Source organism: Mercenaria mercenaria, chromosome 9, assembly GCF_021730395.1.
Source record: "Mercenaria mercenaria strain notata chromosome 9, MADL_Memer_1, whole genome shotgun sequence".
NCBI classification, from domain to species: domain Eukaryota; kingdom Metazoa; phylum Mollusca; class Bivalvia; order Venerida; family Veneridae; genus Mercenaria; species Mercenaria mercenaria.
Window position 1 is genome coordinate 31617100 of NC_069369.1, and position 242432 is coordinate 31859531.

Below are 242432 nucleotides of genomic sequence, written 5' to 3' on the forward strand. Positions count from 1 at the left end.
CCATTCCTACCTTCTGTTATTAACATTGGCTATCTACGTACAAAAGTTACTATTTACATACCAAATCCTCTTCAGTGTTACAACTGTTTCAAGTTTGGCCACAACGAAAACACCTGTAAAGCTGAACATATTTGTCCAAAGTGCTGCCAAGATGGATACTCTCACGAACATGACACCTGCAAGTATCCAATGCGTTGTGTGAATTGTGACGAGCCGCATTCAGCCAGGTCTCGAGACTGCAAGACATGGAAGATTGAAAAGGAAGTTCTCCATGTCAAATTCACACAGGGCATTGGATTTCCTGAAGCTAGGCAAATTGCCAATGCTAATTCGTATCTCCATCACTGACATCGACATGTTCTTCCATAACAAAATCTAGCTCAAACAAATCAACTCAATGTATTGATGCGTCTACGCAGACTGATTCTGTGCGTGTCCCAGCTGTTCAAACCGAAAAGCCAAATGTTGCTGCAAAACCTGTCCAGAAACCAGTAGTTAAAAATGCAGCTGCTAAACCAAGGCTGCCACCAGCTGTACAAAATGTTCCAAACTACGCAAATTCGCAATCGTCAAAGCAAAATGTTACATCAAATTCTAATCAACGTGGGGTGAGTCAAACACTCAGACAAAAAATTGACTTGAAAACTGATGGGTTTGGAAAGGGATCAAATGATCCCATACAAACCCATAACCGGTTCCCTCTTGATATGAACCGGTTGACGGGAGAGGATGATGATGATCCGCCATTATCTGCTCCGTCCGTTTAACTAGCACAAAGGAGGGGAAGATCAAAAGGTTCCCTCTTGAGTCAATGCAACACCAATACTTTAAATTTCCAGTCGTTCAATTTTTGTTTACCATTGTAAATGAAAAGTAAAATTATCCAGTGGAATTGCCGTGGACTTAAAGCAAATTATAATGAAATTCTCCTTCTCTTATCAAAATATAACCCTTCACTTATGTGCCTTCGTGAAACGTTTTTAAAGGAAACGGACAAAATAGCTTTCAAAAATTATTCAGTGTATAACTTCATAAATACTATATAAATACTGTTCTAAATACAAGTATTCAATCAGTTGCAACGAACGTTACATTGCATCGGCCAATTACTATCTGTTCGATTTACATACCTCCCAAATTTAAACTAAATCTTGAAGAGCTTGATGATCTTATAAAACAATTACCACAACCATTTTTGCTTATGGGAGATTTTAATGGTCATCATGAATTTTGGGGCTGTTCTGACAGCAACACTAGAGGTCAAATTATTGAAGCTTTTATTGAAAGAAATGCCCTCTGTTTATTAAATGATAAATCAAAAACATATCTTCATCCTGCTACAGATAACTTTTCTTCGCTTGATTTGACAATTTGTCAACCGAACATCTTTCTTGATTTTGAATGGAAAGTTCTGGATAACTTGCATGGTAGTGACCATTTTCCAATTATTATTTCAAATACTTCTAATCTACCATCAGACCACCCTTCATATTTCAAATTTAATAAAGCTGACTGGGAGCAATTTGAAACGTTATGTAAAAATGATTTGACTTTGGAGAAAACACAGTTTTCAGCAATTGTTTATTTTTATTTCTTTACAAATGGCATTCATTTTCAAAGGGGGACAACTTTTTCAAAATATTTTCAGTACGGGACAGTACGGCAGAACATGTAATGGTTAAGTAAAATATTGGTAACGATGTTATTCTTTATAAAATATTTCTGTGTTTTGGTGATATACTCCTAAACCTTAAGATTCTGTGAGCAAAAGCTCGCAGAACTATAAAACAGGCAAAGAAAAGATCATGGCATTCATACGTTTCAAAACTTAATTCTAGGTCATCGGTTAAAAAAGTCTGGGAAATGATTCGCAAAATCAGTGGAAAAGGAAAAACTTCAAATGTTTCCCATCTAACAAAATCAGACCAGTCTATTGCATCTACAAAGGAGGACATTGCCAATACACATGGTGAAACATTTTCTAAAAACTCTTCATCAAACAATTATGATAAAAGGTTTCATAACATAAAATCGGCTAAAGAAAGTAAACCTTTAAATTTTGATTCAAATAATGATAAAGATTATAATAAACCTTTTTCGCTCACAGAATTGCTTGACTCTTTAGACAAATGTCATGATACTGCAGCTGGCCCAGACCAAATTCATTATCAACTTTTAAAACATTTACCAAAAGAATCATTAGACCTCCTACTTGAAATTTATAATATAACATGGAAAACTGGCGTTTATCCAGATTCTTAGAGAGAAGCTATAGTTATTCCAATACCAAAACCCGGGAAAGATAGCACGAACCCCAGTAATTATAGACCGATTGCCTTTACTAGTTGTTTATGTAAAACTTTAGATCGTATGATCAGTTCTGGACTAGTTTGGTATCTCGAATCTCAAGGCCTAATTACTAACTTTCAAAGTGGTTTTCGTAAGCAGCGCAGCACAACTGATCATCTTGTTCGGCTGGAAAATTTTATTAATTTGTTAAAAAAGAGCATCTAGTGTTTGTCTTTTTCGATTTGGAAAAAACTTATGACACAACATGGAAGTATGGTATTATGAATGATCTTAACGACTTAGGTTTAAAAGGTCGTCTTCCAACATTTATATCGCAATTTTTATCTGATCGCAATTTTAAAGTACGTGTTGGTTCAACCCTGTCTGACACTTTTGAGCAAGAACAGGGACCTCCACAAGGTTCTATGTTATCTGTTACACTTTTTAGCATCAAAATTAACAATAAAGTGAAATGTTTGTTGCCAGGGACAGATTGTTCATTATATGTTGATGATTTTTTAATATGTTATCGATCAAAAAATATGCGTACGATTAAACGCCAATTACAGCAGTGTTTGAACAAAGTTCAAACTTGGGCCATAGAAAATGGTTTTAAATTTTCCCAATCAAAAACTCAGTGTGTCCACTTTTGTCAATTACGGAAACATCATTGTGACCCTGAGCTGTTTCTAAATGGTAAAGAAATACCCGTTGTTGACGAAGCAAAATTTCTTGGTGTCATTTTTGATAAAAAAGCTTTCTTTTATACCATATATAAAATACCTGAAAGCCAAATGTTTGAAATCATTGAATCTTTTAAAGGTAATTTCAAATACTGATTCGGGAGCAGATCGCAAGGGTTTGTTAAGACTTTATAGAGCTTTGATTAGATCCAAGCCAGATTACGGTTGTGTTGTTTATGGTTCAGCCAGTCGTATTTACAAATGTTGGATACTATCCATAATCAAGGTCTTCGTATTGCTTTTGGCGCATTTAGAACATCGCCTGTTGAAAGTTTCTATGTTGAAGCAAACGAACCCTCTCTTTACACGAGACGTGAAAAACTGTCATTGCAATATGCTCTGAGGGTATCTGTCAACAAATCCAATCCTGCTAATAAAATTATATTTAAACCTAAATACCACGATTCGTATGACAGAAAACCAAAACAAATTAAACCTTTTGGATTTCGCATCAACAATTCTATGAAAGAAACTGATTTTGAATTCGATGATATAAAAGAAAATATAGTTCCTTATACACCACCACGGACTCTTCATTCTCCAACAGTTCTTTTCGATATGAAGACTGCCTTGAAAAAGTCTGAAACAATCCTGAAATATTCAAGTCCAAATATAATGAGATCAAGTCGACATACAAAGATCATTTTCCAATTTACACGGATGGTTCAAAAGTTGATTTAAAGGTTGGATGTGCCACCGTTAGCCACCTACATCAATCAAAATTACGTTTGCCAAATAACGGTACAATCTTTTCAGCCGAGGCAAAAGCTATTAATTTGGCCCTAAATTTTATTTCAGAATATGATGAGGAAAAGTTTATCATCTTTTCCGACTCACTTTCTGTATTACAATCAATTCACAACCGAAATATGGAAAATCCTTTCATTCAAAATATTTTGCTCAGGTTTCATGAACTATCTTTTAATGTGTGTTTGTTTGTTTTGGGTTTAACGCCGTTTTTCAACAGTATTTCAGTCATGTAACGGCGGGCAGTTAACCTAACCAGTGTTCCTGGATTCTGTACCAGTACAAACCTGTTCTCCGCAAGTAACTGCCAACTTCCCCACATGAATTATCAGAGGTGGAGGACTAATGATTTCAGACACAATGTCGTTTATCAAATAGTCACGGAGAACATACGCCCCGCCCGAGGATCGAACTCGCGACCCCGCGATCCGTAGACCAACGCTCTTACCTACTGAGCTAAGCGGGCGGGCTGAACTATCTTTTAAAAAATCCATCATATTTTGTTGGATTGCTAGTCATGTTGGTATCTATGGAAATGATGATGCTGATACCGCAGCAAATAAATCGCTTTCATTACTACAATCTAAATTGAAATTACCGTATACTGCTTTTAGGCCAAATATCAACAAATACATTTTAAATAAATGGCAGTCTTCATGGAGCAATGCTTCGTTCAATAAACTTCGTGATATTAAACCAAGGAAACAGATTTGTTCGCAGGGAGGAAGTTGTTCTTTCTCGTTGTCGAATAGGTCATACTCGGCTGACTCATTCGTATCTTCTAACAATGAAGGTCAATCTGAATGTGTACCATGTCAAACACTGCTTACTATTAAACATATTCTAATTGACTGTGTAGACTTCGATCAACAGCGCAATTCATACTACAATGTTGACTCGTTAAAAGAGTTGTTTGAGCAAATTCCTGTCGACAAAATTTTACAATTTTTGAAACAAACAGGCATATATCATAAAATCTGAACCTTATTTGATTTTTATTCACAACTTCTACACATTGTTATGTTTGCAATTGATTTTTAACACTACATATGTTATACCTTTTTCACTTTAATTGTTTTATATATGCTTTACAATTAACGTAATTCATTTAACTTTTTCTCGGCGATATATGACCTTTTTGTGTCGATTCGCCGTAAAACCCAACTCATTCATTCATTTTTGAAATTTGGATGACATGGACAGTGTTGCACACCAATCTTAAAACTGTCTTTCAGTGACCATGAATGTGACCTACTGACCTCCTTTCAAAATATTTTAACATCAGTTTTCCGTTTGAAAGTTGTAGCTCATATTACTCAGGTGAGCGATTCAAGGTCATCATGACACTCTTGTAAACTAGATTCTCAGTGAGTGTACAAAGTTTAAAGTAATTGTGCCCATACGATTTTTTTGCTCTTTTTACCTATAGGCAACTGTCACATTTAAGCATAATTTCACATGCATATCCCGAATAGTTATTACTGACTTTGACAAACATATAGCAAAAGTTGCATTTCTTACACAATGTCATCATTTACATCAATAGATTAATTAGAGTTCATATTTTGCTTTCTTCAGGTTGGCTAGTACTTACAGACCGTGCATGCACTCAGATCCACCTGTCAGGTTATTGGACATTTGTATGTTATATGAATGTGAAAACAGAACAACTAGAAGCAAGGATAACATTTCTAAAGCTACTGCAAAACATTTTCTTTCAGTACAGCGTGTTAATGTTTATCTAAACGGCAAGAAATACCCTGCATTTAGTGGGATATGTTTAAACAATGTCCGCAAGCAAGATGGAAGTATTGACATAGACAGTGCGTTAAGTGTTTCACATAATGAGCTTGGAAATCTAATTATTACTTGTCCTACTATATGGATTTGTAATGGTGTACTTTTAGAGTATTCAGTGGAGTTTCTTGCTGATAAGTTATTGATTAAACTGAATGATGTTGAACTACGAAACTCCCTTCTTGATGTTCCCCCTGTTTGCAATGTTAGCCAGAAGGACATAAATAGAATAACACACATCATTAAACACATCCGTGTATGTAGAGGGAAAGCTGTGGAAAAACAAAATGATTTCCGAGGAAAGAGTGATATTGGAACCTGGGAGAATGTATTCAGTAGTGACAAGGAGCAAAGGTTACAGTCAAAATACTGTGAGAAAGTAGTTCAATGGATTCTACACTAGATATATGTCAACCTTGTAAACGATTGTTATTGCGAAAAAGAAGTAAACAAGAAAATGCAAAAGAAGAAACACCAGTACATGAAAGCGTAAAACACCAAGAAGTGTCACAACCCAAATAGAAAGTCCAGTACAATGAAGACGACAGTGATGTAATAACGTTACAACAAGAATATCATGATGTCATGACAGGACTGGTTCACAACATGTTAGACAGTGAAACAAATGAGAACTTTAAAACGCTACTTAAAACACAACTTACAAATATTAAAGAACCAAAAGCTAGACGATGGGACAAGAATGTTATCAGAGTTTGCCTGGCAATGTACTGCAGGTGAGTTCTTTCTTGGTATTCTTTTTTTTAACTGAATATGTGATCTTCATCAAGCATGGTAAGAATCATCAGTGCAATAGTTTAAGGTCCTCCGGGTCACTATTTCGAAAACTAGTGTAGATACTGGTATTGATTTGAAACTTCACATGTGACTTCATGGTTGTAAAACCAGGTGATCAATAGCATCAAGTCTCGTAAGTCTGAAGTGAGTTTTGGCTAAATTATGCCCCCTTTTGGACTTAGAAAAACTAGGTAAAGTTCAGTATGCAAGTAAATATACATGTAGCTATCACTTTAAAGCATATACATTTTTTGTAACTTTGAATCTTTGAAACTATCTTTTGTTTTTTCAGGTCAATAACCAACATCAGTGAGTTCCTTCTTGGTATTCTCTTTTTAACTTAATATGTGATCTTCATCAAGCATGGTAAGAATCATCAGTGCAATAGTTTAAGGTCCTCCGGGTCACTATTTCGAAAACTAATGTAGATACTGGTATTGATTTGAAACTTCACATGTGTCTTCATGGTTGTAAAACCAGGTGATCAATAGCGTCAAGTCTCGTAAGTCTGAAGTGAGTTCTGGCTGAATTATGCCCCCTTTTGGACTTAGAAAAACTAGGTAAAGTTCAGTATGCAAGTAAATATACATGTAGCTATCACTTTAAAGCATATACATTTTTTGTAACTTTGAATCTTTGAAACTATCTTTTGTTTTTTCAGGTCAATAACCAACATCACTGGGTCAAGTTCCATAACTCTGACATGCCTTTTCGGCAAAATTAGGCCCCCTTTGGACTTAGAAAATCCCAGTGAAAGTTTTGTGTGCAAGTACTATTGCTATTACTTAAGGTATTAGGCCCCTAATAGTAATGTTTAAGAAATGGCATTTGCTTGGTATATTCTTACAGTTGACCGTGCTTCGCACTGTGTTGCAAATTTTTAAAAACTTTTACCGTGCCGTTTTTTATAAATTTTGTGTTATTTATGGTATTTCCTCAAGCTCAAGTAGAGACACATTTCAAAGTGGCGGCCTTTATCAAAAACGTTTGCAGAGAATTCAATATACCATTATTTTTCATGAAAGAAAAGTTCAGGAACAGTTCAATAAATATTTGGATGGAGTGCCAAATTTAGGATCTCACAAATTCAAAGAATTCCAACCATTTAAATTTTCATTGGATCAGTTTTTTACAGAAACCATGACTGAATGCCCAGAACTGTTTGAATTTGTAAAACTTTTACTGATCCTTGCTCACGGACAAGCAAATGTTGAAAGGGGATTTTCAAGTAATAAAGAAATCGAAGTCGAGAACTTGTCACATAAAGGGTTGGTGGCTCAACGCCTTATTTGTGATTATGTACAGCAGAAAGGGGGAATTCTTAATATTCCAATAACAAACAAACTTCTTGTCAGTGCTGCTGCAGCCAGACAGAAGTATGAGGCCTACCTACAGTCAGAAAGAGAAAAAAACAGACTGCTGAACAAAGTAGGAAAAGAAAAAGTGTTCTTGAGGAAATTGAAGAAATAAAAAAGAGGAAAATTCAGGTTCAGACAGACATTGAACACTTGGAAAAAAAATGCTGACACTTTAAGTGAGAAAGCAGAATCAACAGGAAAATTATCATTTTTAGCGGAAGCTAACTGTAACAGGAGACGTGCAAAAAAAAGGCAATAATAAATGAACTGTCAGAAAAGCTGGATAAAAATTGGAACTGTTAACAAAAGCTTGAAAATAAGTAAATAAAGGTCATTTATGTCAAAATGTGTTGATATCTGATCACTTAAACTGCACTTTGTGAAAAGTGTATTTTAGTTTTTGTTTGCCAGCCATTTAATGGTGTTTGTTGAGGTTTTTACTTATCCTTGAAAACATAGAAAAAGTCCTTGAAAACTCCTTGAATTTTTTGTCAGTCTGGCTGTATGAACCCTGAAACAATGCCCCCTTTTGGACTTATAAATCATGGTTAAAGTTTTGCATGCAAGTTAGTACATGTATCTCCAAAACTTGTGCAAACACATGTATATTGGTGTGAAACTCTCTCACTTCTCTCTCTTTATATACATATATTTCTTGCTTTATTTGATGATAATCATGCCATCTTCAGCATACTGCTATTAACAATTTTGTAGATCTCCAAGAACATACGAAGACCTCAAATGCACAGGAATGCTAGTTCTGCCATCAACAAGGTTACTTAGGTATTACAAAAATTCTGTGCACCAAAAGCCAGGACTCCATGAGGATCAACTGTCATGGGTAGCGCAAGAAGCAGGCAATGCAGGTCTAAGTGAGTTTGGCCGAAGATGTGGTATATTACTCGACAAAATGACAATTCAAGATGATTTACAGGTAAATGTTACCTGTAGTGAATGTTCTACATGTTTTTCTATCATTCTTTTTTAAGGTACATTCATTCTATTGCCAAAATTTTGACAATCGAGTGCTTATGTTTACAGCCTTATTCCGCATTATGTATGCGGTATAAGTAGCCATCCATGAATGAAACTCCTCTTGAAAATGCATAAGCTTTCATTTTAGATATACACTTAACAAAATTCCTAACTGGTCAGTTTATATTGTATTACTATTTTGTTAATAATGCATGTATTTACAAGAAATTTCACATACCGACATTTGAATAGGTGCTTCAGCTAATTATTGATTTATCTTTGGCGATTCACAGCCAAAGTAACCGCATTAGGCGTTTTGACTAACATTACATATTTTGCACGTGCAGGGCATGTGCACCAACATGCACGTGTTCGTTTACACTTTTGGCATTACTGACGAAAGTCCTACTAGAAAAACACATATCATGGTGAAATTTACACAAAAGCAACGCGATAGAGCTGTCGAAATGTTGCTAGCCGGGACACATTTACGATACGTGTGTAATTAATTTTGCAATTTCAAAAGAATTATGATATAATCTGTTTGCAGCTGTTACTTTGATGGTTATTTCCATTTTTAACCTTATTTCCGTTTACAAGAACCTTCAATCGTTGGCTATCTACCATCCGCGCTCTTTTGGCAAAATTTAACCCAAGGACAATTCATTGAAGTGACCGATTTTGAGTTTTATTGTAAAATTCCGACAGCCCGGGCGCGTTGCTCTTGTCAATTTCACAATGATATGTGTTTTTCTAGAAAAACAAACGCCTGTTGATACTCGAAAAGTTTTGAAAAAACTCTAGAAAAAATGTTTTTTAGGGTCATGTTTTTTCAAAATCGACAGCTCCTGTAACTTAATAGTCAGCTGATAATAAACGGTTGGGAAAGACGCTTGTTGTATGTATCTACTTCCTGCGAGCAATGAATTTCCCCTGAAATACATTAAAATTATGTTTCAACACGTTTGAATTTGCAAGTAATGAAATGAACAGATTTTTCAGATGCGCCATAGTAAGAATGGTATATAGGCCGTCAATTCTGCTTATGAATATAAATTATCTGGTGTATTTTGTAGAAAAATTATATTTTAAAACACATGCTGTTGACATACCATGGCAAACGATCAAATTTCAGTGAAATAAACAGTTTAAAGTGACAACTGTCACATTTTCTATTTTTATTTCTACTTCGTATAAATGCGCTTGTGACAAGTCTCCACGTGCTATTCAGTTTTATGAAGCATAAAGGCACAGCAAATGCTCATTTTGCGCTCAGTTTGGGGCACTATCGTGACAGGGAATGGTCATGCTCATATGGAAGAAACTTTTGCATGTCTCAATGTTCCATACATGACATCATCTGCGTTCAACAAGATAGAACAGGATACAAGTGGTGGAGAGAATGTCTAGAGGAGGAGCTTGATACAGCCATTTTGGAAGAAAAAAGAATTGCTTTACTGAAAGGAAATTTACATGAAGGTAATTTTCTTTATATGACTGTTTATTTCAATGTTTTTAATTTTACATTGTTCTGTAGTGAAAATTAAATTTCAGTTTGACCTCCTCATGTAATGCTGTTTAGAACTGTGAAACCTGTTTGCTTTGTATACTGAGGTAACAATTTGCTTCACACATATCATTTGTTATTGTGAAACTATTCTTAACCAGATACCATGATGTTAACCAGATTGTCACAAAAGTTAACCATTGTCATGACATGCAAAATATGGTGTTATATATCAGAAATGTAGTTCATCAGTTAATTCAGTTTCCCTCCATATACCTTCAAAAAAAAATAAGTGACAATTTAAGGGTCATAACAAAGTGTTGTTAGAAAATGTATAATCGACAATAACTTACTATTCGTTGACAATTTAGTACTCTACATGTAAGAGTTGTCGTTCGCAGTAGACATATAGAAAACGTTGCCTGATTTGGCAGTTCTGATCCCAGTATCCAATTAAACACAGTGTAATTGGTATTTCTTGGCATGCCCATCAAGATGGCAGCTACGCAACAGAAATTATTTCTTTAAAAACCAGGAACAGATCAGGATTTTGTGTATCATTGAAGTTTGTTGATATTTTTTACATATTTCTAAAGGTATTCATTACAGGTCTGTAAAGTAGACACACTGTAACTATATACTGTAAAGAGAACTAGGTGTTTTTGTTGTTGCTTTTGAACTGCTTTTTTAAACATTAGCAGTATTTCAGTTATATAACATTGGGCTGTTAACGTAACCAGTGAATGTGGATTGTGTATTGATACAAACTTGTTCTCTGCAAGTGACTGCCAACTTCCCCACATGAATCAGGGGTGGAGAATAAATGATATCAGACACAAGTTTTTTGATCAAATTGTCACAGAGAACGTAAGTAGATTCTGCACACTCCTGCAGGGGTGGCGAAATCTTATTTTGACTTGCTTGTCCGATTTTGTCAATTTTACTTTGTACTTGTTCGTATGATAGTTATAAAGTAAATTCTGGTCAAATTTCACTTGGCCAAGCTTTGGGACAACCTGGGCAATACAGACAATAGAATTTGCCACCCGTGGACTCCTGACTGAGATTTGAGTGCTCAATATTAAAATCACACTGTCTGTTCGTGTGTGCCTCCATGTAAATACTTGTCGGGACTGTAACTTTACCATACAGAAAGGGATTTTGAAATAATGTGACATAAATGTTCACCAAAATGAGACAATGTGTCATGCGGAAGACCCAGAAGTCTAGGTACAGGTCTAGGTGAAGGTCATACTTAGAGATCAAAGATTAACAGGATTTGTTTTTGACCGGTCCATAACTGTCATCCATGAAGGAATTTTTAAAAAACTCGGCATAACAGTAAACCATAATGAGACAACGTGTAATACACGAGACCTAGATCCTTAGCTACAAGGTGAAGATCACTCTTAGAAGTCAAATGTCAAATAACAATGTCTGTTTTTTGTGCCCCGCCCTCCCCCCCCCCCCCCCCCGAGAGTGGTGGGGGCTTATAGATTTGCTCTTTTAAAAAAATCTTAAAATTCTATACAAGAACTTAATTCAATAGAAATCAACTACTTCAACTTCTACATGAAAATGAATAGGCAAATAAGAAAATTAAAAAAAACAACGAAAAAAAACAAAAAAACAAGTCACCCATGACACTTCACCTGGTACAATGCCTGGAAAGCTTATGTACGCATTTATCATTGAGCTCCTTATTATATAAACTGGATACATCTGAAAAAAAAAACAATGATTAAAGGTTATATCTCATAAAAAGTTAATGAGTAGTTCTCTCTGCAATCAGGTGATTTTATCCTTCTCAACTTTTTATTTAGCTTATATAAGTAAACTCTTCCCCATCAGCTGGGACCACACTTTTCGAGGGATCATCTTCATTTCAGTTACTTTAGATCTTATAAGTTAAATTAAGATGATGAGTTGGTTGATTTGGGCTTTATGGCGTACCAAATCAGCTAAAATATTAAGAAAGTTGGTCAATAGTTCACATTTATGGTCATTGAAAGTCAGTTTTAAGATCACTATGCAAAACTATACATGTCATCCAACGTTCAAGACTGTACCTTAAAAAGCAAGAAAGAAGGTCAGTAGGTCACTGCAATTCGGTTTTAAGATCAGTCTGCAAAACTGTACATGTCATCCAAATTTCAAGGCTGTATCTAATTAAACAAGAAAGTAGGTCAGTAGGTCACATTTCACAAGACCCAAATTAACTTGAACTGATGATCATCAAGGTTAACATTCTGACCAAGTTTCATTCAGATACATTCATAAAAGTGGCCTCTAGAGTGTTAACTAGCTTTTCCTTTGATCTGACCAGATGCCCTAGATTTTGACTCCACATGACCCTGATTTGAACTTGACCTAAAGATCATTAAGATCAACATTCTTACCAAGTTTCATAGAGATATTATATTAAATGTGGCCTCTAAAATTGTTAACAAGCTTTTCCTTGATGTGACCTAGTTTTTGACTCCATCTGACTCAGATTTAAACTTTACTTAAAGATCATCAAAATTAATATTCTGAAGAAGATTCTTTAAGAAACTCATAAATGCGAACTCTACTTTTTCATACATACTTTTCATTTCATTTGACCTGGTGACCTAGTTTTTGACCCCGCCTATCCCAGATTTGACAAGAAGTTGCGTTCAATAAACGCTTAATGCCCCCGGTGGCATCCTTGTCGATACAAAGCAACCTAAGTCCAAACTGAGGTCAAGGTCAAATTGAGGTCAGGTGATGTCTGAAGATGAGGAATGGTCACAGGTTACATCTGCATTAGTATCAAGCCATTCTAGTAAGGAGTATTGATGCTAGAGGAAACGGCCCCATTTGGTCAACCAAGAGATGGCCCATACAAAGCAACCTAAGTCCAAACTGCGGTCAAAGTCAAACTGCGGTCAGGTGATGTTTGAAGATGAGGAATGGTCACAGGTTACATCTGCATTAGTATCAAGTCATTCTAGTAAGGGGTATTGATGCTAGACGAAACGGTCCCACTTGGTTAACCAATTGCAAGAGATGGCCCATACAAAGCAACCTAAGTCCAAAACAATGTCAAGGTCAAACAGAGGTCAGGTGATGTTTGAAGATGAGGAATGGTCATAGGTTACACCTGCATTAGTATCAAGTCACTCTTGTAAGGGGTATTGATGCTAGACGAAACGGTCCCATTTGATTAACCTTGTACGGACGGACGAACGGACAGGGCAATCACTATATGCCTTCCGCATCTGTAGATGCCGGAGGCATAAAAATGGCCTAAATATCATCAAGATTAACATTCTGACCAAGGTTCATTAAGATAAGGTCAAAAATGTGGCCTCTAGAGTGTTAACTAGCTTTCCCTTTGATTTGACCTGATGACCTAGTTTAAGACCTCAAATGACCCAGATTCGAAACTGACCTAAATATCATCAAAACAAACAATCTTATCATGTTTCAGAAAGATACAGTAATAAATGTGGCCTCTAGACTGTTAACAACCTTTAACTTTGATTCGACCTGGTGACCTAGTTTTTGAACCCACATAACCGAAATTGGAACTTGACCTGTAGATCATCAATACAAACATTCTTATTAATTTTCAGGAAGATGCACACGTAAATGTGGCCTCTAGAGTGTTAACAAGCTTTTCCTTTGATTTGACCTGGTGACCTAGTTTTTGATCCAACTTGACTCAGATCTGAACTTACCTAAAAATCATAGAGGTTAACATTCTGACCAAGTTTCATAGAGATACTATCATAAATGTGGTTTCTAGAATGTCAACAAGCTTTTCCTTTGATTTGACCTTGTGACCTAGTTTTTGATCCGACTTATCAAAGATTTAAACTTGGCCTAAATATCACCTAGATCAACACTCTGACCAAGGTTCATTAAGATAAGGTCAAAAATGTAGCCTCTAGAATGTTAACTAGTTTTTCCTCTGATTTGACCTGGTGACCTAGTTTTAGACCTCACATGACCCAGATTTGAAATTGACCTAAACATCATCAAATCAAAGATTCTGACCAATTTTCAGGAAGATGCAGTCATAAATGTGGCCTCTAGAATGTTAACAAGTTTTTCCTTTGATTTGATCTGGTGACCTAGTTTTTGACCCCAATTGACTCAGATCTGATTTTGACCTAAAAATCATAGAGATTAACATTCTGAAAAAGTTTCATAAAGGACCTTACATGACCCAGATTCGAAACTGACATAAACATCATCAAATCAAATATTCTTACCAACTTTCAGAAAGATACAGTCATAAATGTGGCCTCTAGACTGTTAACAAGCCTTTCCATTGATTTGACCTGGAGACCTAGTTTTTGACCCCACATGATCCAATTTTAAACTTGACCTGAAGATCATCAAAACAAACATTCTGACCAATTTTCAGGAAGATGCGATCATAAATGTGGCCTCAAGAGTGTTAACAAGCTTTTCCTTTGATTTGACCTGGTGACCTAGTTTTTTGACCCCAGATGACCCAATATCAAACTCGTCCGAGATTTTATTGAGGGTAACATTCTAGTTTCATTAAGATGGGGCCAAAAGTGTGACCTCTAGAGTGTTAACAGTCAAATTTTTGACGACGGACGGACGGACGACGGACACAGGGCGATAACAAAAGCTCACATTAGAGCACTTCGTGCTCAGGTGAGCTAAAAATGTAAAATCGGTCTTCCCGAGGTCTCATTATTTAGACTAATCAAAAAGAGGATCCAGTTCCACATTAATTTATGTAAAAATTATCATAATTCCCCTTAACACGATAAACGTTACACATAAAGTGCAAGCGATAAAACCAGTAACATTACATGACGGCGTGCTGTTATTTATCCTCAATTATTTTGTTGACCTAAGAGTGACAGTCACAAATATAAAACAAACTAAACATCGAATTATTTTGACTTACGTGATTCTATAACTGGTTTTATCCATGAACGAAGACAAGGCTTATCAACTGCCTGTATGTAAATAACTGAAATAGTGTTTTAACGACTTCAAATAAATAGTAGATAAATTCACATACACGTAAATCCCACCAAAAATAAAATTAAACAAAAACTAGATCTAAAATGGAGTTAGATTTGCGATAGTTAAGCTACATAAGACTCTGCAAAAGTTTTACAAGTGTTACGTAGCTTGAAGGTTCAATGATACCTTTCAATAAAATAGAAAAAGTAGAAACTTCACAGCTCGTTCAACTAGACAAAAACGAAAATGTTGCAGGCCCGGTTTGATTGAGCCTGTTCATGGACTGTAGTGGAAATGCATGCTACCGTCCACGCCCTCTAGCCCCGGGTTGAGCAGAACTCAACATTTACACATGCTAAAAGTACAAAAAGCAATTTAGAGACATCCGCAGTTGTATTAAAACGGCAGTGAACATGGAACTTTCAATGATACACGGGTTGTGGCGTGTTATTCCATGAAAAGCGGCGTTAGGTCCCCAGATAAAGTAATTGGTTTGACCCAAACGAGAAAACAATGAGTATAACGAAACAAACTGGAATTTAGAAAGGGGATCTGAGATTATGGAGCCTGCATATCACAGGAACTGTCAAAGGACAAAATTAACAAGAGGACCATGAAGGCCCTGTATCGCTCACCTGACCTATTGACCTAAAGATTATCAAGATTAACATTCTGACCAAATTTCATTAAGATATGGTTATAAATGTGGCCTCAAAAGTGTTATTTAGTATTTCCTTTGATTTGACCTAGTGACCTAGTTTTTGACCCTACATGACCCAGATTTAACTTGACCTAAAGAATGAATGAATGAATGAGTTGGGTTTTACGGCGAATCGACACAAAAAGGTCATATATCGCCGAGAAAATGTTAAATGGATTACGTTAATTGCAAAGCATAAATAAAAACCCATTGAATAAAAGCGAAATACTTAATAGTGTAAAAAATAAAAGCAAACAAAAAAGTTAAAAGGGGTAATAAAAATCAAAAAGGGTTTCAGATTTTATGAATATACCTATTTTTTTCAAAAACTGCAAAATTTTGCGCTGAAATTTGCTCGTACAGTCTTTAGAGATTCAAATTATAGTTAGTCGCGTATCGAGTTATACATCGTTTAAAATATGTTTAATGTAAGTGGGTTTACAGGAAATATTTTCGGGTTGATTTTCTTTGGTTCAGAAAATACAATATCAACCGATTGACCTATTCGACAAGAGAAAGAACAACTTTCCCCGCAACAGACATTTCCTTGGGCCCTTCACCTAAAGTAGGGGTTTAATTTTTACGAAGTTTATTGTAAAAACTTGTTCCTAGGGCTGCCATTTTGTTTAAAAATTTTTTGTTGATATTTGCCAAAAACATAATGGGAATTTCAATTTAGATTGATTTAATAAAGGGTTTCTTTGCGCTTTTCACATCTTTATTTCCATAAATACCCCAAAATGACAAATCCAAAAAATATGGGGTTTTTAAAAATAGTTCATAACCCCGAGAAAATTTTAAAAGAGATTTTTTTGTTTTACGGTTTTATTGATTGAATCAGAAAATGAGTCAAAGATGATGAACTTTTTTTCATTAATTCTGAAATAAAATTTTAGGGGAAAACAATTGCTTTTGCTTCTGCTGAAAAAAATTGTTGTGTTTTTTGGTAAAGTATTTTTGATTGATGCAGATGGTAACGGGGACACCCAACCTTTTGAAATTTTTTGAACTTGTATAATAGGAAAAATGATCTTTGTGGGCCCGCTGATTTGTTATATTTGGACTTGAATATTTAGGGTTTGTTTAGTTTTTAAATGGGGTTTTTCATATCAAAAAGAATTTTGGGAATTAAAAATCCATTTTGTGTATTCAGAAAAAATATTTTTTTTCTCTTAAAATTCAAAATTGTTTCTTTTAAAATTTCAAGCGAATCCAAAAGGTTTAATTTTTTTTGGGTTTTTGTCATCGAATCTTTGGTTTTGGGTTTTTTTAAAATTGATTTTATGGCGGGGTTGGATTTGTTGGCGGTCCCCTCAGAGCTTTGAAAGGGGACAGTTTTTCCTTCGTTTTTAAAGGGGGGTTCGTTTGCTTCAACATACAAGTTTTAAAAGGGCGTTTTTTAAAGCGCAAGGCAAACAAAGACCTTGATTTGAATGTATCAGCATCTGTAATTCGATTTTTGGGCATAAACAACAAACCCGTAATTTGTTTGGAAATCGAATCAAAGCTCTATACAGTCTTAAAAAACCTTGCGATCTGCCCCCAAATCAGATTTGAAATTACCTTTAAAAGATTCAACGATTTCAAACATTTGGTGCCCCTTCCCGGGGGGGGTGAAATGCCGCTGTTCTCCATGCAGGGGGTACGATCCCCAAAAATGGAGCCACGTTTGCGTGGGTGGCGGCCGTAACCCGGAAAGGGGGGGTCCTGGTGTTGGGTCCCCCATAGCACCGGGGGGTTGGCGTGCTTGTTTTCATGTTCGCGTCCTTTTTCCGGGGGTGGTATCAATAAACATTTTGGGCCTCAAATTGGGTTTGTAGACGTTTTGGCGGTCGATTGGCCCGATCGATCAATCGGTAGTCAGCCCCCCTAGGAAATCTCACTTTTAAATTTACGCTTCATTTTTAATTTTTTCATAATGCATCTATCTTTTTTCTTTTTACCGCACAATTTCTGTTATTTCTTGTCAAACGGACGTTCCCAATCATCGAATTTTTTCTTTCAGTCTATTTACGGCGTTTCGCAAATTCAAGTATGTCCACAAATTCATTGTCCTTTATGCAATATACATTTTATTTCTTTTTCTAGAAGGGGGTGGTTGGGGTAAATTGGTTGGGTTGTAGCAACCCCTCGAACCCTTATTGCTTTATGCGTACAGCTGGTGAGTAATAAGATTGCAAAATCCCGGGGCCGGTATATACTAAGTACCCCTAAATTTTTAAATATATCCGTTTTTTTAAATTTTCCCCTTGTTGGACTCCGCGGGGGGGGGGGGGAGTGTAAATTAAAACATTTAAGCGGGGAAATTCAAATAAAAATAAACGCCCGCTTTGGAAACAGACTCGAGACAAGGGTGAGAATTTTCTCACCGCCCTTTTGGGTCAAACACAAATTTCCCCTGTTTTTTGATTCGTCCCCCGACGAACTTTAAAAATTGTCGTTCTCTCCATTTGTGATTGAGAAAACCCCGAGAGGGTCGCTGGGTGTTCCAAAATCATTTAAAAAAACTGGTAGGGGACTGCTCGGGAGGTTGACAAAGCGGCTCCCAATTTTTTACTTGGCATGACGTCTTTTTTTTAACCCCAGAAAAATGTACCCCACCCCGTTCTCTGAACCCCCAAAGGGGGTCGTTCGTTGTCTGATTTGCAGGGTACAGAGACGGAAATTGTGCGAAAACTTGCTGCGCAAAAGTCATGCTGCTAGAGATCAAAATAAAAAAATAGGCAAAAAAAAATCCAACGACACTATATCCTAACATTTGGGCGTTCCATTTCCCCTTCTTTATCAATTTGGCTATTTCGTAAAAAAGTTTCAATTTTTCATTCCAAATCCTCTTCAATGTTAAAATTTGTTTAGTTTGGCACAATGAAAAGAACTGTAAATGATACTTTCCCCAAATGCTGCAAGATGGCTTTTTCCATGAACATGAACCGAGATATCCATTGCGTTGTGTGAATTGCGGCGAGCCCCATTCAGCCAGTCTCGGACTGAAAGGACGGGAAGATCAAAAAGGGGTTTCTCCATGTAAAATTTCACCAGGTTTGGGTTTCTGAAGTAAAAAATTCCCAATGCTAAATTCGTATCTCCACCTGCGCAATATTCTTCCATAAAAAAAATCTAACAAAAACAAATTACTAATGTATTGATGCGTTACGCAAATGTTCTGTGCCTTTTCCCAATGCTCAAAAAAAAAGCCAAAATACCAGAAAAAATTTTTCGACACCAGTGTTCAAAATGCAGCTGCTAACAAGGGCTGCCCCCGCTGTCAAATGTTCAAACTACAAAAATTCGCAGTGTAAAAAGAAAAATTCAAATACGGGGGGGTGAGTAAAACCCCCCAAAAAAAATTGACTTAAAAAACGAGGGGTTTTGGAAGGGATCAAACGCCCCATTAAAACTCAAAACCGGCCCCTCTTGATATGAGGTTAGGGGGGGAGATGCGTTTCCGCCATTATCTGCTCCGCCAGTGTAATTAGCAAAAAGGGGGGGAAAAAAAAAGGGTTCCCCTTGAATCAATGCAACCTAATATTTAAAATTTCCGGGTTTTTTTTAAGTTTTTTTTCCCGGAAAAGGAAAGTAAAATTTCCGTGGAATTCCCGTGGACTTAAAGAAATTAAAAGAAATTCTCTTTCTTATCAAAATAAAATCCTTCATTTGGCCTTAGTAAAACCCTTTTAAAAAGGAAAACGGACAAAAATAGCTTTCAAAAATTATTCAGTGTATAACTTCTAAATAAAACATGATAGGTTCGGTGGTAATCTTTTTTAAAAAAAATTTAATGCATGTCCGCCAGACAAATTGTTTAAATACAAGTTTTCAATCTGTTGCAAAAAGAAACTTAACGACCATTATATCTGTTCGTTACTACCTAAAAAAAATTTAAAAACAAAATCTTGAAGATCTTGTGATCTTTAAAAAAATTACCACAACCTTTTTGTTATGGGAGTTTTTTAAGGTCTCTGTTTTTGGGGGGCTTTCTGACGAAACACTGAGGTAAAATTATTGAAACTTTTTTGAAAGAAACCCCTTGTTTTTTAAAAATGTAAATAAATTCCCTTTCACCTGCAACAGGTAATTTTCTTCGCTTGATTTGACAATTTGTAAAGAAAATTTTTCTGGTTTTTGAATGGAAAGTATGGTGCTTGTGGTAGTCCATTTTCCAATTATATTTAAAATACTTTAATTCCCATGCCCCCCCTTCATTTCAAATTTAATAAAGCTGACTGGAAGAATTTTAAAAACGCTATGTAAAAAGATTGCTTTGGGAATTTTACAAATTTTTAGATCTATTGATGGTTTTCTTTCTTTGTCCGTATTGTGAAAGCCCTTCCAAAAAACTTAAAGAATGGTTTAAAAAAAAAATAACCCTTTGGGAAAAATGATGATTGTAAGACGCTGTTCGAAAAAGTAGAGGGGCCCATTAAAAGTTAAAATAGGGCCGACGAAAAAAAAAACTACTTTCTTTAAAGATTGAGGAAAAGCCGGAACTATAAAAAAGCAAAGAAAAAATCATGGCATTCATACGTTCAAAACTTTTTCTAGGTATCGGTTAAAAAGTTGGGAATGATTCGCAAATAAGGGGGAAAAGGGAAAATCTTCAAATGTTTCCTTTAAAAAGTAACCCAGTTTTGATCTACAAGGAGGACTTTCCCAATACATTTGGGTAAACTTTTCAAAAAAATCCTTCATCAAAAAATTTGATAAAATTTAAAACATAAAATGATAAAGAAAGAAAAACATTTAAATTTGATTCAAGTAATGTGAAGTTTAAAAAACCTTTTTCACTACAGAATTGTTAGCTTTAGATAAAGTCACGTCCCGCAGTGGTCCGGCCCAAATTATTATAAACTTTTAAAAACATTTACCACAAAAATATTAGATCTACTTAAAAAATTTATTTTTTAAAAGGGGAAATGGTTTTTTTCCAGTTTGGAGAGGCTATAGTTTTCCATCCCAACCCCGGGAAAGATAGCATAACCAGTATTTTAGCGATTGCATTTACCGTTGTTTATGTAAAACGAGAACGTATGATAATTCTAGATATTTGGTATCTTGAATCTCAAGGCCTAATTAAAATTTTTCAAAGCGGTTTTCGCAAGCGGCAGCAAAAATGATCTCTGTTCGACTGGAAATTTTATTCGTGATGATTTTTTAAAAAAAGGCTTTAGTGTCTGTTTTTTCGATTTAGAAAAAGCTATGACACTCAGGGAAAATTTGGGTTATTTAAATGATCTTAAGATTTGGTTTAAAAGGTCGTTTCCCAAAATTTTATTCGCAATTTTTTATAGATCGAAATTTTTAAAAGAGGGTTTTGGTTTCCCCTTTTGACTTTTTTTGAGCAAGAACAGGGGTTTCCCCAAAAGGTTCTTTTTATCTGTCCACTTTTTAGCACAAAATTAATAATATTGTAAAATGTTTGTCCCAGGGAAGGGTTTGTTCATTTTGTTGATGATTTCTAATATGTTATCGTTCAAAAAAATTGCATCGATTAAACCCCAATTAAGAGTTTTGAAAAAGTTAAACGGGGCCCAGGAAAATGGTTTAATTTCAATCAAAAACTCGTGTTTTCCCTTTTGCAATTAGGAAACAATTGTGACCTGGCTTTTTCTAAATGGTACAAAAATACGTTTTTGGACGAAGCAAAATTTTTTGGTGTTTTTTTTGATAAAAAGCTTTTTTTATCCACAAAAAAATCCCTGAACCCAAAATTTTGAATGTTGATTCTTTTAAAGGAATTTAAAATATGATTGGGGAGCAGATGCAAGGTTTTGTTGGACTTTAGGTTTTGATTGATCCAAGCTGTTACGGTTGTGTTGTTTATGGTTCACCCAGAAATCGTATTTACAGATGCGGATACTATTCTTTTCAAGGTCTTCGTATTGCCTTGGGTTTAGAACATCCCCTTTTAAAAAGTTTACTTTTGAAAAAAACGAACCTTTTTCACGAGCGTGAAAAACTGCATTGCAATATGTTGAGGGTAGTCCCAACAACCCAACCCCTGCTATAAAATATATTTAAACCAAATACTTGATTGTTGACAGAAAACAAAAAAAATTAAATTTTTTGGATTTGAAATTATATTTATGAAGGAAAAGATTTTGATTTTGATGATTTAAATTTTAATTTGTTCAAATAACCACCTGGATTCTTAATTCTCAACAGTTCTTTTTGTATAAAACCCGCATTGAAAAAAGGTGAAACAAACTGAAATATTCAAGTCTATTCGAAATCAAGTGGCTTACAAAGATCATTTTCTTTTATACAGATGGTTTTAAAAAATGATTAAAGGGGTTTGGGTGTCCGCCCTTAGTCTGCATCAATCAAAATTAGTTTACCAAATAACGCTACAATTTTTCGCAGAGCAAAAACAATTGATTTGGGCCCTTTAAATTTTATTTCGAATAAATGAAGAAAGTTTATCATCTTTTCCCCCATGTCTGTTTTTACAAACAAAAAAACCCCCCAAACGAAAAACCCCTAATTTAAAATTTTCTTGTCAAGGGTTTATGAATTTTCTTTTAAGAAGTCCTATATTTTTTTGGTTCCCGTCTGTTGGTATTCATGGAAATGAGGGGTGCTGATACCGCGCAAAGAAAACACTTTCATTAAACAATCTAAATTGAGATTACCCAATTTTTGATTTTAGGTCAAAAAAACAAAAAATTCTTTTTTTAAATAATTTGGGGTTCTCAGGAAAAAAGCTTCGTTCAATAAACTTTTGAAATTAAAATACTTTGGTGAATGGACAGGGGAAAAAAAATCTGTTCGTGGGGGAAATTGTTTTTCTCGTTTTGAATAGGTCATACTCGGTGTATTGTATCTTTTTAACAATGAGATCAGCCTGGTGTGTCCATGTCAAACACCCCTTTTTATTAAAATATTTTTAAACAATGTGTGACTTCGATCCCCAGCGCAATTATATATAATTAGAATCGTTTAAAAAGAGTTTTTGAAAAAAGTTCTGCCGACAAAAATTTTGCAATTTTTTTAAAAAAAATGGGAATATCATAAAAACTGAACTTTATTTGATTTTTATTTAATGTTTTACTTTTTTTTGTTTTCAATTTTCTTTTTTCGCTTATATGTTATACCTTTTTACTTTAATAGTTTTTTTAGATGCTTTACAAATTAACGTACATTTTAATTTTTTTCTCGGGGGATATATGACCTTTTTTTGTCGATGCCGTAAAACCCATCATTATTCATTCAACATTTGGCTTCAGGTATTTTATGTGTGGGTTTAAAAAAAGCTTTTTACAAAAATAAACCAAGAAATTTTGTTTGTCAACAACGGGTTTTTTTGGTCCATTTTGAAAAAGTCAGGGTCACATGTTGTTTCCCTAATGCAAAGTGGACACACTGAGTTTTTTTATTTTGGGGAAAATTTTTAAAAACCCTTTTCCAGGCCCAATTTTTTAAATTTGTTCAACATGTGAATTGGGGTTTAATGTAGCATTTTTTTGCGATAACTTTAGAAAAATCATAACATAAATGAACAATCTATCCCTGGTGACAAAATTTTACAATATTATTAATTTGATGCTAAAAATGTGACAGTAAATAGAAACCCTTTTGGAACTCCCTGTTTTTGCTCAAAAGAGTCAGAAAGGGTGAACCAACCGTCTTTAAAATTGCGTCTGTAAAATTGCGATATAAAAGTTGGGAAGCGACCTTTTAAAACCCAAGTCGTTAAAATCATTTATAATACCCTATTTCCCGTAGTGTATGGTTTTTTAAATCGAAAAAGCGCACTAAATGCTCTTTTTTAACAAAGCACCGAATAAAATTTTTGCGAAAAGTGATCAGTTGTGTGCTGCTTTCGAAAACCCTTTGAAAAATTTGTATTAGGCCTTGGATTTAAGATACAAATAGTCTAGAATGATATACGTTCTGCGTTTACATAAAACCGGGTTAGTTTCTATCTTTCCCCGGGTTTTTTTATTGGAAAAAACTATGTTTTTCCCAGGAATTGGGAAAAAAAGCCAGTTTTTTATGTAAATTTATAAATTTCAAGTGGAGGTCTATGATTTTGTGGTTTAAAAATTTAAAAATTGATAAAGAATTTGGTCCGACCAGCTGCGGTATGTGACCTTTATCTAAAACGTCAAGCAATTTTGTGGGTGAAAAGATTTTTTATAATCTTTCATTATTTGAAACAAATTTAAAATTTGTTTCTTTAGTCGATTTTTTTTTTTGAAACCCTTTTTTCTTAATTGTTTGTGAGAGTTTTTTTTAAAAAGTTTTACCCAAGTGATTTGGGAAGTCTCCCTTTCTAGGGTGCAAAAGGTGGTCGCTTTGTAAAATGGGGGGGAAAAATTTTAAGATTTTCCTTTTCATTATTTTTTCGAATCATTTCCCCGATTTTTTACCCATGACCTGAATTAAGTTTTGAAATATGAATGCCCTGATTTTTTCTTTGCTTGTTTTTTTAGTTCTGCGGGCTTTTGCTCTCGAAACTAACTGATTCTAAGTTTTCTTGTCGGGCCCTTTTTTAATTTTTAATGGCCCCCTCTCGTTTTGAAACAGCAGTCTTACAACTCATTATACCAAGGCTTATTTTAGGGGTTCGTTTCTTGAAGTTTTTGGAAGGATTGTCGCATATCGGACAGAAGAATGAAAAAAAGTCAATAGGTCTGAAAATTGTAAATTCTCCCCAAAATAATATTTTTACTAGCGTTTCAAATTGCTTCCCTCGTTATTTTAAATTTGAAATTGAAAGGGGGGTCTGATGACGATTAGAAGTATTTGAATAAAAATTGGAAATGGTCAACCATCAATCATCCGTACTTTCCATTCAAAAACAAGAAAGATGTTCGGTTGACAAATTTTCAATCAAGCGAAAAAAAGTTACCCGTTGGGATGAGTAAGTTTTTTGGGTTTTCATTCAATAAACGAGGGATTTCTTTCAATAAAAAATTTCAAAATTTGACCTCTAGTGTTGTGTCAGAACAGCCCAGAATTCGTGACCTTAAAAACTCCCCTAAGCAAAAATGGTTGTGGTAATTGTTTTATAAAATCATCAAGTTTTCAAGATTTTGTTTATATTTTTTGGGGGTATGTAAAACGAACGTAGTATTTGGTCGATTTAAAGTTACGTTTATTGCAAATGTTTGGTTTTGATTTAGAAAATTTGTCTGTGCGGCATGATTTTTAATAAAATAGATGTCCACCCGAAGTCTATATGTTTGTGTTTATGAAGTTTACTGATAATTTTGAAAGCTATTTTGTCCGTTTTTAAAATTTTCATAAAGGCCTAAATAAGGGTTATATTTTGATAAGAGAAGGAGAATTTATTTAATTTGCTTTAAGTCCACGGCAATTCCCCTGGTAATTTTACTTTCCTTTACAATGGCAAAAAAAATTAAACGACTGGAAAAAAAAATTTTTGTGTTGCATTTACTCGGAGGGGCCCTTTTTATTTTCCCTCCCTTTTTGCTGGTTAAAAAGGGGGGGGGTATTGGCGGATGTTTATCTTCCCCCGTTTAAGGTTCTTATGAGGGGAACCCGGGTTTTGGGTTTTAGGGATCATTTGATCCCTTTCCCAAACCCCTCGTTCTCAAGTCAATTTTTTGTTTGGGTGTTTGCTCACCCCCCGTTGATTTTTGGTTTGATGAAACGTTTTTTGTGCGACGGCGTCCTGAATACTTAGGAACATTTTTTTATAGCTGGTGGCAGGTTGGTTTTTCAGCTGCCTTTTAAATTGAGATGCCTCTGAAGGTTTTTCTGGTACTTTAGGGTTTCATTTGGTACAGAAGTTTTGGGTTGTTTTTTTTGAGCAGTCACGAATCTGTTTTTAGTCAGGGCATCAATGCACTGTGTTGATTTGCTGAGAGATTTGTTATTGATGATAGTTGTGCGAGTGTTGGGACGTAATTTTGCATTGGCAATTTGTCTTGCTTCTGGGGGAAACCAATGCCCCGTGTGAATTTGACGGGGAAAAACTCCCCTTTTGTTTTTTCCTGTCTTGCAAACACGGACTTTGGTGAATGTGGTGTTTTCGTTCCACAAAAGCAATGGGCGCTACAAGTTCGTGGTATGAGAATGTCCCTTCTGTCCGCATTTTGGCAATGTAAAGCCTTTAATTCTTTCATTGTGCCCAAAATTAAAGCAATAATGATTGAAGAGGATTTGGAATATATGTTGTAAAATTTTGTGTGAGGGGATCCACTTTTCGATGAAAAGGGAAAAACGGAGTGCCAAATGTAAGAATTTTGTATTTGTGTGAATTTTTTCCTAACGCTTTTTTTTATGCGTTTGCAGCGTGAAAGTTGATCTGAAAGGTTGCACAATCTCCCTTCCGAAACCCGCAAGGTTGGGCAACGAAGCCCCCTTTAGGTGTTAAAGTACGGTGTGCAATGCATTAATGGCCCGGGTTTTTAAATGAAATTAAAGGAAAATAAAATTTGTGAAGTGGGCTTTTCAACTTCAACAACAGATCACCAGTTGCAGTTTTTTTATGATTTCGGTAAACCCGCAATACCTTTGATGGTTTTTTAATTATAAAAGGTGAAGGCTTTACATTTTGAAGTTTCGTCTGTTGCTGGATCAAAGAAATGCGGAAAAAGCCATGTTGGAAGTGTTTGGTGGTGAAATTTCCCTTCCGTCGTCAGAATTGTTTCGGTATGCGGTCGTTTTTTATTTTGGTTTTCCATTTAAATGTTTAAAAATTTGTCCTCGCGCCCCACCGCCCGGAGCCAACAAGGGGAACTGAAAAAGGCGGTGTCCAGCTTAAAATGTTAGGGGTACTGAGTGATATCTCGGCCAGGTATTTTTTAATCTTTTCTATCCCCTGGAAGCAAAAAGCAAAAATGGGATTCAAGGGATTGTTCTTACCCAACGATTTGGCCCCAAACCCGCCTTCTAGGAAAATAGATTGAAGTACTATGAAAATATATTGTTAAAAGTTTGTGTGAAACTAAAATTTAATTATTTTGGCGCGTAAATGGACAATACAGCAGAGTAAAGACAGGTTTTGTGTAACGTATTTGTTCCAAAGTTTTTTGTTTGTGAAAAATATAAAAAAATTTCACATAAAAATGCAGTTTGAAATAAGCAATAGAAAAAGTAAAGTAAAGGTGAGATTTCTAGGGCTTGGCATGATAGCGATTGATCGTATCGGGCCAATACGACCGCCAGTACGTCTACACCGAATTAGAGGCCAAAGATGTGTATTGGCACCCACATCCGGGAAGAAGATGCGCACATGCAAACAAGTACGCATCATCTCCTCGGGATGCCATGGGGCACCTCAACATCCAGGACCTCCTCTCGGCTTACGGTCCGCCACCCACGGCAAACAGGTGGCTCCATTTTCGGGGGAGTCGTACCCCTCTGCATGGAGATACAGCCAGCATTTTCTATCCCCCCGCCGGCAAAGGGCATGACCTAAAGATCATCAAGATTAACATTCTGACTACGTTTCATGAAGATACAGTCATAAATGTGGCATCTAGACTGTTAACAATCTTTTTTTCTTTGATTTGACCTAGTGACATAGTTTTTGACTCCACCTGACACAGATTTGAACTTAACCTATAGATAATCAAGATTAACATACAGACCAAGTTTCATTAAGATATGGTCATAAATTAGCTTTTCCTTTAATTTGACCTAGTGACCTAGTTTTTGACCCTACATCACCCACATTCAAACTGTATCTTGAAATCAATAAGATTAACATTCTGACCAAGTTTCATGAAGATATAGTCTTAAATGTGGCCTCTACAGTGTTAACAAGCTTTTCCATTGATTTGACCTAGTGACCTAGTTTTTGACCCAACCTGACCAAGATTTGAACTTGACTTTTAAATCATCAAGATTAACATTCTGACCCAGTTTCATAAAGACACAGACATAAATCTGGCCTCTGCAGTGTTAACAAGCTTTTCCTTTGATTTGACCTGGTGACCTAGTTTTTGACCCCAGTTAATTCAATATCAAACTCGTCCAAGATTTTACTGAGGGTAACATTCTGACCAAGTTTCACTGAGATTTGATCATAAATGTGACCTGAGTGTTAACTAGCTTTTCCTTTGACTGGACCTGGTGACCTAGTTTTAAAATCTATTTGACCCAGATTCAAACTGGACCTAAAGATCATCAAGATTAACATTCTGACCAAGCTTCCTGAAGATACAGTCATAAATGTGGCCTCTAAAGTGTTAACAAGTTTTTCCTTTGATTTGACCTGGTGACCTAGTTTTTGACCCCACATTCGAATCTGACCTAAAGATCATCAAAATTAACATTCTGACCAAGTTTCATTAAGATTCAGTCAAAAATATGGCCTCTAAATTGCTAACTAACTTTTCCTTTGATTTGACCCGATGACCTAGTTTCTGATCCCACACGACCCAGATTCGAACTTGACTTAAAAATCATCAAGATTAACATTCTGACTAAGTTTCATGACAATAAAGTCATAAATGTGGCCTATACAGTGTTAACAAGCTTTTCCATTGATTTGACCAAGTGACCTAGTTTTTGACCTCACCTGACCCAGATTTGATCTTGACAAGATCATCAAGATTAACATTCTGACAAAGTTTTTTTAAGATATGGTCATAAATGTGACCTCTAGAGTGTTAACTAGCTTTTCCTTTGATTTGACCTGGTGACCTAGTTTTAGACCCTACATGACCCACATTCATACTGGACCTAAAGATCATCAAACTTAACATTCTGACTAAGTTTCATGAAGATACTGTCATAAATGTGGCCTCTACAATGTTAACAAGCTTTTCCTTTGATTTACCTGGAGACCTAGTTTTTAACCCTAGATGACCCAATATCGAACTCGTCCACAATCTTATTGAGGGTAACATTCTGACCAAGTTTCATTAAGACTGGACCAAAATTTTAACCTCAAGAGTGTTAACAAGCTTTTCCTTTGATGTGACCTGATGACCTAGTTTTTTACCCCAGATGACCCAATATCGAATTTTTCCAAGATTTTATTGAGGGTAACATTCTGATCAAGTTTCAATAAGATTGGGCCAAAATTTTGACCTCTAGAGTGTTAACAAGCTTTTCCTTTGATTTGACCTTGTGACCTAGTTTTTGACCCTAGATGACCCAATATCTTGGGGCCTCCGGGGCCGAGTCACAAATCACTTGCCCCTCATCGATGTGGGTTCGAGCCTCACTCGGGGCGTTGAATTCTTCTTGTGATGAAGCCATCCAGCTGACTTACGGAAGGTCGGTGGTTCTATCCGGGTGCTCGCTCGTGAAGAAAAATTGCACGGAGGGGCACCTGGGGCCTTTCTCCACCATTAAAGCTGGAAAGTCGCCATATGACCTATCATGTGTCGGTGCGACGTTAAATAAAAAAAAAATAAAAATAGATGACCCAATATCGAACTCGTCCAAGATTTTATTGAGGTTTACATTCTGACCAAGTTTCATTAAGATTGGGCCAAAAATGTGACCTCTATTGTTAACAATCTTTTCCTTTGATTTGACCTTGTGACCTAGTTTTTGACCCCAGATGACCCAATATCGAACTCGTCCAATATTTTATTGAGGGTAACATTCTGACTAAGTTCCATTAAGATTAGGCCAAAATTGTGACCTCCAGAGTGTTAACAAGCTTTTCATTTGATTTGACCTGGTGACCTAGGTTTTGACCCAAGATGACCCAATATCAAACTCGTCCAATACTTTTTTGAGGGTAACATTCTGACCAAGTTTGAAAAAGAAGCTTGATATCTTCTACAGAATAGAACATGAACAGTCACAGTACATGTGATACAGGAGATAATTTGCTGTTCAATAAAATATAGCCCGTCTTGAAAGTTCTTTTTCTACTTATGTTATACAGTGTTTTGTTTTTATGGGTTTAACGCCATTTTTAGCTCACCTGAGCACAAAGTGTTCCGTCGTCGTCCGTCCGTCCGTCCGTCGTTGTCAAATCTTGGACAAGTTCGATATCGGGTCATATAGAGTCAAAAACTAGGTCACCAGGTCAAATCAAAGGAAAAGCTTGTAAACACTTTAGAGGTCACAATTTTGGCCCAATCTTAATGAAACTTTGTCAGAATGTTACCCTCAATGAAATCTTGGACGACTTTGATATTGGGTTATCTTGGGTCAAAAACTAGGTCACAAGGTCAAATCAAAGGAAAAGATTGTTAACACAGTAGAGGCCACATTTATGACTGTATCTTTATGAAATTTTGTCAGAATTCAGGTCTCAAGGTTCAATTTGAATCTGGATCATGTAGGGTCAAAAACTAGTTCACCAGGTCAGATCAAAGGAAAAGATAGTTAACACTCTAGAGGCCACATTTATGACCATATCCTAATAAAACTTTGTCAGAATGTTAAGCTTGATGATATATAGGTAAAGTTCAAATCTTGGTTAGATGGGGTGAAAAACTAGGTCACTAGGTCAAATCTAAGGAAAAGCTTGTTAACACTGTAGAGGCCACATGTATGACTGTATCTTCGTGAAACTTAGTCAAAATTCTAATCTTAGTGATTTTTAGGTCAAGTTCGAATCTGTGTCATGTGGGGTCGAAAACTAGGTCACCGGGTCAAATCAAAGGAAATGCTAGTTAACACTCTAGAGGTTACAATTTTGGCCCGATCTTTGTGAGGTAAGCTTTTGTGATCGCCCTATGTCCGTCGTCCGTCAGTCCGTCGTTGTCAACAATTTGTCTTAACACTCTAAAGGTAACAATTTTGGTCAAATCTTAATGAAACTTGGGTCAGAATGTTACCCTCAATAACATCTTGAAAGAGTTTGATATTTGGTCATTTGGGGTCAAAAACTAGGACACCAGGTCAAATCAAAGGAAAGGCTTGTTAACACTGTAGATGCTACATTATCTTTATGACACTTGGTCAGAATTTTAATCTTGATGATCTCAAGGTCTAGTTTGAATCTGGGTCATGTAGGGTGAAAAACTAGGTCACCAAAGCAAATCAAAGAAAAAGCTAGTTAACACTTTAGAGGCGACATTTATGACCATATCTAAATAAAATTTGGTCAGAATGTTAATTTGATGATTCCTAGGTCAGGTGAGCGATACAGGGCCTGCATGGCCCTCTTGTTCACTAGTATACATAGTTTGGTATATTGTATATGATAAACCAAGGTATGTGGCATAAACACCTAAAACAAAAAATTACCCGAGGGATGGTTTCAAAAGACTTGACAAGAACCTTAAGTAATAACCCGAATAGCATGTATACATATTCACAGGTGGTAAAATTGTTGTTCTTAATAATAATTTGGCAAAATTATAAAACGTTTTATTTAAAGGTTACAACCAAAATGTTTTGACACATCACATGTTCAGTGTTCAATCCCTTCGATTGTGACTGACGAAAGAAAGAGAGGACCGTGCTTAGCAGTTTTTAAATCCCACCATGACTAAACTGTTTTGATTTCTGTCTTCTGGCCTGTTTTTATTGGGTACTTAAAGGTGTTTCTCTTGATGCTCTATCATCTGCAAAGGCATTGAGTACATACGTTTTTGGGTTTGCTTTATAGGCCCTACGTAACAATACAGGAGCATTTTTGTTTTACATGCTGTGCCTAGTTTAGTTCTGCCCACTTTTTAGCTCACCTGAAGGCTCAGCGTGAACTATTTTGATCGCTCACCGTCCGGTGTCCGTCGAACGTCCATCCACACTTTCCTTTAAACAACTTCTCCTAAACCATCAGGTCAATTTTGATGAAACTTCACAGGGATGTTCCTTGGATGGTCTTCTTTAAAAATTGTTCAAAGAATTGAATTCCATACAGAACTCGGTTGCCATGGCAACCGAAAGGAAAAACTTTAAATCTTCTTGTCCAAAACCACAGCTCGTAGGCTTTTATATTTGGTATGTAGTATCATCTAGTGTTACTCTATCAAGATTGTTCAAATTATTCCCCTAGGGTCAAATATGGCCCCACCGTGGAGGTCACATGGTTAACATAGACTTATATAGGGAAAACTTTGAAAATCTTCTTGTCTGAAACCACAAGGCATAGAGCCTCAATATTTGGCATGTGACATCATCTAATGGCCCTCTAAAGATTGTTCAAAGTATGCCCCTGGGATGAAAAGAGGCCTCATCCCGGGGGTCCCAAGTTTTACACAGACTTACATAGGAAAAAAATTTAAAAAAATCTTGTCTGAAACCAAAAGTCATAGTCCTTTGATATTTAGTATGAAGCATTGCCTTTTGGTTCCCTACCAAAATTGTTTAAATTATGCCCTTAAGGTGAAAAGAGGCCCCATCCCGGGGTCTCAAGTTTAACATAGACTTAAAAAGAGGGGCCTCCGTGGCCGAGTGGTTAAGGTCGCTGACTTCAAATCACTGATTAGTTTTTGACCCAATATCAAACTAGTCCAAGACTTTATTGAGGGTAACATTCTGACCAAGTTTCATTAAGATTGGGTCAAAATTGTGACCTCTAGAGTGTTAACACGCTTTTCCTTTGATTTGACCTTGTGACCTAGTTTTTGACCCTAGATGACCCAATATCTTGGGGCCTCCGGGGCCGAGTCACAAATCACTTGCCCCTCATCGATGTGGGTTCGAGCCTCACTCGGGGCGTTGAATTCTTCTTGTGAGGAAGCCATCCAGCTGACTTACGGAAGGTCGGTGGTTCTATCCGGGTGCTCGCTCGTGAAGAAAAATTGCACGGAGGGGCACCTGGGGCCTTTCTCCACCATTAAAGCAGAAAAGTCGCCATATGACCTATCATGTGTCGGTGCGACGTTAAATAAAAAAAAATAAAAATAGATGACCCAATATCGAACTCGTCCAAGATTTTATTGAGGTTTACATTCTGACCAAGTTTCATTAAGATTGGGCCAAAAATGTGACCTCTATTGTTAACAATCTTTTCCTTTGATTTGACCTGGTGACCTAGTTTTTGACCCCAGATGACCCAATATCGAACTCGTCCAAGATTTTATTGAGGATAACATTCTGACCAAAGTTTCATTAAGACTGGCATAAATTTGTGACCTCTAGAGTGTTAACAGTCAAATTATGGACAACGACGGACATAGGGCGATCACAAAAGCTCACCTATGAGCACTTCGTGCTCAAGTGAGCTAAAAATCTTCTTGTCTGAAACTGGATTTTTGGTATGTTTCATTGCCTAGTGGTCCTTTACCAAGATTGTTCAAATTATGCCTCTGGGATAAAAAGAGGCCCTGCCCTGGGGGTCCCAAGTTTTACATAGACTTACATAGGAAAAAACCTTTAGAAATCTTTTTGACTGAAAGTTCAAGGTCTAGGCGTTTGATATTCAGTATGTAGCATTGACTAGTGGCTCTCTAACAAGATTGTTCAAATTATGCCCCTGCGGTGAAATGAGACCCTGCCACGAGGGTCACAAATTTTTTATATCTAGTTATCAAGGAAAAAATAATTAAAAAATTATCTGATCATATTTCCTAGACTGTTTTATTATAATTACCTTATTACCTCAAGTAATTAGGGGTCACTTGATTGTAACCTTGACCTACTGACCTTCTTTCTTGTTTTTAAGATACAGCCATGAAATTTGGATGACATGTACAGTTTTGCACACCGCTCTTAAAATTGACTTTCAGTGACCATGAATGTGACCTACTGACCTACTTTCTTGTTTTTTAAGATACAACCTTGAAATTTGGATGACATGTATTTTTTGCATGCCGATCATTCAACACTTTCAGTGATCATCAACGTGACCTACTTACCTTTCTTGTTTTCTAAACTACAGCAAAAGGATTTGTACCACCTGTAATATTGTTTTACAGATTACAAAAGTAATCTGGCATAATCTTTACCTTGACCCACTCTCCTAATTTTCTTGTTTTTAAAGCTTTAGCTTAGAATTCTGTTCAAGCAAACAGCTCTACTCAGGTGAGTGATTTAGGGCCATCATGGCCCTCTTGTAAAACCTGGGAACATAGGCTTACACGCTCGTTATCATTGAAGGTTGTAAATGTCTCGCCTACCACGAGCATATTTTTTAAATACCACAGCTTTCTTATCACACCTATTTTTTTTTGGTTGGGTTTAACGTCGCGACTCGCACCGACATTTTTAGGTCATATGGCGACTTTCCAGTTTTGATTGGTGGAGGATGACCCCAGGTTCACCTCCGTGCTAATTTCATCACGAGCGGGCACCTGGGTAGAACCACCGACGTTTCGTAAGCCAGCTGGACGGCTTCCTCACATGAAGAATTCAACGCTCCGAGTGAGGCTCGAACCAACATCGATGAGGGGAAAGTGATTTGAAGTCAAGCGGCCTTAACCACTCGGCCACGGACGCCCCACTCACACGTATATCAAGTTAAATTTGCTATCTGTAATGTACTGAATATTAATCTTGCGTTCTGTATGAAAGCCGTTTCAAAAGGTTTAAAATGGTTCATGTTATACCCGCCCGCTTAGCTCAATAGGGAGAGCGTTGGTCTTCGAATCGCGGGCTCGATCACCGGGCGGGGAGCATGTTCTCTGTGACAATTTGATAAAAGACATTGTGTCTAACATCATTCTTCCTCCACCTCTGACAATGTATATGGAAAAATTGGCATTTACATGTGGAGAACAGGTTTGTGTCATTATTCTAACTGGGGACACTTGCAAAGTGGCGCATCAGCGAAGGGTTCAATGTGCACCGCCATATGAACACATCTGCGGATGTTTAAATTATTTTTGTACTTTTAGCACGTGTAAATGTCGAGTTCTGCACAACCCGGGGCTAGAGGGCGTTGACGGTAGCATGCATTTCCACTACCGTCCATAAACAGGCTCATTCAAACCGAACCTGCATCATTTTTGTTGGGTTAAGCGACCTGTGGAGTTTCCACTTTTTCTATTGTACTGGTTCATAATCTAAGAACACTGGTTAGGCTTACTGCCCGCCGTTACATGACTGATATGCTGTTGAAAAACGGCGTTAAACCCAAAACAAACATGATGCAGTTTTGCAATCACAGTGTGAAGATCACTATTACATATAGCATGTGCTTTTTTCAGTTCCAAAGCATATCAGAAAAATACAACTTCCCCAAAACGAACCTCACAGCGCGCAGATGTGCACACTGCCAATACACACGCACTCGCATACAAAGCAAAAAAAAAACGATCGAAGAAAGGAACACAGAATGGCACCGCCTTGAAACGGTAAGTGGCAAAACACCACTGGGGAGCTTAAACCGGTTTATGGTGTGCACAGATCTTCCCTCTTACCATGTTCAAAAGTCACGGGACCGTGTATATAAAAAAATCCCACCAAGTGAATCGGGTTTTGAAGTACTTTCTCGCCGGTGTCTTTATATTACTACTGAATTTTAAAACCAAATCAAAATTACGAAAGTAAAATTTAGCAACATATTTACACAATTTGTAATAATGGTAGAGTTATGAAGAAGTTTATTTGTAATATATTGATTACGTTAAATGAAATCCTCAAGAGCGTCTGCTACGAGTGCGGGAGGTCGTGGGTTCGATCCCCGGCCGCGTCATACCAAAGACGTAAAAAATGGTATTCCTCTGGCTTCCTCGCTTGGCGCTCAGCATTAAGAGGGTAGTGCTAGGACTGGTCAGCCCGGTGTCAGTATAATATGATTGGGTGGGGTATCATGTCACGTGTCTACTGTGTGATATTCCAGTGAGGCAGCACTATAAAGATGGGCATTGTGCTCACTGCTACAAGTAGACACCGTCGTTTATATGACTGAAAAATTGTTATAAAAGACGTTAAACCCGAACACACACACACACACACACACACACGCACTGGTAAACCGAACTAATTGAGAAATATATACAGATGCTCAATGCTACAAGTAAACACCATCGTTAATTGTCGCAACAGACGTTAAACCCGAGCACACACACACACACACACTGGTAAACCGAAATAATGGAGAAATATATACAGATAAGAACCGTTTGCAAAGATTATACTTGCTTTAACAAAGTTGATTTTGATCTGACTTTGGTTTTACGACGCACCAACACGGTGTAGCTTATACTGTATGGCTCTAAATTAAAACGTTTGGTTTCACGTCTCATTTACATCAAAATAAAAGCATACGGTATGGAATCGGTTTATACCAGCAGGTACAGTAAAACCAGGTCAGACCAAATTAATCGCCTCTTTCGATCATGCAATGGTACCACAGTTATACCAGGAATAAATCGAGTGCCTAGTGTCTTCAGCTTTTAGAACCGGATATTGTCAACACAACTATGTCCTTTTAAATCGCCAACGTCTTTCCAATGTCGGTGTAATGCAGTATTTCGACCCCCATAGAATAATGACCCCCCGGTCATTATTCTATAGAAAAAGTGACCCCCGGTCATAGTACTATGACTCCCCCAAGTGAAGTAAACTGAACCTCAAGAAGAATATTGACTCCCATAAAAAAACGACCCCCGGTCATTTGGTCAAATTTAGTGATAACTCATGTATCTAAGGCCTAATTGCTGCATTTTATGCCCACTACTCGGGGGAGGGGGGCATATAGATTTGCCCTTGTCCGTCCGTCCTTCCGTTTGACCATTAGCCCCAGATACCATCACTTGACACAGAAATCAGAGCATTCCGCAACGGGAAAAGGGATTCTATTTCTAGACGCTGTATCTTGGTGTAAATAACAATTCACAATACGTTTACAAAACACACCAGTGTCAATAATCCCTGCAAACTTCGGTATAAAGTAATTCTTCAGAAGAAAACTGCACAAGAAACTGCTAGCATAGAACTTAGTATTAATAGAAGTTGCAATACTTAACAGTGGCAGTAAAAAGTACGGTAGCGGCAACAATAGAAAGTAGTAGTAGTAGTAGTAGTGGCAGTGGCAGTTGCAGTAGCAGCAGCAGCAGCAGCAGCAGCAGCAGAGGAATAAGTGACAGCAACAACAGCAGCAGGAGAAGAAGAGGTAGATGTACAAGACGTATTAGTGGAAGCAGGTATAGTAGTATCAGTAGTAGCAGTTGTAGTAGTAGTAGTAGAAGAAGAAGAAGTACATGTAGTAATAGCAATAGAAGTAGCGGCACCAGTAGTAGTAGTACAATCAAAATGTTAACTATTGGCAATGGAGGGTATAAGAGTTGTAGATCTAGTAAAATTGTCTGTTAGGTTTGGTGGGGATCACTTTTTAATAGATATTATCGTCGAAAATATTTTTAGGAGCCGGTGTTTTACCCGAAAGAGTAACTTTTTTAAATAGAATAATGTCCGGGAATCGATATTGTATGAGAGTTCGAATGTAGTAATTTCGGCAGTGAGTATTTTACATGGAAGGAGTCACTTTCTATAGAATAATAACCGGGGTCGTTATTCTATGAGATTCGAAGGGAGTCATCTTTAGGGAGTCAGTATTTTACTTGGAGGGGTCAGTTTTTCTATAGAATAATGACCGTGGGGTCGTTATTCTATAGGGTTTTCAAAGGGAGTCAGTTTTTTATAAGGGGAGTCAATATTTTACAGGAAAGGAGTCACATTTTCTATAGAATAATGACCGGGGGTCGTTATTCTATGTTTGTCGAAATACTTCATTACACCGGCTCTAACCGCTGTATTTGCTACTAACAAAAAACAACAAAGATATATCATACGGGGAATGCCACGTTCCAAAAAGGGAGCCTCCCCAAAACGAAACTCAAGCACGCAGGCACACTACTAACGTGTGGAGCATAGTGGGCACCACACCTTGGAACGGTCTGTCTGCCGAGTTACCGCCTAAACAGTTACCCGAGAGCCGGATATTTCCATCTGCACCTAAAACCAGTGGTAGAATCTTTTTCTTGCATACCGGTTTCAAGAAATAATAATAAAAATAAAATCAATTGAACAGCCTTCATTTTTAGAACTACTTCAGACAAAGTGGTATCTCTTTTCGTTGCTTTTCTGAGACTTCCATCTCTACGATTTTAACACCGGTAAAGTTTTGCTTGGTGTAAAATGAAACTGCATCATCTACTGATAATACTTCGCCATATTCAGCAAGAATGTGTTTAACGCAATTGTTGTTTACGTAAGCCGGTAGCCAGTGCACTCTACGATAGACCGTCTGCTTCTCAAGACTCACAACGTTTAGTTTCTTATTATATATGTGGTAAAACAGCTGACCTGTCAGACGTTGAACATCTTCCATTTTGCTCAAAACCAATCTGACTAAAGTACTTGATCTTCTAAACGAAGATCTGAGAACGACCCATTCACATTCGTCTTCTGTATATTTTGGATTTCCATTATTGCTATTTTTATGTTATCCAATCAGACGACGATTGTCAAAGGATAAGAAAAATATGCGGTTATTCCAGGACTCGAACCCGGGACCCCTCGCTTACAAAGCAAGTGGCCTACCGACTGAGCTAGCCGGCTATCTGATACATAACGACATAAGAATTGTAAATATCAAAAGTCAATGCTACATGTAGATTTGCAAGATGTTGTAAGCTAGGCTCTGATTGGCTAGCGAAAGAGCCGTCAGAACGAGGCAATGAATAGGTCGTTTTCAGATCCTATGCGTAGCGTAATATAGGAGATGTACTTTAGTCAGATTGGCTCAAAACAACGGTAATGCCATGGCTCTCCTCTCTCCCCTTCTGTATACATTTAACATCCCGGGGATGTATTTTCATCTCTACCAAAAGCTTGGTAACATCTCCGATTGCTGTGAAATGCGCGCTGTAAACTCTTAATTGTTCTCAGCATCTGTTCGTCGTCAAATAATCCATTGCTCAACGCCGGAGCCTGTACCACCACTGGTATTATGATAGATTACTATGAACGTTATAATGCTAACCTAGAGGCACTTTTTTGTTTTTCATCAGATTTATTTCTCTCTATTTACAATTAAAAACCCCACTATATAGCAGTGGGACCCGGTTTAAAAAGACTTACCACATTCAAATCTGAATAAGTGTGGAAGGTTATTTTTCTCAATTCCGCTACTTCCATTTTAACTATTCTGACGCCTGACTCATTATTCTCTGTTGTAATATTTCCTGAATTAACAGAAAGTACTTTGCCAAATGGCTTCCACTAAAGCGTGTGTTGTATACACTGGAAGCCAATGCACTGTTACTGTTGTTACTTGATTTCCATTGGCAATAACTGATATTGTTTTATTATGTGTCTTAATTTGTTCAAAGCTCTTGGCTGTTTGCAAAGTTCTAAATAAGCTCTTGACTGTTTGCAAAGTTTCTAAATTTTTAAAAACCACGCTGACCTCATCTCCAGCTCCTTTGAAAACATTTCCACTGTTACAGTATTAGGACCAACATCCATAATCTTCAGACAATCAATGATATCTCTGATTCCAATATTCCCGTAGTAGTTGTCGTTCCTAAAGGTTACCGTTCTTTGCAATACATCTACATCGAGAAGTCATTGATTAAACAGAGGCAAGTCAATGATTGCTTCCATACTGAAACTTTATATATATACTATAGGTTTGTTTTTCATAAAATATAATTCACTCTATTTACAATTAAAAACCCCACTGTATAGCAGTGGGACCCGGTTTGAAAATACTTAAATAATAATTAAAAACAGAATATAATAAATAAACACAATGCACACTTGCCACTCCTGCACGTGCACGTGCGTGACGCCCACATTCATGTACTGCCGCACATAAAAGTGGGTTCACGCACGAACGGGAGACCTTAACCTTAAACATATATAAATAACTTATTAGATCACTTAAATGTAATGTCTTTTTACTATTCACTTTTCACTTTTTTTAAAATGTCACATTTTTAAATTGTTTATGCTTAACACTTTATGATTTCACAGATTTATATTCACAATGTAAGAAATAGGCAAGTGTATTCAATGAAATCAATCAAGTAGAAATAAACCGGGTTTGCAATAATGTTAGTATGCATAATATATATGGAGAAAAAAAGTTTCTAATTACTGTTACATGCCAAATATTTTAATTTTAAACACGTTAAATAATAAGGAGCTTATATGATAGATTTTTTAAAGAGTTTTTGAAATAAAATATAATATATGTAATTTAAATAACTGTTATCTGAATAGACTCCTAGATATGAAAAACGCAGAATGTGAGTGACACTATCGAAACCCCTATACCAGACGGACTCACTGACGGTCTCTTGGGCATCAGGGGAGAAAAAATTACATGAAAAGAATCTGTTAACTCCTCATCTTCTTTTGACCTCCTTGTTCCTCTTACATGTTTTTCTACTTCCATGTGCTTATCTTCCCTCTTTGAAGGGGGTGGGGGGGGGGGGGGGTCTCTTCATCTTCAAGAGTTACTGAATCGCTCGTGTCACTCTCACTCAAGTTCATGTCGTCTGTTTCCTCGTTTTCCTCTGCCGGAGATTTTTTTAAGCCTTTGGCTGTTGTTTTGACGACTGAAAAACTTTTTAATACTTAGATAGTGGCCCACTGTATTGAATTTTAGGCACAAAGGTGGTCGACCTGGTACTATAATGAGTGCCTGACTGCTGCACTCAAATCTAAGTAGGTGTGGTAATTTAGATTACATTCTCTGTAAATTATTTTTGCATTGATATGTAGTTATCAGAATACTGGGTGTCTCCATTGCATTGATTGTTCAAATGCCCCACCTTATAACATTTAAAGCACAGTGGTGGCCTCCCTGGCATAGTGATCAGTGCTTTGCTGCCACGTTCAAACTTTAGCAGTTGCGGAATGTTACCTTTCTCTATTTTGTTCACCTGCAGTCTCAAAATTCATACACCTGAGGTGAATTTTGCTTTATTTCTCCAGTTAAGTTTTTTACTGATAAAACATTCCCGTAGACATGTTCGCGTCTACAAGAATATTTAAGGTGAACAATGGAAGCCAGTTAATCCTCAAAGTGACAATCTGCATTTTAGTTGCTATTATACTTTTGTTCTTACCTTTGAACACTTTTGAATAGTGTCTAAAGATCTAAAAATGACACTTACGTCGTTTTCTGATATTCCTTTGGAAAAAACGTGCAACTTCACCAGGTGGTATATCTAGATGTTTTAAAACTTCCACCACATCAAAAATGGTAACATGCCATAATGTAAACTGTCCTGAAAGGTCGCAGTTCCTTCCAATAGATCTTGGTAAAGCGCCGGTAACTCCACAACATCATTCGTCATTCTGAAATATACTGAGACACCTTTTGTGATAAAGGTATCGAAATCACGGTGGCCTCTGTACCAGGTAAGTATACTTGACTTGTGCAGCATGACGGCTTAAGTACAACCGACTAATAAACATTCCGGCGGTGACTGATCACACAGGTCCACTCAGGACACCCGATCCGGCTACGCGTACAGCACTCCGCTACCTACAAAGGTCTGCCATTGATAGCAGTAAATCCGCTTTTAAACCCACCAGGACACGGATTCGGACACATTTCCGCCGTGGGGATGGCGACCGACGTACAGAAAACGTATTCCCATAAAATATGTGCATCTTACACATCTTCATTCACTTGAAATCGAGTAAAATCGAGTAAAATTAATGTTTCCTACCGACATCTTTTATTTTCGGCTTCCAGCGTCGGATACAGCGTCAGTTACCATGGGGCTGGAGAAAATGATGTAATGTCGTTTCCGAGTTTCACTAACTTCAGTTCGAAGTTCGATCCCGGACCGGCGACACCGTCCCTCGCAAATACCCGTCCTGCCCCTGTAATATGCATAAAATCAAAATTTTGGGTGGAAATAGCTACAAAATCATTAGACTCACCGGCAAGCACAGAGTAGAGGTTCGATACCTCCACACTGGCCGCTGTGACAGACTGTCTCATTGTTTTCAATGGAGGAAAAGCTGCTGAAACAAAAAGGCATGGCATGTAAAACACAAAAATGCACACTTACCTCTTTGTTTGATTATCCCTTGGATATTGTCTCCACTTTTGTTATCTTACTTTTCTTCAAGGTTTTGACAATGTCGGCGATGGTCACATTTCCATAATAACTAGAGTTCTAGAATTTTACTGTCGTGCATAAAACGTCCTTGTCCAACAAGCTCTCGCACAAGGCGGGACATTCTACAACAGGTTCCTTGACTGGAAAGGGGCCTCCGTGGCCGAGTGGTTAAGGTCGCTGACTTCAAATCACTTGCCCCTCATCGATGTGGGTTCGAGTCTCACTCGGGGCGTTGAACTCTTCATGTGAGGAAGCCATCTAGCTGGCTTACGGACGGTTGGTGGTATAAATAATGCACGGAAGGGCATCTGCGGTTCCACCATCGAAGCTGGAAAGTCGCCATATGACCTAAAATGTGTCGGTGCGACGTTAAACCCAACAAAAAATTTCTGATTTTTCTATCGGTCTAGATAAATTATAACACTTATCAGATTTTGTAACTTGGGGTAAACTGTTTAAACGTTGTGAATTTAGACTTGGATCAGTGGGCTTATCTGTGTACAACTTATGGTACAATGTTCTAAAGCTATTTAGTATGTCTACGGAATTTTCTTTAATAATACTGTTATCTTCAATTTTCAAAATTATTTTTTCTGCGTTAAGAGATTGTTCAAAATTGCAAAACTATTTAGATGGATTTTCATTACAATCAATTAGTTATGTTTTTCCTCTTATAATTCTGCCTTGTGCATTTTTGTTTTCTATTTTCCTTAATTCTGATAAAATTTCACGCTTTTCCTGTAATTCTTTTGATTTCTGATATTTATTTCTTAATTCTTCAATTTTTGAGTACTTTTCGTTATTTTTGCTTTTACAAAAACCAGTACAAAATTCTTTAAGGTCGGTGGTTCTACACAGGTGCCCGCTCGTGATGAAATAATGCACGGAGTGGCACCTAGGGTCCTTCCTCCACCATTAAAGCTGGAAAGTCGCCATATGACCTGTCATGTGTCGGTGCGACGTTAAATCAATATAAAAAAATGAAAGTCAGTTTAATAATTATTATATGTTATTTCTGAATTATTTGGCATTGTGCTCACTGCTACAAGTAGACACCGTCGTTTATATGACTGAAAAATTGTTGAAAAAGACGTTAGACCCGAACACAAAAAACTTTAAAAATCTTCTTATCCAAACCACAGGGCCCAGGGCTTTGATGTCTGGTGTGTAGCATCATCTAGTGGTCCTCTACCAAAATTGTTCAAATTATCTCCCTAGGGTCAAATATGGCCCCACCCCGGGGGTCCCAAGTTTCACATAGCCTTTTATAGGAAAAAAGTTTAACAAGAGCACCGCCTTGCGGGTGCTGACGCTCATCTGATTTTTTTGTATAACAGAAATATTGTCCTACCCTTGATTAAAAAGGGCCATCATTCTTGCAAAAAGCAGGATAGAGTTATGTTTCTTGATGTACAGCGTCCGCTTATTATGGTGAAAAACTGTTTTAAAGCAATAGCTTTGACAGTTTATGAGAAAAACCCGCCCGCTTAGCTCAGTAGGTAGAGCGTCGGTCCACGGATCGCGGGGTCGCGAGTTCGATCCTCGGGCGGGGCATGTGTTCTCCGTGATTATTTGATAAACGACATTGTGTCTGAAATCATTAGTCCTCCACCTCTGATTCATGTGGGGAAGTTGGCAGATACTTGCGGAGAACAGGTTTGTACTGGTACAGAATCCAGGAACACTGGTTAGGTTAACTGGCCGCCGTTACATAACTGAAATACTGTTGAAAAACGGCGTTAAACCCAAAACAAACAAACAAACAAGGTTTGTGAGAAATGTTGACTTAAACATAATACTCAACCAAGAAAACTGATTTTCTAAGTCCAAAAGGGGCAATAATTATTGCAAAAAGCAGGATGGAGTTATGTTACTTGCTGTACAGGATCAGCTTATGATGGTGAAGTGAACAAGTGTTGCAAGTTTCAAAGCAATAGCTTTGATAGTTTAAGAGAAAAAGTTGACCAAAATATAAAACTTAACCAAGATATCTGATATTTTCTAAGTCCAAAAGGGGCCATAAATCTCGCAAAAAGCAGGATGGAGTTAGTTTCTTGCTGTACGGGGTCAGCTTATGATGCTGAACAAGTGTTGCGAGTTTTAAAGCAATAGCTTCGATAGTTTAGGAGAAAAGCTGACCTAAACATAAAACTTAACCAAGAAAACTGATTTTCTAAGTCCAAAAGGGGCAATAATTCTTGCAAAAAAGCAGGATGGAGTTATGTGTCTTGATGTACAAGGTCAGCTTATGATGGTGAACAAGTGATGCATGTTTCAAAGCAATAGCTTTGATAGTTTAGGAGAAAAGTTGACCTAAACATAAAACTTAACCAAGAAATCTGATATTTTCTATGTACAAAAGGGGCCATAAATCTTGCAAAAAGCAGGATGGAGTTATGGTTCTTGCTATACAGGGTCAGCTTATGATGGTGAACAAGTGTTCCAAGTTTCAAAGCAATAGCTTTGATAGTTTAGGAGAAAAGCTGACCTAAACATAAAACTTAACCAGGCAGCGCCGACACCGCTCAAGTGATGACAATAACTCGTCATTTTTTTTTTTCAAAAAAATCAGATGAGCTAAAAATCTTCTTGTCTGAAACCACAACACTTAGACCTTTGATATTTGGTTTGTAGCATTGTCTTATGGTTCTCAACCAAAATTGTTCAAAGTGTACCCCTTGGGTGAAAAGATGCCCTGCCATAGGGGTCCCAAGTTTTATATAGACTTTGTATAGGAAAAAGTTTTAAAAATCTTCTTGTCTGAAACCATACGACCGTAGTACTCTCCCAAAATGTTCAAATTATGCCCCTGGAGTTAAAAGAGACCCGTCCTGGGGTCAATATGTGAGTTATATAGGAAAATACTTAAAAAATCATCTGATCCTATTTCCAGGTCTGTTTAATTATAATTACCTGATGACCCCAAGTAATATGATGTCACTTGACTGTGACCTTGACCTACTGACTTACTTTCTTGCTTTTTAAAGATACAACCTTGAAATTTTGATGACATACACAGTTTTGCACACAAATGGTAAAACTGAATTTCATTGACCATGAATGTGACCTACTGACTTTCTTAATATTTTATCATCAGTTTGACATTTGAAACATGTAGTTCATAATACTCAAGTGAGAGATTCAGGGTCATCATGACCCTCTTGTTCCATATACCAAGATATAGACCATTGGATTTCCTATAACTAATTTTTGAACCAGGAACTTTTTGAAATGATTCAACTTCTTGAAAAAATGTCTTTATGGACAAATTGTCTGTTAAAATCTGCATAAAGTGACATTTTGACCTCAAACTTACCACCTGGGACTTTTATACCTTTTATATTAGGATGCTCTTGAACTTTCTTAGCGGATGGTTTGAGTGTGTGTGTTCGGGTTTAACGTCTTTTTCAACAATTTTTCAGTCATATAAACGACGGTGTCTACTTGTAGCAGTGAGCACAATGCCCAACTTTATAGTGCTGCCTTACTGGAATATCACGCCGTAGACACGTGGCATGATACCCCACCCAGTAACATTATACTGACACCGGGCTGACCAGCCCTAGCACTATCCCCTTAATGCTGAGCGCCAAGCGAGGAAGCTGCTAGTACCATTTTTTACGTCTTTGGTATGACGCGGCCGGGGATCGAACCAACGACCTCCCGCACTCGAAGCGGACGCTCTACCACTAGGCTATCGAGGCGGTTGTAGCATTATTTGGCAATCGTAAATTTGATTGATGAAGATGGATAACGGCGGCACATCAAACCTTTGAATCATCTTTTGAACCATCTGTATAAATTGGAAAATGATCTATGTAAGCCGACTTGATTTCTTTTAATTTGGACTTGAATATTTCAGGGTTTGTTTCATACTTTTTCAATGCGGTTTTCATATCAAAAAGAACTGTTGGAGAATTAAGAGTCCATGGTGATGTATTTAGAACTAAGTTTTCTTTCATTTTGTAACTTTGAACAGTCAAGGAGTGCAGAGAAAACTATTTATAAAATTGAAGAAGACAACATTATTAAAGATAGTTCTCTTGATATTCTACATTTGTAAATAGTTTTAGAAACTTTTATAAAAAATTGTATACAGAAGAACCTGTAGACTCAAATTTAAATTTACATTTTTTAAACAATCTCCCCCAATACAAAATCTGATAACTATTTTCTTAACAGGCCAATGCAAAAATCTGAAATTCTCTATACATTAAGGGGAAATGCTACAGTTGTGTGGGATTTTTATATAGGCAAAGAAGGAAAAAATTTAGCTAGCGGGGAGAATTTTTTTAAACTTTGCATGATCATAGAGCATCATATTAGAAACAAATTTATGCCAAAAAAACTGGGGGTCCCTACTGTTTGAGTCATCTGCCCCTGAATGCAAGATTTTTGCTCTTTTAGGTCATTTTCAAGGGCAGATAACTCAAAATCTAGCATACGGATACCTTACTTCATTTCACATTATTTTTTGTTATTACATTTTCAGTCATTATGCAAAGTTTTAAACCATTCTACCAAACAGAATTTTTGCTGTGTTTCATTAAGTAAACATACTGCATTGTTCTTGAAAAAAGGGGCATAATTGGAAGAAATTTTCTATTTGTTTGCGTAAGCGACTATAGAATAAAATCCGTCTCATAGAAATCCTGCAAATTTTTACAGTTGCAGGAAATAAAGTAACAAACACTAATCTGAAATCAAATAAAGTGTAACTAACCATTACCTTGAGTTATCTGCCCTTGAAAATGACCTAAAAGAGCAAAAAACCGCATTCAGGGGCAGATAACTCAAAAAGTAGCTCCGGGACCCCCCCCCCCCCCCCCCCCATAAATTTGTTTCTAATATGATGCTCTATGATCATGCAAAGTTTAAAAAAATTCTCCCCATTTGTTAAAATTTTTCCTTCTTTGCCTATATAAAAAACCCACACAACTGTCCCATTTCCCTTTTATATGACTGAAAAATTGTCGAAAAAGACGTTAAACCCGGACACACACACACACACAAATAATGCTACAATTTTTTCTGCCGAGGCAAAAGTTATTGATTTGGCCCTTAATTTTGTTTCAGGATATAATGAAGAAAAAATTATCATCTTTTCCGACTCACTTTCTGTATTACAATCAATACACAGCCGTAATACTGAAAACCCTCTCATTCAAAATATTCTTCTCAGGGTTCATGAACTATCTTTTAAAAAGTCCATCATATTCTGTTGGATTCCTAGTCATGTTGGTATTTACGGAAATGAGGATGCGGATAGCGCAGCAAAGAAATCACTTTCATTAAATCAATCAAAATTGAAATTACCATATACTGATTTTAGGTCAAATATAAACAGATACATTTTAACTAAATGATAGTCTTCATGGAACAATGCTTCGTTCAATAAACTTCGTGAAATTAAACCTACTTTAGGTGAATGGCACCAAGGAACTAGATCTGTTCGCAGGGAGGAAGTTGTTCTTTCTCATGTTTTGAGTAGGTCATACTCGGTTGACTCATTCGTATCTTCTGAACAATGAAGACCAACCTGAATGTGTACCATGTCAATCACCGCTTACTATTAAACATATTTTAATCGACTGTGTTGGTCCACAGCGCAATTCATACTATAATATTGAATCGTTAAAAGAGTTGTTTGAACAAATTCCTGCCGACAAAATTTTGCAATTTTTGAAACAAATAGGCATATATTATAAAAACTGAATCTTATTTGATTTTTATTCACAGCTTTTACTTTTTATGTTTGCAACTGAGTTTTGACACTATATATGTACATGTATATACTTTTTTACTTTAATAGTTTTATATATGCTTTACAATCAACGTAATTCATTTAACCTTTTCTCGGCGATATATGACCATTTTGTGTCGGTTCGCCGTAAAACCCAACTCATTTATTATTACTGGCCGGTACCCTGGAAGGCCTCGATACCTTCAAAGGCGGGAAATTTACATGGAAAGAATCTTGTACCAGCGAGATCTGCCGCTTTGTCCCTCTTACTCCCGATTCCATTTCAATTTCACTGTTCTCTTCATCCTCTGTGTCGCTTTCTTCACTCTTCTCACTGAGCATTATTTCTCCTTCATCTTCTTTTCGTTTTCGCGTTTCTTTCCTTTCGTCTTCTTTCATCTGTTCTCCTATACTCTGTAGCATATCTTCTTTTCCAGTTCTGATGCTATTTTCTCTGTAAAGACTTTTTGCATAGCTATATAGTTATCTGAGTATAATGTGTTTCCACTGCAATGATTTTGTAGATTCCCCACTTTGTAACACTTGAGGCACAATGGTGGCCTCCTTGGCATGGCGATCAAAGCTTTATTTCCACATTCAGGAATGTTACTTTTTTCAAAATCATTTACTTGCATTCTTACAATGCCTACTCCAGAGGTGAATTTAGCTTTGTTTACTTCAACGGTAGAGTTTTCTACTGATACCACATTCCCATAGGCAGACATTATGGCATCTACCAGGATGTTTGAGGCAAACACTGGAAGCCAGTGGATTCTCAAGGTGACAACCTGGCTTCCTTTCTTGGTTACAATAATACTCTTGTTCATAACGTTGTACAGTTCCGAACTATCTATCTTTTCAATAGTGTCTACTGATTTGAAAACGACACTTACTTCTTTTGCTGCTATTCCTATGGAGAAACAGGTGACCTCACTGGGTGGTATGTCAAGCTGCTTCAAAACTTCAACCACATCAAATAAGGAAACTTGCCCGTAATGAACACTATTCTGAAAAGTTACAGTTCTTTCCTATACGTCTACATCTAAAAGATCATGGCATAGCGCCGGCAACTCTACAACAACGTTTTGACATTCTGAAAAATAAACTGAGATACTCGTTAACAAGGTACCGAAATCACGGTGGCCTCTGTACCAGGTAACTATGCTTGACATGTGCAGCATGACGGCTTAAGTACAACCAACTAATAAACATTCCGGTGGTTACTGATCACACAGGTCCACTCCGGACGCCAGATCCGGCTACGCGTACAGCACTCAGCTACCTACAAAGGTCCGCCATTGACAGCAGTAAATCCGCTTTTAAACCCGCCAGAACGCGGATTCGGGCACATTTCCGCGGTGGGGCTGGTGACCGACGTACAGAAAACGTATTCCCATGGTAGTTAGGTTCGTTTCCACCAGATGTCATTTTGTTGCAAAATCGTTGTTCTCATTCAAGTCCAGAATTCATTTCCATGCTGTTATAATTTATTAATCTTTTTCGTCTCCTTGAAGATCTAAAAATCCGTCCATAATTCCATCTAGCGTTCGTGCTCGCCCGCGGAATCTGGACCCTGTAGGGTCACAGACTCCTCGCCGAGCACAGAAAAGGGATTCGAAACCCCTATACCAGAAGAAACTACCGACGGCCTCTTAGACTTCTGAGGTGGGAAATTAATATGAAAGGAATCCGTTACCTCATCTGTCTCAGTTGCTCTCTTCACACCTCTTGAAGTACTTTCCTCTTCCATCTAATCATCATTCTCTGATTCACTGCTTTCTTCACTCAAGTTGATATCTTCTTTCTGAATCGCTTTCCTTGATTGTTCTTCACTCCTCTGTTCATCTTCCTTTTGCTCCAAATTTCCTTCATCTTGGATGTTGTCAATCCTCTCTGTCGGCTTTTGTTTTGAAAAATCTGCAAAACTTTTCAAGATCTTGTAGTAATCGTTGTTATGTTCTCTTTTCCCATAACACGCGTTTCTATAATGACCTACGGTCAGACATTTCAAACATAATGGCGGTCTTCCTGGCACCGTGACATATCGAAAACCTTACTACCACATTCAGATCTAAGCAAATGTGGCAGTTTGGCCCTCTCAATTTCAGTAACCTCCATTTTCACGACTCTGACTCCGGATTTAAAGAAGACTTGGTCCACCTTAAGGTAACTTGACACGGACAACCAAGATGGCGTCACGAAATTTGGGTTGGTCACATTTATTTACTCGTATAGATGATATGCTGCTACAGAGGTCTAAAGATGCATTTTAATCATTAATACACACATATACAATTGTAAAAATGCATTTAACTTATAAAATTATAAAATTGCCTATCAGCAATCAGCAAAAAAACTTATCATCTGAGTTTTATGCTATTTGCTCTGTAATTTCGTATATAAATTATAAATTTCAATATTTTGTTGAAAATAAATTCAGTAACAAGGGGCTATGCAATTGCAAAAATATGTTTATCGTAAAACTCACCCAGTCCTATGAACGGAAAGTGAACCCAAACATAGCTGATTTTGGGTATATTACATTATGTTTTATGACCCTTGCATGTTCAAATGGAGAAATCCTCATCAAACTGGTTCTATATTGTTTGGGAGGCAACAGAAAAATCGAGAAAATATACTTATCAATTACATTAAACATACATTAATTTAGTATGGCCTAAGACCCACACTTTCCATGATATTTCTATTCAAGTCAGTGAAGCTTTGAAATTGAGGGTTATTCAAACAGTAGCAAGCACATTTGAACTAGGACACAGATTGAAAAGATTGTAAAAGTTTTATTAAATTGAAATAGAAACAATTTAGAATTACTAAGAAATGAACACAGCACTCAAAACTCTAAATATGTGAGGATGTAAAGTCTCAGAAATAAGAACAAAACTACTTACATGTACTTGGAACTTTTTTAATGACCCTCATACACCAGGCAGGTTTCAACTTTTTAGGGTGTCAGATATAGAAATTTATAATTTACCAACGAAATTCCAGAGCAGATAGCATAAAACTCAATACATAAGTTCTTTTGTTCACAGGTGGAGCACCTCAAGGACATATTTAAAGACATGAGGATATAAATTATTTTCAGTTTGGATACATAACTTTTTCGCAAAATGTGCACAAAAATTGATTAGTTTTCATGGTGAGTTTCAGAACATTTGATTTTATAATTTTATAAATTAAATGCATGTTTACAATTGTATATGTGTGTATTAAATTATTAAAATGCATCTTTAGACCTCTGTAGCAGCATATCATCTATATGAGTAAATAATGTGACCAACCACAATTTCGTGACGCCATCTTGGTTGTCCACGTCAAGTTACCTTCAGAATATTCTACTGATAAAACTTTACCAAATGGCTGCATAATGGCTTCAAGCTAACGTATTTGTTGCGTATACAGGTAGCCAGTGTACTCTAATGAATATGATTGGCTTTCCACTTGCTATCATGTTTATTTTCTTGTTATGAACTTCAAAGACAGACTGCTTTTGGAGGTAATTTAGAGGTGATGTTGACGTAAATACCACACTCACCTCTTTGTCCGATTGTCCTTTTGATATTGTCTCGATATCATCTGGCCTAATTTTCTCTTTCTTCATAATATCCACAACATCATTCAAGGTGATGTTCCCATAAAAGTTGATGTTGTTGAACTTAAACAGTCCTGGTTAACACGTCTTTGTCGAACAAGGTCTCGCACAGCGCTGGACACTCCAAAACTACCTCTGCCATTCTGAAATATATACTGAGAAAAGCTTGGATAAATGACTGCCGTTATCACGGTGGCCTCTGTACCAGGTAAGTATGCTTGACTTGTGCAGCATTACGGCTTAAGCCGGTGCTAGGGGGCGTGGGCAGTGTTGCATTTTCCATTACTGCTCATGAACAGACTCAATCAAACCGAGTCTGCAATTTTCACTGTTTGCCTTGTTTTCGGTGCTTCCGAGGGATCTACTTTTCAGATTTTATTAAGTAAAACCGGCTAATAAACATTCCGGCGGTGACAGATCACACAGGTCCCCTCAGGACGCCCGATCGAGCTACGCGTACAGCACTCAGCTACTTACGAAGGTCCGCCATTGACAGCAGTAAATCCGCTTTTAAATCCGCCAGGACGCAGGTTTGGACACATTTCCGCAGTGGGGCTGGTGACCGACGTACAGGAAACGTATTCGCATAAAATATGTGTGGCTTACACATCTTCATTCAAATCGAGTTATCTACCTACATCCTTCATGTTCGGCTTCCCGCGTTGGATACAGCGTCAGTTACCATGGGGCAGGAGATAATGGTGTGACGTCATTTCCGGGTTTCGCTAACTGCAGTTTGAAGTTCGATCCCGGACCGGCGACACCGTCATGGTATAATTGTAATTTGTATGATTTTGGGGGACAATCTTTCCTATAATGGCCTGTTTGATTGCATTTCAAACAAAGTGCTGGTCTACCTCCTCCTGTTATAAGGCGCGAGTTACCACAAGCGAATTTAATCAAATGTGGTATTTCCTTTATCTGACACTTACATCTCTACACTTTTGACGCCATTTTTAATTCTAAAATGTTTCGTGTACAAAGAAATAACATCTTCTACTGATAGAACCTTTCCATATTCTGCGAGGATATGTTTGACACAGTTGTTGGTAGCAAAAGCTGGCAGCCAGTGTACTCGAAGGTACATTATCTGTTTTTCTAAACTTGCAACGTTCAGCTTTTTATTATTAATTGTGTAAAAAGGCTAACTTCTAATTCTTTCATTCTTTCAACGTCCTCTGTCTTGTTCAACACAACGGTTACACCATGATTCTCCTCCTTTCCCTTCTGTAGGCATTCAACGTCCTTCAGGTGTATTTTCATCTGCTCTAAGAGCTTTGTGTTGTGACATCACTGATGGCTGTGAAATGAGAGCTGTAGATCTTCAGAGTTCTCAGCATGCACTCGTCATCAATAAGACTATTTCTTAAGGCCGGAAACTGAACTACCACAGGCATAATGATAGATAACTTTAACCTTTATAAGACTAACCTAGAGGCACATTTTTGTCTTTCATCAGATTTATTCACTCTATTTACAGATACAAAACCCACTTTCTAGCAGTGGGACCCGGTTTAAAAGACTTAATTGACAATTAACAACATACTATAATACATAAACGCAACGTACATTTGCCACACCCCAACGTGCGTGACGCCCACGTTCATGTGCTGTCGCACATAAAGGTGGGTTCACGCACTAACGGGAGATCTTCATCTTAAACATATATTATATATATAGTCCTGATGAATTCACTCTTAAATATAATGTATTTTTTACACATTTCACTTTTCTATTATATTTCTATTTAATGTTTTTCCATGTTGAACACTATTTGAATTGGCATGTTTTTTTTAACATTTTATTAATTGTTTAAAGACAGATGTATTTAATTAAACTAATACAGTAGAGAGGAACCGGGTTTACAATGATGTTAGTAATCATATGTAAATGAAGAAAAAGTTTCTGTTACTGTTATATGCCAATTATTATAGTTAAAGAACACGTTTATTCATTTATTAGGAGTTTATATGATATAATTTTTAAAACGATTGAAAGAATACAATACTAACATATTACTTAAATAAAAGATCCCAAATTCCAAAATAGACTCCTATACAAATAAAACGTAAGATGTGAGCGCCGCAATCGCACAAGCCCGATATCCCAGACCGGGTAAAATCCACAATCTTTGGATTACGCGAGAGCGGGCACAAACCTGACGCCACCGTGATGGTGTAAGACTCAGGTGAGTCACGGCAAGTAGCACACCAAGACGATTGCTCAGAAGCCTGCAAGAAGCAGCCGGCCCGGTGTACCACCGCCGCAACTCACATGACAAACGTGTTGTAAGAAGGCGAAAGAATTACAATTTTGAAAAAGTGAAACTTTATCTTAAAAAAAAGGTTAAATAAAAAAATCAAAGCGTCTTTATATCTTGTAAACACATACCTGAAAGTAGAAGAAAACTATTTCAATATTAAATTATGAAAGATTAAATATGTATGAAAACTGTCACATTTTAAGTTTATACTGAAATCAAGTTTCTCTAATGACTTTACAATTCTAATGATTAAATGGTCTCAATCTGAGTTACATAAAACTATGAGTATGAATGAAGTATGGATATGAGTGATATGATATAATGATCTGATAACTGGGTTACATAATACATATGAAGTATGAGTGATATGACAATGTATGGTAAAGATTTTATATAAGAAATATCTTACATTTTAATTACAACATATCACAATACTTATACTAGTTATCTGTTTTGCCGTTTCTATTTTAGGATGATGTCACCCTTAAATAAACATACACTACCCATGGGACAAGGACGCCATCCTGAAACAGAGACACGAAACACAAGGCAGTAACATATTTTTAACATATATTCAAGAAAATTCCAACTTAAGTTTTCTGATATAATAATCAGTATAACACTTTTTGTTAAAATTGAAGCCCTGTTCGTGAACAGTACAAATCCAAACTATGCCCAATAATTTATGAAAGTTATAGGATCTTTTGACGGTGACTTAGTAAATTCGAAATCTGGTATTTTATTCAGTAAGGTATTTAAAGCTTCTATACATTTGCTATAAAAATATGGGATCTTTTCACTATGTGGGTAATTCTTTTCTGCTAGAGTTGCATTATATTTTCTTAAATGAAAACCTAGCCAATATTTAGCGAAATAAAACCAAGGCGTTGAACATTTATAAACAACTTTTTGAATATGACTGAGTAATAAAGAACACCATCTTAATCTAATATTGGGTAAGTTTAAACCTCCATCTTTAAAGCGTAAATATAGAGTTTTCCTCGAAATCGGTTCGAAAGAAGAATTCCAAATGAATTTAAAACTAGCTTTTTGAAACATGTAAATATAATGATCTGGAATAATACTAGCTGAAATATAATATAAAATCTTTGAAAAGGCTAAAGAGTTTAGTACAGTACTTTTGCCTTTAAATGAAATACAATTTGAAGAAATGTAATTTAGTGTATTGGTAAATTTCAAAAAAATGTTGGTGCCAATTTTCATAACAATTTTGTACCCATGATATGCCAAAAGGATGATCTGTTCTATTTTCCATTTACCAAGATATAGGTCATTTGATTTCCTACAACTTATTTTTGAACCAGAATCTTTTGAAATAATTCAACTTTATCAAAGAATGTCTTTATGGACAAATTGTCTGTTAAAATTGTAGTATTATCATCTGCATATAATGACATCTTGACCTCGAACTTACCACCTGGAACTTTTATACCTTTTATATCGGGATGATCTTGAATTTTCTTTGCGAATGGTTCGAGACATAATACATAGAGCAAAGGTGACAACGAACAGCCTTGACGAACTGAACGTGTAAGAATAAAGGGGTCTGAAATATGATTATTTACTATAATACTAGATTGAATGTCTTTATATAATACTTTTATCCACTGAATGAAAGATTTGTCAAAATTAAAAGCTTGTAATGTATCAAAGAGATGGGACCGTGACACTCTATCAAAGGCTTTTTCTTGATCTAAATTGATAAAGCAGGCATTTAATTGTTTTTGTTCTACATAATCGAAAATATTACGTAACAAATGAATATTGTCAAAAATAGATCTACCTTGAATTGATCAGGTCTGACTGATTCCAATAATGTTTGGTAAAACTTTGCTCGAACTTTACATTTTATATGTTTATACATTTTTACAGAATTGTTTTTTAGAGATGCTTTACAATTTACGTTTCGAAAGCGCTTGTTTTCGGCGATTTATGGCTTTTTTGTGTCGGTTTGCCGTAAAATCTAACTCACGTATTTTTTATTGGGAGGGGGTTATTCTTATCTTTGCACATCAATGTTATATATGACAATGTGTGTGAAGGGGACATCTCGCCATTTTAAAAACATATTTCAAAAATTTTCTTTTTCGGCTCTTCGTTCTGTTCACTTCTTGCCTCTTCTCTTGTTCGTTCTAGATTCTCTTCCATCTTTTTCTTCGCTTCGCTCGCTTCCTGATCTGCAAAACTTCTTAATACCTTACAATACGATCATTGTGGTTATTTTTTCCATAATAAGCATTTCTGTAGTATCCTACTTGTAAACATTTCAGACATAGTGGCGGCCTGCTTGGTACGATAAGTAGAGCCTTGTTGCCACATTCAAATCTTATTAAATGTTGGAGGTTGTTCTGTATATCAGTATCCATTGTAACAATTCTGTCTCCAGATTTAAATTTAGCATTATTCTCTGTTGTGACGTTTCCTGACTTTGCAGACAGTGCTTTGCTAAAAGGTCTGAGCATGGCTTCCACTAATGCATGAGTTGCATAAACTGGAAGCCAGTGCACTCTAACTGTAATGATCTGATTCCCATTTGCAATGACTGATATAGCCTTTTGCTGAGTCTTGTTCCTTGTTTTTGATTTGTTGAAATTTCTTTACTGTTTGTAAAGTTTCTAAATTTTTGAAAACATGATCTTCAGGCAGTCGATAACATCGCTGATTCCAATGTTTTCTTAAAAGTTATCATTCCTGAAGGTAACCGTCTTTTGCAGAACATCAACGTCTAGAAGTGCTTGGTTCAAAGGAGGCAAATCAATCGCTGCTTCCATACTGAATATATACTATAGGTACCGATCACGTTGGCCTCTGTACCAGGTAAGTATGCTCGACTTGTGCAGCTTGGCGGCTTAAGTACAACCGACTAATAAACATTCAGGCGGTGACTGATCACGCAGGTCCACTCCACACGCCCGATCCGGCAACTTGTATGCTATGTCATCTCTATTCCAGGACGGCGTCCCCCTCTAAAAAGGAGCGTACACTACTTTGGAGACTCGGACACCATCCTGAAACAGAGATAAAAAAGAGCAAGGCAGTAACATATACTTAATACAATTCTAGTTTTAGATTTTTAGTATAATAGTTGGCATATGACATTTGATTAAATGTAAAACCACGTTCCTCAACTGTACAAAACCCATGTTGTGGCCAATAATTCAAAAATGTTATATTATTTGTTCTTTTTCCATCAATAACTACAGTTTAACTTAATGGCTCGAACTTGGATCTTTCGAACACCCGGGATCGCTCGAACTCTTCGCCCGGTCCCGAATTTATTCCTTCTTTAATTCGTCATGTGAGGATGCCATCCAGCTGGCTTACGGAAGGTCGGTGGTTCTACCCAGGTACCCGCTCGTGCTCTAAAAATGCACGGAGGGGCACCTGGGGTCTTCCTCAGTCATTAAAAAAAAAGCTGGAAAGTCGCCATATGACCTATCATGTGTCAATGCGACGTTAAATCCAACAAAAATAATCCTTCTTTATTCTATTTAGTTCTTCCTCGGATCGCTCGAACTTCGAAAATTCGAACTCTCGAACTCATTTGGTGGTCCCCTCGGCTTAATTACAGTGATGATTACACCTTTTCAATCGAACAGACAATTTGTTGCCAGAAGGGCTTGTGTTTACAAAATTTTTCACACCTCTGCCTGACATTCGCCAATTTTCACAAGTGTATGTAATTAGCGTCGATATACGACAAACAAATTAAACAATGTGACTACTTTCGTTCACTGCAATGCTTTAATGGGCTTTGATTTATACGAATAAAATTATTTAAAATAACTGAGCAATGTCTGTCTTTTTTTTTCTTCATAAAAACGGGAAATCCGATATCAACTTCGATACTGCTTTAGCATGGTTGAACAACTTGGTAAAGGACTCGGAAACGGGGGGTTAGCTATGTCGGCTACTGGAAAGCAATATATTTGATAATATTTGTACTTGACTATGATTCATAAAGGTTTAATATTCATGTCTTTCTATTTGATGCTGTTTTCACCAAAATTCTTATAAATATATTTCTGATCTATGTGTGTCTTCGTATCTATGTCATGTTTGAAAATAAAACATATTTCAGTGTTCGTATTTATTTATCATTGTATCATACACACGTTTAGGTACGATATGACAATGTATTATGATGTAAGGTTTGAAACACATCATGCCCTCGAATTCCCAAATTCAAAATGGCCGCCATTTGGATGGCTCGAACAACGGAAAACTCGAACTAATTTCCACGGGACCCTCGAGTTCGAGCCATCGAAGTTCGACTTTACTTTGTTTCGAATAATATTAAAGAAATATTGTATCACTTTTACCAAAGTATACATGTACCATTAAATAGGACACTTCTAATGTAAAAGGAATGGTATACAAATTTGACATTTGATAGGTATATACATGTAGTAATAGAATTTTTTTCCATTTCAGCGCTATTATAGAAAAGATATTCAGGAAATATAGGTATGTAAAGGCAAGTGTTTGTGTGCGCGCGTGTGTGTATGCTTATTGTTCGTCTTGTCCTTATGTGTTGGCTTTGCGTGTGTGTGTGTGTGTTGTTCGTTTTGTCCTGATGTGTAAGCTTTGAGTGTGTGTGTGTGTGTGGTGCACGCGTTTGCGTGCTGGGGGGTTCGTTTTGAGGAGGCTGCGCTTTTGATGCGTTGCATTCCCTGTTTGATATTTTTCTTTGTTTTTATTAATACTTATAAAAACATGACACAGGAATGATAAAATCATTGCCTTATAAATTTTGTCCGGCGTTCTAAAATCATAGTCCATTATGGTGTTCGGTCCGTATCCACCCGTTGTCGTTATATTGCCTACTCTTTGTTCTGAATCATTGTCCATTGTATTCTAACAGAATATTTCTTAAATTGTAATGAATTATTTATCTTTCTCTTGGAGGTCCAAAAGACCGCCCATGACCCCATCCAGGGTCCCGTGCTCGCGAGTGGAATCCAGATCCCCTAGGGTCTCAGACTCCTTATCAAGCACGGAAAAGGGGTTTGAAATCCCTATACCTGGAGGGGGCACAGACTGCCTCTTAGCCTTAAGAGGAGGAAAATTTCTGTGAAACAAATCTCTTACCTCTTCTGATGTGTATCTCTTTTGGCATCTCGAACTTGTTTCTTCGTCCATTTTCTCTTCTTATCTTCTTCTTCGTCAGTGTGGCTCTCCTCACTCAAGTTGATTTAATTCTCGGCTGCACTCCCTTGTTTTTCGTCTTTCGGCGGCTGTTCCTCATCATTATTCTCTTCTTCTTTTTTCTCTGCAAGACTTGGATTTTGTCCATTATTCATTGTATAATTATGATTTGGGTGATTTTTGGGACAATCTTTTCTGAAATGTCCGACTTCAATGCATTTTAAACAAAGTGGTGGACTTCCACCTAATAAGGCAGGAGTTTCCACACGCAAATTTTATCAAATGTGGTATTTTTTTTCTTTGTTTTTTCTGTTACTTCCATCTCTACTATTTTGACTCCGGTTTTTATTCTGTAATTTTGTTTGGTATAAAATGACACTGCATCCTCTATAGATAATAGTTTACCATATTCTGCTAGAATGTGTTTCACACAATTATTGTTTTCTTACGCCGGTAGCCAGTGCACTCTTAGATACACTATTTGCTTTTCAAGGCTCACAGCGTTAAGTTTCTTGTAATTTATCTGGTAAAATGGCTTACCTCTCAGGTGTTCAACGTCATCCATCTGATTTAAAACTACAGTAATCCCGTGGCTATCTTCTATTCCTTTCTGAATACATTCCACGTTCTTCGGATGTATCTTCATCTGCTCCAAAAGCTGAGTAACATCGCTGATTGCCATAAAATGAGCGCAGTATATTCTAAGCGTTCTCAGCATCAAATCATTCTCCAATAAACTAGCCCTGCCGGCGGGGGGATAGAAATGCGGGGCTGTATCTCCATGCAGAGGGGTACCGACTCCCCCGAAAATGGAGCCACCTGTTTGCCGGGGGTGGCGGCCCGAAAAGCCGGAGAGGGGGGGGTCCTGGATGTTGAGGTGCCCCATGGCATCCCGGGGAGATGATGCGTACTTGTTTGATGTGCGCATCTTTTTCCCGGGATGTGGGTGCCAATACCACATTTTGGCCTCTAATTGGGTGTAGACGTTCAGGCGGTCGTATAGGCCCGGTACGATCAATCGGTAGTCATGCCAGCCCTAGGAAATTCACCTTAACGTTTACATTTTCTATCGCTTATTTCAACTGCTTTATGTGATAATTTTTTTATTTTCACAACACAACTTTGGAACAAAATACGTTACACAAAACCTGTTTTATCTCTGCTCTATTGTCACATTTTACTGCACTCAATAAACATCATATTACGTTCACACAAATGTATTTAACAATTATATTTATATTTTACTTCAATCTATTTTTCCCTAGAAGGCGGTGGCTTAGGGCCAATCGGGTGGGTTAAGTAACAATCCCTTGAATCCGGGGTTGCATTTCTGCAATACAGTTGGTGATATAAAAAAGATTGTAAAATACCTGGCCGAGTATATCACTACAGTATCCCAAACATGTTGAGCGGATATCCGCTCTGTTTTCATGTTCCCATGTTGACTCCCGGCGGTGGGGGTGCGAGTGACGAATTTTAATTATTCAGTATGGAAAATCAAAATAAAAAACGACCGCATACCAAAAACGGATTCTGACGGATGGAAGGTGAAAATTCTCATCAACCTTCACATCAATATATGGCTTTTCCAAGTTCCTACTCATTCAATCAAATATCGAAGATTTCAAAATGACAAGTATCTCACCGTTTGCAATGAGAAAACAATAGAAAGTATAGCTGGTGTTCCTAAATCAGTTAAAAATTTTGCGTACTGGTGATCTGCTCGTTGAATTGACAGAGGCAGCACCAGCTAAAAATCTACTTGGCATTACATCCTTCTTTAAACCATCCGTGCAAAGGGTATACCGCACCGTATTTTGAACTCCTCAAGGGGGTCATTCGGTTGTCCCGATCTTGCTGGGGTATCAAGGCGGAGATTGTTAAAGAACTTTACTGCTCAACAGTAACAGCTGCGGGGACGCATCAAAATAAAAAAGTTAGGGAAAGAAATCCACACCAACACTATCATTCTAACATTTGGCATTCCGTTCCTACCTTCTTTTATAAACATTGGTATCTACGTAAAAAGGTTACTACTTACATACCAAATCCTCTTCAGTGTTACAATTGTTTTCAAGTTTGGTCACAACGAAAAGACCTGTAAAGCTGACCACATTTGTCCAAAATGCTCCCAAAAAATGGATATTCTCACAAAACATGAACCTGCAAGTATCCAATGCGTTGTGTGAATTGGGGGCGAGCCGCTTTTCAGCTAGGTCTCGAGATTGCAAGACATGGAGGATTGAAAAGGAAGTTCTCCATGTCAAATTCACACAGGGTGTTGGATTTCCTGAAGCAAGACAAATGCAAAGCCAAATTCGTATCCCATCACTGACATCGACTTTTTCTTCCATAACAAATCTACATCAAACAATCAACTCAATGTATTGATGCGTCTACGCAAACTGATTCTGTGCCGTTCCAAATGCTCAAACGAAAGCCAAAAGTTCCAGCAAAACCTGTTCAGACACCAGCAGTTCAAAATGCAGCTGCAAAAACCAAGGCTGCCACCAGCTGTACAAAATGTTCCAAACTACGCAAATTTCACAATCATCAAAGAAAAAATGCTACTCAACTACTAATCAACGTGGGGTGAGTCAAAACCCCAAACAATAAATTGACTTGAGAACGAGGGGTTTTGGGAAAAGGGATCAGATGACCCCAATAAAAAACCCATAACCGGTTCCCTTGATTTAAACCCGGTTGACGGGGAGGATGTGACGATTCCGCCATTATCTGCTCCGCCGAGTTTATCGAAACAAAGGAGGGGAAGATCAAAAGGTTCCCTACTCCTGAGTCAATGCAACACTAATACTCTAAATTTCCAGTCGTTAAATTTTTTGTTTTGCCATTGTAATTGGAAAGTACAATTATCCAGTGGAATTGCCGTGGACTTTAAAGCAAATTATAATGAAATTCTCCTACTCTTATCAAAATATAACCCTTCACTTATGTGCCTTAGTGAAACATTTTTAAAGGAAAACGGACAAAATTAGCTTTCAAAATTACTCAGTGTATAACTTCAAAAATTACTACACTAATAGAGCTTTGGGTGGTACATCTTTATTTTTAAATTAAGCTGTCCTCACAGACAAATTGGGTTTCTAATACAAGTATTAAATCAGTTGCAATAAACGTAAATTTACATCGCAATTACTATCTGTTCGATTTACTACCTCCCAAATTTAAAACTAAATCTTGAAGACTTGATGTCTTATAAAACAATTACCAAAATCCTTTTTTGGGTTATGGGGAGATTTCAAGGTTATCTTGAATTTTGGGGCTGTTTGACAGCACATTTAAGGGTCAATTATTGAAATTTTATTGAAAGAAATGCCTTGTTTGTTAATTGTTTAACCCAAAAAACTTATCTTCACCCTGCAACAGGTACCTTTTCCTCGCTTGATTTGAAAATTTGTTAAAACGAAATCTTTCTTGATTTTGAATGGAAAGATGGATGATTTGCATGGTAGTGGACCATTTCCCAATTTTATTTCAAATACTTCTAATCTGCCATCAGACCCACCCTTCATATTTCAAATTTAATAAGCTGACTGGAAGCAATTTGAAAAACGCTATGTAAAAATAATTTGACTTTGGAGAATTTTACTAATTTTTATGATCCTTTATCGGTTTTCAGTTCTTCTGTCCGTATTGCTGACAAGTCATTCCTAAATTTTCAAGAAATGGTAAACATAAAAATAAGCCTGGTATAATGATGATTTGTAAGACTGCTGTTCGAAAACGTAGAGCGGCCATTAAAAAGTTCAATTATACGGCCGACGAAAGAAAACCTACAATCAGTTAAGATTCTGAGAGCAAAAGCTCGCAGAACTATAAAACAAGCAAAGAAAAAATCATGGCATTCATACGTTTCAAAACTTAATTCTAGGTCATCGGTTAAAAAAGTCGGGAAATGATTCGCAAAATAAGTGGAAAAAAGGAAAATCTTCAAATGTTTCCCATCTTACAAAATCAGACCAGTCTATTGCATCTAGCAAGGAGGACATTGCCAATACACTTGGTAAACTTTTTCAAAAAACTCTTCATCAAACAATTATGATAAAAGGTTTCAAAACATAAAATCGACTAAAGAAAGTAACCTTTAAATTTTGATTCAAATAATGATGAAGTTTATAATTAAACCTTTTTCACTCACAGAATTGCGACGCTTTAGATAAATGTCACGATACCGCAGTGGTCCGGACCAAATTCATTATCAACTCTTGAAACATTTACCACAAGAATCATTAGACCTCCTACTTGAAATTTATACATTACGTGGAAAACTGGCATTTTTCCAGATTCCTGGAGAGAAGCTATAGTTTTCCAATACCAAAACCCGGGAAAGATAGCACTAACCCCAGTAATTATAGACCGATTGCACTTACCAGTTGTTTATGTTAAAAAGCTAGAACGTATGATCAATTCTAGACTAGTTTGGTATTTTTGATTCCCAAGGGCCCAATTACAAACCTTTCAAAGGGTTTTTCGGGAAGAGCGCAGCACAATGATCATCTTGTTCGACTGGGAAAATTTTCGTGATACATTTGTTAAAAAAAGAGCATATAGTGTCTGTCTTTTTCGATTTAGAAAAGCCTATGAACCCACATGGAAATATGGTATTATGAATGTCTTAACGACTTAGGTTTAAAAAGGTCGTCTTCCAACATTTATATCGCAATTTTTTATCAGATCGCAATTTTAAAGTTTCGGTTGGTTCTACCCCTTTTGACTCTTTGAGCAAGAACAGGAGTTCCACCCAAAGGGTTTTATTTTATCTGTCACACTTTTTAGATCAAAATTAATAAATTTTTTGAAATGTTTGTCACCCGGGATAGATTGTTCATTATATGTTGATGACTTTATAAATGTTATCGTTCAAAAATATGCGTACGATTGAACGCCAAATTTTCAGCAGTGTTTGAACAAAGTTCAAACTTGGGCGATGGAAAATGGTTTTAAATTTTCCCAATCAAAAACTTTAGTGTGTCCACTTTTGTCAATACGGGAAAAAACATTGTGACCTGAGCTTTTTCTAAATGGTACAAAAATACCCCTTGTTGACGAAGCAAATTCTTGGTGTTATTTTTGATAAAAAGCTTTCTTTTATACCACACATAAAATACCTGAAAGCCAAATGTTTGAAATCGTTGAATTTTTTTAAAGGTAATTTCAAAAACTGATTGGGAGCAGTCGCAAGGTTTTGTTAAGACTGTATAGAGCTTTGATTCGATCCCAAACTAGGTTACGGTTGTGTTGTTTATGGTCAGCCAGAAAATTTGTATTTACAGATGCTGGATACTATTCATAATCAAGGTCTTCGTATTGCTCTTGGCGCATTTAGAACATCGCCTGTTTTAAAGCTTGTATGTTGAAGCAAACGAAACCCCCCTTTACACGAGACGTGAAAAACTGTCATTACAATATGCTCTGGGGTAGCTGCCAACAAATCCAATCCTGCTCTAAAATCATATTTAAACCCAAATACCAGGATTCGTTATGACAGAAAACCAAAACAAATAAAACCTTTTGATTTCGCATCAGCAATTCGATGAAGGAAACTGATTTTGAATTTGATGATTTTCAAAGAAAAAATTAGTTCTGAATACACCACCATGGACTCTTAGTTCTCCAACAGTTCTTTTTGATATGAAAAAAAGCCTTGAAAAAGTCGAAAACAAACCCTGAAATATTCAAGTCCAAATATAATGAAATCAAGTCGACTTACAAAGATCATTTTCCCAAATTTTTACAGATGGTTCTAAAGATGATTTAAAGGTTGGATGTGCCGCCGTTAGCAATCTGATCAATCTCAAAATTACGCTTGCCAAATAACGCTACATTTTTTTCAGCCGAGGCAAAAGCTATTGATTTGGCCCTTAATTTTATTTCAGAATATAATTTAAGAAAAGTTTATCATCTTTTCTGACTCACTTTCTGTATTACAATCAATACATAACCGTCTACAGAAAATCCTTCATTCAAAATTTTTTTGTCAAGTTCATGAACTATCTTTTAAGAAGTCCATCATTATTCTGTTGGATTCTAGTCATGTTGGTATTCATGGAAATGAGGATGCTGATACCCCAGCAAAGAAATCACTTTCATTAAATCAATCTAAATTGAAATTACCGTTTTACTGATTTTTTGGTCAATATCAACAAATATATTTTAACTAAATGGCAAGTCTTCATGGAACAATGCTTCGTTCAATAAACTTCGTGAAAATTAAACCTACTTTTAGTGAATGGCACCAGGGAAATAGATCTGTTCGCAGGGAGGAAGTTGTTCTTTCTCGTTGTCGAATAGGTCATACTCGGTTAACTCATTCGTATCTTTTGAACAATGAAGATCAACCTGAGTGTGTACATGTCAAACACCCCTTTTATTAAAATATTTTAATCAACTGTGTTGACTTCGATCCACAGCGCAATTCATCTATAATGTAGAATCGTTAAAAGAGTTGTTTGATCAAGTTCTTGCGCAAATTTGCAATTTTGAAACAAATAGGCATATATCATAAAATCTGAACTTTATTGATTTTTTATTTCAAAGTTTTACTTTTTTATGTTTGCAATTGTCTTTTACGCTATATATGTATATACCTTTTACTTTAAAAGTTTTATAGATGCTTTTAAAATTAAGTAATTCATTTAACTTTTTTTCTCGGCGATATATGACCTTTTTGTGTCGATTTGCCCTAAAACCAACTCATTCATTCAAATTTATTCCAATAAATATTGCTTAACGCCGGAGCCTGTACCACTACTGGCATTCTGGTTATTACTAAAGACTTTGTAATGCTAACCTAAAGGTACCGTTGATCACGTTGGCCTCTGTACCAGGTAAGTATGCTTAAACTGTGCAGCCTGACGGCTTAAGTACAGCCGACTAATAAATAAACATTCCGGCGGTGACTGATCACACAGGTCCTAGACATTTGATGTACTCTTTCAACGCCTTAATTACAAAAACAAGCTCATCAAGGGACATAACTGCTACTTCGCTTCATGTTCCTTTCCTTTTTCTTTTTTTCATTTACCAAAATTAATACGCGAAAATGCTAAACACATTAAAATTCCTTTTCTTATTTTTTTCGTTCTATTATTTTACATGCGTATTTATTTCTTTCTCGGTTATCCATGCGCCCTCCCCCGCCGCCATCCACCACTACACCGCCACAGCCCTTCTTGATCACCATCAACAGCCGCCCGACAGTGATGTGGCACACAGGCATATGCCAAGGCACTCTGAGAAACACACTACGGTTCAGGTTCGAGCCTGTCATACAAATCGTGTACAGTACATCATCTGCTAACACTGAACATGTATAACTATAATTTTAAGACCGGGGTAAGCGCGAACGCAGACCCCCACACTAATAAATTGCGTACCCGAATTACCCACATTATGGGTATAATCGCAGGCTTCATCCCAACCAAAGTGCAATGGAAGGGCCTCTTCCTGGAGGCACATTTTTGTTTTTCGTAAGATTTTTTCACTCTATTTACAGATAAAAAATCCCACTGTATAGCAGTGGTACCCGGTTTAGAAGACTTAATTTATAATTAACAACATATTATAATATATGAATACAGTTTACACTTGCCACTCCCGCACGTGCGTGACGCCCACGTGGGTTCACGCACGAACGGGAGACCTTAACCTTAAACATATATAAAGTAATGATGTAATCACTCTTTGTTATCATGTCCTTTTTACAGTTTTCACTTTTCCATTGTATTTGAATTTAAAATATTCATGTTGAACAGTAGTTGAATTGACATATATTTCCACATTGTAATAATTGTTTAAAGGCAAGTGTATTTAACTTAACCAATACAACAGAAAAGAACCGGGTTTACAATAATGTTAGTAAACATACATAAATGAAGAAAAAGTTTCTGTTACTGTTATATGCCGATTATTATAATTTTAGTACACGTTTATTAATTCATTAGAAGTTTATATAATATAATTTTTAAAACAACATAGAAATACAATACTAATATTTTACTTAGATAAAAGATTCCAAAATAGACTCATATGCAAATAAAACGTAAGATGTGAGCGCCACAATCGCACAAGCCCGAGATCTAAGACCGGGTAAAATCCACAATCTCGGGATTACGCGAGAGCGGGCACAACCCAACGCCACCGTGATGGTGTAAGACTTAGGTGAGTCACGGCAAGTAGCACACCCATTCGACTGCTCAGAAGCCTGCAAGAAGCAGACGGCCCGGTGTGCCACATCCGCAACTCACATGACAAGCGTGTTTAAAGAAAGGCGAAAGAATTACAATTTTGAAAAACTTTATCTTAAAAAGAAAGGTTAGGTAAAAAAAATAATCTTTATATCTTGCAAACACATACCTGAAAGTAGACGAAAACTACTTAGTTACATAAAACTATGAGGATGAATGAAGTATGGTTATGAGTGATATGATATAATAATCCCATAACTGGGTTACATAATACATATGAACTATGAGTGATATGACAATGTATGATAAAGATTTTATATAAGAAATATCTTACATTTTAATTACAACATATCTCAATACTGTAGCGGAATTCTCCCTCACAAAAAGAACGTCATGAAATTATGTGGCAATTAGAGGAGGAAAATTTACGTGAAATGAATCTTGTACCTCTTCGTCTTCATCTGTAGATCTCTTCACTCCTCTAACATTACTTTCTTCATCCATTTCTTTCTCCTCCCTCTTAGTGGTCTCTTCTTCTAGAGTTTCTGTGTCACTGGAGTCGCTCTAGCTTAGGTTGACATCATGTATATCATCTTTTTGTTGCTTTACATCTTCACTTTCTTTATTCCCTGCAACACTAGTGTTCTGAACGTTAGAATAGTTCCTATTTTCTGCAGGACTAGATTGACGTTCATTATTTTGTGCATAGTTAAAGTTTGACGGACAATTTCGTCTAAAATGTCCTATTTCCTTACATTTAAGACATAATGGCGGGCGGCCCCCTCCTGACAACTGTTACCACAATCAAAATTAATCAAGTGCGGAATTTCTTGTCTTTGTTTTTCAGATACCTCTATCTCTACTATACGAACTCCAGTCTTTATACTGATGTTTTCCTTTGTATAGTATGAAACGGCGTCTTCTACAGAAAGTACTTTTCCATAATCTGCCATGATGAATTTGATACAATTTTCATTGGCGTATGCTGGTAGCCAGTGAAGTCGTAAATAGATGACTTATTTGTCAAGGCTGACTACATTTAATTTCTTTTTGTTAATGTAGTAAAATGGTTTACCTCTTATTTTGATGACATCTTCCATCTTTTAGGTACAACCATAATCCCTTCGTTTTCATCTTTTCCCTTCTGAATGCACTTGACATCTCTCGGTGAAATACGCAATTCTTGTAGCAAGGCTGTAACATCCGGAATTGCAGTATGGTATGAACTCTACACTTCGACCGTCTTCTCCATATCATCATCGTTGAACAGAACTGCGCTCAATGGTGGAGCCTTAACTACGACAGGCATGTTGAAACTCTTCCTCGAGACACTTCTTTTTGTTTTTCTTAAGATTTATTTCACTGTTTACAAGTAAACCTACTTAATAGCAGTGGGACCCGGTTTTTAAGACTTAGCTAACAATTAAACTACAAAATATAATATAACCACAATGGACACTTGCCACTCCCGCTCGCTCGTGACTCCCACATTCATGTGCTGTCGCACATAAAGGTGGGTCCACGATCGAACGGGAGTCCTTAAGGAAGTAGGTTACCTTTATATTTGTATGTGCGCATGTCCAACCGGAAGCTAGCGTGACGATTTACGACGAACATTACGACAAACTAAATGTATTTGTATATTCATTCTTCTGAAAACAAATCATAGACCTGTCTTCGATCTGACGCTTTATGGTTTGATAATGCAGAAATAATGAATAAATTGCCGCAGAAACGCTTCAAAACAATGTTGCCTTAAAATGACGTCACTGACGTCATGACGTTACGTGTCAGTTACCGCGCAAAATTAATAGCTTTTATCTTGAAAGTACGCAATTCTGTGCATTTTCTTTATTTGAACTATTTTCAAATAACCGTTATTTGCTGAAATATTTTTTATGAGTCTTTTGTTCTGAATAATAATCAATATTTGCTTCTTTTATGTAGTTATATTGAAATGTTATGCGGAATGTAAGAAAATGGATGATGGTAACCAATGTTATTTGGAATATAGTTGGGTGAGAGGTTACTTGTTACGGCCATTTTCAAATAAAAAATCTAGCAGTTTGATTTGTAATACCTATTTTACAGGTTCCGTTGATAATTTGTTACTTATATACTAAAACTAAGATCTAAAATTGTTAAAATTTCAGTAGAAAATTATGGTTTCTTGAATTGAATTGATGTTACCATGGAAACGAAGCCCGTGACCTATGTATCTAAATGTAAAATTCAAAAGCGTTGACACTAGTCTATTTAAGAAAAACAGCTTCGGTTTTTTATTTTCATTTCAACAATATCCATGAGAATAATAGTAGCATGCTGAACGATTTTTCCATGAAAAATGCCAGACGAGGGGTATTGCTGTAAGTATTCTAAGCTTAGAAATTTGTTTGAATAAATGCAGATAACACGAAAATATAACTTACGTTAGAAATAATATGTTTTAAAGCTACATCAACTAGAAAGATAATCTTATTCAATATTATTTTATAAGAAATTACGACAAAAAGCAAGATATAAGCCATTTTAACCATCTCTGTTGCCATGGTTACTTTAAACTTTAAGAAAAATAGGGTACCATGTATAGTGCTTGGTATTTTGCTAATAATATTACCCAAATAATACCCAAATATTCCATGTTGGTCATTAACAGAATGGCACTGAAGCCGTCGAAAACCCCTATTTTATACATAGTGGTTTAAAACTGAGAGAAAATGCGTTACCATGGAAACACGAGTCCCGCGACATATACATTTTAAGCTTATATTAGAAAGCTAACGTGCATACTAGTAAAATTATAGATTATGCTGACTTCTACGAATATCAATGAAACTAAAATACTCTGAAAAGTGTTAAATATCCGTATTTTCCTTCTTCTTTCAATATGAAATACCTTTGGAGGGTCATGTTCTTCAAACCTGGATAAAAATTTAAATTGAAGGGACAGAGACAAACGAAACTGAGATTTTAGCAGTTAAAACTTCATATTACACGAAATACAAAAAGATGCTGCGGTTCAACTAATTTGAATTTACCCTTGTAACAAGGTAACCTACCTCCTTAACTTTAACATAGATTAATACCTTATTATATCACTTAATTGTAATGTCTTTTGTTGTTCACTTTTCACTTTATGAGATTTCACTTTTTTTTTAATTGTTCATGTTTAACACTTATCTGATTTCACATATTAATATGTACATCATAAGAAAATAGGCAAGTGTATTTAACGAAACAAATCAGGTAGAAATAAATCGGGTTTACAATCACATTAGTAAGTATATATTCATATATGAAGAAAAAGTTTCTACTAACTGTTTTATGCCATTTTTTTTAATTTTAAAACACGTTTATTAAGTAGGAGCTATATTTATTATGATGGAGTTTTTAAAAGGGGTTTTGAAATAAAATATGGTATGTAATTTGAACAAGCATTGTATAAAATAGGCTCCTATATAAGAACGCAGAATGTGAGCGACGTCATCGCACGAGCCCGAGAATCCGGACCGGGTAATCCACAATCTCGGGATTACGCGAGGGCACGCACAAACCCGACGCCACCAAAAAGGTGTGAGACTCGAGTGGATCAAGGCAAATAGCACACCCAGACGACTGCTCTGAAGCCTGCAAGAAGCAGCCGGCCCGGTGTACCACCACCCAAACCCTCCCTACAAACGTGTTGAAATTGACAATGAAAAATCATAATTTTGAAGAAATGAAACTTTTTCTTAAAAAAGAAAGGTTAGAAAAAAAAATCAAAAGCATCAATATGTCTTGTATTCGCATACCTGCAAGTTGAAAACTATTTTAATATTTGAATATGAAAGTTGTAGTATATATGAATGAACTTATATTTTAATTTACTATGTTTTCTAATAACTTTAATACAATTTAACTGTTGATAATGGATGAAATGATCTCAATACTGAGTTACATTATATACGAGGATGAATGTATTATGGATATGAGTGATATGGTATAATGATCCCACATCTGGGTTACTTAATACATATGAAGTATGAGTGATATGGTAATGCATGAAAAAAATTTATACAAATTATCTTACATTATAACTATAATATGTATTATAATACTTATACAACTTGTATGCTATGTCATCTCCATTCCAGGACGGCGTGATTAATAATTTTCATTGTTCTCATCATCATCTGTATCACTTTTCCTCACTCTCCTCACTCAGCATGATTTCTTTTTCTTCATCTTTCTTGTTTTCTGTTACTTTTTCCTCATCCTCTTTCAGTTGTTCTCCAATAGTCTTCAAATTCTCCTTCTTCTTCCTTTCTTGTTCTGCGGCTATCTTTTCTGTAAATACTTTTTGCATTGTTAGGTATTTATCTGAGTATTGGGATTCTCCATTACATTGATTTTTCACATGCCCGACTTTATAGCATTTGAGGCAGAGTGGCGGCCTCCCTGGCATAGTAATTAATGGTTTACTGCCGCATTCAAATTTTAGAAGATGTAGAACATTACTTTTTTTCTATCTCGTTTACTTGTAGTCTAACAATTCTCACAACTGAGGTGAATTTTGTTTTTTTGATTTCCATGGTATAGTTTTCTACCGATATAACATTCCCGTAGGCTGGCATGATCGCATCTACAAGTATATTTGAGGCGAACACTGGAAGCCAGTGGATCCTCAAAGTGACAATCTGACTTCCTTTCTTAGTAACTATGATGCTTTTATTCATGACTGTGAACATTTTTGAGTTGTCAATCTTTTTAACTGTGTCTAAGGATTTAAAAACGACACTTACGTCTTTTTCCGATATCCCTTTGGAAAAACATGACACTTCACTCGGTGGTATGTCTAGCTGTTTCAGAATTTCCACTACATCAAACATGGAAACATGCCCGTAATGCAAGCTGTTTTGGAAGGTCACAGTTCTTTCTAACACATCTACGTCCAAAAGATCTTGGCAAAGCGCCGGTAACTCTACTACAACATTCGCCATACTAAAAAAGAAACTGAGATACTTTTTACAAAAAGGTACCGATATCACAGTGGCCTCTGTACCAGGTAAGTATGCTTGACTTGTGCAGCATGACGGCTTAAGTACAACCGACTAATAAACATTCCGGCGGTGACTGATCACACAGGTCCATTCTGAACGCCCGACCCGGCTACGCGTACAGCACTCAGCTACTTTTCCGGGATTCGCTAACTTCAGTTCGAAGTTCGAGCCCGGACCGGCGACACCGTCCTGCGCAAACACCCGTCCTGCCCCTGTAATGTGCAGAAAATCAAAATTATGGGTGGGAATAGCTACCTGGGGGGTGTCGGCTCGCTACACATATGTTGGAATAATGTTTACGTCTAAAAAGAAAAAAAATCAGTACGTTTACGCTGTACCGTGTCCGGTTAATAGAGAACATGTATAATAAAATTCAAAACTCCGCTTCCATATTGAAACTCTCTCGCCGCTGTCTACTGTCAAAAAAGGGGTGCTTACCAAAAAGATACTGACTAAATGGCGAGCAGTGCAGATCTTGATCGGACTGCACGGATGTGCAGGCTGATCATGATCTACACTGCTCGCATAGGCAGAATCACTTGCCGCCAGCAGGCTAAAGGCTGATTAAGCCATATATCTATGAGAAAAAGGAGCATTTCTAAATAAAAATTATATTATAGTAAAAATGTCTTTGAAAAAAAATAAAAGTCTACGGCACCCGGTATTCCCAGGCGGTCACCCATCCAAGTACTAACCGGGCTCGACGTTGCTTAACTTCGGTGATCGGACGAGAACCGATGTTTTCAACGTGATATGGCCGTAGACATTTGATGTACTCTTTCAACGCCTTATATACAAAAACACGCTCGCCAAGGGACATAACTGCTACTTCGCTTCCTGTTCCTTTTCTTTTTCTTTTTTTCATTTACCAAAATTAATACGCGAACAATGCTACACACATTGAAACTCATTTTCTTATTTTCTTCATTCTATTATTTTGCATGCGTATCTATTTCTTTCTCGTTTATCCATGCGCACACCCCCGCCGCCAGCCACCACTTCACCGCCCCAGCCCTTCCTGATCCCCATCAACAGCCGCCCGACAGTGATGTGGCACACTGGCATATGCCAAGGCACTCTGAGAAACACACTCCGGTTCAGGTTCGAGCCTGTCATACAAATCGTGTACAGTACATCATCTGCTAACATTGTTCAAACATGTATAACTATAATTTTAAGACAGGGGTTAGCGCGAACGCAGACCCCCACACTAATAAATTGCGTACCCGAGTTACCCACATTAGGGGTAATCGCAGGCTTCAGCCCAACCGAAGTGCAATGGAAGGGCCTCTTCCTGGAGGCACTTTTTTGTTTTTCATAAGATTTATTCACTTTATTTACAGATAAAAACCCCACTGTATAGCAGTGGGGCCCGATTTAAAAGACTTAGTTAACAATTAACAACAAATTAAAGTATATAATTACAATCTTCACCTGCCACTCCCGCACGCACGTTTGCTATAAAAATATGGGATCTTTTCACTATGTGGGTAATTCTTTTCTGCTAGAGTTGTATTATATTTTCTTAAATGAAAACCTAGCCAATATTTAGCGAAATAAAACCAAGGTGTTGAACAGTTATAAACAACTTTTTGAATATGACTGAGTAATAAAGAATACCATCTTAATCTAATATTGGGTATATTTAAACCTCCATCTTTAAAGGGTAAATATAGGGATTTCCTCGAAATAGGTCCGAAAGAAGAATTCCAAATAAATCTAAAACTAGCTTTTTGTAACATGTTAATATAATGTTCTGGAATAATGCCAGCTGAAATATAATATAAAATCTTTGAAAAGGCTAAAGAGTTTAGTACAGTACTTTTGCCTTTAAACGAAATAAAGTTCGAAGAAATGTAATTCAGTGCATTGGTAAATTTTAAAAAATGCTTGTGCCAGATTTCATCATTGTTAATATTATATCCAAAATAATATCCCAAAAGTTTACAATTTTGTACCAATGATATGCCATCTGATCTTTTTTTCCATTTACCAAGATATAGGCCATTGGATTTCCTCTAATTAATTTTTGAACCGGAAACCTTTTGAAATAATTCCACTTCATGAAAGAATGTCTTTATGGACAAATTGTCTGTTAAAATTGTAGTATTATCATCTGCATATAATGACATCTTGACCTCGAACTTACCGCCTGGAACTTTTATACCTTTTATATCGGGATGATCTTGTATTTTCTTTGCGAATGGTTCGAGACATAATACATAGAGCAAAGGTGACAACGAACAGCCTTGACGTACTGAACGTGTAAGAATAAAGGGGTCTGAAATATGATTATTTACTATAACACTAGATTGAATGTCTTTGTATAATACTTTTATCCACTGAATGAAAGTTTTGTCAAAATTAAAAGCTTGTAATGTATCAAAGAGATGGGACCGTGACACTCTATCAAAGGCTTTTTCTTGATCTAAATTGATGATACAGGCATTTAATTGTTTTTGTTCTACATATTCGAAAATATTACGTAACAAGTGAATATTGTCAAAAATTGATCTACCTTGAATTGAACAAGTCTGACTGATTCCAATAATGTTTGGTAAAACTTTGCTTAAACGATTTGAAAATATTTTGGATAAAATTTTTCTATCAATATTTAATAGGGATATAGGCCTATAATTTTTCATTGAGAGAGGGTTATTCTTATCTTTGCATATCAATGTTATATAGGACTCTTTTTGTGAAGGGGACATCTCGCCATTTTTAAAACATATTTCAAAAATGTTCTGTAATATATTTCCAAATAAATGGAAAAACTTTATGTAAAAAAGTGACGATAGTCCATCATTACCAGGTGATTTAGTTGAGTCCATTTCTTTTAATGTACTGAGAATTTCAGATTTTTCTATTGGCCTATTTAGAAAATAATTATCACTATCTGTTACTTGTGGAAGATTGCTTAGAAAAAGAGATTTTAAATTTGAGTCTACGGGTTCTTCAGTATACAGTTTTTTATAAGTTTCTAAAACTATTTAGAATGTCAAGTGAACTGTCTTTAATAATGTTATCTTCTTCAATTTTATAAATAGTCTTCTCTACCCTTCTTGACTGTTCAAAGTTACAAAAAAATTTAGACGGCTTTTCATTACTATCAATTAAGTTTGTTTTACTTCTGATGATTCTACCTTTTGTATTTTCAGACTCTTTTTTTTTTATTTTGTTTTAGTTTTTTATCAAAATGTCATTTTTTTCTTGTAAATTTTCTGATTTTTGATATCTGTTTCTTAATTTCTTTATTTTTAAATGCATCTCTTTATTTTTACTTTTACTAAAATCAGTACAAAATTCTTTTATTAAAATTTTCATGTTATCCCACCATTCTAATGTATACTTTGTTGTTTTGGAAATCACTTGCCAATAAAATTCAAAACTTGATATAAAATTCTCATCTTCTAAAATACTATTGTTTAATTTCCAATAGGAATTGCCAAAAGTAATGTTGTCATTTATTTTTAACTGTAAAGACACAAAGTCATGATCTGAAAAAGTACAAGGTAATGATGAACAATTTAAAATATTTTCTTTGATACAATTTGAAATATAAATTCTGTCTAATCTGCAGCCTATAAGGTTATTAGTACAATTATTCATCCAAGTAACAGATTTTTTATTTGGATACAGATACCGAAATGTGTCTAACAGCTTATATTTTTTGATAATGGATGAAAATATTTTTGAACTATTAGTTCCTCTATCTAAATTACCTCCAATCTTATCAATTTTAGTGTTAAAAACAAAGTTAAAATCTCCAGTGACTATCAAATGGCTAGATGTAACAAACTGTGGGATGATATTTTCAAAGAATTCATTTCTATCTGTTTCTATGACTGGTGCATAGATATTACATAAACGAAAATTTTGTTCATCTATTTTAAAATCAACATATATAAATCTACCATCAAAATCAGTTTGGTAGTTTGTAAATAGAACATTCGGATTGATGAAAATGACTGCAACTCCCGATTTATTATTTTGACCATAACTCCAAATTATTTTGTTTTCATACTGTAATTTTCTTTCTACAGATTTAGCTAAAAAATAATTATCTATATGGGTTTCTTGTAGGCAAAGTATATCAATGTTGTTTGAAAGGATATATGTTTTAAGACTACTAATTTTTTCTTTGGATCTCAATCCATTTATATTTAATGTATATATTTTAAATTCTGTCATTTTGAATTAATGAGTGAAAAATTACATGTATAACGTTACTAAATATAGTTATTTTAGCAAAGGGAAATAACATTTGCATGTATTCTGGCTTATAAGGATATAACAGAGTTACGTTTACTAATTCTAAAAATAATTCAATGTAAAGGTCACAGTAGTGTCTTATTTTATCAATAGTATATAATTTAAACTCGAAATGTAAAGTTAACGCTATCAGGTAGTATTGGAAAATTATAAACGCGTATACAGTAATTCGTTTTCCGATATTGGAAATTTGAACAAAAGGGTTATTATGTATTTGTCCGTCTGTATCTAAAAGGTTTAAATCAATAATTATAGGAGTTAAATCTAGCGTAGGTAGACTAGTATTTAGTGTAGTTGTATATCGGACATGTTTATATAGGTATAATTGTATAGTAGTGGCATAGTTAAATCGTGTATTGATAAAGTATTGAATACTGATTTCGTGTTCACGGATTATAGGTGGTTTACATATATCGATCGGGTTTGTATTATAGATAGGAATGTTATAAAAATTAGACACTTTACAGATATATACATGTACTAAAATATTTGTTTTCTTTTTCAGTTTTGTACCAGACATATAGAAGGTAGGTATGTACCAGTAGGTAAGTATATAACCGAATTTAACAAACGTTATAACTGTTTTAAATAGTGAAATCGCTATTCTAGATTCATAGTCCATAGTATGATTCCGTTCGTTTCCAACCGTTTCTTTATTTTGCCAGTCCATTGTTCTTAATTCACAGTCCATTTTTAGTTCATTATCTTATCAGTTTACCTTTGAACATTTTGCAGATCGAGGAGGCCGTCCATGACACCGTCCAGTGCTCCATGCTCACCGGATGAGTCTTCGATCTCAAGATCATCAGACTCACCGTCAAGCACAGAGTAGGGGTTCGAAACCTCCACACTGGCCGCTGTCACAGACTGCCTCATCGTTTTCAAAGGGGGAAAAGCTTGTTTAAAAGAATCCTGTACCTCGTGCTCTTCTTCTGTTTCGTGATGGTTCCTCTTTGTCCTCTGTGAAGCTGTTTCCATCTCCACTGATGTTTCTTCTTTACCGGTTACTGTCTCCGACTCTGAGTCTGTGTCTGAATCGGTATCGCTAAGGTTGACTGTTCTCTGTTCATCTTTGGACGGTTCCTTCTTCTTTGTTTCATGCCCTGTCTCAGACTTTGCCGCTTCTGCAAAACTTTTTAGTACTTTGTAATAGTCATCATTATGTTGTCTTTTACCGTAACATTCGTTTCTGTAATGTCCTACTGTCAAACATTTTAAACAGAGAGGAGGTCTTCCTGGGACAGTAAGGAGAGCTTTGCTGCCACATTCAAACCGTAGTAAATGTGGCAGCTTAGCTCTCTCTATGTCTGATAGTTCCATTTTGGCAACCCTGACTCCAGATTTGAAGTAGACTGCATCAACCTTGATGCTGCTGTCTTCCACTGAAATGACCTTTCCAAAAGGTCTCAACATAGCTTCTACTAGTTTGTTGGTAGCGTACACTGGCAACCAGTGGACTCTTACAAAAACAATTTGTTTTCCACAGGCTACTATTGAAATTTTCTTCTTATTTATTTCAAAATCTTGTTTTCCTTGTAAATTATTTATAGAGGTAGAATTTTTGAAAACAACACTGACCTCTTTGTCGGATTGTCCTTTCGATATTGTTTCCACTTCTGTATGACTGATTTTACTCTTCTTCAGGATTTCAACCACGTCAGCGACTGTCACATTCCCATAAAAGTTGGAATTCTGAAATTTGACTGTCCTGCCTAACACATCTTTGTCTAACAGGAACTCGCACAAGGCGGGACACTCTACAACTGGTTCCATGATCGATACTGAAAAGATACTATAAAATTCTGATTAGTAGAGGTGCCGTTGATCACGGTGGCCTCTGTACCAGGTAAGTATGCTTGACTTGTGCAGCATGACGGCTTAAGTACAACCGACTAATAAACATTCCGGCGGTGACTGATCACACAGGTCCACTCCGAACGCCCGACCCGGCTACGCGTACAGCACTCAGCTACTTACAAAGGTCCGCCATTGACAGAAGTAAATCCGCTTTTAAACCCGCCAGAACGCGGATTCGGGCACATTTCCGCGGTGGGGCTGGTGACCGACGTACAGAAAACGTATTCCCATAAAATATGTGCGTCTTACACATCTTCATTCACTTGAAATCGAGTAAAAAATCAAAGTTTCCTACCTACATCATTCATATTCGGCTTCCCGCGTCGGATACAGCGTCAGTTACCATGGGGCTGGAGACAATGGTGTGACGTCATTTCCGGGATTCGCTAACTTCAGTTCGAAGTTCGCGCCCGGACCGGCGACACCGTGTTGCGCAAACACCCGTCCTGCCCCTGTAATGTGCAGAAAATCAAAATCATGGGTTGGAATAGCTACCTGGCGGGTGTCGGCTCCCTACAAATATGTTGGAATAATGTTTACATCTAAAAAGAAGAAAAAAATCAATACGTTTACGCTGTACCGTGTCCGGTTAATAGAGAACATGTATAATAAAATTCAAAACTCCGCTTCCATATTGAAACTCTCTCGCCGCTGTCTACTGTCAAAAAAGGGGTGCTTACCAAAAAGATACTGACTAAATGGCGACCAGTGCAGATCTTGATCGGACTGCACGGATTTGCAGGCTGATCATGATATACACTGGTCGCATAGGCAGAATCACTTGCCGCCAGCAGGCTAAAAGCTGATTAAGCCATATATCTATGAGAAAAAGGAGCAATTCTAAATAAAAATAGTAAAAATATCTTTGAAAAAAAATAAAAGTCTACGGCACCCGGTATTCCCAGGCGGTCACCCATCCAAGTACTAACCGGGCTCGACGTTGCTTAACTTCGGTGATCGGACGTGTTTTCAACGTGATATGGCTGTAGACATTTGATGTACTCTTTCAACGCCTTATATACAAAAACAAGCTCACCAAGGGACATAAGATTATGAAGATTTAACCGCCTCGATAGCCTAGTGGTAGAGCGTCCGCTTCGAGTGCGGGAGGTCGCGGGTTCGATCCCCGGCCGCGTCATACCAAAGACATTAAAAATGGTACCAGTGGCTCACTTGCTTGGCGCTCAGCATTAAAAGGGCAGAAACTGGCCTCTTCTCTCATACCCTCGTGGCGATGGATTCCATCAGGAATGAGGTGTCGAGAGTGATTAATATCAGTTGCAGAACTTCCTTCACAATCGACCTAAAATAAATTATGTATAAACTAAGGGACATAACTGCTACTTCGCTTCCTGTTCCTTTTCTTTTTCTTTTTTTCCTTTACCAAAATTAATACGCGACACATTGAAACTCATTTTCTTATTTTCTTCATTCTATTATTTTGCATGCGTATCTATTTCTTTCTCGTTTATCCATGCGCACACCCCCGCCGCCAGCCACCACTTCACCGCCCCAGCCCTTCCTGATCCCCATCAACAGCCGCCCGACAGTGATGTGGCACACTGGCATATGCCAAGGCACTCTGAGAAACACACTCCGGTTCAGGTTCGAGCCTGTCACACAAATCGTGCACAGTACATCATCTGCTAACATTGAACATGTATAACTATAATTTTTAAGACTGGGGTTAGCGCGATAACAGACCCCAACACTAATAAATTGCGTACCCGAGTTACCCACATTAGGGGTAATCGCAGGCTTCAGCCCAACCGAAGTGCAATGGAAGGACCTCTTCCTGGAGGCACTTTTTTTTCCATAAGATTTATTCACTTTATTTACAGATAAAAACCCCACTGTATAGCAGTGGGACCCGGTTTAAAAGACTTAGTTAACAATTAACAACAAATTATAGTATATAATTACAATCTACACCTGCCACTCCCGCACGCACGTTTGCTATAAAAATATGGGATCTCTTCACTATGTGGATAATTCTTTTCTGCTAGAGTTGCATTATATTTTCTTAAATGAAAACCTAGCCAATATTTGGCGAAATAAAACCAAGGTATTGAACAGTTGATATCATGTTCTGGAATAATGCCAGCTGAAATATAATATAAAATCTTTGAAAAGGCTAAAGAGTTTAGCACAGTACTTTTGCCTTTAAACGAAATACAGTTTGAAGAAATATAATTCAGTGTATTGGTAAATTTTAGAAAATGTTTGTGCCAAATTTCATCACTGTTAATATTATATCCAAAATAATATCCTAAAAGTTTACAATTTTGTACCCATGATATGCCAAAAGGATGATCTGATCTATTTTTCCATTTACCAAGATATAGGCCATTTGATTTCCTATAATTAATTTTTGAACCAGAAACCTTTTGAAATAATTCAACTTCATGAAAGAATGTCTTTATGGACAAATTGTCTGTTAAAATTGTAGTATTATCATCTGCATATAATGACATCTTGACCTCGAACTTACCGCCTGGAACTTTTATACCTTTTATATCGGGATGATCTTGAATTTTCTTTGCGAATGGTTCGAGACATAATACATAGAGCAAAGGTGACAACGAACAGCCTTGACGTACTGAACGTGTAAGAATAAAGGGGTCTGAAATATGATTATTTACTATAACACTAGATTGAATGTCTTTGTATAATACTTTTATCCACTGAATGAAAGTTTTGTCAAAATTAAAAGCTTGTAATGTATCAAAGAGATAGGACCATGACACTCTATCAAAGGCTTTTTCTTGATCTAAATTGATAAAACAGGCATTTAATTGTTTTTGTTCTACATAGTCGAAAATATTACGTAACAAATGGATATTGTCAAAAATAGATCTACCTTGAATTGAACAAGTCTGACTGATTCCAATAATGTTTGGTAAAACTTTACTTAAACGATTTGAGAATATTTTGGATAAAATTTTTCTATCAATATTTAATAGGGATATAGGCCTATAATTTTTCATTGGGAGAGGGTTATTCTTATCTTTGCATATCAATGTTATATAGGACAATTTTTGTGAAGGGGACATCTCGCCGTTTTTAAAACATATTTCAAAAATTTTATGTAATATATTTCCAAATAAATGGAAAAACTTTATGTAAAAAAGTGATGATAGTCCATCACTACCTGGTGATTTAGTTGAGTCCATTTCTTTTAATGTACTGAGAATTTCAGATTTTTCTATTGGCCTATTTAGGAAATAATTATCACTATCTGTTACTTGTGGAAGATTGTTTAGAAAAAGAGAATTTAAATTTGAGTCTACAGGTTCTTCAGTATACAATTTTTTATAAAAGTTTCTAAAACTATTTAGAATGTCAAGTGAACTGTCTTTAATAATGTTATCTTCTTCAATTTTATAAATAGTCTTCTCTACACTTCTTGACTGTTCAAAGTTACAAAAAAATTTAGAAGGGTTTTCATTACTATCAATTAAGTTTGTTTTACTTCTGATGAGTCTGCCTTTTGTATTTTCAGACTCTATTTGTTTTAGTTTTATCAAAATGTCATTTTTTTCTTGTAAATTTTCAGATTTTTGATATCTGTTTCTTAATTTCTTTATTTTTAAATACATCTCTTTATTTTTACTTTTACTAAAATCAGTACAAAATTCTTTTATTAAAATTTTCATGTTATCCCACCATTGTAATGTATATCTTGATGTTTTTGAAATAAGTTGACAATAAAATTCAAAACTTGAAGTAAAATTTTCATCTTCTAAAATACTGTTATTCAATTTCCAATGAGATTTGCCAAATGTAATTTTGTCATTTATTTTTAACTGTAAAGATACAAGGTAATATTGAACAATTTAAAATGTTTTCTTTCATGTAATTTGAAATATAAAATCTGTCTAATCTGCAACCTATCAAGTTATTATTACAATTATTTAACCAAGTGACTGATTTTTTTTCTGGATGAAGATAACGGTAAGTATCTAACAATTTATATTTCTTAATGATAGATGTAAATATTTTTGAGCCTGAAGTGCATCTAAATTACCACCTATTTTTAAAATTTATCTATCTTAGTGTTGAAAACAAAATTAAAATCTCCGCATACCAATAATTGATGAGATGTAACTAAATTTGGTATAATGTTTTCGAAAAACTCATTTCTATCTGTTTCTATAACTGGTGCATAAATATTACATAAACGGAAATTTTGTCCATCTATTTTAAGGTCTACATATATGAATCTATCATCAAAATCGGTTTGGTAATTTGTAAATAGAATATTTGGATTGATAAAAATGACTGCAACACCCGATTTATTATTTTGACCATAGCTCCAAGTAATTTTGTTTTCATACTGTAATTTTCTTTCAATAGATTTAGCTAAAAATAATTATCTATATGAGTTTCTTGTAGGCAAAGAATATCTATATTGTTTGATAAGATATATGTATTAAGACTATTTTCTTTATTTTTGGATCTTAATCCATTTATATTTAACGTATATATATTATAGCCTGTCATTTAAGAAGTGTGTATGAACATTTTACATGTATAACGTTACTAATTATAGTTATTTCAACAAAGGGAAATAACATTATAAGGTATTCTGATTCGTATAGATATAACTGAGTTATGTTTACTAGTTCTAAAAATAATTCAATGTGAAGGTCAAAGTAGTATTTTATTTTACCAATAGTATATAATTTAAACTTGAAATGTAAAGCGAACGCTTTCAGGTAGTATTGGAAATTTATAAAATTGCAAACAGTAATCCGTTTTCCAATATTGGATTTTTGAACAAAGGGGTTATTATGTATTTGTCCGTCTGTATCGTAAAGGTTTAAATGAAGGAATATCGGATTAAAATCTAGCGTAGGTAAACTAGTATTTAGTGTAGGTAGATATTGTACATGTTTATATAGGTATAACTGTGTAATATTGATATAGGTAATCTGTGTTTTGATAAGGTATCGGGTATTGGATAGATTGCTTTTATCGATTGAGTTTGTGTAGAGGAAAAGAATGTTACTAATGTTTGACGTTTTATATAGATATACATGTACTAATATTTTCAATTGATTTTTCAGTTTTACAACAAGACTATCAGAATTTGGTAAGTATAAATCAGTAAGTATAATTAGCATGTATATTTATAAACATATTAGACAGGCAATAAACATAAATTGTATTTAATGATAAACTCGTTTTTCTATACTCATAGTCCATTGAACATTTCGGTTTGTTTCCAGCTATATTCATTTTGTAGAATCTTTATCCTAATCTTGTCGATAAACCAGTCTTATTATTTTTCATCCTGTAGGTCAAGGAGACCCTCCATGATTCCGTACAGCACTCCGTTGCTATCCGGAGAGTCCTGGATCCCTAGATTCGAAGATTCTCCGTCTACCACAGAATAGGGGTTATAAACCTCTATACTGTCCGGTAACTTGGAGGGCCTCGACGCCTTCAAAGGAGGAAAATTTGCATTAAAAGAATCCTGTACCTGTGAGTCTTTCTGTCTCTTTGTCCCTCTTGAGCTAGATTCCATGTCCATGTTTTTGTTCTCATCATCATCTGTATCACTTTCCTCACTCTCCTCACTCAGCATGATTTCTTCTTCTTCATCTTTCTTGTTTTCTGTTCTTTTTTCCTCATCCCCTTTCAGTTGTTCTCCAATAGTCTTCAAATTCTTCTTCTTCTTCCTTTCTTGTTCTGCGGCTATCTTTTCTGTAAAAACTTTTTGCATTGTTAGGTATTAATCTGAGTATTGGGATTCTCCATTACATTGATTTTTCATATGTCCGACCTTATAGCATTTGAGGCAGAGTGGCGGCCTCGCTGGCATAGTAATTAATGCTTTACTGCCGCATTCAAATTTTAGAAGATGTTGAATATTACTTTTTTCTGTCTCATTTACTTATAGCCTAACAATTCTCACACCTGAGGTGAATTTTGTTTTGTTGATTTCCATAGCAGAATTTTCTACAGATATAACAATCCCGTAGGCTGACATGATCGCATCTACAAGTATATTTGAGGCGAACACTGGTAGCCAGTGTATCCTCAAAGTGACGATCTGACTTCCTTTCTTAGTAACTACGATGCTTTTATTCATGACTGTGAACATTTTTGAGTCGCAATCTTTTTAACTGTGTCTAAGGAACGAAAACCGACATTTACGTCTTTTTCCGATATCCCTTTGGAAAAACATGTCACTTCACTCGGTGGTATGTCTAGCTGTTTCAGAATTTCCACTACATCAAACATGGAAATATGTCCGTAATGCAAGCTGTTTTGGAAGGTCACAGTTCTTTCCAACACTTCTACGTCCAAAAGATCTTGGCAAAGCGCCGGTAATTCTACTACAACATTCAACATACTGAAATCGAAACCGAGATACATTTTACAAAAAGGTACCGAAATCACGGTGGCCTCTGTACCAGGTAAGTATGCTTGACTTGTGCAGCATGACGGCTTAAGTACAACCGACTAATAAACATTCCGGCGGTGACTGATCACACAGGTCCACTCCGAACGCCCGACCCGGCTACGCGTACAGCACTCAGCTACTTACAAGGGTCCGCCATTGACAGCAGTAAATCCGCTTTTAAACCCGCCAGAACGCGGATTCGGGCACATTTCCGCGGTGGGGCTGGTGACCGACGTACAGAAAACGTATTCCCATAAAATATGTGCGTCTTACACATCTTCATTCACTTGAAATCGAGTAAAAAATCAAAGTTTCCTACCTATATCCTTCATATTCGGCTTCCCGCGTCGGATACAGCGTCAGTTACCATGGGGCTGGAGACAATGGTGTGACGTCATTTCCGGGATTCGCTAACTTCAGTTCGAAGTTCGAGCCCGGACCGGCGACACCGTCCTGCGCAAACACCCGTCCTGCCCCTGTAATGTGCAGAAAATCAAAATTATGGGTGGGAATAGCTACCTGGGGGGTGTCGGCTCGCTACACATACGTTGGAATAATGTTTACATCTAAAAAGAAAAAAAAAATCAGTACGTTTACGCTGTACCGTGTCCGGTTAATAGAGAACATGTATAATAAAATTCAAAACTCCGCTTCCATATTGAAACTCTCTCGCCGCTGTCTACTGTCAAAAAAGGGGTGCTTACCAAAAAGATACTGACTAAATGGCGAGCAGTGCAGATCTTGATCGGACTGCACGGATGTGCAGGCTGATCATGATCTACACTGCTCGCATAGGCAGAATCACTTGCCGCCAGCAGGCTAAAGGCTGATTAGGCCATTATATCTATGAGAAAAAGGAGCAATTCTAAATAAAAACAGTAAAAATGTCTTTGAAAAAAAATAAAAGTCTACGGCACTCATCCAAGTACTAACCGGGCTCGACGTTGCTTAACTTCGGTGATCGGACGAGAACCGGTGTTTTCAACGTGATATGGCCGTAGACATTTGATGTACTCTTTCAACGCCTTATATACAAAAACAAGCTCACCAAGGGACATAACTGCTACTTCGCTTCCTGTTCCTTTTCTTTTTCTTTTTTTCATTTACCAAAATTAATACGCGAACAATGCTACACACATTGAAACTCATTTTCTTATTTTCTTCATTCTATTATTTTGCATGCGTATCTATTTCTTTCTCGTTTATCCATGCGCACACCCCCGCCGCCAGCTACCACTTCACCGCCCCAGCCCTTCCTGATCCCCATTAAACAGCCGCCCGACAGTGATGTGGTACACTGGCATATGCCAAGGCACTCTGAGAAACACACTCCGGTTCAGGTTCGAGCCTGTCATACAAATCGTGTATGCTAACATTGAACATGTATAACTATAATTTTAAGACAGGGGTTAGCGCGAACGCAGACCCCCACACTAATAAATTGCGTACCCGAGTTACCCACATTAGGGGTAATCGCAGGCTTCAGCCCAACCGAAGTGCAATGGAAGGGCCTCTTCCTGGAGGCACTTTTTTTTGTTTTTCATAAGATTTATTCACTTTATTTACAGATAAAAAACCCCACTGTATAGCAGTGGGACCCGGTTTAAAAGACTTAATTAACAATTAACAAATTATTATAATATATAATCACAATCTACACCTGCCACTCCCGCACGTGCGTGACGCCCACGTTCATGTGTTGTCGCACATAAAAGTGGGTTCACGCACGAACGGGAGGCCTTAACCTTAAACATATATAAAATAGTAATGATGAAATCACTCTTGATTATAATGTCTTTTTTTTTACACTTTTCACTTTTCCGTTGTGTTTCTGGACGTTTAGAAATGTTCATATTTAACAGTATGTGAATTGACATATTTTCCATATTGTGATAATTGTTTAAAGGCAGGTGTAATTAATTAAACAATATAATAGAGAATAACTGGGTTTACAATAATGTTAGTAATCATACATAAATGAAGACAAAGTTTCTGTTACTTTTATATGCCAATTATTGTACTTTTGGAACACGTTTATAAATTCATTTTGAGTATATATGATATAATTTTCAAAACAATTTAGAAAATACAGTACTAATATATCACTTAAATAAAAGATTCCAAATTAGACTCCTATACAAATAAAAACGTGAGGTGTGAGCGCTACAATCGCACAAGCCCGAGATCCCAGACCGGGTAAAATCCACAATCTCGGGATTACGCGAGAGCAGGCACAAACCCAGCGCCACCGTATTGGTGTAAGACTCAGGTGAGTCACGGCCAGTAGCACACCCAGACGGCTGCTCAGAAGCCTGCAAGAAGCAGCCGGCCCGGTGTACCACCTTCGCAACTCACATGACAAACGTGTTGAAAGAAAGACGAAAGAATTAAAATTTTGAAAAGGTGAAACTTTATCTTAAAAAAGAAAGATTAGGTAAAAAAATCAAAGCATCTTTATATCTTGCAAACCCATTCCTGAAAGTAGAAGAAAACTATTTCAATATTTAAAATATGAAAGATTAAATATGTATGAAGACTGTTACATTTTAATTTTAGACAATAATAAGGTTTCTCTAATGACTTTACTAATGATGAAAATGAATGAAATGGTCTCAAACTGACTTACATAAAACTATGAGGATGAATGAAGTATGGTTATGAGTGATATGATATAATGATCCCATAACTGGGTTACATAATACATATGAACTATGAGTGATATGACAATGTATGATAAAGATTTTATATAAGAAATATATTACATTTAATTACAACATATCACAACACTTATATTAGTTCTGTGTTTTGCCGTCTCCATTCCAGGATTTCGTCCTACTCCAAGGAGCATACACTACCTACGGGACAAGGACGCCATCCTGAAACAGAGACAAGAAAAACAAGGCAGTAACATATTTTAAACATATATTCATGAAAATTCCAATTTAAGTTTTGTAACATAGTAATCAATATAACACTTGTTATTAAAACTGAATCCCTGTTCGTTAACAGTACAAAATCCAAACTGTGCCCAATAATTAATGAATGTTATAGTATCTATTCTTTTTCCATCTATTTCTATTCGATTCCGAATGTTATTTAAAAATAATTGAATTACTTGCTCTTTATTAAATGTTTTGTTATTATATTTCACAGAGTTACGTAATGACCATATTAAATATCTCGATTGTGAAAGTACAACCAAACATGTATATTTGATAAAATTATCAAGTGGCGGTAAATCTAAAAATCGAAAGTTTTTTTCTGAAAATTTAATTTTCTTTTCGCTAATGTTTTCTAATAAGAATATAACTACTTTGTTTAATGGTTTGAAAAAGGGACATTCTATAAAAAGATGACTTACAGTTTCTATTCCGTTGCAGAAATAGCAACTTTTAGTTTTGGATATATTTTTACTGTATAAAAAGTAATTTACATACAGAACATCATGAGCAAGTTTATAACACAAGTTTCTGCTAGAGTTGCATTATATTTTCTTAAATGAAAACCTAGCCAATATTTAGCGAAATTAAACTAAGGTGTTGAACAGTTATAAACAACTTTTTGAATATGACTGAGTAATAAAGAATACCATCTTAATCTAATATTGGGTATATTTAAACCTCCATCTTTAAAGGGTAAATATAGGGATTTCCTCGAAATTGGTTCGAAAGAAGAATTCCAAATAAATTTAAAACTAGCTTTTTGAAACATGTTAATATAATGTTCTGGAATAATGCCAGCTGAAATATAATATAAAATCTTTGAAAAGGCTAAAGAGTTTAGCACAGTACTTTTGCCTTTAAACGAAATACAGTTCGAAGAAATGTTATTCAGTGTATTGGTAAATTTTAAAAATTGCTTGTGCCAAATTTCATAATTGTTAATATTATATCCCAAATAATATCCCAAAAGTTTGCAATTTTGTACCCATGATATGCCAAAAGGATGATCTGATCTATTTCTCCATTTACCAAGATATAGGCCATTTGATTTCCTATAATTAATTTTTGAACCAGAAACCTTTTGAAATAATTCAACTTCATGAAAGAATGTCTTTATGGACAAATTGTCTGTTAAAATTGTAGTATTATCATCTGCATATAATGACATCTTGACCTCGAACTTACCACCTGGAACCTTTATACCTTTTATATCAGGATGATCTTGAATTTTCTTTGCGAATGGTTCGAGACATAATACATAGAGCAAAGGTGACAACGAACAGCCCTGACGTACTGAACGTGTAAGAATAAAGGGGTCTGAAATATGATTATTTACTATAACACTAGATTGAATGTCTTTATATAATATTTTTATCCGCTGAATGAAAGTTTTGTCAAAATTAAAAGCTTGTAATGTATCAAAGAGATAGGACCATGACACTCTATCAAAGGCTTTTTCTTGATCTAAATTGATAAAACAGGCATTTAATTGTTTTTGTTCTACATAGTCGAAAATATTACGTAACAAATGAATATTGTCGAAAATAGATCTGCCTTGAATTGAACAGGTCTGACTGATTCCAATAATGTTTGGTAAAACTTTGCTTAAACGATTTGAGAATATTTTGGATAAAATTTTTCTATCAATATTTAATAGGGATATAGGCCTATAATTTTTCATTGGGAGAGGGTTATTCTTATCTTTGCATATCAATGTTATATAGGACAATTTTTGTGAAGGGGACATCTCGCCATTTTTAAAACATGTTTCAAAATTTTCCTGTAATATATTTCCGAATAAATGGAAAAATTTTATATAAAAAAGTGATGATAGTCCATCACTACCAGGTGATTTAGTTGAGTACATTTCTTTTAATGTACTGAGAATTTCAAATTTCTCTATTGGCCTATTTAGAAAATAATTATCATTATCTGTTACTTGTGGAAGATTGTTTAGAAAAAGAGATTTTAAATTTGAGTCTACAGGTTCTTTTGTATACAATTTTTCATAAAAGTTTCTAAAACTATTTAGAATATCAAGTGAACTGTCTTTAATAATGTTATCTTCTTCAATTTTATAAATAGTTTTCTCTACACTTCTTGACTGTTCAAAGTTACAAACAATTTTAGAAGAGTTTTCATTACTATCAATTAAGTTTGTTTTACTTCTAATTACTCTACCTTTTGTATTTTCAGACTCTATTTGTTTTAGTTTTATCAAAATGTCATTTTTTTCTTGTAATTTTTCTGATTTTTGATATCTGTTTCTTAATTTCTTTATTTCTAAATACATTTCTTTATTTTTACTTTTACTAAAATCAATACTAAACTCTTTTATTAAAAGTTTCATGTTATCCCACCATTCTAATGTATATCCTGTTATTTTGGAAATCACTTGCCAATAAAATTCAAAACTTGATATAAAATTCTCATCTTCTAAAGTACTATTGTTTAATTTCCAATAGGAATTGCCAAATGTAATTTTGTCATTTATTTTTAACTGTAAAGACACAAAGTCATGATCTGAAAAAGTACAAGGTAGTGTTGAGCAGTTTAAAATATTTTCTTTTATACAATTTGAAATATAAATTCTGTCTAATCTGCAGCCTATAAGGTTATTGGTAGAATTATTCATCCAAGTAACAGATTTTTGATTTGGATACAGATACCGAAATGTGTCTAAAAGCTTATATTTTTTGATAATGGATGAAAATATTTTTGAACCATTAGTTCCTCTATCTAAATTACCTCCAATCTTATCAATTTTAGCGTTAAAAAACAAAGTTAAAATCTCCAGTGACTATCAAATGGCTAGATGTAACAAATTGTGGGATGATATTTTCAAATAATTCATTTCTATCTGTTTCTGTGACTGGTGCGTAGATATTACATAGACGAAATTTTTGTTCATCTATTGTAAAATCAACATATATAATTCTACCATCAAAAGCAGTTTGGTAATTTGTAAATAGAACATTCGGATTGATGAAAATGACTGCAACTCCCGATTTATTATTTTGACCATAACTCAAATGATTTTGTTTTCATATTGTAATTTTCTTTCAGGTTAAGCTAAAAAGTAATTATCTACATGGGTTTCTTGTAGGCAAAGAATATCAATGTTGTTTGAAAAGATATATGTTTTAAGACTACTAATTTTATCTTTGGATCTCAATCCATTTATATTTAATGTATGTATTTTAAATTCTGTCATATTGAATTAATGATGAGTGAGAAATTACATGTATAACGTTACTAAATATAGTTATTTTTAGCAAAAAGGCTAGAAATCAACAGTTGTTGTAAAATGGGTCGTTTAGGTTTTTACACCCGTTAACTTAAAATCTGACCACGTGAAAATTGACCCCATAGACCTTTTCAACGGGGAAAAATTGACCCGTAAACATTTAAACATCAAATTTTAAATAAAAGGGGTCATTTTCAACGTTGAGTTTGACCCCGTCAACTTTTTAACATTTTTTTTGATAAAAAGATTTTTTTTCAGCTTTGAAAAATGGCCCCACCAACATTTCAACATTTAAATTTTGATAAAATGGGGTCAATTTTTAAATTTTAAAACCGGCTGTACTCCAGTTTAAAACTTCAGTGCATCTTTGATTTGATCAGACTGATAAAATGGGGCAAACACTTGAAGTAATTAACGGAAATAAAATAACGCCTAACCAAACTGATCCAAGCTCCCATTTGCCTTTTACTGTCAAATCGCCGAATGGGGCCCGTCTAACAGCGCTCTTTTTTTTGAAAAAACCCCTTAGAGAATTTCAAATTTTTTGTTGTCGAAAATCTTCCTCTGTGTGTTGCACCAAAAGTCCATCCTATAAAAAGGCAAGGTACCTTTGGTAAAAAGGTCAAAAGGAGTTGTTTCAAACACTTTCTTGTTTATTCTTTTTTATTTTTTTTCAAAAAAAATAAAAATTTTTGATCGTCTGCGTTATTTAAAATTTTGTTTTCTCAAAAACTGTAAAAGGGTAACCATTGAAATTGGAAAACTTTTTCCCTTTTTTACACATTTTTATTCATTGCAAAGGTAACCCTGTGTTTTTGTTTTACAGGGGGAAATCCCTCTTACGCCTTCAGTCCCTTTTTTCTAAATACAATGTAAAAAGGTATTTTCTTCTTTAAGTGGTGACCCCATTTGCTGACTAGGTACTTTAATGATTTTTTTGTTGAGCTATTGCACTTTTTTGACCTTAAATTTTCAGTTGTTTTTTTTTCAATCCAATTTCCCCGTACTTACATAGTATTGACATATCTAACAAAAAAATTTTTGTGATGACCCAAATTTTTTTAACAAGAGGGGGGTAACCCCATCAATGATCTTTTCTAAGATTATTGCCCCTTTTTAAACGCCCGTTGAAAAAATTGGAACGTATTAGGGAAGCCCCTGCGGGCCGGAGTGACGTCCGGGGCATATCTTTTTCTGCATTGGGGGATTTTGATGAAAATTGGGACAGTTGCTCACCATCTAGACGGAGTGTCATGCCAAGAACCCGGGCACTAGGGCTTTTCAGATTTGTGCACCGTGCGTGTGTCTGGATTTGATTGTCCAGACTGTAACTTTGACATGCATGGAGTAAAACTCGTTTTATTTGGGATAAAGTTAACCTCAGTGAGACGGGGTCTGTGCAAACCACAGGTTCCTATCTCGAAGGTTTAAGGTCCCTTAGAGGGCAAAGGTTTAAATATAATGACTATCCGGAGCATTTTTTTTCAGGGAGGATGAATTTTGATGAAGCTTGGCACAATTGTTCACATCAGAACGGGGGTGTCATGCGCAAAACCGGTCCCTAGGCTTAGGTCAAAGGGCACAATTAGAGGGCAAAGTACAAAATGAAAAATTTGTTTGGAGCATTTTTTCTTCATGCATGGAGGGATTTTGATATTACTTTGGGACAAATGTTTAACCCCCGAGAAGTGCTGCCAAGAAAAAGGTCCCTAGGGCTAAGGTCAAGGTCATACTTAGAGGCTAAAGTTCAGAACAGAATAACTGTCCGAAGCATTTTTTCTTCTATGGGGGTTTTGGAACCTTGCACAATTGTACACAAACATGAGACGGAGTGTTATGCCAGGGCCCTTATTTAGAAAATTTCCTTCCTTTGTTGTTACTAAAATATTTTTGGCCTAAAAAAAATTTTTTGTTTCCCGGGAACATGCTCAAAAAAATTAGGGTAGGTAGTCGGAAAAAAATTTTTTTTTTTTAAGGGAGATTTTTGGGAAAATTATTTTTGTGCAAAAGGGAAAAAAATAAGGGGTTTATGCCCTTTTGGCATCGTAAATTTTTTTCTAACTCCTGGGGATGTTTTAAACTAAAAAGTGCAGTTTTTTAAAATTTTTGTAAAAAGTGTAAAAAAATCTAAAGGGCCCTAAAAACTTTTGGGGCGGGGCCAAAAAATTTTGGGAGGTAGGATACCGGAAACAAACAAATTTTTTTTTCGCCTATATTGAAAATTTTTCATTTCTAGTCTAGGGAAAAAAAGGGGATCACTTTTCTGTAGTGCAACATGCATGAACACCCCAATTCTGAGATTATTTTTACCTTCTCTACCTGGTAAGACTTTTTTGTGGACTTGCAATTTTTTTTTTTGGGGGGGGGGGGGGGTTTTTTTTTTAAAAAATAATTCCCTTTGTTTTTACATAAAAACTTACATTTTAACTTTTTTGTAATTTCATATGGAAAACCAAGACCACCTTTTTTTGGTAAGCTAGATTTTTTTTCAATCGAACTGAAACCACTTTACCTGAGTTAAAACAAATAGGGTATTGCCATCCTTTATGCCCCCCATTTATTTTGGGGTCACTGGGCCCGAAAAGAGAAAAAGTTTCGTTTCATAGCTTAAGAACCACAAGTCCAGAATTTTTTAAACTTAGTCGGATGATTGGGCATCAAGTAGTTTACCCTTTTTCGCCAACCATCATTGTCTCTTTGACTTTTCTCCTTCCCCCATTGACTTCTTGCCTATATGACTACTTTGGGGAGCATGCTTTTTTTTCAAAATCATCTTCTAGTTCACCCCTTTGCCCACTTTCAGCTATGAAGTCTGTATTTACCTTGTTCCTGTGGGCATGTCATTGATAAAAAAAATTTTTTTTTATCGTTTTAAATACATAAGCTTTTTTATTTAAATTTAAAATGAATTTCGTTTCGTTAAACTACATAATCTTTTTAAATTTTTTGGGCTTGAATTTTTGTTTATTTTAAAATACATAAATTTTTTGTATTTGATGGATTTAAATAATTTTTACGTATGCTTTAAACTATAGTATTATCAAGGGGGGCGGTATTCCCCCATACTCCTTAAAAGGGATTATTTTTTGTTGTTTCTGAAACTTTAACAAATATTTAAGAAATTTTAAATTTTGTTTTTTTGAATTAAAATATGTAATTGAAATTTGTTTCGTTATTTTTTTAAACATGAGCTGTCAAAATAGGGTTTTATTTTTGGGGCTTCACAACGTTAACCAACAACGTTGTCACAACGTGATACGACCCCATTTTTAGTTTCCAACTTTTTTTTCGACCCCAACACAACGTTAGCCACAACGTTGTCACAACGTAACAAACGTTGTAACAACGTTGTACAACGTTACTGTCTTCCCGGGTATGTCCCTTGGGAGCTTGTTTTTGTATATAAGCGTTGAAAGAGTTTTATCAAATGCTCGGCCATATCACGTTGAAAACACCGGTTTTCGTCCGCCCGAATTAAGCAACGTCGAGCCCCCTTAGTCTTGGGTGGGGACCGCCTGGGAATACCGGGTGCCGTAGACTTTTATTTTTTTTTTCAAAGACATTTTTACTGTTTTTATTTAGAATTGCTCCTTTTTCTCATAGATATAATGGCTTAATCAGCCTTTAGCCTGCTGGCGGCAAGTGATTCTGCCTATGCGAGCAGTGTAGATCATGATCAGCCTGCACATCCGTGCAGTCCGATCAAGATCTGCACTGCTCGACATTTAGTCAGTATCTTTTTGGTAAGCACCCCTTTTTTGACAGTAGACAGCGGCGAGAGAGTTTCAATATGGAAGCGGAGTTTTGAATTTTATTATACATGTTCTCTATTAACCGGAACAGGGTTTACAGCGTAACGTACTGATTTTTTTTCTTTTTTAGTGTAAACTTTTATTCCAACATATGTGTAGCGAGCCGACACCCCCCAGGTAGCTATTCCCACCCATAATTTTGATTTTCTGCACATTACAGGGGCAGGACGGGTGTTTGCGCAGGACGGTGCCCGCCGGTCCGGGCTCGAACTTCGAACTGAAGTTAGCGTACCCCGGAAATGACGTCACACCATTGTCCCCAAAGCCCATGGTATTGACGCTGTACCCGACGCGGGAAGCCGAATATGAAGGTTATAGTAGGAAATTTTGATTTTTTACTCGATTTTAAGTGAATGAAGATGTGAAGACGCACATATTTTATGGAATACGTTTTCTGTACGCGGCACCACCCCACCGCGGAAATGTGCCCGAATCCGCGTTCTGGCGGGTTTAAAAGCGGATTTACTGCTGTCAATGGCGGACCCTTGTAAGTAGCTGAGTGCTGTACGCGTAGCCGGGTCGGGCGTTCGGAGTGGACCTGTGTGATCAGTCACCGCCGGAATGTTTATTGGTCGGTTGTACTTAAGCCGTCATGCTGCACAAGTCAAGCATACTTACCTGGTACAGAGGCCACCGTGATCAACCAGGCGGTGCCTCCAGGAAGAGGCCCTTCCATTGCACTTCGGTTGGGCTGAAGCCTGCGATTACCCCTAATGTGGGTAACTCGGGTACGCGCTAACCCCTGTCTTAAAAATTATAGTTATACATGTTCAATGTGAGCAGATGATGTACTGTGCACGATTTGTGTGACAGGCTCGAACCTGAACCGGAGTGTGTTTCTCAGAGTGCCTTGGCATATGCCAGTGTGCCACATCACTGTCGGGCGGCTGTTGATGGGGATCAGGAAGGGCTGGGGCGGTGAAGTTGTGGATGGCGGCGGGGTGTGCGCATGGATAAACGAGAAAGAAATAAATACGCATTAAGAAAATAAGAAAATGAATTTTAATGTGTGTAGCATTGTTCGCGTATTAATTTTGGTAAATGAAAAAAAGAAAAGGAACAGGAAGCGAAGTAGCAGTTTGTCCCTTGGTGAGTTGTTTTTGTATATAAAGGCGTTGAAAGAGTACATCAAAGGGTCTAACGGCCATATCACGTTTGAAAACACACGTTGAAGTTAAGCAACGTCGAGCCCGGTTAGTACTTGGATGGGTGACCGCCTGGGAATATCGGGTGCCGTAGACTTTTATTTTTTTTCAAAGACATTTTTACTGTTTTTATTTAGAATTGCTCCTTTTTCTCATAGATATATGGCTTAATCAGCCTTTAGCCTGCTGGCGGCAAGTGATTCTGCCTATGCGAGCAGTGTAGATCATGATCAGCCTGCACATCCGTGCAGTCCGATCAAGATCTGCACTGCTCGCCATTTAGTCAGTATCTTTTTGGTAAGCACCCCTTTTTTGACAGTAGACAGCGGCGAGAGAGTTTCAATATGGAAGCGGAGTTTTGAATTTTATTATACATGTTCTCTATTAACCGGACACGGTACAGCGTAAACGTACTGATTTTTTTTTTTCTTTTTAGATGTAAACATTATTCCAACATATGTGTAGCGAGCCGACACCCCCCAGGTAGCTATTCCCACCCATAATTTTGATTTTCTGCACATTACAGGGGCAGGACGGGTGTTTGCGCAGGACGGTGTCGCCGGTCCGGGCTCGAACTTCGAACTGAAGTTAGCGAATCCCGGAAATGACGTCACACCATTGTCTCCAACCCCATGGTAACTGACGCTGTATCCGACGCGGGAAGCCGGATATGAAGGATATAGGTAGGAAACTTTGATTTTACTCGATTTCAAGTGAATGAAGATGTGTAAGAAAACAAGGACAAATATCAAACAGGGAATGCCACGTTCCAAAATCGCAGCCTCTCCAAAACGAAACCTACAGCACGCAGACGTGCACACCACAAACACACACACACACACACACACACACCTTCACACACACAAAGCCAACCTACGAGGACAAAACGAAGAAACAAAGGAACACACACACATACACAAAGCCTACACAAGAGGACAAAACGAACAAACAAAGGAACACAGTGGGGCACCGCTTTGGAACGGTCAGTGGCAAAAACACCACTGGGGAGCTTAAACCGGTTTATGGTGCGCACCCAAGCTACGCACATATTTTATGGGAATACGTTTTCTGTACGTCGGTCACCAGCCCCACCGCGGAAATGTGCCCGAATCCGCGTTCTGGCGGGTTTAAAAGCGGATTTAGTGCTGTCAATGGCGGACGTTTTTAAGTAGCCGAGTGCTGTACGCGTAGCCGGATCGGGCGTTCGGAGTGGACCTGTGTGATCAGTCACCGCCGGAATGTTTATTAGTCGGTTGTACTTAAGCCGTCATGCTGCACAAGTCAAGCATACTTACCTGGAACAGAGGCCACCGTGATCAACGGTACCTCTACTAATCAGAATTTTATAGTATCTTTTCAGAGTCATGGAACCAGTTGTAGAGTATCCCGCCTTGTGCGAGTTCCTGTTAGACAAAGATGTGTTAGGCAGGATAGTCAAATTTCAGAAATCCAGCTTTTATGGGAATGTGACCGTCGTTGACGTGGTCGAAATCCTGAAGAAGAGTAAAACCAGTCATACGGAAGTGGAAGCAATATCGAAAGGACAATCAGACAAAGAGGTCAGTTTTGTTTTCAAGAATTCTACCTCTATAGATAATTTACAAGGAAAACAAGATTTTGAAATAAATAAGAAGAAAATTTCAATGGTAGCCTGTGGAAAACAGATTGTTTTTGTAAGAGTTCACTGGTTGCCTGTGTATGCTACCAACAAACTTGTAGAATCGATGTTGAGACCTTTTGGGAAGGTCATTTCAGTGGAAGACAGTAGCATCAAGGTTGATGCAGTTTACTTCAAGTCTGGAGTCCGTGTTGCAAAAATTTGGAACTATCAGACATGGAGAGCTAAGCTCCCCACTTTTTGCTAGGGTTTTGGGAAGTGGCAGCAAAGTTTCTCCTTACTGTCCCAGGTAGACCTCCTCTCTGATTAAAATGTTTGACAGTAGGACATTACAGAAATGAATGTTACGGTAAAAGACAGCATAATGATGACTATTACAAAGTACTAAAAAGTTATACAGAAGCGGCAAAGTCTGAGACAGGGCATGAAGCAACAAAAAAAGAGCCCTCCAAAGATGAACAGAGAACAGTCAACCTTTGCGGGTACCGAAAACAGACACAGACTCAACAGTCGGAGACAGTAACGGTAAAGAAGAAACAACAATGGAGATGGAATCAGCTTCACAGAGGACAAAGAGGAACCATCACGAAACAGAAGAAGAGCAAGGGATCGAGGACTCATCCGGTGAGCATGGAGCACTGGACGGTGTCATGGACGGCCTCCTCGATCTGCAAAATGTTCAAGGGTAATACTGATAGATAATGAAAATGGACTGTGAATTAAGAACAAATGGACTAGCAAAATAAAGAAACGGTTGGAAACGAACGGAATCATACTATGGACTATGAATCTAGAATAGCGGTTTCACTATTTAAAACAGTTATAATGTTTGTTAAAATCGGTTGTATACTTACCGACTGGTACATACCTACCTTCTGTATGTCTGGTACAAAACTGAAAAAGAAAACAAATATGTTAGTACATGTATATATATCTGTAAAGTGTCAAATTTTTATAACATTCCTATCTATAATACAAATCCGACCGATATATGTAAACCGCCTATAATCCGTGAACACGAAATCAGTATTCAATACTTTATCAATACACGATTTAACTATACCACTACTATACATATCCTATATAAAAAATGTCCGATATATAACTACACTTAATACTAGTCACCTACGCTAGATTTAAATCCTATAATTTTAAATATAATCATTTATTTTAAAAACCCTTTTAGATACAGACGGACAAATACAAAATAACCCCTTGTTTTAAATTTCCAATATCGGGAAACGAATTACTGTATCGCGTTTAAAAATTTTCCAATACTACTGATAGCGTTAACTTTACATTTCGGTTTAAATTATATACTATTGATAAAATAAGATACTACTGTGACCTTTATATTGAATTACTTTTAGAATTAGTAAACGTAACTCGTTTTATCCTTATATGCCAGAATGCATGAAAATGTTATTTCCCTTTGCTGAAATAACTGTATTTAGTAACGTTATACATGTAATTTTTCACTCATTAATTCAAAATGATAGAATTTAAAATATATACATTAATATAAATGGATTGAGATCCAAAGAAAAAATTAGTAGTCTTAAAAATATATCCTTTCAAACAACATTGATATACTTTGCCTACAAGAAACTCATATAGATAATTATTTTTAGCTAAATCTGTTGAAAGAAACTTACAATATGAAAACAAAATCATTTGGAATGATGGTCAAAATAATAAATCGGGAGTTGCAGTCATTTTCATCAATCCGAATGTTCTATTTACAAACTACCAAACTGATTTTGATGGTAGATTTATATATGTTGATTTTAAAATAAATGAACAAAATTTTCGTTTATGTAATATCTACGCACCAGTCATAGAAACAGATAGAAATGAATTCTTTGAAAATATCATCCCACAGTTTGTTACATCTAGCCATTTGATAGTCACTGGAGATTTTAACTTTGTTTTTAACACTAAAATTGATAAGATTGGAGGTAATTTAGATAGAGGAACTAATAGTTCAAAAATATTTTCATCCATTATCAAAAAATATAAGCTGTTAGACACATTTCGGTATCTGTATCCAAATAAAAAATCTGTTACTTGGATGAATAATTGTACTAATAACCTTATAGGCTGCAGATTAGACAGAATTTATATTTCAAATTGTATCAAAGAAAATATTTCTAACTGTTCATCATTACCTTGTACTTTTTCAGATCATGACTTTGTGTCTTTACAGTTAAAAATAAATGACAACATTACTTTTGGCAATTCCTATTGGAAATTAAACAATAGTATTTTAGAAGATGAGAATTTTATATCAAGTTTTGAATTTTATTGGCAAGTGATTTCCAAAACAACAAAGTATACATTAGAATGGTGGGATAACATGAAAATTTTAATAAAAGAATTTTGTACTGATTTTAGTAAAAGTAAAAATAAAGAGATGTATTTAAAAATAAAGAAATTAAGAAACAGATATCAAAAATCTGAAAATTTACAAGAAAAAAATGACATTTTGATAAAACTAAAACAAATAGAGTCTGAAAATACAAAAGGTAGAATCATCAGAAGTAAAACAAATTTGAAGGATAGTAATGAAAACCCTTCTAAATTTTTTTGCAACTCTGAACAGTCAAGAAGTGTAGAGAAGACTATTTATAAAATTGAAGAAGATAACATTATCAAAGACAGTTCACTTGACATTCTAAATAGTTTTAGAAACTTTTATAAAAAATTGTATACTGAAGAACCTGTAGACTCAAATTTAAATTCTCTTTTTCTAAACAATCTTCCACAAGTAACAGATAGTGATAATTATTTTCTAAATAGGCCAATAGAAAAATCTGAAATTCTCAGCACATTCAAAGAAATGGACTCAACTAAATCACCTGGTAGTGATGGACTATCATCACTTTTTTACATAAAGTTTTTCAATTCATTTGGAAATATATTACAGAAAATTTTTGAAATATGTTTTAAAAATGGCGAGATGTCCCCTTCACAAAAAGTGTCCTATATAACATTGATACGCAAAGATAAGAGTAACCCTCTCCCAATGAAAAATTATAGGCCTATATCCCTATTAAATATTGATAGAAAATTAGCAAGTTTTACCAAACATATTGGAATCAGTCAGACTTTTTCATTCAAGGGAGATCAATTTTTGACAATTTTTCCTTGTTACGTTAATATTTTCGATTAATTGTAGAACAAAACAATTAAATGCCTGTTTCATCAAATTTTGATCAAGAAAAAGCCTTTGATAGAGTGTCATGGGTCCTATCTCTTTGATACATTACAAGCTTTTAATTTTGACAAAACGTTCATTCAATGGATAAAAGTATTATACAAAGACATTCAATCTAGTGTTATAGTTAATAATCATATTTCAACCCTTTATTCTTACACGTTCAGTACGTCAAGGCTGTTCGTTGTCACCTTTGCTCTATGTATTTTTGTCTCGAACCATCGCAAAGAAAATTCAAGATCATCCCGATATAAAAGGTTTTAAAGTTCCAGGTGGTAAGTTCGAGGTCAAGATGTCAAATTTTATGCAGATGTAATACTACAATTTTAACAGACAATTTGTCCATAAAGACATTCTTTCACGAAATCGAATTATTTCAGAAGGTTTCTGGGTCAAAAACTAATTATAGGAAATCAATTGGCCTATATCTTGGTAAATGGAAAAATAGATCAGATCATCCTTTTGGCATATCATGGATACAAAATTGTAAACTCTTAGGATATTATTTTGGATATAATATTAACAATGATGAAATTTGGCACAAACATTTTCTAAAATTTACCAGTACATTAAATTACATTTCTTCAAACTGTATTTCGTTTAAAGGCAAAAGTACTGTGCTAAACTCTTAAGCATTTTCAAAGATTTTGTATAATATTTCAGCTGGTATTCTTCCAGATCATTATATTTTAAAACATATTTCAAAAAGCTAGTTTTAAATTCATTTGGAATTCTTCTTTCGAACCGGTTTCGAGGAAAACTCTATATTTACCCTTTAAAGAAGGAGGTTTAAATTTAATGTTTAAATTTACCCAATATAAGATTAAGATGGTATTCTTTATTCTTCAGTCATATTCAAAAAGTTGTTTGTAACTGTTCAGCACTTTGGTTTTATTTCGCTAAATATTGGCTAGGTTTCAATTTAAAAAACATAATCAACTCTAGCAGAAAAGAATTATCCACATAGTGAAGAGATACCGCCTTTTTATAGCAAATGCTTAGAAGCCTTAAATACTTTACTGAACAAAATACCAGATTTCGAATTTACTAATTCACCTTCAAAAGTACTCTATATTTATTTATTAGACACTGATTATACTTTGAAATGTACGAGATTATTTCCTCATGTCAATTTTAAAAATGTTTTTACAAATGTATTTCATAAAGCAATTGAACCTAATCATAGAAACTTGTGTTATAAACTTGCTCATGATGTTCTGTATGTAAATTACTTTTTATACAGTAAAAATATATCTAAAACAAAAAGCTATTTCTGTAACGGAATTGAAACCGTTATTCATCTTTTTATAGAATGTCCCTTTTTCAAACAATTAAATAAAATCGTTATATTCCTAATAGAACGCATAAGTGAAAAGAAAATTAAATTTTCGAAAAAAAAAACTTTCGATTTTTAGATTTGCCACCAGTTGATCAATTTGTTAAATATACATGTTTAGTAATTCTTTCACAATCCAGAAATGTAATATGGTCATTCCGCTATTCTGTAAAACATCATAATAAACAAGTTAATAAAGAACAAGTAATACAACAATTTTTTAATATTCTAAGAAACAGAATAATTATTGATGAAAAAAAAAACAACAAATAATGTAACATTTTTGAATTATTGGGCACAACATGGGTTTAGTACAGTTCAGGAACATGGTTTTACATTTAATCAAATGTCATATGTCAACTATTATACTAAAAAACTAAAACTAGAATTGTATTAAGTATATGTTACTGCCTTGCTTTTTATCTCTGTTTCAGGGTGGTGTCCGGGTCTCCAAGGTAGTGTACGCTCCTTTTGAGAAGGGGACACCGTCCTGGAATGGAGATGACATAGCAAACAAGATGTATAAGTATTGTAATACATATTGTAGTTATAAGTAAGATAATTTGCATAAATGTTTTCATGCATTATCATATCACTCATACTTCATATGTATCATGTAACCCAGTCGTGGGATCATTATGCCATATCACTCATACCCATATTACATTCTTCCTCATATATAATGTAACTCAGTATTGAGATCATTTCATCCATTGTCATCAGTTAAATTGTTATTAAAAACATAGTAAATTAAAAAAAAAACAGTTTTTTCATGTATACTACAACTTTACATATTCAGTCATTAAAATAGTTTTCTTCTACTTGCAGGTATGCGAATACAAGACATATTGATGCTTCTGATTTTTTTCTCTAACCTTTTCTTTTTAAGGAAAAGTTTCATTTCTTCAAAATTATGATTTTTCATAGTCCATTCCAACACGTTTGTCGGGAGGGTTTGGGTGGTGGTACACCGGGCCGGCTGCTTCTCGCATGCTTCAGGGCAGTCGTCTGGGTGTGCTATTTGCCTTGATCCACCCGAGTCTCACACCTTTAGGTGGCGTCGGGTTTGTGCGTGCCCTCGCGTAATCCCGAGATTGTCGATTTTACCCGGTCCAGAATCTCGGGCTTGTGCGATGGCGTCGCTCATGTTCTGCGTTCTTATATAGGAGCCTATTTTATATAATGCTTGTTTAAATTACATACCATATTTTAATTCAAACCCTTTTAAAAACTCCATCATAATAAATATAGCTCCTACTTAATAAACGTGTTTTAAAATTATAAAATTTGGCATAAAACAGTATGTAGAAACTTTTTCTTCATATATGAATATATACTTACTAATATGATTGTAAACCCGGTTTATTTCTACTTGATTTGTTTCGTTAAATACACTTGCCTATTTTCTTATTATGTGCATATTAATATGTGAAATCAGATAAGTGTTAAGCATGAACAATTTAAAAAGTGAAATCTCAGAAAGTGAAAAGTGAACAACAAAAGACATTATAATTAAGTGATATAATAATTATTAATCTATGTTAAAGTTAAGGACTCCCGTTCGATCATGGACCCACCTTTATGTGCGACAGCACATGAATGTGGGAGTCATGAGCGAGCGGGAGAGGCAAGTGTCCATTGTGATTATATTATATTTTGTTGTTTAATTGTTACCTAAGTCTTTTAAAACCGGGTCCCACTGCTATACAGTGGGGTTTTTACTTGTAAATAGTGCAATAAATCTTATGAAAAACAAAAAAAGTGCCTCTCAGAAGAGGCCCTTCCATTTGCACTTCGTTTGGGCTGAAGCCTGCGATACCCCCCCCTAATGTGGGTGACTCGGGTACGCAATTTATTAGGTGTGGGTGTCTGCGTTCGCGCTATACCCCTTTCTTAAAAATATAGTTTATACATGTTCAATGTTTCAGATGATGTACAGTGCACGATTTGTGTGACAGTCTCGAACCGAACCGGAGTGTGTTTTCTCAGAGTGCCTTGGCCATATGCCCTGTGTGCCACATCACTGTCGGTGTCGGGGCGGCTGTTGATGTGGATCATGAAGGGCTGGGGCGGTGAAGTGGTGGCTGGCGGCGGGGTTGCGCATGGATAAACGAAAAGAATTAGAGACGCAATGCAAATATTGAATGAAGATAAAAAGAAAAATGATTTCAATGTGTGACATTGTTTTCGCGTATTAAATTTTGGTAAATGAAAAAAAAAAAAGAAAAGACAGTAACGAAGTAGCAGAGGCCCTTGGGGTGCTTGTTTTTGTATATAAGGCGTTGAAAGAGTACTCAAATGTCTACGGACCATATCACTTAAAACTCCGGTTCTCGTCCGATCACTACGAAGTAAGCAACGTCGAGCCGGTAGTACTTGGATGGTTACCGCCTGGAATACCGGTGGCCGTAGACTTTTAATTTTTTTCAAAGACATTTTTACTGTTTTTATTTAGAATTTATCCTTTTTCTCATAGATATAATGCCTAATCAACCTTTAGCCTCTGGCGCAATGATTTTCTGCCTATGCGATCATTTTAGACCATGATCAGCGCGCACAACAGTGCAGCCTCGATCAAGATCAGCCACTGCTCGCCATTTTTTTTTTTAAAAAAGTCAGTATCTTTTTGGTAAGCACACCCCTTTTTTGACTGATAAGACAGCGCGAGAGAGCTTCCATAGGAAAGCGGAGTTTTGAATTTTTATTATACATGTTTCTCTATTAACGCGGAACACGGTACAGCCGGGTTAAAAAACGTACGATTTTGTTTTCTTTTTTAGATGTAAACATTAGTTCCAACATATGATAGCGAGCCGACACCTCCCCAGTAGCTATTCCCACCCATTATTTTGATTTTCTGTACACATTACAGGGGCATGACGGTGTTGCCAGGACGGTGTCGCCGGTCCGGGCTCGAACTTCGAACTGAAGTTAGCGAATCCCGGAAATGAACGTCACACCATTTGTCTTCCCCCCAGGGTAACTGACGCTGTATCCGACGCGGGAAGCGATATGAAGGATATAGGTAGGAAACTTTGATTTTTTTACTCGATTTCAAGTGAAATGAAGATGTGTAAGACGCTCATATTTATGGGAATACGTTTTTCCGTACGTCCGGTCACCATCCCACCAGCGGAATGTCCCTAATCCGCGTTCTGGGCGGTTTTAAAAGGCGGATTTACTGCGTCAATGGCGACCCTTGTAAGTACTGAGTGCTGTACGCTAGACGTTCGGGCGTTCGGATTGGACCTGTGTGATCAGTCCACCGCCGGAATGTTATTGTCGGTTGTACTTAAGCCGTCAAGCTGCACAAGTCAAGCAATACTTGACCTGTACAGAGGCCACCGTGATCAACCAGGCGGTGCCTCCAGGAAGAGGCCCTTCCATTCACTTCGGTTGGGATGAAGCCTGCGATTACCCCTAATGTGGGTGACTCTGGTACGCAATTTTTATTAGTGTGGGGGTCTGCGTTCGCGCTAACCCAGTCTTTAAAAATTAATAGTTATACATGACTCAATGTTAGCCAGATATGTACTGTGCACGATTTGTGTGACAGCTCGAACCTGAACCGGAGTGTGTTTCTCAGATGCCTTGGCATATGCATGTGCCACATCACTGCGGGCGGCTGTTTATGGGGATCAGGAAGGGCTGGGGCGGTGAAGTGGTGGGGCTGGCGCGGGGTGTGCCATTGATAAACGAGAAAGAAATAGATACGCATGCAAAATAATAGAATGAAGAAAATAAGAAAATGAGTTTCAATGTGTGTAGCATTGTTCGCGTATTAATTTTGGTAAATGAAAAAAAAGAAAAAGAAAATTAACAGGAAAGCGAAGTAGCAGTTATGTCCCTTGGTGAGCTTGTTTTTTGTATATAAGCGTGTGAAAGAGTACATCAAATGTCTACGGCCATATCAAAAACGTTGAAAACAACCGTCATCGTCCGATCACCGGTAAGTTAGCAACGTCGAGGAGCCCGGTTAGTACTTGGATGGGTGACTCGCCTGGAATACCGGGTGGCCGTAGACTTTTTAATTTTTTTCAAAGACATTTTTACTGTTTTTTTATTAGATTCTCCTTTCCTCATAGATATAATGCCTAACACCTTTAGGAGCCTGCTGCGGCAAGAGATTCTGCCTAGGCAGCAGTGTAGACCATGATCACCGCACATCCGTTCACGTCCGATCAAGATCTCTGCACAGCTCGCCATTTAGTCAGCATCTTTTTGGGTAACACCCCTTTTTTAGACAGTAGACAGCGGCGAGAGAGCTTCCAATATGGAAGCGGAGTTTTTGATTTTATTATACATGTTCTCTATTAACGCGACAGTACAAGCGTAAACGTACTGATTTTTTTTTTCTTTTTAGATGTAATCATTATTCCAACATATTTGACGACCGACACCCCCCAGTAGCTATTCCCACCCCATAAATTTGATTTCTGCACATTTTACAGGGGCTGAACGGGTGGTTGCGCAGGAAGGTGTCGCCGGTCCGGGCTCGAACTTCGAACTGAAGTTACGAAAATCCCGAAAATGACGTCACACCATTGTCTCCAGCCCCATTGTAACTGACTCTGTAACCGACGCGGAAGCCGAATATGAAGGATATAGGTAGGAAACTTTGATTTTTTTACTCGATTCTCAAGTGAATGAAGATGTGTAAGACGCACATATTTTATGGGAATACGTTTTCCGTACGTCGGTCACCAGCCCCACCGCGGAAATGTGCCCGAATCCGCGTCTGGCGGGTTTAAAAGCGGATTTACTGCTGTCAATGGCGGACCCTAGGAAGTAGCTGAGTGCTGTACGCGGTACCGGTCGGCTTTCGGAGTGACCTGTGTGACAGGTTTCACCCCGCCGGAAATGTTTAATGTCGGTTGTACTTAAGCCTCTTGGCTGGCACAAGTCAGCTTACTTTACCCTGTACATAGGCCACCGGATCAACCAGTCGGTGCCTCCCAGAAGAGGCCCTATCCATTGCACTTCGGTTGTCTGAACCTGCGATTACCCTAATGTGGGTGACTCGGTACGCAAATTTATTAGTGTGGGGGTCTGCGATTCGCGCTAACCCCTGGTCTTAAAAATTATAGTTAAACATTTTCAATGTTAGCATATGATGTACTGTGCACGATTTGTGTGACCAGTCTCGAACCTGAACCGGAGTGTGTTTCTCAAAGGTGCCTGGCATATGCCAGTGTTGCCACATCACTGGTCGTGGCGGCTGTTTGATGGGGATCAGGAAGGCTGGGGCGGTGAAGTGGTGGCTGCCGGGGGTGTGCGCATGGATAAACGAGAAAGCAATAAGATACGCATGCAAAATAATAGAAAGAAGAAAATAAGAAAATAGTTTCAATGTGTGTAGCATTGTCGCGTATTAATTTGGTAAATGAAAAAAATAAAAGAAAAGGAACAGGAAGCGAAGTAGGCAGTTATGTCCCTTGGTGAGCTTGTTTTTTTATATAAAGGCGTTTAAAGAGTACATCATCAAATGTCTACGGGCCATATCATTTTGAAAAACACCGGTTCTCGTCCGACACCGAATTAAGCAACGTCGAGCCCGGTTTAGTACTTGATGGTGACCGCCTGGGATTCGGGTGCCGAGACTTTTAATTTTTTTCATAGACATTTTTTATAATACTGTTTATTTATTTAGAATTGCTCCTTATTCTCATAGATATAATGGCTAATCAGCCATTAGGGCCGCAGGCGGCAAGTGATTCCTGGCCTATCGAGCAGGTGTCGACCATGATCACCTGCACATCCTGCATCCTATCAAGATCTGCACTGCTCGCCCTTAATCAGTATCTTTTTGGTAAAGCCCCCTTTTTTGACAGTAGAACAGCGGCGAGAGAGCTTCACAATATGGAAGCGGGTTTTGAATTTTATTATACATTTCTCATATTAACCGGACACGGTACAGCGTAAACGTACTGATTTTTTTTTTTCTTTTTAGATGTAAACATTATTCCAACATATGTGTAGCGAGCCGACACCCCCCAGGTAGCTATTCCCACCCATAATTTGATTTTCTGCACATTACAGGGCAGACGGGTTTAGCGCAGGACGGTGTCGCCGTCCGGGCTCGAACCTTCGAACCTGAAGTTAGCGAATCCCTGAAATGACGTCACACCATTGTCCTCCAGCCCCATGGTAACTGACGCTGTATCCGAGCGGAAGCCGAATATGAAGGATATAGGTAGTCAACTTTGATTTTTTTTTACTTCGATTTTCAATGAATGAAGATGTGTAAGACGCACATATTTTATGGGAATTACGTTTTTTCCGTCGTCGTTCACCAGCCCCACCGCGGAAATGGCCCGAATCCGCGTTCTGGCGGGTTTAAAAGCGGATTTACTGCTGTCAATGGCACCCTGTAAGGTAGCTGAGTGCTGTACGCGTAGCCGGGTCGGGCGTTCGAGTGGACCTGTGTGAATCATTCACCGCCGGAATGTTATTGGTCGGTGTACTTATGCCGTCCCATTCTGCACAAGTCAATCATACTTACCTGGTACAGAGGCCACCGTGATCAACCATGCGGTTCCTCCAGGAAAGGCCCTTCCATTGCACTTCGGTTTGGGATGAAGCCTGCGATTACCCTAAGTGAGGTGACTCGGGTACGCCAATTTATTAGTGTGGGGGTCTGCGTTCGCGCTAACCCCTTGTCTTTAAAAATGATAGTTATACATGTTCAATGTTAGCAGATGATGTACTGTGCACAGATTTGTGTAACAGGCTCGAACCTGAACCGAGTGTGTTTCTCAGAGTGGCCTTGCATTGCCCATGGTGCCGACAACACTGTCGGGCGGCTGTTTGAGGGGATCAGGAAGGGCTGGGGCGGGAAGTTGGTTCCGGGCAGGCGGCGGGGTGTGCGCATGGATAAACCTAGAAAAGAAATAGAAACGCATGGCAAAATAATAGAATGAAGAAAATAAGAAAAATGAGTTTCAATGTGTAGCATTGTTCGCGTATTAATTTTTGGTAAAATGAAAAAAAGAAAAAGAAAAGGAACAGGAGCGAATAGCAGTTATGTCCCCTTGGGTGAGCTTGTTTTTTTTCTATAAGGCGTTGAAAGAGTACTTCAAATGTCTACGGGGCAAATATCACGTTGAAAACACTGGTCTCGTCCGATCACCGAAGTTAAATCCACGTCGAGCCCGGTAGTACTTTGATGGGTGACCGCCTGGGAATACCGGTTGCCGTAACTTTTTATTTTTTTCAAAGACATTTTACTGTTTTTTTAGAATTGCCACCTTTTCTCATAGATATATGGCCTAATCAGCCATTAGAGGCCTGCTGCGGCAGTTGATGCTTGCCTATGCAGCAGAGTAGACAATGATCAGCCTGCACATTCCGTGCATCCGATCAAGATCGCACTGCTCGCCATTTATCAGTATCTTTTTGGTAAGCACCCCTTTTTTTGACGTAGACAGCGGCGAGAGAGCTTCAATAGGAAGCGGAGTTTTGAATTTTATTATACATGTTTCTCTATTACCGGACCACGGTACCAGCGTAAACTACTGATTTTTTTTTTCTTTAAGATGAAACATTATTCAACATATTGTAGCGAGCCGCACCCCTCCAGGTAAGCTATTCCCCACCCAAAATTTTGCTAAATTTTTCTGCACATACAGGGCAGGACGGTGTTTGCCGCAGGACGGTGTCGCCGTCCGTGCTCGAACTTCCGAATGATGTTAGCGAATCCCGGAAATGACGTCACAAACCATTGTCTCCAGCCCCATGGTAACTGACGCTGTAATCCGACGCGGGAATCCGAATATGAAGGATATAGGTAGAAAAACTTTGATTTTTTCCTCGTTTTCCAAGTGAAGAGAATGTGTAAGACGCACAAATTTTATGGGAATACGTTTTCCGTACTCGGTCACCAGCCCCACCGCGGAAGTGCGCCGAATCCCGCGGTTCCTGGCGGGTTAAGAAGCGGATTTACTGCTGTCAATGCGGACCCTTGTACGTAGCTGAGTCGTACTGTAGCGGTCGGGCGTTCGGAGTGGGACCTGTGTGATCAGCACCGCCGGAATGTTTATTGGTCGGGTTTACTTAAGCCGTCATGGCTGCACAAGTCAGCATACTTACCCTGGTACAGAGGCCACGTGATCACCAGGCGGTGCCTCCAGGAAGAGGCCCTTCCATTGCACTTCGGTTGGCTGAAGCCGCGATGTACCCCTAATGTTGGTTACTCGGTACGCAATTTTTGATTAGTGTGGGGGTCTGCGATCCGCGCTAACCCCTGTCTAAAAATTATAGTTATACTTGTTCAATGTTAGCAATGATGTACTGTGCACGATTTGTGTGACAGGCCTCGAAGCCCCTGAACCGAGGTGTTTCTCAGAGTGCCTTGCAAAAGCCAGTGTGGCCACACACTGTCGGGCTGCTGTTGATGGATCAGGAAGGGCGGGGCGGTGAAGTGGTGGCGCGGCGGGGGTGTGCGGCATGGATAAAACGAGAAAGAAATAGATACGCATGCAAAATAATAGAATGAAGAAAATAAGAAAATGAGTTTCAATGTGTGTAGCATTGTTCGCGTATTAATTTTTGGTAAATGAAAAAAAGAAAAAGAAAAGAACAGGAAGCGATGTAGCAGTTATGTCCTTGGTGAATCTTGTTTTTTTGTAATAAGGCGTTGAAAGAGTAAACATATGTCTACTCGGGCCATATCACGTTGAAAACAACACACGTTCTCGTCCGATCACCGAAGTTAAAGCAACGTCTGAGCCCCGGTTAGTACTTGGATGGTGACCGCCGGGAATACCGGGTGCCTTAAACTTTTATTTTTTTTCAAAGACATTTTAACTGTTTTTATTTAGCATTGCTCCTTTTCCCTCATAATATAAATGGCCTAATCCACCTTAGCCTGCTGGCGGCAATTGATTCTGTGCCTAAGCGATGCAGTGTAGACCCTGATCAGATCCCGCACAGTCCCTTGCATCCGATCAAGATCTGCACTGCTCGCCATTAGTCAGTATCTTTTTTGGTAATCACTAGACAAGCACTGTCAACTGTGAGAAACACAGTCCCTTTTTTTGACAGTATACAGCGGCGATAGAGCTTCAATATGTGGAAGCGGAGTTTTGAATTTATTATACAATGTTCTCTATTAACCGACGCGTACAGACAGTAAACGTACTGATTTTTTTTTTTATTTTTAGATGAAAACATTATTCTCCAACATATGTGTACGAGCCGCACCCCCAGGTAGCTATTCCCACCCATAATTTTGATTTTCCCTGCACATGACAGGGGCAGACCGGGTGTTTGCGCAGGACTTGTCGCCCGTCCGGGCTCCGAACATTCTAACTGAAGTTAGCGAATCTCCGGAAATGACGTAACACCATTGTCTCCAGCCCCCCATGGTAACAGACCGGTATCCGACGCGGGAACCGAATATGAAGGATATGGTATGCACTTTGATTTTTTACTCATAGATTTCAAGTGAATGAAGATGTGTAAGAACCACATATTTTATGGGAATACGTTTTTCCGTACGTCGGTCCACCAGCCCAACCGCGGAAATGTGCCGAATCCGCGTTCTGTGCGGTTAAAAGCGGATTTACTGCTGTCAATGGCGGACCCTTGTAAGAAGCTGAGTGCTTGTACGCGTAGCCGGGGCTGGTTATCGGGCTGCAGGGTGTGCGGCTGATTGCTACACGCTCGCATAGGGAGAATCACTTGCCCCCAGCGGTAAAGCTGATTACCATTATTCTATGAGAAAAAAACAAATTTTAAATAAAAACAGTAAAAAAATCTTTTTAAAAAAAATAAAAATCTACGGCACCGGGGTTTTCCCCGGGGGTCACCTCCAGTACTAACCCGGGTCGACTTGCTTTAAATTCGGGGATCGGGAGAAAAGGGGGTTTTCAACGTGTAGGCCTAGAATTTTATGTATCTTTCAACGCCTTTTTAAAACAAAAAAAAAGCTCCCCAAAGGGCATAACTGCTACTTCGCTTCCTTTTCCTTTTTCTTTTCTTTTTTTCTTACCAAAAAAATTTCGCAACAAAGCTACACACATTGAAATTCTTTTTTTTTTCCCCATTCTATTATTTTGCATGCGTATTATTTTTTCTCGTTTATCCATGCGCACACCCCCGCCGCCCCCCCACTTTCCCCCCCCAGCCCTTCCGATCCCCCCTCAAAACCGCCCCACATGAGTGGAAAACTGGCTATGCCAAGGGGCCCTGAGAAAACCCCAACCCCGGGTTTAGGTTTTGAGCCTGTCACACAATCGTGCACAGTACAATGCTAACTTTTAACATGTATAACTATAATTTTTTTGACAGGGGGAGCGGAAAGCAGACCCCCACACTAATAAATTTGGTACCCAGTTACCCCTTTTGGGGAAACGCGGCTTCAGCCCCAAACCCAAGTGCAATGGAAGGGCCCCCCCCCCCCCTGAGCACCCCCCTGGTTTTATCACGTGGCCCCCTTACCCGGTAAAGCTTGATTGTCCATGCGGCTTAAGTAAAACCACAATAAAAAATTTCCCGGGGGTGCTGATCACACAGGTCCCTCGAAAGCCGACCCCCCTACCTCACACTCCCTACTTACAAAGGCCGCCCTTGACGCGAAAATCCCTTTTAACCCCGAACGCGGATTCGGGCCATTTTCCCCCGGTGGGGGTGGTGACCCCAAGTAAAAACGTATTCCCCAAAAATTGTGCGTCTTACACACTTCATTCCTTGAAAACGAGTAAAAAAACAAAGTTTCCTTCCCCCATATCCTTCAATTTTTGGCTTTCCCCCGTCGGATACGCGTCAGTTCCAGGGGGGGAGACAAAGGTGTGCTCATTTCGGGGTTCGCTAAATTCAGTTCGAAGTTCGGCCCCGGGCCGGGACACCGTCCTGCGCAAAACCCCCCTCCTGCCCCTGTAAAGTGCAGAAATCAAATAGGGGGGGGAATAGCTACCCGGGGGGTCGGCTCGCTACCCATGTTGAATAATGTTTACACTAAAAAAAAAAAAAAATCAGTACTTTACGTTTACCGTGCCGGTTATAAGAACAGTATAATAAAATTAAAAACTCCGCTTCCTTTTTAAAAACTCTCTCCCCGCTGTCTACTTCAAAAGGGGGCTTAAAAAAAAGATACGACTAAATGGCGGCTGCAATTTGATCGGACGCACGGATTCACTATCATGTCAAACTGCTCGCATGGGCGAATCACTTGCCCCACAGGCTAAAGTGTTAGCCTTAATTTGAGAAAAAGGACAATTCTAAATAAAAACAGAAAAATGCTTTGAAAAAAAAAAAAAGTCTACGGCACCCGTATTCCCAGGGGGTCCCCCATCCAAGGGAAAACCGGGGTCGACGTTGTTTAAATTTCGGTGATCGGCAAAACCCGGGTGTTTTCACTTAGGCCGTAGAAAAATTTGTGTACTCTTTCAACGCCTTATAACAAAAACAAAACTCCCAAGGGACTAACTGCTACTTTTGCTTCCTGTTTCCTTTTCTTTTTTTTTTTTTCATTTACCAAAATTATAGCGAACAATGCTACAACTTGAAATTTTTTTTTATTTTTTTCCATTCTATTTTTTTTGCTCTATTTTTTTTCTTTTCTTTATCCCTCCACACCCCCCCCCCGCCCCGCCACACTACCCCCCCTCCTTCCTGTCCCCCATCACAGCCGCCCGACAGTGAGGGCACACTGGCAATTTCCAAGGGCCCCCCAAAACACCCCGGTTTTAGGTTCGAGCCTGTCACACAAAACGTGCAAAGTCTCATTGCTAAAATTGAACGTAAAATATCATTTTTAGACAGGGGTTGCGCGAACGCAGCCCCCCACCTATAAATTGCGTACCCCGGTTCCCACATTGGGGGGAAACGCGGCTTCGCCCAACCGAAGGCAATGGAGGGCCTTTCCTGGGGCACTTTTTTTTTTTTTTCTAAAATTTTTTTCACTTTAAATTTTCGATAAAAAAAAAACCCCCTGTATGCAGTGGGGCCCGGTTAAAAAAACTTAATTTAAAAATTAAAAAATTTTAATATTATATTTAATTACAATTCTACACCCGCCACTCCCGCCCGTGCGTGACGCCCACATTTATGTGCTGTCGCACATAAATTTGGGTTCACGCACGAACGGGAGGCCTTAACCTTAAACATATATAAAATAATTATTAAATCACTTTTGATTATAATGTCTTTCTACACTTTTCACTTTTCCATTGTGTTTCCGGCTATTTAGAATTGTTCATATTTAACAGTATTTGAATTGACATATATTTTTCCATATCGTAATAATTGTTTAAAGGCAGGTGTATTTAATTAAATAGTACAATAGAGAATAACCGGGTTTACAATAATGTTAGTAATCATACATAAAAGAAGACAAAGTTTCTGTTACTTTTATATGCCAATTATAGTATTTTTGGAACACGTTTATTAATTCATTTGGAGTATATATGATATAATTTTTAATACAATTTGAAAAATACAGTAGTAATTCATCACTTAAATAAAAGATTCCAAAATAGACTCTTATACAAATAAAAACGCAAGGTGTGAGCACCACAATCGCACAAGCCCGAGATCCCAGACCGGGTAAAATCCACAATCTCGGGATTACGCGAGAGCAGGCACAAACCCAACGCCACCGTGTTGGTGTAAGACTCAGGTGAATCACGGCTAGTAGCACACCCAGACGACTGCTCAGAAGCCTGCAAGAAGCAGCCGGCTCGGTGTACCACCCCCGCAACTCACATGACAAACGTGTTGAAAGAAAGACGAAAGAATTACAATTTTGAAAGGGTGAAACTTTATCTTAAAAAAGAAAGGTTAGGTAAAAAAATCAAAGCATCTTTTTATCTTGTAAACACATTCCTGAAAGTAGAAGAAAACTCTTTCAATATTTAAAATATGATAGATTAACTATGTATGAATACTATTACTTTTTAATTTTAGACAATAAATTTCTCTAATGACTTTACGAATGGTGGAAATGAATAAAATGGTCTCAAACTGAGTTACATAAAACTATGAGGATGAATGAAGTATGGTTATGAGTGATATGATATAATGATCCCATAACTGGGTTACATAATACATATGAACTATGAGTGATATGACAACGTATGATAAAGATTTTATATAAGAAATATATTACATTTAATTACAACATATCACAACACTTATATTAGTTCTGTGTTTTGCCGTCTCCATTCCAGGATTTCGTCCTACTCCAAGGAGCATACACTACCTACGGGACAAGGACGCCATCCTGAACAGAGAAAGAAAAAAAGGGCGTAAATATTTTTCTTATTCATGAAAATTTCCAAATTTAAAATTTTTGAACTGTAATCAAATAACATTTGTTTTTAAAAACTGAATCCGTTCTTTAAACTTACAAAATCCAACGGCCAATAATTAATGAAGTTTTGTACTTCTTTTTCCTCTTTTTTCGATCCAAATGTTTTTAAAAAAAAAATTGAATTACTTGCTCTTTTTTAAAATTTTTGTTATTTTTTTTTCCGAGTTACGTAATGACCATTTAAATTCTCTTTGGAAAGTAAAACCCAAACTTTAAATTTTGATAAAATTTCAAGTGGGGGTAAACAAAAATCAAAATTTTTTTTCTAAAAATTTTTAATTTTTTTTTTCGCTAATGTTTTTCTAAAAAGAATTAATACTTTTTTTAAATTTTAAAAAAGGGAACATTCTAAAAAAAGAGACTTAGTTTCTATTCCTTTTGGAGAAATAGAAATTTTTTATTTTTTTGGAATTTTTTTCTGTATAAAAAGTAATTACAAAAGAACATCATAAATTTTTTAAAAAACAAAGTTTTTTTATTATTAGGGTTCATTTCTTTAGAAAAATTGTAAAAACATTTTTAAATTGACATAGGGAAAAAATCTCTACATTTCAAAATATATCTGTTAATAAAAAAATATATAGTACTTTTGCGGTGACTTAGTAAATTTTGAAACTGGTTTTTTTTCAGAAAATATTTAAAGCTTCTATAATTTGCTATAAAAATATGGATCTTTTCACATGTGGGTAATTCTTTTCTGCTAAGTTGATTATATTTTCTTAAAAAAAAACCTCCAATATTTTGCGAAATAAAAAACCCGGTGTTGAACGTTTAAACAACTTTTTGAATATGAGATTAAAAAAAATACCCTCTTAATCTAAAAATTTGGGTATATTAAACCCCCATCTTTTTAAAAGGGGTAATATAGGGATTTCCTCGAAATTGGTTCGAAGAAGAATTCCAATAATTTAAAACTATCTTTTTGAACATGTTAATATAATTTCTGGTAATGCCAGCTGAAATATAATATAAAATCTCTTTGAAGGCTAAAAGTTTAGCACAGTACTTTTTGCCTTTAACGAAATACAGTTTAAGAAATATAACTTCAGTTTATTGGTCAATTTTCGAAAATGTTTTTGTGCCAAATTTCCTCACTGTTAATATTATATCCAAATAATAATCCTCAAAAGTTTACAATTTTGTACCCATGATATGCAAAAGGATGATCTGCTCTAGTTTTCCATTTACCAAGATATGGCCATTTGATTCCTATAATAATTTTTGACCCGAAACCTTTTGAAGATAAATTCACTTCATGAAGAATGCCTTTATGGACAAATTGTCTGTGAAAATTGGAGTCTTATCATTGCATATAATGACATCTGACCTCGAACTTACCCCTGGAACCTTTATACCTTTTTAATAGAATGATCTCTTGCTTTCTTTGCGAATGGTTCGAGAACATAATACATAGAGCAAAAGGTGACAAACGAACAAGCCCTGACGTACTGACGTGTAAGAATAAAGGGGTCGAAAATAATTTTTACTATACCAGATTTAATGTCTTTGTATAAGATTTTATCCACTGAATGAAAGTTTTTGGTCAAAATTAAAAGTTTGTAATGTATCAAAGAGATAGGACCATGACCCTCTATCAAAGGCTTTTTTCTTGAATCTAGAATTGGATACACATGCATTTAATTGTTTTTGTTCTACAAGTCGAAAATATTACGTAGCAAAATGGATTATTGTCAAAAATAGATCTACCTTGAAATTGAACAAGTCTGACTGATTCCATAATGTTTGGTAAAACTTACTTAAACGATTTGATAATATTTTTTTTTTTGGAGAAAATTTTTCTATCAATATTTAATAGTGAATATAGGCCTATAATTTTTCATTGGAAAGGTTATTCTTATCTTTGCATATCAATGTTATATAGGACAATTTTTGGTGAAGGGACTCTCGCCGTTTTTAAAACATATTTCAAAATTTGATATGTAATTATCTTTCCAATAAATGGAAAACTTGATGTACAAAGGATGATAGTCCATCACTAACCCTGGTGATTTAGTTGAGGTCCATTTCTTTGCATTTCTTTTAATGTACTGATAATTTCAGCTTTTCTATTGGCCTATTTAGGAATAATTATCACTATGGTTTACTTGTGGAAGATTGTTTAAGAAAAAGAGAGCTTTCAAAATTTGAGTCTTACAAAGGGTCTTCAGTATAACAATTTTTTATAAAAGTTTCTAAAACTATTTATAAATGTCAATGAACTGTCTTTGAATTTTACTCTCTTCAATTTTATAAATAAGTCTTCTCTACACTCTTGTCTGTTCAAGTTACACAAAAAAATTTAGAGGTTTTCATTACTATCAATTAAGTTTGGTTTTACTAAACTTCTGATGGTCTCTGCCTTTTGTATTTTCAGACTCTATTTGTTTTAGTTTTATCAAAATGTTCTTTTTTTTCTTGTAAATTGTCAGATTTTTTGATATCGTTTTCTTAAATTTCTTTATTTTTAAATACATCTCTTTATTTTTACTTTTACTAAAACAGTACAAAATTCTTTTATTAAAATTTTCATTTTTATCCCCCATTCCTAATGTTACTTTGTTTGTTTTGGAAATCACTTGCCAATAAAATCAAACTTGATATAAAATCTCATCTTCTAAAATACTTTGTTTATTTTCCATAGGAATTTCCAAAGTATGTTGTCATTTATTTTAACTGTAAATACACAAATTCATATCTGAAAAGTACAAGGTATGATGAACAATTTAAATCTTTCTTTTGATTACAAAATTTTGAAATATATTCTTCTACTCTGCACCTATAGTTATTAGTACAATTATTCATTATCCAAGTAACAGATTTTTTTGATTTGGTACATACCGAATTTGTCTAACCAGCTTATATTTTTTGATAATGGATGAAAATATTTTTGAACATTAGTTCCTCTACTCTAAATTACCTCCTGCAATCTTAAAGCAATTTTAAGTGTAAAAACAAAGTCAATCTCCACTCCAGTGACTATCAAATGGCGAGATGTACAACTGTGGGATGATATTTCAAAGCATTCTTTCTATCTGTTTTCTATGACTGGTGCGTAGCCATATACTAAACGAAAATTTGTTCATATTATTTTAAATCAACATATATACATCTACCAGCAAAATCCGTTTGTAGTTTTGTGTAAATCGAACATTCGGATTGATGAAAATGACTGCAACTCCCGATTTATTATTTTGACCATAACTCCAAATTATTTTGTTTTCATACTGTAATTTTCTTTCTACAGATTTAGCTAAAAAATAATTATCTATATGGGTTTCTTGTAGGCAAAGTATATCAATGTTGTTTGAAAGGATATATGTTTTAAGACTACTAATTTTTTCTTTGGATCCTCAATCCATTTATCATTTAATGTATATATTTTAAAATTCTGTCATTTTGAATAATGAGTGAAAAATTACATGTATCCCGGTTACTTAGCTATAGGAAGTTTATTTTAGCAAGGGAAAGAACATTTGCATGTATTCTGGCTTATTAAGGATATAAGATTACTTTTACTACTTCTAAAACTAATTCAATGTAAAGGTCACAGTATGTCTTATTTTATCAATAGTATAATAATTTAAACTCGAAATGTAAAGTTTAACCGCTATCCAGGTAGTATTGGAAAATTATAAACGCGTATACAGTAAATATTCGTTTTTCCGATATTGGAAATTGGAACAAAAAGGGTTTATGTATTTGTCCGTCTGTAGCTAAAAGTTTAAATAATAATTATAGGAGTTAAATCTAGCGTAGGTACACTAGTATTTAGTGTAGTTGTATATCGGACATGTTTATTTAGGTATAATTGTATAGTATGGCAAGTTAAATCGTGTATCTGATAAAGTATTGATACTGATTTCGTGTTCACTGGATTATAGGTGGTTTACATTATATCGATCGGGTTGGTATTTAGATAGGAATTTTATAAAATTATACACTTTACAGATAATACATGTCCGAATATTTGTTTTCTTTTCAGGTTTTGGTACCAGACATATAACGGTAGGATGTACAGTAGTAAGTATATAACCGAATTTACAAACGTTATAACCTGTTTTAAATAGTGAAATTCGGCTATGTCTAGTATTCATAGTCCATAGTATGATTCCGTTCGTTTTGGCCAACCGTTTTCTTTATTTTGCCAGTCCATGTTCTTAATTCAACATTCCATTTTTAGTTCATTATCTTATCATTTATCTTTGAAACATTTTGCAGATCGAGGGGCCGTCCATGCACCGTCCAGTCTCCATGCTCACCGATAGTCCGCGATCTCAATCATCAGACTCAACCGTCAGCACAGGGAGGGGTTCGAAACCTCCACACCTGGCCGCTGTCACAGCACTGCCTCATCGTTTTTCAAAGGGGAAAGAGCTTGTTTAACAAAATCCTGTACCTCGTGCTCTTCCGGCTGTGCGTGGATGGTTCCATCTTTGGCCCTCTGTGAAGCCTGGTTTCCAATCTCCCCTGATGTTTTCTTCTTTCCGTACTGTCTCCGACTCTGAGTCTGTGTCTGAATCGGTATCGCTAAGGTTGGCTGTTCTCTGTTCATCTTTGGACGGTTCCTTCTTCTCTTCTTCTTTGTTTTCAATGCCCTGTCCTCAGACTTTTCCGCTTCTCTTCTCGCTTCTTCTGCAAAACTTTAGTACTTTGTAATAGTCATCATTATGCTGTCTGTTATTAACCTAACAATTCGTTTCTGTAATGTCCTAACTGTCACCATTTTAAACATAGAGGAGGTCTTCCGGGACATTAAGGAAGCTTTGCTGCCCCACAGTCAAAAACCGTAGTAAATGTGGCCGCTTAGCTCTCTCTCTGTCGATGTTCCATTTTGGCAACCCTGACTCCAGATTTGAAGTAGACTGCATCAACCTTGATGCTGCTGTCTTCCACTGAAATGACCTTTCCAAAAGGTCTCAACATAGCTTCTACTAGTTTGTTGGTAGCGTACACTGGCAACCAGTGGACTCTTACACAAAAAATAATTTGTTTCCACAGGCCTACTATTGAAATTTTTCTTCTTATTTATTTCAAATCTTGTTTTCCTTGTATTTTTATAGAGTAGAATTTTTGAAAACAACCACTGACCTCTTTGTCGGTTGTCCTTGTTCGATATTGTTTTCCACTTCGTTAGAACTGATTTTTACAAACTCTTCTCGGATTTCAACACGCGTCAGCGACGCACATTCCATAAAAGTTTGGAATTCTGAAATTGACTGTCCTGCCTACACATCTTTGTCTACCAGGAACTCGCACAAGGCGGACCTCTACAACCTGGTTTCCATGATCGATACTGGAAAATCCTATAAAATTCTGATTAGTAGAGTGGCCGTTGAGCAGGTGGCCTCTGTAACCGGTAAGTATGCTTGACTTGTGCAGCAATGACGGCTTAATACACAAAAACCGACTAATAAACATTCCGCGGTGACTGATCACCCATGTCCACTCGGAACGTGCCCGACCCGGCTACGCGTACAGAACTCGCTACTTACAAAGTTCCGCCATTGACAGCTGTAAATGAAATCGCGCTTTTAAAACCCGCATAACGCGGATCGGGCACATTTCCGCGGTGGGGCTGGTGACGTACGAGCAGAAAACGTATTTCCCCATAAAATATGGCGTCTTACACATCTTCATTCACTGAAATCGAGTAAAAAATCAAAGTCTCCTACCTATAGCCTTCCTATTCGGCTTCCCGCGTCCTCGGATACAACGTCAGTTTACCATGGGGCTGGGACAATGTTGTGACTTCATTTCCGGGATTCGCTAACTCAGTTCGAAGTTCGAGCCCGACCGGCGACAACCGCCTGCGCAAACACCCGTCCCCTGTAATGTGCAGAAATCAAAAGTACTGGTGGGAATATAGCTACCGGGGGGTGTCGGCTCTCGCTACACATAACGTTGGAATAATGTTTACATCTAAAAGAAAAAAAAACATCAGTACGTTTACGCTTTTAACCGTTCCGGTTAATAGAAACATGTATATAAATTCAAACTTCCGCTTCCATATTGAAACTCTCTCGCCGCTGTCTACGGTCCCAAAAAGTGGTGCTTACCAAAAAGATACTGACTAAATGGCGAGCCAGTTCAGATCTTGATCGACGCACGGATGTGGCAGGCGATCATGATATACACTGCTCGCATAGGCAGAATCACTTGCCGCCCAGCAGGCTAAAAGGCTGATTAAGCATTATATCTATGAGAAACAGGAGCAATTCTAACAAATAAAAACCGTAAAATGTCCTTTGAAAAAAAATAACATTTTCTACGGCACCGGTATTCCCAGGCCGGTCACCCATCCAAGTACTAACCGGCTCGACGTTGCTTACGTTCGGTGATCGGGCACTAGAACCGTGTTTTCACGTGATATGGCCGTAGACATTTGTGTACTCTTCAATTCAAAACGCCTATATCAAAAACAACTCACCAAGGGACAGAAAACTGCTCTTTTCCCGCTCCTGTTCCTTTTACGTGTCTTTTTTTCATTTACAAAATTGATACGCGAACAATGCTACACACAGGAATTCATTTTCTTCTTTTCTCCTTCTAATTATTTTTGCATGCGTATTTATTTCTTTCCTCGTTTATATTCCATGCGCACACCCCCGCCGCCAGCCACCACTTCACCGCCCCAGCCCTTCCTGACCCCATCACACAGGCCGCCCTGACAGTGATGTGGCACACTTGCATATGCCAAGGCACTCTTAGAACACACTCCGGTTCAGGTTCGAGCCTGTCACACAGATCGTGCACAGGTACAGATCATCTGCTAACGTTGTCACATGTATAACTAAATTTTTTAGACAGGGTTCGCGCGAACGAGACCCCCACACTAATAAATTGCGTATCCCCGAGTTACCCACTTAGGGGTAATCGCAGGCTTCCAGAGCCCCGCAACCGCAAGTGCAATGGAAGGTGCCTCTTCCCTGGAGGCACCGCCTGGTTGATTCACGTGGCCTCTGTACCAGGTAAGTATGCTTACTTGTGCAGCATGACGGCTTAAGTACAACCGACTAATAAACATTCCGGCGGTGACTGATCACACAGGTCCACTCGGAACGCCCGACCCGGCTACGCGTACAGCACTCAGCTACTTACAAGGGTCCGCCATTGACAGCAGTAAATCCGCTTTTAAACCCGCCAGAACGCGGATTCGGGCACATTTCCGCGGTGGGGCTGGTGACCGACGTACAGAAAACGTATTCCCATAAAATATGTGCGTCTTACACATCTTCATTCACTTGAAATCGAGTAAAAAATCAAAGTTTCCTACCTATATCCTTCATATTCGGCTTCCCGCGTCGGATACAGCGTCAGTTACCATGGGGCTGGAGACAATGGTGTGACGTCATTTCCGGGATTCGCTAACTTCAGTTCGAAGTTCGAGCCCGGACCGGCGACACCGTCCTGCGCAAACACCCGTCCTGCCCCTGTAATGTGCAGAAAATCAAAAGTACGGGTGGGAATAGCTACCTGGGGGGTGTCGGCTCGCTACACATACGTTGGAATAATGTTTACATCTAAAAAGAAAAAAAAAAATCAGTACGTTTACGCTGTACCGTGTCCGGTTAATAGAGAACATGTATAATAAAATTCAAAACTCCGCTTCCATATTGAAGCTCTCTCGCCGCTGTCTACTGTCAAAAAAGGGGTGCTTACCAAAAAGATACTGACTAAATGGCGAGCAGTGCAGATCTTGATCGGACTGCACGGATGTGCAGGCTGATCATGATCTACACTGCTCGCATAGGCAGAATCACTTGCCGCCAGCAGGCTAAAGGCTGATTAAGCCATTATATCTATGAGAAAAAGGAGCAATTCTAAATAAAAACAGTAAAAATGTCTTTGAAAAAAAAATAAAAGTCTACGGCACCCGGTATTCCCAGGCGGTCACCCATCCAAGTACTAACCGGGCTCGACGTTGCTTAACTTCGGTGATCGGACGAGAACCGGTGTTTTCAACGTGATATGGCCGTAGACATTTGATGTACTCTTTCAACGCCTTATATACAAAAACAAGCTCACCAAGGGACATAACTGCTACTTCGCTTCCTGTTCCTTTTACTTTTTCTTTTTTTCATTTACCAAAATTAATACGCGAACAATGCTACACACATTGAAATTCATTTTCTTATTTTCTCCATTCTATTATTTTGCATGCGTATTTATTTCTTTCTCGTTTATCCATGCGCACACCCCCGCCGCCAGCCACCACTTCACCGCCCCAGCCCTTCCTGATCCCCATCAACAGCCGCCCGACAGTGATGTGGCACACTGGCATATGCCAAGGCACTCTGAGAAACACACTCCGGTTCAGGTTCGAGCCTGTCACACAGATCGTGCACAGTACATCATCTGCTAACATTGAACATGTATAACTATAATTTTTAAGACAGGGGTTAGCGCGAACGCAGACCCCCACACTAATAAATTGCGTACCCGAGTTACCCACATTAGGGGTAATCGCAGGCTTCAGCCCAACCGAAGTGCAATGGAAGGGCCTCTTCCTGGAGGCACCGCCTGGTTGATCACGGTGGCCTCTGTACCAGGTAAGTATGCTTGACTTGTGCAGCATGACGGCTTAAGTACAACCGACCAATAAACATTCCGGCGGTGACTGATCACACAGGTCCACTCCGAACGCCCGACCCGGCTACGCGTACAGCACTCAGCTACTTACAAGGGTCCGCCATTGACAGCAGTAAATCCGCTTTTAAACCCGCCAGAACGCGGATTCGGGCACATTTCCGCGGTGGGGCTGGTGACCGACGTACGGAAAACGTATTCCCATAAAATATGTAAAAAAAAAATCATAGTTACGCTGTACGTTCCGGTTAATAGAAACAGTTAATAAAATTCAAACCCGCTTCAATTGATCTCCCCGCTGTCTAGTCAAAAAAGGGGTGCTTACCAAAAGATATGACTAATGGCGAGAGTGAGTCGACGATGCCGGATGTGCAGCTGATCATGTCTACACGCCGCATAGGCAGAATACTTGCCGCCAGCAGGCTAAGGCTGATTAGCCATAATCATGAAAAAGGAGCATTCAAATAAAACAGAAAAATGTTTGAAAAAAAATAAAGTCTACGGACCGGTATCCCGGCGTCACCCACCAAGTATAACGGGCTCGACGTTGCTTAACTTCGTGATCGACGAGAACGGTGTTTCACGTGTAGGCGTAGACATTGATGTACCTTCAACCCTATACAAAAACAAGCTCACCAAGGAATACTGTACTTCGCTTCCTGTTCCTTTCTTTTTCTTTTCATTTACCAAAATATACGCGAACAGTACACCATTGAATCATTCTTATTTTCCATCTTTATTTGCATCGTATTATTTCTTTCTCGTTTATCCATGCGCACACCCGCCGCCACCACACTCACCGCCCCAGCCTTCTGATCCCATCAACAGCGCCGACAGGAGGCACACTGCATATGCCAAGCACTCTGAAACACACTCCGGTTCAGTTCGAGCTGTACACAATCGTGCACATACATCATCTGCTACATTAACATGTAAATATAATTTTAAGACAGGGTTAGCGCGAACGCAGACCCCACCAATAAATTGCGTACGAGTACCACATTAGGTAATCGAGGCTTAGCCAACGAAGTGCATGGAAGGCCTCTTCCTGAGCACGCCTGGTGATCACGGTGGCCTCGTCCAGTAATGCTTGATTGGCACAGACCTAAGTACAACCGACAAACTTCCGGCGGTGAGATCACACAGTCACTCGACGCCGACCGGCACGCGTCAGCACTCAGCTACTACAAGGTCCGCCATTGACAGCGTAAATCCGCTTTTAACCGCAGAACGCGATTCGGGCACATTTCCGCGTGGGCTGTGACCGATAGAAGTTTCCTAAATATTCTCTTAACATCTATTCACTTGAAATCGAGTAAAACAAAGTTTCTACTATATCCTCATATTCGCTTCCGCGTCGGATAAGCGTCATACCATGGGTGGAGACAAGGTGTGACGTCATTTCGGGATCCTACTTCTTGAGTTCGAGCCCGGACGGCGACACTCCTCGCAAACCGCTCCCTGAATGTGCGAAAATCAAAATAGGGGGAATGCTACCTGGGGTTCGCTCTACACTAGTTGAATAATGTTTATCTAAAAAAAAAAAATCATACTTTACCTGTACGGTCGTTAATAGGAACAGTATAAAAATCAAAACTCGCTTCATATTGAACTCTCTCGCCGCTGTCTACTGTCAAAAGGGAAAAAGATACGACTAAATGGCGAGCAGGCGACTTGCGACTGCACGATTGCAGCTGATCTTTACACTGCTCGCAAGCAGAATCACTTGCGCCAGCGGCTAAGGTAAGCATTATATTATGAGAAAAGGAGCAATTCTAATAAAAACAGTAAATTCTGAAAAAAAAAAAAGTCTACGGCACCGGATTCCCAGGCGTCACCATCAATACTAACGGCTCGCGTTGCTACTTCGGTGATCGACGAGAACGTGTTTTAACTGTATGGCGTAGATTTGATGTACCTTTCAAGCCTATATACAAAACAGCTCACAAGGACTACTGTACTTCGCTCCGTTCCTTTTCTTTTCTTTTTTTCATTTACCAAAATTATACGCGAACATGCTACAACATTGAAATCATTTCTTATTTCTCATTCTATATTTGCATGCGTATTATTTCTTCTCGTTTACCATGCGCACACCCCGCCGCCAGCCACACTTCACCGCCCCCCCTCTGATCCCACAACAGCCGCCGACAGTGATGTGCACACTGGTATCAAGCACTGAGAAACACACTCCGGTTCAGGTCGAGCTGTCACACAATCGTGCCAGTACATCATCTGTACATGACAGTATAATAAATTTTTAAGAAGGGTAGCGCGAACGCAGACCCCACACTATAAATTGCGTACCCAGTCCCACATTGGGGTAATCGCAGGCTTCACCAACCGAAGTGCAATGGAAGGGCCTCTCTGGAGGCACCGCCGTTGATCACGGTGGCTCTGTACAGGTAAAGCTTGACTTGGCACATGACGCTTAAGTAAACCGAATAACTTCCGGCGGTGACTGTCACACAGGTCCACTCGAACGCCACCCGGTACGTACAGCACTCAGCTATTACAAGGTCGCCATTGAGCGTAATCGCTTTTAAACCCCAGAACGCGATTCGGGCACATTTCCGCGGTGGGTGGTGACCCTACAAAACGTATTCCATAAAATTGTGTCTTACACATCTCATTACTGAATCGAGTAAAAAAAACAAAGTTCTACTATATCTTCATATCGTCCGCGTCGATACGCGTCATTACCATGGGGCTGAGACATGGTGTACGTCATTTCCGGATCGCTATTCGTTCGAGTCGAGCCGGACCGCGACACCGTCTGGCAAACACCGTCCTGCCCCTGTATGTGCAGAAAATCAAAATAGGTGGAATAGCTACCTGGGGGTGTCGCTCGCACCATAGTTGGATAATGTTACATCAAAAAAAAAAAAAAAATCGTGTTACGCTGTACCGTTCGTTAATAGGAACATGTATATAAATTAAATCCGCTTCAGAACTCTCTCGCCGCTGTCTACTGTCAAAAAAGGGGTGCTTACCAAAAAGATACTGACTAAATGGCGAGCAGTGCAGATCTTGATCGGACTGCACGGATGTGCAGGCTGATCATGGTCTACACTGCTCGCATAGGCAGAATCACTTGCCGCCAGCAGGCTAAAGGCTGATTAGCCATTATATCTATGAGAAAAGGAGCAATTCTAATAAAAACAGTAAAAATGTCTTGAAAAAAAAAAAAAGTCTACGGCACCCGTATTCCCAGCGGTCACCCATCAAGTACTAACCGGGCTCGACGTGCTTAACTTCGGTGATCGGACGAGACCGGTGTTTTCAACGTGATATGGCGTAGACATTTGAGTACTCTTTCAACGCCTTATATACAAAAACAAGCTCACAAGGGACATAACTGCTACTTCGTTCCTGTTCTTTTCTTTTTCTTTTTTTCATTCCAAATATATACGCGAACATGTACACACATTGAAATCATTTTCTATTTTCTCTTTCATTATTTTGCATGCGTATTATTTCTTTCTCGTTTATCCATGCGCACCCCCCCGCCGCCAGCCACCACTTCACCGCCCCAGCCCTTCCTGATCCCCATCAACAGCCGCCCGACAGTGATGTGGCACACTGGCATATGCCAAGGCACTCTGAGAAACACACTCCGGTTCAGGTTCGAGCCTGTCACACAGATCGTGCACAGTACATCATCTGCTAACATTGAACATGTATAACTATAATTTTTAAGACAGGGGTTAGCGCGAACGCAGACCCCCACACTAATAAATTGCGTACCCGAGTCACCCACATTAGGGGTAATCGCAGGCTTCAGCCCAACCGAAGTGCAATGGAAGGGCCTCTTCCTGGAGGCACCGCCTGGTTGATCACGGTGGCCTCTGTACCAGGTAAGTATGCTTGACTTGTGCAGCATGACGGCTTAAGTACAACCGACCAATAAACATTCCGGCGGTGACTGATCACACAGGTCCACTCCGAACGCCCGACCCGGCTACGCGTACAGCACTCAGCTACTTACAAAGGTCCGCCATTGACAGCTGTAAATCCGCTTTAAACCCGCCAGAACGCGGATCCGGGCACATTTCCGCGGCGGGGCTGGTGACCGACGTACGGAAAACGTATTCCCATAAAATATGTGCGTCTTACACATCTTCATTCACTTGAAATCGAGTAAAAAATCAAAGTTTCCTACCTATATCCTTCATATTCGGCTTCCCGCGTCGGATACAGCGTCAGTTACCATGGGGCTGGAGACAATGGTGTGACGTCATTTCCGGGATTCGCTAACTTCAGTTCGAAGTTCGAGCCCGGACCGGCGACACCGTCCTGCGCAAACACCCGTCCTGCCCCTGTAATGTGCAGAAAATCAAAAGTACGGGTGGGAATAGCTACCTGGGGGGTGTCGGCTCGCTACACATACGTTGGAATAATGTTTACATCTAAAAAGAAAAAAAAAAATCAGTACGTTTACGCTGTACCGTGTCCGGTTAATAGAGAACATGTATAATAAAATTCAAAACTCCGCTTCCATATTGAAACTCTCTCGCCGCTGTCTACTGTCAAAAAAGGGTGCTTACCAAAAAGATACTGACTAAATGGCGAGCAGTGCAGATCTGATCGGACTGCCGGATGTGCAGCTGATCAGTCTACACTGCTCGCATAGCGAATCACTTGCCGCCAGCAGGCTAAAGGCTGATTAGGCCATTATATCTATGAGAAAAAGGAGCAATTCTAAATAAAAACAGTAAAAATGTCTTTGAAAAAAAATAAAAGTCTACGGCACCCGGTATTCCCGGCGGTCACCCATCCAAGTACTACCGGGCTCGACGTTGCTTAACTTCGTGATCGGACGAGAACCGGGTTTTCAACGTGATATGGCCGTAGACTTTGATGTACTCTTTCAACGCCTTATATACAAAACAAGCTCACCAAGGGACAAACTGCTACTTCGCTTCCTGTTCCTTTTCTTTTTCTTTTTTTCATTTACCAAAATTAATACGCGAACAATGCTACACACATTGAAATTCATTTTCTTATTTTCTCCATTCTATTATTTTGCATGCGTATTTATTTCTTTCTCGTTTATCCATGCGCACACCCCCGCCGCCAGCCACCACTTCACCGCCCCAGCCCTTCCTGATCCCCATCAACAGCCGCCCGACAGTGATGTGGCACACTGGCATATGCCAAGGCACTCTGAGAAACACACTCCGGTTCAGGTTCGAGCCTGTCACACAGATCGTGCACAGTACATCATCTGCTAACATTGAACATGTATAACTATAATTTTTAAGACAGGGGTTAGCGCGAACGCAGACCCCCACACTAATAAATTGCGTACCCGAGTTACCCACATTAGGGGTAATCGCAGGCTTCAGCCCAACCGAAGTGCAATGGAAGGGCCTCTTCCTGGAGGCACCGCCTGGTTGATCACGGTGGCCTCTGTACCAGGTAAGTATGCTTGACTTGTGCAGCATGACGGCTTAAGTACAACCGACTAATAAACATTCCGGCGGTGACTGATCACACAGGTCCACTCGGAACGCCCGACCCGGCTACGCGTACAGCACTCAGCTACTTACAAAGGTCCGCCATTGACAGCTGTAAATCCGCTTTTAAACCCGCCAGAACGCGGATTCGGGCACATTTCCGCGGTGGGGCTGGTGACCGACGTACAGAAAACGTATTCCCATAAAATATGTGCGTCTTACACATCTTCATTCACTTGAAATCGAGTAAAAAATCAAAGTTTCCTACCTATATCCTTCATATTCGGCTTCCCGCGTCGGATACAGCGTCAGTTACCATGGGGCTGGAGACAATGGTGTGACGTCATTTCCGGGATTCGCTAACTTCAGTTCGAAGTTCGAGCCCGGACCGGCGACACCGTCCTGCGCAAACGCCCGTCCTGCCCCTGAAATGTGCAGAAAATCAAAATAGGGTGGAATAGCTACCTTGGGGTGTCGGCTCGCTACACATAACGTTGGAATAATGTTTACATCTAAAAAGAAAAAAAAAATCAGTACGTTTACGCTGTACCGTGTCCGGTTAATAGAGAACATGTATGATAAAATTCAAACTCCGCTTCCATATTGAAGCTCTCTCGCCGCTGTCTACTGTCAAAAAAGGGGTGCTTACCAAAAAGATACTGACTAAATGGCGAGCAGTGCAGATCTTGATCGGACTGCACGGATGTGCAGGCTGATCATGGTCTACACTGCTCGCATAGGCAGAATCACTTGCCGCCAGCAGGCTAAAGGCTGATTAGGCCATTATATCTATGAGAAAAAGGAGCAATTCTAAATAAAATACAGTAAAAATGTCTTTGAAAAAAAAATAAAAGTCTACGGCAACCCGGTATTCCCAGGCGGCACCCTCCAAGTACTACCGGCTCGACGTTGCTTAACTTCGGATCGGACGAGAACCGGTGTTTTCCAACGTGATATGGCCGTAGACATTTGATGTACTCTTTCAACGCCTTATATACAAAAACAAGCTCACCAAGGGACATAACTGCTACTTCGCTTCCTGTTCCTTTTCTTTTTCTTTTTTTCATTTACCAAAATTAATACGCGAACAATGCTACACACATTGAAACTCATTTTCTTATTTTCTTCATTCTATTATTTTGCATGCGTATTATTTCTTTCCTCGTTTATCCATGCGCACACCCCCGCCGCCAGCACCACTTCACCGCCCCGGGCCCTTCCTGATCCCCATCAACAGCCGCCCGAACGGATGATGTGGCACACTGGCATATGCCAAGGCACTGAGTAAACACACTTCCGGTTCAGGTTCGAGCCTGTCCACAAATCGTGCACAGTACATAATCTGCTAACATTGAACATGTATAACTAAATTTTTAGACAGGGTAGCGCGAACGCAGACCCCCACACTAATAAATTGCGTACCCGAGTCACCCACATTAGGGGTAATCGCAGGCTTCAGCCCAACCGAAGTGCAATGGAAGGGCCTCTTCCTGGAGGCACCGCCTGGTTGATCACGGTGGCCTCTGTACCAGGTAAGTATGCTTGACTTGTGCAGCATGACGGCTTAAGTACAACCGACTAATAAACATTCCGGCGGTGACTGATCACACAGGTCCACTCGGAACGCCCGACCCGGCTACGCGTACAGCACTCAGCTACTTACAAAGGTCCGCCATTGACAGCTGTAAATCCGCTTTTAAACCCGCCAGAACGCGGATTCGGGCACATTTCCGCGGTGGGGCTGGTGACCGACGTACAGAAAACGTATTCCCATAAAATATGTGCGTCTTACACATCTTCATTCACTTGAAATCGATACAAAACTCAAAGTTTCCTACCTATATCCTTCAATTCGGCTTCCCGCGTCGGATACACCGCGTCATTACCATGGGGGCCTGGAGACAATGGTGTGAGCGTCATTTCCGGGATATCGCTAACTCAGTTCGAAGTTCGAGCCCGGACCGGCGACACCGTCCTGCGCAAACACCCGTCCTGCCCCTGTAATGTGCAGAAAATCAAAAGTACGGGTGGGAATAGCTACCTGGGGGGTGTCGGCTCGCTACACATACGTTGGAATAATGTTTACATCTAAAAAGAAAAAAAAAATCAGTACGTTTACGCTGTACCGTGTCCGGTTAATAGAGAACATGTATAATAAAATTCAAAACTCCGCTTCCATATTGAAGCTCTCTCGCCGCTGTCTACTGTCAAAAAAGGGGTGCTTACCAAAAAGATACTGACTAAATGGCGAGCAGTGCAGATCTTGATCGGACTGCACGGATGTGCAGGCTGATCATGGTCTACACTGCTCGCATAGGCAGAATCACTTGCCGCCAGCAGGCTAAAGGCTGATTAGGCCATTATATCTATGAGAAAAAGGAGCAATTCTAAATAAAAACAGTAAAAATGTCTTTGAAAAAAAAATAAAAGTCTACGGCACCCGGTATTCCCAGGCGGTCACCCATCCAAGTACTAACCGGGCTCGACGTTGCTTAACTTCGGTGATCGGACGAGAACCGGTGTTTTCAACGTGATATGGCCGTAGACATTTGATGTACTCTTTCAACGCCTTATATACAAAAACAAGCTCACCAAGGGACATAACTGCTACTTCGCTTCCTGTTCCTTTTACTTTTTCTTTTTTTCATTTACCAAAATTAATACGCGAACAATGCTACACACATTGAAATTCATTTTCTTATTTTCTCCATTCTATTATTTTGCATGCGTATTTATTTCTTTCTCGTTTATCCATGCGCACACCCCCGCCGCCAGCCACCACTTCACCGCCCCAGCCCTTCCTGATCCCCATCAACAGCCGCCCGACAGTGATGTGGCACACTGGCATATGCCAAGGCACTCTGAGAAACACACTCCGGTTCAGGTTCGAGCCTGTCACACAAATCGTGCACAGTACATCATCTGCTAACATTGAACATGTATAACTATAATTTTTAAGACAGGGGTTAGCGCGAACGCAGACCCCCACACTAATAAATTGCGTACCCGAGTCACCCACATTAGGGGTAATCGCAGCCTTCAGCCCAACCGAATTCAATGGAAGGGCCTCTTCCTGGAGGCACCGCCTGGTTGATCACGGTGGCCTCTGTCCAGGTAGTATGCTTTGACTTGTGCACATGACGGCTTTAAGTACAACCGCACAATAAACCATTCCGGCGGTGACTGATCACACAGGTCCACTCGGAACGCCCGACCCGGCTACGCGTACAGCACTCAGCTACTTACAAGGTCCGCCATTGCACACTTAAATCCGCTTTTAAACCCGCCAGAATCGCGGATTCGGGCACATTTCCGCGGGGGGGCTGGTGACCGACGTACGAAAACGTATTCCCATAAAATATGTGCGTCTCACATTTCATTCACTTAACGAGTAAAAAACAAAGTTCCTACCTATCCTTCATATCGTCCCTCGGACAGGTAAGTTACATGCTGGGACATGTGTGACTATTTCCGGGATCCAACTCATTCAAATTCGCCCGGACTGCACATCCTCCGCAAAACCCCGCCGCCCGTAATGTCAAAGTCACATTGGGGATAACCCTTGGGGGTGACGGTCGTACATATTGGGAGTTGACTAACAGAAAAAAATCGTACGTTACTGTACGGTCTTACACGACTTATATAAATTAAATCCGCTTCATATTGAACTTCCCGCTTACTGTCAAAAGGTGCTTACCAAAGTGCTATGGCGAGCAGTGCAGATTGACGGATCAGGATTCACTATCAGTCACTGTACGCTACAAAATCATTGCCGCCACCTCTAAGGCTGATTAGCTTATATTATGGAAGGGATCAATAAAACGTGAAATGTCTTTGAAAAAAATAAAGTCTAGCACCGGTATTCCCAACGTCAACCACCAAGTACTCCCGGCACGTTGAACTTTCTTAAATTATCGGACCGTGACGTGTTTTCAACTGGTGCGTGCTTGAAAAATTTAACCTAAAAAAAAAATACAGGGACTTACGCTACTTCGCTTCTGTTCTTTATTCTTTTCATTTACAATTCTCCGCAACACTGCTACACAGTGAAATATTTGCTTATTTTCCATAGATATTGAAATTATTATTCAGTTTATCATGGCACACCCACGCCAGCCCACTATCCCGCCGCGCACCATCCCATCAACGCTCGACAAGTGGCATCACTGGCATATGCAGAACATTTGAAAAAATCCGTTAAATTGAGCCTCCCAATCCTAAGTACACATCATGCTACATGGAACATTCTAATTCGTTCGACAGGGTTTTTCTCGAACGTAGCCACATAATAAATACGTACCCGAGTTACACATTAGGGGTACTTGAGCTTACACCCAATTGACGTCAATTGTAGCTTTTCCTGGAGGCACCGCCTGCTATCACGTTCACTGTCAGCATATATCTACTGTGCGCATGACGTTAAGTCACCATAACATTCGCGTGCGACACACAGGTCCCCTCGGACCCCGACCCGCACGCGACCAGCACTCAGCATTCAAAGGCCGCATTGAACTTAAATCCTTTAGGTTGCCAGAACGCGGATCGCAATTCCGCGGTGGGCTGACCACTGGAAACGTCTTCCTTAAAAATGTGCGCTACAACTCATACTTAACGGTAGCATCAAATCCCTCTAGACCCTATATTCGCTTCCCGGTAGATACGCTCATGTACCAGGGCTGGAGGACAACCGGTGCTGACGTATTTCCGGGGTTTCGCTAACTTCCAGTCGAAGTTCGAGCCCGGACGGCGACACCGTCCTGGCAACCCGTCCTCTCCTTGGTAAACATCAAAAGTCGGGAGATAGTACCTGGGGGGGTCGGCCGTACACAAACGTGTAAGTTTCCATTAAAAAAAAATTTCAACGTTTAGCTGTTGACCGTGCGGTAAAAGCAATTTCATAAATATTCAAAAACTTCCTTCCATATAAAACTCTCTCCCTGCTACGTTAAATGGGTGCTACGAATAAAGTCAGTAATGGAGCGTCCCGGGCTTGACGACTGCCGGATGCAGGCGGTCATGTCCCACTGCGATGGCAGAATCACTTCGGGCAGCTAAAGGCGATTAGCCATTAAACTATGTGGAATAAGTAAGCAATTCTAAATAAAAAAGTATAGTTGTCTTCGTAAAAAAAAAAAAGATCTAAGACCCGGTATTCCCAGCGTCACCTATAAGTTAACCGGGCCGTCTTGCATAAACTTCGGGTCGTACAAACGTGCTTTAACGGATATGGCCGAGACAATTTGATGTCCTGCAAGCCTCTATACAAAGCAGCTCACAAGGACATCAATCACTTCGCATGTCCTGTATTACTTTTTGCTTTTTTTCATCCAAAAAGGTAAAGCAAAATCTACAAAATTGATTAATTTTCTATATTCTACATCTATATTTTCCAGGGATATTCCTACCTTATCCTGCGCACACCCGCCGCCGCACCACTTCGGACCGCCAGCCTTCTATCGCATCAAGCCGTCCCGACATTGTGCCTTTGGACATATCAAAGACAGAAACAACTCCTCCAGGTTCGATGCCTTTCCTTTCTTTCCATTTCCATATCTGTAACATTGAACATTAAATAAATTTTTAACAGGTTTATCTTACCATCTCCCACATTAGATTACATTCTGTACCGTTTACCCCATGGGCAACCCCCGCCGCCACCACCATTCCCGCCCGGAAGGCCTCTTCCTGGCCCCAGGTTGCACGTGGCCTTGACCAGGAGTGAATGCTGACTTGGCAGCATGGCTTAATTCACCGACTAATACATTCGTACGTGAATGATACATAATTCATCGGGTACCCGAACCGACGCGACACATAAATACTACAAAGGTCCCCATTAAGGTAATCGCGGCTTTACACCCAAAACGGAATGGGCCCTTCCGGGTGGGCGGGCCGAGTACAGAGCCCGTATTCCATAAAATTGTGATTTGCAATGATGTTCTTGAAACCGAACAATAAACAACGGCGGTGACTGATCACCGTCACTCGAGCTCCGCCCGCGACTACAGCGCAGTTACTTAAAGGGCCGCAGACAAGGTAACCGTCTTTTAAACCGACCGAACTGATTCGGAATTCGGCCCGGGCGCGGTGACACCGTCACGCAAACACCTTCCCCTTAATGTGCAAACATCAAATACGATGTGAAAAATCAAAGTTGGGCATATCCTTCTTTCGCATTCCGTTCGATACTGTTTACATCAACAGAACAGAAAATGGGTAGTTTATCTGTACCGTGTCGCTTAATAAGTTCGTATAAGTCGAGCACCGTCCGGCAACCGACCGCCGAACCTTCTACGTCTAAGGGGGAACTTCAAAAAGTTGGAAATGCGGAGTGGCTGTACGACTACGATGTAGCTGATCATGTAAAAGAAAATAGCTAGATTCACTTGCCGTTACAGGTTAAAGGACTGTTAAGCCATTATATTGAAAAAGGGCATTCAAATAAAACGTAAAATGTCTTAAAAAAAAAGGGAGGCACCAGTAATTCCAGGCGCACCATGCAGTACTAACGGCTCGACGTGCTTAACGGTATCGCAACCGTTCAAGGATGCTAACCATTATAATCTTTAAAGCCTATATCTAAAAAAAAGTCACAAGATCATAATAACTTCGCTTCTTTACATACTTTGCTTTGCTTTCCCAGATTATCGCGAACAAGTCAACTGAAATTCATTTTTATTTCTCTTCATTATTTGTTCCGTATGTTCTTTCTCTTTTCCATGCTCACCCTCTACACACTTACCCAAGCCCTTCTGATCCATTCAACTTCCCCTTCTATTTTGTGTCACTTGCAATATCTAGACTTGCGAACACACTCCGTTTCAGTTCCCCGTCACCATCTGCCCGTACATCATCTGCTAACTTGAACATGTCACACTTCTTTCAAGCAGTGTGCCCGCACGCAGCCCCTAAAAACTTGCGTCCCCGGGTTACCACATTGGCGTAAGCCAGGCTCAGCAACCAATTGCAATGGAAGAGCCTTCCTGGAGGCACGCTGGTACACGTGCCCATAACAGTAATGCTAATTTAGCAGCATACGGCTTAAGTCAACCCCAAAAAATTCCGGGTACGATCACACAGTGGTCCGGAGCCCGACCGGTAGCAGCACCGCTACTTAAAGGCCGCCGTTGACAGCGTACATCCGCTTTTAAACCCGCCGAACCGGATTCGGGCACATTCAGCGGTGGGGCTGGTGCCGCGTACAGAAACATTCCCAACTAGTTCGCCCACACCTCATTCACTTGAATCGAGTAAAACATCAAAGTTTCACCTATCTCCTCATATTCGGGCTCGGATACAGCTCCAGTAACCGGGGCTGGAACAATGGGTGGGCGTTCCGGTTCGGAAGCTGTTCGAATTCAGTCCGGGACGGCACACGTCCTGCGCAAACACACGTCCTGCCCCGTAATGTGCCAAAAACAATTCCTGCTGGGAAAGCTACCTGAGCAGGTGTCGGCTCGCTTCCTAGTCGGAAATGTTTACATCTAAAAAAAAAAAAATCGTACGTTTACGCTGTACCGTGTCCGGTTAATAGAGAACATGTATAATAAAATTCAAACTCCGCTTCCATATTGAACTCTCTCGCCGCTGTCTACTGTCAAAAAAGGGTGCAAGTACCGGAAAAGACTGACTAGATGGGAGAGTGCAGATCTTGATCGACTACACGGATGTGCGGCTGTATCTGTCTCCACGCTCGCATAGCAGAATCACTTACCCAGAGGCTAAAGGCTGATTGCCATTAATCTATGAGAAAAAGGGCAATAAATAAAAACTAGTAAAATGTCCTTTGAAAAAAACTAAAGTCTACGGCCCAGATTCCAGGCGGTCACCCATCAAGTAAACCGGCTCGACGTGCTTAACGGTGACGGACGAGATACCGGTTTTCAACCTATAAGCCGTAGACATTTGATGTACCTTTCACGCCTTAATATAAAAACAAGCTCACCAAGGGACATAACTGCTACTGCTCTGTCCTTTTACTTTTTCTTTTTTCTTACCAAATTAATACGCGACAATGCTACACACATTGAAATTCATTTTCTTTTTCCCTCATTCTATTATTTCGCGTATATTCTTCTCGTTTATCCTGCGCTCACCCTCCAGCCACCACTTCACGCCCAGCCCTTCTGATCCATCAACACCGCCGACAGTGATGTGGCCACACTGCTATGCCAGCTCTCTGAAACAACTCCGGTTCAGGTTGAGCCGTACCAATCGTGCCCCTACATCATCTGCTAACATTGAACATGTTACTATAATTTTTAAGACAGGGTAAGCGCGAACCAGACCCCCCACAAATTTAAATTGCGTACCCGGTCACCCCATTAGGGTTAATCCAGGTCAGCCAACCGAATGTGCAATGGAAGGGCCTCCTGAGGACCGCCTGGTTGATCCGGTGCCTCTGTACAGGTATGGCTTTCCAGAATGCTAAGTACAAGCCACCTATCATCCGGCGGTGATACTCCTCTGGAACAGCCGACCGTGACGGTCAGCACTCAGCTACTTACAAAGGTCCGCATTGACAGATGTAAATCCGCTTTAACCCCAGAACGCGATCGGGCACTTTCCGGTGGCTTGACCGTAACAGAAACGTATTCCCAAAAAATGTGCGTCTTACATTTCATTCCTTGAATCGGAAACATCCATTTCTACCTATATCCTCTATTCGGCTTCGTCGGATACAGCGTTTCCATGGGGCTGAGACAATGGTGACGTCATTTCCGGGATTCGCTAACTTCATTCGGGTCGGCCGACCGGCGAACCGTCTCCAAACCGAACCCTGTAAGTGGGGATAAAAGTTCGGGGAAACTACCTGTGGTGTCCCTCAAAAACGGAATCAGTTACTCCTAAAAGTTAAAAAAAGTTTTTAATGACACCTATAGAACATTTATCAACTCCTTCCATATGGAAATCTTGGCTCAACTGTCAAACGGGGAACCAAAAGGACTGACAAAGGGGCAGTGCATTATCACTGACAAATTGCGGGGATCATTCTACAGCAGATCAGGCGACTTGCCAAGCTAAGTGATAAATCTAGAAAAGGAAATCTAAATAAAAAAAAAACTTTTAAAAAAAAAAAAAGTCCTAGGGCCCCCGGGATTCCCGGCGGTCACCCCCCCAATACTAACCGGGTGACGTTGCTTAATTTTGGGTGACGGAGAAACCGGGTTTTTCAACGTGATATGGCCGAGACATTTGTACTCTTTAAACGCCTTAATACAAAAACAAGCTCCCCAAACAAACTGTACTTCGTTCCTTTTCCTTTTCTTTTTTTTTTTTTCATTTAAAAAATTTAATACGCAACAATGCTACACACTTTTGAAATCATTTTCTTATTTTTTCATTCTATTTTTTGAGCGTATTTTTTTTTTTCTGTTATCCAGCGACACCCCCGCCCCCAGCCCCAAACTCACCGCCCCCCCCCTTCCCTGACCCCCCAAACCCCCCCCCGACAGTGATGGCACATGCAATGCCAAAGGCACTCGGAAAAACCCAACTCCGGTTCGGGTTCGACCCTGTCACCAAACGTGCACAGTACATCATCTGCAAACATTGAAAAGTATAACTAAAAATTTTTAAGACAGGGGTTAGCGCGAACGCGACCCCCACACTAATAAATTTCGTACCCGATACCCACATTAGGGGGAACGCAGGCTTTTCCCCCAACCCAAGGCAATGGAAGGGGCCCCTCCTGGAGGGACCGCCTGGTTGTCCGGGGCCTCGTACCAGGGGAATAGCTTTATATGTGCCAATTTTAACCTACCTATTTTTGTTTCTATAGGAAAAAACGAGTGAAAAATTATTTCAGGATCTAAATATAGGAGAATTTGGGCCCCAAAAAGACACCTTGTCGGGCCCGACCCATTAACGCAAAAAGACCTAAAAAATAATTATGTATATTTTTTAAACTTTGACCAACGAAAATAATTTGGGGAAAGGAAAGTGTTTCATAAACCCTTTAATTTTTCCCGCAAGTTTTAGCTGAAATTTGGTGAACGTTTATTTTGTTTTCTTCCGTTTAAAATAGGAAAATTTTTAAACCCGGGCCCTACACGGGGTAGGGAAAAACGATTCAAACACATATTTTTTACATAATAAAAAAATTTAAGAGACTCCCCGGTTCTTAAACATAAAAAACCAGTTTTAATATAATCCTCTAATGACTTTTTCTATTTTTTTTAAAAAACTCCCGGGCCCCAAAAACGAACTGCCAAAAAATGTAAAATTGCCCCCGCACTTTTGGGGAGAATTACCCGGGCTAAGTTTTCCCAAAGAAGTAAAAGATTTGTCTTATGCCTTTAATTGCCGACTATTTATTTTTTTAACTCTTTTTGGTTTTCCGCAAGAATGGCAAAATTTATTTATTTATTTACACATTTTGTGAAAGGTGTCTGTCCTGATTTTGGTGAAATAATGGTTTAGATAGAGTCTTTGTATTTATTTCACACCTATCTATTTTAACCAATTGGAAGTTTTTCTTTCTATCACGTGACAATAAGATAGAAACCAGTATTGTACTGTATGATTTAAAATGCGTTCGCAAGTTTTCTTAGTATCATCTGAAATCTACAATCCATAAACTCCATTTTTTTCATATTGGACTCCAGTCCCAAAAATCCATATTTTTTCATATTGGACGGGACAACTCTTCCGATTTCTTAAAGCATGTAAAGGAGACATTTGAAATTTCTTCCTTTGTGTATATATAGCGACAGCAGTAATTCTTTTTATCCCCCGCCGATGAAATCGGGAGGGGGGGTATTGAAATGGCGTTGTCCGTCCGTCAGTCCGTCAGTCCATGCGTCCGTCCGTCCGCAGCCATTTCTCAGTAACTATCAGGTAGAATTTCATAAAACTTGAAATAAACATGCACCAACATACTGTGATGATGTCCGTTAATTTTTTTTTTTGAATGGTCAATTTCCCTTAGGGTTATTGCCCTTGATTTAATGAAAAATCCACGTCTGCAGCCACTTCTCAGTAACAAGTTGGTAGAATTTCATGAAACTTGAAATAAATATGAACCAACATACTTCGATGATGTCTGTCTTTTTTTTTTTAATTGGTCAATTTGCCATAGAGTTATTGCCCTTAAATTATTTAAAAATCTACAGATTTGTACTTTGCAAACCAACCAATTGGTAGAATTTCATTAAACTTCTTCTTCCATTCTTTTTCATGAACATTTTTATAAGCATGTGAAGTTTTGTACCCACACCTGGTCACCACCTGGCCTTGGTCACACCCCCCCCCCGCCCCCCCAACACCAAAAAACAAAAAAAAGCATTCATTTTCTGTTAAAATGATTTTGACTAATGAAATTATTTGCTTCTTAGTAACATCCTTAAATTTTTGCCAGATAATTTTTTTTTTTGCCATTCCTCACCTCAAGCCCTTTCGGCGGGGGATACAAATTCATCGAATTTGCTTGTTAAAAACTGCGATTTAAACGAAACATGTAAATGTAAGCACTCAATTTCTTAGTTCGAACGTTTCCTATCCAATTATCATGGTTTCGGTTCAAAATTTCACGAAAAGTTGTTTTCGAATTTTTTGGCACTGACATTAAATGTATAGATCTATGTGTTATCAGAGAAAAACGTTGTGTTAAAATATCTGAATATTTGTTTTCTACATCTATATTTTTTATGGTAATTTAACAGTGTTGAGTACAATACTGAATTCAACTGGACTCGTACACAGCATTTGCCTCGACCAAATATGAATTAATATTACTGCTGTGTACTCTTCCAATAGAATTCAGTATTGTACTCAACACAGTTAATAACCTCATATTATTGCTGTTCTTTTAGCACTTAATACAAGATGGATTTTCAATGGCAGTAATTTCACAATTTCTTTTCCCCAAACCTAGTTTCCCCCATCAAGAAATTTTAGCACATTTTTAAAAATTTGATATACCCAATTTATAAATACAAAAAACTATTGTATTCTAATTGTTAAAATTTTTCAATCTCTGCTGAGCTTCATTAAAAGTTTGAAAAAGAATAATTACACACTTTGTCTATCTTGGTTGAGCAACCAACATACATTGGGAATTCAGAAGCTACATTTGCATTTTGGTTCAGATTGTTGGAATATCTAACAGATCAAACGTAAAACACAAATTAGTTGGAAAAAGAAAGACCTGCACATTTTTAAAAAATACTTATATAAAAAAAATTAGAATTTTTTACTATCAATAAAAAAAGGGTTTCAAACGAGGACCTTTAACCCGCCCAATAGTTAGGGGTATAGTGCCGCTTGAGTGCGGGAGGGGGGGGTTTCGATCCCCTTTTAAACGCGACGATCATAACAAAGACTAAAAAGGTACTGGAGCCCCCTTGTTTGGGCACTCAACTTTTAAAGGGCCCCTATACTACTTTTTATTATATCTTTTACCTTTAAATAAATCACTCCCATAATTTTATTTAGATATATTTACCCCCTTTTAAAAACAATTATCTAAACATTTTGGGTGCGGGGAAATGAAGAAAAACATGTCCTTGATTTAAAAGGGGATTTTCGTAACTGTGCACCCCTTTTTCTTTTCACCCCAATCCCCCCCTCGCGGCAAAGTTTTTTTTTAGATACTAAACATTTTACCGATCACTCGATTAATTGGCCAATCAAATCGCAAGAAGTAGTTACTCCTTAGCAAAATGGTTCTCGAAAGCACAATTGTCGGTAATAAGAATATTTTCGTAAAATGTTCGATGTTGTGTTAGATTTAATGATCTTTCTAAGACTTGAGACTAAAAAATTTTATACATGAATTTTAGCCAAAAAACTGCTCTTTGGGGCTTGAAACCAAATGATTAAAAAATGAAAAAGAAAAATGCATTTCAAAAAATGGGTGGGGGGGTAAAAAATTAGTTGCCATTATTTTTTGGGCATACAGTCGCACGTATTTGCGACCACCTCTTTTAAGCATTTTGTATTAAACGACAAGTCAAAATCCCCCCGAACGTTCAGCATAAAAATTCTTTAAATTAAAATGATTTTTTAAAGAAAAGCAAAATGTTATTTTTATTTTCCATAACCGTCTTTTTTTACAAGCAAAAAAAGGTAAAATCTGAGGGGACATGCAAATCATGCCCAAGGGGCCTAAAATTATTTAAAGAAACTGGGTTAAAAAAACTAAAAAGGGAAAACGACCAAATGTGTTCAGACAAAAAAAAAAGCTAAAAAAGCGTATCCCTCACTTTAAAGAGAACAGTTTACAAAAACCCTCTCAGTTTTTAAATAAAAAAAGCATAAATTTAAATTAAAAATACATATGGAAAAAACACTAAAACAAGCAAGAATAGGTTAAAAAACTAAAAGGTATTGGGGATAAGCAAATTTAAGAAGCACAAAAAAAATAATAACTGTACGGGTACTGATGAAAACCCACAGATAAAAAAGCGCCCCCTTTGGGAAAATTTTTTTCGATCAAGGGGTTATTTAAAATTTTGAACACACCTCTAAAGTTTCCACTTAAAACCCAACCGGGGTAAATAAAAAAAAATTTGGGTAAATATTCTGTAAAAATAAATGACTTAAATTTATCTGTAAAAAAAATTTTATCCAAAATTACTGGGAAAAAAGGGGGTTTTTGTGCATGCCACGCGCCACTGAAGACCTGAAATTGGGTCACTTTTCATTACTTGATCGGGAATGACTGTTGCCGCTTTTTGGGGAATTTTCAATATAATACTACAAAGAAAATTTTGAAATGACAAATGTCGAATTTATCATCAGTAAACCCTTCGTACAGCCCCCTTTTTAAAAACCCCCTTTCGGGCCTCACTTCGTGTGGTTTGCAAACTAAATAAAATTTAAATTTACGTAAAGTTTTCAGAAATGTTAAGCTTTATTTTGATACCGACCATCGATACAAATTGCAAAAATAAAAAAGTTACGGGAAAAAAAAACCTCATTTTTGTTTCGGTTTATCACAGTTCCAGTAGGGGAAAAACCATAAAAAATAGTCAAACAGAAAAAAAAGCGGGGGTTTGAAAAAGGGAAGCATGCCACTGATTGGAAAGTTATACTTTTGAAAAGCCACACAGGTCACTTTTTTCCTGACAGCAAGTTTTAAATTTTTTAAAAATTTTTAAAAATTATTTTTTTGCCAAAAGGGTGTCAGGTAGGGAGTTCCCAAACAGGGCACAAACGTAAAGCGTTCTTTTTAACTTAGTTGTACTGACCTAGTACCTGAAAAATTTAGAGTATCTAAATATTTGAGAGTTTGAATTTTTATTTATTAACAGAAAGAACTGGGGGTGCAAATTATTTAACTTTTTGAAATTTTTCTTAGCCGTATTCCTTTCTTTTTACATGCGAGATGGTAATTTTCTTTCACTAGAAAACTTCATAAGTATTTACATAATCATAAAATTTCAAATCTTAAGGTTCTTTTTTGGGTTTTTTTTAATTTTTTTTTTTTGTGACACTACAGAAAGCCTGAGAAGGGACAAAAATTTAAAATTTTTGATAAGATAAAATAGGGAAGATTTAAGTTATTTTTTTTTTCCAATTCTTTTTAAAAACTTTAATTTTTTATGCAGCTTTTTATGCCCCCGAAGGGAGGCTATAGTTTTTAAACCCGTCTGTCGGTCGTCAGTCTGTCCACAATTTTCGTGTCCAGTCCATATTTTTGTTTTGATGGGGGATTTTCAAACCCCTTGGCATATGTGTACCACAGTAAGAAAACAGTCGCACGAAGCCCCCAGGCCGTACCCAAAGGCAAGGCCATTTAACATTAAAGGATGTGCATTGAGGGCTTCCGGCCCTTATTTTGTCATGAGGGAGGGTTTTTCAAAAATTTGGCATGAATTTTACCACAGTAGACACCTGTCGCGCAAAAAACCCCAGTCCTAGCTAAAAAGGTCAAGGCACACTTAGACAAAAAGTAAGTGCATTGATGGGGGGCCCGTCCATACTTTGTCATCGATGGAGGGAAATTTTAAAATGACTTGGCAAATGGACCACAAAAAAACGACAGTCGCGCGCAAGACCCAGGTCCGTACTAAAAGGGTCAAGGCACATAAGCTTTAAAAGGATATGCATGATGGTCGTGCCCGGGGTTCCTTTCTTTGTCATGATGGAGTTTTCAAATAATTTGGGCATGAATGTGTCCACAGTAAACGACGTGTCACACGAAAGACCCGGCCCGTACTAAAAGGGCAAGGTCACACTTAGACTTAAAGGATATGCATTGAGGGGCGTGTCCGGTCCATATCTTTTCAACCAGGTGGTTTTCAAATAACTTGGCATAAATGTGTACCACGTAAGACGACGTTCCCCGGCAAGACCCGGGCCCCCGCAGCCAAAGTCAAGGTCCACTTAGACGTTAAAGGTCATTTTTCATGTATGCATTGATGGGCGTGTCCGGTCCATATCTTTGTCATTCATGAAAGGATTTTAAAATAACATGCTAAATGTGGACACAGTAAGACGACTTTCGCGCGAAAGACCAGCTTGAGGTCAAAGGCAAAAACTCAAAAATCGGCCAAAAAACTACCATTAAAAGTGCCATCGGGGCAATTCATCCTAGGAGACACCTTGTTTACGAATTATACTGGGATAAAAATCGAGTGGGCAAAAAGAAATTTTTTACCTGTAACCTTTTTTGCTCGATATTCAAAAATAGGGAGCTAACCTACTCCCCCGGGGTCGGCGTGGGGCGCACAAAATGTTAAAATTTTCTTACCCCCCCAAATATTTTTTTTGAGATATTGTTTTCATATTTTGCATATTGTTTACCCTCAGACCCCATCTGTAAAAAGGAGGTTGAATATTTCTTTCATATTTTGCATACTTTTTTACCCCTCAACCCCAGTCTGTAAAAAAGGGGGAGGGAACTCTATCAAGCATTTTGACTGAAAATGGCCCCCTTTTTGACTTTGAATAGGCTTATTGTAATGTTAAAATTTGCGTCCCCCAAAAATTTTCAAAGTCCCTTGAGATATTGCAAATTTATATTTTTATCTTGTTTACCATCAGACCCCATCTGTAAAAAAACTCTACAAGCATTTTGACTAATTTTGGGCCCCTTTTCGACAAGAATATGCTTATTGTAATGTTAAAGTTTTAACCCTACTTATATTATACTTCAAGCCTGAAAAATTGAGCAGCGTCAACTGCAGCTCTTTTTATTTCGCAAATGTTATCAATGGTTGGGACAAATAAAGTTAAGATTGCGAAAAAAATTTACATAATTTAAATTTAATTTTGTATGCAAACTAACACGAAGTAGGCCCTGAAAAGGGGGATGTAAAATGGGGACTGTGTGAACGTTGACTGATGAAATAAATAGACCCCTTTTTGGGGTTGTCATTTAAAAAAAAAACCATGTATTATATTAAACTTTCCCAAAAATTTTCAAAAGTCATCCAGATTAAATAAAGAAAAAATACCCAAGTCAAAAACCTTTGTGGTTGACAGTGAGCATGCCCAAAACATCCCTATCCCCAGAATTTTGGAACATTAACAATATTTTCTAGTTTTTTTTGTTTACCCATTGGTGTGGTTGCTATTAAACAGCAGTTCAATTTTTATAAATACCAATTTCCAAAACAAATAATTCGAAGGGGGGACTTTATATTATTATTTTGGACCAGTAACCCAAATTTTGGGAAAATAACCAGTGTCAGCAGTTGAAAGCAACATCTGTGCCCGGCTCTGGTGAGAAAATTTAGACATCATCAAATTAAGTGCACATGGTATTGGTTTTATTTTTTAAATCAAGATCAACATTTTTTTTTTCTGGGGGGGGGGGGGGGAGGGGGCCCCCACTGGGCTAAAAAAAATTTTTAGCCACTTGTACATTGTCGGTACGGGGGGGTGTTCCCCCCCGGTCGAAATTTTTGTAGTTTCCATTTTTAAATGGGGATATTCTACCCCTAGTCTGGGGCTTTTTTTTTGAAAATATGTGACCTTTTAAATTGTATGATTCAAAAAAATATTAAGTTTTCGGTGCATTTTTGGGAAGGGACTTTGTTTTTAAAAAATAAAAGGGTAGAACCCCAAAACTAGATTACATTTTATATTTTTTTCAACTTAAAAAACAAAAACAATACCTTTTGATTTGCATGTTTATTTTCGTGACTTTTTGGATCGTAGAACACCAATCCTCTAAGGGAAATCGAAACAAGGATTTTCCTTTTAAAAAATCATTGAAAAATGTAACTGATGGTTTTAGCAATTTAACGGGGTTTTTTAAGTATTTTGACAAGAATTTTTTAGTCTTTATGTTTGATCTAAAAGAAGCCATTGCAAAAATTCAGTCTGTTTTTCAGTCCAGGACGGAAATATATTTTCACGCACAAAAACTAAAGGGAAAAAAAACGGAATAAAAAAAAACTTTATTTGTTAATTTAATTAAAAAAATTTTAGCCCCCTTTCCCCCCTTGGGTCCAGGTTGGTAGACAGGGGAGACTTTGACGAGCCGCATGCTTCTTATAATAAATTTGTTTGTTTTAGAGTAGATCGCAATATATTTCACTTGCAAACACCATAATTTACATTTTCACTTGATTGTATATGGTGTACATGTAACTGTTCACTCACTGTGTGAAATATATTTAACCAGTTATTAGATTGGGGTAGATGTCATCGGGGGCGGCGGGGCGTCAAACTGGTGTTTCCGGTTAAAAAACTTTTTTTTCGGTAAAATATTTTAAAAAAAATTGGTATGTATGTAGCATATCAAACAAAGGGTGGGATCGATTTTTGGGGGTTTTTGTCAAGGGGGCAAGGGCACTGTTACTTAAAATAGAAAAAGGGTTTTCCCCGGTCAAAACTTAACTGGAAGACTATCGATGAAAATTGGGTTAGAAAAAATAATAAAATTGTAGCTTGGGATTGATTTTGGGTTTCTGGGGGCAAGGTCAAGGTCATTGTTATAAAAATAGGGGGGTTGGGGTTTCTATCTTCTACATGCATGGAGGGATTTTGATGAAAAATTGGGACAATTTTTCCCATCAGGGGACGGGGTGTCATGTGCAAGAAACAGGTCCCTAGGTCTAAGGCAAGGTCCACTTAAGGTCAAAGGATCAAGAAGAAAATTTTCCGGAGCATATCTTCTTCATGCAAGGGGATTTTGTGTAACTTGGGACAATTAACACCATCAGAGACAAATGTCTTGCGCAGTTCCCTTCTTTAGAAAAACTTCCCTTTGTTGTTCTAAAAATAGTATATTTTAACTTTTTTCATTACTGACGTAGGGAAAAACGAGACCACTTTCTTAGTACAAAATCTGTTACGCCCAATTTTGAGGGTATATTTACCAAACCTACCTGTAAGGATTTCTGTGTGGACTTACAATTTTTTTTTTTTTTTTTTTTTTTTTTTTGAAAATTCCCCTTTTTGTTTCTAAAATAACTTATATTTTTAATTTTTTTTAAAATTTACCGGGGAAAAAAAAAGACCACTTTTTTGGGACCAAGTTTTTACTTTTCTAATTTTAGGTATTTTAAGGTATCTCTACCTGGGAGGGGTTTTTTTTTTGTGGCTTAGAAAAAAAAAAAATTTCAATGATTTCTAAACAAACCCCAAAAAATTTAAAAAACATCTGCAAAAAGGTGCTGATAAAGAATGGACGGGATATATTGGACTTCTGGCACTCTTTTTATTTTATAAAAAGGGTTTAAAAAATGGTTTTTTGGCTTGCCCCGTTTCTTGTTTGATCTTTCACGAACAAAAAATCCTCTATATCTTTTCCTATTTTCCAGCAGATGAAAGTTTATTTTAATCATTCAATTTTTTATTTTAGTGTTTATAACAGTGATTATAGCGAAATGGTGATTTTGTGCCCAAAAAGACTCAGGCACAAAAAGATGCTGTCAATTAAGTGTGCATTTAAAAAAAACATCCAACCCCGAAAAAATGTAGGACTGATTGTCCTGTCCAAGTAAGTCACATCTTGTTTTATTGTTGTTGAACAGTATTTTATTTGAGCTTGATTTTATAGGCGATAAATTAAAATTTACTGTTCTGAAAAAATTGAATTAACTACCTACATTTTATCAACCTTTTCCCAACAATTTAGATTCATCAAATTTAAAAAGGAGAAAATTTCTCAAATATTCTTGTTTGAGAGAAAATACTGCTTTCCAATCCATGTATGTTTTTCTAATTATAAAAATACTGTGGTCTTCTAAAAATTTTCATGGGCTCCATAATTCTTCAAAAAGGGTGGGAAAACAGGCAGTATCTTAATTAATTGTAAGGAGCAAGATTGAATTTGTTCCTTTACCAGATCTGAGGGGTTTTAAAAACTTTTATTATTTATTGAAGTAAGTGTTGAAAGTGACTTGGTTTAGTATAGTGGGTTCTGCTGGTCCTTCATTTAGAACTTAAATTGATACAGGAAAAGGAAGCCGGGGCAGCTCGGACTTCAGACATTATAAATGGCAGTAAATCCCACCCCCACCTCTGGCCCCCGGGGCAGCTGGGGCTTCAGGCATTGATGACAGTAAATCTCACCCCCACCCATGGCCCCCGGGGCAGCCGGGGCTTCAGACATTTATGACAGTAAATCCCACCCCCACCCCTGGCCCTAACTGAAACACCTGTATGTGTGATGTGATTTCTGTGTAGACTATTAGTACTTCTAGGCTGAAACTAATCTCATTCTCAGGGCTATAACTGGTTTTACATTTATGGAGAAGACTCTTCGTACGTGACAAACAAGAACTTGTCAAATCTAGCAACTCATTAAAATAACTCCTGCATTTCGGCAGGATTAAACTTTTGCTGTAAATTACCAAATTATGTTTGTTACAAATCTAAGAATCAAACAGGTTTCCTTCAATCTGGTTACTTTATGTTGGAAAAACAAAATTGTATTCGAACTTCCGAATATTGCAAAATACAGAAGCTGAGATTGATTTTGATTTGTTTTGTGTGAATGCTGATTTTACATATAGTGATAAAATTTTCACACAGAAAAATATTCAGATTGCTTTCAAATAGTTTTACAGCAGAAATAAAATTAGGTAATGAAAATATGTTCAGTTTTTGTCTGGTCACAGTCTGTTGTGATAGCATGATGTCTGATGTAATATTTCAGTGTTGAGGTGTTGACCACACTCACAGCAGATGTTGGAAGGATTCTCAGTAAACTGCACCAAGTACAACCAAAGGGAGAGATCACATTCTGTACTGGTGTCAAGGTGGCACATGTAAGTTTCATATATTAATATAAAAGTATGAGTGGCATTTCTTCCCTTGATTATTGTTGAACTAGTCACATTAACTTTTTAAATTCGCTTCTGCAGTGTGCCATGTGGCAGGTTTGGCATTTTTGAGGCTGTACAGCTTTAACTGTAAATTTGTCAACAAGTCATTTTAAAACACAAACAATTGTTGCCAGCCATGTTGTTTGAAAAATTGTATCATAGCTCGGTGTTTTTTCTTAACAAATTTGGTGCATGTAAATCGTATACACTGAGTACAGGGTGCGGTAACTAAAAGTGTGCAGGTATTTAATACCCGCACGTTAGTTACAGCACTGTTGGATAGGAAAGTATGCCAGCGTGTCTGGAACAGTAGACAGCGAAGTGTATTTTATTGATTTCTGCTCTCGCATTGGTTTATTTTACCTGGGCTTTACACATTTGTAAAGCAAGGATTTTAAGTACTCACTTGAACTGCTGTATATGGCAATGTGGAACGCATACAACTACCATATATGGATGGCTATGATACAAAACAGAAAGAACATTAAAACTCTCGGTTAAACGATTTATACTCGGGGGCTATGCCCCCTCGTACAAATCGTTTACCCTCGAGTTTCAGTGCTTTTTCTATTACTAATGCAGTTTTGCAATGTGACATTGAAATTGTCAATGAATTGTGGGATGATGATTTGCCTTGCATTCTGAGATACTAGAAAGCTGTTATGAAGAAAGTTGTGAAGTAATTTCTAGTATTATAATTAACCCTTAAGTTATTTCGTTAATGTTAGTGCCTGTAAATTTGTCAGTAACGTCACTTCAGAAGTACAAAAAGTACAATTTATAAAGAGTGTTAACAATTATTTCCTTGAATTGAAATACTAAATAAATATACTCAGCAGTTTACAAAGACCATGTGCTGATCTAAAAAAAATTATAGCATTTATGTTCAGTGTTCTGTTTTTTTCACAATGAAAGGTGTCTCTGCAGTGAGTATTTAATTCTTTAAGTAAAGTTCTTAAATTTCATTGCAACTCATAATTTGACTCTCTGGGACTTGTACATTTGAAAAGTTATGAATCCCAGAAAAATCTTTATTTAGATTTCTGAAATTGTTACTATAATATGCTATTAAGTGTGTAATTTTTGTTTCAGCTTGCACTAAAGCACCGACAGGGGAAGAACCATCGTATGAGAATTGTTGTCTTTGTTGGAAGTCCTGTAAAAGACGATGATAAAGAGGTATTTTTTTTATATTTATCTAGTGTTTTCTTAAGTTTTCCATTACCCTTATTAGACATCAATGAAAGATTTTCCTCCTTTTGCTCTGCATTGCCACATTCATTCTTTTCTCTGTATATAATTCAACATGATTCGCGCATTTGAAATTGATGGTCATTCTTTAATGAATCCATCCTGAAACATTCCAAAACATCCTGGAAAATACTTACAGGTATACTTGACTCTTGTTCGAACTTTAAAAGTCTAAAAACAGTGTAAAAGTCCCTTTAATTGAGTAAACTCTTGCACCTTTTTTTAATGCATGAAGAAACAATGAAAGAAGAAAGTAAGTGGTAAATCTAACACCATACATGTATTAGCGACGAAATATGTTATTCGTAAAATGTGGGGATGGCTAGTGGGTACAGTAGGGTGAAACCGCCTTTAAACCGGAACCCCTGAGTACCGGGATCCCCTCCAGACTGAATAAATTATCACACATTCTGCCAACAACACTTCTGAACCTATACATCTCTAAGCCAAACTTTTATACTTTTCGGGAGGCCGTTCTGATTAGGGTTTCCGCTGTACTCGTTTCTTACACCATGTAGCATGCACATTTATTACTGAATGAAGTTGGCCTGTTTTCTTTCATTCATCATTTGAAATGCTTTGGAATAATTGTTTTTGCAATAGAAAATGGTAAATGAAAAATTTATGAATAAGGAGCAGAATGCTAACTGTGCAAGAAATACTTCAGTTTGAAAATACAGGCAAAACTGGGGTTAAATCTAATGCAAAAGTGAAAGTTATGTCAGTAATGTATCTTCAGATGATAAGAATTTGTATTATTTGTAAAAAAGTAATTTTACTTGCTTAAAATGTTGTAAATGAACTCTTTAAAAGTAAGGAAAAAATCTTTAAAAAGACTTTAAATGATGTGCTTCATTTAGTCTCTATGAACCCTGTTGTACAGTTCATATGTTTTTTTGATTCTGTTCAGATATTAATTAGATTTTATTTAGCTTTTAAACTTCTCTTTAGTTAAAATATATTCATCATGGTACCTCTGTGTCTTACCATTTTGAAGTTGCGCAAAAGATAAGTTAAACTCACCGAAAATAAATTTATAGAGGCATACTTTTTGATAGATTTTAACTTACACTGGCATAGTTGAAGTCATGTTGTTGCTGACTTGGATTTTGAAAGCTATTCCCTTTTAGTCAGTGCGGGAACTTGATTTGTAAATGAGATGTGGAACAAAAATTTGTAGTCCTGTTTGGCGCCATATTACCTATACTGTGTTGGTGCACCGTAAAACCCAAATAAATAAATAGATAAATAAATAAATATGATTTGAGATTTACAGTTAACTGTGACAAAAATTGCATATAATAGATATTCGTTCATTACTAAATTGCAGATTGTAAAGCTTGCCAAGAAACTGAAGAAGGAGAAAGTGAATGTGGATGTTATTAACTTTGGAGAGGAGGTATGTAATACTGAACTACTTCTGAATTATACATATAGCTTTAGTTTAGTTTGGCGTCTATTGAGGAGTCCATGTCACAGAAAATTCACATGTAAGCAGGTTTCTCAAAAACTATAACATGAAAATTAATGCTTTTGTAGTGCTCACGTTTTCTGATGGACTCACTGCACAAGTTACATAACTCTACCTTATAATTTGGGGGCCTTGTAGCCGAGGGGTTCAGGATGCTGGCTTCAAATCACTTGCCTTTTTAGCCCACCATCATCAGATGGTGGGCTATTCAAATCACTCTGCGTCCGTGGTCCGTCGTCCTTCCGTCCGTCCGTCATTCCGTCCGTCCTTCCGTTAACAATTTCTCGTTATCGCATCTCCTCAGAAACTACCACGGGGATTTTGACCAAACTTTGTCAGAATGATGTATTGGTACCCTAGTTGTGTCCCCCTGAAAATCAGACTGGTTCAACAATTTTTGAATGAGTTATGGCCCTTTGTTTATTTCTATAATTTACATAGATTTATATAGGGAAAAACTTTGAAAATATTCTTGTCCAAAACCACAGAGCCTAGGGCTTTGATATTTGGTATGAAGCATCATCTAGTGGTCCTCTACCAAGATGATTCAAATTTTTTCCCTTGGGTCTAATATGGCCCCGCCCTGGGGGTCACATGGTTTATATAGACTTGTATAGGGAAAAACTTTGAAAAACCTCTTGTTCAAAACCACAGCGCCTAGGGCTTCGATATTTTGTTTGTGACATCATTTAGTGGTCTTCTGCTAAGATTGTTCAAATTATCCCCCTAGGGTCAAATATGACCCCGCCCCGGGGGTCACATGGTTTACATAGACTTACATAGGGAAAAACTTTGAAAATTTTCTGGGCCAAACCACAAAGACTAGGGCTTTGGCATTTTTAATGTAGTGGTTCTCTACCAAGTTTGTTCAAATTATCCCCTTAGGGTCAAATATGGCCCCGCCCTGGGGGTCACATGGTTCATATAGACTTGTATAGGGAAAAGCTTTTAAAATCTTTATGTCAATAACCTACAACATTCAGATTTGGACCACATGTATGGTTTTGAGTGGCAAGATGAACCTTGACATGAGTTGACCTTGATTTTGACCTAGTGACCTACTTTCACATTTCTGTAGCTACAGCCTTCAAATTTGGACCACGTGCATAGTTTTGTGCACTGAAAAAAAACTTTGACCTTGACATTGACCTAGTGACCTACTTTCACATTTTTGAAGGTACAGGCTTCAAATTTGGACCACATGCATAGTTTCATGTTCTGAAATGAAATTTGACCTTGATTTTGACCTAGTGACCTACTTTCACATTTCTCAAGCTACAGCCTTCAAATTTGGACCACATGCATAGTTTTGTATACCGAAACAAACATTGACCTTTACATTGACCTAGTGACCTACTTTCACATTTTTGAAGGTACAGGCTTCAAATTTGGACCACATGCATAGTTCTGTGTTCCGAAATAAAATTTGACCTTGATTTTGACCTAGTGACCTACTTCCACATTTCTCAAGCTACAGCCTTCAAATTTGAACAACTTGCATAGTTTTGTGTACCGAAATGAACTTTGACCTTAAGATTGACCTAGTGACCTACTTTCACATTTCTGTAGCTACAGGCTTCAAATTTAGACCACATGCATAGGATTGTGTAACGAAACAAACTTTGACCTTGACATTGACCTACTTTCACATTTTTGAAGGTACAGGCTTTAAATTTGGACCACATGCATAGATTTGTGTTCTGAAGTGTAATTTGACCTTGATTTTGACCTAGTGACCAACTTTCACATTTCTCAAGCTACAGCCTTCAAATGGACCACTTGCATAGTTTTGTGTACCGAAATAAACTTTGACCTTAAGATTGACCTAGTGACCTACTTCCAAATTTCTCAAACTACAGCCTTCAAACTTGTTGCACATGCAAAGTTTTGTGTACAAAGAACTTTGTCCTTGAAATTGATCTAGTGACCTACTTTCACATTACTCCGGCTACAGCTTTCGAATTTGGACCATTGCACAGTGTTGTGTACGGAAATGAAATTTGACCTTGAGCTAGTCAGTAAGTCTTGAAATTTGGAACACTCAAAAATGGCACATTGGTGGGCGCCAAGATCACTCTGTGATCTCTTGTACTGATGTGGGTTCAAGCCTCACTCAAGGCATTTAATTCTTCTTGTGAGGATGCCATCCAGCCAGCTTATGGAAGGTCGGTGGTTCTACTCGGGTGCCAACCTGTGATGAAATAATGCCCCCACCATCAAAGCTGGAAAAGTCACCATATGACCTGCAATTGTGTCAGTGTGATGTTAAACTCAGCAAAAAAAAAAAAAACTTTCATTTTATCAAAAGTGTGCCCCTTTATATGAAAGTTTTGCCTGTAAGCAAGTTTATCAGAAACTACTTGACTGAATGCTTTCAAACTCCACATAGTTGTTAAGCATTCTGAGCTAATTTTACATGGCATGTTTTATAACCTTTTCTTACATATTCTCAAAACTGAACTCTGTGAAAAATTGTTTTGCATGTTTCATGGGAACTGTTACAGTGAATACTTCAGTCCCTTAGTCTTTGTGGCATGGTCATATAACCTCTCAGTGCTCTGATGCTGTTGATATAACTCTGACTTACAGTTTACAAATTTATGTCCCTTTTTCAATTTTTGTAATACTTTTGTAGGCAGGCTAGTAGTATGTAGAAGGGTTTCAAATTGTCGAGTGTGCTGTCATTAGAAAGCGCTTGTTAAGTCTCTAGTTAGTTGATAGATGCTAAATATCTAAATACATAATGATTAAATGGAAACACCTGCGGCAATGAGACAGATAATCTTTAATCTGGACTTTGTTCCTGGTTGAATTCAGCTGTCAGTTGCTAACCATGTATATTTTCAGAGCGTAAACACAGAGAAGCTTACAGAGTTCATTAACACAATCAATGGCAAAGATGGAACTGGGTAAGTTCACTTTAGTTTAGACATGTTTGCTGACCTAGCGAAAGCTGGAGATAAGACCTTGAGTGTATTATGTATTAAACTTAAATGATTTTAAATGCACTTTTAAAAATTGGACCACTTAGAGGTTAGGAGTAAAAAAATATTTGGATGTTTTACTCAGTCAGATAGGTCAAAACCTTCTTAATACTTTATTAAATACCATAGCAACCAAAATGGTGTAATCAAGTGTATTTTAAACTTCTGTTGCAAGAAAATTAACTGCCTTTTCCTATGCCCACCAGACTTGCTTGCTCTGGTAGAACTATTGTGACCCAAGTCCAGTCATCTTCCATTCATAATTTAGTTATCATGTGACCATGATTAAGATGAGCAGTTTTAACCAAACTGAATCTAATTACATATGGATTCAAAAATTCGATAATGGATCATATAGGATCAGTAACAATAACAGTTAGCTGAATACACAGTTACCCTCGTAATCGCAATAAAAACTTTCTTCCTTGGTCAATCATAAACTAGACTTGGCCCGACTGTAAATGACCCCAAAATCTTAACCTAGTTTGATAATGGCCCAAGTCAGATAAGTAACTTCAAACTTGTAGCTCTTTGTCATTGTTCATACAATAGAATTTATTTCTAGAGCAATCTTGACAAAACTTGGTCAGATTGTATAGAACAACAAAATCAAGTGCAACGATAGGTCAAATCAGATTACTATCACTACTATTTGTTCCACCTAGTCTGTAACTTGGTTTTAAGTAAATTGGTGCTTGATTTGGTAAGATGGTAATATAAACTATATATCATTCTCAAGGTTTTAAGGGGAGCTAATAGGATAGTTTTGAATGTTCAAGATATCTTTAATAATGACAATTTTATGGGTGTACATTTCCATTATAAAGATCAGGCAAAGTCACAGTGTCGAATCATATTTTTTTTTAGAAATTTTACAATTACAGCAGATTTCATGGAAGGACATCAGTTTTCAGTCAGACAGAACATTTGTTGCAGTTTTATGGCAGTTTTGTTTTGATTGTAGTGACATGAAATCTTGATTTTTTTTTATTTTATGTTATCGGACTTAAATGACAAATACAAAATTCTAAGTATGATATTTTCTTTCCATTGTTAGATCTCACTTAGTAACAGTACCTCCAGGCCCACTTCTGTCCGAAGCTCTGGTTAACTCTCCTGTCATTGTTGGAGAAGATGGTGCCGGTGTGGCCATGCAGGCCACTGGGTTCGAGTTTGGTGTTGACCCCAACGAGGACCCAGAACTTGCTCTTGCTCTCCGAGTCTCAATGGAGGAACAGAGAGCCAGACAGGAAGAGGAGGCGAGAAAAGTTCAAACAGAGTCTGCAGTGGAAGCGGGTAAAGTTTCGACGGAAGCGACAAACGAAGAAGCAATGCTGGAGCAGGCAATCTCAATGTCTATGGGTGGACAGGAACAGCAGACCCCGAGTGTTCCAGATTTTGGCAGTATGACTGAAGAAGATCAAATAGCATATGCGATGCAGATGTCCATGCAGAATTCAGGTGGGTCATGTGTACTTGTTCGTGTCTCCCGGAATTAGGGACAAACTTTTAGTGTGCAAGAGTATAGAGATAGACCCTAACATCTTCATTGATAGATATACATTAAATAATGTCTAGAAATTGATTTCCAAGTCCTTGAAGTTAACAAAAATGATTTCACAAATGTGCAATGTATGATAGTTTTGCTAATATCAATAACAGAAATTTTAATATTTAATTCAAAGTTGTGATCCGCAAAGAATGTCAACTCTTGCCTTGGGCTAGTACTTTAAAGCAGAAATATTTATTAGTTTACTTCCCTTGCAATTACACAATAGAGTAGAAAACGAAAACGGTTTAAGACACAATATTATACATTTTTGCACAACAAAATCGTTTAGGATTTATTAATATGTGTTTGATTTACCCCTGAACCACTGGTTCCTATGATTTTGTCAACTTTACTTATGGTAAGAATTAACTTTTAACAAGCCGATAATAAAATGAAATACCAGTAAGTATTTTATAGTGCAGATAATGCAGTTTTGCTTGTATCAAAATGTCACAATAGAAGCACTTTTGTAATACAGAACACCTGGTAGGATAGTAAAGATGCAATTATATTGATCTCTTTTTCCTATGCCTAAAGAGTATAGCAGAAAAGATATCATCAGTATTATGAAAAGTTGAGTTTTTAGGAGTAAAACATTTAGTACAGCTTCTATGTTTCACTTAGAACTTGAACATGAGTACATAAGTGAGTTTTCTAAACATTTTGCATTCTTCTGGAGTATTTTTAGCGCACCTGTCACGAAGTGACAAGGTGAGCTATTGTGACCGTTTGATGTCCTTCGGGCGTTGTGCGTCGTACGTCAACAATTTCTAAAAAAATCTTCTTCTTGAAAACCACTGGGCAGAATTACACTAAACTTCACCGGAATGATCCTTGGGTGGCCCCCTTTCAAAATTTTTCAAAGAAGTGAATTCCATGCAGAACTCTGGTTGCCATGGCAACCAAAAGGAAAAACTTTAAAAATCTTCTTGTCCAAAACCACAGGGCCTAGGGCTTTGATATCTTGTGTGTAGCATCATCTAGTGGTCCTCTACCAAAATTGTTCAAATTATCCCCCTAGGGTCAAATATGGCCCCGCCCCGGGGGTCACATGGTTTATATAGGGAAAACTTTGAAAATCTTCTTGTACAAAACCACATGGCCTAGGGCTTTGATATTTGGTATGTAGCATCATCTAGTGGTCCTCTACCAAGATTGTTCAAATTATCCCACTAGGGTCAAATATGGCCCCGCCCCGTGGGTCCCAAGTTTTACATAGACTTATTTAGGAAAAAACTTTAAAAATCTTCTTGTCTGAAACCACAACACTTAGACCTTTGATATTTGGTTTGTAGCATTGTCTTATGGTCCTCAACCAAAATTGTTCAAATTGTAGAATGTACCTCTTGGGTGAAAAGAGGTCCTGCCCTGGGGGTCCCAAGTTTTATATAGACTTACATAGGAAAAAGCTTTAAAAATCTTCTTGTCTGAAACCATACGACCTAGGCTTTTGATATTTGGTATGATGCATTGTCTAGTAGTCCTCTATACCAAAATTGTTCAAATTATGCCCCTGGGGTTAAAAGAGGCCCCGCCCTGGGGTCACTTAGTTATTATATGAGTTATACAGGAAAAATACTTAAAAAATCATCTGATCCTATTTCCAAGACTGTTTAATTATAATTACCTGATGACCCCAAGTAATATGATGTCACTTGACTGTGACCTTGACCTACTGACCTACTTTCTTGTTTTTAGCTCACCTGTCACATAGTGACAGGCTGAGCTTTTGTGATCACCCTTCGTCCGTCGTCCGTCCACAATTTCTTGTCTGCAAGATAGTGGTTTCATTTATGATTTTATTTGAACCAAACTTGCACACAACTTGTATCACCATAAGATCTTGGTTCCTTTCTTGAACTGGCCAGATCCCAATATGGGTTCCAGAGTTATGGCCCCTGAAAGGACCAAAACTAGCTATTTTGACCTTGTCTGCACAATAGCAGTTTTATTTATGATTTGATTTTTACCAAACATGCACACAACTTGTATCAACGTAAGATCTTGGTTCCTTTCTTGAACTGGCCAGATCCCTTTATGGGTTCCAGAGTTATAGCTCCCGAAAGGGCCAAAATTAGCTATTTTGACCTTGTCAGCGCAATAGCAGCTTCATTTATGATTTGATTTTAACCAAACTTGCACACAGCTTGTATCACCACAAGATCTTGATTCCTTTCTTGAACTGGCCAAATTCCATTATGGGTTCCAGAGTTATGGCTCCTGATAGGGCCAGAATTAGCTATTTTAACTTTGTCTGCACAATAGCAGCTTCATTTATGATTTGAATTTAATCAAACTTGCACAAAAACTTGTGTCACCATAAGATCTTGGTTCCTTTCTTGAACTGGCCAGATCCCATAATTGGTTCCATAGTTATGCAGGGCTCTCCCGAGTGGGCGACTTGAGCGAAATAGGCGCTCTAGAACTTCAAACTTCGCTCAAATCTAACCTCAAAGCGAAATGCAAGTCGCCCGATTTTCTTTGATTTCCGCACTCGCTAATTAGTGCTACCCGGACTGTTGACAATTTGCACGGTGTCATAATGAGTGCAGAATACACAAACACACGCCGGTAGCATAATTTAAGCTCCTCCTACTTCAGGTACTTGCGAGATTTTCCCGAGAAGTGTGAAAGCGAATCAAATTATCAGATACACCTCGTTGATTGTGTTCAGCCAATTAGCGTCGCGTTTACGTCTTTGACACTTCGTTTTTAATTTTGTCAACATGTTCGAGTGCGAAAAGCAAAGTGTTTTTTTTTTTTAAGAAACTACTGATTAACCATGCGATTAATTGGAATTTGGTACACAATTATTTGTTATCTATGATAAAAGAACGACATGTAATGTATTAACAATGTTTAAATTGACTTCCATCGATGAATTTATTTGAATATGTATTTCTAGATTACACAGTTTACTTTCAGTTTCATTCGAGTGAGATTCTGACATTCCTCGGTGAATGACTCGGTGTTAATAATAAACACTTCATACAAGATATAACCAAAATTTGGCGGGTTACATTTACAGAATCGGCTAGAATTTTGAAAACGATTTTTTTCCAGAATTTTTTTAACGAAACAATAACCACTGTATGGGAAATGATCTAACTAAGAAAATGAATGGTCACATCAATACTTTTAATCAAGAAACAAGAAAATTACAGCCACCTTTCGAATCACTCCACATCATTGCGGTAGGAAAAGTCTTCCCACTTCTCCCTAAATTCTCCCCACTTCTCCCTAAATCTGCTTGAGGAAGAAGTGATTTCTCCCAAAAAATTGGACCTAGCTAGACCCCTGAGTTATGGCCCCTGAAAGGGTCAAAATTAGCTATTTTGACTTTGTCTGCACAATAGCAGCTTCATTTATGATTTGATTTTAACCAGACTTGCACACAACTTGTATCACCATAAGATCTCGATTCCTTTTTATACGCCCTAAGAGACGTATTATGTTATGGCCGCAGTGTCTGTCTGTCTGTCTGTTGGATAGCAATTTCCCTTCCTCTCTGTAACTCTTGAACCCCTTAAAGGATTTCAAAGAAACCTGACACAAATGTTCATCTCATCGAAACGATGTGCAGAGCGCATGTTTCGGATGGCTCACTTCAAGGTCAAGGTCACACTTAGGAGTCAAAGGTCATATGACTTTGTTTTATGTGTATATTGCTCTGCATTTGCATTGCATTGCAGTGCTCTTGTTTTTATTTGGCAGATCCTTCTTTTGTTCACTTACAATAACTTTTTTTAGCTAACCTGTCACATAGTGACAAGGTGAGCTTTTGTGATCACCCTTCGTACATCGTCCGTCGTCAGTCTGTCCGTGCGTCCGTCAACAATTTCTTGTCTGCACAATAGTGGTTTCATTTATGATTTTATTTTAACCAAACTTGCACACAACTTGTATCACCATAAGATCTCTGTTCCTTTCTTGAACTGACCAGATCCCATTATGGGTTCCAGAGTTATGGCCCCTGAAAGGGCCAAAATCAGCTATTTCGACCTTGTCTGCACAATAGCAGCTTTATTTATGATTTGATTTTTACCAAACTGGCACACATCTTGTATCACCATAAGATCTTGGTTCCTTTTTTGAACTGGCCAGATCCCATTATGGGTTTCAGAGTTATGGCCCCTGAAATGGCCAAAATTAGCTATTTTGACCTTGTCTGCACAATAGCAGCTTCATTTATGATTATAGTGTAACCAAAATTGCACACAACTTGTATCACCATAAGATCTTGGTTCCTTTCTTGAACTGGCCAGATCCCATTATGGGTTCCAGAGTTATGGCCCCTGAAAGGGCCAAAATCAGCTATTTTGTCCTTGTCTGCACAATAGCAGCTTTATTTATGGTTTAATTTTTACCAAACTTGCACAAAACTTGTATCACCATTAAGATCTTGGTTCCTTTCTTGAACTGGTCAGTTCCCATTATGGGTTCCAGAGTTATGGCCCCTGAAAGGGCCAAAATCAGGTATTTTGACCTTGTCTGCACAATAGCAGCTTTATTTATGATTTGATTTTTACCAAACTGGCACACAACTTGTATCACCATAAGATCTTGGTTCCTTTCTTAAACTGGCCAGATCCCATAATGGGTTCCAGAGTTATGGCCCCTGAAATGGCCAAAATTAGCTATTTTGACCTTGTTTGCACAATAGCAATTTCATTTATGATTTGATTTTTACCAAACTTGCACACAACTTGTATAACCACAAGATCTTGGTTCCTTTCTTGAACTGGCCAGATTCCATAATGGGTTCCAGAGTTATGGGCCCTTAAAGGTCCAAAATTAGCTTTTTTGGCTTTTGCAGCCATATAGAGTTTTCGTTTATGGTTTTATTTGATACATACTTCTAAAATATCTTCAACAACAATAAATCTTGGATTCCATGACAAATTAGATCCAATCGTAGGTTCCAGAGTTATTTTATATCTGATTACCTCCCCTGATTGTAGTCAAATGGATTTATATCAGTAAGTACTTTGAAATTTCATTGTTGTCATTAGTTGGACTGAGCCAATCAAAATAGATAACTATGGACTGATTTTATGTCAAATTACCTCCCTTTATTTCAAATTAAAATGGGTATATCTCCGTAACTAATGAAGATACTGATCTGAAATTTCATTTATGTCAACAGATTTATTTGGCAGATCCTTCTTTTGATCACTTACAATAATTTTCTTTTAATTACTTCCCTTTTACGTTAATATAAATAGCTTATTTTAGTAGCTTTTTTACTATTGGCCGTAGGGAAAAATCGAGACCAGTTTTCTATGGTACAACATGGATGGTACCTCCAATTTTTAGGTGTATTTTGACATATCTGTACCTTGTAAGAACTTTTTTTTTCTTTTTGGTTAGATTTCTTCCCTTTGTTGTTCCTGTCCTTTGAACTTAGATATTTTTTCTGAGGACCTTCTTGTCCTCAAGTGCAATGATAACAGGTAGTGATATAGGGCCATCATGGCACTCTTGTTTTATTATTGGCCTTAGGGAAAAACTGAGACCACTTTCCTGTGGTACAACATGGATGGTACCTCCAATTTATAGGTGTATTTTGACATATCTGTACCTTTAAGAAAATTTCAACTATATTTTCTCATGATTCTTTTGATTGATCTTGATTAGGATTTTTAGCTCACCTGTCACAAAGTGACAAGGTGAGCTTTTGTGATCGCGCGGTGTCCGTCGTCCGTCGTCCGTGCGTCAGTGCGTCCGTGCGTCCGTAAACTTTTGCTTGTGACCACTCTAGAGGTCACATTTTTCATGGGATCTTTATGAAAGTTGGTCAGAATGTTTATCTTGATGATATCTAGGTCAAGTTCGAAACTGGGTCACGTACCGTCAAAAACTAGGTCAGTAGGTCTAAAAATAGAAAAACCTTGTGACCTCTCTAGAGGCCATATATTTCACAAGATCTTCATGAAAACTGGTCAGAATGTTCACCTTGATGATATCTAGGTCAAGTTCGAAACTGGGTCACGTGCCTTCAAAAACTAGGTCAGTAGGTCTAAAAATAGAAAAACCTTGTGACCTCTCTAGAGGCCATATATTTCACAAGATCTTAATGAAAATTGGTCAGAACGTTAACCTTGATGATATCTAGGTCAAGTTTGAAACTGGGTCACGTGCCATCAAAAACTAGGTCAGTAGGTCAAATAGTAGAAAAACCTTGTGACCGCTCTAAAGGCCATATTTTTCATGGGATCTGTATGAAAGTTGGTCTGAATGTTCATCTTGATGATATCTAGGTCAAGTTCAGAACTGGGTAACGTGCGGTCAAAAACTAGGTCAGTAGGTCTAAAAATAGAAAAACCTTATGACCTCTCTAGAGGCCATATATTTCATGAGATCTTCATGAAATTTGGTCAGAATGTTCATCTTGATGATATCTAGGTCAAGTTCGAAAGTGGGTCACGTGCCATCAAAAACTAGGTCAGTAGGTCAAATAATAGAAAAACCTTGTGACCTCTCTAGAGGCCATATTTTTCATGGGATCTGTATGAAAGTTGGTCTGAATGTTCATCTTGATGATATCTAATTCAGATACGAAAGTGGGTCACGTGCCTTCAAAAACTAGGTCAGTAGGTCAAATAATAGAAAAACCTTGTGACCTCTCTAAAGGCCATATTTTTCATGGGACCTGTATGAAAATTGGTCTGAATGTTCATCTTGATGATATCTAGGTCACATTCAAAACTGGGTCAACTGCGGTCAAAAACTAGGTCAGTAGGTCTAAAAATAAAAAAACCTTGTGACCTCTCTAGAGGCCATACTTGTGAATGGATCTTCATGAAAATTGGTCAGAATATTCATCTTGATGATATCTAGGTCAAGTTTGAAACTGGGTCATATGCCTTAAAAAACTAGGTCAGTAGGTCAAATAATAAAAAAACCTTGTGACCTCTCTAGAGGCCATACTTTTCATGGGATCTGTATGAAAGTTGGTCTGAATGTTCATCTTGATGATATCTAGGTCAAGTTTGAAACTGGGTCAACTGCGGTAAAAAACTAGGTTAGTAGGTCTAAAATTATTAAAATCTTTTGACCTCTCTAGAGGCCATATTTTTCAATGGATCTTCATGAAAATTGATCTGAATGTTCACCTTGATGATATCTAGGTCAGTTTCGAAACCGGGTCACGTGCGGTCAAAAACTAGGCCAGTAGGTATAAAGATAGAAAAACCTTGTGACCTCTCTAGAGGCCATATTTTTCACGAGATCTTCATGAAAATTAGTGAGAATGTTCACCTTGATGATATCTAGGTAAAGTTCAAACCAGGTCAATAGGTCAAATAATAGAAAAACCTTGTTACCTCTCTAGAGACCATATTTTTCAATGGATCTTCATGAAAATTGGACAGAATTTTTATCTTGATAATACCTAGGTCAAGTTCAAAACTAGGTCACTATGTCAAATAATAGAAAAAACGATGTCATACTCAAAACTGGGTCATGTGGGAAGAGGTGAGCGATTCAGGACCATCATGGTCCTCTTGTTTAATCTTCTTGTCCTTAAGTGCAATGATGATAGGTGAGCGATACAGGGCCATTATGGCCCTCTTGTTTAAGATACAGCCTTGAAATTTTGATGACATATACAGTTTTGCACACAAATGGTAAAACTGAATTTCATTGACCATGAATGTGACCTACTGACTTTCATAATATTTTATCATCAGTTTGACATTTGAAACATGTAGCTCGTATTACTCAGGTGAGCGATCCAGGGTCATCATGACCCTCTTGTTATGAAAAAATACTGTCCAAAACTCACAGTTACTCTTTATTAACTAGTTGAATAAACATTTCTTTGAACTTGGAAATTTTTTAAATGAATTGAGAGGCATACCCCTTTGATATGAAAGAAATCAAAGAATGTATCTCAAGTTTAATATGAGACAAGAAAAATTTTCATAGATTTGAGGTAGAACCATTCATGAAAATAGATCTGGAAATGGTAATAATAACCTTCTTTTGTTACTTTTCATGGGCATTTGCATTTTTGAGGATCTCTACTTTTGAAAATAATGGTAATTTAATATATTCATTGGAATTAAGTTTCCAGGATTGACTGAACCACGAATTCCACAGAAGTAGTCCTCAAAGAATATTTATGATTTTATATTATTTAAGAGATTCTTTTTTGTTATGTTTTAGCTTGACCATTCAAAGATCGATGATGGCTATTTTACTCACCCGGCGTCGGCATCGGTGTTGCATTTCAGATTATATGAGTGGGCATCAGAGTTGCATTTCAGATTAAAGTCTGCATCAGTGTTGCATTTCAGATTAAAGTCGCCATCGGTATTGCATTTCAGACTAAAGTCCCCATCGGTATTGCATTTCAGACTAAAGTTGGCATCAGCATTGTATTTCAGATTAAAGTTGGCATCAGTATTGCTGTTCAGATTAAAGTCGGCATCGTTGTTGCATTTCAGATTAAAGTCGGCATCAGTGTTGCTTTTTAGATTAAAGTTGCATAAAAGTAAGATTCTCAGTATCCTATATTTTCTGCCCATATTCTCATCAAACATAGCATATTTATTGGTCCTGGTAAGGTGCAGATATCTTGTGATTATGAATCAGGTATTCAAAAGGTCATGGTCACTTTTATTTTTGAGATAGATTTATTCTTGTTTGTATACACGACAGTATACTATAACATATAAAACACTATTCCTTTATAGCAAATGGTCTTGACATACAAAAGAAGATGCATAAGTCACTTTTACTTTCAGCCTTCTTTCTTTTATAGGAAAGGAAATACTTTTATTTTGTATTTTATGTAGATCTCCATGTATTTGATGTGTTTTTTTTTCAGCTGAGAATTCCAGTGTGAATACACCTGCACCTATGGAAACTGATGATACAGCACCTAGTACAGCTGCTAAATCAGAGTCAGAAAATAAGGTACAGAATAACTTCTATTAATGACTCATCCCAAGAGCAAGCATCTCTTGAGAGCAAACTCCTAACACCTCCCTAGATCGGACTCATAAAAGCAAACACCCCCCAGGACAAACAGCCCCCATGAGCAAAAGCCGACCAAGAGCAAACTTCTCTAGAGCAAACACCTCTCGGGACAAAAACACAAGAGCAAAGGCTTTTAAAAGGCAGATTTATTTTTTCTCATTTAATAAACTGCAAAGGGAGTTATCATTGCTGGATTAACGACTTCAGCAAATATTGTAATTTTCTCAGAGGTGCTCACTATAAAGAGGTTACACTGCATGTAGTATATCAGATAGCAAATAAGTTGCTGTCCTGCATTCAATTGTTCTGTGGTGTTTTGATGCAGAGTCCATACGGTCTTTGATTTTCTACAGCAGTTATTTCTAAGAAGAAGTCTGAAAACATTGTTTTGAAATAACTAGCACAAAAAATATAAAGATGAAATACCCTGCAACATTGCATCCATATTTGCTTAAATGCCTTTGGCAGCATATCACGTAACTGTTTATTTCTAAGGGAGGTAACTGTAGGACAGATTCTACTTTGTTGTTACACAAGGTTATCTCCAAAGATTCCTTCTAATTAATACTGATAAATTTAACATAGATAGTAAAGTCAAATAATTGCTAAAATTCTTCAAAACTAAATGGTGAACATAGAATCATATGATAACAGTTAAGAGGTTTGAAATATTGAGCATTTGGGAAAAAAAGAAATCAGTTATCATTATGTTAATTTGTTTTACAGGGTGAAGAGGACTATTCAGAAGTAATGAATGACCAAGAGTTTTTACAAAACGTATTGGAGAACCTGCCTGGAGTGGATCCTAACAGTGAAGCTATAAGAAATGCTATGAGTACATTAACTAAAGATTCTGCCAAAAAAGAGGATAAAAAAGATTCTGATAAAAAGTGAAATCGATTTGATATATGAAAACTCTTAATTTGAAACTCTTTGCTTTTTGTTTATATATAATTTTCAACAGCAAGTTTTCATTTCATTTAAATAGTGACATTAGCAATGGAAATATTAAGTATGTGATCACCAAGCATCAGCTGTAAAGTGTCAAAGGCTTGGCCTTATTTTCATTGAGGGATACAGTAGTATTTTCAGTCTTGTTCAGTTTTCAGCATCTTTAAATTGACTTGGTGCTTGTGTATGACAGAACTTTGCTAAGATAAGTAACATGATTACTATTGTACTGCATTACAAATTTATCATAAATTATTGTTAATGTATATGGTATCTCCCTTTTTCCTTAGATCCTTCCTTAGTAAGTTTGCCTCACAGACAACTGCTAAACATACAACATGGGTTCTTTGATGTACTAGGTAACGAGCTCATAAATGTGACATTTTGTTCAAAGCACTGCAGGAATGTACTACATGTATTTGGTTTCTACATTCACATACATACTAAGTCATTTCGAAGTTGTTAAGTCCTCCAATAGCTATTCATAGTTAATGTTGAAATGTTGACACCCAACTATAAATAAAAATTTATATCTTGTACGAAGGTCTCCTATATTTAAAACGAGGTCAGAAACTTACCAGTGTAATAACAATATTATGTTGTGGCTTTATTTCATTTTCACGGTGTTAAACGTGCAATAACTCATTTTATCAGTGTTAAATTGACCTTTGGTCTTGGAGAAAAGTTCATACAAAACTAGGCTCTGTTGCAATAAATAAATTTTGAGCTACTTGAAATCAATTTCCAGCATTTCAAGTCCACAAGACTGTTTCTTAACATAGAATAATTGGCTGCTGGAGTTTTCGTGTAAAGGTATCTCTTCACATTGCAAAAATGTGAAAATCACTTGCTGTTCATTCTGATTTCAGCTCAACTGAACTTTGTTGAAGGTGAGCTATTTGTGTATGGATGCTACTGCATCCTACATCAACATTGTTTTGTCTCGCCCCCCCCCCCCCCCCCCACCTCCACTGGGGGAGACCGTCAGTCACACTATTTCCGATCAATAACTGGAGAATCATTTGACCGAGAACCTTCAAACTTCATAGGGTGGCAAAGCTTATGGAGGAGACGAACCCTATTGTTTTTAGGGTCACTCCATCAAAGGTCAAGGTCACAGGGGCTTGAATATGGAAAACAATGTCCGATCAATAACTTAAGAACCACTTGACCCAGAATGTGGAATTTACATAGAATTCCACATGATTTGCAGAGTAGATGACCACTATCAATTTTAGGGTCACTCTGTTAAAGGTCAAGGTCACAGGGGCCTGAACATGGAAAACCATTGCCGATCAATAGCTTAAGAACCACTGTATTAAAGGTCAAGGTCACAGTGGCCAGAACATCAGTAACTTGAGAAGCATTTGATCTAGAACCTTCAAACTTCATAAGATGATAGGACTTAGGGAGTAGATGACCCCTTTTGAATATTGGGGTCACTTGATCAAAGGTCAATGTCACAGGGGCCATCCGTCTGTCACACTATATTTTTGATCAATAACTGGAGAACCATTTGACCTAGAACCTTCAAACTTCATAGGATGGTAGGGCTTACAGAGTAGATTACCCCTATATTTTTTTGGGCTACTAGTTAAAAGGTCAGGGTCACAGGCTCATTGACATTCGCTTCTGTCCCCTATTGTCTTCTTGCCTATTACTATGCCAGGGGTGCAAGTTTTCCGGATTTCCGGTTTTTCGAGGGTCCGAGAGATCATTTTTCCAAATCGTGTAAATCCGTTGAGAAATTGGGGGGGGGATGGACGCGAGACCACGAAGACAGAAACTGACCGTTTCGCGGAGGTGCAAGTGCAGGAGCAGTTGCCGTTCGTTGCAAGGGAAACAACCATTTTGCGACTTCCCGTACACCGTTCTCGCGCGCGCACTCTTCAAAAATCCCAAAACGCATAATATTTGTTCGAAAATATCCAATATATGCAATTTCTACGGCCCGGTACGGACATGAAAGTGTTGGACAAGGAGTGTAAAAATAAAGTAGAGATGGAATTGGATGAATTAGAAGGACTCGTCTGGCAACAAATACGAGAGTTGGTTGAAAAAAACAACAACAGACCTTCCAGCCGTAATATGGAAAAACGATGATCAGTCGTCGGGGAAAAAAGGCAGTGAAGAATCATTCAAAGGATAAAGCACACCAAAACTGTAAAAACTATTCAGGTATGTGCATTTTATTGCATTATTTCCCAGTCTTTTTGTATCGTAGTTGAAGCAAGTGGTTAGTTAGGTTTTGGGTACAAATGTCACCCCACCAACTTGTTTTTCTTCTCTTGTCCAAACTTTTATGGCTTGGGTGAAAGGGTTGGGGGTTGAGATGTGCTGGCATGGCCCATGGGGAACCTCTGCCCAATTTTTTCAGAGAGCTGGACTTGAGTTTTTTTTTGGTGGGGACAGGAATAAATATATATTTATGTCCCGGGGGGGGGGGGGGGTTCCAAAATATGCTGCTTTATCCTTGATTCGAGCCTCTTAAATCTTTTAGGGTTGTGTATATTTTTGTAAACCTGTTCAATTAAATATTTTTTGTTTTTTGGTACAAAAATATTTGCATTTAACAATAGACAATAAGAATTACAATGTTATCGTCTTTTATATGAACATTTTTGCAAGAAACTGAAGAAGGTCAAACTCCACATCATTTTAAAACTTTCTCATTGATTCGAGCCCTTTGTCTGGTAGGTCAATAAGTGTTAAGGTTTGCACAGTCTATTTCCATTTATAAAGCAAATGTCTATAAAGATTGACTTCTTTTTCAGTTGTTAAAACAGTCAAATTATGCTCAGGACGCTTTTAATTTGAAATTTTGGGTCACAATATTGCCCACTGTGTAATTTCCTTTTGAAATAAATAATTTTTTATGTAAAATATTAAGAGGTATTTACTCAATTTTCCAGTGGTTTCATGACTAATATTTTACAAGGCATTTTAAAATGTAAATGACACAAGTTTCTGATGGAAGAACATGCTGCTTGGGCATGAATTTTACTAAAACACAAGAGAAAGCTCGAATCTACGAGAAACAGGCATATTAGATGTGTACATGCTCATTTTACCTTCAACATTCATTATTTTACATTTCATTTTTAGTTTGCATTGTAACATAACCGATAAATATCAAAATGTAAAAATATGTCAGGTCTTATTTATAGGACCATTTTTAACACAGCTTGATTTTTCAATGATCCTTTTTCAGGTACTTCCTGGCTGTAGATTCTCGTTTAGAGTCAATGCAGGAGAGAATCCTTACTACAGCAGTTGTAAGTGAACATTGTCTGCCTTTCTCTCTGGCAGGTGACATCATAGATCTAGTGAAATGACTTGCTGAAGACAAGGTAGCACTAGATAAAATAAAATTTTTTTATCCAGGACCAGTGCAGCTTATATGTGAATACTCATAAGGAAAATTTTGTGTCACTGAACATTGATGAGGCAACTAATAGAAATATTGACACAGTGCTTAACATTATAGTGCAGTATTATGATGAAGAGTCAAACAAAGTTGTATTTGACCACTTAGGTTCAAGAATTCCGAATGTTGCTGCAGCTGCTGAAATTGTGAAGTCTATAGAAAGTGTTCTGTTAGATTATGAAATAAAGTGGACACAAGTTGTAAATGTTTTGATGGACAACTGTAGCATCATGAGGGGAGTGAAAGGAGGAGTTGGGGAAAATTGATTGTCTTCTTGATGTTAGTGGGGACACGGTTTACATGATAAGCAATGTGGCCAAAACATTGATGAAAAATGTAGACAGTGTTCTTCAGAGTATTTGCTTTGACCAATACTATGAGGTAGAGAAGTCCTCAAAAGTGAAGGAAATTTTAAATGAAAGGATGACTTTGATGAATGCTGAAATATCCAAGCATCTTACTAGACCAATCAGCAGCGGATTTCTCCAGATGTACAATGTCACCTCAAGGCTGGTAGAAGTGTTTTGACTACCTAACTGTTTATTACGCAGCATTTCTCACTGACTGGTATTATAAGTGAACTATAGTTAAAACCTATTAAGATTATTATTACACCCCTGTTAGGACTTTTAATACACCAATCCTACCATGTAATTTTCACAGTCATTAATTAATTTATAAATTAAAGAAATGTGTTACTTGAATTAATGGCATTTCTAATAAAAAAAGTAAATAAAAACCTTTGTATAGATGTTCTTGAAATATTTTGTTATTGTTATAAGTGACATAATCTAATATCTTGCTAGATTCAATAGTATTAGAAATTTTAAGATGAAATACTCTGTGTAGATACACTCCTAGAAGAACCTCAAAAAATGATTTGTATGACTCTGAAATTACTAAAATTTCACAGCTTCCGGGTGCCTCCGGCCCCCTGGACCCCTGGCCAGGGCTTTGCCCTGGACCCACCGGGGCCCCATGCGGCCCCCTGGCCCCCAGCAATATTTTCAGGTTTTTCAAAATTTTATACTTGAACCCCTGCAGTATGCACTGGGGGAGACATGTGCTTTTCTACAAAAGCATCTTCTGGTTACTTAATCATCTCTTTTTGAAACAACTGGTCAGAATTACCTGAAACTTATTTCCTAATTTCTTTGTTTGGATCTCCCTCAGATTTGTTCAGTGGTTCCACTAGACCTTTTAGGGGACACCTGGTCCCAATTTCACGAAAAAATCTTAAGTAATTGCTTAGCTAAGTCTGTTATTTCAAATGCTTGTTTTTGCCTGTTATGCGTCTTCAATGTTTACTTTTTCATCTATATGAGAACAGGATATGACTATTTCATAGATCAAAGCACAATTCTGAATTTTACAGGAAACAAAGTATAGAAATAAAAAAATATACTTGAGCAAATACTATAGTGCTTAAATAGAAATATCATATTTGGACGACTGAAATAAGTAGTGCATACTAATACTACTAATTTGCTACAGGAAAAAAATCAACATTAAATAACAATAACTTACGCAATAGCACAATTTTCAAATAACAGACTTAACCAAGTAATTTTTCCCCCTGAAATTGGCGCTAAGCTAAAAGTAGAAAAAAAGCATTTATACACCTTCTCAGGAACCACTTGATTGATCTTCATCAAACTTGGTCTGTTGCATCCTTGCATGGACCTCTTTCAAGTTTGTTCAAATAGTTCTGCTTGACCCCTAGGGCCATCATAGCAAAAAGTGTAAAATCTGTATATTATTATTATATGTGAATATTCAACAGAATAGTAGCTAGTCTTAATAGTCTGTGTTTTATTATACCCCTCTCAAAGAAGGGGTACATTGTCAAAAGGTCAAGACAAGGGTGATTAAAAGTAAAGGTCATGGTTGTCTTGAGACTGAAGATGATTTCTGCTCAATTCAGTTCTCAAACTTTGCAGGCTGTTTGACAGTGGTCAGTAGATGACTTCTGTCATTTTAAGGTCAAGGTCACATTAAGCTGTAGATGAAACTGCTTTATGCTTAGTATCTAAAAAACCATTGTGCCTGCTGCCTTCATACTCGACATTATGATTGTCTGAGGTCAGTAGATGACCTCAAGACACTTGCACTTTACTGGTACGCTCTTTCAATAAATACTCTCTCTATTTTTATGGGGGCTACCACCCAAACACCCCCATTTTCCTTTTTAGCTCACCTGAGTAATGCTCAGGTGAGTGATTGTGATCACTCTATGTCCGGCGTCCATGGTCTGTCGTCCGTCAACATTTGACTTGTGTATGCCATAGAGGCTGAATTTTTCAACTGATCTTCATGAAATTTTGTCAGAATGATTACCTTGATGAAATCTAGGCTAAGTTCGAAAATGGGTCATCTGGGGTCAAAAACTAGGTCACTAGTTCAGATCAAAGGAAAACCTTGTGTATGCAATAGAGGCTGTATTTTTCAACTGATCTTCATGAAATTTTGTCAGAATGATTACCTTGATGAAATCTAGGCTAAGTTCGAAAATGGGTCATTTGGGGTCAAAAACTAGGTCACTAGCTCAAATCGAAGGAAAACCTTGTGTATGCGATGGAGGCTGTATTTTTCAACTGATCTTCATGAAATTTTGTCAGAATGATAACCTTGATAAAATCTAGGCCAAGTTCGAAAATGGGTCATCTTGGATCAAAAGTTGGGTCACTAGGTCAAATCAAAGAAAAACCTTGTGTATGCGATAGAGGCTGTATTTTTCAATTGAGCTTCATGAATTTTGGTCAGAATGATAACCTTGATGATATCTAGGCCAAGATCAAAAATGGGTCATCTGGGGTCAAAACCTAGGTCACTAGGTCAAATCAAAATAAAACCTTGTGTATGCGATAGAGGCTGTGTTTTTCAACTGATCTTCATGAAGTTTTGTCAGAATGATTACCTTGATAAAATCTAGGCCAAGTTCGAAAATGGGTCATCTGGGATCAAAAACCATGTCACTAGGTCAAATCAAAGAAAAACCTTGTGTATGCGATAGAAGCTGTATTTTTCAATTGATCTTCATGAATTTTGGTCAGAATGATTGCCTTGATGAAATCTAGGTCAGCTTTGAATATGGGTCATCTTGGGTCAAAAACTAGGACACTAGGTCAAATCAAAGAAAAACCTTATGTATGCAATAGGGGCTGCATATTACACAGGATCTTCATGAAATTTATTTAATCAGAATGTTTGTTTGGATGAAATCAAGGTCGAGATTGAATATGGGTCATCTAGGGTCAAAAACTAGGTCACCCGGTCAAATTAAAGAAAAACCTTGTGTATGCAATACGGGCTGCATTTTACACTGGATATTCATAAAATTTAGTCAGAATGATCGCCTTGCTGAAATCTAGGCCAAGGTCAAATATGGGTCATCTGGGAAACATGTTTACACTGTTATGATGTGTTTCTCCGGTGAGTGACCTAGGGCCATTTCTTGTTTGTTTATTGAATAGATTATTTTAGCTGAGAGTTAACCATATTACCCAAATTGTACTGATCCACAAAACAAGCATGTATTTTTGTCGTATATTCCAAACTCACTAATGCCTATAATAGTATGTTTCCATTATTGCTTCATGGTAAATGGTAACTTGTTACCATCCTTTCTGGTGTGTTAGCGCTGAAGTCCTCGTCTTCAGTGAAGACGATGTCAATGTTCTCTAAAGGTAATCTTTATTTAACGTCACATACGATCAACAGACAAGCTCTTGATAATGGAAACAACAAGTCGGACAATTACCAGGTCCTGGTACTGAGTGCAAAAGGATCTACCAGTACCAGATATCACATCTATGGTATAATGCGGCCAAGGATCGAACTTCCGACCTGCTTTCAAAGGGGACACTACCACTGAGATGTCGTTCATCACCTTTCTCTGGTTCATGTGAGGAAGTTGAGGTTGATGTGGAACATTTGAATGGTTAACGGCGCTGACGTTAATAATTCAGCATATAAAAATTAAGAACACTTAAGAGAGTGGTAGTTTGAGAAACTGGTCCTGAAAGAAATTTTACTTGTATGAAAATAGTTCAAATGGATGGAAAGAAGATTTACCTATGAAACTATTTAATTTTCCGGAAAGCTTATGCCTGTGTTAACATATTTTAGTACATGTTTTTTTGCTAACAATTAACAAATAAATATTTAATGCTTCAAATGCTAACAACTCGGTTAGTGAATATAAATCATGTGTCCTCAACACTTAGATTGCTGCTTGATCTTGAAACGTTTCCACTTCTATTCATCAGTGATCTCAAATAGTCCACAAGTCCGCTAAGTTGGTAATACTCTGCCTCGTTTAAAAGCTCGCCCCATAAAACATCGTTGCTAGGCAACGTCCCTTCTTTTAAACACCCGTCTCTTAGGTAGTTAAGAATGTAGCGAAAATGTGCGCCGTCACGATCTATAAAGTAACTTCCGTCACTCTCCTGACGTAACTTGTGACGTCCACTAAACATGGCGGCGAACATCGAATTCGGATCTTTCATTAGCGTAAGGAGAGAAGTGGTGAACTGTTGACCGCCAATATCGAGTTTAATTCTGTTTTCCTGTATTTTGTAAACCTCGGACATACGCTGCAAGTACAAAACAAATCATTATTACACAAATTATGTGAGTCGTCATGTTTAAAGGACCAACATTCAGAATGACATTATGTTCAATTCAAATTTCTTCCAAGTAAATTCGTAAATTTTCATACTTCACGAGTGCATTTGTAGCACTTTTATTTCAGGGCCAAATTACACGATATTTATTTTCTCCTACTAAAAACAATCTTCAAAAGGAAGAAATATATAAAGATTAAACGAGATTATTTTCATTTCACATGACGAACCACATTTATTTACTTTGTGTATGAAAGAAAATTTAGTGAAGTTTTTATGTATTCTAAACACAGTGAAAATTGTTTAACTTAGTTCATTGTAAAACTGTTAATGAATGACATATATGCCTATATGTAATTGTGATACCATTTAGAAATCAAGTCCACCATGAACAAGTGATAATACCTGCGGGAATGGGGCGGTAGGGGCGATCGAGGATCCTCACCGTTTAAGGGCTTGAAACCCCGTTTTAAATGTAAAATTCTTTTATGCAAGGAATCTATCCGACCAATTTGCGGAAAGTCGGTGCATCTCTACCCAACCGTATTGAAAACAATGCGGGGATCTGGGATTTTCCTCAACTGTAAGAAGCTAGAAAATCACTATATAACCTAAATTAATTCCCCAACAATCAAAGCGAGGTAACTGTTCGTTCAAAATCGTTACATCCGCTGATCGCTATTTCTGATTGATCATAAACTCATAAGTGCTACTTACTTTTAGTTCGGAGTCGAAAGTGTCTTTAGCTTTTTGAAAGTTAGCAAACTCTTTGTCTAACTCTTCTTTACGCCTTTTTGCCTGTTCCTCGAGCTCTGTTTTCTTCTGATCATACTCCTGATCTAGCTGTATTTCTTTCTGTTCGTACGTGAGCCTCCGTCTTGTGTACGCCTCGACCTCAAGTTCCAGATGGTCTCTTTGATCTTCGAGTTCATCTCTTACGTTATCAAGGTGAGCTTCCTTACTGGATACCTGAAATAAAAAGTTCTTTCTCATTATGCATGACGTAATAACTTCATAAAATAGTATCATTCTTTTGTTTATCAAAAGCTATTTATGCAATCTATAACTGCTTTACTCGCAAGTAGGAGCATATTTGAAATCATTTCGAGTCCGTTGTCGTGAGACCAATAAGCGTTTTTAGCACACATGTGGCACTCGAATCCCAGCCACTCAAATGAGCGGCATATAAAATTAGTACCTTATTCACTACACCGTTACCCAAGTCCTTTCTATTGAAAATTACCTTTCGTTCACGTTCACGCAGAATGGCGTCTCTTTCCTCCACATAGTCTTTCGCTTTCTGTACAAAACTTCCAAAGTTGATGTGAAGTCTGTCAATAAAATCTCTTCCGATGTGATCAATTTGATCGTGTATATCCAGCTCCCATGTACTTGTTACGTCCTCAAATATGTCATGATCGTATAGTACGCCTATCGGGACATCTTGTGTTTCTTTTGCGCCTTCCGGTGCATTTTTCCACTGCCCACTTGGGTCTAAAGCCTCAAGAGCGAAAAACGGCCTGATGAAGTCCGAATCAATATTCAATACTTTTCCAATCGCCTTATCTCGGACAAGCAACGGACGCCAACTTCCGTCTGTGTCGGGTTTTGCCCATAGGCGAGATTTAGTTGTAATTCCAATGTTATATAACTGACGCAGTTTCCATTCTATGTGTCCAACTTTTTCCATTTTGCTGAATTTTAAGTTATGAAAGTCCTCAACAGCAGATTTTGTCATCATCAGCTTACAGTTATTCAGATTATGTTCTATTTCCGGTGCACGCGAATAGTTGTACACAACGAGCTTTAGTGACTTATGTCCCTCCGCTATTCCATACCACTGCAATAACAACTTCCACGCATCTTCATGAACCATCTCCACCGTATGCGCGTAGTCCCTGCGTGATATAATAGGTCCCGGATGTACACGTTGGTGGTACATTTTTCTTGCATTCGGAACGCCGAGATACTTCTTTAGTTGTTCCAGCCATTCGGCCACCACTACGTACCAAAACTCGCCTTCCACCAGGCGCCGCTCGAACAAGCCCTCCAGAACAGCCCTCTGAGTGAGAGGGTCAGGAGTTGCAGTTCCGAGGTTCGACGCCATCTTGCTTGCACTAGAGAGCCTATGTACGCCCGACGTTTGTGGTAAACATCCGCCTTTCGGTGGCGACTGGCTCAAAGTGAGTGATGAAACATCGCTTGAAACCGTAGATTTGTTACTTGGCATATTTCCTAGAAAATAAATGATATATAACAGAATGCATTAGGGCGTATGTATTTTTGTTTCAGATAAAACATTTCTGCACTCTTTATCCTCCATATATATTTATCAGATCCTGGATTATTTTTGCGCCAAGAAATAATTCTGATGCTGCGCGGAACTCTTCTACGCAGAGGCATTTAATTTCTGCTTTGTTTATGTCCTATTTATAGATCAGACAGTGCACGTGCGTCTGTTTTTGTTTCTATTGCTGAATATATTGAACAGTAATTTCCGAAAGTGATATTGGAAAAAAATGATAAAAGAGTTGCCAAAAAATCAGACTACAGCAAGATTCTTTAGAGATCGTCTGCATTTTATAACGCAAGTTATGTTCGACTTTTAAAAGTTTTGATCGCTTTCCAATGCTTTTGAAAGACATATTTATGACCCCATAAATATAAGTTGGAGGAATATAACAGCTGGTAACAATTTGAACATTCGAATAAAGTCTACCATTTTTACTTTATTAACTTAAATTATTGTCTAAAATTCGCTTCCTCCACTTGATACAATAACTAATTAATGATAAGGCGTTCCCAGAATAACATTCTTTGAACCATTCAAATATAAAATGGGTCACATATTTTTTTCTAAACTTCAGTTATCAGATTTTTTAATACAGTAAAACCTGCATTAAGAACCCCTCCCCCCCCCCCCCCCCCCTCACAAATTAACAAAAAAGCGGTCTCTTCATAGACGTGACCTCTCGAGCATGTTGGACTATAGTGTATTTGTTGGTTAATAAATGGAAGCTATCTGTTATTACGTAGAAAAAAAAGTAAGTATTAATGCGGAAAAGAAAGAAGACCCGCTATTAAGTTTAAACGTCACCCCCGCTAAATATCAGTTGAAAAATGATGATATTCATCATGCTACACTAATCAGTATTTAAAATGATGAAAACCAGGGAAGAATTGCCAATAAAGTGCTTTAAGTGATTCCTCAACAATGTTTAAAGTGTTTCAGTAAAAGTCAAAGAAAGTCTGAAAGAATCATTTGAATCCATGCCATAAAAAAAAAATGAGTAAAATGATGAGGAAACTATATTAAGAAGATTTATTTTCAAATTCTTGAAGACTCGAATAAATATTCCTCCATCTTTTACTTTGCAATACTGGACGTTAAAATAGTTTATTATTTTCAATGGTCATCGGTACATTCCCATGGTGCTAAACTTTATATTGAAATCACTTACAATGTTGGTTTTTTTAATTATTTAAAATTAATACGTATTTCAAGAAAAACCTGAAACGCAAAATGAACGTTTTCGATAAAATTGGTAGAAAATTTATGCACGCGAGAATAATGTCAAAATTTGATATTTTTCAAAATGATTTAGCAATTATAACAAAATTAAAAACATACCTATCTTTTATATTTCAAATGATCCTTACAATTTTCCGAACAACCTGTCTTTTGTTTACATCCGGCACGTGCGATCCACTTTTATACCTGGCCGTCTTGCGCTGATTACATCACGCCGCTTTCTCCTTGTAAACATTGCAACAGGTAATACCCGACTTGGCACTCTGTAGACAGTTCTTAAAATATTCCCAATACATTCATTATATATTTAGATCATGCAAAGATAATTCAAGATAATACAAAGCGGAAGAACTACGCAGTTTTCTAAAACTTACTAAAAGCAAAATACACCTGTTGGACGGAACAAAGACTCCCGTCAGAGAAATATTATCAATATTCGATCATTTTACATTTCATATCATAGTTATAGATAGGTAAATGCCTTTTGAACTTTTATTTCTCGTATGCATTCTATGCATTTCTGTTCATTTTGTTTATGAGATAGGTTTGAGAAATGGGTGAACAATTTCATTTTGGCAAGAATGCTAAGGTGAATGACTGATGTTGGGAAGAAAATAAACAAAACAAATAAAGGGAAAGCACGGACAAATAACATAAAATACACTTCTTAACTTGAATTTGCTCCATAAGAGTGTTTCTGTGAGCTGAAATTCCTTAAGATGCTTGTGGCAGCTTGCCACAAACATGTGAACTTATAGCGAAATAAACCACTACAGCAAAATGTCATGCTATGTACCTAATTTTGGACATTTCATTTATAATATACATGTACATTATACAGGATTTTCTTTTCACAGTCTTCCCTTCTGCATGTTTGGACAAGTGAAATGTTGCGAATGATCAATGGTCATTTTTTTATTATCTTTATACCATTCTTAAACTGCTGTAAAAGCATATGTGGTTTGTGTTTTTCCTGTTCAATTTTCCTTTATGGCTTTTTCTTTTAATCTGCAGTAACGTGACTATCTTTCAAAATTGTTTGTACTACAGGTCTATTACGTGAAAGATCAGTAGATCTGCCTCTAATTAAGTCGCTTTAACACAAAAACCTTTTTAGTAACTAACATCTTTTTTTTCCTTCTAAAATTAGCATAAAATAAAAGGCAGACATAAATTATTTTGAAATGGTAAATAGACTAAATGATTCTCAAATGTCTTGAAATTTATTTTACAGTATCTACTACAATGTATCATAAGGAAACAAGTCAAATTTTACCGTCGAACGATTAACAATTTAACGTGTTCTCTTTTTTACCTGGTTACAAAATGACAAAGAAGCAATGAAAATGTACATTTAAATGACAAGACTTTTTTTAAATACATTCAGTTCGTTCTTTGTTGGGTTAGCCGTCACTCCGACACAATTATAGGTCATAGGCGACTTTCTAGCTTTTGACTGTAGAGAAAGACCGCATTATTTCATCACGGGCGGGAACATCGGTAGAACCACCGACCTTCTGTTATATAGCCAGCTGGATGGCTTCCTCACATGAATTTATTGTACACCCGAAGCGAGGTTGTGAACCCACAATGGCGAGGAGCAAATGCTCAGCGACATTAACCACTTTGCCACTGAGATTCATTATATTTAGTTCGTATTGAAAAGAATAAAAGTCAGATGAATAATAAAATTTAAAAGATCATTTAGACGCCTGGAAAAAGTAGAGTATTTGGTTGTTAATTTTTATATGATTGTGTGTGATATGTATTTCATATCTCTTTTATGCATATCAAATATACATGGACAATACACAGATAGATATATCAAATATAATCAGTTTGATATTAATACATTGCTATCCTAATTTTTGTAACAAGTTCAAATGTTTCACAAACTGTTATACATTATGCAAAGAGTGCATATCTTATATTGAAGTTAATTATTATTCGCAACGCAGTCAAATTGCGACTTCGTTCAGGATGATTTATTTAATTTATCAGTCTACAAAACCTCAAATGTGAATTTAACCTAATTTTATTTAAATATTTAAAGCTATTTCGCAATCAATTTCACTAGACTGTAGCATATTCACATTCACTTTTCGGTAGATAAACATCGTATGATAAAATCACGTGTTTTCTGTTTGTACGCGACACCCACATGTGAACTATTTTGCATTTGTGGGGTTTTACAAAAGTACGGCTATAGCTTAAATGTTTGTAAATGGGTTTTCTATACACATGTATTCCCGACACGTAGATAAAATCATATATTTTTTTTTATTTGTACTGGGCCATTTAGACTTTCTTTTTACAGCGGGATACCTATAAAATCAGCATGCACATTGAATTTTATGCTTATATATTAGCAATAAAATATGATTAAATCAAATGTATAGTAGGGACTTTCAGTTCAGCAATGTAGGGGTCAATGGGATTATCCCTGTAAATGTGTTACGACTATCACTGACGGTACTTATTCATCAGCTCTAAACATCCTTTGAAACGATTTTTCCTCTATGTTTGTAAATCGTGTTCGGATTTAAATGAAACTCGGCTACAAAAATGAAGAGCTACGTAATATTTTAGCAATATAGATTCATTACAAAGGAAGTTACGGTAATTTGAATTTTTACAGGTTTAAAGTCTACGTCTAAATTTCAGACGTAAACGTTAATGAATTCGAGCCCGCGGGTTTTGTCTAAAATTTGTCCTTCGCTTTTCAGAACATTAGCTTTTATCGTAGGCGGGCCTCACACAGTAGTCTTCGTTACGTACAGTGGAATCAGGAAATGCTCGTTATCATTGCTTCAGAAATCCACCATGCAATTTTAACCCAGTGACAATTGGTTTATCAGATCAAGTATTGATACTATTTTTATTGTCTAAAGGCAATCATATCAAATAAAGATGTTGATTCAAACTATGAACAATAGTCGATGATCAATTATTTACACTCAAACTAATATCATGATAAATGTCCGGTTTTTTACATTTGTTTTACGAACAGGCTATTTACTTGTGTTTGTTCCTCGTGACTAGACCCGTTCCAAATGACCTGTCCGGCAAGATTCATTTACCCATAATTTGAACAGTTTTATTGGTGTCAAGATAAAATACATACTGATTCTTAATATGTGGCAGTATTTCTATATAATCATAAACAGTTTGACTGTCTGCTGTAATATATACCATTTTTCCAATGAATGTGCATGCAATCGTTGCCCGAAAAAAGGTCTTTTGATTGCGACCACAGCCTGTGCTAGAGGGCACGGTCGAGAGGCGTTGTATTAATTAACTCTCGCGCACAAACTCTATTAAACCTAGTCGGCAATCATTTTGCTTAATTCGATCATTCTAAATGGGTCTCCTTATAGATTTTATTAACTGTCACCACATTAGTTCATAAGTGTCGTCTGTGTGGCGGCCGTGAAAATGTCTTCCCGTACTTGGATTCAGCTTGGTTATATTGCTTAAGTCCATTTAATGTATCGGCATAATATAATTCCACACAAACCGGTGTTAGGGGCTCGCGAGGGTTGGTACATATTTCATTGCCTGTCATGAACATGGTCATACCAGGTCCGCTATTATATTGTCTGGAAATTGGTGATCTGATCTGTGTGACTACCAAAAGGAATATCTAACTCCATTCTTTGTATACATTCATTATGATAATACAATTATAATGCAGCTATGTCACATGTTGAAAGGCCCTTCACGAGTTATCAGTATATCCGCATATGGTTTGTGAATCTGTTTTTCTTTAGTTTAATATGTACTTTAAAACAGTTGAATATAGAAACACAATCATTATGTTAATACTGAACTATATATACTCGTACTAAAATGTATGTGCATAATGATACATTACTTGAACTGAAATTTTGATTAGTAGATATCAATGTTTTCAAATGTTCTGTCTCAATTTGAAACTAGTTAACCAAAGTAGATATTAACATTAAAAAAGAAAATCACGAAGAATTACCGTCATGGAAACAAACAGAATTAGGTCTGTAAACCTCTTGCGAATTTCCCACCAAAATGTTTACATTAACATCCCGTGAATTATTCTGGCTAAATTAATAAGCTGTGAAAAACTCGTGTCCTGATGATTTCCTATCATGTCTGTTGGGATTGTATATATTGCGTTCCTATTTTGTAGGAATTGTTGACAAATTATTGTATTCAGATTCCAAGATTTTTTCCCCGCTAAACCTTTCGTAATCAGATCTTACTGGCATTTCTGCTCAAACATTCTTCACACAAATCATGTCGCGGAAATACTTGACTATGCAAACTTTGTTCAAATACCATGACGAAAAAACCCTTATTCCGAGCCATTGGTTTTGGTTTACAAAGGATATTTTTATACCGATATACTAGTATTTCTCACTAAGATAAATTGAAACAGATCCCAAAAGAATTCATGGACGAGGTTTTTCCGATCCCATTGGACTTTCTCCCGCAAGTGACCTTATACAAATATTTGTCACAAAGATAACTTTAAACAGACCCGACTTGAATTACGGGATGAAATTATCTTTTTCCTGTTCCGCTGAAACTTCTCCCAATGGATTTTCATACCCGAGATAATCTTAAACAGATCCCATGGGAAGTACTGGACAGGATTATCTTATTCAAATCCCGTTGGATTTTCTACCCAGGCGGAATGTATACAAATAAGTTTCCAACCAAAATAATTGTAAACAGTTCCCATAGGAATTTCTATTATGATCAGGTAGGAATTGTTCCCAAGGATTTTTGATACAGAATTTTAAACAGATTCCATGAAAATTTCATGATAAGAAAATTTCATTCCGATCCCGTTTCTCTCTAACATTGATTTATATAGATACAAATCTTATCATGATAACTTTATACAGATTCCACGGATTCCATCGGAATTTCTGTATGAGTTTATCTTATTCCGATGCAATGATTTTACATAGATTTCATTGGATATTTATTTTATACATATCCCGTGTTCAAACTAATTGTTAACAAACCCCAAAAATACGTTAAGCAGACCATCTTTGCACGGATCGTTTGGCAGCTATTTCGAACAATTCATATTTCGTGCAGATCACATGAGCATTTCTTCTGAGTGTTTTCTGTAGGGTTTCCATCCACCATTACAGCTGTGAAGTCGTCATACACCTTGAACCGTTTCGTTTGACTTGTAATGAAAAAAAAAAATAAAGAACTCGAGATTATTTACTGTCGAGTTTGTTTCTTTTTTCAATAAATTCCTATCCAGACCACATTCCGTTGGTACTTTCAAACAAAAGATAAATTACAAATATCCCATTGGAGTTTTTGTACAGATCCCATGGGCTTCATATGCCATATATATTTTACAACACGCTTATTTTATTCAGTTCTCTCACAAAGCTTAAACATGTAGTTTATTGAATACGTTTATATAAAATGCTTATAAAGTTAATCAGCACAGCTTATAAACAACAATTTTAATGCCGCGGGATTGGTGACACATTGCCCACTTCCAGTTTTACCTTTAAGTTTTTTTTATTATTGTTTAGAAAGAACTTCTGTTAGGTTTTTGGCAATAAGAAGGAAAAACAAGGTGACTGGATGAATTTTGGGTAGTATCATACGCGAAATCTTTTAGAGGAATGATTTGTTTTCTTAAATACACCAGAGATGTTTTCGTATATGGTTTAAAATTAATGATATTCTGACATTAATTTACAGGCATAATGATAAAGAAACTGCGACCCAAACTCATGTGATATTTAGTAGGCTGTCTGGATAGTTAGTCTTGTCTAAAATGAATGTTCTACTACAGTAACTAGCATTTTGTACAAAATATGCTTTTAAGGGATCTGATATCTTTTTACATCTTGAAATTAAAAAGTAGTATTTAAATAAAAACTATATTAATGTATAACAAACAAGGCTAAAATGGGTGAAAGGAATGTCGATGTCAAATATCCCTCGACATTTGGCTACAAGATGCATCCGGCCTGAATTGTTAATAAAATCTTTCTTTTTGCTTAAATATAATTCTGAAGTGGGACTCAAGATGAACTTTTCGACAGAGAATGTACGCCTTGCGTCTCAAATACGTTGAAAACAGGCACAATAGGTCGGGCATACCGCATGCAAGCGAAAACCATTTACATAAGGTCATCGCATAATTCGTTTAGGCACCCCTTAACTTTTTTTAACGTAAGCACCTTATAATGAGAAAATGACAGAACAAACCCTCATTTACTGATTGCTTGTAAAACTAACTTCAATGCTTCAGCAAAGATATTCTTGTTATTGTTGGTGTGTAAATAACTGGTCACCTATGAATGAACATAAAGTATTCAATATAATTAATTACCTGGTTTTCTAATATAATCAGCTTTAAGATTATTACGGCGGCCATATTTTCATCTTTTTCTCAATATCTCGAAAACATCTTCAATTTCCAAATGCACTAAACATTATTATACGATTATGATAAAAATCTGCCAACTTTTAAAGTCATTGATTATAGTCACTGTGAACGCTTTTTGTACAGCCCACATGATATATTTTGTCAACGTAACACGCCGATTTGTTCGCCTGAAGTTTACAACCATAAAACACCGATAACAAACAGGAATTTAAATTTAGAAAGACAAAATTCACGTTTTGACCTGGATTAATTTGTAATGTTGAGACTACTTGTTTTAATAATATTAATTTCCGGAGTTAGCACGCGCGGTGTCCCGACAGCAGACGATAATGCGGAACTGGGACCTAAAGAAATTGAAACGGACCAAAAGGACCACTCAAGTGAACATGACAACTTAACGGACTGCGAAGGTATACATTAAACGTCGACTATACAAATATTTCATTCATATATTACTATAGATCTAGTATGACAAATCGACAAGTGTGTACATTAAAAATAAATTGAAATATAAAGAAAGAATATCGCCAAATTCCATAGCCATAAATGTTTGAAATCTATGGTAATGGTTATACACAATAAACAAATTATATAGTTTAATTTAGAATTTGCTAGAGTTTTTCAGGTATTGTTTATTGACAAATTGACCTCATAGATCTATACATGATCGATCCTTTGATAGATCATTGAACAAAACATTTAGTTGCTCATGGCTTGACTGTCGTTTATGTTAAGAAAATATGAAATATAGTGTGATTAATTCTACTTGCATATCAGATTTACATTGAAATTTTTGTGCAGTTCTATTCATGACATGCATTAAGTTTACGTTACACAATAATCTACTTACCATTTCAAGGTTAAAAGATATTTAAATAAAATATCAGTTTTTGAATAGTATACCATGTTTCTTTATCTGTCGTATATTTGATAAAGGTTTTATGTATAATTTGATAATAATAGCTTTTATATGAAGCACACAATTGGTTATCATCACATCTATCCAGTTTAAGTAAATAAAACTTTGTAATTTAAAGAAATCTTAGATATTCAGTAGAGATATAGAAGTGATATCCACTTTCAGTTTACATATAGATAAAACAATTCTGAAACATTCCCCCAAACAGATTCAGATTGAAACATCGCCTTTCAATGCAGAAATTACCGATAAAACTCAATTTGGCGTGTAACCAACAAAAACAGAACTCTTTATAATATATGCGTTTTCGCTGGGGCAGGCATGTGGCCTGTTTGACGGTTGCGGCCGTTTTGGGTAAAACAAATCCCAATATTAAATAGAATTTGTCTAAACTTGTATATGAGCACAGTGTCAGGTTAGAAACAGAATTATGAAACAATCGAATGTCACCATGCCTGTTTAGGAGTAATCGGCCCTTGAATATGCAAAGTTTACGAAAAATCTAGTTTTAAGGGCAGATAACTCTTAATGAAGCACTGTGACCGATGACTGTTTTATTTATTTTTTTTTTTTGGCATTTTTCTGTTTCTAACGTAAAACTGTGTTTATAAACAAAGTTTAAACTAATTCTATTATTGGGAATTTTTTGCCCCATCTCTCATACAATAAACTGCAGCAAGTGTCTTTAAGTCTTATATATATAAATCTGTCACGATAATAGTTAATATGATATAAGAACATAAGATTTCTTTACTGTATTTTCAATTTACATGGATTTTTTTCTTGCCTTTAAAACATTGTTTGTGTTCGAACTCGTTCTTGTAACTTATGCAAAGAATAGAACGTTTTTAATTCACAAAGCTCTCACAATAAACAAAACGTATTTATACGAGCATAAAAATAACTACAATAATTTTCAACGCAGAGTCATGCTGAAAAACACATTTTGATTTTGGTAAGTACATATATAATGACCTATATCTATACAAATAATGCGTATATTTATGTTAATATGTCACAAAATGAATGTTACGTTTTATTTTACATCAATACGACAAGTGAATGTTACGTGACGACATGTCACGCCAATAAAACGAGTTACAATGTTAACAAAAATGGTAATGTTTCTTTTTTTTCCACATAACATGAAGAGGCAAACAAACAAGCATTAAATGTATCAAACAGCAAAGTGCTTTTATATTTACCTGTATCCATACAAGTTACTGCAAACTAATTTGTTGGATATAACAGACTAAAATATGTATGAAAGTTTGAATGTTTGAAATAGGCTTCATCAAAATGCTTAAATTATTTATATCTTAAGGTCCTTTTTTTATTTTTATTTTTTAATTAAAAGTGTCAGGTGCACCCACCCCATCCCAGCACCACCACCACCAACACATGCGACTTTGTTTTATTGATATTGAACTTTTTTTTCCTATAAGTTAGTACCTTTAATTCAAAATAGAAATAAAACAAATATTTGTACATATTTAAAAAAAAGGTCATTGTTCTTTTTAATGTTTTGTTTATACAATAACGGTAATGTAATGACACAGAAAATCCTCTAGCTAAATATTCGTACATAACATTAACATATCTGGTTAACTTAAACAAGGTAAAGTCAATGCTCAAACCCAGATGCCTTTTATTTTCATAGTAGATAACATTCCGACATTTAAAAGAAATTCAAAAGGGAAGGTCATTATCAAACATTTTAAGTAGTTCTCCGTCACAACATGTTGCCTTTATGTACCGATTAGAGTAAGGCTCAGAATATCTCTGCATATAATATAGTACACTAATAAAGTATGCAGAATATACGTAAATATTTAGTACACTTTGTACTACTTTTTATATATCAAACAAAATATATAAGTTATAACTGTCGTAACGCCAATAAAAAAAATACAACGTTAATAGAAATATTCAAGGACGACTTACTTCGTGTAACACTAATTTGTCAGTCGAAACCTATGAAAATTCATACAAATGTTTTAAATCAATCTGTCTCCAATGTTCCACGGATGTTTGGTTGAAATATTACTGCGTTATTTCTAAATAGGTAGGATGAATTTATTGCCATAAAATTACGAAGTTAACTTATGTGTTGTTAGTATCTAGGTAAACTGTACATTCTATGTCCAAATATTTCAGTATACCTTGAGTGTGAAGCTTTAAAAAAGAAGTATACAAAAATGATAATACTATGGATATATTAGAATAAGACATGTTATCATCCTGCTTTCAAACCTTTATTTGAATGTTTCACGAACACAGCATGAACATACTGATGAAATTAAAACAAGTAAAGTTAGTTTATAGATAGTTGTTAAAACGTTTTCAACCCTGCATTACAATACTCAAAAGAAATACAAACGTTATAGTTATTATTAATCATTAAAGCAATTTTACGTCACATTTTATTTTATGCTTATTGGTGAAATACTGGAAAATAGCAGTGAGATATAAATCGATATCACTCACAGTGCCGAACTTCTTTTTTTCCAGATAAATTATCTCCCAAGGTTGAAATATATACTTTAATTACCTCCCTTTGCTGCCTTTAAAATTACTGGATTATACTAATACTCAAGCCATACACGAGTCATGAACTGCTAGACAATCCTATATAGAACAGGCTAGCTATATAATTAAATTTGCAAAAGAAATAATGTTACCTTTGTCAGCTTGGTTGCTAGGCCTTGCCATTCATGTAGCTACAAATATATGCGTGTTTCCTCTACTTTTTTCCATTAGTTCACTATCGTGTGGTAGATATTACTGGCGACAGCACATTTAGCTGGTTGTTGTCTTAGTTAATTATCACAAGACATCAACTCAACCTTACGTAATATGCCAGCATTTTCGTCGAAGTACTTTCCCACTCCAACTCCAAGCCCAGCCAGTTGTGTTCAAACTTCCATCCATTTTGTTATGCTATGCAGCTCCTAGATCAACATTTCCTAGTTATTTCTGTTTAATCTATGATGATATATAATTCTGCAGCTTGATTTTCCAAGGACTTACGCATATTCAACAGTTGTTTAGATTTTTCGTGTTGTTTTTCAATCTGACCTTCTGCGTGTGTTTTGGTAAACAAAGCAAGCTTCCGGTTATTCTACGAACTGACGGATTGACCCGAAAAGTTTTAAATATGCTTCTACTTAACTACGCGCATTTGTCAATGTCTCTGCGGATTGTGTATTTTTACACAAAATATTTAAATGCAGTTTTTGTTTTTAAAAACAAAATGGCGCCGTGTTGATTTAATGAACCTAATCACCAATATTCGATATTAATGTGCCTAAGTGTCCATGGTAATTTAGCGGTTGTATCATATGCAACACGGTAGCTTAAATAAATCCGAATTTCGTCATGAAATATTGGATTTATATGAACATTTGTGCACGTAATAAACAGAAAATTCGTTGATCTTCACAAACCAGCATAAAATAAAAAGAAAATTTGTTTGTTTGCAGTGAGATATCGAAATATATCATCACCGATAAGGGAGACAATTCTGATATTTTCACTCAGGCTCCGCCTTCGTGAAAATATTCAATTGTCTCCCTTATCGGTGATGATATATTTCGATATCTCACTGCAAACAAACAAATATCCTCTATATATTTCCTTTTACGTACAAATTAGAATGCATGTTTGCTTTAGCCTTAAGGCTCACAACGTTTCTATATAATGTGCTATACAAAGATAAGGCTCTGGAAATACATAGTATGACTTTTTTCATGTAGCTTTTACTTGTTGTAACTCTTTGCTCAAAACTTTTCATTTTAACCATTTAGTTGGCCCGTCTGTAAAATCTTTATGGACATTCTCACATATATCAGTCGGACATGAAATTAAAACCAATATAATTGTACAGAAATTATCAAGATTAAAGAATATTAAAAAGACTTAAACATCTCTTTGCTGGTGCATCTATAAAAGAATCCATTATACGTCAACCGAAAATTTAACCAGTTTATTATCCATTAAATTATTCACTTTCACGTTGAATCTTGCATATTTCGTTCTTAAAAGTCCCAATTGCTTTGATGTGTACGTTTAATCTCGATGTGATTTTTGCTGTCATATTTGCACTTACATGCATTTATGTTTCAACATTTTTGATAGACTTTGAAAAGGTATGTTTTGTATCTGGAGAAATTGTTTTAAGAGCAGCGAAACAAGTTTAGTATACGTAATATGGCAAATGAAATGTAAGGTCTTAGCAAACGTTGTCAAACAACAGCAAACAAAATTGACATATATCCGTCATTTCAACCTACAGACTAGAACGTAGTTATACTTGGTACCTTATACAAGCATGCGCTGTACCAGACAATAGACAAAAGTATCATTATGTACATTAGTATATAGATGTTTAAAAGCTCAACACGTACAACGTGATTCACATTGCAATTGTCCCTCGTCGCTGTGAGATCTAGCCTAAAGGGTCGTCCAGTTGGCTTGTGTGCCAGCCCGTACCAGAGTTCACATATGAGCATAGATCTAGGCTATTTCGCCACAAATTATGATCCGCATTAAGACACGTTAGATTACAACAGAATTGAAAATAAGTGGAAGCAAAACATGTCCTCGGTGTCAAAGGAAGCTGAACATTATCAAAACTAAATATTTTACTTCTTTCCTTCTAAAATGTTTTAAAAAGATAAATTGGTACGACTCTTGTTTACAAATACATACAAATACATACCCAGTTTGATGTTTAATTTTTCAATGATTTTTTTTTGTGCGGAAAACTTTCAGTCAACGAAACTGAAGGACGTTTTTTAGTATGTTAAGTAACTTCATTGAGTCGCCTCTTTTCAAATCCAATTTTATTGGTATTGCGTCACCGTCTCTATTTATATTAATGTAGTGTCCCTATGTGGCGGATAATAAAAATATCCATTCATATCAACGTAAATAACCAGTTACCTCATTATTGAATTATATGAACGTATTATAGATTGACGACAGGCCTTTCAGCGTATTTATTTCTTTCTTTATGTTGTATTTTTTGTTTGGTTTCAGATTCATTCCCGATACAATTTAGATCATTTTTTATATAATTCATTCCTATTCACTACTTTTCTCCACTTAATCATGTCTTGAATTGTCTAGTTAATGAACAATATCTTACATATTCAATTTTGATGGCACTTAGTTTGAAGTTACTCTCTGCACCTATTTTACAATTTGTGAAAACGGCTGATATACTTTTCAACCACGCAGAACCTGATTAAGATATATAAGATATTATATGAGTTAGTCACATAACACTGTTATTTCACATAACACCATCATTCCAAGCAATATTTGATAATTGCTGGAAAAGTTATAAATAACCTGACAACATCTATAACTTCTATGAAAGGTATGTAAAGATAACTACCATAAAGTAAATGAACCCTGTGTGAAAAGAAAGAACAACAACACTCATTGGTGATGGGAATCAATCGTATTTTTAGGTCTAGCTTAAGTTTCAATGATCCATACCAAAACACATCGATCTAGTATAGAAAATACACCGCGGAATACAACAACTTTTTGGACGTATTGCGAGCGATATTTTGTTCTCAGCATTGCGCAGAAAGCAAGGAAACAATCGATGGTGCTCAAGCATATATCCTATCGTCAGATGTGCCGGAATAATGGAATTATAGATACCATATCGAAATAGGTGGAGTCATGGAAGAACATCAGTGCAGAAAATGTTCAAATCTAACCTTTTTTCAGGGTAAAGCAATGGAAAAATCACATTACATTGAAAATCAGGTGATGAGAATAATGACTATAAATTGAGTAAATCGTTCACGGTCACAAAGCAATTTATCCAAAGAAGTATAAAATACATTTATTTTTATAGCTCTTTGATTTATCGTATTCAATGAAATAACTTAACCATCGCCATTGATCTGAAACATATATAGTCTAATCCTATTTTCACTTAACGAACATGGTTTAACATTTGTTTTGAAAAAAATAGACAACCTAAAATTGGGTTATTACCAATCCGGCAGTTTTATTATGAAATGGTCATGACATTTAAAGGTCTTGTATGTATCGTGTGAAATAGTTTAAATTTCAGCAAAAAACACCACTTTGTAACATTGTATCCTAGGCATCATGCGTGATAACGTGATAAATGACAATTATATAGTATCATTTTTTTTGTACTATAAATACACATTATCAAACAGCATTAGACATAAACGTCTTATATCTGTCAGTCAATTCCGTGTCATGTTTGTATCAGCCAGTCCTGTAGTGCAGCTTGTATTTAATTGGTACACTATACATGAAATGAACAAAGCAATACAAAAGATAATAAATGTAGAAAATATCTTCATTCATTTTTATGCATTATAATGAACAGATCGACAAATCAGAATACATATAATGTACAGTAATACAAAAGATAAATGTAGAATTATGCAAAAGTTTCACGCACGTTGCAGTTAACCTGTGCTGCTGTGGGATGCAGCCAAGATGGCTTGTTTGCTTGTCATTACCTACTACCAGTAGTGAAGCTGACAATTAGCAGGTTTTACACAATATGTTACACCAAAAGTGACAATTACAAGAAACAAAGAAGTATCATGAGTACCCAACACATCAGTATAATATTTTTATAAAAGAAATATTCTGACTGCGGTGTTGTGTGAATCTTTATGCAACTTGATAATGCAGTTTGATTGTGTTTCTGAAACGTGAAGGAATGTTTTGCACAAATAATTTAATTGTTTCAAAACAAGCTACATTTAAAATTAAGTTACTTTATTGAGAATTACTTTTAAAATTCATTTAAATATTCTTAAGTAAATCAGTACTAGTATTGCGTCATCGTCTGTGCTTACATAAATAGAGTTGTCATGCAACACAACACTGCCATTTATTACAATCTTTACATGGGGCGGTTAAAATGTGTGCCTTTAAAATCAACAATGTTACCATTTACTTCGTATTGAAATATTGATACATGTTATGCAGTTATTTAGCATTCTCTTAATTATGTCGTATAAATCTATTTGTTTCTGCATAAATACACTTTGAGACAATGAAACAATTATATTATATCAACAAGTATAAATGAAATGAAATTTGTTTTGTGTGGTTAGTTGTAACATTGGGACAACATAATTGAGCCGTGCCATGAGAAAACCAACATAGTGGGTTTGCGACCAGCATGGATCCAGACCAGCCTGCGCATCTGCACAGTTTGGTCAGGATCCATGCTGTTCGCTTTTAAAGTCTATTGGAATTGGAGAAACTGTTAGCGAACAGCATGGATCCTGACCAGACTGCGCGGATGCGCAGGCTGGTCTGAATCCATGCTGGTCGCAAACCCACTATGTTGGTTTTCTCATGGCGCGGCTCATATATTATTTATACCTTACTTGTTTCAATCTGTTTATTTATGCGAGTATATGAGTATAGAAGTTCACTTTTTTGTTGAATTGAACGCTCTCATCATCTTAAACTTAATTGCTGCGAAAATATTTTCCAAAACAAACTATATAATTTTTAAGATATGCTTAAATTTATCTATTTTTGCTCTTTGAAAAACACATTTCTTGCTTTTTACATTCAATAATATGATGTCATTTAGTTACTAGAATTAATCACCTAGACTATCATATCTATGAATATTTGATGAGTTCTATGAAATGCAACCGGATTGAAAACTGTAACCAGATTGAATGTCACGTTCTTATTTTTTGATAATAAAACCCCAAGTCATATGACAAAAAGACACGCCATTAAAATAAAGTTAAAACGATACCAAACACTTTATGTTTCATTTCATTAAACAGGAACTTAAAATACAAAAACAATCTTACAAGTCACTCTTATATATTTCAAAACAAACACGTTACTTCAATATCTATTTTTCAGTCAGAATCAGAGAAAAGGTTCTTTTAATAAGAGTAAGTAGGTAAAAATTAAATTGACCGTTTTAAAAGTTTATAAAATTTATCAACATATTATTCTGATAGATAAATAGATATTCCAAGCTTAGGGGTTCTCTTTGTAAGATGTCAAACTGATACAGAATATTTCTGCAAGTGATTAGCTTCAATTTAAGAGACACATAATATCGTGTTATGAATATTTGAACATGCTCGCTCTGTTTGAATGCCAGTCATACAGAAAATCGTTTCGATTTAACATTAACATAACTAACTTCATCAAGGGAAACAATAAGCTAAAGCTAGTACATTCACCATAGGCAATCATTGTATAATATTATCGGGTGCGTGACGTCATTTTTAAATGTGTCGTTGCAGTGTAGTTTTATTTGCATCATTTTTTTTTGTCACTTTCATTCAGGCTATTGAACAAACTCAAAATATTTATAAATATAGTGTTTATATGTGTAGGCACGTGTGTAATAGATTGATTATTAGCTTTGCACCAAGAAATATTCATTCGCTCTTCAGCAGAATAATATTGCACTCCAAAAATTGTGCAATATTTCCGCTGCAAAGATCGTGAATATTCCTCAATACAGAGCTAATAACCTATAATTATCTGTCCGTAATAAGTAAAGACTTGACATTGACGTTTAGATTGAACAGTGCTATGACACGGCTTGGTCCAAAGGGTTTTCTTATTGATTCTATGAAAAGGTTGGCGGCCGTGTAAAAATTCTCCATATACTTGGACCAAGTGTTGTCATATAAGCTGGTCCTTTGGTATCATGGTGTTTGTATTATAGAAATTCGCGTTAGTCCCTGCTAGGGGCGTGAATGGTGTTCCAAATTTCATTCCTCTTATGACAGCATCAACTGAGTCTGCTATTACTTCGCTAAATTGCGTTCTGTGCTTCAATAAGGTCGTTAGAAAAGGGATATGAGCCGCGCCATGAAAAAACCAACATAGTGCATTTGCGACCAGCATGGATCCAGACCAGCCTGCGCATCCGCATAATCAAAAGGGCAATATTGCTATTTGTCACTTGTGTCACCCAATCAGAAGCTGGAGTTTTAGTCAGCTCTAAGATAAAAAAAGGTTTTAAAAAGGTTCCGATGCGTTAAATGATTTTAAAAATTACACAATAATCGGCAAAGTTCCAATTCTGTTTTTATTACATGTGTAATGACCTTAACTTTATTTTGTTAATCATTTAACTCCATTTATGACAAGATAGCTTTGGTCAACACAATACTGCTTAATGACGTAATGTCAAAATAGGTTGTAGCTCTGTATTAATATTAGCAAATAAATACATTTTTGTATTGAAACAGGGAATTATTGTGTAAATCACTACAAATTAGCTCAACGATTTGATAGTTGATCTCTCCTTTCAAATTCATATCTTTTTTTTTTTATTTTCATGGTTAGGACTTTTAAACGTTTGGGGATGGTCTTTATCAAATATATTAGTCATTCTCACTTAGAGCGTTTCGGCCTATATATGTCACTCGTTATGTACCGATTATAAAAAGAGATTACCTCTTCAAAACACCTTTAAATACACACAATATATTTGTATGAACTATGATTCTCCATCACATTATACATGCACAATCAACAACGTTGTCCGTATACCTTTTACCTTAAAACAACTCATTCAAAAACAAAATGAATAAACGAGATTGCAGGCCACTTTAAAGTCTTTAAAGTTCATTTCTACACATGTATATTTTCAATCTCAGTATATACGTTTCATTTCGTTCTAATTCCTTTCGTACTATTTGTATACTTATAAAATTCTGATCATATTTAGTTTTGGAATATATATGTTAAAACTAATCTCATTTAAATCTTCGAAGGAAATGCTGTAATAATAGTTCTTTACCTTAGTAATGCCTTTAATTGTATAAGAAATATATTAGTACAAATGGATACAAAACTTTAAATGGATGCACATCACTTTGAAAGAAAAACAACAACAAAAAACAGTGTGTTCATTTAGTGCAACAGATCAAAAATGCTAGATATTCAGACATAGAAAAGTTGGAAGTCTAACAAAAAAAAATGATAAATTATTCACTAACACGTCGCAGTTGTATCTTGCATAGAAATATTTGCTAATCTCTTTCAAACACCCGTTTACATTGATATGCACTATACATGTACACAAGCGAAATTTTAAGCATGTTTTAGACTTATTTAACTACTAGGGTGTAAAAGGTTGTTTCTAGTTCTGAGTTTTGTTTATATGACCTTTGAATGTGTTGACGCAACGTTAGAAATTCAGGTACTGTTATGAGAAATTGTTTCAAAGCCATCAACATATCAAAATGTTACATTTTGCCATTCATTTATGGGCTTAAAATGGCACATGTGGTATTATTTAGCACACATGTGCACAAAGCGAACATAGCTTCTAAGTTCGTTAAATGTTGAAATCTCGTTCGTCCGTCGTGCGTAGTTGGTATATTCTAGGACATCCACAATTCTAAAAGCAATCCTAGTCAAACTTCGAATACATGTAAGGCTATGTAATTTTTCGTTCGTAAGGTACGTATCTATCAGATCTGTGTCATGTTAGACTTCTATTATAACAAAACATGCTAATATCAAAGTCTGTATGTGGAATTATTTCTGGATGTTTGAATGTGGTATATTTAAGATGTGTCTTTGTGACATTGACTCTGAACTTGTCACAAAGAACAGTCGTATTTCTTACAGCGATATAGGGCCATTTTCTGTAATTGAAACTCCAAAATGCAAAATAAGTGTCCTTGAAGTTTACTGCTTACAAGACCTTTGATAATTTTACAGAAGCAACTGCTGTCTTCTCCATCATTACATCTTGAAATTCATCATAATTATGACAAATTAGGTCACACCAGTCTATCCGTTCTCGGTGTCACGGCTTGGGTTAACACTGAAATAAATTGAAAATGAGCCAGTCCTAGGCATAACCTGGCATATTTTACTTAATTAGAAACGTTAAACTCATAACCTTAAGTAAACCTCAGCTAAAACTATCATGACCATGGTACAATACAATACAATACAACCCTATAAATGTTTGTGCAAACAGTTGTATATGTATGGAAGGAAAATAAATTGATTGAAAACCCTTATTTTGTAACATCTATTTAACGTGAAGGTATTTTTTAACAAAGAAATGAAGTGTCTGCGAACTACACACTGCACTGGGTCGGTTTACGGTTTAATTTAAAAATATTGTATTGAAAATTGCGTCATCGACTCTGTTTATATGAATACAGTTGTCATGCTACAGTGCTGTTATGATACAACTATCTCCATGTAGGATGGTACAAATGTTTACCGTCAAATAGTTACATATTCTGTTTCAAAATTACAATATTCTAAACAACAAATATATTTAAGATTAACAACAACGATTTTCAGCATATTTGTTATTTGGTACAGGTTTGATGTTATTTGTTTGCTTCAATATTAAAGTGATCTTGTGACTTTTTACTTTTATTGGGAATGGAGATTCAAGCTGCCCTCCAGGCATTGTTTCGGACTAGAGCGGACCCCTGAGTAGAACCACCGGCCCAGAGGCTTGAGGGGGTGGCTTGCATTACGTCCTGCACAGTTAATGGAAGATACAGGCATTCTATATTTCGAATTAGTGTTACGCAATTAAACACAGATTATCAGATTTATAATTCATGCATCAAACGATATATCTAGATTTGATTTTTACTGCCAGTTTAATGATCATCTTAAATACATACAATGTGATATTAATGGTATATTTACTGATACAGATGTTGCAAAAAATTTTTTAGAATGTCAATTGGTAATAAAATGAGTAACAACTCTTTCCTTACTTATGTTTTAAATTTATCAAAGCATCCTCCTAATCATGCGGATAATTGGAATGACATGAATGTCAGTTTATGTTCCATTTTCATGAATATATCTAAATATATAATGAAATGTCAGAGAAAATGATGTCCATACATTTAACTAAAATAAATGATATATTAACAAAGCAAAGGATTTCAAATAAAAAAGAAAGATAAAAGAAAAAACAAACATAAACACATTTTTTATACTTTAAATCTAAATATATACTAACAACCTATGTTGACCGGTGATTCTTTTTATTTAGTTAAAAGTTCGTACAATAAAGATCAGCATCTTAATTACAAATGTTTTTTTAAGACAAGTAACAAAGCAGATATTAAGATATGCTATTTCTATGTACATACTGTGTCATGATGATGTATATGATGTAAGCTTTTGATATGTATATATGTTATGTGTATGGGCCGGAGGCCTTAATGCAAAAATAAATAAACTGAAACTCTATTAAAAACATACAAAAGCAAGCAAATTATACGGCACTAAGAAATAGGAAATGATAGAGAAATTCAATATAAGACAATAATAGCATCTCTTTGAAAACTGTCAATGCAGTAGCTTAAACGCTAATTCAAAGACCCTTTGTATGATGTAGATCAATACAAGCGTTTGGAAGGCCATCCGTCCACTACATCTGTAGCAGTTTCCTTTTGGGCAATAAGATGGCCCATTTACAGAATACAGAATAAGTTTAGTGAACACATGCTGCGATATATATTCTGCTTAGAACGGTGTCAATATCATGTCACAATAAATAAAAATAAACAAACAAAACACATACATATTCCAAATATTAAATGTACTTGAAATACGATAACACAATATTTATCACGTTTGTATTGCAGATTGTACAGAAACTACAGAGGACGGCGATGATGACGATATATTACCTGAACGACAACATGAAAAAGATGATAACGGTAATGAAGGTGCTGATGATTTGAAGACAACACCGAAACCCAAAACAGCAAAAAGAATTAAACCTTTCCTAACGTTCCATAGAATTAATGTCAACGTGAACAGAAACCGAAAGACAAACAGAAAGTCATCTACTAAAAGAACAGAAAAACAGCTAAAAACTTCTAGAGCACGCACTCAAATTAAAGAAGACAAAATACAGTTAGATAATAATAATGATCAGATAAAAGCAAACAGGGATAGCCCAAACAGTGCCAACTATGCAAAAGCAGATACTAAGAAGAAAGAAGCTTTAATAGGTACTGTTGATCATATACTTGAAGGTGAAGTAGACGAGAGTGATAATAGAAAACAAAGTGTGACCACAAAGATTGTGCAACCTGAAAGGTTCAAAAGTAAAACAGAGGTTTATTCTAAGGATAAATCAAAAGAAAAGGGAAACTCGAAACATGGGAAGAATGCGCAGACAGAATCAAAGGTTGACACTGTGCACAAGTCAGAAGATAGTGAAAAGAAAGCATACTCTGTTTCGACGGAGAAACCAAACGACCAGAAGGATACTGTAGATCGTATTATTCCGAAAAACATGAGAGACAGATGGTCGCGAAAGGGCTTGAGTCAGGTACCGGATGTCGAAAGATTGGTAGGTGCAATTTATCTTTGATATAAACGCTACCGAGTTATTCAAAAAGTAGTAAATTTACAAAAAAGTAATGAAGAAAGGCTTTATCTCGATATATTCTGTACGCAGATAATTATTAATATATCTTATATGAGGAAGAGCGCATATCACAATGTATAAAACATGTGAAATATTGTCTAAACATTTGTGATTTTAAACATTTAACATGTGAATGTTTGTTTTCGTAGAATTAAGCAATTAGATAACAAAAAAGTAACTTCAATTGAGTCATTGATTTTATTGCACTGTTTTCGCGTCCGCTTCTGATACATATCAGCGACTTGTTGTTGCTTTTGTTAAGAGTTTTACGAAAATCAGTATTTACAAAAAAGGTTAAAATCCTGTAGAGAGAATTGTTGATAATATTGAATTGATATTAAACTTGAACTATGTTCTACATTGTTTATGCCATTATAAACACTAAGAACATTCTTACACGCATAGAACATGTTCCCTTTTTCACAGGAGAGACGCCTTCATCCTACAATAGATGCACCGGTCAATGATATCATATACTCCATGAAGAACATGATTAGACTTATCCAGTCAAGCCTCTACAGGGTAAAGACGTCAAGTTGATGTTATTTGTTACTGTTTTTTTTAATGGTGTGAAAATCACACCGCGACAATTATAGGTCATGTGGTTACTCTCCAGCTTTTGGTGATGGAGGAACACCCCGGGTACCCCAATGAGCATTATTTCAGGCAACTGCGAGCACCTGGGTAGAACCACCGACCTCCCGTAAGTAATCTGTATGGCTCCCTCTCATGAAAGAATTCTACACCTCGAGGGAGGTTTCGAACTAACGGAGGTAAGATGCAGTCAGTAACAACGGATGCCCACGTATATATGAGCCGCACCATGAGAAAACCAGCATAGTGCGTTTGCGATCAGCATGGATCCAGACCAGCCTGCGCATCCGCGCAGTCTGGTCAGGATCCATGCTGTTCGCTTTCAAAGCATATTGTAATTAGAGAAACCGTTAGCGAACAGCATGGATCCTGACCAGGCTGGTGGTCTGGATCCATACTGGTCGCAATTGCACTATGTTGGTTTTCTCATATGGTGCGGCTCATGTCGTTATTTGTTGTTTTATTTTTCGTTGTATGTATGACACAGTTTTAAAAGTCATACATAATATGAACCAGTGGAGAAAATGTCGGAGGTACTGTTACATTAACTGAACACTGCAGCATAAAAGAAAAATGAATTTAATTAAATATTGATTGATATATGCATCCAGGTAGATGTTGATTTTAAGATGATCCAAAACACCACACGATGGAAATATATGGTAGGAGTGCGAAATCAGCTCACTGAACTTTCGGAAGACAACGACGAAATTTATGGTATGTCGGATATTTGTAATCGTAGTCCACAACAGGGGACTTTTTGTTAGTTAGCTATTTGTGTTTGTGCAGAAACCAAACTTGTTCCATTTTAAAGACACAATTAATGAAACTTCTAACGTCCCCTCGTCCCCTTTTGCAGTATCTTTTATATTTCAATTAGTACATTTAATTTCTCACATGTTTGAAATAATATGTTTTATATAACAAATTCAAATGTCATCGGAATTGAAAGAGGCTGTGATATATTAGCATTCTTTTGCGACTTTATGAAGAAGAAAAAACGAGATAAATCTCTACGGTTGAAGACAAACTAATTTCGTTATAATACAGTAAAAATCATCACAAAAGCTCTTTTTATAATGCCACATCTTAGAAAAATATAAATGAAGCTTTGTGTTTGTTCATTTGTCAGAAATAATTCTGTATCTACCGCTCATTATCCTTATAACTGTTACCTGTACATTTATCAAACGCAAAACATTCAGGGTTTTCTTTTTGACTTTTTAAAACTGGTCCTAAAATGAATAAATATCACTTATAAACTGAGTATTTATTTATGTATTTTCTAAACGTGTGAGGAATCCTGTAGTAAGAAAGATATAGCAAAATATATCGAGGGGGCGTTTTAAGGTTCGACTTGTATATATTTGTACATGTAATTTCAAATTTATCAGTAAAATCCTTTAATGAGTAAATAACATTTTAGTCGTCATTTTTAACTTCATTCCTTGACTGAATTGTACAGATCTTTCGATGTATCTTGGAATTAAATCCGTATTTCTATTTTTAACTATTATACACTTATAAGAAACTAATTCAGGTTCTAAATGTTCTCAATCTACTACTACTCATGGAGATCTTTAGAGTGATATATAATTTCGGGTTCTTGCAAAGAAATTTACGGAAAACGCTATCACGGAATATGAGCTAAATATTATATTATTTGAATATATATATCATGGTATTATTACGCCTTGCAACAGGTACTGTTGCCACATCATGCCTTATCACATTTATTTTACCCCGCTTTTTACAGATGTAATTATGGATGTGTCCCTCCTCACCAAGCAGATATACAGACAGGCGCATGAACGAAAACATCCGAGGTCAAATATAGAAGCAGCTGCTGTTGCCTACAGGTCCAGAATAAACACCAACATGCACCCACAAATACGTAGAAACTTTCAAGAAGCACAAACAGAACTTGAAATAGCGAAAGAACTGATAAAGCAAATTGAAGGCATACGCAAGTAAGAAATTTTGCAGTTTTAGCAACACACAATTACAGAAATTATGTCTTTCCTTCCTCTTTATTTGTTAACAGTCTTATTTCTGAAAGTAAGATTTTGTGTAAACTTACCAATTTAATGATGCAAAATGCTCGCGTCAATTATTGTACAGATTTTTTAAATAATAAATAAAATTAACATTTCCATGCGTTTAAAATATAAAAATTCGGTTTTCATTTCACTTATCTTATTATCTACCAATGCCAAGCATACATATTATATCTAAATTATAACAGCCAAATCTTTTCAACCTTTACCCTGATTTAGCAGACTGGAGTATACATTATTTCCATTTATTTCCATTATTTCTTACCATGCGTTTTGATCCTTACCCTGCTAAATTTCTATAATGGACTGGCCCATCATTCAGTTTGGGCAATACCATTTTTTATTCGAAGGGGTGTTTACTGAAAATTTACTGACTGAATAGCGAACAGTGCAGACCATGATCAGACTGCGCGGATGTGCAGGCTGATCTTGGTCTGCACTGGTCGCAAAGGCAGAACAACATGCCGCCAGCAAGCTAAAGATTAATAAAATGTTTTTTACTTCATTTTTAAAAGTTGCTCAGCTTTATGCATATTTTTAAAAAGCTGTGTGCTTTGATAGTTTGCAGTACATTTTATGCAAGTGCAATGCTTTTTCCTGAAAGGACCAATGTGAATAGAAAGAATAATTTAGCAACGTGTTTTGATTTGGGAACGTTTCTAGGCTTATTGTTTGCAGATAATAAAATCGAGACAGAAATAAATATTACTTGAAATATTATGCGACACTTTCTTTGTATTAATCATAAAGTTTAATCATTTTTGTTTACTTATGTCTATCACAACTAAATAGGAAAATAGATTTTTCCCGTTTTGTTTTGAAAAATGACCTAATAAAAGATAAGAAAACGAAATTGAAATACGAGTTTTGTATTGTAGTAAGAAAGAATCACTGATTGATGAAGAAATGCGAATACACCATCTGGTGAGGGATAGGTTGCCAATGAGATCAATGCATGATCTATACAGAAGAGCAGACCAGACTATCAGGGTGCTGTCAGCGGCACAGCCACTTTCAAGATACGGAGAGAAAAACAGACTGTATGGGGTAACTACAAAATTAGTCTCAAAATAAAACAGATACTTTTTATCATTTCGGCAATGCCACCAGTACTGTTACAATTTAAAGTGGGAAAATGTCCTCGGAACTAGTCTGAATTGGGAAAAATGGAAACATAACATGACATATATAAAGCTATCTTTTAAAGATAATATTTGCAAATGTGAGAAGGTATTTTGACAGTTGTCCAGTGGAATATTCTATCTGTTGTTTATTTAAACTATATACACATACAGAGTAGCAAAACTATTATATAAATTAGGAATTTTTAATTTAGAATTGGGAAAAGAAGATAGTTTTTGCTTTAGGACTGCTTCCTTTTACGGGAAGTAGCTTACAGGGGAAGAAAGCACTGTAAAATAAATGATCTGAGCTGCTAAGCAGGAATAAAAAGATTACTTATCCAGAATAAAAGGTTTTTATCTTTACCTAGTTACACAAAGTATTTGGAATATTTTCAGTAACATATTATTCATTACATTTTACATGCAACAGAATGCTACCCATTGCAACAGATCTCGACCGTATAAATTGAATATATTTTCATCTATTTAACATCATTGGCCTGAGAAAACAAAATTTTCTTTTGCCAGTGAAGAGGAAACATATTAATTAACACTTGTTGAAACATAGCATGTAGACGCAAGATACATGTGTAGTGACGAGATAGAGTGGACTAGAATAATAATCAGAAAAATGCAAGACCAGAAAACTAAGTTTAAGTGGAATGTAATTTATTTTCTGTAGCAGGCAGTCTTTATACTTTCAAAGTAATATAGATAATGAAAAAATTGCAACATGACTGAACTGTAGTCCTTAGCATTCAAGAATTTTGGTTATTAGAAATGGACCAATATACTTTGCCTTCCACTTTCTATTTATTAATGGGTTGCATTATATAAAAATCAGTATCTTGCAGAACCGTTATTTTAACCCTTATCATGCTGGACACGATTGAGTCTGCCTTTGCGACCAGTGCAGATGATCTACACTGTTCGCAATTCAGTCAGTATCTTTTTGGTAAGCACCCCTTTTAACAGTTAATGGCACTGTCCATTATAAAAATTTAGCAGGGTAAGGGTTAATAGTATTTCAATTTTTTTGTTTTCAGCATATGAGAAATGATAGCGCTTTGAACATGAGGAGAGCAAGGGAACTAATAGTAGAAGGGTTCGATTTACTGACACACTCAAAACGGACTTTACTGGTAGGTATAACAAAACAATATTTGGTTATATCTATTTATTCTGTACATATACTATTCGTTAGATTAGCGTTAAAAACAGTATTGAAAGCGAAATATCATGCATATGTTTAAGGTATACTAGACTCAGATTTCATATTTGAAAATGTGAACAATTACTGCATGTAAAGTTATGTAAACAGAAAATTAGTAAGAATTTATAAGTCTTAGCAGTACAAATAATAATCACTTGTTACATTACAGCTAAATACAGCAAACATGCACACTACAACTGAAAAACCGGAAGCATTTTTAACAAACGATTGTTACTGCATGTCATTTAATTATAAATGTAGCGTTATAATTGGTCATACGTTTAATAAAGTTAATTCATTTGATGAAGTAATATTTAAAGATAAAATGATTTAGTGAAAGATGGTCTTTGGATATTTTTAATTTTTACATTAAATGCAAACTTTTCTGTATATTTAAACTTAGGTAAGCATAATGCAGTCTTTGTCTGAAATATACTTCCAGTGCCATTTTATGTTCGTACCAACGGGAATTTAAGGAATAAACTAAAAATATTTATTTCAAAGTATTTTGGTCTTAAAACGAATATTTCAAACAACTTTTCTGACTCGCAAATAAATCTTACTCACTTTGTCTATTACGAATAGCATTTCTCAGATACTTCACAACCTTAGTGATATCTTTTAGCTTTATTTCAAATGAACAAAACAATAGCATGCAAATATCCATGCTTCTCATTGTCAAAGTTCTATTTTCCATTGTTGATTAAAAGACAGTGAATATTATATATTACTTAGATTCCGTACGTGCGTTAGTTTCATTATGCTGACCTCTTGATTCTCGTAAAAAATAAATCTGACCAAGTCTCAAAGCCTATATCAATATTATTACTTTTAATAAATATGACTACAAATATCAAATACTTAAATTTAAAGTGTCTGTTTTAAAGAGAAAGCTATGAGCATTTGTGATACGCAGCGTTTCCCCCCGTTTTTAAGCCTACTTTCTGGAATTAGTACGAGATGGTACTGGTTGGGAACCATTTTCCGGACACATTTTCATATTTCGGCTCCATTATTCCCTAAAAAGAATATTTGTCATAAATGAAGCCCACATTGCACAAACTTCAGCTCCTGCCACATCCGATGTTGTAATCAGCATCGCGTTGTGACGTAAAATATGGGTTCCATGGGGCCTCAAATGGGGTCACTAAAATAAGTAATTTTTCCCGTCAGGTAAACCAGTATCCGGACAAATATTTTGACCGTGTTTTGTTGTTAATTTAATATCAAAATAAGTAATTAAACTATTTCTACACATTTCTTTATCATTAATCTCTTCAAAATTGCACAGAAATATAACCCGACGTTCAATAGCAGCTACGAAAGCAAACCGAGGTTGACTATAAAAAACTCGAATTTCGTCTTATACGAAATTTTGATAATTCCAATAGATATAGAATAAAATTAGTGCAAAAATCGACAGCCCTGCATCTTACGTAACTTTTAGCGTGAAATTAAAAGTAGAACATGTTATCAGCAGACAATCATTATGTAGTTTGATTATTTCTTTCCCACCTGATACCTCGGCATGTGTGAACTACTGCGCATGCGCAATGCTATCTTCATGTCCCGTTAAGACAGAAAGTTGTTTTGTAAACGCAGGTGAGTTATCATCAAAAACCCCAATATTATACAGCCTTATAAAATAGTGGTTTGTTGTAGACATGAAGAACAAACATCTAAATGATCTAGATGAAACAATTACATGAATTACAACGAAATAAAGCGGATATTACATGTGTCCGGAAAGTGGTCCTGTCCGGAAAATCCGTCCCAACCAGTATATGTTTTTGTGCATTTAATGCCTCCGTGAAGACTGTAACGTTACTAAGCATTTAGTACACTTTTAGGACAACAGAAGGAAAGTACATGAACATGGCCGTATTGTACGACATAAATTACCTGCAGGCACAGTATCTGATATGCCATTTGGTTCTGGACAAATGGATCTGTTTGTTGCCTGGGATGAAGCAAACCATCACGCAAACAGTCTTTCAGAAAGTGCAGCAGAAATCCACATGTGAGTTTACATGATATGTATATCAGTCAGAGGTACAATAGGGAATATTAAGTCTGCTCTTTTACATTTGTATCTGAATCTCACATTTATAAAGTTCCTTGTGAGAATTTATTGTTATTTAGCAGAATGATAATTTCGCGAAAACGAAAAAAAAAAAAAGAAAGATTATGTGTATGCAGAATGAAGAGTCTGTTCAACATACATTTTATCTGTATTTAAAACTGGGGAAAACTAGAAACTGCTTTTGTAAAAAAGCACATGTCTCCCCCAATGCAAAGTCCTATAGGCAAGAAGTCAATAGGGGTCAGGAGCGAAAGTCAAAGAGACACTGATGGTTGGCTGCAATAGGGATCATCTGCTTGGCATGTCCAGTCATCCCGCTAAATTTCAACACTATTGGCCTAGTGGTTCTCAAGTCACTGTTCAGGCTCCTGTGACCTTGACCTTTGATCATGTGACCTCAAAATAAATAGGGGTCATCTACTCAGCATGTCCAATCATCCTATTAAGTTTCAACATTCTAGGTCAAGTGGTTCTCAAGTTATTCTCCAGAAATGATTTTACATGGCCATGCCCCTGTGACCTTGACCTTTAATAGACTGACCCCAAAATCAGTAGAGATCATCTACTCTGCATGTTCAATCATCCTATGAAGTTTCAACATTCTGGGTCAAGTGGTTCTCAAGTTATTGATCGGAAATTATTTTCCATGTTCAGGCTCCTGTGACCTTGACCTTTAACAGAGTAACCCCAAAATCGATAGGGGTCATCTACTCTGCATGTTCAATCATCCTATGAAGTTTCAACATTCTGGATCAAGAGGTTCTGAAGTTATTGATCGGAAATGGTTATCAATGTTCAGGCCCCTGTGACCTTGACCTTTAACGGAGTGACCCCAAAATCGATAGGGGTCATCTACTCTTCATGATCAATCATCCTATTAAGTTTCAACATTCTGGGTCAAGTGGTTCTTTAGTTATTGATTGGAAATGGTTTTCAATGTTCAGACCCCTGTGACCTTGACCTTTGACAGAGTGATCCCAAAAACAATAGGAGTCATCTACTTTTCATGACCAATCATTCTATGAAGTTTCAACGTTATGGGTCAAGAGGTTCTCTAGTTATTGATCGGAAATGGTTTTAAATGTTCAGGCCCCTGTGACCTTGACCTTTGACGGAGTGACCCCAAAATCAATAGGGATCATTTACTCTTCATGACCAATTATCCTATGAAGTTTCAACATTCTGGGTCAAGTGGTTCTCTAGTTATTGATCGTGAATTTTCAATATTCAGGCCCCTGTGACCTTGACCTTTGACGGAGTGACCCTAAAAACAACAGGGGTCGTCTACTTTAGCAGTCCTACAACTCTAGGAAGTTTGAAGGTTCTAGATCAAATGGTTCTCCAGTTATTGCTCGGAAATGAAGTGTGACGTACGTACGGACGGACGGACGGACAGGGCAAAAACAATATGTCTCCCCCAGAGGGTGGGGGGAGGGGGGAGGGGGGAGACATAATTAGTTTCTGTAGTGAATAGTTTTGTCTTGACCTTGTAATAATTTTCTTTTACATGGTTGCGAATGAATTTAGTACTGGATTCTGAGAAATTTGGTTCTTAATGTAATTGTCGCGTAGTTTTCTGTTAATAAGAATATTGCGGCTATTTTTAGGAAATTTGTTCCACTGATAAAGAAGGCAAAAGAAATTATAGCAAACAGTGCAGGAGTTGGATTTAAGAAGCGACTGGAACAATCCCTTGAAGAAATGAAAGAAACTGTGAAGGTAATTTTAAAAACTACAGAGTAAATGTAAGAATAAAATTATAAATTGGAAAAACATTGGTGAAGTCAAACTAAATGAGTAAATACCTTATATAAATCAGTGTCAAGTCACAAGAATAGTAAATATTCGGTGTAGTAGTATTCAGGGTGAGTAAATTAGTAATAATATGTAAATATCTTGGGTAGCGTCAAATTATCTAATAAATATTCCGGATAAAGCCAAATCATTGGTATCTGTAAGTAAATATTCCAGATAAGATCAAGCATTTTTAATATGTGACATCTTATTTACCACGGCGTATCGTCCAAAATCTTGGATATTTAACCTTACGAGGACGTCAGTTCCTGTGCATCTAACACAAGAGAATATCAACAAAACCAAATTCTAATATGTTTTTCTCTGTTAAAACATTCTTACGCTACAATGATGTCACATTAACGTGCGGTGACGTCATTGTTTTTGTTGCGACCAAGAAAGAGCGCTACGAAATAATTTATACCAAAACCATATTTTAACACTATCTATACACTCGGGCGGTAATACGTGGTACAAATAATATTACTCGGGCTGCGCCCTCGTGAAATTATTACGCCCGACGTATAACCGCCCATCGTGCATAAATAAGTGTTAACACACTCTTTTGCTATAAATTATTTCTTAAATAAAATACTGAATTGGGAGGGAAGGTAATGTAGGATGACGGGTGAAGGTAAATTATGAAAACAAAAATAATATCAAGTGAGGGTGGAATGGGGTAGGGATATCAGCAACACAAAACTGTATCAAGAAAACAATTAAAAATTCTTTTGATGGGACTTGGGTGGACGAAGGGCAAGTAGATACTACAAGAAACATTAATAGTAATAAAATACAAAAGAGTAATGTAGTCGAGCTGTGTTATATAAGGAAACAAAAGAAAGAAATCTAGAAGTAAACACATATTGGTGGGAATACCATAAACAAGGATGAGGTGGTAAATTAAATGTGGGTATGGGATGAGGAAGTAATGTGGGGATGGGATACAAAGAGACTATAAGAAGAAACTAAGAGTAATAAAATTTGGTTTGTGGGGAGGGGTGTGAGATGGGGGAGAAATATATGTGGTGTGGTAACGTTACTAAGAGAGAGTACTAGAAAAACAGATTTTCTATACCTAAGATAAACGTCCGACATAACAGTATTAATGAAGTCTGGCAGTCGGTACTTCTACTTTGTGAAATGATAAACTTCTATCAGTTTAAACAGCTGTTGCCGGGTAGTACCCAGTCTCGGATATTTGATGCTGCTGAATGATGAACGGCAGAAAGTTAGACAATAACTCACGCCAAAACCTTGATTAATTGATAAATAAATACAATTAGATATTCCGGGGCAAAAGCAAATGAATTTATTTGAACACTTTCTTTACAGATGCTAGACAAAACTCTTGATGAGATACGAATAGTGGTTGGAGATGAAGGAATACTACAAGATCGTTGTGAAGATATTCAGAGGTCAAGTCTATTTTCGGTTGGAGACAGCCCGATTGATTGTGATCCCTATGTACAAGTAACCATTCAAGGGAGTGGCGACGTAATAGGTACTAAAAAGTTTATTCTTATAGCCAAATAAATCATTAAAAGTATAAATAATATTCTATCAAAATGTCTGAAATAAACTTCTATTTCAACATTACTTTTTTATCTGACTCTTTTATATGACTGTTTCAAAGTATCACAGTTTTAATTGACTTTATCATAGAATCAGGTCAGTAAAACTTGTAATGGGACGCCTAGCTCTATTTTTGTTTCTGTGCCTTCTCCAAAAAGTATGGAGTACTTGCGTATTTGGTTGTTTAGGTTTTCTTCCATATTTCTTTACCAGAGCATTTTAAAGTTTGTGTTTTGCATGATGTGCCTAGTTGAAATTAGAGATGTAAGGAATTCACCTGGTGGGATAACGTTTATTTACACTGTTCTGTATCTTTAAATATGCAGGGAATAAAGAAAGATTCCTGCCTGTTTGTAGTTTTATTGTTAGTTAGATCGTCTTAGATGTGTAGTTAAAATTGAATTTATTATTTCAATTATCAAATCATATCAATTAAACATGGTTTCGTGTGTTGTCACCTAGTATGAGAAAGCAGGTACTTTGAAGTGCAGCTCTCGAAATAATAACACGTAAAAATCATAATAAAATCTGCCATCTAGTTTACAATATATTTATTTTCAGACGGATCTGGAGATGATGACGATACATTTGTTGATATAGAGATACCAGAAACAAATACACTAAATGTTACGGATGAGAAAGCTTCTGTCGATGTTAATATAACAAAACCTGAAGAATCATTCATAGATATAGACATGTCGCAACCAGAAGAATCGTTTGTAGATGTAGACGTTGCACAACAAAATGATTCATCTGTAGATGCAGACATAACAAAACCTAAAGAATCATCTGCAAGTAAAGTCATGATAAAACCAACTTCATCATCTACAGACAATTTTAAAGATATAACAAAACCAAACAGACCGGTTCAAATAGATAAAACTAATACTCTAAAGCCACTGACAGCCAGTAACTTTGACGGAACTGATGATGAGGACATAGCTCAAGGTAACTATTCTATTTGTTTTCTCTTCTTTTAATGTCGTTTTCTTTCGCACTTCATGTTCGCCTATTCGACTCATAGGAAGAACAAACATCTTAGAAGTTCAAACCCCGACCGACACAAATTTGACCACGTGTATGTTTGATATACAATGTATTTACATAAACTGCGAAAATGATTTTTAGAAATTACTCTTATACTTTCCGATTCCTAACATGGGTCTTTTGCATTTGGTTATGACCTTAAAAATAATTCTCTTTAAATTCTATAAAATACTTCACACTCATATGTTGTAACAGAACTGAAGAAAAAGATGACACAGAGAACCACAACAACGCCAGAGACCACAACAGAATTAACAGCTGAAACTGCAACAAAAGATCCTGATCTCTTCTTTGATGTGTTTGGATGGTTTAATGACCAGCCTGATGAAGAGGCAATTGTTCTTGGCGCTGTAGATGACAAGACGGGCTTAGTGGTTGTTCCATCGAATATGACATTGAGTAAGTAGTAAACTATGGATAAACGAAATAATTTTGAAGAATGGAACATATTCTACTTACATGTATATATAAAAGGAATATCAATCACTGATATAAACATTAAACAATGACGATAATTTACACTATTTACATAACGAAGATATTACATATTCTGTGTTATACAAACTGTGTATACTTGCAAGTAATTATCAGCGGCAGATTTACTAAGCGTCAATCACATCTGGTAATAAGATATCAAGTAAAATTGAAATATATACATATAGTAAACAAATAAACTCATTTACTGCAATTCAACTTACGGTATATCATAAATTTATGTAATAAAAAGTAAGCTGCTTTGTAATCAAAGAAAGCAATCAAGCAAAACTGAGCCCGTTCATGAGAAGAAAGTAGAAGTACACTCCCTGTCGCTGGCTTAAGCGGAACTCTATTATCATAACATTTCAGTGATATAACTTGTATATTTATCTTTTAGATGAGCATATTCGAGAACGTCTTTATAACTACTCAGAGGGAAGTAAAGTGTTGCTAGAAGCTGCAAAGATGAACAGATCAAAGATGGAAGGTATTCAGTTTGCTCATAAAAAGTCAGGTCTCTTTATTTATGTCAGTTTAGGGAAAATATTTTCGCAAGTTGATAAAAGACAACAAGCCTGAACGTGTGAGTTCTGGATAATTATTCATTGTTACGGCGGACCTGTAATCTGTAATAAATGTTGAAAAACTGTACACATTTTGATGGGATGTATGGCTTACTCCAAATATATCGATTAAAAGTGGTTTAAGTGGACTGTGGTGCCATTTTGTTTCGACCAAGTGGAAACACAGTTTAACGTAAATAAAAATAAATGTAGTGCTTTTGTGATATTTGATACTTTAATTGCTTTGCTGTCTATTTTTATATTTTGTTAGTGTGAACCTTTAAAGCATTTCAAAGTAAAGCTTATAAAGCTAAAGTCATTACATTAACGCTAGGATTTAGACCATTTGAAGACAAAATCTGTGCCAATGAAAGCTATGGCACCAGACTTTGATGATGTACGTTGAACTATTTTACGGTATTTCATATCTGTTTGACTTAAAGTTTGGAATTGTTATTTCAGAAATAAGTCTTACCTGGCAAAAGGTGCAGAATAGATTTTCTACCATTGAAAACAAGACAAAGAACGCAAAGAGTGTTATCAGCAAATGGAAAGCGGAAAAGGCATACTTTAATGCCGTACACTACAGAGTAAAGGGTGTGAAAGATGACATCGACTTAAAGGTACAGATAATCAAAGCATAGAACGCAACCAAGACCGAGTATGTGTGTGTGTATGTGTATGTGTGTGTTGTGTGGTGTGTGTGTGTGTGTGTGTGTGTGTGTTCGGGTATTACGTCTTCTTCAACAATTTTTCAGTCATATAAACGACTGTGTCTACTTGTAGCAGTGAACACAATGCCCAAATTTATAGTGCTGCCTCACTGGAATATCACGCCGTAGACACGTTGCATGATACCCCACCCAGTCACATTATACTGACACCGGGCTGACCAGTCCTAGCACTGTCCTCTCGAGGAAGCTTCTAGTACCATTTTTTTACGTCTTTGGTATGACGAGGCCGGGGATCGAACCCACGACCTCTCGCACTCAAAGCTGACGCTCTGAGTATGTTTATGATAAGCAAAACAGCATTTCGCAGACCCCTGGCACTGATTTAAGCGTAAATGTATTGTATAACATATTTAATGATCAAGAAACACCACACCAGAAATAATTACTGATATTAGCATTGTAAGACATTTTACGGCCGTTTTCCAGCGCTGTGATACTGCTGTTTTGAAGGCTGATAAAACTTTAAGCACATCTTTTGGAAACATAAAACGCCACGTTTTCTGTGGCTTATATAAAGAAATTCACAAAGCGACACACCTTTTGTTACCCTTCTCCCGGTTCCTTTGACATTTTATTTAATAATTATGTTTATCAATACATGTATATTCATTATTTTAAATATTCAGAATAAATACATGAATAGTGCTACACACATTAAATAGCAGTATGTACCCGTTCATTTAATTCTATCATTTTACATCTGTGTTTTTCATTTATCTATGCATTCACTCATTCACTATTCAGTGGAAGTGTTGATAGGCATACACCTAAATAAATCACCCTTTCATAAGTATTATTAAAGAAAGGCAAACTACACTTACATTAACTGTGTTATTCAGAAAGACGTTGTAGAAGAACTATGCAGCGATTCCGTAGATGTAGCAAACAAGAAGCTAAAAGACATGAATAAAGTGTACAAAAAACAATCGGAAAAAGCTAAAAATGCTGCAGACCCTACTGATGTCAACCAAGCAGTTACTCAAGGTATAACCATAACAGTTATAGTTATAAATAATAATAATAATAATATGCATAGAAAATAATTATTGATCAATATGACCAGCTACCCGTGCGTCAGGTGTGTAGATATATGGATAAAAAGTTCAGGTTTAAGAAACAGATATGCATTATTTCTTTTTAGTGGTGTTAGTCATTTAGAATCATGTCCTTTGCTACATATTATAATCTGAACTTGGCATCGGGAGAAAATAATGGTTCCCCGACCCACACACACCTATGACAGGGATAATAATAGTATAAAAGAGAGAGAGAAAATAAAATCGAGTTTCGTTTGGATAACATTTTTTTTTACAAAAAGTTTGGATCATTCTTAAATAACTATTACAGAGCATTTTTAAAGTATGTCACCATAGGGAAAATACGTAAATATAACGTAAATCTTGTAGATGGAATTTGTTTCATATTTAATGCTGATTTAAATATTTCTTATTCTTTCATGCAGATGATCTCTTGTGTCCATATTTTTATCCTAATTAGCTCACCTTTTTGTGCAACATTATTTGTATTTCAATTCTAATGGGGATAGTTATTACCGATTTCAAAAGAGAAATACAGAAATTTCTTGGGTAAAAAATTTACAATTGACAAACGCATTATTGCATGTTTATGGTTAACCTTGTATAAACAGTATAATGTCTTTGTAACAATGATAATTGTTTATATACATCAAACATATTTTCGTAAGGAAAAATCAATAAAAGGATAGAAATGTTTTGTGAACAATGGGGAAACATAAACTACATGTAATTAGTCTATTTGACCATGAAATGTAAATGATAAATATTTTGTTTAAGTGTATTCATTCATTTCTGTTAAAGTAAAGGTAGTTTTAGACAACGTAAAGGAAATCAGCCGCTTAAAGCAGTTGTATCCGACTCCTTGTGGCACACTGGAACGGCTTGACGAAAAGATTAGGTTCAATATCACAGAACTTAGAAAGAAAATAGAAAGAGCTAAGCTAATTGCTTCCTCGCTTCAGGTAAGGAATTGAAGACATTACACTATCTCAAAGAAATAATAGTCCAAACTAAATTATTTTTAAATACTTCGCGATTATTTTCCCAGGTCGACAGAGAATTTAGTTATACAACACGTGATCGCAGACGGAATTTGAAGACTAGCATTTTTGAAAAATATTAACTGTTATAATGTAAACTGTAATTTATATATTTCAAACTTACATCACCAAGAAGCGCTAAACTTATAATATGCTATATAATTACCTTATATAATTTTCAACACAAAGATTGCTGTGGCAGTGCCGAAAAAAGGATACATTGAGTTTCCGATTTCTGACCAATCTGCCGAGAGTCACCCGCTAACCTCTCAAGTGCAGATGATGTTAAAGCACACGGGATCAGATGGCCGACTACTGTCAATGCATGTAGGGGAATCTGTAAGTATATCAGCTGAAAGAAATCACTTTGAATTGAATATACATGTACATAACTGTGTGTATCTCTCTTATCTTTAACGGGTTCGATGTGAAATTAAATTAAAAATTGCATTTCATCTTTATATAATATTTTCGTTTAACTAGTATGTGATCTTTTGGTCATTATTTTAATCCTCTAGCAACGTTTAAATCTACAGTGATGGCAAGCCAACACTTCATACCAGGTTTTCTTGCCGTTCCGCATGTTAGTCGAATTCCCCTAATTATACCCATGGAGGGCTCATAATTGATTATTTTGTTCTATCATTGAAGGAATCGCTATCGTTAGAAGTGCAGACGGACGGACTTACGGTCATTCAGTCGATAGATGGCGATGAAAGTAGCCACACTCTGTATGCTGATAAAATAGCTGACAAATGGTATCTCATTCAGTTACACAGGTAACTATTTGTTGATAATACTACAATTGTTCTGAAATGTAGAATTCAATTATCATAACAGCAGTCTGTAAGTGACGTGTACCCGCCATAGAAAGCATCCTCTTAATTGGACTCGGTGATGTTATTTGATCCTTTGCATTGGGACCGTGTATCTGTTTAACAGAATTCCGCTGCAGCCGGTTGAAAGGTGATGTGTGTAGGGTTTTGGACATTTCCTTTCCTGAAATGACTCAATCAAACAAACTATATATAGGAGGCTCCTTTGGAACCAAGCAAAATAATAGCAGACTGTCTTTGATTGAGTATTTTCGTGAGGTAATGAACTGTGCAATACCTCTCACACCCCTCAACTCTGGATTAAGTGGAATTCTATTATAAAATAGGGTAAGGGTAGATTTGCCGGAAACAAAACTTAATGGATTTGTGTACTGTTATTATCCTTGATTATGTTCAATGCTTCCAAAAGATATTCGAGTTTTTATAGAAACTTTTAATTACATGCTTGATCTTAAGGTAAACGTTCTTGCATTATTACTTTAAACTTCATCTTTTCTACACATCAGAGAACAGGTTCAAGTACGCTGTAAACCAGTAACAGGTACTTTACTTCAATAAATCCTCATTGTCGTACACATAATGTATACAGTATTATAATGATTGCAACGATTATTGTTTTCAACTTGTGTTTTTTTTTCACGTTTTCTTGCAAAATACAGAGCACGAATGTTTTAAATTTGTATTTAGCTTATAATATATAAAGCACTAATAATTAATCATATCTCATTTCAATTTCTACATTCTACCCGGAACAGATTTGCAGCAAGCTATAATTTCACAATGGTTGGCGAAAACGGCATACTCGGAAAAGTAGGACTACAGAATTCTACAGGTGGACAAAGACTTTTCACGCAAGATTTACTACCAACCACTCTTCGTGTTGGTGCTTCTGGGGAAGATTTGTCAGCCTGTGCTTTGGGAATAGAAATAAACGGAAGAAGTATCAATATGTTTGACATGACTGATAACAAGAGCTTTCCAACTCCATGTTCGTCACAAGGGTATGTTGTTTATAGATTACAGTAATTCATTCAAAGCAAACAGAGTAATTTCGTCGCCACTACGAAATGACTTAGTGCATACTTTATTACCTCTCATGAACACACTCAGTCAAATCGAGTCAGCTATTATTTTGCTTGGTTGCGTTATATGCTTCCAAAGAATTTTTTACAGATTTTATCATCTATCACAACAGCAGTCTTTAAGTACAGTGTGCTGTTGTAAAAAGTCACCATGTACTTGGTTTCAGTGGTGTTCTATTTTCTTGTCCTTTCGGGAACATTGAGTACATTTAGTTTTGCTATAGTAGAACTGCTTAAGCTGTTGCTATGGAGCGTCATTGTCATTATATCGTTACGTACAGCTTAAGCAACAAATGCATTTAACCATATCTCACATCTTATTCAATAACATTATGTTTACTAGAGTCCTTCTAAACACTAGTGAAACGTTGTATGATGTAACATTGCACAGTGTTCTATTCAGTATAATAGGTACAAAATTATAATATTTACATAGCATTTTCCCATGTGATCTATAATTTTAACAATCTTACATGTAATTTTCTTAGGATTTTCATTTTAACATATGACGAGTTTTGGAAACAATTTATGAAAATCTCTTTGCTCCTTGCAAGACTGAAAGTGATATTCGTTTGCTACCTTACACAATATTACAATATGAACAAATTGTTTAACAGGAGATGGTCGTCTCATCAGACACATCTTTTGTTGGATGGTTCTGGCTATGCAGTAATGAGTTTAAAAGATATAAAGTCATTTCGGACATTGCAATCAATCAAGATAGCATTTAATCCTCGCTCGGATGGAACGGTGATATTTCTTCAGCCTAAACGAATGGTATGTTGAATTTTACCATTTTAATTTATCATTTAAATAGTTTCGTACTCGTAGAATAAAGCTTTTATTTAAGTCCTTTACATCTGAGTTGAATTATTTGAATTATAACTTATAAGGGTCAGATAGCAAATTGTTTATGAACATTTCACACAATTCACGAAATACATATAAGCGTGTATTCTGCTCAAGTGTAGGTGGAAAAACTCATTTCAATTATTAAAATAAATGATGATGTCGAAAAATTGAACCTAAGTGGGAGTCAAAATATGTTTCCAGCTAAAATTGCACATATATAATATAACAATTAATGATATTGCGTTTTACAAATGTTCTATAAAACTGTTTTCTTTTTTAACTGTCACAGGCAACTACAATAGATGTTTATGTCGAAAAAGGATTGCTTGTAGTATTTGTACATTACCGTGGCTTCGAAACAAAACTCAAAAGTACAGTTGATGTTTACGGCAATAATCAGATACTAGAGGTAGGTATTGAAAATAACTTAGTCTAAAATGACCAACCTGGCCCGACAAACCAGTCATATAGGTTACACTGTTTTGTGTTAGTAATCTTGGTACTGCAACTCTAAATTATCAATAAAAATGGTCATTTTTATGCCTGATATTCCTTGTTTACTAAGATCTATCATTGGCTTCTATCTTATCTAGTTTAATTGCTTCAAATGAACTTAATTTGCCCACGGTAATGGAAAGAAATCCGAAGTCTGCTTATCTATTTAGCAGTGAAAATGACATACACCCAGCAGGCATTATATATAGGGCCGATATCAGTCCGATTTAAAGGTCCATTACTAAGGAAAAGTGAGTTGGCAATTTTTTTCATAGCCAGTGCATAGACTTCTGCAAGACGCTAAATAATGAAGATTGGCAGGTCAAAATTTACAGAAGGTCTTTGGAACTCAAAGAAATGTATGTGTATTATGTTGAAATTTCAATATAGTCGACAGAATGACCCCCAGGTCTTTTTAACTTTCTTCATATTTCATAGAAAAATAATTGTACATATATTGCGATTTATTTCGAATTTCTACATACCAACTTTCATTTTCCAATAAAATGAAATAGTTTCTGTGCTTTTTAAAAGAAATTAAAATGTTCACTTTCCTTAGTATTGGACCTTTAAGACTTGCAAACTTTTCGTGACCAATGGTGCTGATGTCGGCTGTTTGTCGTGTCACTATCATAAACGGATATCATAAGAAAATATAGGTCGATATACCAGTGTTTGCTTGGTAACCACCCTAATACTTTTTTGGGAACTCTCAAAAAGAATGTCTGATAATATATTTTTCGAATTTCAAATTTCCTCCCAAAATGCTTTTGTTTCGTAAATCATATTCCAATTTTCAAAATATGTGCTAACAGCAACTTTCATTTTATACACCCGGTTTGAAAAAAGCGGAAGTATTATGTGATGGAGCTAGTGTCCCTCTGTCCGTCTCATTGATCCTTAGATCGGAAGTTGGATCAGCTAGCGAGGTGTCCGTGTTAAATGCGGCAGATCTGCATACATCTAAAGTAATTTGTTACTCATCTGTTATTCATATAGGGAAATTGTCATTTATTTGAAGAGAACAAGCTAGTTCTGGTACAGAGTTAACTCATTTGACTGTCGTAACATAAATAAAAAGCGTTAAACCTATATCAAATATTATATAAAGTAAACTGGAAATTCTGAGATTAGCTCTTCCGTTACTGTAATACAATAATATGTTTGTTCCTGATTAAAATGTTTCTTCTCTGCAGATAAGTTTTAAAGGTGGTAGAACGAGAAGTGCAAATGTTGTTTTGAATGGAAGATCAAATGTTTTCAAGTCGGCAAAAAGTGGAAAACGAGAGCAGCGGTCAATTAGCAACAATATTTTTATTGGTGGATTCCGCGAGGAAAATAGGTGAGATTGGTTTAACTTTGTGTTTGGAGTTTAGTCCACAGAAACGTACGAGTTTGTAAGTGTGATACTTGAAAGAAACGTACGTTGTAACACTGAATTTGGAGACATTGTTTAGTTGATCATTGCTAGGAGCAGTGTTCAAGTTGTTGTATGCCAAGTATGAACCCCATTGCGGCTGTTGCTATTGGAGAGTGAAGACTCGTTTTGTACACGTGTCATATTTATGCTATAATTTGGTGTGGTTTCGTATCCATTTTGCACTGTTACAAGTAATTCTGGTTTGACATTGTACAGGACATATTGTTAAAGCTAACTTACTGTACATTGAGAAATGCTCGCGATTGCTTTATTTCACTTATAATCGCGAAAAATGCCTCTCGCGAATTAAATATATTCGTGAATATTAATCGGTATTATGTCCTAAAGCACAAACATTCACGTTCCGCGAATTCTTAACACCGCGAATGAGGTTGCTAAGCATGAAAACGCTGAATGTAGATTTCGCGAAAATTATTCAATCCACAGTAAGTTATTTGTTTCAGAGTCTAATATGGATGAATAAAAGTTAAACTAATTTGTATTGTATATACTTTATTGTGCTTTAGCTCCATGGTCGGTTGTATCAAGTCATTAGAAATAAATGGCGAAGAAGTTCCTTTCAACATTATACATGAAGCAGAAGGGCATAGCTATGGAACGTGTCATGAAACAGTAAGTCATTTTACATCTGTTGCCTTGAAATTCGTGAAAAATATTGAAAGAAAAGATAAATGATATTTTTACCTCATTAGTTTGCTAATGCCACAGTGTAAGAAAAACGTGCATCCTGACAGGGACTTGAACCTGTGGCATCGGAACATCGTTCCGAAGCTCTACCGACTGTTAAGTATCAGGTCCTTTAACGGCACTCTTATTTAGCGTAAATTGCGAGTAATAGATATGGCATTGAAGCAGGACAAATTAAAGTTGTGTCAAAATATATAATAGTTACAGCAGTGTGAATAAGAACTCTTTCATTTTCTGACTGTTATGTTATAAAGCAGGTAATCTACTGGACGTTTGAAAATACGATAGCACATGTATGCGAAATAATTTATCAAAAGTAGCATTTTTCCTTTAAACAATTTCTTACGAAGTCTTCAGAGCTACTTTGGACATTTTGTTTTTAATTTTGCAATGTATAAATATATTGGAAAATGCATACTTTCCATTTTTATGTTGACTGTATAAAGTATATGGAGTGCTATCCTACTCGACGCAGCGTCGGCGTCCACGTCGGCATCCTTTCCGCGTCCACACCTTGGTTAAAGTTTTGATGTACTTTCACTTCGTCTCTTTTATTACTTAATATATTTGCTTCAAATTTAAAACTTTTATTCCTCATCATCACCCATATCATATGATGCAAGAACCATAACTCTTGCTTGCACAACTAATTCATGAATTATCCCCTCTTAGGATTTCAGGTTAAAGTTATGATGTACTTTCCCTTTACATCTACTTAAAAGATTTTATTCAAACTTAAAATAGTTGCTCCACATGATCACCAACATCATATGACACAAGATCCATAACTCTTGCATCAATATTACATAAAGTATCCCCCTTTTACTAACAATTTCAGACCTTGTACACTATCTTTGCTATTAGGCCTACTAAATGGATATGATTCAAACTTGAAAGAATTTCTTATACATTATCACACACATCATATTATGACCTGTCCCCTTTTTACTTAGACTTTCAGTTTAATTTTGATGCACCATATCTTTGTTACACTGTTATTATTGAATGGGTTTGATTCACATTTAAAATAATTTTTTCCCTCTTCATTGTCCTCAAAATATGACACAAGGTCCTTAATACTCGACAACCAATATTTTATGAATTATGCCCCCGTTTACTTAGAATTTCAGGTCAGAGTTGTAATATTATAGTTATTACTAAATGGATTTGATTCAAACTTAAAATAGTTGTTCCACATTATTATTCATATGATATGCCAGATGATGCATGACTCTTGCAGAAATATTCCTTGAACTGTGTCCGTTTTTATATCAGTTAGTAGTTTGATACACTTTCTGTCTCCGTTAATACTAAATACATTTGACTCATATATAAACTATTGTCCACTATCATCATCTACATAGGAGTCATTAAACGCAGCTTCCTCAGACCTGCCATGTTTCATGATCCAGCATCGAAATAGTCGAGCACGCTGTCTCCTGTGACACATTTGTGTTCCATATTGTAAAAAAATTTAATGGCCAAGTTTTTTTATCCAGCATGTATTGATCACCTCCTTTTTTTATTAAGGTTTAAGAATCTACTTGGCTTCCTATTTGATAATTGAGTTTAAAATAATTGTGTCTGAGATGTATCAAGGATAATATGGAGAAGAAAAAGTATTGTAGCTTTCTTGGAATGGAAAATTGAGATTGACCTACTTTTTTTACTTAGTGACATGTTTGGATTCTTTCAAGGAATGTGTGATATTTGATGACAGCAGTGTCCCAATTGAATTAACGAACCTTACTGTAGTACAGACGGTACATATATCAGTCAGACGTGGTTCTCTTGGGCCAATTCTACAATATTCCAAGCATAAAGAGGTAGGCTATAACTCGTTTTAAAAACGAAATAAACCGAAAGAAGGTACACTTACAAAAAGTACCAAAGTTCTTTCCTGTCTTACTTTGGAGCACCAACTCAGACATCTGCTTTAAAGAACAACAACCTGACTCCTGGCATGCTAATCAAGTCGACAGATGAAGTCTACAATAAACGTCAAACGCAACTTTGGTTTATCGTCTAATACCCCAGTCACACATACGGCGCGGAAAGCTTCGTACGGCTCAGGTACGGATCGATACGGGTTACTACGTTTCTATCCGTAGCTCGACGTAGCTATTTGCGCCGTATGTGTGACTGTGGTATAAGTTCACGTTTATACGTTTATTGTATACGGTAAAGATACGAAAAATGACCTGTGGATGTAATGATTGAAATTTAATAGCTCTTTTCAATGTGTAAGTCTCACGTTAAAATGTAAATAACATAGTTGGTAGTTCGTCTGCTTGTGTTATCATTTGCCATGACATACATTTAAGACATGAAAAATAAATATTTAGTAAAATTTCCATCTTGTATTACCAATGTCACAAAACCTTAGTTTGGAACAGTATAAAAATGTAACCGTGCGGCAAATGTTAATTGCAAATCTGCTCTTAATAATTACCAATTAGGTGTTGCATAGATATTTGATATACTAGTATATCTCCATTTTGAGATTTATAACCCTGTTTGCTCATGGTGCTGAATTATTCCAGAAATTCAACCTAGAAATATCTTTGAACACAGAAGGCATACATGCAGAAGAGACAGTCAAAGAAAATGATGAAGATTTCTCATTGAATGGGGAGTCTGAATTCATTGTCATTGCAATACATGACGACACCGAGGATAAAAGGTTTAATCAGTTTTGTTTTCATGTAAACAAGAAAGTTGTTTTGTCTTTCATTTTGTATCTTTCAAATATTTTTAAATATGAAAATGTGATGTCTTTGAAAGCAAATACACTTTATCAAGGAGACTTGTGGGATCAACAACAATTTATTTCAATCGTCTAGTCGAATAACATTGACCTGCATTAAGAAATATCTTGCTCTTCTCTGTAAACATGCAAACAGATGTAAACCAAAAGGTTTTGTCATGCCGTCACAGTTCTTTTTATAATGCAAGCCTTATACACCTTACTTTATTCCTGATCTCATATTTTGATTAATATACTGTTTTCAACTACTGGTTTCAGTGTAACTGTTACTATTGATGGTGAAAGTGAAGAGTTTACATACAGCAATGGTGGTGGTTGGGACCCATGGGGAAATGGAAAGAAAGACAAAGATGACGATGGTCCTGTATCTTACAGCGTTTCAGTTGCAACATCATTTGAAGATTCACCGAATTTCATAGGAAGTGTACAAAACCTAATCCTGGATGAAAGGTGTGTAATCACTTGTTCTATTTTCAAATAAAACTGAGTAATAATAATGGACAGTAGAAACCGAATATATTTTGACCATTACATCATTGAAATATTAAAAATATATTGGTACAACCTACATATAGAAAGCTCATATCAGAAACAACTTTAATTGTTTTTTTATAAATTATAATGTTACACTAATTTGTTTCAATCTATCTTTTACTAAATGGTTTGATTAACTGAGTTTATGCTAATCCCTACCTGTTTATGTATGTATGTTGTTATATCTAACAGATGAGGAGGTCTTGTTTCTTTCCTAAACAAAGTTTGCAAAGCAGAGCACGTCGAATAAAACAGTCTTTTGAGACATTGAATTAACTTGGATAATCTTTCAATTACACACATCTTTGAAACAGTTCTTCAATACAAACATGATAAAAAATAGTCAAGTTAAACCTTTTAAACTGTCTTTTATTTACAGACCAGTGGACTTACTACAATATGTGGAATCAAATAAACTTGGAAGATGTACAGTAGATCCAGTCCCAAGAAAGACAATTGTTACTGATACAACAACTAAAGGAATAACTTGTCAGTAGGACTGCGATTGATATGTTTCGACACATTGTGGCTGTTTATTTTGTAAAAAGACAAACAACGATTTTAACGTTCCATACCATTTCTTACATGAAATGTACAGCATCCCCATTTCTTACATGAAATTTACAGCATCCCTGCCCGTCAAGATAGTTGATGCATTGCTTTTCGCCTAAAAGCCCATCTGCTAATCGGTCCGTTCAATATTTCGTGCCCGGATAACTCCTTTTATACTTTTCAAACTTGACAGGAATGGTAATTTGCACATCTTGTCGGGAAGCTAACGGAGGAATATTCTTCATTTATTTTCAAAATTCTTCGTCTTTTATACTTACATGTTGTTGTAAATTAACAGTGTCACCTAGGGTTACATCATGTTGGCTGTACGGTCATTTTTCCAGATTACCTATTTTTTGCAGTGTCATTGTACTTAGAAATGTATTCGTTATTGTCGTGAGAAATTGTTCAGATAATATGTAAGAAATCATCATTGCTGTGTGTAATACAACTCCTTTGTCTCAAGTCTCCTGCAACCTGTTTCACACACACTTTTGTTCATAACAAAGTTGGTGACATTTGAGTAAACGTTTTGAAAAACATATTTTGTACATTATATCATTTTCTTTTTAACTTACTGCCCCAATCTACTAGTATATAAAGGTTAAGCCATTGTCCATTTTTGTACTTATTAAAACCACAAATTTCATGTTAAATTCCATTATTTATCACTTACACGTTCATCTCAATTGTTGTCACTGTTGTGCACAAGAATATGCTGTCTTACCTAAACATAAACGCATTTCATCATTGTAAATTATCATGCTGTGTTTATATTCTCTTCAAACTTTTTGCCTTTATTTGCTTAATATTGCTTTAACGAGATATATTTACTAAGATTTATGTTGTCCATGAAAATACGCAAAACGCTGCTCTTATTAGCCTTTTTATAGATCGCTGTACTGAACCTCGTTTCAGACATTTGTTTGCTTACGAACATTTTATAACTAAAAGTCAGTTCAGTTATTGGGCATTTTCAATAATTATTTTGTTTATTAAACATTTCTATATAATTTCGTAAGTGTTTAGATGTGAAATTACTTTTGGGTGAAAAATCTGTTTCCGTACCCAAATTTAACATAATGCTGCCAATCTCCTTACATTTTTTTCTGATAAAATAAACATTTTCTCAAATATTTTTAATTACGAAAGATTTCTAAATTCTATACGTGTTTCGCGCACATGCCTTCTTTTTAAAGATCTAATGTGTTTCCATAACCGCAGGTACATCATTTTTAAGACTAACTAGAGCAAATACCATGAAGTGGTCTACATTTACATTAAATTAAATATGTTAAAGATTATTTCAGCTTTTTTATATAGTATACTAGAGTCAATTTAACAGATGTTATGTTTGATTAAATATTGGCGTTATTTGGTGCTATTACTTAATGTATTATGCTTTAGTTCGAACCTTGATCGTTTGCTCTGTTGTATTTATTAGATACTCAGGCATTAATTATTTCACTGTTGATATACTTAATAACTGTATAACGCAACACTTAGTTTTTCACATCGCTGAAGAAGTTGTTTCTTACATTTGGAATACATTTAGATACAAATCAAAATTACAGCTTAATCTAATTATGCCATCACGTGATTCTATTCATTTTAATACCTCAACCCATCAGGAATAAGTTAAAAAATATGAATTGCTTTTAATTTAGTAACTCGCTTACATTTTCATGGTAAATTTAAGGTATTTATTTGTTTCACAGTGCGTTTGTAAAAGTGAAATACGAGATAATTATTGCGACATGGAACCACGTAAATGTCAAATGAGCCGCGCCATATGAAAACCGCGTAGTCTGGTCAGGATCCATGCTGTTCGCTAACAGTTTCTCTAATAGCAATAGGCTTTGAAAGCGAACAGCATGGATCCTGACCAGACTGCGCGGATGCGCAGGCTAGTCTGGATCCATGCTGTTCGCAAACGCACTATGTTGGTTTTCTCCTGGCGCGGCTCAAATATTTTAAAGTCAAAGTTACTCATCCCAGTACAGTTTTAAAAGGATGAATAAAATGGGCATGCTTGATAACTAGTTGTTGTTGGATTTCAATTATTTTGTTATTTTCCAATGTCAAAGAGCTCAAAATGAGCGAACTATTATTACATGGACACCAGTGTGAATACAGATACTTACTTTTCTCCATAAAAATACTAAATGTTTATATTTCATTATGGCTTTGACAACAATGATATTTTTGTAAGATTTATGATTTGTTCCGTGTTAAATTGAAAATAATTCTTTATGTTTATGTGGTTTTTTTGTGTACTTAGTTATATACGCAGTGTTGCGTTAGACGATCTGCTATGTGTATACATTGTTTTCATAAAGGCCCTTAAAAAGGCCCGAGGTCTGTTGTGCGGCCTAAGGTCAATACCACCTACCAATGACATTTTACAAGGTCATTATGAATACACGTTTATTGACAATTTCATTTACATGATCACTTTTGGATAAAACTATTTTTCATTTACCATGACTTCGAGTGTCATGTCCGCTGATTTCCCACTGTAAATAATAAAGTTGCCCATAAAAATTTACGGGCAGCAACTTACAGTGGTCATGAAATAAATGCTACTGTCTATGAAAAAAATTGAATTTGCTTTAAAAGATTTTATGTGAACTCGAACGGGTCTTAAATACTGCTTTGTTTGTACCCAGTCTTTCTCAAAAAGAAACAAGTATACATGCCATTTATAATACTATATTATTTCAATATGACTTTTCTCCAGATGGTTACGCAATGATACCGGTGAATTTTTGCCTTGATATATTTTACCATTCCACGCTGTACCCAGTTCCCATGATTTACAGTTCCTCACATGGTTTACAATTCCTCGCTGTACCCAGTTCCTATGGTTTACCATTCCACCCTGCACCCAGTTCCCATGGTTTACCGTTCCACGCTGTACCCAGTTCACATGGTTTACAATTCCACACTGTACCCAGTTCCCATGGTTAACGATTCCACGCTGTACCCCAGTTCCCATGGTTTACAATTCCATGCAGTACTCCGGTCTTATAGTTTAACATTCCACGCTGTACCCATGTCCTATGGTTTGTCGTTCCACTCTGTACCCAGATCCCATGGTTTACCATTCCACGCTGTGCCCAGATGGCATGTTTTACCATTCCAAGCTGTGTCCGGGTCCAATGGTTTACAATTCCATGTTGTAACCAGGTTCCATGGTTTACCTTTTCACATTGTACCTAGTTCCCTGGTGGTAATAAAACTGAATTTCAGCACCAATCTCGGAATGCAATGTTGTCGTTGGTCAATCCAAAGAATGTATTGAAAGTATTTGAGTTGTCAACTAGTAACAAAACGCAGCATTATATTTGAACCCTTAAGTAAATTCCTCATTATGTCTTGAATGATAAATGCAACGGTGTTCACGAAGGTAAAATATTTAGATATATGATAAATCGGGTAAAGAGTTAACAAGCCATGAATTTAGTTTTCTACATTTGTTGAGAATTAGTTTAGCGAGAAATAAATTTCATTTTACCAAAACAACTCAGAAATTGCTTTTTTGCTCAATAAATTTATCGTTTATTCAGTTGTGTTCATTTTTCTTTATTACCATTTGTGTTTTTCTCTTGAACCAACTTCGCATTTACGTCAATGAAAGATACCTCATATAATTTTCAAAGGCGAAGCTTGTGTTTGACGGTGATATCCCGTTCAGTTAACTCTTGTGTGCGGCAAGGCAGAACATGAAACCAGTAAAGACAATTTACATGAAGCATTATGTTAGATTAGCGATTCTTTAATAGATAAATAATCATTAAACACAACCTTCCCTTTCTTGACCCATGAACCAGGATTGTTGGGAACCGTGTTTTAATTATCTAGGTTTTGAATAAAGCCCAAAACTTGTTTGTTTGTATTTAAACTTATCTAAAGCTGCCACCGGTAACCTATATTGGACGGTTTCCCAAAAAGAAAATATACTCCAGTTCATGAAGTTTCTCTGGTTCTTTGGCGTGCTAGACGTAAAGCATGCACACACGGGACTCTTATCCGAATGTTAGTTATTTTAGTTGGAACAGCGAGGGATTGAACTCACGATCCCTGGTTTCTAAATCGAACAGTATTATCACTGGACCATTACGTCCGCTCTAAATGCCCGAAGGATCAACAATCGTCCTTTTACAGCGTGACCTAAACCTAACGACACCCACTCCAAAACAATACGTCATTATAAGACATTGTGCATCGAATATCACTGAATCAGTTAATTTAAATTCATTCGAATGATCTACCGTTCTCTTGCAGCATTTAGGACGTATTTTGTTAGCACGACCAAAACCTAGCGACACACCTGCCCTTGAAACACATCATGATAATATACCCTACATCAAATATCATTGAATCAAATACTTTTTCTAAATTCAGCAAAACAACCAGACAAAAACAACCCATTCCTGACATCAAAACTATTTAGAATATAGATAAATGCATTACATTGCAAAAAAAATCTGTATAAGCAGAAGTGGCGCATTTTATCTTTGATGTAAACAGATCGTCCATTTCCTTCTTTTAATGTATAAAAAGATGAAATGGACCTTTTGTAAGCATTACAGAGATTTTAATCCCATAATAACGTGCTAAAAGGTTTGATATGAACGTTGATCAAATCTCTGTGTCTTTTCCAAAGAACTATAAATGCAAATTATCCTAACGTTGAAGTTCCTTATTTGGAATATGTTATACTTTCATTAATTTAAACTTTTGTTGTAATCTACATATTAAATAGCCATCTCACATCACTTGTGCCACAATGATAAATTTAAATCATTTATAGGGAAAAGAATATATATCACTTTAATATGAAATACATTTATTATATACCTAACAAATTAACGTTAAAAATACTCAAATACCAGTTGACTAGTCCAGTTGTTATTGGCACAGTTCATGTATTGGCGTCATACAGCATGAAATGTGCCTTGTAGTCATAATGACACACCTAGTTTCAGAATGGCTCTCATGTTATAGCCCTCTGGTCATTTTAGCATTTGATGTGCCATTACGGCAAGAAGGAACATCGCAATCGTATATTTATTTTTTCTAACACGGCTCAATTTTATTACCAGTTTAACAAAGAACGTAAGGTCATGAGACAGCAATGACCTTCCCACACACAATACGAAATTTCAATTGTTTTCAACAGCACAGTTAAATCGAACATAATTATGTAATATAGGTCTGTGTGCCTTAAGGCGATATTGGAATATTGGACCAATATTGACCCTCGGACAAATACTCTCATTACCGGTACCAATATCACATACCAGCCCTGTATATCAACCTCAAAGTATTGACTGTCTGTCTGAGCTCGTAAACAAGTTACTAAAAAACCGTTTTATAGGTAATAACTGTTTGGTACAACAATTCTTTTACATCTTTCCAGGAGCTAAATATAAATTACATACATTCATTATGTCTACAAGGTTTGTAACCAGAACTTGTTTGCTTGTCTCCGAATCCAAAGAGGGTAAACGGAAGATTAAATAATTGGCTATCCAACAAGATATATAGGCAAACTCACATCTTTTCAAGACCATAATTAATTCTAATTTAAAGTTGTGTCAATATTTTGATATTGTTTTCAATTAAGTTACAAAGTAGCAGTCATTTTTTTCCAAAATAACATAGGATTTCATAGCAATATCTTGTGACCAATCGTTCTATAAGAAAGCACCTTTTTCAGTGCAACAGTGTACTATCTACAGCGTTAAATACTGTATGATATTTTTTTTTTACTAAAATGTTAAAGATTATTTGTAACTTGATGAGCTAACAGAAACAACTGCAAAGGTATTCTATACTCAGATAAATAATCCTATTTCCGTTAGTGGTAAAAACAAACTACCATCAATTATTATAACAAAAAAAAAAAACATTTTCATTTTTTCTAAATTAATATATTATATATATACAAGACAACGGGTTGTCGTTAATTGCTATCAAAGCTAAAGCAAGTACATGTATCTCAAAATATGATTTTTCTGAAAATATGAAAAGCTTTTGTTATATTTAACTGACTGAACATTTACGGTGCTATTTTCTAAGGTTTATGTCCGATATTTGACTAACTGTAGCCCCATTTAAATGTAAAGAAGAAAACGGTGCCAACAAGGAGGCGTCGCCCACAAGACTAATTATTAATAACATTACAAAACTAATATATATCTAGGTATATAATTCAATCTTATCCTATTTAAACGCTAATCAAATACTAGTAATCTAAGTAACAAAGGTCCCTATCACAAGTTAAATACTCACTATTGAATAGTGCTGAAACATAATGTACTAATGTCTCAAAATAGCTTCAACCTAGCAGTAACCCTAACGCAATTTAAAATTACTCTTAAATACTATCTCAAAGTCCACCGCCTTGATACTGCAAGACAAAAAGTAGTTTGATTTTACCTGAAAGAGCAAATATACTTACAAGTTGGTCGGCACATCCCAGTTTACAAATAGAGGAGATAAGGGAATGCTTTCTCAATTCATAAAAGCGGCTTTAACGCTTAAGGGATTACCTTTTATGGCATAAATTACGGTTTATCTTCACATATCACTTAATCATAGACCGAAACTTCCAATGAACAAATTCCATAGTAAGGCCTTTTTATTGAAATATTTAAAGTAAACAACTCATTTCATATGTTACGTTGATATTGGACCATACGTCAAATTCATCACGTCTTTGAATTTTAATTTCAGTCATCCGATAAAAATACATTTAACATAAGGATAGAAATGGGAGTTATGATCGAAAAAATGTTGGGGATGTTAATAAAAAGTGTCATAGTGTTAACGGTTATTTTCACAAGTGTCAATCTAGGTAATTATGGAAGATTTTTTTCATTATCTTTTGTACAAGGAGTAATTGCATGTCTAAATAAGTTATATACCTCTATATTTATCTTCACATTTAGAACATTTTGCCTCATGGAATATACCCTTTAAATTTACTTTTATTTTATACAGTTTAGGATTTTATTTGTGATTGTTAGCAAAACAAAGAAATTAGAGTACCTATATATGTCTTAAATTGGAAAACGCTAAAAATGCATGAATTTAGACATCTTTTTCAAAATGTACTCAAACTATTGCGTCATTTAAAGAGATACAAAATACTTAAAAGCAAATGGACTTTATATATGTAATAGAAAGTTTAAAGTAACATCAATAATAAAAACAAAACCTGATATATAGGGAATCATATAAATTTAAATATGGAATATATTTGGAATACGTTGCATTTATAACTTTTGTTTTACTTATAAACAAATAATTTTTATAAAAATCCATTTATAACAAAGACATGAATGAAAACTTCGCCATTTCATAGAGATAGTACCAATAAAAAAATAACGCAGGTTGCTTTATATAATATTTAAGGTGGTTCGCGGGGTTCCTACGAAAATTTCGAAGTATGAGATATAAGACTGATATTAGGTCTGTATGTACTAACATCTCCTGTCTTTCATTTGGAGGAAAAAGAAAATCGTTCCGAGTCCACATTTCCTTTGAAGAGCGCCACCTTGCGGCACATGTATTTTTCAAGGGAAATCGTCGTTTTACTGTTATAATCTCATTAAAGTTAATGTTATTAAGTTTTTTAAACTCAGGAATGTAGCTAAATTCAATGTTATTGTTTACATGTTGCGTTTTGTAAATTATTTCATTTGGAAAATGCTTAGGTAAAAAGATAATCGTAGTAGGGGTGGGGAAAAATAGCGAAAATATTCAATGTATTTCATGGCCGTTTAGCCGAAATAAAATAAAACGGTACGGTCAAAGTTCTTGATTTTTAAATATATTCTTCTTTAATCGTTTCTGAACAAGAAAATAAAATAAAAGTAGGGGGCCTTCACGGCAGATTTTTTGCAAATTTACTTTTTATTTGTTTTGGTAATGTAAATTTTGTGACGTTGATACACATTGACGGCGTTAACATCGCGCAAACGCTGACTTCATTATGTCTTTCATTGATATATACAGGACCTTCAGAGTTCACAAAAATCTTTAGAATCTTTTTTTTTTATTTGAATATATTCACATGATGTACATCGTTGCGTATTTTGCAGTCAAAGTATATTATCTAGTAATATATATCGAGTCAGTTAAAGCTACTTGCCCACAGTTTCGGTGAAATTTTTCAGCATGTTCATGTTCGCCAAGTTTGGCACAAAATGTGAATATGTCGCGCTAAAACATGTACTATAACTACTGAATATGGTATAAGTGGTTGATTTTTTTATGAAAATGTTTCATCTTGCATGACTCGCGTATTTTTAAGGGTTAGTAAAGTGTTGGGGGACGGGGATGGGGGTGTAGAAAAAATCTTATCAGTTTATCCGCTATGAATTATAACGGAGCTGTCAAAATTCTTTATTTTCAAACATAGGTTTCTTTAATTATTCCCCGACAAGAAAATAGAAAAAAAGAGTGATATGCAGATTTACATTGAGCCGCGCCATGCGAAAACCAAAATAGTGGCTTTGCGATCAGCATGGATCCAGATGAAGATACAAGATACGAAATGTGGTGAAACTGTTTTCCAGACAAAAATGAAATACATTTTAACGAAAAAGAACATTTTGAAGGGCGGCTAAAACATCAATATGTTTCTTTTTTGTTATGATATGTAACTTTATTTAGAGGTTTTGATTTTCATTATAATTTTAACTGTGTATTATATTTATTGCTTTTTAAACCTATATTGAGTATTTTTGATAAATAAAATCATGGAATCTTAAGCAGATGATGGATAAATGAGATAATGCCTCTTGCGGTAAAAATGTACTTCAGTCTGTGAACTTGAAACCGTTACTTGAATAAAGCTCATTTTCGTGCCGCTTAGTGCATTGAATTTATAACGTCAACGTGAATGGACAATGCAAACCGTATCGAAGGAAAACCTGCTTCAAAATGACAGAACAAAACTAAAACTCTAACTCATTTCGCTTCAAAACATTCAGAAAATAATATAAAACAGATACAGTCGACGCAGACGATATTTTAGGATGGAAAGATGGAAGAAGGGTGGTTTAACTTAGGCTGCTCTTGCGAAGGTTTAGAGGCATGCGTACTTTGTTTAGACCCGCTGTTTCTGTCAGATGTTTTCAAGGAAACGCACTTTATAGAATTTTGGCGGCAAATTAGGATCATTCTTATTTGATGAAGGTTTTATTCCAAAATCGAAGTATGGTATTCCAGTGCTGAATGTAATATAAAAAAGAAACCACTATGATTTCATCTCGTGCATTTCTTTTGGTGTTTCAAACATTTTAAAAGACGGATAAAACTAAGAAATAAATAAAACCACCATTTACATATTCTTTGAAATGTTTTCGCCGAGAATGCTGAAAACAAAATATTTGACTGGTATTTAGTGTAAAAGTGCATTTTGACGCAGATGCAAATGAATTCGGATATTTCAGGACTGCAACTCACTGCAGACCTGGAACGCCTGTATAAATTATAGACCCTGGTATATACCGGATTCAAGCAATTTGAATGAAAATTATCTTTAATGTATATATTTTGTGACCATTGTAATACTAACCCTAACCTTTTGTCAGTATATTATACATATTATACACTAACCGCATGCTGTCGTACAATAATTTGCGTATTTTTGCCGTGCGCTCCGATTGATAATCAGTTCAGGACATGCGCAGAAGACCGCTCCAGCTATGACAGACTGCAATGAGCAACATCGCATAAAGAATGTCCGTGGCATTCAGCGCAAAGTGAACAAAAGTTACCATATGCAAGCATCAAATGGGGATTTTACATTTATGCGTTTTGAAGCACCTTGTCAAATTTTTCTGTTGATTTTATTTTCACAGTTTTGCATATCATGGATCACAAATGTATCATAATTAAAATGATTATAGTGAAGTCTACAAGCAACCACCGACTGGATATATTCCTTAATGAATTACTGTGATCATTGCGTTGGAGATCCACGGCTTAAAAATGTGCCATGAATTGATTACAGTGAAGTCTTCATGCATTAAGTTAGCTCTAAAACTGTTTCAAAAATGGATAAAAGCATTTAGCAGATGCGTATTGGTTGCACGCAATGCTAATTACGACGCCAGTATTCAGAAATCCATGTGAATGTAGACTCTCTTCTTGCAGAAAGCTAGTCTAATAGAATTTGAGACAGGCTGGAATTTTGATACCCTGACAGAAACGGCAAGGGTGTCCGTTGTCATCATTTTAAATGACATTATACATAATTATAAAAACAAAATAATTAGCATCTTTAAGGAAATTGTTGAACTGACGTTGAAGAATATTTCTAGATGATATACTTAGATTGTAAATTACTTAACACTGTAAATAATGTGAATCTATTTAGTAAAAATATTTCATTTTTGTGTACTTTCATCATCCTGTATATACAAAAATGTATCTTTAAGGACATAATGAACAAAACGTTTGTGTGACGTTAACAGCATAAATGGCGTATCAACGCCACAATATTTACATTTATTTTTACCAAAACAAATAAAAAGTAAATTTACAAAAAATCTGCCGTGAAGACCCCCTATTTTTATTTTATTTTCTTGTTCAGAAATGATTAAAGAAGAATATATTTGAAAAACAAGAACTTTGACCGTTCCGTTTTATTTTATTTCGGCTAAACGGTCATGAAATACATTGAATATTTTCGCTATTTTTCCCTACTCCTACTACGGATATCTCTTTATTCAAGCATTTTCTAAATGAAATAACTTACAAAATCAAAATGTAAACAATACCATTGAATTTATCTATATTCCTGAGTTTGAAAAAATTTAATAACATTAATTTTAATGCGGTTATTACAGAAAAACGGCGTTTTCTCTTGAAAAATACATGTGCCGCCAGGTGGCGCTCTTCAAAGGAAATGTGGACTCGGAACTATTTTCTTTTTTCTCCAAATGAAAGACAGGAGATGTTAGTACATACAGACCTAATATCAGTCTTATATCTCATACTTCGAAATTTTCGTAGGAACCCCGCGAACCACATTAAGACTGGGTATAATACTTAAGTCTTGATTTGATCATTTCGAGGCATGTTATTTAAGATTTTCAAAAACGTCCTATTTAATCTCCATGTAGCCGCTCTTGCAGATAGTCCTACCTATCAAGTCATTGATAAATAGTTAATCCCCAAATATAACTGAATTATTGCGGGAAGAAGTTATCTCGATGCAAAATGGTTGTCAAATACATGCATATTGTATGACAACAGAAAACGTTTTAAGTCTAACAAAATAAATACAGATCCACTGTTTAAGCTGAAATTTAGATATAATGTTACTTGAACCATATCACACATGAAAACAATTCTCAGTAGTTACCATGAAAACTGACAGTACAATGATAGCCTTATCACTATGTTTTTAAACATACAGTTACTATTTTGTTCCTTTTAACATGTACCATACAGGTGTATAGGTAAATGTAGTGTAATACCACTCGTGTAATGATGATGATGATGATGATGGTGATGATGATGATGATAATAATGATAATAATAATAAAATAGCAATAATAACAGTAATGTTTTAGAACACATGTGCCTAAAAATATTCAAGTTATATGGTCATTTTGATTATTGTTTTACTTCTTGTTTAATATAAATTTTAAATACATATCTGTTACAGAGAATGTCAAAAATCAAACCACAACTAGTACTACAAGGACGCCAGTCATGACTACCGGCAATGCCTCCTGCGGTAGCTATAGGAACAATAGCTCTCCAGAGTGGTCTGCAGATTGCATATTCCCGGACTTGTATTCCATAGAGAAGGGGGAATGTGAACCATTCACCGAAGTAGACTGTGGCAACCGTTCAGAACCAATAACACCGTGTATGTATCCATTTGACAGGAAGCTTACATTCTCCCTTGAAAGCATGTTGAGTGGTTGCAATTTTTATTATATTTATATGATATGTATTTTCAAACACTTAACAGAATAATGAATCTTGTGTAATTCAAGACTGTTAAGTCTAAGAAACCAGTAGTATTTGTATATCAAATAATAATAAAAAAAAACGATGGATTTACTTCTGTAATTGGTCAAATGGGAGAATGTGGGAAAATGTGGGAAAATGCAATTGTAACATTTTGTTAACTATACTCCTGTAATTGGTGAAATGGGAGAAAGCAACAGTTACAAAAATCCATTGGGATTTTACACCTGTAACTGGCGAAACTGAAGTAGGAAATAGTACGTTGTTTTGCATGAAAATCTTTATTCTAGTGACTTGCAAAATGGAACGAAACATTTGTATTCAAAATACGAAAAAAAAACAATGGGGTTTTCTCTTTCTGTTGTCGCTCTAAACATAAACCTGCTACTCCTTAGCCGCAAAAATCTACGATATGACGACAACAATTATAATTTTAAAGCTGTCCAAAAGTTTTCAAGCTGGCAAAATAATTTAATGCAGACTGACTGTTCTCAAAAAATGAGACACACTTTTATTTTTCTGACTGTTGGTAACTAGAAGACACTGCGGCTAACTATTTACACGAAACTGGGGATAGTGACCGTTGATGAATAGGATCTCTGTATATAAGTCACTTAATAAATTTCACTTTTTTAAAACTTACATACACAAATGCGTACCATTTAATTAATAATTAAATGACATATAATGCTCAAATTATTAACTGCTTATACATGTTAACAATTCTGTGCCGCCATTCTTAATAATTTATATTTTTGTATTATTTGAACTTGTTGCAAACCCATTTGTCGTTGTTTTGTTGTAATTTTATGTATCTATTTGAATGTTTATATAAGCAACAAATATAGTTAAATCAGTGCAATACATGTACATGTATCAACTTTTTGTAAGGTAAATTAGTGTCATGTTCCAACTATTATATATTTCAATATTTCTTCTGTTTCATATATGCCATTTTGTCTTTGTGCTTCATAGATATCGGCATATTTCTTTTTCTTTTTTGCATATGCCAATACCAGTATATTACAACCTTAAAGTTTTGGAAATCAAGTAAATCAAAATCATGTATATTTTACATATTTTACAGTATAACGTTAAATAATTTTTACTTTTTCAGGTGAATATCCTAAGTCAAATTGCACAAGACCAAAAGGTGAAAACGTATCTTTATGCACATGTGAAAAAGACTCAGATTTGAATTTTGACATGTGCTTATCGCTCAAAGACGGCGACCATGCATGGCCGGCACGTCACTGGTCTCCATTCTACGTTCAGTGTACATCCCAGCGAACTCTCCCAAGTAGCTGTTCCGGGCATTCAGTGATCTACAACTTCTTTCAAAATAAATGTCAGTTGGTGTATGAAGTGGTGAACGCAGCCTACAACTTGTCTTTATCGTTAGATATTCCGGAATCTCTTTACCACCTAATATCAGTTGCACCAACGAAATTTATGCACCAAACAACACAAGATATTTCTATGACACCAACACCTACTACAAATATTTTAATACAGAAAACACCTGACGGTTTTGGAGCATTTACAGACATAAGATCTACGAGTGTGTTTCAACATGGTGGAAGTTCAATGGGTATAAGTGCTCTGTCATACACAACACCACCTCTTAGTGATGTAAAACTAACCACCACCGGTATAACCCATCTTACTTCATCCGTATATAACTTTGAATTATCAACTCAGTTATTTTCTTCTTCTAGTTCTTTTTCGGGAGGAGCTACAGACTACCTACTAGAACCATCGTCACTTACATCTGTATCACCTCATTTTGTGCCGCATTTACCTTTTGAAACAAAGACTAAGTTTATCAGCACTGAGGTTTTACCTCTACCGAATAAAAACCAATCTGTCATTAAGGCATACACTATAGTGACTTCTAGTACCATTACAAGTGTTGAAAAGGAACATATATTATCACATAGCTCAGATAGAACAATAGAATCCAAGAAGGAACAAGCAAATATTGAACCAACGCCTTCATCTGCATTCAGTGCTTTTGCAAATACAATAGAGAACATTTTGTATTTCGATTCTTTACATCGAGTTTACACAGCATCTGAAATTTCGTCGCAGTACGAATTGTCGTCACAGAATTTGTTTTCCTTTTATGAATCAATGGACCCTTCTTTTCCAGATTCACTACAAACAAACTCAGTTTTTGATTTGACGTCCGCGTATTCAGTGTATCCTTCGGAATCCAATACGATATCTGACTTTTCTTCCGGGTTAGAATCCTTGCAAACGTCACATTCATTGAACTCGGTGGGCACATCATCAGGCAATTCTTATGAATTATCATTGTTACTGTCATCAGTTCAAACAAGCTTGTCGTCATTCTCATTAACACCCTTCCTACCACAATCAGTGCCATCCTCGTCCTCTCCTTCGCCACAACCAACAAAGTCATCCACATTTATGTTAACTGAAACTTCTTTCTCCCAAAGGCAGTCGCCATCATTAACATCACTGTCGTCATTGATGTTAGTATATTTATCTTCTTTTGACTATCAGTCGTCACCAGTGTCTGTAACGGATTCATTAACAACATCTAAACATTTATCTAAATTGGAAGGTACATACTCACCATTGTCAACATTGGTAGAAAAAAACACTTTGCTGCATTTTTCATCTTTGTCGTCACCTTCCAAAACAGATTTCTTTAAAGGTAAAACAACATCATTACCGCCATTATCAACTACATTATCACTGTTATCATCATCACCGTTATCATCATCAGTAACAACAATAACAACATCATCATCATCTTCTTCTTCTTCTTCAAAAGTATCATCATTACCACCACCGTCATCTTCATCATTATCGTTGTCAACTACATTATCACTTTTATCATCATCACCGTTATCATCACTACCATCATCAACATCAACATCAAAAACATCATCATCAACATTATCACCACCACCATCATCATCATTACCGTCATCGTCATTCATTTCAACGCCATCTTCAGCCTTTCAGTCCGCATCCATGAACAGGTTATCATCAAGAGCTATAACACCATTAATGTCATCATTTTCTTTCCCGTCTCCAAAATATTTACCGTCCTCAATGATAACACATCTGTCTATGTCAGATTTGCTTACAGAAGGTAGAGCTACATCGGCACCGTTATCAACAACGTCACATCTTGATATGGCAGAACTAAAAAGTGACGGTAGATTTGTGTTGAAGTCATCAGTGGCTATTTCCCAAATATCGCCGTCAAAATCAATGTCTGAAGTTCTATCTCTTTCAAAAACATTTTCTGCTACCTCAGTGACTACCTCGCTCTTTTCCATGACAGAATCAATTATACACGAGAGATCTGTGCCTGAAGCATTATCGGAAACGCCGATATTACCTTCAAACGTACAAACAGAACACGAGATTGCTTATTCCACATTGAACAATTTATCAATGGAAACGTCTATTGGATCGGTGTCATCTTCTAAAAAAGAAGAGTCGGCTTCAAAGAAATCTTTTCAGACTCGTGGTGATAGTTCAAATGAAATAAAACCATCAAAAACATTTACGAGCGGAAGTTCAAATGAATTGGAACTGTCGACAGATTTTCTGGGCGGAAGTTCTAGTACACTGGAACCATTAACAACTTTTCCGGGCGGACGTTCAAGTGTATTGGAACCATCAACAACTTTTACGAGTGGCAGTTCCAGTCTATTGAAACCATTTACAACATTTCCGAGCGGCAGTTCCAGTCTATTGAAACCATTTACAACATTTCCAAGTGAACATTTATCAACATCTCCGCGTCAGACAATATCTACTGATAACAAAGCGGGTGGAAAATCTGCTGAAATACAGAAAAACAATGAAACATCTATTGCAATTGGTGTAGGTGTTGGTGGAGGAATTGTATTAATATGTTTGATTTTGTTGATTGTTATAATAGTATTGAGGAAACGGAAGAAAAGGGGAAGAAGAAATTTCTTTCAGGTACGGTTGCCTCCTGAGCTTTTCATGACACGAAGTCTATGATAAATGTGTGTTATCACGGTAAAATGGTAATCTTACAGAAACTTCGGAAATTCCATATACTTTAAGTGGTTTCTTATTTACTTTGACTTAATACTGGTTGTAATTTATTTCATCTACATGGAGCAATTTTAGAATCGTCACATTTCAGAACTAGACAACCCCATTTTACGCCAGAGCTCACAAGCTTTGCTAAAGCCTTGATTGGGATCGTTTGTTGTTTTGAAAAGATTATTGATCTTAAATACGTAAACTCAATTTGAAAATATGAAAATGAACTTTATTTCTTGATGCTTCCTTCGTACATAATTATATAATAGTCGATTTATTGATTTCCATTTCAAAAAGCTCTTCCTGGTGTTTGACATTATACTAATCCTCTTTTTTTATATCGGCTCAGCGGGATGGCTGAGCGTGGGTAAATCGCTCACGATATTATCGTCATGTGTATTAAATACTCATTTATTTTTTGTATGCACTCCTGTATTCTAATTACTGTATTGTTATACTGTAAACGTCTAGGACAAAAATAACATTTAATAAACTATATGTATAGTAAAACTTTGTTTTGTTGAGTAGTGAGTTACGTAATCAACTACGAAACAAAAGTATGTTTTTGTTATGTTTACTTCTCTAGCGGCTAAACACGACTTAGTGCCGTCTTCCTAGGCCTAAATATGTTTTTATTAGATACATTAATCAGACCCGATTATCTGTTTATCTGTCGCTCGTGATACAACACTGATACTCACATGTCATTTGTATTGAAAATGAAAAAAAAATCATACTTTCTTACATTGATTTTCACAAAATTAATCTGTAAAATATGTGCAAAATTTCTCGATCCAATTGCTAAAACATGTTTATTTATTGTCCTTGGTCACTTGGCCATAGATACAGCTGTATTGTAGAAAAATTCAATCAATTTATACGTATTTCGGATTATGATAATGTATATACACATTTTAAAGACAACAGGAGGCAGAAGGTTTACATGTTTCACTTCCATCTATGTCTGATTACTCGCCATCAAAATTTTCGAATCATCAAGTCAGTAAATCAGACCTATCTCAACAAAAAGAACAAACCATAATGAGGCTCTTGCAATTGACAGTTTTATCAAGACATATGCAGCTTGGTCATTTCTTTCTTCACAACAAGGGTAGAAAGTAATGAGATATATATTCATAGGTTCTTTCAATGCCCTCATCCTAATACGCGGAAGCATATTCATTGTTATCCGGCCGTCCGACTGTCCATCCATTCCCTTAGTTTCCGACTGTTGACCGAAGAACAATTTGGCACAGGAACCTCAAACCTGGCAGACAGCAGAAGATCCCTGTTGATTTTGAGGTTGGTCAAGGTCGTAGGGTCAGTAGGTGAAAGGTCATATAGAGACATTGAGACTAAAAATGATTCTACTCAATTACTATAAAACACTTTGGCCCACAGTCTTTAAACTGCATCGGATGACCGCCTAAGGTAAGAAGATGGCCGCATTTCTTTTAGGGTTAGGAGTTAAATGATATTGATACTAAAAATATCATGCATTGGGATGATTTCCTGTGGTCACTCGATGACCCATATTTTTATGAGCTCAGTAGGTCAAGGAAACTGTATCTAGGTTACTGAAAATGGTTTCAGATTATTAAACTCTTAGAAAAAGTTCAAAGTCTGAAATGAAAATGTCACATTTGAAGTACTATGCTTCCGTAAAGCTACTATTATAAAAACTGAGCGCCCAAATGTGAGATTGGAGTGGGAACGATAAACACTGTACAGAGAATGCTTTGAAACATAATCTATCACAACGTTAAGTTCATCTATCTTTATTGTATAACATGTGCAAAAACCTAACACATTAAACCTAGTTTTACTACAAATTTTACTTACATGTGGAGACCAAGATAATTTTGATGTACGTTACTTTCACGCCTAAATAGGTAGATTGACTGACAACAGACAGAGGTTTTGCTTAAGGAGTAAATTGTACTTAAAGATTTTCTGGACCTAGAGACAGTCAATATGTGACACTCATTTACGTTGAAAGACGTCTTCCATTTCTGTCCTATAATGATAAAAATGCTTTACACCTGAGATGAATCGCTCTGCGAATTTATAGTCCTATAAACCAGTCATCCTAAAACTTCAAAGACATACTCTGGAATACACAGACGCAAGTAGGTCATTTATGTAAAGCAGAAATAGGAGGGGTCCTAAGACGGACCCTTAGGGCATGCCTGATAATACAGAGTGAGATTTTTCTTAACTTTGCTGCATAATCTGTCACGTTTCTTCATTTCAACAATGAGTATTGTTTAACAGAAATAATCTTACTCGGTATATGAAACTAAACTTATTCTTAAAGGAGTTCCATAAGTCTTGGGCATTCGAAGTTTTCAGACGTTTTCGGGTGGCAAAATTTCTTTCTTAAGCCGCTTTTAAATTCCGACCAATTTAAATTGCCTTATCAAACAATATAATTTTGTTTTCCTCTTTGGATTGATTCTTAGAAGTTGTTGAAAGAATGTCAACAAAAGGAATACAGTGATCATGACTGAAACCAGAACTAGATCTAACTTTTACAGTTTCCGCCAAAGTAGTATTTGACAAGAGTAAATTGTCAAGTAGTCAAGTAGATTACTAGTAGCGTATCACAGTAACTCTGATAGGTTCAGCTAGTAAACATTTGAGTGAAACAAAATAGAAATCAAGAAAATTTACTCTTCATTATATATAGTCTTTGAAAATCTGAGGTTCAAGGTCACAAAAAATGTCAAAATAACGGTATGAAATAAGTTGATTCTATAAGATATATAGAATAGCATGATTTAGTGGTGCTGAAACTTAGTTTTTGAAAAATAAGGAATCGATGCTATGATATGTAGGTGAGTAAAGATCTCCACAGTAAATAGGTCTTATTTTCCATTTTTGTGCAGTTTCGTGTAGAAAGGATGTTTTAACCACATTTTCAGAGCGAAACAGAAAATAGGAGTGTTTTGTAATATGCGTTTTTTAAGGTAGCATATCACCATTGACTCCATATTT

The 242432-nt window shown here is 36.5% G+C and overlaps 6 protein-coding genes, 2 long non-coding RNA genes, 12 other non-coding genes and 8 pseudogenes across 20 annotated transcripts; 10 read left to right on the forward strand and 18 right to left on the reverse strand.

The window, feature by feature from the left end:
• The first annotated feature begins 5385 nt into the window (after positions 1-5385).
• On the forward strand, positions 5386-9266 carry LOC128559246 (uncharacterized). Its single transcript, XM_053550491.1, has 3 exons — positions 5386-6310; positions 8444-8663; positions 9255-9266. Exons 1-3 carry the CDS (start codon positions 6162-6164, stop codon positions 9264-9266), a joined length of 381 nt encoding a protein of 126 aa, XP_053406466.1. The 5' UTR covers positions 5386-6161.
• A 63167-nt stretch (positions 9267-72433) lies between these two features.
• Positions 72434-72552, reverse strand: LOC123548190 (5S ribosomal RNA). The gene has a single exon (XR_006685851.2). It is a non-coding gene; the product is annotated as a 5S ribosomal RNA (ribosomal RNA).
• A 415-nt stretch (positions 72553-72967) lies between these two features.
• On the reverse strand, positions 72968-73102 carry LOC128559722 (U1 spliceosomal RNA; annotated as a pseudogene).
• A 1994-nt stretch (positions 73103-75096) lies between these two features.
• Positions 75097-85244, reverse strand: LOC128559451 (uncharacterized). Its single transcript, XM_053551157.1, has 2 exons — positions 84648-85244; positions 75097-78368 (listed from the first exon to the last, which is right to left on the reverse strand). Exon 2 carries the CDS (start codon positions 77830-77832, stop codon positions 76774-76776), a length of 1059 nt encoding a protein of 352 aa, XP_053407132.1. The 5' UTR covers positions 77833-78368; positions 84648-85244; the 3' UTR covers positions 75097-76773.
• LOC128559725 (5S ribosomal RNA) lies at positions 78797-78907 on the reverse strand (annotated as a pseudogene).
• Positions 85245-85731: 487 nt separating the features above from the next.
• Positions 85732-85904, reverse strand: LOC128559723 (U1 spliceosomal RNA; annotated as a pseudogene).
• Positions 85905-94939: 9035 nt separating this feature from the next.
• On the forward strand, positions 94940-95065 carry LOC123548183 (U1 spliceosomal RNA; annotated as a pseudogene).
• Positions 95066-104966: 9901 nt separating this feature from the next.
• LOC128559719 (U1 spliceosomal RNA) lies at positions 104967-105131 on the forward strand. Its single transcript, XR_008372553.1, has one exon. It is a non-coding gene; the product is annotated as a U1 spliceosomal RNA (small nuclear RNA).
• A 1422-nt stretch (positions 105132-106553) lies between these two features.
• Positions 106554-106716, forward strand: LOC128559724 (U1 spliceosomal RNA). Its single transcript, XR_008372555.1, has one exon. It is a non-coding gene; the product is annotated as a U1 spliceosomal RNA (small nuclear RNA).
• A 1423-nt stretch (positions 106717-108139) lies between these two features.
• Positions 108140-108303, forward strand: LOC128559717 (U1 spliceosomal RNA). Its single transcript, XR_008372551.1, has one exon. It is a non-coding gene; the product is annotated as a U1 spliceosomal RNA (small nuclear RNA).
• A 1422-nt stretch (positions 108304-109725) lies between these two features.
• Positions 109726-109890, forward strand: LOC128559720 (U1 spliceosomal RNA). The gene has a single exon (XR_008372554.1). It is a non-coding gene; the product is annotated as a U1 spliceosomal RNA (small nuclear RNA).
• An 11870-nt stretch (positions 109891-121760) lies between these two features.
• LOC128559721 (U1 spliceosomal RNA) lies at positions 121761-121933 on the reverse strand (annotated as a pseudogene).
• A 302-nt stretch (positions 121934-122235) lies between these two features.
• LOC123546852 (uncharacterized) lies at positions 122236-129429 on the reverse strand. The gene is made up of 3 exons (XR_008372376.1): positions 129271-129429; positions 127706-127862; positions 122236-122387 (listed from the first exon to the last, which is right to left on the reverse strand). It is a non-coding gene; the product is annotated as an uncharacterized LOC123546852 (long non-coding RNA).
• LOC123541601 (5S ribosomal RNA) lies at positions 122819-122937 on the reverse strand. Its single transcript, XR_006684613.2, has one exon. It is a non-coding gene; the product is annotated as a 5S ribosomal RNA (ribosomal RNA).
• LOC123548178 (U1 spliceosomal RNA) lies at positions 123351-123514 on the reverse strand. The gene has a single exon (XR_006685841.1). It is a non-coding gene; the product is annotated as a U1 spliceosomal RNA (small nuclear RNA).
• LOC128559714 (5S ribosomal RNA) lies at positions 126734-126846 on the reverse strand (annotated as a pseudogene).
• On the reverse strand, positions 127245-127408 carry LOC128559716 (U1 spliceosomal RNA). The gene has a single exon (XR_008372550.1). It is a non-coding gene; the product is annotated as a U1 spliceosomal RNA (small nuclear RNA).
• LOC123548188 (5S ribosomal RNA) lies at positions 128285-128399 on the reverse strand (annotated as a pseudogene).
• On the reverse strand, positions 128809-128972 carry LOC128559715 (U1 spliceosomal RNA). The gene has a single exon (XR_008372549.1). It is a non-coding gene; the product is annotated as a U1 spliceosomal RNA (small nuclear RNA).
• Positions 129430-129854: 425 nt separating the features above from the next.
• On the reverse strand, positions 129855-129969 carry LOC123548172 (5S ribosomal RNA; annotated as a pseudogene).
• A 410-nt stretch (positions 129970-130379) lies between these two features.
• On the reverse strand, positions 130380-130542 carry LOC123548180 (U1 spliceosomal RNA). Its single transcript, XR_006685843.2, has one exon. It is a non-coding gene; the product is annotated as a U1 spliceosomal RNA (small nuclear RNA).
• An 888-nt stretch (positions 130543-131430) lies between these two features.
• LOC123548189 (5S ribosomal RNA) lies at positions 131431-131549 on the reverse strand. The gene has a single exon (XR_006685850.1). It is a non-coding gene; the product is annotated as a 5S ribosomal RNA (ribosomal RNA).
• Positions 131550-131962: 413 nt separating this feature from the next.
• On the reverse strand, positions 131963-132123 carry LOC128559718 (U1 spliceosomal RNA). Its single transcript, XR_008372552.1, has one exon. It is a non-coding gene; the product is annotated as a U1 spliceosomal RNA (small nuclear RNA).
• A 5303-nt stretch (positions 132124-137426) lies between these two features.
• On the forward strand, positions 137427-166963 carry LOC123546853 (26S proteasome non-ATPase regulatory subunit 4-like). The gene is given in 10 exon segments (XM_053550492.1): positions 137427-137582; positions 147784-147848; positions 147850-147900; positions 149062-149173; positions 150323-150409; positions 151812-151880; positions 154800-154861; positions 155994-156397; positions 165322-165410; positions 166200-166963. Coding segments are annotated over 10 exon segments (1263 nt in total). The 3' UTR covers positions 166368-166963.
• Positions 166964-167741: 778 nt separating this feature from the next.
• LOC128559452 (uncharacterized) lies at positions 167742-171652 on the forward strand. Its single transcript, XR_008372377.1, has 2 exons — positions 167742-168602; positions 169636-171652. It is a non-coding gene; the product is annotated as an uncharacterized LOC128559452 (long non-coding RNA).
• A 2268-nt stretch (positions 171653-173920) lies between these two features.
• On the reverse strand, positions 173921-178265 carry LOC123546855 (uncharacterized). The gene is made up of 4 exons (XM_045333469.2): positions 178108-178265; positions 175720-176711; positions 175194-175445; positions 173921-174446 (listed from the first exon to the last, which is right to left on the reverse strand). The coding sequence occupies exons 2-4, from the start codon at positions 176704-176706 to the stop codon at positions 174057-174059; spliced, it is 1629 nt and encodes a 542-aa protein (XP_045189404.1). The 5' UTR covers positions 176707-176711; positions 178108-178265; the 3' UTR covers positions 173921-174056.
• Positions 178266-184542: 6277 nt separating this feature from the next.
• Positions 184543-226935, forward strand: LOC123546854 (uncharacterized). Its single transcript, XM_053551158.1, has 27 exons — positions 184543-184827; positions 197990-198705; positions 199210-199305; positions 199989-200094; positions 201134-201347; positions 202313-202481; positions 203605-203700; positions 205622-205791; positions 207462-207573; positions 208984-209152; positions 209785-210171; positions 210466-210669; positions 211145-211234; positions 211773-211933; positions 212884-213028; positions 213883-214043; positions 214311-214460; positions 214773-214900; positions 215713-215958; positions 216657-216816; positions 217181-217300; positions 218583-218728; positions 219334-219439; positions 221212-221340; positions 222058-222197; positions 222540-222731; positions 223195-226935. Exons 1-27 carry the CDS (start codon positions 184674-184676, stop codon positions 223310-223312), a joined length of 4785 nt encoding a protein of 1594 aa, XP_053407133.1. The 5' UTR covers positions 184543-184673; the 3' UTR covers positions 223313-226935.
• Positions 226936-230065: 3130 nt separating this feature from the next.
• Positions 230066-239857, forward strand: LOC123547867 (serine-rich adhesin for platelets-like). Its single transcript, XM_045335114.2, has 3 exons — positions 230066-230232; positions 235063-235269; positions 236491-239857. The coding sequence occupies exons 1-3, from the start codon at positions 230148-230150 to the stop codon at positions 239385-239387; spliced, it is 3189 nt and encodes a 1062-aa protein (XP_045191049.2). The 5' UTR covers positions 230066-230147; the 3' UTR covers positions 239388-239857.
• The last annotated feature ends 2575 nt before the right edge of the window (positions 239858-242432 follow it).

Bases quoted from the DNA above. Each gene is read 5' to 3' on its own strand.
- LOC123547867 (XM_045335114.2), top strand. From the start codon at position 230,148: ATGGGAGTTATGATCGAAAAAATGTTGGGGATGTTAATAAAAAGTGTC. The intron at 230,233-235,062 runs GTAATTATGGAA...TATCTGTTACAG, and splicing joins TTTCACAAGTGTCAATCTAG to AGAATGTCAAAAATCAAACC. The intron at 235,270-236,490 runs GTATGTATCCAT...TTACTTTTTCAG, and splicing joins TTCAGAACCAATAACACCGT to GTGAATATCCTAAGTCAAAT.
- LOC128559246 (XM_053550491.1), top strand. From the start codon at position 6,162: ATGACAGGACTGGTTCACAACATGTTAGACAGTGAAACAAATGAGAAC. The intron at 6,311-8,443 runs GTGAGTTCTTTC...ACAATTTTGTAG, and splicing joins TGCCTGGCAATGTACTGCAG to ATCTCCAAGAACATACGAAG.
- LOC123546855 (XM_045333469.2), bottom strand. From the start codon at position 176,706: ATGCCAAGTAACAAATCTACGGTTTCAAGCGATGTTTCATCACTCACT. The intron at 175,446-175,719 runs GTAATTTTCAAT...TTTTTATTTCAG, and splicing joins TGCGTGAACGTGAACGAAAG to GTATCCAGTAAGGAAGCTCA. The intron at 174,447-175,193 runs GTAAGTAGCACT...TTGTACTTGCAG, and splicing joins CTTTCGACTCCGAACTAAAA to CGTATGTCCGAGGTTTACAA.
- LOC128559451 (XM_053551157.1), bottom strand. From the start codon at position 77,832: ATGGAACCAGTTGTAGAGTGTCCCGCCTTGTGCGAGTTCCTGTTAGAC.
- LOC123546854 (XM_053551158.1), top strand. From the start codon at position 184,674: ATGTTGAGACTACTTGTTTTAATAATATTAATTTCCGGAGTTAGCACG. The intron at 200,095-201,133 runs GTATGTCGGATA...CGCTTTTTACAG, and splicing joins AGACAACGACGAAATTTATG to ATGTAATTATGGATGTGTCC. The intron at 214,461-214,772 runs GTAAGTATATCA...CTATCATTGAAG, and splicing joins CAATGCATGTAGGGGAATCT to GAATCGCTATCGTTAGAAGT.